At 45.3% G+C, this 226,926-nt stretch overlaps 3 protein-coding genes, 2 long non-coding RNA genes and 1 pseudogene across 13 annotated transcripts; 3 read left to right on the top strand and 3 right to left on the bottom strand.

Moving 5' to 3' along the window:
• Positions 1–27,608: 27,608 nt before the first annotated feature.
• LOC144113421 (uncharacterized) lies at positions 27,609–70,623 on the bottom strand. The gene is made up of 17 exons (XM_077646493.1): positions 70,558–70,623; positions 70,366–70,458; positions 70,026–70,095; positions 65,397–65,580; positions 65,113–65,239; positions 63,799–64,008; positions 61,400–61,473; positions 55,609–55,665; positions 51,986–52,040; positions 45,599–45,666; positions 42,097–42,196; positions 40,004–40,104; positions 39,307–39,435; positions 37,999–38,047; positions 31,760–31,869; positions 31,630–31,671; positions 27,609–28,788 (listed from the first exon to the last, which is right to left on the bottom strand). Exons 2-17 carry the CDS (start codon positions 70,415–70,417, stop codon positions 27,748–27,750), a joined length of 2,469 nt encoding a protein of 822 aa, XP_077502619.1. The 5' UTR covers positions 70,418–70,458; positions 70,558–70,623; the 3' UTR covers positions 27,609–27,747.
• On the bottom strand, positions 58,111–58,967 carry LOC144113422 (uncharacterized). Its single transcript, XR_013310795.1, has 2 exons — positions 58,556–58,967; positions 58,111–58,482 (listed from the first exon to the last, which is right to left on the bottom strand). It is a non-coding gene; the product is annotated as an uncharacterized LOC144113422 (long non-coding RNA).
• A 2,347-nt stretch (positions 70,624–72,970) lies between the features above and the next one.
• Positions 72,971–75,157, top strand: LOC144113420 (uncharacterized). The gene is made up of 2 exons (XR_013310794.1): positions 72,971–73,229; positions 74,557–75,157. It is a non-coding gene; the product is annotated as an uncharacterized LOC144113420 (long non-coding RNA).
• Positions 75,158–92,429: 17,272 nt separating this feature from the next.
• Positions 92,430–155,435, bottom strand: LOC144113417 (uncharacterized). 8 transcript variants are annotated; one of them, XR_013310793.1, is made up of 9 exons: positions 155,235–155,434; positions 151,296–151,333; positions 149,887–150,282; positions 149,044–149,360; positions 137,910–138,143; positions 130,729–130,930; positions 122,711–122,883; positions 111,217–111,294; positions 92,430–92,744 (listed from the first exon to the last, which is right to left on the bottom strand). XR_013310793.1 is itself a non-coding variant. In XM_077646485.1 (8 exons), the coding sequence occupies exons 2-8, from the start codon at positions 151,311–151,313 to the stop codon at positions 92,553–92,555; spliced, it is 1,437 nt and encodes a 478-aa protein (XP_077502611.1). In that variant the 5' UTR covers positions 151,314–151,333; positions 155,235–155,435; the 3' UTR covers positions 92,430–92,552. The 8 variants fall into 8 exon arrangements, 7 of the variants coding, with proteins under 7 accessions (XP_077502611.1, XP_077502612.1, XP_077502613.1 ...); XM_077646485.1 differs by lacking the exon at positions 122,711–122,883 and having other exon boundaries at positions 155,235–155,435; XM_077646487.1 differs by lacking the exons at positions 92,430–92,744; positions 122,711–122,883 and adding an exon at positions 98,382–98,537.
• LOC144113419 (uncharacterized) lies at positions 92,752–98,230 on the top strand (annotated as a pseudogene).
• Positions 155,436–160,367: 4,932 nt separating the features above from the next.
• On the top strand, positions 160,368–217,570 carry LOC144113416 (transcription factor E2F5-like). Of its 2 annotated transcripts, none has more exons than XM_077646484.1 (9): positions 160,368–160,547; positions 161,137–161,246; positions 166,334–166,604; positions 172,013–172,111; positions 173,304–173,612; positions 185,649–185,853; positions 196,369–196,461; positions 198,847–198,885; positions 214,283–217,570. In XM_077646484.1, the coding sequence occupies exons 1-9, from the start codon at positions 160,437–160,439 to the stop codon at positions 214,396–214,398; spliced, it is 1,353 nt and encodes a 450-aa protein (XP_077502610.1). In that variant the 5' UTR covers positions 160,368–160,436; the 3' UTR covers positions 214,399–217,570. The 2 variants fall into 2 exon arrangements, with proteins under 2 accessions (XP_077502610.1, XP_077502609.1); XM_077646483.1 differs by having other exon boundaries at positions 196,366–196,461.
• The last annotated feature ends 9,356 nt before the right edge of the window (positions 217,571–226,926 follow it).

Genomic DNA, 226,926 nt, shown 5'->3' with positions numbered 1-226,926 from the left:
ATAAAATCATAGGAGGGCCACTTCCACCCCCACCACACTTTCTCGAGCGTTGCCACATAGAAGTAGCACAGTCTAATAATCCGGGCACAACTGCCATGCTGGCTCATGCGGCCGGCTGCAGCTGTGTTTGGCTGAGCAGAAGCAATCGCTAGCTGCACCATGCAGTTGTGTTCTTTTGAGCGTTTTTTTCCTATGTGCCTTTTTTTTTAAAGGGACTATGCAGTAAATTAATTGAGATTACGTAAAGCAGACGAGAGATAGGCATTCGATCACTCGTCACCCCAGTGCAAGAATTTTTGAGCTAGCATCAACAACAACGAAGATATAGACGATTAAAAATTACGCTCCTCCTCTCCCCCTCAACTCGTACACGCGACGCACCAGACAAAAATAAAGAAAACAGGTCTGGGACTGGGCCCCGCCTTTGAATACGTCATCAGATGACGTTCGCTTTGCAACTTCCGGTTGCCGCTCCTAGCACCCCAGCAGCAGCGTCGGCGGCGTGGCGGCATCTCTCCTGTCTCTTCTTCCTGGATTGCGGCACGCGTCGGGTTTCTTTGCTTGTCATCTGCGGTAATTAGCAGTAATAAACCCGGACCTCGAGGTGCGACTGCTCGCTTTTACGGCCACGATGGGCATCGAGCCCTATGCGTGCGCACGAAGAGCCGTGCGAGTGGCTCCGGAACTCCCGACAGAAGGAGGCGGCAGAGGAAAATTGAAACCATATGCGTGAAAGCAATGCCCTGGCCCGCGCTTGCCCGAGAGGGTCGCGCGGCGGCACGAGCAGACTATTTTCACGGCTACCGGAAGTGTGTCCGTGACGTCGTGGCTGCCGTGGCTCCAGCGAATGAGAGCGTGTGGTGGTCTGGCGACGTTATTGGTAGTGTGAAGTCTTTCTTCCACGATTTTAGTTCCAAAATCGGTCACTACGAGCACACCAATCAATCGGCCCGCGAATTTTAAAAAACACGGTTTTTAAAAGTTCATAATAAATTGCCGGCTCAGTTCTGAAGACTCATACTTGGTGTGAATGCTTCTTAGCATCATTTCTAAGCATTGAAAGCATTTACAAGTGACTTTTTATTCGTTGCATAGTCCCTTTAAAGGAGAACACCGATTTGACATGGCTCCTGCAGCTGCACCGATCCTTATCTCACACTGTTGTCGCTGGCACTGCGTGCCTGTTCACGCACCAGATGTGCATCAAATAAGCAATGTGTGTTCACTGTAAACAAATGACACCGCTGGAAAGCAAGACGTTTGAAGTGTTTGAAAAGCACAGATTGTCATATACTATGTCGACATGGTTGTACTTAAGCAGCTTTGAATATGGCGCACAAAGTACAAATCACCCAGGGATAGAAGCTGCTGTGCCATCCTGCGCCCCAGACTGCAAGCTGCGCCTTAAATAAATACTGGCATCATTCTGCGCCACGAATTGAAAACCTGGTACACGTGCGCGCAAAAAAAAAAGTCGAGGCTTAGTTTCGGCTTCTCTTGTCGGCATTTTAATAGGCTTTTGAGATGAGAACTGCGTGGCAATGACTAATTTTCTCAGTCTTGTCAAAGCTTTATTGCGGGAATGTAAAAAAACTTCCCCAGAATGGTAATGGCCTCCTGGAGTGGTAACGGCGAAAACTACTACCCTCTCACCGGCCGCGGTGGCCATATGTCGATAATAGTTTAAATACAAAAACGCCCATGTGCTGTGCGAAGTCAGCGTACGTTAAAGAACCCCCCTTAGTGCAAATAAATCCAGCACCCTCCTCTACGGCCTCCCCATAACCGATGTGTCACTTCGGGACGTTAAACCCCACAATTTACGAGTGACCATGAAGATCAAGTTGTACTGGTTTCATAAAATTCACTTACTGCATGCATAAACCACGCAAACCAAGAACTCGAGCAATATTTGTTGACTTTTGTTGCAGGTCATGATGAAAATGTGGAAGCTTTTTTGTTGATTAACTAAGATTGTCTGATTTCAGTTCATTTGTGTGGGCCTGCCCTGAGCTATTTGGTCTGCTATTTGTACTTTTATATACACAGCAGGAAATGCTGCAGAGGCTGCGGAAGTAGTGCGTCCACGAAACTTATTATTCTGCCACGTATCATTCATTCTTCTCGAAGCTTAGCTCCGTGAGTGTTGAACGAAAACAAACAGCGGTGTAAAATGAAGTGGTAGCGTTGAAAATCACAGTCGAAGCTTTTAAGCGCTCATTGTTCGGACCCTCTGACTATAATTTTCAGCGAGTGTAAACTACTTTTTAGGCACAGATGGAGTAGAGCGATTCACTGTACCAGCCATGTGTCATACCGCCACATGTCATTCTTACTTTCTGAAATCTCAATGAGTTTTTTTTTTTGGTTCAGACTTCCTATAAGTGGCATAAAGAGAGACTTTGGATAAGCTAAATTAGGTCGTGGAGTCTGTCGTCTTCAGAAACCTGAGCAGGCTCCAGCAGGGAACAGCCTCCACAACCTACTTTAGCTTATTGAAACCCTCTTAATGCCACATTGCAAGTTTTCGAATAAATAAAAAAACTCGTCAAGACTTCGAGAAGTAGTCGCAGACGAAAATGTGGCAAGCGGTAACACGGAAGTGCAGGAGGTTAGTCATGGTACTTGAGATTTGTCGCAATGAAATATGCCTGTACTGTTGCGACTCGGATAGCTTTGGTCGAACCAGAGAGGGGACGAGGAAGATTGCAGTTGGGGTTAGGAGGAACGCAAGGAAAACTTGATATAATTATTTACGTTATGTGCACATACAGCAAGTGAGAGTGCTTCTCAGTAAAAGAGTCTTGATGAGAGGGAACTACTCGGCCGTACTCCGCGCCGAGTTTTATAGGGTTTTTCTTCTCTGAAATTTCCAGATGGAGGCTGGGCCTGCCGAGGAAGGTGTGTACTAAAAAATTCACTGTGGCACTCATCACGCATTTTCTCCTTAGGAAACCCGCCCCCGTCACGTGTTGAGCTTGAGAGGAGGATGCCGTCTACGTCGCGCAGACACCGGAATGTCCTCGAGTGGCATTCCCACGGTTCGCAGGTGGTCGCACGTGTTCCTCGTCAGTACTTGGCCCGGGTTACGCACCACAAGGCCATGCGGGCTAGGGAAACCGCTCACCGACAACTTCCCCTTTGAAGACTAACGCCGCTGTCAAACATGATGACTGGACCCCGCTGACCTTCACTGACTCATCGGCAGCCCGTGGGAAAGTCCGCTGCAGTCGCGCCAGTTGACTCAGTCTTAAGTTATTTCCAGCGTTCCGTCGAAGTGGCCAGCAGGTGCTGTAAAGAGGGAACCTTTTTTTCCCCAAGACAAAAGGCATCCGGCGTGCAACCGATGCAAGGTTGTCGGCTTGGTTGACAGCTCCCGGATGTCGCTTGCTCCGGCCCGCGTTGATAGAAGTATGATCATAACAGCTCGTCCGCCCACAAGAAGACTCCACGAAATGGTTGCAGCTGGTGGGTGCACCACGAATGGGGGTCAGAGTCGCAGTCGGCTTCGTAGTAAAGTCGGCCCACATGATCTGCACAGCTCCCAATGGTCCTCAACGGAGCATTAGCGATCAGATCTGAGCTCAACCCCTACCTCCGGCAAGGCAGTATACGGCCAACCCCAGAACACTACCGGGTCTTTAATACTGAGCAACATGGCTACAATTTTTGGGTAACTTAACCCTCGCTCATAGCACGCGCCCGGAAGTCTGTTGAACCGAAACTACAGTGTTCTTTTTTTTGTAGCAAAAGATATGTGCCTGAATTTTGGTAAGAAACCGCTCCTTAAAGCAATGAGGTACGTACGCAGAAGTAAAACAAAAATGAACGAGAGCTTCTCAAGCGTTAGGGACGTTTTACGCAAGTTTGTAAAGGAAAGCTGCGACTGAGACCGTCGGCATTGCCGTTTTCCCGCCTCTTCCGGGTAGCGGATCTCAAGGCTGTGCTCTTTAAGCGCTAGGCTGCAGCGCAAAAGTCCCCCATTACTTGGTGACTTATTTCTAAGCCACGTTAACGGGCAGTTAGTACCTCAGTCTCTGGGTGGCCCAGACCATAGAGGCACATTCTTGCTCGGACGTGCTGTAATCCTGCTCCCTTGTCAACTTTCGGCTCACGAACAAAACCGGATGCTCTTCTCAGCTCGTCGTGCTGGCTTAAAGGGCCACAGAAAGGGTTTGAGCTTGGCTTTAAAATGCTTTCACTACGTAGAGCACAGGCCACCGAGCGTCCATGCCACGTACGAGACCGCAAACGCGAGCAGGAAATTTACAATACATTTTAAAAAATTCCTGCTTTCGCACCTCGCGGTGACGCGCGGTGCCAGGCTTTGGCGCGAAAACCTGGCATACGACGTCATGTCGTGCAAGTGACGTCAGCAGCCGAGCGTTGGAAGGATGGAATGTAGGAGCATCCTCTTTGAAACGGGGTGATGGCAGTTGCCACCATGCTCAGCTTTTTTTCCCTTTATTTCTGTTTAACTGTGTTGTAAGTATTAATAATAGCCATTTTCTTTAAATACGTCTTCCTACAGTTTTAACCTTATGTCACCTCTATGCTTTTTAGACACCAATCTTCCAACCGCTTTTTGCTAATTTCCACCGCAGATTTATTTACATGACTTGTTATCTCAACCCTAAGGCCTCAGGAAGAGTGACTGTGCCTGTATCGACATCGGGATGGATACCATCACATTTTAGTATGAGGTGTTCTATTGTTTCTACAGATTTTTCACGCACAGCACGTGTCTTCTTCGTTAAATTTCTTTTTTGTAGCTGCGCGTTTTAAGACATCCTGACCTAACTTCAAAGAGTAGGGCACTGCATCTTGAGTTATCACAAAATGCTTCCTTCCTGATCTGCCTTTCCCAGCATCGATATAGTTCTACACTATGCTTCTTTTCCATTGAATCTATCCGCCCTTCACTACGGCGTCCCTCATAGCCTGAGTAGCTTTGGGACGTTAAACCCCCATAAAACCATTGAATCTATCCAACTTTTACCTTCCGCGTTTTTAACCTGTCGTTTAATGCTCTTTCTCCGTCCTCGCGTCTGGCATACTTACTGGTTAGCTTCCTACTTCTTTTCCGTCAGTGTGATGTCAACGCTCTTTCTCTATAAGTACAGTCGAGCCCACTTATAACAAACATGAGCGTCACGCGGCGTCCGTTCGTTATATCCCGAAGTTCGTAGTAAGTGGACCACAGCTTTAAAGACAGTTGCTTGTCAAAACAAATTTTTTTCTTTGCGAAAATGTCCGTGATGGACGTCTGTTTTCGCAGCGCAGATCCGATGAGGGAGGTTTCCAGTTTATTTAAAGCAGAAGCGTGCACTACGCCGAGGCCCTTGGCGTAAACGAGGCTTTCTATGTAGTCCATTGCTACAGGCGCTCTTATGGATGCTGGCTCCGAAGTTTCATCCTCATCCGATTCCTCCGCGTCACTCTCGTCCCGCACTTCAGAAACGATGCCCTCGTCAGTGCGCGGTTCCACGGTGTCGGCGTCGTCATCGACAGAAATAAAATCATTCCAACCAATGTCATGACCCCCCATGTCGGAGTCGACGCCGCGCTGCCAGAAATCGCCGCCGGGCTGGTCATCTTCCGAAGCATTAGGCTCGGCAGCCGACGAAGCCGGCCCAGAGGAAGCAGTTCCGTTCGCCAGTGGCCGTCACCGCCCAGGCCGCTTTCATCATCTCTACCGCTGAATACAATGGAAATGGGCACGGTGTTACCGTCCGCCATCCCGAATTACAACGAGGGCTCCGCGATCGGCCCCGGCGGCGGCGCGGTTGATCGCGGAGGCCACGCGCGGATTTGCAAGAGAGGAGGGGGAGCGGAGTTGCGAGAAGGGGCGGGAGGGCGATCTTGGAAGGTGGTGGTGGTGGAAACTTTATTAGACACAGGGAAGTTTAGGACGCGCAGGTCCTTGGGCCCCCGCACGGCCCCACTGCACTCAAACGTTCATGTCCGGGAAGCTGATGACGCTGACAGCCCGGCCTGTGGCAATGTCTTGCTTGGCCGGGTCCTCAGAGCGCAGTAGGGCCTCCCAAGAGGTAAGGTGCTCCAGGCCCCGCGAGGGAGGATCCGCCGGGCAGAGGAAAAGGATATGATCGAGAGTGGCTTTGGGGTGGTGGCAGAAGGTACAGGAGGGGTTTGTGTGGACTTGGTGATAGCGCGAGCGTATATAAGGGGAAGGTAACGTGCGTGTTTGGATAGGATAGGATAAACACTACTGCTCTAGTTTCTATACACTTCAGAGTGCAGAGGTCGTCTTCATCTTGCGATGTCTTCGTCCTCTTCAGCGAGTGGAGCCCCTATTCCAGGGCCCCATTGGATCTGGCAGCTTTCACAGCATGTTGTACCAGCCTTCGTTGGAAGGCTGGATTGTGGCTGGAAAGCGCTTCCTCCCACTGCTCCCGACACGGTTCTTTCTGATTATGGAAACTATAATTGTCCTTGCACTCCCACGTTGTGTGATACACCGTGGGTATGCCTCCGCATTTGGGGCACGTGTCCCTGTACTGCGTTGGATACATCTTAATATGAAGAGATTAGCTAGGGTTTCTGTTTGGAGCCTACTCCATATGACCGCCTTTTCCTGAGTCAGGCTAGAGTGCGGTTCCGGATATCTTTTCCTTACCCCCCCCCCCCCCCTGTAGTAATTGGTGATTTCTGAGAAGTTGGGCAGTACATTTTCTGAGGCCACCTCCGGTCTGAGTGGATGAGAGGCTCGGTTCGTGTAATCTCGAGCGGTCTCATCGGCCCTGAGATTGCCCCATACTTCCGCATGTCCGGGTACCCAGAAAATAACATGCCTCGCCTGGTCCTTTTTTGGATCCACTTGTGCTAGGACCTGTCTTGCACATTTACCTATCCTTCCTTTCATATAGTTCCTGTACGCCTCTTTCGAGTCCGTTAGGATGGTTAAAGATTTTCCGATCCGGTTGCCTTCGGCGATCGCTAGCGCAATGCGAGTTCCTCGCCCTCATCAACCGTACCGTTTTTAATGGATGCGCTAGCAAATTCTGCGCCCTTCCAGTTGAGTGCTACCGCTGCCATTCTCACGTCTCTTCCTCTATATCTGGACGCGTCCACATATACTGTATTTTCTTTGACCGCCAGTTTCTCTTCGATGTATTTTGCTCTCGCCTTTCTCCTAGCCGGGTGGAGGTTTGGGTCCATGTTTTTGGGGAGCGAGCAGACTGATAGTGGCTCTGATGTTGTCGGGGATGTCTGCTTCCTTTTCTAGTATTTTTTCTAAGTTGCATCCCAACTTTTCTAGGATTCTTGCTGTACGCATCGGCAGATGAAGGGCCGTTTTATACGCCTTCCGAATGATTGCGTTGATTTGGTCCCTTTCTCCCTGGGTTGTTTGGAAGTATGGGAGGGGGCAGGTCACCCTGCTTATGATCAAACTTCTTACGAGTTTCTGAGTGTCACTTTCTTTTATGCCACGTCTTCTCTGCAACACTCTGGTTATCATTCTTGCCACTTGCGTCGCAGCCAGCTTAAGCCGGTTGATTGCGAATCCACATCTGTTTGTTTGGATCCACATTCCGAGGATTCTGACCTGCTCCCTCCCCGGAATGTGGCTTCCTTCGAGCAGGATTTCTACCTTCTCCGGGTTTTTCTTCCCTCTCTGGATTCTGAGGATCTCCGACTTTTCAGTGAAGCACGCCAGTCCTTTTTCTTTCACATACTCTTCCACGCACGTCGCCGCTTCTGGTAAACTTCTCTCTTTTTGTCCTAGCGTTCCCTGGTTGGCCCATATCGTGATGTCGTCCGCATAGATTGCGAAGCCGATGTCCTCGATCTTTTCCAGTCTACTTGCTAATTCTATCATCGCTATGTTGAAGAGTACCGGTGACATGACCGAGCCTTGCGGCGTGCCCTTGTTTGGAGTGTTGTTTTTTTCTCCTCTGAGCTACCCGATTCCCACTGTGGCTGTGCTGTTGCTTAGGAAGGCCCTGGTGTAATCGTGTATCTTCTTTCCGCAGTTAGCGTTGTTGAGTCCCTCCATGATGGCGGCGTGGCCTACGTTATCAAAAGCGCCTTTGACGCCTAGGGCCATGATAACGTTTTCGCCATTGTACGGGACTTGCGTTAGGACTTCTTTGATCTGAAGGAGGACGTCCTGCGTGGACAGCATTGTCCGAAAACCGAACATGCTGTCCGGGTAGTTCCCCTTCTCTTCTAGGTGTTGCTGTAGTCGACGGGTGACTATTCGCTCAAAAAGTTTTCCCAGGCACGACGTTAGTGATATCGGCCTGGGGTTTTCTATTTGTAGCTTCTTTCCGAGTTTGGGAATCATCACCACCGTGGCGTGCTTCCACTCCTCTGGTACCGTTCCTTTTTCCCAGTGCTCATTGATGAATTTGGTCATTTGGTCGACCGCTTCATCGCTGAGGTTTCTTATCATGGAGTTTCTGATTCTGTCTGCACCGGCCGCGGTGTTGCGCGTCGCCGCCTTGGCCGCTGCGTAGACCACTTCTCTTGTTATGTGTCTGTCAAGGTGCGGGTTGTCTTCGCCTCGGTATTCCTTGTCGTAGGCGTCCGGTTTTTCGGTGCCGTACATCTTTTAAAACCTCTATCCTTTTAAGGAGCTCGTTGTCGTCACCCTCGAAGGTGTGGATGATCCTCTGGATTGCCTTGTTGCCCTCCGACCTGGTTTTGGTCGGGTCGAGCAGGGCCTTGATTATTCTCGACGTTTTGGCGGTACTGAGTGTGCCGTTCAGTTGGTCGCTGAAGTCGTCCCAGCTTCGCCTCGCGAGGAGGTTGGCATAACTCTCGGCTTCCTTCTGTAGTTCGCAGATCCTCTTCCTTGGCTTTTTATTGTGTCTCTGTGTCTTCCATTTCCTTGTTAGCCCTCTCCTGGCCTCCCACAGGTGGAGTAGGTGGGAGTCGACTTCCGGTACTACTTCTGTTCTTTTGACCTCTTGGGTATATCTTGCCATGGATCTCCTGTAGCTGCTCGCTCCACTCCTTGAACGAGCCGATGTCACCCTCTAGGGCTTTGTATGCTTGCCTAAATTCATGCCAGTTTACGATCTTTGTGATTCCAATTGCCTTTCTCATCTTCTGCGCCTTTATCGTGGTTCTGAGTATATAGTGGTCGCTTCCTATAATTTTCCAGGAGGTTGTCCCTTTCCGCGCCACGCGTGTTTTTTACGAAACTTAGATCTGGACAGGTGTCCGGGCCCACGCTTTTTGCGGTCCTCGTAGGCTGGCTCTTGTCCGTCAAGAGTGTACATCACGTGCTTTCCGCTGCATCGTCGATCTGCTTTCCCTTCTTGCTGTCTTTCTTGTATCCCCATCTCTGGCCATAGGCGTTGAAGTCGCCTAGGATTACTAGGGCGTTGCACTTTTCCAGTCTGCTCTCTCCTACAAGAAGCTTGGAGAAGTCTCCATCCCTTTGTTTCGGCGGCTTATAAGCGTTTACTACAAAGATGCTCTTCCCTTTCTTTTGGGGAATTATTTCAGTTATTAATTACGTGCTCTAGCTTGGTGTCTGGGATTTCATCGTGTTCTATGCTGGTAATTCTCTTACTAGTTAGGGTAGCTGTGCGTCCTCTCTACTGGCAATCATAGCCCCTCAAGGTTGGGGTTATGTTGGTCTCTTGTAGAGCTATTATGTCGGGTTACTTCTCTTGTCTTTCTATGAATTTTTGCAAGAGCCCCTGCTTTCGCCTGTAGTCCCTGCAGTTCCACTGCCAAAACTCTATTTCTTTGTGTCCCCCCATGATTAATTGTTGTTTTGGCCGTTGTCCTGACTTTCAATTCCGAACCTTATTTCGTTGAAGAATCGGTCCCTGGCTTCGCTCGTTATTCTTTGGGTATTTTGGTTCTTGGCATAGCTTTTGCAGTTTTGCTCTACTACGCCCACTCTCTGTTCTATGGTTGCTACCCTGTTTACCATTACATCGTTTGCTTGCTCAATCCTCTCGAGCTTCTCGTGCATTTTTGAATTTTGCTCCATTACGTATTGCATGAAGTTCTCTAATTTATCTTGGGATGGCCCTTGCCCCATTGCTGGGGCCTGGGCCATTCCCTTCCTTTGCTCCTCCAACATTTTCACGACCCTATCTAGCTTCTCTTGGAGCCGCCTGTTTTGCTCATTGGCTTGTTTAATTTGTTCCCTGAGCCGCCTATTCCCTTTCCCGAATTTCTCCTCTATCTTCTTAATTTTAGCCGCGTCGGGCTGCAGTGTTTTTGGAGGTCCCGCTTCCCAGCTCACCTTTTCTTTGTTGTTCTTCGTTTTTGCTTGGCCCGCCTGCGCCTCCGGTGCCTTGGCCTTCAGTGGTGGGAAGGACTCGTCCCTGCCCCTGCTCTGGCTCCTGGACTTGCTTCTACCGCGCTGACCCCCTGGCTGCTTGTCTTGATCTCCTCCGGAATCGCCTTGCCCTTGCCCGGTTGTCTTTGGCTTTGACTCGGCGTGTTTGGAGCCACCTCCAAAGTATCTGGTGATAATTGTCGAGGGAGGGATGGGGTGGGCGGTACAGCCGACGCTCGGCTTTGCAGGCCTGCGTCAGTTCACTGAAGGAATGCATGCGCTCCCGTGAGAATTCCAGATCGGAGGCCGCCGGTGCCCGGTTGAGAGAACCTCGGGCTAAAGCGTTGGCAGCCTCGTTTCCGGGATTCCCAGAGTGGGCAGGCACCCATATGAGCTCCATGTGGCGGGGCGGGTGTGCTGCGAGGGAGTTCAGTATGCGAAATGCAGGGACGTGCGGGCGAAATTTAGTATGGCAGTTTTTAGAGTCCGATAGTATATACCGGGCCTTCGTGCGCGTGATGGCTAGGGAAATAGCGGCCTCTTCAGCCTCCTCCGAAGTGGCAGTGGGGGATATGTGAAGGGTGGCAATCGGTTGTATGGAGGGGTTCGTGATGGCACCAACCGCGTCCTCGCCTGTGCATGCGGCATCCACCCACGCGGCATCAGGTTTCATGACATAGTGTTTGTGGAGCGCCCGAGCGTGAGCTCTGCGGCGGGGTTCGTGGTAGGTGGGGTGCATGTTTTTGGGGAGAGGTTTCATAAGTAGTTCGCGGTGAATGTGGTGGGGGACCTGGAGCTGTGTGGGATCCGTGGCTGGTATCCTGATACCGAGGGTGTGCAGGATGTGTCTGCCGGTGGTGGTTCTCGCAAGACGTGTGTATTGTGTCTGTCGATGGGCCTCGATAAGCTCACCTGTCGTGTTGTGTAGGCCTAGCTGGAGGAGTTTTTCGGTTGAGGTATTTAAAGGTAGGTGTAGTGCTGTCTTAAAATTTATGCTGTTCGGATCATGGCATCCAGGTTGGAGATTTCTGTGCCCTGGAGTTTCAGGTAGGGGAGCGTGAAGAGAAAGCGGCTGAGGACGAAGACATGAATGAGACGACATATGTCATGCTCCTTCATGCCCCGGTGGTTTCCAGAAACGGCGGATTAGGTGGGATATCGCCACCGCCGTCTGCATGAGTTTCTGGGTGGTGAGAGAGTTTTCCCCGTTCTGGATGTGGAGGCCCAGTACCCGGAGAGTGTGTACCTCCGGGATGTACCGGTTTTCCAGTGTCACGGTTATGGGGACTGTGGGGCAGTTTCGGGTTGTGGGGCGGAGTATGAGGAGCTCCAACTTCTCTGGAGAGCAGGAGAGTCCGATACTCCGCGCATGTGTTTGGGTGGGGGTAGCTGCCGACTGCAGAGTATTCTCTATGTCTCCATATCTGCCATGGGTGGTCCATAGCGTGATATCATCAGCATAGAGTGTATGCCGAAGGTGAGGGCTGGTTTGTAGTTTGCGAGCAAGGGGGATGAGTGTGACATTGAAGAGAAAAGGAGAGAGGACAGATCCCTGGGGGGTGCCAACCCCACTAAGGGTGTATGGGCGGGATGTGTGGGGACCGAAGTGAATTTCGGCCGTGCGATTAGTAAGGAATGCTTGAATATAGGTGTACATACGTTCACCTATGTTCAAGGGGGATAGCGCCGCCATGATCGTTTGATGGTCTAGCCGATCAAAGGCCTTGGAGAGATCCAAGGCGAGGACAGCTTTTGTGTGTTCCGGTATTAGGGGGTCAAAAATATCTTGTGTGAGCTGGAGCATGGCGTCCTGGGCCGACAGGTGGGAACGGAAGCCCACCATGCTGTGCGGATAGAGGTCTTGCTCCGTCATGTGTTGGGTGAGTCGGGCGAGTGCGACATGCTCCAAAAGCTTGCCCAAGCATGATTTTAGTGAGATGGGACGAAGATTTGCAGGTGTAAGGAGTTTGTGGGGCTTGGGTATGAATAAGATTTTGGCGTGACGCCAGGATTGCGGAAGGGTGCCCTCCTGCCAGCATGTGTTTGTGCGTCGGCGGGGAAAGGGTAGCTCGCTTGAGAGCGGCACGAAACGGGGCGGGCAGTTTTCCTGCGATGAGGCTCGGGGAAACATACCTCGCGCCGGGCGCACAAAGGGGGTCGGAGGCAGGTTATCTCACGTCGCGGCGCAGGGTTTACGCCGTCCGTTCGCTGTAACCGATCAGCAGGGCTTAATGAAGTTCGTTGCACGTGTGATTTTGTGCCATTGAAACAATGTATATTTTGACGGTCGCGCAGGTCTCGTTCGTTATAAGCGAAAGTTCGCCTTAAGTGAGGCCGTTATATGTGGGCTCAACTGTATTTAAATACCTTAGCTGCCCACCTGTTATCGTCCCATTTCCTCAGGTGTTCTTCGTATAGTATTATACTCTGAGCTTCCCGTGCTTCGAACGATGCCTGGCCCATATCCCCTTGTACTGCCTCGTTTGTGGTTTTCCTGTGGGCACCTAGTGCTAATCTTCCAACAGCTCTCCGATTTACTTCTAATCTCGACTGAACTTCTGCCCTTTCCTGAAAGTAAGGCCCGGCACCATAATTCCTTTCCAAATACCTCTCAGCACTTCATACCCGTTGTACCCCCATAATGCCCTATGTTTCATTATCCCGGCATCTCTTCGCCCTTTTGCTATGATAGACCGTTCGTGCTTTTCCGTGTATATCTGCCCTTTGTTTACCCATACCCCAAGATATTTGTATGGGGCCACTCGGGGTATTTCATGGCCTTGTATTGTAAGCTCGTGATCAGTTGTATCGTTGAAAATCATCACACCTGACTTAATTAGTTGCGCTAAAACTGAAGCCTAGACTCTCTCCTTCATCACCACAGCAATTAACCAGAGTTTGCAAATCTTCCTGACTATCTGCTAACAGTACAATATCGTCCGCATACATTAAACCCGGTAGTCGTTGCTCAACAACCTTTCCGCCTAATCTGTACGACAGATTATAACCGAGATTGCTTCCTTGTAGCCTTCTTTCCATAATTGTCATATATAGCATGAACAGCAGCGGTGATATAGGACAACCTTTCCTTAATTCTTTGTGTACCTCGACAGTTGTCGTACTCTTTAATTCCTTCCCATGTTATTTCCACTTTATTTTCTCGATATATTTCCTGTAGAAAATCAATTGCCTCATGACCGACACCTTCATCTTTTAATATGTTCCACAGCAGTTTTCTGTTCACATCGTCGTATATGCACCACTTATGTCATTACCCCCTGAACAGATTTCAGGCCTGCGCCCAAAATTTTGACGTCACATCCTGCAGGCTGACACTTGCAGAAGCCGCATCGCCAGTGACATGATTTTAGTCCATGCTGTTCTTTTTTTCACGCTCCCTGCCATAGGCTGTGTTCCAATACTCTAGACGTCTAACAAGACGTCTAGTGTGACGTCTAGGAAGCCGTCTACTTGTCCATGTATTGAAACTTGTCTACTGCTCACGCCGCCTCGCGGCATAGTAATGTAACTAAAGCTTATGAACAGTTGTACTACAATTTTTCTTAAACTGAGCAATAACGATCATTAAAAACGTGTTTTCAACAAGTTTGCACATTTTTTCTGCAATAACATTGCGCGTAAACCGGACTGGTGGATGTGCCTATCGGTTGCAGTCTACTTGAAGCAGACGGGGCCGCTCTCCGAAGACGACGCTAAAGAGATATGCGATTATTCTTTTATTATTGATGCTAAACTGTACATGCTCCTCGAACGTGCTCGTGCAGACGGTCCTGTAAAGATAAGAAAAAATACGAAAGACTGTAATCAATATGTGCGAAATGCGATACGGCTAATATACACTGCAACAGGAAAACACATGCGTGCCATTAAACCTGCTGTCTGCCGTACGTGGTACTCGGAGACGGCGAGAAACCTAAAGACAGCAGCGAGCTTTAATCCTGCAAAGACTAAAATCAATTCGCAACATGCCGGTGTGTTTGTTCTGAGAGTGTAGAGATAAAAAGAATGTACGCGAAAGAGTTGATGCAACTAATACAGCAACAGAAGAACACATTTTTTAACCGTCACGCCAGCCGTCTTAACGCCCGTCGAGGAACCCAACGACAGCGACGAGTATTAATCTCTAAAATCAAGGTGCTAATTAAGATGCCGGATCACGTAAACAGACCTACAGCGTCCGCTGCTGTAGCAAAGCTCTCAACTGCACGATTTTCTCCTGCGTGATTCACTGCTAGGAATCGCACGTCCACAAAGATTAATTAGCCACTAGTTTGCGTACCAAAAAACACAATGAAATGACTCACATTTTTCCTTTCCTATACTCCGTGTACAGTCCGACGCCCGCAAGAGCACGACTCGCTCATCCGCGTACATCAGCTCCGCCATCTTTAGACAGCAAATTAGCCTGCATCGATGTGGACTTCAGCGAAGCAGTCTTGTTAGACTGCTTCGTGAGAAATGGAACGCGTCCCAAGATGGGACGGCGGCTGTGCGCTGGCGGCTGTCCGGCTAGACGTCCAAGTAGCCGTCTACTTGGGAGTATTGGAACGCACCCATAGAGTTAATAAGTAAGAAACTCCATGCTCCCTGCGCCGCGCGGGCCGGTTGGTTGCAGCGGCGTGGTCACGTTTGTCGTCTCTCGTCGTTGTTTTGCGGCAATTTTGTTTCCGTATGCGATTTGCAGTGGATACTAAAATGCCGAACATGTGTCGTGTGCCGGAGTGCACCGGCAATTACGATACGGGCTGGAAGATACAAGTGTTTTCTTTCCCAAAAGACGACGACACTTTCAAGAAGTTGTTACGCGCCATTCCAAGGAAGGACTTCGTGCCCACTTCGTACACTAAGGTAAGTAATGTTTATGGTACTGTTATGTGCTCCTGGTTGCTTTTACTTAATCAGCACGTTTATTGTGATACTTCCGAAGCCCAGGTAGATTGATTGTGGCCACATTTTTTTGCGGCAAACACGCTTATAGACAAAGGGGCTAGCATTAGGCTATCTTAATAAGTTGATTCTGAGATGTTTATGAAACGTTTGTACGTTTGTGCAGGTCTGCGCCGATCATTTCGACGCTTCATGCATTGAGACAACGACGTCGTACGCGGATCCAAGAACAGGAAATGTTCTTACAGTTCGATTGCCAGTACCGCGGTTGCGCCGTGGATCGGTGCCTACCGTATTTCCCAACTGCCCTTCGTACCTTTCAGCACCAGACAACAGCAAGAGAGAAGCACCTGATGCTAAGAGGAGCCGACTAGAAGCTTCCCAACTCGCCCGTGCTGTCAAAGGATCACTGGCGTCATATGAAGCGGAGCAGGAGAGAGACCAATTTTCGTCACTCGAAGAACTAAAGGCGCGCCTGCAAGTGGCCTCAGTGTCAGTGCAGTGGACTGTGATTCATAAAGAAAAGTGTACGATGTTTTTGAACATCACCAACGATCGTGAACCTTGGTTGAAGGCGTCACTGACAGTGTTCGAAAACCTCCAAGTCTCAGCCTGCTACAAAGGATCCGCGATCAAGAATCTTGGGTAGCGCTGTTGTACAAGACTCGGTTTGCAAAGTAAGCTCCTTGTTGGAAATTTTGAACAACCTGTTCATGCTGTCTGACGAGTCTGTCGAGCGTTGTAGTTCACGCCACCTGTCGCTTGCAGTAAATTCCCTTCTAGACAAACGGCAGGATTCGCCTTCAAAATGCCCTGCCAAAGATGAGCACTGATGACTTCAGAAACACCGAAGAGACAAACAGTGTCAGAGATGTAGGAACCTCCTTTAGTGTTCAAGTTGTAGACGCTGACCTTGATGCACTCAGAGAACGAATGCCAGTTATTGGTTATGTTGGCGGGTATTGTGCGCATGCTACAATGAAAGTTTTGAAGTGTGAAAGTTGCCGAGGACACTTGGTTGTTACCGGAAATGAGACGGAAATGGAAGAAGACAACCATTCCATAATCGCACAACTGGACCGAGGTGGACTCAAGTTTCCCTCTGCCTTTCTGATTACAATAGTCATGTACACGGAGGTTGTAGTTACAAAGCTTGTGACACAAAGTGCCTGCACACAATTTCTCCATGGGCCCAACCAAAGGAATGTCGTTCGGCAACTGACGCTCAACTCTCTACCGAGGCTTGAGGACATAGATGCATGTGAAAATTGGCATGCCTACGAGGTCCTTGTCACATTTGTTGCAAACTGTGCAGCAAACATAATGCTTAACAACTTATGCAAACAAAGGAATGATCAACTTCATATTATAAAAGAAGAGAAGGCAGAAAACAGAAAAAGCCCAAATCTTTCTTCAAAAGTAATTTTTCATAACTTGTACACTGCACATTTAATTAGTTTAAATTGCACTGCAGGTATTTTATTGCAGTTTCCTCATGTGATTTCTTTGGTGAACTTCTGCCTGTTGTAGTGCAATGAGCCTTCTTTTGTTCGCGTCATGCATGCTTTCTAGCCCAGAGTTTAAATGACAGTTATTTGTTTTTAATCTGAAATTTTAAAGTATTTTGGCAATTAAGTGCAGTGTTGTTTTTTTACTGAGCTGAACCTCAGACAGTGCCTGCTGTGGTAAGTGAATGACTTATTTGTCACACCTTTTGTCTGTATGTGCTCTTCTTATGCAGTGTCTATTATTGTACTATTGTTGCAGTGTCTATTATGCATTATTGTATTAGTGTCTATATTATTGTGCAATGCAGTTTGTGCAGTGGATTCCTTGTGCATTCCTGTACCTGCAGCAGTGAAATAAGTGGTTCTTTGTGTCACTTATTTATTATAACCTAGTCCACAGTTTAGTCACAAGCGTGTTTAATGTACTGTGGTTTCTTTGCATGTCTTCGACTCTACAAAGTAATATGTTGTGTTTTATGCCATTGAAGGGCGGCCACCTACTCCGAAAAATGTATGAAATAATATTTTCTTCTAACCTACAGTTAAGATGCGAGTATGGTTTTCGTTTTCTTCCTCTTGGCATTGCAATGTGCTATGTTCTGCTTCCTCTCATTCATCTGAAACTCGTACCGTGCCACAGGGCCTACTTTAATATACAGATTGGTATCGTAACTGTGTGTATCGCTTATCTGTGCAACAACTTGTTTCGGCTGACAGTTTACGATTTTATAGCACGCAGTATAAAAGGCAACACCCGTCTACATTACAGCGCAATATCGTTTTCTGTCTGTCATGTATTTTGGCCGCGAACGATGTGTAGTCGTAAATATCTGTAAATATGCATACAGACAGAGTCTGCTCTGATGAATAAATATGTATAATTCTGTCCGTAATCTTAATTATTTGTCTTTGCCCTGATAAATAGCGCGGACCTGGCGGCCGACGGGCCTGTCTGTAGCATCGGTTCCCGCGAGGAGAGCGCGCGGCAATCGCTCGCGGCCCTCAGCCGGCGCGCAGTGACGTCGGTGACGTCGCGTCACGTGACGCGCAGGCTTGAAAGCTGTTCAGGGGGTAATGCTTATGTCCAGCAAGGCTAAATACAGAGGTCTGTTTTCCGCCTTAGCTATTTCTATACATTGGGTATGCACGAACAGGCTATCACCTAAGCGCCTACCACGTCTGAACCCGTTCTGAAGTTCTCCGAGTATTGTATTACTACCCATGGCTGTATTTTTAATTTCACCGTCTGCATTGCCAGCCTGTATATAAGTGATGTTATCGTAAACGGTCGGAAGGATTTTATGTTCGTCTTATCGCATTTCCCTTTATAAATCAAATTCATTTACTCTGTTTCCCGCTGTGCGGAATTTGCTTATTTGTTATGACTGCCCCCAATGCTTTTATCAGCGTTTTCTTACCTGCCTCTTGGGCCAAGTTCATTAATTAGCTTGATTGGAATTTCGTCTATCCCTGCGGACGTGCATTTTGGAATATTTGCTCGCGCCTTTTTTCAGTTAAGATTGGTCAGTTGTAAGCTGTTTTCTATTGTGCTGTCCAGTGTTGCTCCCTCATTTGGGGCGATTCCCTATCGTCTATCCTAAATGACTCAGCTATAACTATAATGCAATGCAGTTCGCAGCGTCATCTCGCTCTAAACATTTTCCCTTGGCATCGTGAATCTGTTCCTGCTTTCTGTGATTCGCTTTGCCCAGCCAGCTTATATGGTTCCAGAACTTTCTTGGCCCCCTTTAGTTGCGTCGCGAACTTCAGCCAGCCAGCGATCAGAGGACTGCTTTATTTTAGCCTGGACGAGGACCTGCACTTGCTGTTTCTTTTGTAGATAAGATTGCAATCATTGGCCTATTTCCTATTCAGATAATTGCGCCCTTTTTGCTTCTCTGTGTTCCCGTGATGTCAACCGCCGTTGTTCGATGGCCTCCCAAATTTCCTTATTCCACCAACTTCGTGACTTCCTCTTTCCTCTCCAGCGGTTTTTCTCCTTTTGCTTCTTTTATTTTAGTACTAATGAGTAGTTTTGATTATAATCCCACTTTGCCATGGAATGTTTCTCTATTGCTTCCACTATGCCGGCCGCTATTAAAGCTATTTGTTCGTCATTTAATTTTGCGTGCTTTTTTTGACTTCCCTGCATTTCGCTTTTGAGCAGGGCTCCCAACGGTAGACTAATACGCTTATGATCACTTCCGAGGCTGTACTTCCCCTCTTCGTCTATTTGCATTATTGCGAGCTTGCTATACATCCCCTGTGACATTAAGCAGTAGTCAAAGGTCGTTTGCCTGTTACGGGATTCCCACGTGATTTGTCCCTCACACTTAGTTTCTTTATTTACAATAACTAGGTTGTGTCGCTCACAGAAGTCTAGCATCAACTTCCCGTTACAATCAGTGTATCTATCCAGATCCTCGATGTGGTCATTCATGTCACCCAGCAGAATAATATCGGCACCTTCTCCAAACTGCTTTATATCGTCATTGAGACACTTAACTAGATTCTTCTTTTCTTGCCTGCATTTGTCCCCTGTCCCTAAATCCATGTTTTAGGGACAGGGGACAAAGGGGTTTTAGGGACTCCTAGCCATGTCCTTTTACCGGCAATTGTATCCGACACCCACACATGTTCTTTGCAAGTTGACTTTATTCTTTGCCAATTTGTTCCTTGATGTATCAGCATACCTACTCCTCCTCCCTTCCTCTCCGTCGTTGTTCTGTTGCTCCCTTTCCAGACATAGCCATCAATAAACGGTGGATCTTCTAGATCCCTCAGATGTTTCTCGCATAGCGCGTATACACCACTTCTTCGTCCTTTAATTGATGTTCTATTTCTAACCACTTCGCTCTCTTTCTACAGCCTTGCATGTTTATGTACCTGATCCTGGTGTTAAATTTCTGTCTTGTAGTTTTCTTCCTGGACCTCCTAGTGGCCATTTTATTGGGGTCAGCCGCCATTGTTACACTTTCTGCTTTGCTTCTACCTACCCCTACGCCCTAAGTCGCAGTGGCTAATGCCCGGCCTGCCAGGCGCCCCCGATCTCGGCTCCTAGCCTTCCATTAAAGTGGATGCCACCTCGTGTAAACCCTCTGCCAGAGCCTGCTCTATCCACTTCCCTGTTTATGTCTGCCACTTCAAAGCCTTTCTCCTGGCTTAACTTCCTTATCTCCCGATTAACAGCCACAACATCCTTGGCAACTTTTCCGTTCCGTCCTTGCACCTCCGGCACTGTGCACACCACGATCTGAACTTGCTGTGCCCTTAAATCGCCAACTCCCTCCGCTAATCTTTCCACTACTTTTGCGGCTTCACTCTTCAGGACATCATTTAGCCCCACCGCTACCACTGCCAAATTGCGCTCTGCAACATTCTCAGAAAGTTCGCTTTTTGTCTCTCTCACTACTTCGTCCATTGTCCTGTCTGGGAATGCCCCGACTGCTACCCGCTTATCACCCTTTACACGCTCAATTATAGTTCTTTTGCATCTCCTCACATTTTAGTCACACGATAAGCACTAGTGTATTCTCTTCCTCCCTCCTAACTTCAGATTATGCTGCCACTTATCAGTGACTGTGACCTCATTCCTTAGGGTTAGCTTGTTCCCCTTCTCTCCGTCACCTCCAGACTTCCCAGCTGCCATGTGTGCATAGGTGTTTCTGTCTGAACCTGCCTGGCCTACTTCCTTATCGCTGTCCATGCCAGTGCAGGCCCCATCCATGTGGCTGGCGCTGGAATGTCCGCCAATGTGGCTTCGCTTGGCGGTGTCAGCCATTTTTGCCTTCAACAATTGTCTAAGCTGTTCTTGAAGTTTGCGCTTCTCCACTCTCGCTACCTGAAGCTCTCTTTCTAGAACATCCATACGTAACGCTAGGTTGCTGTTCGCATCGTCAGCCCTGTCTAAGAGTGCACTTAATATGCAGCATTTGCACATAAAATTCGTGCCTTCGGCCTCCTCTACAGATTCGAACCACGTTTCCTTCAAATTCACCGACGTCTCACACCCCTTGCATTTAACCTTCAGTTGCTTGACCATTTTAGCAGCATTGGATTATTGCTACCACAAATTGCTAGAATATCTACAGGCTAAAAAAAAACACTCGCAAGCACGTGCTCAAATAAAATTCTGCCTACCGCAAAAGGCAATCACCTATCTAAACTAGCTAACTCACAAATGAGCGCTACTCATCTATAGCTGCCGGCCGGAAAAAAGACCCGGCCGTTAGGTCCCTGTCCTGCTCTTTCGCGAGCACTTCACCTAACTAGCCTAGATCTAAAACTAGCCTAAATATAAACTCTCAAAATACTAAAGGAAAGAATTTATCTATTTGTCGTAGTCACGGCGCTCTCGCAGTCGTCCGTCCGTCCGGTCCCAGTAACCACGCGTAATCCGAAGAGCACCGAACACTGCATTTGTTCACAGCGCCAAATTCCTTCAGACATCACGCGCTACCACGGCCGCGGCCACTCCGCACGCGCCGCAGCCGGCGGGCCGCGCGAAGACGCGGAAGTTCAAATTTTGTCTGCATATAACTCAGCTTCCACAAAACGCATTAGAATAATTCTTGCTGTAGGATAATTATGAGGCGGCGTCTCTATTGAGAGCCCCTTTCTGGGTCCCTTTTTAACACTGCTCCGAAGCCCGTCGCTAGCATAGCATTGAAGGATGAAAGGGCGGTCATACGCGGGGGCGCTCAGCACAGGTTGCCCTAGTAATGCCGCCTTTAACGCCCTGAATGAGCTTTCCTTAACATCGCCCCAAACCACTCGAACTGGCTCTGCCTTCCTTAGATTGTCCGTCAGCGGACTACCGATTTCTGAATAGTTGGGGATGCATGTTCTGATAATAACCGGTTATACCTAGGAATGCTCGTATATCGGTATTACAAGTCGGCAATACTCCTGGATTGCTTGCACATTTGCGTCCAGCGGCTTTCGGGCTCCCCCTCCAATAGCGTGCCCTACCCAGCTGAAAAAGTCCATTGGTTCCAATTAGATTTCCAACTGATATTAAGTGGAACCAATTGCAGTTACTGGGTTCCAACTGGCAGCAGCTTGTCCAACTGGTCTTGCCAAGTGGCATTAACTGTAGTTACTGGGTTCTAATTGGCAGCAGCTTGTCCTGCTGGTCTTGCCAAGTGGCATTAAAGGGTCCCTGAAAAGGGTGAGGTTGGCTACAAAATTCTCGCATTATGTATAGTATAGGCCAACGAGCGTTCATGTCGCGTACAAGACCTCAAAAGCGAGCCGATAATTTAGAATACAATTTTTAAAACTCCCGCTTTTGCGCCTAGCGGCGACCTGCGGTGATGGGCTTTAGCCCGAAACCACGCTCGTTACGTCAGCATCCGCGCTCGTTACGTTAGCAGCGGACTGCTAGCATTGGTTCGCGCGCGTCGGCAGCCGGCAGAGGGGGCGAGTGCGAGGGGCCGGCTACAATTCTAGTTCACCGGCGGAGAAGCGCGGACTATTTAGCGACTCTAGCGCGGACATTTCAACGTGCAAAAAGCGACGAGAGAGGGAAAGGCGCGAAGACGCGGAAATTCAAATTTTGACTACAGATAACAGCTTCTACGAAGCGCGTCTAAAAAATTATTGCTGGAGGACATTTGTGAAGCGACGTCCTTTAGCATCCTAGGTGCATCGCATCTTTGTTGAGACCCCTTTCACAGCCCCTTTAACTGGAACCAGTTGGAGTCACTGGGCTACAATCAATTGTCTGCAGCTTGTCCAATTGAATAAGTCCAACTGGTTCTTGAGATTCTAATGGGTTACAGAGGTTTTAGGTGATCGGTGCCACAGTTGCATATTGCTCATTATTGCCATACAACAATGAACTAAAGAGGTTCCTGTTAAAAAGATATTAGCAGCTTTGCCTGCTGAATTGTTTTCACCATTTCCACCACGACCGCTCGCGCATGAGTAAATGAAATAATTTCGCTCAACGGACAAGCGTCATTGGCTCCAGTAGGAGGGTCCCATTAATGGAGTATAGGTATAAGTGGAAGCAATAGTGTGTTCTGTGGATATGTATTGAGCTTATGTTCCTTGTGTGTCATGCTTTGTTTGGGTTCACTTCCCTGACAGTGTGCAATTCTCATAATTTTAATTTCCCTGTAAAATGTTGGCACAAGGCAGAATGTTCCCCAGTGGTCCTGGGAGAAAATCTAATTGGCACCAGTTGGAACGCCACTGAAACAAAATGAAACCAATCGGTGTCCGAAAACCTAACTTGTCCTAACCGCAAAAATTTCCATTTGTAACCAACTCAGCCTCAGCTTTTACAATATGGAATTTCTCCGCTCTGACCGTGAAGCCGGCCTTCTGCACACGGGTAAAAACTTCCCGCAAATGACGCAATGCGCCTGTAACATTGCTCAATTTCGACAAATACTGATCCAATACGTCGAAATAATCTGTACTTTTTTTTAGGACTTTGCAATAAGTGCTTTCTGATCGTCGGCATAGTGTTCACTGAACTGTAATGCGCACTTGGCGCCAGCACGGTGGAAGTGGCAACGGAACCGGTTTGCGACAGTCCTCTGAGAAGGCGTTTCGACAATGCCTTCGCCTGGTGCAAATGTCTACAGAAGTACGCTAATGCATGGGAATATGGTCAAATTTATCCACAAGAATGTATTTCAGCTTAAAGAGCAGTTTTCAGCTTCACTTAACGAGAGCACACGCCGTTGAGCTCCTGAAGCGGCCTTTGAACAACGTTCAGTCTTGCTTCAGGAGCTGGAACGTTGACGGAGGATAAATAGAAAGTTTTAGCACCGCCGTACGGTAAACATGGTAATTGCTACACCATGGCAAATGTGGCTAGGCAAGCCTGGCATGCTAGCAACGGTAACGCGTTTCTGTATTTGCCGGACTGCGAACCGGCTACGCTAAAACTCTATTATATCTGGGCAATATCTTCCACACCGGCGCGCAAGTTCGGTCGTAAATCGAATGCACAGTGCTGATCGGTGTTAACAGCTCTGAACACATATTCCGTTCGGCCAAAATATCGAGCCCTGGAAAGCAAGCTTTCAGGCATTGCCCCGCTTTTAATGTACGCAGTTTGACAAGTTATGAGGTCCACAAAGAGCGTTAGACGGTGAATTTATTGAAGAAATATGAACGTGCAGATAGCTGACCGCGGACTGTCGACACATATTCGAGCCGACGCGGGCAGTCCGAATGATACGAGCACTAGTTGGTTGAACCAAACATTTTCCATCGCCAACACGTGCACTCACGCAGTTTGTTTGCCGTCCGACAGCTCGTTATCCACAGCGAGAGCCGGAAAAGCTTCTTGTAGCCGGGCACCAGCGCAGCGGCAGCCGCCGAAACGAGAATGCGCGAAGGCCGCCGGTGGCGGAATGCCAAATATGGCGGCGCCATGCGCCAAACCAGATAAGCTGCGCAGTCCTTATAAAAATCGGGAAAATTGCGCCTAACTGCTCCAAACCTTCTGCTTTCGAATTGGGCGGCGCCGTGTGCCGCGGTTATCCAAGCAGACATATATCCAGTCGGCGCGGCAGTTTCAAAATTTTAGAGGTCGTTGAAGCCCCATTACACAGGCACGCGGAATTCGCTCCTAATTATGTCCCGAAGTTTGCAGTAAATGGACTGTAGTCGAATACAACTCATGAGCGTTTTGAAAAAAAGGGTACCCTCGATCCAGCCAATGGCATCGACCGATTTTTATAACGCCGCGGTTAATCTAATAAAGCCATGGTTATTCCCCATTCATCTGTCACCCCTGTGATTTCAAGCGAGCAGGTCCAAGGGCCAATGGGGACATCGGGGAAAGGGAGAGGATCGGTCGACGCCATATTGCCCGAAGGGGCTCTTATGAGGGGCATCTGCTGCTTCGTTCTTGAGTCGTGTGATTCGAAGGTGTTTCACATTCAAGCGAAAATGCGGCGAGGTTCCAACAAGTTGGAAATTTTCGCTGCGACGCGCCACTGAATCGCTCAGTCGATTGCATGTGAACCAGCCTCACAAACGAGCGTCTCAACGCGGAGTGGTCTTCGGCCTGGGGGGCACGCGCTTTCGAGTCGCTGCCCGCTTCTCTCTCGCTTACAAAACTCGAGCAGCACATGCGTCGAGGTGGAGACCGATCGATGTCCTCATGCTTGCGTGCCTTTAGAGTCTACCTTTCATCGGCGCGATTCCGACTGGGCGACTGATTAGGCCTAGCGTGAGTCAAACGATCGAAGGCCGTGTTTAATTGTGGCGCAGATATAATTTGGTAGTACAATTCACACGCGCAGATATGGAGCTTTCCGCGAATACGGCACACCGCATCTACAATATCGTCTTTGCTGACTAATAAGTTTTGTCTTGTACATCGTTCTCGCGTTGAGCGCGGAATATTTCTGACGCTCATGTACGTTCGCGAAGACTACTGCCGCGCTGCGCGTTCCTGCAACCGAGCTAGCCACTGTAACCGAGCACCATGTCGATCTTATTCGTGCTAGGCCAGTGTTCGTTACAAATGGACACAGCTGCATGGAGCTGCTACGGTTGCGCTTCACCATTCGTTTCAGTCGTGCAACACCCCGGTACAGTGCCATTAAAAAAAAAGGAAACTTTATATATACACACAGTTCAACGTTATAGTGCAAGTTTTGTGCGCACTGAAGGAAGAAATATCGATGCTTATCAGCACGCGCTGATCAAAAGTGGCCTGGCTCACAGCTGGATAAGTTGACCGAGTCCGATTGTTTTTGAGTGAGGCAAGCACAGCTATAAGCAAGAAAGCCTGACTGACGTAAACAGAAAACTGCATTTTTAAAGAACAGTGAACAGTCACACATCAGCACATTTGTGCTACTGCGGTCGAAAGTAACATTGTATGACATTTCGCAAAGGCTGTTCTGTGCTAACATTGCAATCGAAGACCTCAGGTGCGATTCTGTGCCATTAACAATCTTAATGATGTAGCGCATCACTGCATCACATTTCTAGTGTTGCTTGCCAACCTAAAACATTTGGCAACTAAAAGCTACATGCTCCAAAGTGGCCCAGGTTAGAAACTAAGCGCTACAGACAGCTCCTAAATCAACTTTCCTCTGCTCCAAACTGGAAATTTTAGTGCTCCAAAATACATTATACCAGTAGCCGTAAACAGAACCCACCACTGGCATGTACTGATCCAATGCAAATTACCAAGACAGGAGCATCTCTGCTATGTTTTCAAACTACAAGATAACCACTTCTGCCTCAGCCACATTGCGCAGGTATCAGAGTCTGTCTGCACGAGACCCCGCTCAGGAGGTTCTGAGAGTACATACTTTTCTTTTATTCAAATTTATCAAAAAACTCGACAGGTACAGGCACCTCTTTCTCAAGGTAGCTATGCCACAAAACACAAAAAGGCACCTGTGTGCTGTGCTACATCACTGCACGTCAAAGATACCAGAAATTATTCCAGAGCCCTCCACTACGGCAACTCTCATTCCCACCTTCCTCCCTTCCCTTGCAGAGCAGGATCGGGTGTCCACAGAGATGCGACAATTACTGCGCTATTTCCTTACCTCAACCCCCCCCCCCCCTCCCCTTCCAGAAAAAAAAAAAAGTTCACAACCTGAGTTTATGGTAAGGAAGTGCACTTGCAGTTTCTGGCAGGTGGCTCCTTGGGTCTATGGTGAGCTGTTGCACTGGGCACAAATGCCACTTACAATATCATATGCATGTTTAAAAAAAATGCCTGTGCTGTCACTCCTTGCTGGGGACTGGTCATGCCTGCTTCAGACTCCTGGTTAGCCATTACAGGCACACCTAACTGTGCTTTTGGTTCACGTAACTTTTAATTACGCAGGCTGCTAAACGGAGCTGGATTTGCTTCCCCCACGTTACCTCCTACTAGGCACCTTCCTTGCAAGACAAGTGATTTTGGGAACACAGTGAGCTGTTCTGCCATCTACACCAGAGCAACCTGCTTATCAAAGCATCCAAATGCTTACCATTTCAATGTCAACCAAACCAGTGAACCTACCTCCCCAGTTGCTCCTAACATTAATTTCCTCGCCCGTTTCTTCTGTGTATGCATATTAGATTCAATAAATAACGTAGCGACTGAGAAACACATTTTCTTTTCACGCTTAGCATGTGCATTTACGGCTCCCGACTGCAGTCGTTCACCTCATAATGTGGGCTCATTGTTCTTGTCACTGCAGATCAGCTTTGAGCTGTTTTAAGCAGGCTCTTTCAGAAAAATTAACTTATTTCTAATGTTTAAGAGGATTTAAAGGTAGCACTAAAATCACACTTAAAATACGTAAATTAATTTAGCCACCCATTTATGAATTAAAAAAGTAACGTCTAAAAAAGTTCTTGAAAATGTCCACGTAAAAATTTTTGAAGTCTACAAGCGTAGCGCGAGAACAGCTACAGGAAGACTTCTAGACATCCATGTCTAAACTGCTTAGGCAAAACTTTTCTTCGAAGTCTTTTTTGTACTTAACGTTTTTTAGACATCTACTAGCTCTGTTTCGAGCGGTTTTCTTGTTTGCTGGCAACTGGTCCTGCGAGAAAAGTGCCAAGTTCGTTTAGGTGATAAGCATGTGCAAGATCATGCACATCAAACCAGTGTGCGCTCTTTAGAAATGCTATGATGTTAAACTGCGGATTCAGGGGATTTATGAATATTCATTGAAATACCTTGATCGGCAAAAGTGCGGTGCATTAAATAGTTGAATAGCAAATAGTTTAACTAATTTTCCAAAATTTTGAATATTCACTGTAGTGGAAGCTACGAGTATGCTCTGCCAGCTTTAAAAGCACCAACTTTTCACGAGCACACGCCCAACCACATCAGCAGCTTATGATAATAGCTTCCACTCCAGTACTACACGAAGTCCCCACCCCCTAGATACTGGGTCATATTTTTGACCTTTCTTTTACAAAGACGTACAGTGGTCAGATCTGTCTGAAATGGGCAACACAAGATTTACCTCTGTTTATTTTGTGCATGAAATACAGCCATCCTCACCACAGAAAATGGTACACAAAAACTGACAAAACAGCTAGAATGTTAGTGACCCCAGTGACAACAAAAAATGGTCAGAAACGTGAATGGGAATCCAGCAGGGGAGGTCTGTCCAGAAGCCCTCCTGCAGACGAGCGTGGCTTCCGTTGGAAATCAGCTGAACCCCCGAATGGCAGGTCATCATAGCCATGATTGCTGCCGTAGTCCGTATTGTAACTGTCAACAAAGTCGTGGTTCCTGCGTTCTCCATAGCTGTCAATTCCATGCCTTCGATCAAAATCATCTCTCCTCTCAAAGGAATAATCTTGCTCTCGACTGCTAAAAGTAGGTCCCGACTCTCCCAGCAGAGGTGGTCGTCTTGGAGCACGGTCTTCAAATGAATCACGAATAAGCGGGGCCTTGTCACGAAGCAGTGGGCCTTCATCCAGCAATGGTGCCCCTTCGCCACGCAGCCGCAAGCCATCACCAAGCAGTGGTGCTCCTTCACCACGAAGCCGCAAGCCATCACCAAGAAGTGGTGCTCCTTCACCACGAAGCCGCAAGCCATCACCAAGCAGCGGTAGGCGCTCAGTTGTTCCAAAATCTTCCCTTGTTGATCGATCCCTGTCGGTGGCCATTTGCCGCTGACGGCTCAATTCCTGGCTCAAGTGATGGCTCAGCTGTTGACTAAGCTCCTGGCTGAACTCGGGTCTAGCCAAATGTTGAGAGAGCTTGCTGATTTCTAAAGCTAAGTCAAGCTGAAGTTTTGAAAAGTGCTGTGATGTATTGAGGCCATAGGCTCCCTGTTCCCTGTTGGCTTGTGCAGAAGGTTCCAAAAGGCCAAAGCTGCTACTCAAGGGCTCTTCAGAGGACCGCTGATTTGAAAAAGATGGTGCAGGAGTAGGCAAAACAGGGCCTCCCCATTGAGGCTGTACAGAAGGAGTTTGCCATACACTTGACTGATGTTGAGTGGGTGGAGCAGGTGTCCTGAAATGGCCATTGGCATTGTTAGGGGGAGGCGGCCCAGCCCAGTTCTGGCTTTCTCTTGGTGCAAATCCTTGCAGATTCGGTGCACGCTGTGCCCCGCCAGGAACTTTCTTTCCAGCTTGAGCAAAGAGAGATGGTCCATTGCCACCCTGCAGTATGCCACAGTGACGTGAGCACAAAATAGCCAATTCTACAGCACTAGTTAAGATTTGTAACTGTCAAACCTTCGCAATTATGTAGAGCGGTGTGTGAATATTCGAATCAAATTTCAAATATAGGGTTGGAATTCAAACTCTGAACAGACGGTCATGTCTTCCCTCCGAGATCAACTACAGTTTCAAACCTCAGGATGCATAACGCTGAATGGCTCCATTCATTTTGTTGCCCCCTTTACACCACAAAATACTTTTCATGTGCAACTATAAGCAGTTGAATTCCTGCGTGCATATCCCGCCTGCCTGACACAACATGCTGCTGGTGTCGGGGCTGTTGCACCCAATACATGCCCGACACCAATGAATGCATCCAGAAAAAAAATAAACTCTGTTAGGCATTAGAATAGCCTATTTTGTGCATTAGGATTATGCGAGCAGTAGGCATGTGCGAAAAACGAAGTTTAGTTCAAAGCGAATACGACAGAGATAGTCTTCTTTGAATAGTTCCACAGTGAACCAAATATTTTCAATTCGAAGCAAATAGTTCAGCGCACGTTAAAGAACCCCAGGTGGTTGAAATTTCCGGAGCCCTTCACTACGACGTCCCTCATAGCCCGAGTAGCTTTGGGACGCTAAACTCCCATGAATCATAAACCAAACCAAATAGTTCACAACTGCAAATATAGAAATAAATAAAAGGCGGTTCATTAAAGTTCAGTAGTGTAAGCTGAAATATGTGCTTTGCAGGATTCACTAAATCCACTGAAAAAACAAACTTGCATTTAGTTATCAGCAGCGAGCCAATGTGCACTAAACATCAGCCTCATGCCATTACTGCATTTGTATGCTCCTTATTTTTAGAATAGAATTTCAGAGACAGTGATGCATGCCATGATCCAGTGATCCAGTGCCATGCGCCGGTGACGGATGCCATGATCGCCTCATCGGTGAGGCTTTCATTTCTCATGAGTGCATAGTCAGCATGAAAGATTTCGACTCGACATGCCGCAATCAATGTTCACCGTAGACCAAAGCACTGTCATCACTGCACCAGTGGGAGCTTCGCGTGCCTCCGTGTCACTGGCATCACGCCCGCTTTCCAGAAGCAGTTCTTGACGGGAAATCCAACAAGCTTGCAGAACCGAGCGACCGGTGACAGCAAATGAAGCGTGCTCTGCACAGACTGATCGAGAGTATGCATAGCGCATGTGGCCGGTGCAGCAACACAGCAGCTCGCCTGATGAAGTAACACCTGACCTGAGGGAAAGTGCAATTCGTGAAGTTAATGAAGAACAGGGGAAGATGGGACAACGCACATACTCTCACCTCTCTCGCTGCCAGCCGTCGCACAGAATGCAAAAACAAACAAAGAAACATGCTGGTTTGTTTCCTGCGAGCGGCTCACCCCACAGAAATGTTAATATAATGGACTGCTCCACCAAGGCTCCCTACTCTCTTCTCTACCTGTTTGCAAGGGGGAACGCATCTGTCGTTTCTCCTCCCTGTGTCGTCGCGATATGAAAGGATCTTCGGTGTGCCTGGTGTCTGAGTGCATGTCACGGGTTCTTTCGCTTCCTCTGCATCGCTGCACCGGCTCGGTCAGTCGGTCAGCTTCACACGTGCACGCTTTTGCGCTGTAAGCGTGGCTTGGCTGGTGCGGTTGTAGATTGGCTAGCGGTTTATTTTACCATAGAACACATGGTAAAGCTGACAGTGCTGTGACTGACCATCGTTTTATCCGATATATTGTTATAACTGGTATTGTTATAAGTGGGTTTGACTTCATACCCTGGGAACAGTGGGACCACTTACAGGTGCCACTGCAGGGTTATAGGTCGTGCTGAGGTCTCGGGATTAGTGCAGTGTTTGTAATACAGCTTACTACATAATGTGTATGCTATCGATAAAGCACCTTCCTTCCTTTGAAGCGAGAGCACACACTTGCGGTGAAAGCTGGTCGAGCGTTTGGCTTTGTTCTGATGTGAACCCATGTGTTATGCACCAAGCACAGAACACGAGTGCAAAATAAAAAAAAAATGCCCAGTGATAAGCAGAGGCCATCAACAATTGTAAAGATGACCAAACTTTTCACATACTTGTATATCTCATACAGTCATTTATATCTTAGGCTTTCCATGGCTTTTTCTCAGCATGATGAAGTGATTAATCAAACAATTATGCCGTAAAAATGGAAATGGGTGGGTATCTGATGTAAAATCAAGAACACAAAGAAATGCCCTGGATGTGCGAGTGCCTACAAAAAATGCATCACTGGTGGTGACATATTTTTGTATCCCCATGTCCATTCCTGCTAGGAGAGGCGGTCGTCTGAGGATGTCCCCGGAACAGAGTTCCAGTTTTTTGGCTTGATATGCGAAGCAACGCTCGGGCAACCTGCAGCAACAAGCTGCCAGTAAAATTCAAAAAGAAATGCAGGTTGCCCACGACTTATCACATTAGCGCCATGCACGGGGAAGCGAGCCAGCTTGTCGACTCATCATGCAGACTGCTTCTAGCACCTAGCCCAAGGCAAGCAGAGAAGACACTTCCAGACGAGCACCCCTTGGTGCGAGAAATGGACACTCCATTCTTAGTTCACTAGATGGCGCAGCGACGCATATGAGCCAGTAGCTGCGTGCCCCAACTACTTCTGTCCCTAATAGTAGTGCAAGTGGCTTTCTTTGGTTCTTTCTGGCTTCTGAGCAGCCCATGTGCAAATTCCACATTCAGTTAAGCTTTAAAAGTAAACCTGAAATTTCATTATTTGGATACCCCTAATTTATGCCTACAACAGCAACAACTGCTTACACTATGTCGATATATTAACATACTCACATAGCGAGCGAAGTTTTCACAATGACGATTACTTCCCAAGTGCTAAAAGGAAGGAAACAGGAAAGCAACTGTGAGAGAACCATTCCACCTCCATATCACAAAAAGCAAGCTTTTAACCTGCAGTTCATACCTGGTTCAAATGCAATTGTGAGCTCAAGCCGACCTGACAAACATCGCACCAAAATGAGGCAGTTGCATTTAATTTTTGCTGCTGCTGACTCTTCATCTTTGGTACAGAGCCTGAGAAAAAAGAAAAAAAAGAAACACGTGGAGGATTAAAAACAGTACATGCTCTTTTCAAGCGTGTGATCTCTTTGACCTGCACACGCTGCAAATAATTTCTATGCAACTTGAATACACTTAGTTTGCCCAGAATAAGTAAGAAAATATGGAAAGTGGCAACACGAGGATGTAACACAACTACCATATTTAATCAGCTAATTCGGGCACTTTTTTTCCCTTCAAAAAGGGGGTGCGCAAATTACGTGAAGATTTTGCGAACACATAAAAACTCGACAAAGGTCATAATGCGCAATGTATACAGTATATTGCCGCATATACGTCGACCCCGCGACAAGGACTGGCCAAAAAAAAAGTTGGCTCTAAATGTCTGACTCACAGGACCCCCTCACCCCACATTATGCAGCTCCCTGCAAGATGGCATGATGGCGTGCGCATGGCTCAAAGCAATAAACGTGCAATAGTATAATTGCGAAGCCAACAGTCAGAGGCAAATGGAGATAAAGGCAATAAAATGGCGCCCTAACGTGCGGCCCAGATCACTAGCGGCAAACCAAAGAGCAAATGGATCGCTAGTTTCAGATTCCGTTACGTGCAACTGTTCCTCCAGGAAAGCAACAGCAAATAGAGGTGAGCCGGTTTAACGCTGTACAATTTGTCCCCTCACCACTCGCACTTTTCGCAGCTGCATACTTTGACACTGCCGCACAATTCTTCCCAAGCCTGCCTTGTGCGCACCCACGTGCATGCTGGTGGTCTGGTGCAGCGGGGTGCGTAAAATGCGAGAGTAGAAGTTTTTTTTCATAAACCCGGGTAATAAGTTAGGGGTGCGCACATTACGAGAGTAAATATGCTAAGCTCTCCAAACCATTCACCTACTTAACACATACAGCCACCATGAAAGGAACTGCAAGGCTTGAAGGGGAGAGAAGCTATGCAACAGTTGACCCCTAAAACTTGTGCATTCCATTTTTTTTTCTTCTTTCACAAGATCACTTCGCCAGGCAGACAGAGCTCAGTTACCCCGAAGCCTGCACCAGCCTAGCTGATGCCAAGCTTAAGGGCTCATTCACACTTGAGAGTCGCAGAGGTCGTGCGACTGTTTTGGTCGAATAGCGACAGTCACAAACGGTCGCGTTGGTCGAAAAGTGACGGTCGTGGGCCAGTTGCTCGCTGCTCGATTTCACAGCCCCGCAACTGCGAGTTGCAAACCACTGAACCAATCAGCAAGTGAGCCGCACATTCGGCAACGACGCCGCTCGCGGGTGCGCCGAGCAACAAACTGCGCTATCTGCTCCTTGGCTGCCGTAGTCGTCGCTAAGCCTAGCCGGTTTCACATCGATGCCGCAGCTCAAGGCGTTTCGGAACTCACCAGTGCTGTAACCAAGATGCTACTTTCGTCGCGGCTTTATTGTGAACCCCGTCTCAAGATAATATAAAAATATGCTTGATTTCCGTGACGCCTTCAGCAGCGGAGAAAGCAGATGCCAGGCGATCGAGCCGCTTTGGGCAATAGCAGCAAAGCGGCTATGAGAAGAAATTTGCTTGTATCCAGCAGCTTGGTATTGGCCAACGACCCTCAAAACTGATTCATTTTAGAATTTCGACTTCCCAGAGCATGGTATGAACGCGAACAAACAACATAGTAGCGCATTTTTCTGATGCTAGTGGATGGCATCCAGGCTGGCTGGCAGGCCGCTTGTACGGTCGCGGTGCACATTGCCACTATATCTTCCTCTTCGCTCAGGTCGTTGCAGTACATTGATAATATCGAGGGACCAGAGCATTTTCGAGGGCCAAGCGCGAGCGCAGGAGACGCGGCCAAACCAGACTAAACTCTCGAAAGTGCGCAATCGGCGTCATTCCCAAGAGTTCTCATTTCAAACGAAAATCGAACGAGAAGGCAACCCGCAGGTCACCCTTGGAAGTGTGAACATCGGTGTTGTCGAACTGCGGTGTAGTCGCAGGCGACTGCTGGTCGCGCGACCTCTGCGACTCTCAAGTGTGAATGAGCCCTATGTGGACAATATTTTTTTAGTTCTCTGCCTCTTTCCATGTGTCCACGTTGATTACACACCATTTACAATCCACATGGGAGAAACAGGGCCTTTGGACTCTTCTTTCCGATCTGCAGTGCTCCATGGACCTGCGGACATACCTTCTAACTCAGTTTCATAGCACTAATGTGCATACTTTGGCACCATGAGAGGTGGCTCAATCACACACTCACGGCCACTCGCACTCGCATCCACTCACTCACACTCACAAGCACACACTCTCATGTCTATTCACTCGCATCCACTCACACTCATGTCCACACTCACAACCACTCACACACACAACCAATCACTCACGCTCATGTCCACTCACTCTCATTCACGTTCACTAAATGCTTCCTTGTTTGCTGGCAATGGAGGAGATGAAAGATTACTGCCACGGTTGATTGCGCTCACGGCTCCCCTGGCATAGCCCTAGTCGCAAAGATGGGGTGGTGAGCCACCCGCGCTCTGTCGGGCTCTTGACCAATTTTCACAATTTCACAATGCTCGAAGAAAGTGGTCACTTATCACGCATATTCCATGTCCCAAACCAATGTAACGCACATCTGCTCCCATGCTTGCTGCTGAGACAATGACAGCCTGTTTAGCATCAGCAGCTAAGATGCTTAGACATGCTTTTGAACGGTGTCCATAGGCGTTCGCAGGGTTCTCCATAAGGGGGAACCAAGTTTCAGCACAGTGCCACCCCCCCTCACACAACCTCCCCTCAGCTAGGGCCCTACGGCCAAAACGGGGAGCAAAGGAAACATATATTTCAACGTGATGAAATTGCAAAATATACAAGATATTATAGAGCAGTAGTTTTTACTTTCAGGTGTAACATCGGCAGAGGAATATATGGCAGATAAAAGGGTAAGCGGATGAACAAGAGAGGGGAAAGCCTCAGGGTGCTTGCCAATGGTTCAACAAGAGGTCTTGTCTTCACCCCAGGCGAAGACAAGTCCTCTTGTTGAAACGTTGACAAGCACCCTGAGGCTTCCCCTCCCTTGTTCACTTTGTGAGTACCAACAGAGGAAGCCAGTACCTGCGTCACCGAGGCATCAATGTAACATCACACTTCAGAAGGAATTTCCATTCGCTCTACACCACAGAAAATGTGACAGATCTGTCTTTTGTTAACTGCAAAAGAAGGACCTGAAAAGATTACCTCAAAATGACCCGGCAAGTAAACAGTTCATCAAACTGAACATCGTGGGTCTTTGGCCGTTAAAAAAACCTGCATGGCCATAGCACTGCACTGCAGACAATGATGGAACAGGTCCGACAGAGTACAGGTATGGGGGAAGACTTGCCGTTTAGGAGGCTTAGACGATTAGGGGGTGGGGGGCAACCGCTACCTACCTACTAACCCCCCCCCCCCCCATTGCTAAGCTCCTGCACATTTGTGCAAAGTATTTAGTTAAACCACGATTTCAGCTAAAATCAATTTTCGGGCTACAAGTTTTGTGTGAAATAAGAGCTTTATAAAATTGTTATCGTGAGTTCATGCAGCATGATGGAGGCGAAACGCTAAGGAACCCGTGTGCTGTGCGATGTCAGTGCACATTAAAGATCGCCGGGTGGTTAAAATTATTCCGCAGCCCTCCACTATGCCACCTCTTTCTTCCCTTCTCTTAGACTCTCCTTTATCCTTTCCCTTACAGCGTGGTTCAGGTGTCCGCCGATATGAGAAACAGATACTGCACCATTTCGTTTCATCAAAAAATAATTTTTAATTTTTTCGTTGCAGTGAAGACGCACTGAATAAAATTTATGGCCATGGAGTAACGGCAAAGTAACGTGTGGTACTTTTTTTCAGTAATGGTGCCACGTTACCTTTTTTTTGTAGCTAGCGTAGGGCTGCAACTCGTTCCTTTTCTTTTTAGCGTAACTAGTAACGTATTTAGTCACTTTTTTTTGGTAACGCCTACAACACTGCTTATCCGCCAGGAAAGGGGCACAGACAAGCGCCGCTTCGCTGGAGTGTTAGCTGTTGCGGGCTGCGCATTTTGCTTGCTTTGCAGATGCTCAACCAAGCAAATGTGAGGCCAAAGCATGAGGAGGAGCACGGACTCATTATTCTGAAAAAGTAACTTCACTAGTAATTAATTACTTTCTCATGAAATTATTGTCCCAAAGTAATTCATTACACTACTAAATTACCAGCCCGGAAAAGTAATGGATTACATTACGAATTACCAAAAAAGTAATTTAGTTACTGTAATGAACTTACAGTAATTTAATTACTGCCATGTATGCCGTAGTTCTGCGTACATGACGCTGACGGGAGCCTTTTCATGACCATAGAAAAGTTTTTTTAACCTTTACCTCCAGGGAGAGCGTGGGGGAGCTAAATCTTCAACTCTTTGCTGTTCTACGAGCATAGTCCAGTGTGCAGCATGCCGGCACCCTTAAACCTATTTATGAAAAGCTCCTGCCCCCCTCCTTGCGCCCCCTCCGCCCACAGTTTCCTGTTCTCTTCTTATCATATTTCTTGCTATGATGTTCATAAGATGGTTTTTCTCCTTGCTGCCTTCTCAGTATTGGCAGTTTAAACAGCAGTACTCACTTGCACGATACTTTTAGGCGATAAGAAAACTGATGCCTTAGCTTGATTCTTATTAGCTTTCATTCACTTGCACTGCTTTTCCTTTGACGTTTTTTTTTCAAGTGAAAAGGCGACAATACTCGGAAACATATTATTTTAGATCCCTTTCCCGAATATAAAAGAATTTAGTTTGAACTGTATGTGCAACCAATCAAAAAGGGGTGCGGCCAGTTTGGTTGCTACCTCATATCCACTGTTGAAAATCGCTGCACCGTTTCATCACCATCAGCATGAAGCAATCAGTTCTGGCGCAGACTAAAACATTAAATATGTATTACCATTTTCGATATCTCCTTGGGTGTCAAAGGCATCACCATGCCTGATGCTATGCATACAAAGAATAAAAACCACGTGCTTGATTTTAAATGCAGGGCTCCTTCAAGTACATGACAAAAACAAGAACCTCTGACATTTGCTGACAAGCGCGCTCGGTTTTCGCTTCGCTTATGGGCTTCAGCCGAGCTGGTGCAGTTCAAGAGCTGGGCCGAGTAGGTCAGATTTTCGCGTGGGTCCGCCCCATCAAAAAATTATAGCCAGAGCAGAGCTCCACAATGCGCACAACTGGGCAAAGGAAAAAACCTAAGCATCCACTGCGGTACTCGAGATCCCATCTTACGGCAGTTACTGCCAAGAAGTGGACAGTCATTGTTTCAGCAGCAAGGATTGCAACTCTGCTTATATGAGCTCGGAGCCGTGTGGGAAGCGTGACAAGAAACATCTACCTTTTTAGCAGTGGCAATGCGAAATTCTATCAAAGGATCTGACAAAACTCGTAGCGACTCATTGCACCCGCAAAGGCCTGCGCCCATGCCAACGGTGAAACGAACAGCAACGAAAGATTGCCATTCCCGCGCCAGCGGAATCCTCTGCTTTGGTTGTCCAAAGACACTGGCATGATGCCTTATGCTGCCTCGAGCGCCTTTGCTTTGGCAGTGAATATTTGCTTCCCTCAGCTGTCAACAACATGACAATAGCTAAGTGGATACCATCGTTGTGAAATACACGCGACCAACTTCACTGTCGCGTCAACCGTCCACCACTCACATCACTTGCCACTCATGTCCACTCGAAAAACCACTCACTGTCACTCACGTCCACTCATCACTTATGTTCACACACCACTCACCTCTAATCGCAATCACATCTGCTCACTCACTCATGACCACTCAAACTCGCATCCATTCACTTGCACTCACACTCATCTCCACTTACATCTACTTTCACACAAATGACCACCCATACTCACATTCACTCACTTGCACTCAGACATGAGTATGAGGCGATACGGGTGCACTCATGAGTGAGTGTGCCGACCTATGCTAATGTGTGTATTAGAGTCATGTCACACTCATACGTGCTAAGTAAAGGTTCATTTAAAAGTGCCTGTTCTAAGTAAGCTGAACTGTAACCTGCTTTGTTTTGGCTACAGTCCACTTCTATGCCTCTCTGAAAATGCAAATTGCTCACAAAAGCTATGATTACCTTGTTTTCCCAGAGGAGCACCCGGTGGTTTATTCCCCAATAGTGCACCCTGCAGCAAAAGAGAAAAAAAAGGAAAGTAAGATTTCTCTGAATTCAGAAAATAATGGCACTCCCAGCAATTTGTGTTGAAGCATCAAAAAAAAAGAGGAAACAACACAGGCCGCATCAGACCTATACAATACCACGCACATTATTTGGAGAAGCAAGTTGCATGCAGAGGCAGCACTGCACACAACTATTCATAAAAATGTCAGCAGTAAGCAGTTTTAAGAGAAAGGCAACATATGGTGAGTGAGTGTGTGGTGCTTGTGTGCAACAGTGTGTAGAGAGAGATTAATTCAGTCAATCTTCTTGAAAAATGCAGTGAACCAATTATAAAAATCAGTCATTGAAACATAATCTCCCCTCACAACGAAATAGGCACGAATTAATCTCCCCTCACAATGAAATAGGCACGAATTTAACACTAAGCCCACGTTGAACTAGTTGAGGAAGCAATTTCTGAACACATGAGAATAAGAACCAAATAAACAATACTCTCAATGTTAGTCCTATTGAACACATTTGTTGAAACGGTTATGCCTTTCAAATTACTGTTGTTATTACTTGTTGCTCTTTCTTAATTACACATCTGCTGTGCTTACATGTATATGTACTGCTTTAAGAAGCTGTACAACTTGCTATTGACTGACATTTCAAGTAGTACCTGCTGCTCTAGTGACTTATCCAGATAAAATGTTTTACAGTGCATATCATCAGGTGTGAATGCTGATGTAAATGCATGTGAGAACACATCGATTTTGTTTATCTATTTACTCTGCAGTGCTTGTATATTCACCACGCCCTACCCTGTAATGGTCACCCGGGCCTCGTCAAACTGTCTCAAGCAGCTTTTAGCCTAGGTGCTCCTACGAGCATATATCTGGTAAAATAAAATAATTTGACTTTACTTGATTTGATTAAAGTGCACTTATGATAAGTCAAGCAAAAATCTCTGACCCTAGAAGTTTAAAATAATAAGAGTCTACTGTAAATGATACTAGACATCTCTCATGTTATGCGTCATACTTCAATGTCTTTTCATTGTCACCTCCACATTCAGCTGAAACATTATATTTAGCACTGGAATTCTCAGTCAGCAGCTGTGTCTATGTTTTGCACTGTTATGCAACACATCATAGCATGATGTCATGGGAACAATAAAAAAAAATTTTTGTCCAGATCCTTTTTACGCTATGTCTGCATTTGTAAAATGATACATTTCTTTGTTTTATCAGAGCATGCTCAAACTGCCAAATGGCGTTCTACCTTCTGCAGCACGGGGCCAGCAGGCTTAACGGTACCAGCAGCCTTGATGGTACCAGCAGGCTTAACGGTACCACCCGGTTTCCCCTTCAGCTCAGCAAGCCGATCCTTGTGAATCTTCCCTTTTAAATGCTGCACAAGACACGAAGACAGTGAAAATGAAACATTAACATACATGCACATGCACACACACACTATGAATACACTTTAACCACTAGACCAGAGAGGCAAAGGTCATGGAAATAGCGCACGTGGGGACAAATACACAAGTGAATTAAAAAAAAAAATGGAAGCATTCCCATTTCGATGTCGATATGGCTTTCGCACTCCCTTCGTGAGCAGGCATGCCATATGTTGCCAGACTGTGCCTCACATTCTCCTAAGACCACTGTATAAGACGAGGGGAGACTAGCTTGCTTCAGGAAAAAATCTCGACTTATATTCCGGTTTATATGGTACCTCATCCCACTTTACTGCGGAAACTCTCATCGTGAGTGGGACAAACACTGCCCCACCTTTTCTGCGTGAGGCATTTATCAGAGGGCACCAAAAAATGGTTTAAACTGAGTATTTTATGCTGAAGGAACAATTCCAGCACTAAAAGAATAAGTTCTACTCCACTCCTCCTTCTACCGTATAAAGGGTTAAGCACAGAAACTTAGCAACCAGGACTTAAAAATTATGAAAAAGTTGAACATACCTCATTTCTTTGAAATTCAGAGTTAAGCCTGATATTACAGATGTCACATGAGAACTTTCTGGCAGCAGGTTTCCCGCCTGGTGTCTTCTGCACTGCACTACCTGGAGATGCCACAATGGAGCAATATTTAGTGATCCGGTTTCAAACCAGGGAGATTCCAATCAAGGAGTTACACAGGTTAGAGATATCATATCAGACAAAAGTGGCAAATCAAATCCTCATGCTCCTACATTACGCATTCAGCAGCACAGTAGGTGTCAATAGGATGTGGCATACAGCCATGTGGTCATCAACTTGTGTGCAGTAATCGGCTGATGCATTACATCACTGCAGCTCTAGAGATTAGAACACAAGGACAGGCAAGAATTTCTGAAGCTAACCACTTGAACTATAAATAAAGCATGAAGTCAGTCACAAACTACAAAAATGTTTTAACAAGTTTGGAATAGGACATAAGCACATTAAGCTCACTGTTTTCAGAACATAGTCTTATTGTGGGTATGATGAAAAAGTTTCTTGGATGGACCTACATACAATAAAGTACATTGCTCTTACTACTATGCTCTTCAATATAGTTCTTTTGTGCAGTAATAACCCTTCCCCAGAACCTTTTCCCTCAATTGTAAGGCTCCCCAGAAGTACTGCTCTCCAAAGCGTGAGAAGCTCAGCTTTTTGTTGGATGTCGTCCATAGTTTTAAAATGACATCCTCTAATCTTGTGTTTCATCACCAAGCAAAGGAAGTAATTGATGGGAGCCACATCTCGCGAGCAAAGTGGATGTTGGCTGTCTGTAGAGTTTCCACTCACCACAATGAGGATACCAAGACCATGCTGAAGTGTCCTTACTACTGTCCAACTTTCCTTATGTGCAAATTTTAACTTTTTATCATTATTTCAAATGACCTTTGATTCTCTCCCTGACTTTTTTTTTCATGTGAACCATAATCCTTAAATGCTCAAAAACTAGGGGATGCACCTTACCCAATTTATTTCATCTTGACCACAGGCATGCCAAATCACATGCAAGGCCCCCCATTCCAGATCTAACAAATGTAATGCATAAGTCAACACTAGTTAAATGTTCTAGACAGTACTAGATATAGCAAAGTGTAACTGCACCTTTAAGCACACTCATAAAAACCTGTGCAACAGGGCTTCCAATGTGGACAAAGCAATGCCACTCAGTGCAGTGACATACAAGATTAATACCCGTAATCACACTTCATGCACATCACGCTGCTGGTAACTGCAACCAGAATATCCCTGCAACTTATTTGAGCATTAGAGCAAGAGCTGTACTTGCAACATCCCCCGATGCCAAAGCACATGACTGCTCACATTGATCATGTGGCCACCTCCCACGTGTCTTGTGCTACTGCCATTATCTTCAGTTGGGGGTGTGCGCTCACCCGTGATCACCTGACCACCCCCTGCATGCAGCCCGAGCCTCATGCTTTGTGCAACCCTTCTTGTCACCGGGTGGGGCATGTGGTCCTAAGGCCCCACCAAATACTTCGAAATGCCTCTTGGAGGCTGCACATAGCTGGCAGCCGAGAGCCCGCAAACATCTGGCAGGTTGCACACAGGGAGCATGCAGCAGGCATGCTGACTTCAAAGGTGCTGACCCAATAATATCCACATGCCTTTGGCTATATATGTCATAAACGAAAATGTCAATGTTTGTTCCATGCTGCGTAGCTCAAGGCACAAGTATCTTCACTCCTCTGAAGCCACAGATGCTGTACATCTGCATAGGAATCAGAAGTAGTTTTAAGGAAAGGCGCAGCAGCAGTCTTATAGTAGGTAGACGCCTGCACTGTACCATGATGGAAGGAATAAAGGGAGAGGTGAAAGTGGCAGAAATTCTTAAAAAGTGGCAATGCTTATGTTTGCTCTCATTGAATTTTGTGATTTAGGTAGCAAGCATAAACGTAATATTTTTGCACTTTGCATTGTGACCATATATACTCACAACACTTGATAAGTGGTCTCTTCCAAGTCAATGAATCCCCAGAATTACCATTACAAAGTTTCATGTGCCTCAAAAACTGCCAACACACACACACACATGCATATAAAAAAAATGAACACACCTTCTTCAGGATTTGAGTCTAGCTTTGCTTTCTTTGCTGGCACAGCAGTTGGTCCATCTGCTGGAGGGCCTGGTCTTTTGAGTGCCTGTGCAGGAGGTCCCTAAAGATGAAGGAATCATGGTAAGTGGTGTAGGCCCAAAACTAACAAAGTAAAGATGGTGGTCTGCCCATGCCACTATCTTCAAGGAGAAACTACCCTCTGTTTTTAACACCAGAGTTACAACTATGTCCCAAGATCCAACAGACGTTCCCAACACACGGGCAATGTCTGGTGATGTCTCTGAGAAGCCGGTGCCAAACATTAAACAGAAAAATGGAATCACTTTCAATCAAACAACTAAGTCCAACCAAAACTGTCCTTTGATTTTAGCCTTGCCAGTCTCAATGCTTGGAATCCAACAAACGAAATGTTTCAGCCTATTCCTGAGAAGTAACCCGAGGTGCATGCCTGAAAATGGGATTTGAACGAGACAACTCATTAATTATCAGGCATAGAACCTTTTCTCACCAGGCTCAGGCAAGCAATTTGCACTGTTTTATGTCTCGAAAGGAGCTTTAAACTTTTTACTAGAATTTCAAAAAATTCACCAAAACCCGTTTTTACTTGCATAAACAGTTTAGAAAAGGCATAAAGAACCAGAACAAAAGGCAGTGGAAACACATCAATCAGTGCTTCTGTCTGTCGCTATGTGCTCTAAGTGCAACCTACACAGACCTTCATAAGTTCTCAAAAGGACGTAACTTCATAGCACTACTTTAATCAGTAGCAACACAAAATTTTCGATACATGCCGAAATTTCTCCCTACTGCTGGCCGTGACTGTTCTGGGTAGTCTTGTATCCCAGCCTTAGTAAACACGGTGTAGCATACGTGCCGGTGATCCCCACCTGATATCCCCAGCAGCAAATGCACCAGCTAACACTACACAGCCCAAACAATCCTTGCTAAAATCTGTGGGTTCGTCATAACATGAGAGCTGAAATACTTCAGTGTCTGAGCCAGTGCTCTAAACAATGCACATGGTGTCTGCAATATGCAAAACTATCAGTAGGGCCCTTCCAACTCGTGCAGAAAATACAGGGATGGCAAAGAGTTTGTCACTTCCACAGCAGAATCCTGCTTATGCCCTAGGGTGACACAAATGCGAAGTGCAGACAAGCTTTTGATACAGAGTTGCATCAATGAATTTTTTAAACAATGCTGCTATGCTACAAGGCACAAAGTGCACCTGATGGGTACCTTGTGGAAGCACAATACATATGTAAGATGCAGTGAAAGACAACACGTCATCAGCTTGAGCCACACAACCTAGTTTCATAGACATGACCGAACAGACCACAGATGGCCGGCAAACTTCATATCTGATCAACCTAAGTCTCGGAAGGTGTGCAGTGTGCAAGTGGCGCACATCATTGAACACCACAGAGCAGTGGGAAACCAACCTTCTGGCAGTTTCCAACACTTCCAAGCATCTGTCACTGTGGATGCTCTGGCAAGACGTGCCTAAGGAACGCTTTTTTTTTTATCCATGAGACGCCACATAGCTGCCATAGAGTGATTGATGCATGCTTAAAGATGTAAGGATGACAGCAAACAAAGGAACAAGGCAAGTGGCACAGACACAAACAAATGTGCATGTACTACTTAACTTTGCCCCACAGTTCGTGCTGGCGATCACGTCCTTCACAAACCAAGAGGACATCCATGCAGTGGTGCCAGCCAGCTACTAGCATCTCACACTGACATGAGAAGTTTAAAGGACTCAAAAAAATGAAAAAAAAAATGCTCTGACCATGGGTTTGAAACAGAAGGAATGTTCTCCAACACCAGAAACTTTCCTTTTTTAATGGTTATTCTTTTAGAATAGTGCCTTTCATCAAGAGAGAATACCGCCATTTTCTTGTTACTTGCAACAGCATTTTAAAAATGCTATCTAGCAGCAAACTGGCAGTGTGTGTACAGCTGTACTGTTGCTATATATTGATGTCATATTGCTGATGTGTCTGTGGACAGCACTCAAAAAGAAAGACCACATGTCTAATGGCTGTCGTTGCTGTCTACTATGGTGTCTAAAGAGCAACTGCTACAAAACTACTCTTTGGTGATTGCCTTTTCAGAGCGCGAACAAAGACAAGCGAGTTGGTCAAAGCTGCCTTCATCGTCAAAGCCAGAGACCACTGAATAAGCACCTCTTTAACATGCACCAATGACAGGGAAATGCTGCATCTTAAAGGCTACCCGCAGGCATTTATTGCTCTGATGGGCCCGGTGACATCCGTTGGTTTGACATTTCTAAGAATAATGAGTTCAAGGTCAACACCGATCTATGTCACGTGCCTCTCTCGCAAGTTAGTCTTGCTCATGCTGAAATTGTTTCCATTTGAGCAATATATTGAATACTTTTGAACCACATTCCTAAACAGCTTCTTTAACTTACAACAAAGAAGCCAGTAAAGCTACCTTCTCACATCAGATATTAAAACTAGAAAAAAAAAAGCCGAAATTGGACACCTCACGCAACTAAACGAAACATATCTCGAGCAGTTATTCAGTATAGCTAATTTGAACATTTTCTATCACATTTTTTAGTCGAAGACCTTTGCTGGTTTATGCTTGCCCTCTATAAATAATAGAACATTGGCATTCTCTCCAATGTCCAGCAGGTACAGGTGGAGCTGCGCAAAAACAATTCTTTTTTTCTTCCAATTTCCATCCTCTCAATTCGCCTCCCAGTGCTGTACTTTAGGTACTAAAAAGCTAGAGTACAGAAACTAGAGAGAGCCCCATATCACATGCTGCCACATGCAGAAAAATCTCTCACCCCGCAATGCAAACATTTACTTTATTTTTGTGAGAAGTTATCTGAGCCAAGGCCAATTTGTTTTAAAATGCCAGAAATCATTCATTACTAAGGTTCCACTGCAAAAGGTTATGCAAGATGCAGTGTACAGCCATTGTATGAAAGAAAAAGGAAAAAAGATGTATGCCAGACAGGCATATTTTGTTCATTTCACAACCTACCACTGTTCTCTATAAACCTTTCCTTTCCTTTCCATTTTGCACCTCCAATAGCTAAGTGATTATTCAGAATGTGTTCCTTTCTTGAATCTACGGACTCCTAATTGAACTTTTGCTCCAAGTTCTGGGTCCTGCCTACATGAAACTTATATTATGTAACCAAGGACAATAAAAAAATTAATATCCTTTTGAAAGCTCATACTGCCACACAAGCTGCCAATGCTTTTGGCATATGTGAGGCATGCTAAAGGAGCCATGTTCATCTACCATGCCAACATGGCACTTGAACATGACAGCAATAAAGTAAGTAAGGGTAATGTGTTCTTCCTGAAAGAAAGCCTGAACAGCTAGTTGCAGCTTACAATCTGCAACAAGCTCCTGCTATAGAGGGGAAGAGCAATTCCGATGAATTGCTACATCTCTCACAGGACGCTATTACCCTCAGAATCAAAGAGCCAAGGTTTGCAGCAGCATTGTTATTTACCTGGACAGCAACGCCAGGCTTCGGCACCGGAGCTGGTTTCGTGGTAGGGCCGGACGGTGGTTTGCCATCTGTGAGCCAGATGGCACTGCGCTTTTACTTTCTCAGTCAAGCAGTAGATCACAAGCTATGAGCAACAGGAATCAGCATGTGAAAGCAATATTTCAGCATGCTTTCTGTGCTCTGTATATAGCCCAGACAGGCCTACAGGTGCAAGAGCCAGTACAGCGGCCATCTCGGTGAGACAGCCGCATCAATGGCAGGAGAAGAAGAAAGAAGCGCTTCTGCACAAAACTGGGCAAAATGTAAATCACAATGCATGGCAGCCTTTGCCATGCATTACCCACAATGACCCAACTGGTAAGCTCTCAACTATCTTTCTGGCTGAGAACTATGATGAATACATTGAGAGATGTATAGTTCTGCTGGGTTTCAAACAAAAACCCTGCGTGCAAGACTCCATACAGGATGGTCTGGATGTGGCCACCAGACATTGTTAAACAAGCCATATCCAGGGTTCTAGCACAAAGTCTTGCACTGCAGAACCATATACATACTAGCGGCCATTATTTACAACAAAAAGAAAGCGCAAGTGTGACAAATAAAAGAATGCAGAAATAAATCAGGCTGACTATCATGTTTCATTAACAGTTTTTTAACTTCAGTACTGTCATAGTCCTTCAGCGTTTTTTTTCTGGTCACGAAACTCTGGCCAGCGTTTCATATAGAAACAGCACATGCCGCTAGTGATGCACCTGTAAGAGAGGAGGCCCAAATGTCTGCGCAAGTCCTGTTCGCATTAGCTGTTTTCCGACCAACAGGCTCAGATTCTGGAGATTGCTTTCTGGGGATTGGTATTCAGGCTTAACATGGAGGCTATTTTACTGGTTATCACCTGAAAGCTTGGCTGCAACATCGAGACACTAAAAACTGTGTGATCGACGGCGGCCGCTAGTAAATCTTGATAGCGGCTGCTTTTTGACCAGCCATTAAAGCGCTTACTTTCTCTCTCTGCTTTTTATAAAACAGCGATTTTTGTACATGGGTTCAGCCTGCACCAGCAGTTTGATGGCACTCACTGAAATGTTTTTTTTTTTTTTTGCCAATACTTTCGTAGGTGGCAAAGCCAGCTGCTGAAGACTCTTCCTAAATAAGCCATTTATTTACACGTCACGCTGTGACGACGGAGGCGCTGGCGAGTGCAAGGAGATTTTGAAATTTTTTGCTCATTGCTCATGTGCTGGCTTTGCGCTACCAAAATAATTAAAGAGACAAGCTGTGAGCGGCCACGCAATAAACAAAAATTGAGCACCTATAGGAGGCACGCAGCAGCATGTACAAAATAAAAAGCAGTAGGGGTTTAACATACTTAAACCGAGTAGACGTGCAAAAGGATGGGTTTAGCCTGCTTGGATCATAGTTTTGTTTTTCTGGGTCGTCGGCATGTCTGGCGATGACATTAAACTCAGGTTAAGATCTGCTAAAGGTTAAGCTAATCTGAACTGCTCATTGTGCAGGTGGAAAAAGTTGATGAAGACGAGGATGTGCAATGTGCAGTGCTACAGTGTGTTGCAGTTTAACGCTAGGCGTAATCAGCTGCGGTGATAGCATAGTGCTCTCTTGCAGTGGCCACCGAAGCTGCACCCTCCAAGTCAGGGATGTAATGTTCATGGTTGGGTTTGACCCTGTGAAGTAGTGCTTTTGCCCTAAAGGCCATAAGCACATTGAGCAGTACAGCTGCCTAAAATGCGACAGTGTCACAGATTCTTGCTCAAGTACACTGGAGGCATTTGAATATTCATGGGATGGCGCCGGGCCCGAGTTTCAGCTTCTCGTGCTGCAGCAACACTGACTCTCCATTGACTACTAATTCATCAGGCCGAATTAAATCCATGGGGCGAAATGCCTCTCGCAGACATGGACACGCTTGGACTCGAAGTTAAATCCACCGCTTTCCTGTCAGGGTATCGCCCGCTTCCATATTTTATGCTGCTCGGCAGACAGAACAGCGAGGCCTTTTCCTGCGTACCTCCATCGCCAGAGCGGCAAACTGTGACGCAGAAAATATTTGGCATCGCAGACTTGCGCTTCACGCGCACTGTACTTGTTTGTGAACGAAGGCAAAATCAGAAGAGAAAATAGCTGCTGCCACAACGCCAGCGTCCCATTCCACCTGCAGACTCGCGGCCAAACACACGCTCGCTTGCTCGCGTCGTTGCCCCCACAGGACTCTTGGCGCTGCCTCGTGGAAGGTGCAGACAACATACGAAGCTCACCCATAGCGTTACGGAGAAGTTTCATGACCATAAAAGCACTGAAGGACTAGGTACTGTATACATGACAAGATGCAGCCAACAGTACAGCCGCATTTCTTGAATAAAGAGGGGCCTTTAGTGTTTGGCCTTAAAGCTATATGCAAGACAGCAAAAAGCTGTCCTACATAGTACAGGGGCCAAACACTATGCATAGCTGCACAAATTGCACAAAGACTTCGTGCCAACAAAGCTATGAAAGGCAACACGAATTCAAACCTGCACACATCTTCACTTGTGACATCACAGTGAGATGCAGGTTCTTTAAACGTAGAAAGATTTGGTCTCCATGGAAGCCTTGGATGCAAATGAACAAGGCATCACATAGCGAATGTTATGCACTGCATTGCTGAAGACATGTATACCCATTGCCACAGACAGCAATCAATGTGCCCTCCTACTGGGGCCTATCAATGGCCCCAGTAGGAGAGCACAGTAGGCACCATACAAAATTAGCGCGAATATGAAGAAAGCACCTTAGCACACCTTTGGACAGCAGTGCACTGCCTTGCCATGAAACTCATGACACATGGCAGCAATGTGTTTGAAGCATTGAGCAAGTGTTCCCGAGACTGTCAACATATTACTCAACCAAGTTGGGCATCAGCTGATTAGTCGTCCTGGGCTGTATTCTATCTTTGCCCATTCAAAGAATTCAACCTAAAATGTAACCCAAGCACAGCCTCCCATGAATATGTGAATACAATAAAAAGCACTTCAAGTGTATACAAGTGCTTGTATTACTCTGGATTGGCAGAAAAACAAGCTATTTCTCACAGAGACTAACTGCCAGCTCATAAGCATAAGCAACACATGTTTACAATAAAAAATGTCACTTCTTAGCTGCCATATGCAATGCTGCCTAAGCCAATCTGGAATCCAGTCTACTTGCCGACAAAAAGTATATACCTATATACAAACAAAGAATACGCTGTTCTCTGCAAAACAACCAACATAGAACTAAACTATTTTAAGTTAAATGGCTTGAGCAGCAAAAGCAAATTTTCAACTTCGGAACTTATATAAGTAACTTGCACTGGCACTGACATGGAAGACTCTGCACCATAATCTCTTGGCAAAGGTTTCCATGTTGGCAGCAAGGATAACAATGGGAACTGGCAAAGTGACAGTGTCCACTGTTCAATATGCCTGTCATTCACTTCGACAACTCAAGTGAGTGCGGGTTACTGCAGCCCGACATGTCATCAGCAATGTGGCTGGTGCTATTGTTCCATTCTTCGCTATTCCCAGCTACCCTATAAACTCGTTAAGGACTGCACTGCTTTTTAAAATTCGGGTGTGAATTTTTAAGATGCAGCCGATATACGAATTTAAAAAAAAAAAACTTTTTTGATTATACCATATACTCTCTTGCAAGGGCCGCACCCCCTGTTGCCGACTAGATAAGTGAGAAAAAAATATGGTTTTACATTTTTTTTTATTCCTCTTTGGGCTCCACCTTCAATAAAAAAAAATACCCGAATAAAAAAAAATGTGGGGCTTGCAGGAGTTTGTAAGGTATCTAGTCCAAAACAGGGGGTGCGGCCCTTAGATGAGATTACTCTACAGTAGTAAGCAGCTGTTACACCCCTGTCACATAAAAACTTAATAATGTGTTTGCAACAAAAAAAAAAAAACTATCCAGGCTAACAATCTATGTGTCACTGTCAAGTGACAACACCTCAAGACATCTGCGTAGGATGGCAGTAACGACTGGAAAATTTCTGTGAGAATAGCGCATGCACAGTAATAATCAAATGATTTATTATGAATATTGTTTCACGCTCAAAAATACACCTTAAATCTTACATACAAGGTTGCAACAATTCTGATAATTTACTGACAAACGCTATCAAGTGCTGGGGTAAGCAGATGCCGGTTTGGTTTATGGAGTTTAACACAGCAAAGAGACTCATGATCATGATGAATTTTTATGGCGCAAGGGCATCTATGGCCAGAGCACCATGACACAAGGTATTTATTGACTTCTCAAGGTGAGGTCAAAGACCCATTTTCCAAGCATTTCACACTAAATAAGCCGAGCACTAGACCAGGGGAAAGCTTGTACCCACTGTATCACCGGTGGGTACCTGGCGGCACTGAGGATAAAACCCCGCACCTCCCGCATGTGAGGCGGATGCTCAACCACTACAAAGAGACTCAGACTATGAGGGACACCAGATACGTTCATCACATGGGGTGCTTTAACGTGCACTGATATCACACAGTACACGGACCTCTAGCATTTTGCCTCCATCGAAATGCGATCGCCGTGGCCGGGATCGAACCCGCGTCTTTCGGGTCAGCAGCCGAGCACCATAACCATTGAGCCACCATGGCGGCTTTGGTAAGCAGAAGCTGGCATGAGTTCAAGATGAAGATGAACGTGGTGGCACTGCAACTATTTAACGTAAACAAAACATTACTGAAAGTTGATAACAAATAGTGATAGCTACTGCTTTGTTCTGATAGCATCTTATGCAAAAAAAAGGAGCACTTGCACCCAACTATGCAGGAGAAACACTAATATTATCATACCCTAATACTACTGTAGAGAGAGAGTGCGCGTGTGTGCGCATATGTAGGGGGGGGGGGCTTTTTTTGCTTTTTTTTTCATCACAATGCTGAATGTCTGTCACAAGAGTTGTCAAAAGCAGCACAAATTACACCTGTTCCTGTATTCTTTTTGCACAAAACAGACAAGTCTAATGCAGTCAAGCCTTGCTACATCGAACGCGGACATTACGAATTATTGACTATATTGAACTGTTCCTAAACATTTTTAAGAAACACATGCAATTCTTTATACACTGAACGCGGTTGGCCATAAAGTGGATATATTCAAGTGCTCAACGTCAAGCTGTGCCTACTTGAAGGGCAGGCGGCAGGATTTGCCTCACTACACAAGTGACAGGGGGTGGTGCAGCAAGCACTCGTACCATGGTTCCCACCTTTATCCTGCATTATCATTAAACTATCTTTCCTTTGCACCTGTCAACAGCACCACATAAGCAGCGGGAATAGTTGGTAGCCAGGCAGTCAGCACATGTTTGCGCCTGTTGTATCCACTGATAGTTGCCTGGAACCAGAGGTATGGTCGCTTGTAGCCTTCTATAATCAGATACAACTTCAACAATTCAGGACGGCCGAACAGAATTCCTGTGACAAAAAACAGACCGTTGTTAAAGATTTTCTTGTTGCTTAACAAGAAGCTAACCACAAGACGATATTGTAAGCTAAACAATTTTGATGCCTCTGGCTTGTTTCATACAGCCTATTAAATGGCTGATTTTAAACACTACAGTAATGGTAATTCAGCAGCCTTTGTTTGAAGGCTAGTTGGTAACACGGACAGTGGCCAGTGTTACCATCCTGTGCTCATGTCAGCTTTCACGGATGTGAAAACGGCGATAGCTTTCATTCTGGTGCCTCGTTTTTTACGCAACAACCCAGTAATGTGTGGAGGCCACCGTAGCTAGCATCTGACCTGCCACCACTACATGCTGGTAGTGCTGTGCAGGGAAGCCAATCTAACTGGCACTTGGCGCTCGGCTTTTCGAGGTCTCCGGAATCACCACAAGAGACTTCGAAATGGCACTAAAATTCATAGCCTGAGTCGCTTTGGTACGTTAAACACCATCAAACCAAACTTCGGAAATGGTCTCTTTCTCCTCTCTAGTAAGTAGAGATTGAGTTGCTGTTCCTTCACAGACTAAATTTCATTTGTGTGCATTTTCGACAAAATTCTCGATTACGAATTCAAACTATATCATACTATTTTATAAATTTTTGTGTTCATTTGAAAAAGTTTGGCTGTACATAATTTTCTTTCTATTTTTTCGGAGCACCTACTGTGCCTGGAGACAGTCCAGGCTGCTATACCAGTAACCAACGAGCAGAGAAGGTGCTTTGGTTAGCCGTTGTGCTTTGCACAGTAGTGTTTCACAAAAAATTTGTGCAAATGCTAAAAAAAAAAGCAGTACTGACATATCCCATGGCAGAATATTTAACATAACAGGTCTACGATGCCTATAATACAGGTAAGTCCGTTAGGAAGCTCCCCAACACAGGACAATACCGTTTTTTCGAGGCGGCATCCTTAATTGAGGAGGTCTCAGGTTTGGAGGAAGTCTCTGCAAAGAGGATAAAGAAACATGGCAACATGCTATTATGACAATACAGTCCCTAGCAGTCAACGATATATGGCGGCAGCTATAAATAAAATATACATATTTAGTCAGCAACATCGCAACCAATGTTTACTGCACTACGCTCAGCTTATCTCGAGCTCAATCACCTGTACCATTATACCCTGTCACATACGCACTTTCAATCCTCATTGAGTCTATGCTCATCGAACCCAATGCAGATCAGAGACTGCCACACAGTCACTTTCAAGTGCAGTCTAGCCCAATCCTGCTAGCCTCGATCACGATTCCTCAAGCGCAATTGAGGTTTCAAAGCACAATTGAAAGCAGGTGTTGAAACTCTTGCCTTCACTAAACTACAAAAAGAAAAGCAAGTTAATATAATAAAACCATCAATGTTAATGTATAAAAATTGATTAAAAGGCATGACAGAACATTTTAGGGCACTATGCCCCCTTACAGTAACGAAGGCATATTTATAAATCATGTCAACACCACACTCCACCTCCAGTCTTCTAGCACAACTGACAAAAGTATGTCGGCAAAGAAAAAGAAGTTTATGAATCGCAACCTTTACAGACACGTAAACTATGGAGCGAGAGCAAAACTTCTGTCCTGATCCGAGTGCTGGCTGGTCCAATCTCAGATGCATTGCATGCACTAGTCCTGGCTGCATTGTGGTGCCGGACATCAGCATGCTACGGATGTCGGCAGAACATTTGGCTCCACCCAACATACATGAAGGCAACTTCTCAGTGAGCGCTGAGAATGCCTCTGTAGCACGAGATGCTTCGACCACGCTCTAAAACCTTGATGCTGATTAAGTCCCATCTAGATCAAAAGTGCCTGTGTGGTAGGGGTATTAGACTGGCTTCATTCTCAAGATGCCATGCTTACTTTCTACCTTTTAATAACAAAGAAATTATGACAAAAGACAGTCACTTCATAAAAAACAAACATCAACATAAAAGATGGCAACCTAGTACTACAAATAAAAGCGAGCGGCAATTCCCTTCCTGCATGCCAGAGGCTTAAACGAAATTATCAAAATCAATAAAAAAAACGTATTTACAGATTGTAAGGCGAATTTTTTTTCTGGGAATCATATTTTTGAGAACGCATCCCGCATCATATTTGGAACCAAGGCATGAATATAATGCGATTTTTTATTTCACTGCTCATCAAGATACCTCTACCACCAAGCTCACAAGCTGCGAGGAGAAAGCAACTTTTCGTCAACCTCTGAGCCGTAATATGAGAGCGGACGAGGCAGGGAGAGGCCATGAAAGTGGAAAGGATGAGCAGGCGCGGCTGCTGAGAGAGAGAAGACAGGAAAGAACCAATTGAAAGAACCGTAGGGAGTAAGAAAGAGGAAAATGGGGCGAAGGGCTGTTAAGAGCAAAACATGTGGCACTGTGCAGCAACTAACAACAGCACAGCTGTGGCAGTAGGCTTTGCAGTGACAACGGCTCCGGATGCATTAGGCCTATGAGGCACCTCAATGCATTCGGCCAGTGCCTGGTGGGACTTTTGAAATAGAGAAGACAATGCAGTACACTGCACTGTTCACGAGGAAGGAAATTCTGCTGTCAGGAGAAATCAGCAATACACCAACGGAATCCACCAGTGGCATGGCATCTTGGACTGAACGAGCCGGTGATTCGTGGGTGGCGGAAGAATCGTGGCACAATTGTCCATGCAGCACCTACTCGCAAAGCCTTTCATGGACCAGCACAAGTCATCAACACTGGCTGGAAGTGAAGCTGTCCACATTTGTGCTCAAGCGGTGCAGCCAGTGTTTGCTTGTGAATGCTGAACCTCTTCAGCTAAAGGCAAAAGAACTCGAACGTGAAGCTGGCTTGCCTCAGTTTTTAAAGCTTGCCGCGCATGGGTGCAAAAGTCCATGCAACGCGGTGGATTTTCGTTTCCCCAGAAGACGTCGATTTGACAGACAGTTACCGGCACTGAACAAGGATAAACTACCTCGTAGGTCAGTATGTAAATGCCAACGAAATGCCTCAATGGTCGCAAAGTGGACATGCAATGCATGGGAGGCACTGGCGCGCTCCACTGCGTCGCATGCATTTCTTTAGAGCTGCCCGTCTGTTTAAACAGCATTGATGGCACAGAAAACAATTGTGTTCGTGGACAGCGATAAGGTACTCAGAAGTGGTGATGAATAAACCACCCACAGGTACTTGTTTCAAATTTTTGCATGTAGTCTCCATATTTTTTTTCTTTTGCACCCTTGACTATGGTTACCCTCAGAGTTCTATCGTAATAATTTTTTTCTTTTTCTTATGAGCGCAAAGTCCCCCCTCGCATTATATTTGTTGTCACATTATTTACGTGTATAATATGGGATTATTAGGACAATTTTTTCCACACAGTGAGTACCAAACAAATTGCATCATTGCATTGCCTAAAGACCCAGCACTGCTAATCGAGGCTACACTTAGCATGCTGATTACGAACCCACATGGATCTGACGGAGCACATTCAACAGCTTCTCTTTGACTGGTTTCAGCATAGGTACTGCAGCTAGCACACTGCCACACTGTGCCCAAAAGCTTGCATGCATTGTAACACATGTTGTTCTTGTATTTTGCACTTAGCACTGCACTCACTGAACCCCCCCCTCTCCCTACCATTTTTTTTTTCAATGCTAGAAGAGCGCTGCTGCAAACACAGAGTTGGACAAGCATTCTTGTGGGCACTAAACGGACATGCCAAGCACTGTCTTAATAGCCGAGCGTTGGCACACCACATGACGCAGCGAAGAAGCAAAAACTACCACCAACTCAACAACAGCAGGCAGACATTACACCAGTCCTTACGCCCAAAACAGAACTCATGACATAAAAGGAACCTTAGCTCCACACCCCAAATCTTCCCAGTGTTCAACATGTTGAACAACACTGTGCCTGCAAGATATAACTGGCTTATGGCTGACAGCAACAGTTTATTGCCAAAGCCTAAAAAGGCAATGTTTAATTTCCTCACCGACTGTACTTGCATGCTAACACAACACAAAAGCAAACTACATGAAGGTGATTAAGCATATATCAGTTAAAGGGACTCTGATATGATATATATGTGCAAATTCTAGTGCAACAGATCTGTAGAGGTGGTTTTTGCGGTTATGCCGAGTCAAATTTGAAAGCCATGAGTGGACCTTATCATTTAGAAATAATTTTTAAAAATCGCTGTTGCAGTAGCTGTTAACCGATTGGGGCGACACACCTCACTCTGCAACCCCTACCCCGATGACATCAGTGGGCAGAAGGGCCAGCCTGTAGTGCACCCTAATCTGTTAAGAGCTACTGCAACAGCGATTTTTAAAAATTATTTATAAATTATAGGGTTCACGTAGAGCTTTCAAATTTGACTTGAATGCCCATAAAGACTACCTCTGCATCTGTTGCACTACAAAATGCCTATCGAAATCATTTCAGGGTCCCTTTAACATTCCACCCATTGTTCAATCTGTGGCAAAAGACTTGGCTTCGTCGGAAAAAGACAAAAACAAAGGCTGAAGGACAACAAAGCTTACCATAACGGCCAGCTTCAAGGCAGTGACCAACTCCTTATGCCGCTTGCCAGTCAGGTGCTGTACAACAGTAACAAAAATAAAAACAAAACAAGGCAATAAGAGTTACATTAACTGAAGGACACTGGTACACGATCCTGGTTGATACAAATTTCGGGATGATATGAATTCGTGAAATGCCCTGGCCAGAGTGCACCGTGTGCAATGGGCAGAAATTTGGATGTTACGAACAACCCCCCGCCCTACTGCAGATGATATGAACACGCAAGCCGCGACCGCACCCTCGATCATCAATTACTTGCTGCCTGTACACCTCCGATGTCGCGATTGCCAGTCGCACAGTGAGTGATGACATATGGCCCGTAAGTGGCCGACTCCACATAACCAGTCATGCAGTACACTCTGCAAACAGTGAGGGGCGGTGGACAGCTGTGTGTAAACCCTGTCAGCTGGAACCAGATTTGCATGAATTCTACGGATTTAGTTAGTTTTGGATGATAGGAACATTTTCCGTGACCCTGAGAGATTCATATGATTGAGATCATACTGTATGCACGGTTAAACCTGGATATAGAGAGCCTTCATAACGCGAATTCCTCTACATCACAAAGTTTAGAATGCAGCTCATAAGCCCCCGCTCCTACGCTGAGCGATGTCGCCGTTGTCCCTCGGCGTAACCAAGCAAATGAGAATCACCGCAGTGAATGAAAGGGAGCGAACGCAAAGTGCAGCGAAGGGTGAAAGACGGCGATATTGTGAAGACAGGCTCCACAGCAGCCTGGTAACAGACAGCGCCAGAGTAGCGTGCGTTGCCGTCCATTCACCTGACAACGCTGGGCATTTGCGGCACACGTGCTGAAGAAAAAGAAGGAAAAGATTGCTCTGGAGCACGGTCCAAGGTGCATGCTCCTAAAGCCCCTTGATTCTGAGACAACAGCCTTTCTGTGAACATTGATGCAGTGGTGCAGACCCTCGCACATCCTCCTCGCCTGCCTATCTGCTCGGCGCTTTCCTATATAGTGACTGGCCCGTCCGCCCGTCGTCCGGGGAAAAGCGCGCGAAAGGATTGCTCTGCTCATGTCTTTGCCTTTCGTCCGCAATATGTGCAGGCCGCCTGCCTCTGCTGTGAGTCAAGCTCCGTTGAGTTACGCGCTCACAATTTAAACTCTACTTTTAGTGCCGCGTTATGCCCGGCTGCTGCACATTTCAGTGCACAAGCCGGCGTGAAAATGGCTTCGTGCTGTTAGCGATTCGTCGAGGCAAAAATGGCATCAGCCGTAGAAAAAAGTGGATCCGCAACATCGGGTGTAAGGGCTTTGTTCCAACGAAGCACACCATCCTCTGCAAAGTCCTGGGCATTTCTTGGTACCTAAACTTTAAACTTCTTGCGAGCCTTCAGGAAGCTGACATTCTTGCTTAATTCACTGATCACTATGTGCTGTATCACACCTTATCCTTTCTGTTTGATGGCATTGCTCTGTGTGTTCTATTCGCGATTATTGGCGTACAGAATGCGCCTAAGCCACTTTAATTACTGAATCTCGGTGTGGGTTTTCCGTGAAAACCGTTCACACTGCAGGCGTTCATTTTTCTGCTAGCAAATAAGCGCACTTCATGATGCAGAATAGAAAACGTCAATTTTCATAGCGTATACAGCAGTCTATCTCCCGTGCGCCCCAGAGCTCTAGTGTGATCAGAGAAAACAATGCCATTCGACGCTGTAGTGCCATTATACCATCGTCCGTCTCCGAAGAGCAATGAAGGCCTTCATTCAGCTGTCATGACTGCGCAACTCTGCCACGATTTCGAGGTCTAATGCTACACAGAGCGAGTCAGAGAAAAGATGCCTTTGGGCGAGCTTTGACTCGCCATAGGCGAAATGATTACAATGTGCATTGAATTGTGTTTTCAAAATAACATAAGATTCTTTAACTCCATAGTTTATAAAATTGTACGAATTTTTTCCTCAACTGCCTCCATCATAGTGACTACATCGTTCATGGTCGTGCTTTAGAGTGCTGAATACTGATTCAGCACAGGCATCCAAAGCATTCCTTAACACTTTCCTGCCCGCGGGAAAAGTGGTGCTGTTTGGGTGGTGTCATTAATATATTTTTCTATTTAACAAAACTTGCTTCATACAGGAGTGCATAGTATCAAATTATAGAGGATGAAATTGTCTTCGCAATGGTATAAGTTTCAATCAACCGGCTTATTAAGTATGTGATCAAAAAAAAAATTATTATGAAAAAATTTGCATTCACAAAGAGAAAACGCACAAAAACATCAAAGTTTCTTCACACAAACAAAACATAAAAAAATTTCAGGATATAAGTTTTTTACAACAGGGACTGATGTAACACTGCAGCAAATTTCAGCTTTCTATGTACAGTATTCGCTGAGGTAGGCAAGGACACAGTAGCCCACCGACTATCGTGCCACCGCGCGATACAGTTCCTCGTTGCCGTGAAAGAGAGGTTTGCCACGCATGTCTCGCAAAGAACATTTTTCTTTTGTTCGACCTTTATTTCTTTGTAGCACAATTTGCAGTTTCGGTATTTTTCCATTTTTGGGGCTTGTGCTGCAGCACTTGAGGTTTGTCATCTCTTCTGGAGTGACCTCTCGCCAAGATCCATCTTTTTCGCTGTAGGACGATTTCTACAAGATATGCATCCACGCATACTTGTTCGCGTTCCTGCATATCTCACTGATGATTTTGTGGGGAAAAATAGGAGGAAGAAATCGACGGCTCTGAAGAAGCGCCGTGCAGCACTCCGGCGCGCAACGCCGAGGTCGACGCCTGGCTGTCTTCTAGCCGAAAACACGACTCTCTGCGCTGCCGGCGAAGAGCAATCCCGCCTGAAACACGGTGACACCCTGCAGATAAGAGTTGTGACCTTCAAAACAACCTGATCTCTTCCGACCAGCGCGCAGCAAAAGCGGAACTTACCAGGCATGGCTGTTGACGTTCCGGGTCGGTTTGACGGAATTTCACTGTCCGTGCTAAAGTCTTATGAACCAAAGTCGCCTTCTTAGTCATCACTGCTGCTGTTCCCGTGGCAAAAACGAGCTCACAGATGTATCACTTCCCGTGGAAACGCGCAGTTTCCGTGCAGCTGCGGCGCACGGCGTCGCCGCCATGATGTAAACAAGGAGCGCCAGTCACGTGACTCCGAAGGGGCTTTAAAAATAGTCGCGTGACGGAAAAAACAAAATGCAAAGCAAAACTGAATGGAAGGTTCTTTTTTTACCCACTGGATGGCGCTAGCTGTCCAAGAACACTTCCAAAGCGGGAAAATACGAATTTGAAACCATCGATAGCGGGCTGTCGATGGGAATAGGCGCGGGCAGGAAAGTGTTAAATGCCTTTGAGGGACTAGCCTAGATAAGTCATCGAGAGAAGATCATCTTCCCACTACTTGATCTATTCATCCGTTGGCATCAGCAATCATCCAGAAATTTCAAGCCTAACCATCGGCCAGGTTCACTTCTACGGTAGCCAATAGTAAAATTATATCTCTCTTGAGACCATGAAAAAAAACTAGAAAAAAAATTCTCTTTCAAACAGCTGTGAAATTTGCATTGACCAGGCAATAAGCCACTGCATGTGCACTCCGAGGTGCCAAGCTTTTCCAGACTGAAACTTGCTAAAAAAATGCCTAACGTGCATTAAATAAAATGTCCCAGCATTTTCGCAGCCACTATCGTGCTTCTAAAACTTCACTAGTGAAATGACATATTTAACTAAGTTACCACAATCTTTACCTCACTTGATTGCAAAAGAACAGCGTCACAACAAAATTTCCGCGAAAATGGCGCACTAGGGTGAAATCTGCATTTAATGTAGCGCCAGTGTGCTGAAAAATACTGAAGAACATACAAATTTAACGTAAATCTTAGGCTAATAAGAAGTCTGCCCTATTGAGGAGGAAGGTATCAGAATATCAAAGCCAATGTGGGCAGTACAGTACGCTGTGATTGTTCATGCCGCAAGCGCTCACGTTTAGCGCTTTCATTGCTCAAACGAGAAGGTGATATATGTGGCTCGTAGCAGAGTCAAGCATGTCGCATCACTTTCTAGTGGTTATGTTTAATAATAGAGCGGGAAAAAAAACGCGCAAACCTAGCACGCTCCCAGGTGCCAGCGAACACATTGGGCCGGCGTGTGCAGCGCACAAAGCTGGTGGGCAAGGATAATTGAGCTGGAAAGTGCAGGAGTGGAGGAGAGTGCCGATGCTTTCAAGATCATGAGGTTTTATGCACTCCTGCATGCGCGTCCCCGCTCACGGCTCTGATCCTCCTCTCCCCGCGATCTTGGCAAAGCGGCATGCACGAACGGTTCGAGATGGCTCGAGCCCTTTAGAGAAGTATGGGGTAGGGGCACGCAGCTTGACGTGAGCTGCGCTGCCCACTCAATCTCTCAGCTCTGCCGCCCGCTTCCCAAAATTTCGTGCTCACTACATGCGCTGCACAAGCCAAAAACCCGAGCCGTTTCCGTTCAGCACTGCGTATTCCGTATGTGGTCGCCTAAGATTCAAGTACCATAGCAGCTGCGCTCAAAAATCGCACTACCAAAAAGCGTAATCACCAGCTAATGTTTTCCAATTCCCTGACACTACCCCCCCGGAAACACTTGAATTTGTAATTTCCATGCAATGAAGGCCTTGCCGCAGCTCAGTGTGGTATAACAAGCTTGCTACTGTGACTATTGAATGGCTAGTGCAGTGCTACTCTAGAATTAAGCCAAACCAAGAAAAGGCTTCACATCAATTAACAATAAATCATGAGCGGCGGCGAGAGCAATGTTCAAGAGTGCATCAAGTGACCCTAGCTGCCACAACACTTCAGTAACATACGATGCCGGGCAAGTTGGTTTTGCGTTTTTGAAAAAGACAGGGCGCTACAAGTACACGCACAAAAAAACAGATGAAGGACAGGCATGGCGCTAAATGTACATGCACAAAAAGGCGAGAAGACGAAGGACAAGCACCTATCCTTCGTCTCTGTCTTTTTGTGCATGTACTTGTGGCGCCATGTCTTTTCCAAAAATGCAAACATGTCACACTTTTGTGAAAGTGACTGCTCAGATTTTGACTTGCGCGGCACGAGTGCAATGGGCACTCATGGGAGTATCATTGCTATAGGGAAGGGATGCAACCTTTCTCCTACTCTTAACACTTATTCCTGGCACTCTCTTACGGCAATGAAGGCCTACCAGGCACACACTGTGTGAACCAAGGCCGTGTAAGGCTGCTAGCATGTGAAAGTACTGTGAAGGGCATGCGAGAAAACAGAACTTCTCTGCATGTACTGTAGATGTGTCAAGCTCAGTGTATGCATGCATGCATAGTAGGTATGTTAATTTACAGTAAAGGCATTACGATGGCCAGCTGTTGTGCGTTTGGGTGCCAGCCACGCACAGAAGTTTACGTGATGGGTGCCACTTTCCATGGCTTCATTTGCCAACAGGATCGAATTCCGCGTGTATTTTGTGAGCACTATACACTTTAGACAGCCAGAGTTTCACTGCAGTTGAATAAAAATTTTAGTTGGTAGAATGTGCTTAAAACATACCTGTCTCCACTTACTCGTGTCTGTTCTCTCATAATTCTAAGCAGCACAATACTAGAATAATTATGTGTTAACCACGTCAATCATAAGCACTTCCGAACCAAAAAAGCTCCGGTTAATTTAAGATCTGTTGTAAGCAAAGTTAGCTACTGAAGTTCAGGCAGATAAACTGCTGGCCTAAGGATGGCTACCAGAGCTAATAAAAGTGACAACGCCATCTCACCTGCATGAGCTGGGGGACAGAGCTCAATGTTATGTTGCAGACGTCACACGCAGGCCTTTCTGTTACAATGGAATCTGCAAAAGCAAAAAGATGGCATAATGACTTCCAATGCTGAAGGCACAACCAACAAATACTTTTTAGCCTGCCCCACTTTGAGCTGCACACAAGCCATGTGGACTGGGCACAGGATAAGCCTGACAAAAATAACTCACTATGCAGAATAAACACGTCATGAGTGGCAAGATCAAATGCTACATCACCCAGTCTATGTGGTGGTTATCTTTTTTAACTCAGCTCTAAACTGCTATTCTCAAATACTGTCAAGCAAAAATAAGATTCTGTGCAGCCTGCTAAACAGTTCTGCCACATCAATACAAAGACCAGCACTTTCATCACAAGGGCAGCATGCTCTCTAAATCAGTACCCGCATGTACAGCTGTACTAAAGTAGTGTACATAAATAAAAGAAATCATGCAATAACTATTTACACCACAGAACCTTGTCCTGGTGGCAATGTAAACCCATTTCAGCCTTCTCCAGTTAGTGAATCCCCAACAGAACACAGAAAGCAGAAAAAAAAAACCTTTAGCCATTCCTAGTCAGTCAGACTGGGCAACAAACCTGCGCAAGTGCCACAGCTGGCACTTGCACAGGTTTATGGCACATCCCTCCATTTATCACTGCATATATTGTAAAATGCTATGAAGGCCTTTCTAAACTACACCAGTTAAGAACTGTGTGCTAGTAGTCTCAAATTAACATCCAACTCAAGCAGAGCAGAAATAAGACACATCTTTCTACTTAAGAACTTAGAATTGCATATTCCTTTGTGACTAGCCTAATGAGCGGTGTTCTCAGTGGTTCACTTCAAGAACTACAGTAGAATCTCGGTGATACAAATCTCACGAGGTCATGAAAAAATTCGTACCATTCAACCGAACAAAATTTGTATGCACAAGCATACAAAATGCATTAACACAGATCTGTTTATAGCTGATGGGATTTATTTCCAGCCGTGCAGCCACAGCTCATTAGTCGTGGTACTTACAGCGCGACTGGCAATCGCGACGTCTGATGCGCACTGTTATGCTCGCGTCGCGCACCGCCATTCACTGCTCGTGGTGCTAACCGCACGGTTGGCAAACGCAGCGCTGGTGATGTATGCATAGACAGCACTTCGTGCATTCATATCATCCATAGTGGCACAGGATGGAGTTGGGAACACCCGGGACTCCCAACATGGTGCACAATTTATTTATTACATACTGTTGGCCTCACTTTGAGGCCGTAACAGGATCAGATTCACATACATGTGAAAAAGTGCAAAACAAAAAAAAAGAAACAGCAGAGAAGGAACTTTTTCACTTTAAACAAAGGTACATGTAAATCGCATATGGCGACAGTGTTGTTATTAATTTTCAAGATGGCTTGTTAGCTACGACACAAATGCGTCAGGGCATATGTGCTCCAGTCAGGAAATTTTACGAATCCGTATAATCACAAAATTCGTATCAACCGTGTTCATATCACAGAATCTATTGTACAGTTGAGCACGGATATATCAAACACAAAGATATCCCCTTCAAAATCCCATGTAAAAAGTATTTAAAAAATACACAATACATCGAAATCAAAATTTGTCGGTCGTTTGATATATCGAACGCCGTGCCGCACTCCTCCAAGTGGAGCTTCTCCTAACAACACTCTTCAATCTCTTTTTGAATGCAGAGATGCGTTGGCTGCACAGCGTTGGGCCCCTGCTGGCTGCGCTATGAAACCGCTTGACGAGGTGAATACGAGGTGTGCTTGAGGTAGGCCTTTCGATCGCTTGTGCTCATTTTCTGTGCCACATCGCTGTCATGATGTGAAGCAAACCTACCAAGCCTAACGGCAACCCTCACCTAGCATGCTTCACTGCTGAATGCATCACGGAAGCCAAACGTACCTCAATTTTAATGAGCGATTATTCTATTTACGGTTTACTGGTAACAACAGGATTAGGCATCTCATGGTAGGCAGTAGCTAGTTCCAAAGCACCCTCCACTGCGGCTCTTCAATGCGAAGCAGGTTAGGTTTAGCAGCGCCAAGTAACCTCTGCGCTGCCAGCACGCCTGCAGGTGATATTGCTGCAAGCATCACTAGTTTGGGTGCAATGAACTCTTGCTTCTAAGTTACAGATAAGCTTACCTATAACCATCTTTTATATACCAAATTATCGATATATCAAATTATTTTAAGACTCCCTTTGAGTTCGATATATCCAGGTTCAACTGTATGGCACCATTGTTCTTACTAAAATAACAGCTCAAAACAGTCAGAAAAGTAGTGCCACCAAACACATCTCATCAGCTGATACATTGCTTGAAAAGTTCAGTGCACATATATATTTGAACACCCACTTGGATCGAGGGGTCCAGGTGTCTTGGCATCAGTCACTGCAGGTGTCTGCGGCTTGCGGTTCTTTCCAGGAAAGTCCATTGCTGAAGGGTGAAGGTTGAGGCTGGCACAACGTGCCTTGTGTTTGTTCCCACTGAGATGCATCTGCATCTGTGACTTGCTGACAGATGACACATTGCACAGGTAACATGTGCTGGGCTGGAATTCAGCAGCTGCACAAATTAAGCCCTACATTGAACTATCCACTGACTCCAGACAATTATACAGTATAAGAGGAGGCATTACAGGCTTCTCAAGAAATATTGGTTTTTGTGCTTGCACCTAGAATTGGGTGTGTTGGCAAATCATCTCTGTTCTCCAAGGCACATGCGCGAGACAAAACCTAGTGAGAACAAAACCCAGATCCACACTTGAACTGAACATATTAATGTATCACTAGGTCATGCATTCCATCACCATGCACAAAGGGCATTGGCCACAGCCCATTTTCACATAAAGTGTCACTTGTGTGCAATAAAAAATACCATGCACAGGTCAAGAAATCAACTACCTACAAAAACAGCTGCCATCATTAATCCTGGAGTGGGCTATTAATATAAAGGTCTACTAAAACATCTCAAGCAGTCAAGAGGACAGGTAGACAGAATGGGCAGGGCAGCCATGGTAGTAAAAACATTTGAAATAAAAATATTGTAAGATTCCTTTCTTTAGTTTATAAGGCAAATTCGCTGCAAGACCATAAAAAGTGAAATGAATTCAAAAGAAAGCAACACATCTGATACAGCTATCATGCTTTTCCAGGCATGGCTAGAAAAAAAAATGCCCCCATTCCTTATACCGAGGTAAGGTATGGTATCCAGTGTTTCAATCCCAAGGTTGCACGCTGGCTACGAGAGATGCTGTGGTAGAGGGCTCCACATTAACTTCAATCACCTGAGGTTCACTGATGCATTGTACAGGAATTTTTCAAATTTTGCCCTCATCGAAATATGGTCACTGTAGCTGGAATTCGATCCTGCGACTTCGTGCTCGGCAGCAGAGCACCCCTGCCATAGAGCCACCTCGGCAAGTCCACCCCAAACATTAATCCCTCTTTCTCTCTGCAAGCACTACTACCACTTGGTCTGAGACAAGAGAAAGGCTCCCTGTACCAACAAAAGCAGCCTGGCTGTCAGCCAAAACAGAACACAGTGCGAAACACTCATCACAGCTCATCATGCTATCCAGTTTGCTTTGCCTACAGCATGGACATGAGAATGGTGAACATTAAAAAGCAAAGAAAGTTTCTATGCATGTGGTATGTAGCTAGCTCTTACCAATTGCTTCCAGGCTACCATATTTTTCAAGCCTTTCCATCAGCTTAAGATGCTTGCGTCCCTTCAAATGCTCCTCCTCAGTCTCCTCAAATGTTCCCTGGCACATGTCGCAGGTGTACGATGGCTCCTGCAATTATCAAACACACAAGACCTTGCTCTACCTCTTGTACCAGGCACCATGCACATGAATAAGACCAGATGAGGTCTCAAGATCTGACAAAGTTAAGGGTACATCAAAATTCCAGAACAGGTTTGATAAAGTTAGAAATGGGTAATATGCATACACTTTCGTTTTCAACAGCACTGCTTTCCTCTGCTTGTGGATCTGCAAGCTCCTTGTTTACATCTTCAGAAGGAGCTTCAGTTATCTCAGCATGCTGTTCCTCTTCCACTTCCACTGCTCCTGCCTCTGCATCAGCAGCTACAATATCTTCATTCTTCACTTCCTCATGGCTATTTTCCAAGGGCCTAAAAGAGAACATGTACAGTTAAGTTTAAGCTGCACAAAATGTCAGGTTAGAAAAATAAACGCTCAACATGAGCCAACGGGCAGGGGTGCTGGACTGCAAAACAAGATTGCCTGACAGAAAAAAAAAAAAAAAAAAACTGTAGTGAATAGCTTTGCTAAATGGGACTTTCAAATTGCGCGCTTTGCAATGGCCACAAAGAAAGTAATTCAAGCATGGGGCTCAAGGTCAGTCCTATACCAACTTAAACCCTAGCACTGCTAAGAATTTAAGGTATACTCAACGACAACTTTTTCTGACAATGGAGTGGAAGCTACGCATCCAAAACATGCCCTCTCTTCCTATGCAGCAGAATATAGTCCCTTCTTGCAGTTATTAGTTTTCTTTTAAAACATATTATATTGTAAATATTCATTATTTCAGGCATACTCCTAACACAACTGCCAACTTACAACATTAGAATGTCAATAGAAAAAAAAAGTTTTCTTGATTACAACTAACCTGCACAAGAAACTTCCACAAATGGCACCAGCTTAATGGTGATGGAGTGAAGCTACCACGGAAGACCAACGTGCCAGGTGCATCCATTTTCCTTTTGACTAAAGGAAAACGGAATGGGCATTGGCTAATAACAGAGGTACCTTCAGTGACGACACGGTGCTCGACCACAGAAGTCTCCCAGGGTAGCAGAAGTCTCACCAAAGATGCACGCACGCGCGCACACACACACACACACCAGGCGTTTCAGGGTTATAACGAAACAGTTTATAACAACATAATGCATAATCAATGATTTACTTTGATTCCCTTTGGAAGCTTGGTCAGCACGGGCTATAACGAAGTAATCGTTATAGCCCGTGCTATAACGATTACTTTGTTATAGCCTTTTTAATTCCATTGTAATGAGGTTCAACTGTAGTTAACTTTCTAACTATTAACCGCCTGATTGCATTTAGAGATTTATAGTAATAGGTCGCCGCTATGGCTACACACACACGCGCGTTCCAGGTGTCCCAGTTAACGTTAGCCAAAGATTTTTATTATAAACAATACCATTTGTTGGGCGAGTTGGTGCTTACGATGGCCCATAACAGCACGACAGACTCTCTGTCCTGTCTGTCGCGCTGTTATAGATCATATTATAAAGCCCGTCGGGAGCAGCGAACACGATTTTTGCGGTTGTGCAGAGACACAATAGGTGAGGTAATTGTAATTATGCTGGTGACCATTGTATATACTAAGTCCGAGTATTTCTGCATTTGGTTCAAATGATTAATTCCACAAATTGAAAAAATGTACTTTTACCTATTGCATTTCCAGCAAAAGTTCCAGTGCCGAATTGCAGACCACAAAAGAAAAAGTCTAAATCATCAGTTTTTATTTTGATGTGCACTATGCAAGTTTTTCCATGTTCAAAAGAAACCATACAAAATATGAAGAAAGCTCATGTGACCATGAGCTTGCGCACTACAATAGCAGTGTTCTCAAATGCAGAATTAGCAAATACGAGAACGAATATCGCCATCAGATCAAAGCCGCCTACGCTCGTGAACATAGAAAGCGACAGGGTAACAAAGCTCCAGTGGTGCGAGGCTCGCTGACAGCAATGCGCAATTGGCTCACAGACGAGACAAGGTAGGCGTGTTCGATGGCGCAGCGAATGTGACAGGGCGAAAACAAGTGGGCTCTGGTGGCAAAATTTAAAGTAACATCTGTGACCTTACCATGTTCAGTCTTCAGTGCATTATAAAGTAGGCGTGCTGGTTCCCAACAGCTATTGCCTGGCAGGAACACTAAGCTGTGTTCCTAGATAGGAGACGGTGTTTCATGTCTGGTGTATCGCATGTGGCGTCTTTGCGTTCCGACGCATTGTTCTGCTTATGAAATTTGCTATTTTTTTTCCGGCCCGAAAGGCGAAATGCCTGACCAATTACCAGGAACGCTGCTTAGTGTTTCAGCTTGTGTATCACTACCGGGAGCCAGTGCACCCAGTATTTTTTGCACAGAACACAGGCAGGTCACAGGAGCTACTTTCAATTTTGCTGCCAGAACCCACATCATTGTTTTCACTCCATCACATTCATGGCACCACGATATACGGCTTCGTTCAAGAATTCAATGTTTGAGAGCGCTGCTTTCGTGGCACGTGAACGCATGATCACACGGGATTTGTGTCCCGCGCGCGTTTACTTTTCAACACGGGGGAAACTTATCTGTAGCCCTAATCAAAATAAGATTAAGACATTTTTTGGGACACATTACAATTTGGCACTAGAATTTCTGCTGTAAACGAAATAGCTGAAAAGTTATTTTCTCAATTTACATAATTATTCATTTGAACCAAATACAAAAATACTCTTACTACACACATTGGTCAACATGGTTGAAGTTACCCTCACCTACTGTTTCTCTATATCTTTAATATTTCACTAACGTTATCTAGGACACCTGATATATTCACGGCCCCTGCTTCTCCAGTGGTAATAATTTTTGTTGTCAGCTAGGCCTCCCAAGGGGATTCTCTAGCTGTGAATTTCTTCAAAACTATTTCGTTCATTCCTTTAAAACTAGTCACTTCAAACACTTTCAGCTGTGTTCAGCTGTGCACACTGAGTGGACTTCAAAGTTCTCTGTAACAGAGGAAGGTGACTAAAAGTAATTACTCTGCGCGTCCCACTCTAGGTCTGCTCGATTTGGCTCCATTTGCTACACCAGTCCAAGGAGTGCAGCACTTCCGTATTTGTTTTGCCAGTGCAGCATGCACTCCCTGCACTTCTGTATTTGTTTTGTAAATGCTCCTGCCTAGTGGCAAGAGTTACTGGCTGGCTTGCACTCTCCGAAGTGGAAGTGCAGTTGTAGCGCAGCAATATGACATCACCCATTCATGTCTAGAATATATAACTGCAATCTCAATGAATTGTGGCAGTTCTTTCTAGAAAGGAGGCTGTGGTTAGCTATTCGGGGCATAAGGATTGTAAATTCAAGCAGTCAAGCCCCACAGGCAACATTTCAGCGCATATTTGTAAAATTGTGTGTGTAATACAAGCAAAATACATGCAACGACTTTTTTCAGGAAAGCAACAACTTCCTAGGGCTGGTTCATGCCCACACTTCATTGCAATTTGCGGTCTGAAAATTATTCACGCAGTTCAAGATCCTGGCAACCATTGATGCAGGCAACACACACCTGGCTGCATTTTGGTGGCAACGCCAAGGCTAGCAGACACCCAGGCCTGAACTCGACCATTCATTTTGAAGAAGCCAGCACCAAAATGCATTTGAATGCACTCGAACTGGTGCTGCATACTTGAAGCACTACTGCAGAATTTTACGGAACTAGTGCAGCGAGTGGAGCCAAATTGACAGACCTTATGTAGCTGCAAAATGCCAAAATCGGGTTGGTCAAAGTTAGGGGCTCCATCCGGTGGGCTGGGCTACTCGTCACTTCAGAGTTAAAAGGTGGCTTGATATATTGCAATCCACGTGGCTCAACATCGCCGAAAACAGAAGCAATGAATGATATATAGTTTATGCCATGTACAACAAAAGCTCAGCTAGAGGCCCAGAGGAACGCACGAGTGCTCCTATAGCTCGAGTATTTCTTTATTATTGTAGCTTTTCTCGGCTGTGGAGAACTTTGTAGTCCACTTAATTCGCACTGCTTGACACAGTCGAAGTGCAAGCAGTGAACAATAGGCCTTTGCTTGCACTTTGAAGCTCCGAAGTGGTCCGCAGCCCGCGCGCGAGACGAAGGGCTCGAATTGGAAAGCGATGATGACAACTACCCACTTCCACGAATCTCACCGACTGCCTTGCTAAGTGTTCCAAACTTTTCTATCAATTATTACATTTTGAATTAATCATTAATATTTAATCCCTCTCTTTATTATTATTCTTATAATTTTGAAATCAAAACTCTCATCCCTTTTCTGATCATGACGAAGAATTCACCGGTGTTGCGCTCCCACGTGCTTTTCCTTTTTATAACTACGTTCAGGTGATTAGCCACCCGATTATTGGCCGATCCCCCAGTGTGGGTATGTGCCATCTTTTGATAGGCTAACAACAACGTTCATCATGCCTTCGAAGCTTCGGTGTGCACCCGGGAGACCATCTACTGATCGCCTTCAAATAAGAAACGTTATTAACAATGTTTATTACTGCTACTAAACAGTGCCCGAACAGGCAGGGGCCACAGAAAAAAAAAAAATCGAGCTTCACTTCGCCCAAAGCACCTAATCGAAGGAGTGTGCCGCGAGAATTTCAGCCGGGCGATTCATCAGGCTGTCGGCAGAATAGACACTGCCTACCTTTTCTTTAGATCGCAGCTGCAGCTTTGCGAGATGGGGGAGAGGGGTGCTTGTATTTAATTAAAGACTGCTTATTTTTTCGTAACTAGCGTTCTTTTTACGCGTCAACATGGTGTATCCGCAAAACGAAACCTACGTCTGGTCAAACGGCACATCGTCCCAGCTCTTTGATTCGGTGTCGTCTGCTGTGAAGTCCACGTTTTCACCTATTACATGAGAAAGAAATGAGAAAAATTAACGACATAAACAAGGCTGCATAGACAGGCTAACGGAATGACCCAACAAAACACAATTAGGCTTAAAAGAAGACCGTAAAGCCTTTCCTTCAGTTAACGCATACAAACAATTTACGGGCTTACGTGGTATGAATTACCATCATTACGAATTAGGGTCTAATGATGGTGGGGTGTACGTTAAAAGAGTGACTTTCCTTCCCTAAGCAAGAACCAAAACCAATGGCCATACACCAAACTCACCGACATCGCACTCCTCTACCGCTGAACCTTCAGACACGACCTCGGTCGACATAGCGCACAACTGCCAGCACCAGGGCGACCAAACCAACCAAACTGCAACAGTGCAAAAGGAACTAGTGTAAAAGAATTAAACAACACCAAATTCTGAAGGAAACTAACGCAACTCTTCGCTTTAATACCCACTGTACCTACAGTATGCGTCTGGGTGGCAGGGAATTACAAACCTCGCCCGTCCTGTGGCGCTAATCTCGGACCTCCTTCAACCCACGACGTCACGAAGATGCGGTGGCGCTGATGTTAGCAGCGACTTTCGCATGGTAGGCAAAACAGGTTCCGCTTGCCCGTGCCTACCGCAGCTGCCGCAGTTACCGGCGGCTGCTTCAAGCCTGTGCACTGCAGAAGCAGCATGTATTGACCAGCTGCGTCACTGCTGGATCCGCGTAGTAGCATAAAAAATATTAAATTAGCCTCGACAGGTTTCTCACGCATAAATGCCGCATTCGGAAACTGGCTAACAGGCATTGGGCCACGGTAGTAAAGCGCGAACTCTGGGAGTCGATAGGCACTGCCACTCAATGCACTTAATAGCATGAAAGTTACTGCGTTCATTCACCTGAACTTCAGGACAGTAGGCTGATAATTGCTCAAGGAGAAAAAAGACACATGTAGCTGCACACGTACTTATCACCTTGAGCCAGAGTGCACGGGGCGCCGACAGGTTCACTCGCCCCCAAGGAATGCGTTTTTTTTTGTTAATGGCACACCATGTTTTAATGGCGCGTTATATGACATTTAATATTTACTTGAAACTGTTTCTTGATATAACGACGTAATTATTTTATTCGAGTAGAAAGAAGTCTGTTAAGTTGTGTCAATCTTGCGCGGTCGCGTTGGTGTGCTTAGAATAGCGTACCTTAAGTGTGCTAAACGCCATATGCTTTTTCATTGCATCATGCATGTGTCATGTTTCATGAGGTAATACATGATCGCGAAGCTTGTTTGGAAAGAAAGCAGCCGCAGGCGTGCTACTAACAGACACGTGGCGAGATTGAGAGGGGACGCGGCAATGAAAAGTGTTTTCGTTATTCATGCATGCGATATGTAACTAAACGTGGTGCAAATATGAAATACCTACGCTAGTTTCAGTAATTCCTTTTATTTATAGTTATACCTGGTGCAGTTATGGGTAATTATAATTAACACCGTCGTCAAGTCCCCCCAAGGTCTCAAATAATTGAGTAGATAGTGCGCAGTTTTTTTATGCCAGCATGTACATAAAGCCCTAGCTGTTCTGTATGATGACGCGATTAGTTCTTTTCCTAGATGATCAGTACTTATGCATGCATAGTTACACGAAAACGTTTCTTACAAAAAATAACACACAGTACTGCACGTGTAGGGAAAAAATCGAGAGATTTATTACGCTCCTCAACGTCTCAGGGATAGTTTGCGACAAATGGAATAATTTGATTTTCATGCGAATTACGAAGGTGAGTGATCCAGTCAAGAAAATGTGAGAGGTCAGAAAACGAACCTTAAAGTTTATTCCCTCGTTTATGGCATCTTCGCTTTCGCTTTGGTCAAAGAAATGCAGCTCTGAAATCAAAGAAATTACCTCACAATTTTTGACGACCACACTTCTAAAAAGCGTAATTTATAAATTTGTACTCAATATTTTGCTATAGTTTTTCGTCACGAAACTAGACTTCAGGGCTAGCAAAGAAAATAATTCTAGAAATCAAAAATTTCCCCCAAATCGACCAGCTTAACTAGAGGACAAGTCGGCCTGGCTGGTGCGTGGTCATGCGGCTAAAAACAGCGCTAAGCGAGACAGGAGATCGGGGACACGACGCTGTCCCCACTTTTCGCGCAGCGCGACACGTACTACGTATGTCAGCAGACGATGAGCGCACGTCTGCTCCGACGAAACAACGCCAGCACTTCCCCTCACTACTGTCCCGAAGTAAAATCATTCCGGCTAGTGCAGAGTGTCAAAACTTTTTTTTTTTCAATGCCTCGCGCATAAATAAAGGGCAGGAACGCTTTCCACATGTTTACTAGTAACCATATATACAATACAGTGGAAAACTATTTCTCTTTATAGGCCGCACATGGCCAACGCGAGCTCGTGTACTTCGACAAATTACTAAGTTGGAAGCATCGACCATTGCTATGATTCGCAGAAACTGGAAACGCGCCTACAAGCCTTGAAAACCCGCGCTCAACACCTATCCGCGACGCCACTTCCCGACCTTTTGCCTACCACGAGCTCGCTAGCGACTGCAGCGCCACCTCGTTTGTTTACAACACGACCGGTCGTGGTTTACAAACATGCAGGAGGTCTATACTGCCTAAAATATGCTGGCTAGTGAGCCGACCGTGGACTCCCTGATGGCACCGAAAGCGATGAATGCCGACGGCCGCCGCGTGGAACGCTGCAAGTCGGGAGAGTGTAGAGTCACTGGTAGTAAAGCCCCTCCATGACGCTACCGTCGGAAAAAAACGTCATGGAGGGGCTTTAACTGGTAGGAGAGTGTAGGGTGCCTCCGTGATCTGGCCCCGCGCGGCGCGGCGTCCGACAAGACCGGAAGCGGCAGCCGAAGCAAGCCAATAGCAGCGCAGAAAGCCCGCTTTTCCGGTTTGGCCGCCGCCGCCAACATGGCCGCCATGGCCGAGGCGCTCTGCTGTGTTTATTGCAAGGAACTTATCGTGAAAATAAACGCTTCACGAGACATGAAATGTCACTTTTTTTTTTGGAGAAAACGACCAAATCTTGGATCTAAATGCCCGCTTTTCCTCCCTGAAGCGAAGGTGCCGAAGAAAACCGCAGCCGATGGTAGCCACGGCTGAGCGGGCATCGAAAGGTACTGTACGTACTACGTACTACGCACGCGACCGCATGCATTCGAGCACGCACAACCTTCTATATATCTATGCACGCGTGCTGCATTATATACAGTGGTGTTCAAATGAACAATTTCGTTATTCTGAATGAGGAGTCAGCGTCGCTGGTCTCAAAGAGCTCCTCGCCCAATGGTATTTGCCACTCGTTGATCATATTGCTCTCGCGCTAAGACGCGGCGGTGGGCTGCCGCTTTTTCGCTCCATGGTATCTCCGGCCGGGCGTCACGCCGCCACGACGTTTTCTGCCGCGCGAACATCGTCAGAAAAAACGTCACATGTATCCCGGTACCTGCGTGCCCGCATGGCCCCACTGCGCCCGAACGAGACGAGCGGGAGGCGTTGATTTTGGCCTTCAAATGAGCCAGATGTCAAACCTCTCACGGCGGCGTGGTTCGGGTGTCAACTGATATATGCGATACAGTTACTACACCATTTCCTTTCCTCAAAACCGGTTCGGGTGTCCACTTATGTATGTGAGACAGTTACTGCGCCATTTACTTTTTCAATTTTGTTGGGGCAGTGGCGTACATTGCGAGGAGGAGGAAGAGGGATTTTTCGCTAACGGCCGACGCCAAGACACCGGCTTTTCTGCGATACGAGCTCCTTAACGCTGTCGCGTTAAAATAAGGAAGCGATTTACACGTGGCCGCTATCAATGGAGATAAGTCTGGTTGCATCTAGCATTACAAAACAAAATGATAAAGCCGTGTGCCGGCGGTTTTGAATGCGAACGATGAAACGTGCAGACTCACGGCAATATAAAACGAACTGAAATGGGCAGCTTTATAAATGTGCGCACGAGGAGTGATCAATTGGTTATAAAAGTTTGTGCATAGTTTGTTTAAATTCTGGTAATCATGATCATGTACACGGGTCAGACAGTCGACTTCTGTTGGGCCTACTGCATGGTTTAGGTTACTCATATAGGAAACGCTTTACAACTGACTAGGGAGCCAGGCTCAGCTCCACTGTGCTTTGCATTAAAAGTGACCTAGAACTGAAGTGTGTCAATTTTCAGAAATCTGATCCAAGTGCAAGCAATTGGAGACTGGCTAGGGGGGCACTGCCCCCTTTGGAAAATCCCCCCCCCCCCCCCCCCCCCCTTCTGTTTTAGGGTCCCTCCTTCTCAGCAAAAAACATGCCTTTGTTGGAAGTGTGCTTTCCTGAGGCCGGCTTTATGTCGCATCCACCACAAAGATTTGTCAAGGAAACCTCCTTGATGAAGGATTCGGCCTCTTTGCAAGCTCAATATGTGATGGTATGTTTTGACTTCTCTCTTCCCCTCAGGTACTCCGCGGCTACTGCTGATTGCCCACCAAGCAAAGTTGTTCAACTGGCCCAAATGGCGCTACCATCCATGTCACTGGAATAGAGACGTAGAATAGCTAGCTCTCGCTTGTAGACAGCAGATATGTTCACAATCATTTTGTGATCCATCAATTCACCAGCGCTTGCTTCTTAGAACCACAGCGTGTAGTGCACTTTTCAATCACTAAAGCTCCATTGTCGGCACCAGATCATTCCAGGCTCACTGATTCGGCACTCTCAATGGCTGAGCGCAACTCGGGGACTTCCGACGCAGGTCTGTGACGCTTTGCTGGAGGCTTTTGCTCGCACAGATGTCTAGTTTTCCTCTTTGCTGATATTTTAAGCGCAATGTGTTTTAGATAATGTATGAATATCGTAGGCATGGTGTCGGGTTTTAGACACTGTTTATCGTGAGGAAGCTCGCTGGTTACTATAGTGATACTGAACGTGCGCTCGATAATGTTTCTCCCGAACCACAGCAGCTGGTGTCAGCCTTCCGTCTTATCTTTTAAAGTCTAGTTCCCATTCTGCAAGTAGCATGAGATGGTGCAATAAACATGGAAACGCACTCCTTGTTCAAGTGGTATACCGCTTTTACACTAGCTGTAGCATAAAGCGAGTCTTCTTTTTGCACCGTCGCTTTGGCTTTGACATCTTTTTGTGCAGTCACATGTAGCTCAGAACAATCGAGCCATATTGCATTATGGTGGCTGGAAGGGTCTGGGCACCATTAGCACCATTTAGGACAATGGGGAAACAGTAATAAACATGAATCCCCAAGTAGAATTTGTTTACGCTCGATAAATAATATATATCTTCATTTTTTACATAGGTTTCTGAAGTTAATTGGGTTACGACTTGTTGCGATGGAAATGGGCAGGGCCTGGTAGGGCATGCAACGCAGAGAGAAGATAACCAATGCTCGTCGAGGATAACAGAGTGGAAGTGGATTTCACGGGAAGGCAAACGTAACGGGGCAGCAGATAGCCAGAGGGTCAGTCTGGCAAATGAAATCGTGAAGTTGGCAGGGATAAGGTCTGCAAAGGTCACAGTTAATTCAAAGTTGAAAAAGTGGGTTGAAGGAATTTAAGACGGATTCTGTGCACAAGCAAGCGCCTTATTCACCATGAGTGCATTGGGCTTGTTGGTGAACGTTCATATTTGAAACAGCGCAAAGGAAGGTTGTGTTGTTTCAAATATGAACCTTCGCCATGGCCGCTGGACCGGTTTTTGGGGAAGAAATTAGGTGCAATGCTGGAGAGTCCTGCAGTATTAAAAATGCCGCGAGCCTCCTTCACGCACATGCATTGTGGTGCTGTACGTCGCAGTTAAGGTTCTCCCAAGCCACACTTCGCGATGCAGGGGATGAAACACAGCTGCCAAACTTGCTATGGCTCCCGTAAAAAATAATAATAAACATAGGTTCCAATTGATTTCCAATTGGAAGCCAAATGGACCCAATTAGACAGGAAAACCAATTGCGGAACCCAACTGGTTTCCTTAATTCCAATTAGACAGTCTAATTGGTTTCTGAACTTTCAGTTGGACTCAGGAATCCAGTTGAGAGTCCAACTGGTTTCCCTCATTCCAATTGGAGTCGAGTTCGCTCTGCCATTTCAACTGGTTTCCGGGGCTCCATTGGTTTCGTCACTTTCAATTGGATTACCTAGTTGGTCCCCTGTGATCCAAACTAAGTTGTATAAAGGCAGAGTTGATTTTTCCATTAATTGGCTAGTCCACTATAGTCCAGGTAATAGAGGAGTTCATGTGCCTTGCTCCAAATGGACGGTCCATAGCATTGCAATTGAGCCAACGGAAAGGCCGAACTTGCGGATGTTCCTGTTGGTTAAAGTGCCCAACTGGAAAATTTCCAGTTGGGAAAAACAAATTGGAAGTCAATGATTGCCTTGACAGGGATCTGAATATTGCTTTCTATTAACACAAAACAGTGAACTAATGAGGCCTTAGTAAAAAGAATGACCTGCTTTATCTGCCAAATTATCATTTGAACTATATATCACTGCGGGCACGAATCAGTAAAATATATTGGTTCAACGGACAAGTGCCACTGGCTCCAGCAGGAGGGTCTCATGAATGGAGTATATAAGTTGGAGCAAAAACATTTTCTGTGGATATATATTGACTGTGTCCATGTTTCTTCTGCGTTATATAACAGGCTTGTTTGTCTTCACTTCCTGCGCATGGAAATCTCACAATTTTAATTCCTTGTAAAAAGGTTGGCACTAAATGTGTCTCCTAGGTGAAGTCCTAGGAGAAAACCCAATTGGTTCGACACCATTCCAATCTAACTCGAAACAACTGGATGTGAAACGAATTGACTTGTTGGTTTTAACCAAAACGCATGCACTGATGGTGTAAACCGGGAAAGGTCTATTGTATCAGATCAACTGATGCCTTCCATTTGGAGTGAACCACTTGGTACCTGCCCATTGGAGCTAACATTTGGTGTCGGCCAGATGGAGTGGTCCAAATGGTATTCTACAATGGTGTCGAAAACACATTTGGATATATCCAATTGGTTCCAATTGGAACCCAACGATTTTTTTCGTGCCTATATAAAAAGCAACATCTTAATCAACCCATGTTCTAAAAATAGTTCTGTGGAAACATCACATACTTCTGGTGATGTTTAAATGAGCTGCAAAACCTCAGATTACCCTGACAATTGGTGCGCAGAGAATTGGGTAAACTGTTTACAGGGTGAAAGACAAAAAGCAACGAAAGTACAGATGGAGACGCAGAGCATCGCCAAGCGGTATTCAAAACCAAAAGGATTAGAGGCTGTGCACCAATGGACACTTGAGTTTTTAAAAAGAAACTACTTCATTCTGCAGGTCTTGGACAAAACCGTCAATTTCATAAAAGCACACTTTGTCTGTACTTTTGTTTCATGTATTTTCAGTCTTTCGCTCAGTAACCACTTCAACCAGATTCCTCTGCACCATGAACAACCAACTAGCCCCCATTGTTGCCTTATTACTAGCAATTTTCTCACAGGTAATAAGGACTTAGCCCGCCGCACTGGAGGAAAGCCACAGTTCATTTATGGCTTCCAACAGTTTATTACATATAGAGTTCACACATTTCGCACTTCAACAGATGGCATACAGGACTGAACTGCAACATCAGTTCAGTGCCAGACAACTTTCTACTGTAAATATGCACTGTCAAAAAAAAAGGCTGCTTATTTTAGTTAAGCAGAAAAATCATTATTTGCAGCTTTGAAGGATTGCACTTAATATATTATAGCCACTATTACATAACTTCAAAAATTATTTTATTGTAATAATATTTAACGGTATTCTAAAAGTACCAGTCACCACGGGAGACGTGCTTTCGTATTTACCTTGTTTCCAAGTTCTGAAAGTTGCTCCTGGACTCCCTTAAAACTTGCTACATTAGCGTAAATAAAAATAACAGTTGGATGACAATTGCTACGTTATGACATCAGCTTAGGGCCCCCAAAAAGTTTATTGGCTGAAACAAAAGGAAGCTCAGTAGAGGTCCACATATACCTTCCATTGCTCCCACAGTGCTTGATTCAAACATTCTGTAGCATGGCAGCGACTACTAAATAACTACAATGCGCTTACAACCAAGTTGAACTCTACAAATTCTAAAAATTGCCACACAAAATTTCTCAGCATTCCTATTCACTAATTTCTCCATAAAACGTGTTCTGCAATGAAACGCGCGCCATAGATTGCTTCTGTCAGCTAAACTAACGAATTGTTAGAGCTCAAATTTTGCACAAAAATGGCATTTGGTCGGCAGATCTGTTTTAAGCCACATTTGTTTGGGGTACATGCCTGAATTAATAAAAAAAAGTCGCATATTCGTACCATCTGCGATGACGGCGAAACAAAGCAAGTCATTATCTCAGCGACTGCACTGGTGGCACCGTCTGGTTTGTCGGCCATGCAGATTCAGCGGTGGGGGTGGGGGCTTGAGGTCGCTTTTTTGCGAAAGACTTGAAATTTAGTGAAGTTTTGGCAAAACTAGTTTGTGATCATTGATACAGCTGTTGAAAAAGAGTCCTCAAACCTCTCACAGACGTTTCGTGTTCCTCTGAACATGAAAAGTCTGAACATTAAAAAAGCTAAGATGTCTAGAGCTTGTCAAGATGTCTGTAAGGTGTACTTTCTCAATGCCTTACGGATGTTCAAGTGAAAATGTAGAGAAGACTATTTCTCAAGACTTATCTAGTTGTGGCAAAGTGTTTACACAGCATTAATATTAGACGTCTACAAGTACTCATAAGTCTATTGCTTTACTGATTTTCTAAGAAGTCACTATACCTTCGTTGAGCCCACTCATATTCTTTACCAAAACATGGATGTGTGGATGGCATGGGGCAGAATAATTCTGCAACAGCCCGGCGTCCACAAAGTTTATGAATCACGTAGTTAAGGCTACCATTGAGGAAAGATGTCGCTCAATGCTACCTGCCGTCGGCTCCAAGTGTTCTTACCTATAGGCTGTAACAGAAGGCGGTCTTTCTTTCCAACCAACATGAACACCCTTTACAAACCTGCTGCAGCCAACACACTGCATTCCCTTTTACCAAAAACCTAAGGATATCCGTTTACCGATTTGCCTGCTCGAGGATATGTTTACATGTTGACATCTTTGAGACACATATTTTGAGACATGGCCCTACATTAGTCAAAGGTACAAAGTACGGCTACTTCAGTAGTTTTAGGCAGTAAAGAGGTAATTCCTGTCTTCAACTAAGAGCGCACCGGAGGCATGCCAGTGGAATTGTACTGCACTCAGTACATAGGATAATTGCACACGGCCGTTAGGGCAGCAGGAATGTCCATGCAATGAACGTTGCAAATAGCATTCTTCTTCGAAGTCAGTATACAATAAGAGTAATAAGAGCACTATAGAGTGCGCGTCAGAAGTACCGTACGTAGTAGAGTGCGAGACAATTTCTACGCCTATGCTGGTTTCAAGCTCCACACACACCGCTGGCAGAAATTGATGAACTGATGAAACTATGGCAGAAACTGATGAAGCGGGTTTTCTTGCCTCATTTGCATGTGTATTTATGCTGCAAAGGGCAGCTGCCCGCCCTTTGCAGTTCGAGCTGTACTGCACATATCTGATCAAACAAAATCTGCAGTGAAAAAAAGGCCACCACCGTCTGGAAGACGAAGTAACGAGCGGTAGCTTTATTGGCCATGCGTAAAATGAAAGTCTTTCCGCATCCAGCGGGGCCAGTGAAGAAAACCCTGAGCGCTTCGGAAATGAAAAACAACTTTTCCACTTAGCGGAACGATCGATGCCTAGCGCCAACTATCAGAGAAATTACGATGCCACGATGCACGTCTACCCACTGTCGAGTTACACCCCCTCAGGACGTCTCAAACGGAATTTGCTTTGTTTGGGGGGTCAAGGTGGGCCTAGAATTCGGCTTGCGGTGCGATATGGTAACGCTTCAATTAGTAATTGCATGTGTACAATGTTAACCTATTTAATTGTGGTTTTATGTCTTTACCAACACCCATAGGGTTTTATTGCCTACCAAATTAGGTACGCAACTGTCCCCGGATGTGTGCCCCTTGTCGGAGTATATATAGCGGGACAAATGCATACATTATACATGGTGCTATAAGTCTCAGTGCAAGATGTGCTGTTTTCTAGTTGCTGCCACAGATGGCACTGTGATCTCAGGGTGATAGAGGACCCCACAAAATCTCGAAACGTGAACGCTCTTAAAAGCATGAGCATTAAACCTAATGAAATCCCACTGGTTGTTCTTAGAGGGTTCTAATTAGATAGCATACCGATCTTGAGTCTACAGGCTTCATATAAGCAGCCATTTCAAAAAAATAATGTCTAAGTATGTTTTAAACGAGTTCTTGTAAAGAAGTTTTGTAGATCTTTTTTGGTGGAGCATTAGCAGGCATATAACACCTCTTTTTGCGTCATTGTCTGCAGAACATCTGAAAATAGATTTCTTCTAGACATTACCGTATACTTTTGTAGACGATTCTTACACGTTGCGTAGCCCTTCTTGCGTTTCATTTTGGAGCACTTTGGTGCAACTTTTGCAATTTGTATCGGGACGGAGCAGCAAATCTTGTTTGGAACAGAATGGAGCAGTTGGAGCAGGAGTGGAAACACTGTTCTTATTGTATCACATACTGCAAAAATGGTATGTTTAGTGTGGTTACACTCTACAGAGAGTATGCCCAAAGAATATGTGGAAGAGCATTTTCTCCTTTGTGAACCAATACCTTTATCATCATTCAGTTTGGGAACACCAAAGTCAGATACAGGGAACTATGAAAACCAAATGGAACTCCTACTACAAGGGACAAAACACCTGCGTGCTTAAAGATATCCTAAAATGATTTTGATGGGCACATTCTAGTGCAATGAATCAGTAGAAGTCTTTGCAGGTATTCGAGTGATATTTGAAAGCTATGCATGGACACAGAAATAATTTTTAAAAATCGCTGCTCGTAATAGCTCGCAACAGATTAGGGCGGCACCTCACTGCAGCGTCCCCACATTCTATGACGTCAGTGAGCAATCTGGGTGAGCCAAGCGATTTTTAAAAATTTCTAAATTATAGGGTCCTCGCAGAGCTTTCAAATTTGGCTCTATGATGATGAATTTTTATGAAGCAAGGGCATCTGCGGCCAAAGAGCACCATGACACAAGGTTTTTTCTTTTTCTCAAGGTGGGGTCAAAGACGCATTTCCCAAGTATTCCACCCTAAATAATCCGAGCACCAGGCAAGGGAAAGCTTGTACCCACTGCATCACCGGTGGGTACCCAGCGGCACTGGGTACTGAACCTCGCGCCTCCCACATGCCAGGCGGATGCTCTAACGACTAGGCCACTGATGTGGTTCAAATTTGACTCGAATACCCACAAAGACCGCAGATATGTTACACTAGAATATGCCCACTGAAATCCTTTTAGGTTCCCTTTAACTAAGGAGAAGAAAGAGAACAAACAAAGAGCAGAGATACTCAAAAGGGCCAGTACTTGAAGCACAAAAAATACAGCAAAACAGGGTGTGCTTGACAAGGGAAACTGAACGAAATGGCACAACACATACCAAACAGAGGTTCTACAATAAACTAGATTGTAAATTATGAATTGTTGGGGTTAATGTCCCGAAGCAACACATGGGCCGTAGTGGAGGACTCTGCATTAAACTAGACCACCTGGGTTTCTTTAATGTGCGTTGACGTCACACAGCACACAGGCACCTTTTGCGTTTCGCCTCCATTGAAACGCGGCCACCGCAACAAGGATAGAACCCAGGTCCTCCGGCTCAGTGGCAGAGCACTATAATCTTTGAGTAGACATGGCAGTAATTGAATTATTAACTTAATTACTTTTTCGGTTATTTGTAATGTAAATATTTTCCTGGTCTGATAATTGAGTGTAGTTGAATTTGAGTGTAGTTGAATTACACTGCAGCAGTAATTTAAAAGCAAAATTAATTACTTTCAAAATTGCTTTCATTAAAATGCACTGCTTTTCTTTTTGTTGGCAGAGCTTCAGTCTCTCGTGCGCCAGATGAGTGCCTCGAAAGCAGAAATGACGCGCAGCAAGAACCGTGTAGGACTATGCCTCAGAGAGCCCTGGTGTTTTTGGTTGTTGAGTCACTGCCCACAGGTACTGAATGGGTAGGCGGGAGTCGGTGGGATTCACACACGTAGGTAGCATGGTTGGGGTTGGAGCAGGAAAAAGCCAGCGCAAAATTGGAAAGGACTTCATACAGGGTACTTGCATCTTGTTAGAATTGAGACGTGGTGGTCGGAGACAGGGAAGACAGCATGCCTCCTTTCTCAGGAGTCTCGTCATCACAGTGCTAACACAGCGTTGCTGGCCGTGGTGTCCGCCTCGAAACCCCGTCCCCGCTCTCTCAATCTGTCGGCACTAACGTGCAGCTGGTGCAAAGGCCCCAGCTCCAGTCCAGATCCTCTGGGCAGCAGGTTCTTGGAACGTCCTTGCCGTCCCCGAGGGAAAAAAAGGAGGGAGGGGGCAATGTTCCTGAAGCGATGACTCCGAACACGTGGCTTTGCTGCCGCTAATCCAGGAGGATTGGCTGGTTTGGTGCGCAGTGCGCTCAGAAAGATCAGGGTACTATTGCAGTGCTGCTGTTGAGGGAAAATGAGAGGTAATGCAGCATCCTCTTAAATGCTGGTGCCATGAAGTTTTGCCAGAGCCCAGCACAAGTAGTAGTAGTAGTAGTAGTAAGAGACTTTATTGGCAAAAAGCACAACAGAGTGCACATTTCACGAGCATGCATCCCCCAAGCAGACGGATGAAAGACTGTGCTTGGGGTGCCAAGGGATAAGTGGCGCATAGCACAGTTCAAAACTGTAGTAGGATGCATGGGTTCCTGGTTATGCTCGTCACCACATGTTGCCAATCACAACAATAAACGAAATCAGCTTTTTAATGTGACTTTATTAAACAAGCCAAGCATCCAATTTCTAGAGCTTATAATTTTTTTTCTTGTGGTTAGCTTCTTGTTTATGTAACAAGAAAAGTTTTAACCACAGAATATTTTTTTGTTGTGGAGGAATTCTATGTGGTGGTCCTGAATGTGGGCAGAGCTTCGCTGCAGACTTAGTCTTAAGCACGTCGAGGCACTCCCAAGGGTGCATCAGCTAAGAGGACACAGGTGCCTGGTTACGCTTGTCGCCACATGTTGCGATGGGGAACCGGCGGAAATGTGCGTAGTGCGAACACTATCGAGCGCAGGCTGCCAAGGTCAATTCAATGGTCCACCGAAGCAATAAATAGCCTGCGTCAGAGATTTTAAATGGTAGAGACAGCTTCAGGTAGTAAGCTGTTGAGTTGGCCACTCTGTTTACAAGCGCAGTGAAAATGAGAGTTTCGCCATACTTCTGTTTCACTTGTTTTGTTGGTGCAGCCTTATCTTTGTAATGGCCTGTGTAGTTGGCTGGGATGGAATAAAGGAATGTGTGCGTCGGGATAGGCTGGTGTTTCTTAACCGATTTTTTTTATGCTCGAAAGCCAAAAAGTAGTTTGATTAATTAAGGAGAAGTGCACCAGGAAAAGCACAGACAGGAAGGGAACAAGTGTTGAACTTACAACTAAATTTTATTTAGGAGTGTCATAATAAATACAGTACAACCACACAACAAACACAAGCAGGTCGGACAAGATACGGACCCCCGGCAACCTTCATCACAGTTTACCTTCACACATCCAGGAACGGCAACTCTTTTCTTGAAAAAAAGAATAGACAGGGTGCTGACATGAAGTCCCTGTGTGAGCTATTGCCTTCGCTTCGATAATCTCCCTTGTTAATTTGCATTGGTTTCTGGCCATGACTTTGCAGCCAGGAAAGTTGGGTTTGCAGGCAGGTTTGTGCTCACTATCGCAGCAATGCTTCATCAGAAATCCTAATATGGTGTAACCTACACTAATTATGCTCATACAACCTTTCATTAAGGCAGGGCAACTAAATCTCATATATAACACACTGTTCACATGCAACAAATGGTTTCTGACCCTTTATTCTTCATCGAGGCTAGACTTTTTCTTTGGGTTCGTCACATCACGCAACTTCACAAGTTTTTGTGGCACTGAAAAAAAAAAAAACCTTCTGGGCGATCCTATTAAGGTTGTATGAGACATTATGTAAGTAAGGTATAACCATAACATTTTGTTTTTCAGCATCTTTGCCTCTCTTTAGCTAATTGCCACCCATTGCTTGACACTCCGCCTTTTTTCTTTTTAGAAGACACTTTCCACCACCGAAAATAACAAATCGCTAGGGGTAGCCGGCGGTGCCGAGGGGAGACGGGCTGTCCGTTTCATTAGGCTTTCTTCAACTGTATGATAGCAGGACTTGTTTCTGGCATTAAAAAAACGAAGCCTCATAATTCCTCTTTCAAGGTTGCCAGGGGTCCGTATCTAATCCGACCTGCTTGTGTTGGTTGTGTAGTTGTACTGTATTCTGACACGCTCCTGAATAAAATTTAGTCGTAAGTTCAGCGCTTGTTCCCTTCTTCCTGCCTGCGTTCTTCATGGTGTGCTGCTCCTTAATTATGGCGACCAACTAACTCAGTCTTCCACTTTATTGAAGTAATTGAATTACTTTCCGAAAATAATTGTAATGTTATGCCATTACCCTCTGCTTGCAGTAATGCAATTTAATTACATCTGCACATTTTTTAGGAAAGTAATTAGTTTTTATGGTTTATGGGGTTTTAACATCCCAAAGCAACTCTGGCTATGAGGGACGCTGTAGTGAAGGGCTCCGGAAATTTCGACCACCTGGGGTTCTTTAATCACATAGTACACGGGTCTCTGAAATTTCGCCTCCATCGAAATTCGACCACTGTGGCCGGGATTGAACCTGTGTCTTCTGGGTCAGCAGACGAACGCCATAACCACTAAGCCACCGCGGTAGCGGAAAGTAATTAGTAATGTAATTTAATCTCTTTTCAAAAGCAGCTTTGCTATATATGCCATCGAGCCACCACAGCGGACAATGATAGTTAGTTAGTTATATTGATTTTAATGGCGCAAAAGCAACTATGGCTATGATGCGCCAAACACAAGGTTAGGTTTTGTTAAATGTTACGCTTTTTATACCTAGAGTTTGTTTAAAACATTGGCTTCATTAAGAAACTTAAAAATACTTGAAAGATCAACCAGTGCTTGATCACCTAAAAGCAACTTGGGGTGCAATGGGATGTATTCATTGTAGAGTGTTGTAAAATATTTTTTTCTCAGTTGTTCCAGTTTTGTACATGAAATTAAAATGTTTTACAGTGAGTACTTCGCCGCACATTTCGCAGAGAGGTTTGTCTTGTTTTGTCAGAAAAGTTGTGTGTAAGGTGTGTGTGCCCAATGCGTAGCCGATATAAAATAACTTCAGTGAAACGTTCTTGATGTCTACATGATTTCCATTCTCCTAAAACGGGTTTTATAGAATGCAGTTAGTTGTTTGCCTGTTCTTCCCATGCAGCCTGCCACTTAATTCTGAGTTTACTGTGCACTAATTTCAAAAAATCCCTATGTGGTATGTTATCTTGTTTTATTTGATCAATTCGAGCTTGTGCTGCGCATGCATCTGCTCTCTCATTACCGACAATTCCAACATGGCTGGGCACCCAGCAGAATATAATGTTATGTTTTTGTTTTTTTATTTTAATTATGTTATGTATGATGTTTCCTATAATGGGTTCAGCAGCGTTTCTACAGTGCAGCGCTTTGAGCATACTCAGTGAATCGGTGTAAATGACGCTATTTTTAATGTTTTCTTTTACTATTTGGTCTACGGCTACAAAGACTGCATAACTCTAGGCAGTAAACACCGATGCATACTGTGGCAGTCGTATCATTTTTTCATTTTCTTGAATTACTGCACTTCCAACGCGACTTTCTGTTTTTGACCCATCAGTGTAAAATTCAGTGAAGGTGTCATATTTTTCTTGCAGTTCAATGAATTCTTGTAGTATGAGCTGATGTGGCATTTCCTTTTTATGTAAGTGTGTCAGTGTGAAGTCGCACACTGAAGGCAGGCTGTACCATGGTGGTAAATTTTCATATTTTTGTGCAATATTCGGCAGGGCATCCAGTACTCCTAACTCTTCACATTTATCTTCAAAGCGCATTATTAGTGGCCGGATGGATTGTGGTTTATTGTTGAATAATCTTTTGGATGGGCACTTGGTAACAATGGGATGGCAGAGGTGTTTAGGAAGAGAACGGGTTTTTAGGACATATGCGCATGTCAGTGTGACTCTTCTATCCTCTAGTGCAGACTCATTAGCTTCAATGTAAAGACTGTTTATCGGGGATGTTCTATATGCTCCAGTTGATAGTCGCAGACCAAGATTATGAACAGGGTCCAGTCGTTTCAAGTAGGATGCTCTTGCTGAACCGTATACTATGCACCCATAGTCCAGCTTGGAGCGTACCAGAGAGCGATAGATGTGTAATAGGCACGTTCTATCGGACCCCCACCGTTTTCGCGAGAGCACCTTTAATACATTGAGGGCTTGGGATGCTTTCTTTTTAAGGTTGTTAATGTGTGGTAGAAATGTGAGTTTCTTGTCAAAAGTGAGTCCTAAAAATTTATGTTCTGGTTTAATTGGTAGTGTGGCTTGATTCAAGTATAGGTTGGGATTGAATTGTAGGCCTCGTCGCAATGAGAACAGAACGGCTACTGTTTTTTGAGGAGAGAACTTGAACCCATTTATCTCTGCCCAAGCAGCTAGTTTATTTAGTGTGATTTGTATTTGTCTCTCGCAGGACGATATGCTGGAGGAAGTGCATGCTATCTGTAGGTCATCTACATAAACCGAGTACATTATGGACTTGGGTATTACTTTGGCTAACGAATTTATTTTTACTACGAAGAGTGTCGTGCTTAGAATGCAACCTTGGGGTACGCCATTCTCTTGGGTGAAAGTCATGGAGAGAGTTGTTCCTAGGTGGACCCTAAATGTGCGGTTAGCCAGGAAGTCGTTCAAGCAGTTCAGCATCCTGCCTCGGATACCTAGCTCTGCTAGGTCGCGGAGGATGCCGAACTTCCACGTGGTATCGTATGCCTTCTCCATGTCGAAGAAGACCCCGATACACTGCTGTTTGTGGACGAACGCCTCCCGTATGGTGTTCTCTAGGCGGACAAGGTGATCGGTGGTTGAGCATGCTTTTCTGAATCCACATTGATGTACATCTAATAGTTGCCGAGATTCGAGTACAAAGGTGAGTCTAATATTTATTACACTTTCAAAAGATTTAGCAATGCAGCTGGTGAGGGCTATTGGTCTGTAATTGTCAGGACTTGTTGGTGGTTTTCTGGGTTTCAGAAAAGGTACTATTACTGCTTTCTTCCACTCCTCAGGTATTCTGCCAGTCATCCATATTTTATTGAAGAATTTTAACAGTGCCTGTACGGCTGTATCAGAGAGATGGGCAAGCATATTGTAATGCACATTGTCTGGGCCTGGTGCTGTCTTTTTACCGGAAGATAATACTCTATTTAATTCCTGGAGTGTAATGGGCTGGTTGTAGTCTTCCTGCATGCCTGCTCCGAATGGAAGTTTTTGTTTTTCAGCTATAGCTTTGTGTTTCTGGAATGTGTTTGTGTAGTGGGATGACCTTGAGACTTCAGCAAAGTGCTTGCCCAATAAATTGGCCTGTTCTTCCAACGATGTTTGTGTACCGGGTGTTGTCAAAAGCGGAAGTGTGAAGGAAGTATGGTCACCAGTGAATTTACGAACTTTGTCCCACATTTTCTTTGATGGTATTGAACTATTTATAGAGGACACATATTTCTGCCAGGAGGTTTTCTCAGCATTCCTGCGCACGTACCGCACTCTCGCCTTGGCCCTTTTAAAAATGAGTAAGTTCTCTGCAGTGGGGTACCGGCGCAGGGTGCCCCATGCTTTATTTTGCTGTTTTTTTGCAAATGTACATTCTTCTGTCCACCATACTTTGTGTTTCTTCTGTACGAGTCCTGTTGTTTGTGGTATAGCGAGTGTTGCAGCAGATATTATGCATGTAGTAAATCTTTCATTAATTTCATCTATGCTGAGGTCTTCAGAAAATTCTTTATCTAGAGTGGCACTTTCTGTAAAAAGTGACTAGTCGGCGAGGTGAAATTTCCAGCGCCGTGGTCTTGTGGGGATGACTGGAGTGGAAGACGAGAGCCTGATGACAGTGGGTAGGTGATCACTTCCCAGAGGATCATTTAAAACATCCCATTTAAAATTGGTAAAAAGAGACGGTGATGTGAAAGCTAAATCAAGGAAGCTCATTTTTGCTGAGCTTGGGCAACAATATGTGGCCTTTCCTGTGTTTAAAAGACAGACATTATTCGAGAGTAGAAAATCGATTATGTTGCCCCTAGAGTCACAGCGTTCGCTTCCCCAAAACGGGGAGTGAGCGTTAAAATCGCCAACTACCAGATATGGCTCCGGCAATTCATTGATCAGGCCTTCTAAATCTTGTATTGTTAATGTGATGTATGGGGGGAGATATAAAGAGCAAATTGTTATTGTTTTGTAGGTAAGGACGCTAACTGCAACTGCCTCAAGTTTTGTGTAAAGTTTGATTTCTTGAGCAGGGACGCTGCTTTGAAGGACAATCGCGACGCCTCCCGAGAGTCGATTTGCCTGCTCGCGATCGCGTCTGAAAATGTTATAATGTTTAAGGATATGCACATGTTGTGGACCAAGATTGGTCTCCTGAAGACATAAAACTGTGGGTAACATTGACCCTAAAATATGTGTTACGTCGCTGTAGTTCCGCATAATTCCTCTACAATTCCACTGAATTAAGAAAGCCATGTTTATTTTTGGGGTGAGAACGCTAAGGCGTTTACTTATGCTCAGGGCCTGTTATGAGGGGTCTGTCTTTTTTTCGCTCAAGAGAGCTGTTCCGCCGCTGCATAGCGGGCGGACTGTGGGTTGTATCCATCACCTCGCCAGAGGTGCTGGAGGACCGCGCAGCCGCGGTTGTGTTAGTTTCAGGCCTCCCCTGACGGGGGGAAGTCCTGCGGGATGCCGACCCATGGACCGGCGCTCCCTGCTGTGAAAATGGCAGGGCAGCTTTCGCTGACCCTGCCTGGGGTGTGGATGGCCCTGCCACAGGCTCGGTGGAAGTGGCCTCGGCAGGTGCCGGAGTGCTGTGTGGTGCTACGCCCCTGCGCACCACATCAGCGAAGTTTGGTTTCGCTGTGAACGAGAATGTGTTGGTTAGTGCAAAACGCCTCCTGGCTTCTTTAAATGAAATGTTTTCTTTGGTCTTTATGGTGATAATTTCTTTCTCCTTTTTCCAAGACGGACACGCCCTGGAGTACGCAGCGTGGTCTCCTTCGCAATTTGCGCAGCGCAGAGCTGCGTCACATTCCTCTGAATTGTGGTCCTTAGAAGCGCATTTCGCACAGGTTTTGCGGCCGCGGCAACTCTGAGAGCCGTGCCCGAATCTCTGACAGTTGAAGCATCTGCGTGGGTTAGGAATGTAATGCCTGACATTAACTTTAAGGTATCCGACTTCGATGGTTTCCGGTAATGTGCTTGTGCTGAATGTGAGTACCAGGTGTTTAGTATCTATTTCTTTGTTGTCTTTGCGGATTTTAATTCGATAGACATCTGTGACATTTTGGTCGCTGAGACCTTCTAGCATTTCTTTTTCTGTTAGATGAATGAAGTCGTTTTCTGAGATGACACCACGGACGGTATTGAGGGATCTGTGGGCTGTTATGGAGACTGGGATCTCTAATAGAGAGAATGTCTGAGATCTTGGAGTTTTGGGTACGGTCACGGATTTCTAGTAATAAGTCGCCACTGGCCATTTTCGATAGCTTATATCCGGGGCCCAGTGCATCTGTTAGGCACTTTGACACAAGAAAGGGTGACAGTATTCTTGCCTGTTTTCCTTCTACTGTACTATGTATGACATGGAACTTTGGGAAGGTTGTTTTCTTTTTCGGGAAAAAGTCTGTTGCTTCGTTCCGCCCTCTTTTCAGAGAGCGATCAGGTTTTGAAAGGGGGGGAGCCATAAAGAAAATTTAGTGATTCGGTCATGGTGCCAGCCACCCACCACGGAGTCCAACAAGGGGACGGGACAGGAACTTGAAAGCAAGTCCTGCCCACGCCAGCTGTACACCTCAACTATAACCAAATATGACTCAACTCAGGGTAGTTGGTCACACAAGGTTAACCCTCGCCGCCAGGAAAACAGGAAAAACCAAGGAGTGAGTAGAAAGATGGAGAGGAGGATAGGAAAAGGCGACTGCCGATTCCCCCCCGGTCGGGTCAGGCCGGAGGTGCCGTCTGCAGGAAGCTGGGGCCAAAGTGGTGTGTTGCCTCCGCCAAGGGGCCTTAAGGGTCCAAACGCTCTGCATCGGCTCAACCACCAGGATCCCCTTTTCCCCGGACACGGCGATGCCACGCACGGCGAAGCGCGGGTGCTCGGGTCCGTGGTGATGCACAGTTCACCATCATCCCCTTGCGGGGATGTCCCTGCGGATGCTCGGGAACCCGCGGTGTCGCCACTCACCGTCGCGACGCCTGCAAGCTGCAGGCGCCCCCCTGCGGGGATGGACAATGATAGTCTCCAATGTTAAAATACTACAAGGCTGATGCAATTATTGCACCCTCACTTTTAAAAGAAAGTTTCTTGAAATAAATTGCAATTTTAAAATTATTTACACAATACTAGGGACCTATTTGGTCAAAGCATGGAGGAAGAAGAGAAATACAAAGAAACTTTAAATTGCTTACAGACAGTACATTAGACTAAATGCGGACTGAACATACACTAACATATTAGATTACACCACCTCTATAGCAAAGCATTAGAACACATCTGTAGCCAGTAATACTTTCTGCTGGGCAATTTGTTCATTTTGCTATTGGGAATGCATGTAGCAGGACAGAAAAGATAAGCAACAGCAGATGACCGGGACAAGTGCTACTATATACTGGTTTTATTGATGGATGAAACACATATTTGTACTGTTTTTTTGCCGTGAACAGAACGCCACACGCATTCATGCAAATGACCAAGCAAACACCGAACACCTGCCTCGGATAAGCCTGCCTAAAAAATTGTGTTCATTAGAGTAAAGCTTCATCGAAAGAGTGCTGACACAATGCAACCCTTTCCTTCGGATGTGAAACACCTCTATAAACTCGCGTGATAGTGCATCATTGTCTCTTCCAATTACCAGTGCCTAAAATGGTGAGCATTTTCCACGCCACTCTCAAGGCTTGCAATGAACTACAAAGTTCATTCGAGTCCCATTCTCTAAGAGTCTTTCACGCTCACAAAGCCACCGATTTAGACAACGTCCGGAGTGACCAATGTACACTTCCCCACACAAGAGTGGTATTTGATAAACGGTATTATCTTGCACACAACATATGCTCATGCCTTGTTTTGCATTTTTTTTTCCACTTAATTTACCTTTGGGAAAGGCTCTTAAGCTTGCAGGGCACCGAAAAGACAACAGGCACTTTGTACTTACTGGACCTTTTTCATGTTGTCGGCTACACAATGCAAGTAAGGCACTACCTGCAGCCTTTTTTTGATTTCCCTTTCTTTCCTTCCCGTCTTTGCTGCCTCATTTGTAGAACTCTTATTCTTAATTTTTTGCAGCTAAGTTTCTGCAACAGCAGATAAAAGTGATAACAGGAAACCAGTTGATAGCAGCTGAGAAATCTGGGAGTCAAAACTTTGCTTAACTGCATGACAACATGCCTTTTTTATAGCTTCTTCCATGCACATGGTTGCAACAGTCCTTTTTACCGTCTTGGACAGGACTGAATCGTACGGCATTATTTCTTTCAGGGCACGAGGCTTGTAGCCTCGCAAACATTCCTTCTTAGAACGAAAATTTGAAGACGCAGGAACTAAGCTGCTACCTGTCGGAGCCTCATGCATGAAGTTTAGCCCCCTTTCAAACTGTCTAAAAATAGTCAAAACTTCCACCACAGTGTCGTGGCAGGTCACAGGTTTCCGTTTTCTTAAAAATCATCACCGTGTCTAAAAATATTGATTACTTTGTCCTTATCCAAAACATCATCTAAAATTCGGTGAATGGAAGAGAGAAATCTTGCACAAAACACAAGTGATTTGCACGAGTGCCTGCGGTGTTTTGTTCATGGAAAAAAAAAGTATAAGTGTGTGCTTCATCCATCAATAAAACCAGTTGAGTAGCAGTTGTCCCGTTCACCTGCTGTCCCTCGCCTTTTCGGTCTCACTACATGCATTCCCAATAACATTTGTAGCACCTGCAAAAATCAGCCACAAGAAAAAAACAGACAAATTTGGTAAAATCACTTGCTGCTATTTAAAAAAAATACTGAAAAACATACTTTTATTCGCCACTAGTAGAGGATGCACACAAAAATGTTAGCTGCAATTTTAAAACCCAATTATATAACTATAAAATGCAGCACTTTTCTAGCGTGAGCTATAGAAAGCTACAGATCTGCTAACAAACTTCGCAGTTTTTCTGGGTTCCATAGATCTCGAATCCGGTCCACCATGTCTTGCACTTGTTCAAGGCGGATACACATTCTTCTCTCGTTCTTAGCAATATATTTGTCCAGTGACTTTTGAAGGGAGTCTCTTTCTTCTTCTATCCGTAGCGCAGCTCCTTCAAGCTTTGCTTGCTGTAAAGACATGAAAGTAACTGTGGTAGAAGCCTCAATAAAGATACAGTATGCTTTAAAAGATGCTCATGATTTTTTAAATCCTTGCAGGCATACTCGTCAAGGCAACAACTGAATTACAAGGCTATAATTTCAGTTTCGTATAGTTCTACAGTCGAACCTTGATATAACAAACAAATATTACAATATTAGCTATATCGAACTCCTTCCAAATATTTTTAACACATGCAATTTTTACTTTATATACCTAACGTTCACCAGGAAATGGCTACAGTCTAGCTTATTCAAAATGGCCCCACTTATAACGAACACTCTCTTAGTACAAAGTTAAGGCAGCTGTCACGATGCACATTATGGTTACAGAAAATACGCAGGTGCCAAGAACGCGTGTGCTGGACAGGATGTGCGGTCTCCATCGCAGTCCTATATGACCATCGATACCTCTTTTGCTCTTAGCACGAAGATCACGAAAAGGGCATTGGTTACGCGAAGAAAAGACAGAAAAAAAGAAAGTATGCCGCAGGTGTGCAGCATAACCTTAGTTTCTGCACATTTAACTGAGGCTTGCTCACTTCCGAAAATTACCTCAAGGCAAAGCAGGAGCAGCACATTCGTAAGTTGTCAATGGTACCTATCTTCTTCTTTAAACATAGGACCCTTGAATCTTTATATGGCCATTCATGAAAAGAGATCCTGTTATGTCTTAACAAAAGTACAGGAAGAGATGCGATCTTGTACCATGATGGAGCGTGTTATCACCGCTAGTTATCATCTGGGCCGCACGTACTGATCACATATTCCTTAAAAATCAAACTGAACTTTACAAGCTCGAACACCTATTTTGCCACATCTGCACTTGTACAGCTACCTGCCAAGAGCAGATAAGCGGTTAGCCTCGTGGACATTAGCGCTTCATATGAGCTGCCCAAAAAGGCCAGCCGTTCTCTTGAACTGCATCCATGCTATTACCGAGTGCCCTTGCTCTTTATTTGGCCCAAAACTGGACTAACGCATGGACGATGTGGAATGTTTTTCTATGTGCAAAACACTACCTGCTGTTGTCGCCACACGAAAACACGTTAGCATGATCTTCCTTGAAAGGTGGTCACTAATTAGCATTCAGCAAAGACGGCATCCTAACAAAATGTAAGTGCCATGGACCCAGAAATTACGGTACTGGCAGGCACAAATTTCGCGTCTGGCTGATATATGACTCAAGAAGGGTTTTGAGGCGGGCTAGTTGGTGGATTTCGTTCATGACTGAACTGCGCGAAAGAAACGGGGACCAAGAAGAAACACGTACACACACACAGCACTGTGTGTGTGTACGTGTTTCTTCTTGGTCCCCGTTTCTTTCGCGCAGTTCAATCATGAATGATATATGACCCATAGTTAAAACGGCCTTTTATCACTTGACGCATTAGGCCTAAACACACGGCACCATTCACCCCATTGATCGTGATGTGCGCGATGTTCGCATTACTCCCTAACCGAAGCAGAACAGGCAGTGTCGCGATAATGTGCCCACCAGCATAGAAACATGGCTAGGCCAATGGCAACTCATGGATGCTGCGTAGACAATGCACCACAAAAGCCAGACTTGCAGTTGTCTGTATATGCCTAGTCCACTTACTGCAAAAATTGGGCATAACAAACAAACGGTGCATGATGGTCATGTTCGTTATAGGTATGGGTTGGACTTCATGGTTTAAGCTGAAAAGCATTTATAAAAGTCCACCAAATTATTTTTTAAAATTCAAATTTAATCGATAAAGGTGAGTATATTCCTCACATGCATGTCACAACTAACTAGCTATTGTGTACCATTTACAGTAGGTAACAGGAGAAAATTAAGCGCTGCAACCAGGAACGCAGTGAGGCAGCAGTATCTTTAAAATTTATTACCTTGGTTGTGAACATTCGGCCACTGACCTGCAAACTCAAACATGCTGTTGCAGATCGATAGGCTTCACCTCATTGCTGAGTTGGCAGCTAGCGTATAGTCATCTGCTCAATTTTATCACCAGCTTAGGGTAGTCACTTGTTTAAGTAAAATTTCCACGGCGTATATGGACGCCAACAGCTTTTGCAACTGCAGCAAGTAAATGAACGCAATACCATGCATAAACGGCATGAAAGTGTCATGTTATAGCTTCCACAACGGTTAAGCGCTAGTTCCATTGCTGCTGTCAGAACGCAGACCACATGACGCACGGTCCTCTCGTTAAACGCAGCATGCGACCAAATCATGGCAGCCATGTTTTCAGAAATAAACTTCCATTTATGTTTTTGTCTCAAGGCCCGGTCGTTCAACTTTAATATTTTGAAATTTTGTTATGGCTGTAAAACTTCCTTCTGCAGAGATAGCTCTTAAATACCATTTGTGTGTTAATTGCTACTATACGAGCTGCCTGTGCTAAAAAAAGGCCGATAAATTCTACATCAGTTTGAACCATACATGGTCATATACTTCATTAAAAAAATAAAAATTTGTACGTAAAAAGTATTATTGCGTTCTGATATAAACATAAGAAAGGTGCGCCAAATTTTCGAAAAATAGAAACCAAAAAGTACAACCCCGTAGTTATATGTGGGTTTGGCTGTATATGCAGGGTGATAAAAATGAAGCTTTACAAATTTCTTAAAATTAGACATCGAGTACTACATGAAATTTACCTCTGTAAATACTTGACGGAAGCCAACAGTCACCGAAACCAAGGAGCATAGGAAATTTAAAATATAAAATGTTCATCAATGGCAGAATAATATGGTAATTATTTAAAGATATTTCATTAGATTGATTAGTAGAACACCGGAAGCAAATTTCGAAGGTTGTGGGTTCGGATCCCACCGGCAGCAGGTGGTTGCTTTTCTTCTGCTTTCTCAACTATCTTTAAATAAATACCCTACTAATCTACCACTGATGAACAGCACATACTTAAGAAAAAAATCGCCTATGCCCCATGGTTTCGGTGACTGCTGACTTCCGTCATGTACTATAGCAATGGAAAGAAACGCGAACAATGCGGCGCCTATGCGCTCTGCTGTTACTTTCTTTTGATCGTGCTTTTAAATGGGCAGTAAAAAAAAAAGGACGTCAGAGCTGTCCTAGAATGGGTCACGGACAACTCTAGAGTCTTTTTGCTACCACCGAAGTAAAAGCATGATGAAAAGAAATTTGAACAACGGAGTGCCCATGCTCCGCTCTGTTCGTGTTTCTTTCCATTGCCCCTGTACGTCATAACCAACCCCTCTTTTCCCTTCCCTTGTCTACCTCAGCAAATAAGTTATATGGCTGAGAGGACGCAAAGCGAGATGATAGGTGTCACCATTAGGCACCTAATTAACTAAAATTTAGTAATGAGGTTTTCAGCCAATGAAGCTAGTGTGAATATTTATATTGGAAACATAAACGTGGTCACATTTCTAGACTACTCCATTTTGTAAGCAAATACCACAGCACAGATCACAAGGATGATTGCACGAATTTCCAACAGAAGAAGAGGTATGAAGGAGGAGCACACATGTAGACTAGTACAGGCCGTCGTGGTCAGTAGGATATTGTACAGCGTCCCCTACCAAACACTGCTGGAGCAAGAAAATGAACAATTAGGGGGCAATTCTTAGGAAAGCATACAAATGCACTCTCGGACTGCTGGTTGCAACTTCGACGAGAAATTCCTTAAACTGGGCATACACAACACAGTAGAAGCACATATCGAGGCCCATCTTCTCACGCAGAAAACCAGACTCATGCTGTCCGGAACGGACATAAACACACTGCGTTTACGGGGCATAAGGAATGCTTTGAGAGAAATCAACAGCACAGCAAGCATACCGAACGAAGTCAGGGGGATCATTGAGGTCAGCCCAATTCCGAGAAACACGCATCCAGATATACACAAGGCGAGAAGAAAGGCAAGATCGGAAGCCCACGAAAGAAGCTCCGCCGGGAAAAAAGACGTATTATACGTTGACGCAACTATATATAGAGAACGATATGGCTCGGTAGCCAGCGTGGTGGATCACCAGCTCAGAGAAATCAACTGTGCTTCTATCAAAACCAACAACATCCTCGAGGCTGAGGAAGCAGCTATCACACTCGCCATCCCCCACTAGGGCGAGGAGCCCCACGCACACATAATTACAGACTCGCAAGAGGCGTGCAGAAGATACAGCAGTGGACGCATATCCACAGCAGCCATCCGCATACTCAAGGTGAGAGCAATTAACTTTACGAGATGCTTCATCATGTGGACACCAGGCCATGAAGCTGTCAAAGGGAACCAACGTACGGACGCCAATGCCCGACCATACACCCACCGGAGGCGCACACGGAAGGGGAACTGGACACAGTCACTAGACGGTATGGAGCCATCTTGGAACACCAAGGAGCACTTAGGAGGACTTACCCCCCCCTCCACACAAAACCTTAGTAGAGAGCAGTCTGTTGCCTGGAGACAACTGCAGACTAATACATACACAATCTCAGTTTACTAAGCAAAATCCATCCTTCAACATATGACAGCAAATGCCCGCTCTGCGGGGAACACAATGCTTTATCAAGTTAGATGAGCCTTTCAGAAAACGCAGGCAGCGGCCAATCAACAACACACCAACACCGGAGCAGTGGGATGCTGCGCTATCCTGCTCGAAGCCTGAAGAACAGCTCAAGCTGATCGACAGGGCTCGCAAGACTGCAAAGGCCACTGGGGCCCTGGACTGAAGGACCCACCTACGCTGTGAGAATCCTCCTTAGCAATAAAGTTGTCATTAATTCATTCCATTTTGTACAATCCTTTTACAGCATGCGTGCTTAGATATTCAACCCCAAAGTTTCCAATGACTTCGTGTAATTACACATGCAAGGCGGTGGCAGTCAGTGCGAAACTCCTCCCTAGTGTGACACAGCTTTTGTGTCTGGTGCTTCCTTCAGTTTGAAAGGGAATCATCAGCTTCACCAGTTACCCTACGCCGCTGCCAGACGAATGCCGTGTCATGCTGGGAGTTTTGTGCAGGTCGTCACCGCTTTGCATGCGCAACCACTCGGGTCGAGCTGAAAATTTGAACACAAATATCTTGGAACACACACGTGCTAGAATGCTACCAAAAAGAATTGTGTAGGAATATGACTGTTTCTTAGTTCCGCTTACTGAAGTCATTAAAAAGTTAATCAAATTTAGTTAATTAGGTGCCTGATGGTGACAATTATTTGGCTTGGTTTATGGTGTTTAATGTCCCAAATCAACTCATGCTATGAGGAACGCTGTAGTCGAGCGCTCCGGATAATTTTGACTACCAGAGGTTCTTTAACGTGCACTGACATTATACAGTATGTGGGTCTAACATATTGTCTCCATCAGAATGCAACTGCTACGGCTAGGATCGATCCCGCGTTTTACTGGTCAGCAGCCAGCTCCATAACCACTGAGCGAGCCACTGCGGCGGCTTGGTGACTTATTTCACTGTGTCCCTCTGGCTGCATAACTGATGTGCAGAGGTGGATTTCACATACCTCAGCACCTAATTTTAAGAAAAGTGTAAAGCTTAATTTTGATATTGATACCCTTTGAAACTCCATACCACCAAGCAATACCCACTTGGATGGACAACGGCAGGCTTCGCCGCACTACACAAGTGATTGGCTGCGGTGCGGCAAGCATTTGTGCCAAGGTTCATACTTTTATTTTACACTCGTAAACTGCGCCACAGAAGATACGCCGGAGGGTTGGTAGTCAGGCGGTCGGCACACATTCACGCCGCTAGAACCAGTTGACAGCGCCCTGGAAGCAGCTGCATGGACAGTTGTAGCCTTGCAGTAACCATTCCTGCACTCATGTCAGCTGTCACAAAGATGGCGAAAATGGTGATAGCTTTTGCTCTAACGTACCATTTTTCACACGACAAGGCTGTTATGCAGGCAAGCCACTCTTGCTGGCGCATAGCCTGCCATTTTTGTTTGCTGTGCAGAGAAGCCAACCTAATTGAAGGTTTTTTTTTTTTTTTCTGGCCTCTGGAATTGCAGCGAGCGCTTTATCTTACTGTCTCTAGTAAAGATCACCTGAGCTGCCATCCCTTCACAGACAACTGCATTGCTCTTGTGTGCACTGCTGATGAAATATTATATGAATTTTGGCTGTATCAAACTAATGTGCATTTAACATGTTCCCTATAACGAGGTTCGACTGTATAAACATCCATTGGTGTCTTCAGACGGGAGTTTCTCCATTAAAGTAGAAGCTTGCAATCACTATCAGCTGAAAATCTAGACAATGTCTCGACAGGTAAAATATAAATACACCATGAACATCTGCAAGAACCACTGAACTTTGACATGCCGAGATGCATCATATGCTCCCTTATAATGTGACAGCAACAAGAAAGTTGCAGCCAATCATGGCAAGGAGGAACACAGTACTTTACTATACTACACATTAGTTCAGAACAATGCTTCTTTTTCCTGGAAACCTAGTCGTGCAGCTCATTCCCATTGGATCTATGCTGCTGCCAGTTGCACGCAGCTGCCAAGAAATGGCATTGGATACCGCCTCTGTACCCTGAGGCAATGTTAGTGGGAATGGTTGTTCCATGCCAACCGCACTCAGCTCACAATTTTAAACCACCGTTTACAACCTCGATGCGTTTTCATTTAGACTGCAATAGCAATTATAGCAAATTGTAATAGCAATTTTCCACTGAGGTTTGTGAAATTAACTAAGTTTTTAGTATTTATGCTAGCCATCATTTTGCAAATTAGTATATTAACATTTTTGTGTTGAAAGAAAATGAAAATTCGTTTTTGAGGAAAGGAAATGACGCAGTAACAGTCTCCCATATCTCCTAGACACCCGAACTGCGCCATAAGGGAAGCAGGGAGTGAAAGAAGAAAGGAAGAAAGAGGTGCCATAGTGGAGGGCTCCGGAATAATTTCGACCATCTGGCGACCTTCAACCTGTACAGACATCGCACAGCAAACCTTTGCGTTTCGCCTCCATCGAAACGCCGCCGCCCCCGACCGCGGCGTCCGAGTCTCAATGGAGGCAAAACGTAAAAGGCGCCCTGTGCGATGTCAGTTCGAAACTATTCTAGAGCCCTCCTGCTGAGTTAGAAGCCCACGGCGCCGACGGGTCGTCGCCCCCCACCCCCGCACCTGTTCCCAGGAGCGGTCATGCCCATGGGAAATAGAGGAATGTACTACATCGAGGCGTGACGCCCGCGCTTGATGCCAGCTACGGCACTAATCCTTTCGGCTCTGGCACCGAGTCATCCCCTGCTGACCGGCAGGGGGCCGACGACCTTGTCCCGCTGAAGACATTCCTTTGCTGTCAGCGGAGACGGCAATTCCGATGCATGGCACTCGATTGAATGCACATGCAGCGAGCTGCGCACGCGGAATCACGTGCCCTGCACGTTCCAGGAGCTGCGGCGTCCTTTGGGCTCGGACCGGGGAGCCCAGGGCTCCGCCCACTTGCAAATACGGTTCCACTGCACTGCTATTGGTTCAAATTGGGCGAGAGCTAGTTTACGAAAGCTCCGCCTAATTATCGAAAGGGTTAAAAACCCGGTGGAAACAATGACTTGGGAGGAGCGCGCCGGAGGGATGCGCGAATGTCCGGACCCCGTAGAGTATCTGTTACGGGTCCAATGGACTTATTTGTGGAAATGTGGCGGAGAGTTTGAAGGATGCTCCACTCCCGCCACCGGTTGGCCCGGTATTGCACTACCTCCGAGATCGGCCTTGTTTATAGCGCGTCTGTACTGTCCTGTCTTTCTATCCCATCTTTCAACTCTCCTATCTGCACGTGGTAGCGATTGTGGCTCGGCTTGAGCCAGTGAGCAGGCCTGTGCACTTTCCATTTCTTTCTTCCTGGCAACAACAGACAGACGAGTCTCAAGCTCGGCCGTTTTTAAGCCTTTTTTTTTTAAACAGCCTTTTTAAAACTGCCCTTTCTAAACTGCGTTTTGCTCACCTGCCTTTTTATGTCGATCCCGTCTTGAATAAATCAGTTTGTTTGCCAAGAAGTTGGAATTGCTGCCCCAACCGGCAACGTGTCGCCAGACGAACGGACGAAAACCGCTAATCCCTTCGTACTGCTAACCCCCGTGGTTCGATCATCGACCAGCGTGCCATCACCATCCAACGCTCGCGACGAGCAACCGACCAGCCCAAACCGGCCATCCCATCAGAAGGAGGGCAAGAAGTTAACTGGTGCCGTGACCAGGATGGTCTGAGCGGTTGGAGGCAGTACCTTCCGGAAGATTGACGGGGCACAAAATCTTGGTGAGAAGCCCCGGGGACCAAAGTCCAAGTGAGACTGAGGAGCGAGAGAAGCGGACCGACGGAGCGAAGCGCGGCGACTTCGGCGGCATCTGTGGCTGGCGATTCATCGGCCTGGAGGACGTGACGGGCCCTGCAGTGAGCACCGGTGAGACTCCCACCCGTTCCGCCACCAGCTGAACGTGGGCAGCTGAAAGACAGACACCGACCCAGCGCAGCGCGAACAAGAACTCTGCAGAACACAGGTGGGCCCTTTCCCGTTTTCTCCAGGAACGCGATATCAGTCACTACCCGAGCACATTAGCTGCGCGCTGGAAGTCAAAACGTTAGTGACGCAGACTCTGACGGGGAAGACACGGAGAACGTGACGATTATGGATGGGCAGAGCGCTAACACCCCGGCGAGTGACAGCAGCCAGGGTAGCACGCGCTTGAGGGAGCAGGAGCTCGAGATTGAAGCTCTTAGGCTACAAATTCAGTTCCAGACGCTGATTCAGAGAGGTCAGGGCACCCCAGGAAATGGCAGCAGAAGGGAAAAATTGGGTCGGCACACGGATGATCTAAGGGCAGTCCTCGCGTCAATGCCACAGTCGGACGACCTCATTCCTACATGGTTCAAAAGCGCCGAAAATATGATAAGGGCCTGCGAGATCCCGAATGACATCGCGGGGCCAATTATAATGCACTTCCTGAATGAAAAAACTCGGGCACTCGTGGCTAAACAGTCGGTCAACACGGTCATGAGTTTCGAGGAAATTCGAAAGCTAGTTCTCGCGGAGCTCAGATTGACTGCTGAGGAATACAAGCGGAGGTTCTACACTTGTAGAAAAGATGCCGAAAGCTGGGGTCAGTTTCTCACCAAATTGGACGTAACGCTGGGTTACTACTTGCAAAGTAGGAAAGTGGAAACATTAGAGGATGCTCGGGCCTTGATGGTGGCAGACCGCGTTAAGCAGACTATGCCGGACGAAATGCGCGAGTATGTTCTCCAACAGGAGACATAAGTGGTTGAAACACAAGGAGCTTGCACAAATTGCCGAACAATATAAAGACAGTAGGCGTGGACGCCGTCAAAGGGCTGCAGAGGGGCCAAAAAAGTATGAGGCAAAGCCGCACGAGTCACGGAACCAAGGAAATGATCCAAGGACGAGCACAGGGAACCGCCAAAATGCTATGGCTGCGGTAAATTCACGTGCAGTGGAACTGCCCACAGAACAGGCCTAATGTAGTGTCTGGTAATGAGCTAGGTCGTAACCAGCAGGACGCAAAGATGACAGCGAGAGCCGCGGTCGAATCCGTAACGCGAGCTGAGGTGGCAACAAGAGGTTTGGCGCCGGTATCACGGCTGACATGGGTGGACCTTGTATGTGGGGAACAACCGTTCAAAGCGTGCCTCGATTCAGGCGCAGACATCACCGTGTTGAGATGAAAAGTGGTGCCCGAGGAATTCCGGAAGCAGGGAAGTGGGACGGTACGCTTACGGGGCGAGTTTGGGCACACCGTAACAGCCGAGCTCTTTTATGTTCCACTGGGCTTGCCCACGGAAGATAGCGGCGCAGGCCCGCAACTAGTCACTTTATGCGCGGTTACGGATGAGCTAACTGGAGAGGTCGACGCCCCACTGACCCCGGACGTTTTCGAGGCACTCAGAAGAGAGCAAAGAGAAGCCGCTGATCTCACGGTGAGGATAATACAAGCGGAAACCGAGATCGCACGACCTGATCAGAACATATCACTGGAGTTGGAATTTGAACCAAGCGAGAGTGCAGAGGAGAACGGGGCATCAGAAGGTGGTGGTGGTGGTGGTGGTGAAAAACATTTATAAGCAATTAAATTTTTACAGAAAGGTGATTGGGGTAGGACCCTATTGGCCCTTTCCCCTCACAGTACTAGGTGGAGCCCCTATTCCGGGGCCCCATTGGCAAGCAACGCCGCCCGCGTCCGTTGAACCAAGGCCTTTTGGCTCTTCAGGTCTTGACAGCCGAGCAGGGCCGCCTCCCAGTCCTCTCTGGTGGGGTTGGGGTTGGGGGGGATAGATGGGTTAGATTGACACGCCCAAACCATGTGGAAGGTATCAGACACCTCCCCACAGAACTGGCACGTGCCATCAAAGGATGTATTGAAGTGTTTAAGCACCGCCGGGCACAGTACAGTGTTAGTGAGAATTTTGATGAGGAGGCGCTCGTCAGCGCGATCCAGACCCTTACAAGGGGCCGGGTAGCACCGGTGTTCCTCCTTGTAGTAATCGGTGATTTGTTTGAATGTAATGGCCAGATTGTCTGATTGGGAGTACCCTTCCAAGGACAGGGAGACAGCCCGGGGAGAGAGTGCGCGGGCGGCCTGATCGGCCTGTTCGTTTCCCTGGAGGCCCTGGTGACCGGGGGCCCAAATCAGGTTGCGTGGAGTTGGATCTTCAGATCGACAGCTATATTCCAGTATGCGCCAGGCAAGCGGGGGAGCCCAGCCCAACTCGTAGTTCCGACAGGCCCCTCGCGAGTCGGTGATGATGTGTTTTGACTTGGGATTCGTGAGAGCCAGAGCAATGGCAATCTCTTCCGCGTGTGTTGCGCTGTAGGCTTTGAAAGTGAGCCCGTTAACTGTGTTTGTGTTGTGTACGACTGCGGCCGTGTACCACCCCCCGTGGTGTGGGCCGACAACGTCTACGTAATACACGTTCTTGGTTACCATAGTATCGCGCCAACGCTTCCGCGCGCGCCTGGCGACGACCGCTATGGTCTTCACTGGACATGTTGCGGGGAAGGGGTCGGACCCGGAGGGCGCGTCTCCAGGGCTCTGGCACTCTCTCCCTTTCCTCAATGTGGTAGTCGTGTTTGATGTGTAGCCGGTCCAAGAGGCGGCGACCGGACGTGGTCTGTGCAAGACGCGTGTATTGGTTGCATAAGTGGGCCTCTCGAAGCTCCCGAAATGTGTTCACCACGCCCAAGGCCAGAAGCCTCTGGTTGGACGTGGTGATCGGAAGATCGAGAGCCCGCTTGATGACTTTCCGCAGGATGACCTCCAGTTGGTCATCATCATGTTTGCGCAGGTGCAAGTAGGGAGTTGAGTAGAGGATTCTACTCGTTACGAAAGCATGGGCAAGCCGCAGTGCATCCTTGCTTCGTAATCCGCCCCGCTTGTTTGAGACCCGGCGGACCATTCGGCCCACCTGGTCTCCCACCGTGCGAAGTTTGGCTATGGTGGTGTCGACTCTGCGTTGGTGGTGTATGAAGAGGCCAAGGACGCGGATCTCCTTGGCCTCCCGGATCGGTCCCGAGGGGAGACTGATGCGAAGCGGAGTTGTGTCCCGGGGGGAGGGACGTAAGTGCACAAATTCTGATTTAGCTGGGGCGCACTGGAGTCCGCAGTAGGCCGCGTAGTCGTCGACTAGGGTCGCTGCTGCTTGCAGGCAGGACTCCATGTGGCCCAGGTTGCCTTGCGTGGCCCAGATTGTAATGTCATCCGCATAAAGAGCGTGATGTATCCCGGGCAGAGAAGACAATTTGGAGGGAAGGCGAAGCATTGCCAAATTGAAGAGCAGGGGAGACAGGACCGCGCCTTGGTGTTCCCCTCGAGCCGATGGTGTATGGCCCGTGTTCCGCATCTTGTATGCGTATATAGGCTTGACGGTCTGTAAGAAATTGACTTATGTAATGGAATGTTTTGTGGCCACAGTTGGTGTTACTGAGGTGGTCCAGGATTACTGCATGTTTGACGTTGTCGAATGCGCCTTTAAGATCCAAGGCCAGGACCACCTTGTCGTTGTGGGGACATTCGACAGGATCTAAAATGTCGTGGTGGAGCTGCAGAAGTATATCCTGTGCTGACTTGTGAGGACGAAAACCGAACATGGTGTCCGCGAAAATGTGCTGTTTCGAGATAATCGGAGAGTCTGTCGCGCACCATCGTCTCCATCAGCTTGCCGACACAAGACGTCAGAGAGATGGGGCGAAGGTTCTCCACATCGATAGGTTTGCCGGCCTTCGGAATGAAGGTCACGAGAGCCGATTTCCAATCGAGAGGGAGAGGAGTCTCTCCGTCCCAAATGCTATTGATGTATTTGAGGAGCGCGGCGTAGGCTGCGTCGGGAAGGTTGGCCAAAAGCTTGACCGTAACCTTGTCGCGCCCAGGTGCAGTGCCCCGCTTCATCTTGCTTAAGGCCGCCCGGAGGTCGTGGAGCTGGAACGGCTTGTCCAGCTCCGTGTTCTCTTCGCCTGCATACGAGTACGCCGCCTGCCGGGGGTTCTTAGTGGTGCAAAGGTATCAATCCCTGAGCGTGTGCGCTAGCTGTGTTGTCGTTCCTGTAAAGTTGTGCAATGCCCTATGTAAGTGGCGTTGGGTTTCCGTGCGTGTTTGTATTGGATCGATGAGAGCGCGGAATAGGCGCCACGTGTTGCGGCCAGACATCTGGCGCACAGCCGCGTTGCACCGGTCCACCCAGTTAGTGTCGGCTAGCTGAGTAGCATATTCCGCTGCTTGTTGTGTGAGTTCGAGGATGCGTTTCTTTAGGCGTCTGTTATGTTTCTGTTTCTTCCATCGTTTGGTGAGGCTGCGGCGGGCCTCCCAAAGGTGGAGCAAGTGGTTGTCCACGTCCGTTTGTGTTTCTGTGAGCTGTATCTGCTTCTCGTGTTGCGTGAGTGTAGACGTGAGCGATTTGGACCATGCGTCGTATCCCGACTGGAGGGGATCTACGATAGGTAGAGATGTGCGGAAAGTCGTCCAGTCCGGTACACGAGCTTGTGTTAGTGGGCGTTTCAGGGGATGCATGTAAATGGTGGTGTTGATTATACAGTGATCACTACCCAGAGTGTCCTCTGTATTCAGCCAGTCGGCATGGCGTATGTTGCGTGTAAATGTGAGGTCCGGGCAAGTATCTTGTTGAATCGAATTGCCGACACGTGTTGGGTTGGCGGGATCAGTGTGTAAAGTAAGTCCAAGTGTGGAAAGAAGTTCCGCAAGCTTCCGCCCACGTCTGTCCTCCCGGGGGTACCCCCATAGCCTGCTCGGGGCGTTGAAGTCGCCGACGATCAGAAGGGGACACAGCTCGCACCACTGCAGACAGACGAGAGCACGGCGGACCCTACGTTCGCCAGTGAGCAAAAAGGAAACGCTTCCCTGGTAGACCCTTGGTCACAGGCACAGGCCGGAACGCATAAAATATTAATAGAAGGAGGACTACTCTTTCACCAGGAAGTGTTGGATGGCAGACAGTGTCGGCAGCTCGTACTCCCGCAGAGTCGTCGGAAAGAAGTGCTGACTCTTGCGCATGATATGCCCTGTGGAGGGCACTTTTCTGAAAAGAAAACTAAACAGCGTATCCGCAGTGCGTTTTTCTGGCCTAGCCTAGCTGCCGACGTCAGACGGCATTGTCAAACCTGCCATACTTGTCAAACGTTTTCGAGGAGAAAGACGACAGATAGGGTACCGATCACACCACTTACTCGGCCAAGGGAACCTTTCGAAGTGATTTATTTGGACTGTATTGGACCTATCGAGCCTGTACCAGCGCGGGGACATCGATGCGCTTTATGTGTTATCGATCTATGTTCCAGGTGGCCAGAGGTGATACCGCTGTGCTCACTAACAGCTAAGGCCACGTGTCAGGCGCTTCTCGACATTTTCGCGCGATTCGGTGTCCCTCAGCTGATTTGCTGCGACCAGGGAACAAACTTAACCTCAGCACTGACTCGGGAACTCATGCAGCGCTTGGGGACAAACATGAAGTTTTCAACGCCAGAGCATCCGCAAAGCAATGGCATCATTGAGCGCTGGAACGGCACGCTCAAGGCGATACTCAGACACATAATAGGTGACCACACGCGCGGATGGGACCGGTTTATTCCATGCATGCTGTGGGAATACCGAGAAGTTCCACACGAGACCACGGGAGCGTCCCCTTTTGAGGTCATGTATGGGTGCGTCCCGCAAGGCCCATTAAGTATCCTTCAAAAGACATGAACAGGGAACTGGCCACCACCTACGAGCCTAAATAAGGCTATGTCAGAGTATCTGATCAAGCTGCGGCAGCAAATGGCTGAAGCAGCAGAGAGGGTAGATCACCAAATCAAGCAGCTGCGGAAAGCATATGCGGAGAAATACAATCTAAGGGCACGGGCCAAAGGGTTCTGTGAGGGTGAGGAAGTCCTCGTGTTGGATACGAACCAGCAGAACAAGATGCGACCTAAATGGTTGGGCCTAGCAACGATTAAAGAGCATAGACGACCCGATAGCCATGTTGTCAAGTTCAAAGATGGTTCTTAGCAGTGGGTTCACGCCAGTAGACTAAGAAAGTATTACGCCAGAGTAGACAACGTAGGCGTAATTTTTTAGTCTGATGGAGAGTTTGGGGGCATAAAAGGTGTTCCGGAATTGCATAGTGGAGTGACCCCTTTGAATTCACACTACATGAGTCCACGCATCTGACCCAGGAACAAATCAGGGAGCTCGGAGAAGTGATAGGCCGATACGAAACTGTGTTCTCCGAACGGCCGGGGAAGTGCTTGGTTGGAGAACACAAGATAAACATGGTACCAGGCGCCAAACCAACAAGGGCTTGCCCATACCGTGTACTGGTCGCACTTCAGCATGAGGTAGACCGCCAGATCGGAGAATTTCTTCAAGGAGGTTTATATACCCTGTGGAGAGTAGCTATGCACACCCCATAGTCTGTGTTGCAAAGAAAGACGGAAGTGTGAGGCTGTGCATTGATTACCGACAACTAAACGTCATATCAGAAGTAGATAGTTTCCCAATGAGCAACATCACAGAGCTGATTTACGAGGTAGCTAAGGCGAAGTTCATTTCTGTCCTTGACGTGACTCTGGGCTACTGGCAAATAGCGGTGGAACACAACTCACAACAATACACCGCATTTGCGACGCCCAGAGGTCTATTTGCGTGGCACGTGATGCCTTATGGACTGCGTAATTCGGCAGCCACCTTCCAAAGGATAATGAATGGCGTCCTACAAAAGCACATTGGCTACGCATGTGCACACATCGATGACGTGGCCGTCTACTCCGAAACTTGGCAGGAACGCTTAGACCATTTGGGTTGTGTGCTGGTGACTATCATGAGCGTTGGACTCAGTTAATCCGACAAAATGCAGGTTTGCACAGCAAAGCGTCCAGTATTTGGGGCACGCGGTCGGGTCAGGCCTCCATTCACCGGACCCGGAACGAGTTCAGGCAATGGGACACCTTAAGCCACCGATTACCAAGAAGGAGCTGCGTAGCACGCTTGGACTTTTTAACTATTGCCGCGACTACGTGCCCTCGTATTCGGAGATAGTCCACCCCTTAACTGATCTCACCAACCGGCGGTTCCCAAATATAATCCTGTGGACAAAGGAAGCGGAACGGGCGTTTAACGCCGTCAGAGCCGCCTTGATCGAGTTGCCTATGCTCACGGCCCCTGACCTCAACAAAGAGTTTGTGTTAACAGATGCGTCGGAAAGAGCGGTTGGGGCATGTCTGGCGTAAGAAGTGGACGGGCAAGAAAAACCAATTGCCTTTTTGAGCAAGAAACTGACACCACAGCAGGCTAAGTGGTCAGCCATAGAAAAAGAAGCTTACACAGTCATATGGGCATTGGGGCATCTGGATACATGGCTCTTCGGCGCGAGGATTAAGGTAAACACTGACCATAACCCCTTGACTTACTTAACAAGATCAGCTTCCTTGAGCGCCCGGCTGGCCCGTTGGAGCCTGGCTGTCCAGAAGTAAAACCTTGAGTTCGCTCATATAAAAGGCTTTCTCAATAAATGCGCCGACGCCCTATCCACGTTGGACACCACACGTTCCACAGAGGTTCTAACTATGAACTGCTGCAAATGCGAGTGAGTACCAGCAATTCGCGTAAAAAAAAAGGGGGGGAGCAGAGAAGGGGAGCCACCTGTGCTAGGTAGATGGATCACACATCGCGGGCCAAGGAAAGCACGGGACGGTGGCCCAACCTGAGTGTGTGTGTGATTGCTTGCAGACTACCATCTCAAGTGCATTAATGTTGGACTCCTTATGTGATGAGTGTTTCGACTGTTATTTTGGTCGCAAAGAGAAAAACACGTAAATCTGTGAGTGTAGATGCATGCAGCAAGATATCCTTTTGAACATACTCTTTTCGCTAGTGTAACAAGTAGGATGTGAAGTACCCCTCCTTTGTTTTTTTGTGCTGGCACAGCGCCCAGTGGGGGCCGGGTCCCTTGTGCTTTTGCGCGTTCTGTACTTTGTTGAAAGCCGGATCCTTTGTGCTATTGCGGGCTTCGGTATGTTGTGTGTACCGCAAGCATCCCCCCCTTGGCAGGGAGGTGTTATTTTAGAAGCCCACGGCACCGATGGGTCGTTCCCCCCCCACCTGTTCCCAGGAGCAGTCATGCCCATGGGAAATAGAGGAACGTGGGGAAATAGAGGAACAGAGGGTGCCTTAATCCTTCATCCCCTGCCGACTGGCAGGGGGCCGACGACCTTGTCCCGCTGAAGACATTCCTTTGCTGTCAGCGACGGCAAATCCGATGCGTGGCACTCGATGGAATGCACATGCAGCGAGCTGCACACGCGGAATCATGTGCCCTGCATGTTCCAGGATGTGCGGCGTCCACTGGGCTCAGACCGGGGAGCCCTGGGCTCCGCCCACTTGCACATACGGTGCCACTGCACTGCTATTGGTTAAAATTGGGCGAGAGCTAGTTTACGAAAGCTCCGCCCAATTATCGAAGAGGTTAAAAACCCGCTGGAAACAATGACTTGGGAGGAGCGCACCGAGTGTCAAGCTCGGCCGTTTTTAACAGCCTTTCTAAAAACTGCCCTTCTTAAACTGCCTTTTGCTCACCTGCCCTTTTATGTCGATGCCGTCTTGAATAAATCAGTTTGTTTGCCAAGAAGTTGGAATTGCTGCCCCAACCGGCAACGTGTCGCCAGACGAGCGGACGAAGACCGCTAATCCCTTCGTACTGCTAACCGCCATGGATCGATCACCGGCCAGCGTGCCGTCACCATCCACCGCTCGCGACGAGCAACCGACCAGCCCAAACCGGCCATCCCATCAGAAGGAGGGCAAGAACTCAACTCCTCCACTACGGCCCCTCTTTCTTCCTTTCTTCTTTCACTTGTGTAACGTTAAGAACAATGCAATAGCAATGGTAAATCTGAAAACCACTTTGTGAGTCGGCTTAGGTGGCTTGCATGCCATGGTCTCAAAAATTGAGTTTGAGCAGCTGGCCTCTCCTAATTTTCTCAAATTACCTGTTTCAAGCAAGCTCGTAAACAAATTCAAGATAGGTGGTGAAGTTCCAAGCACAATGCAGCTGCAAACAGCAAGTACCAGCACACGGCAGACTGAACTGTTATACGCAATGCCCATGGCAGAGAGTATAATCTTTTCAATTCAAACTGATACTTTGGGCAAATCAAAACCATGCATTTTTCAATTAGCGAGAGCAAAGTCATACAAATGTATGCACGTATACAACATTTGATTCAAACAAGCTGTACAGCCGACCTGTCTAGGCAGTAGCTCACCTCAGGCCCAGCAATGAGCAGCTGCCCCGAATGCACAGCTATTATGGTGCTGCTGATGCGATGTACAGCCTTTGTCAAAAGTTTAGAGCCCAAAGAGTTTGGTTCTAAGTCTCTTAGTGGTGCCCTTGTATCATACGTTAAATTCCTAACTACAGAAAGGTGAGGGTAAGAGTTTTTACCTTCAAGAGAATTGGAACGCTAGAGATGCACAGCCAGCCATACAGTATGACCCAGAAGTAAACAATTTGGGCTATTTACTTCTGACAACGCGTGTACATGTGCAACTGCACATGACAGACTGCCATCAGTGCATACCACTTCACTCATTGTCAGCAGTATTCACACAGCCTAATGTGTGATACACACGTTGCCCTGTCACCATCATGGCAAGTTGAAAAATCTGTTGCGACACTTGTTGCTCCACTCCCTTTCCCTACACTCTCGGTGGGGATCAGTATATTTAGGTTGCCGTAGAAAAGTTGTAGCCATCATGCAGCACCAACGTATTGGCACACATCAAAGGGACTTCTAAAAATCCACCACTTGCCCTCAGCGCTAAGCAGTCACATACATGTGTAAAGACCTAAAATGGTTGAGCAGTTTCACATGCAAAGCAGTGCAACAGCCCCCTAGTTTTACAGCTGTCATCAGCTGTCATTCACAGCTTCTGGCGCCCTCGTTACCTCTGCTTCGAGTTCCTCTTGGAGGTCAGGTTCAGGTGAGTTAGGTTGCAAGTTCCCGTCTGTAGCTGTTACTACCGTCTGCAGAGGAGAGGAGGTATGAGAAAGACTGACAGCCTGTTTTCAGCTCATGCAGTAGGTGTCTTTAAAGGGACCGACAACTGTATTTTCAGGACCCAGATGTTTCGGTGCAAATAAAAACAGTGTCCAAGGTGCCCAATTTCGCGACAGTTTTGTTAGAAGCGCTACAGAAGTTTTTTATTGAAAGTTTTTTATTAGTGGAGGCCCTCATTTTAATCCATGCCCACAGCAACTGCACACTGGCAAATGTAATGAACTAAAAACTAATCTAGTTTCAGCTGTCAGACTGTAATTAGAGAGCTTTAGTCTGCACTGAAGAAGCATGGATACCTAGCCAAGTTGGTAATAATAGTTCATTGTGGTGGTACACCGTGATACGGACAAAAGACAAAAGTAGAAGACTACACAGACGAGCTCCGACTCGCAACCAATTTTTTATTGACAAAAACACATTTTACACATCAGAGTCATGTGACACTAAAGAGTCTAGAGCTCTTGCACACAGCACTTTAGTTGCGAGTCAGTGTTTGTCTGTGCAGTCTTCTACTTTTAACTTTCATCTGTTTCACGCTGCACCATCCATAATGAACTACACTGCATTTCATACATCAGGTGCAACACTGTCCAAGCTAGCGGACTTGTTTGCGTTGCCACACCCGTGATCAAAAAGTAGTGCATTCCTCGTGGTGAGCAAAATATAACGAATGCTTTGCCTGAAGGCTTATTACATGATGCATTTGTCATGAGCTCGATTAAATGTGCTCTTATCACAGATTACACGCTGTCACTTTCTCGTGCCTTAGAACACTTGGCTACAAAGCAAGTGCGGAATAACACGCCTCCCTTTATTTTTTCCTGCGGGCTACTTTGATAGCTTTAGTCTTATAGCGTCAGTTTGAGTTTCCCCAAACAAGGTTGTTATGACACAGTGGCGTACACCTTATCGGTGACAGTTTTAGTGGGCATTGGTTAGCATTTTAGCCAGAAGATGCAAAAACACTGTGGTGCCATCTAGTATCAAAAGCTCAAAGAACTTTATCGGCGATGAAGAGGAAGCGTTTCTTTTTATTGAAGGGTGCACTCGAGACTGCATATACTGCAATAGAATAAAGATGTGGTCACGTGGTGGTTTACACTGATAACAGCAAGGTTTTCACAGAAAGATGTTGCATCAGCTCATTCTAGATTTTTAATGCCAAAATAAATTTTATAAATCCTTGCTTCTTCGGTATTACGGTGTTCAATTTTGACAATACAAGACACAATCTCCTCCATAATCTAATGACACTGTTTGGTCACTTGTCGGTCCCTTTAATAAAGAAGGCGTTATTCAGACCTAACATCAAGAAAATAGCATAAGCAACTGATTTTCAAAGCCTATCATAATGCTCAATATTGACAGTTTGCAAGACATAGAGGGTGCAATCCAACTGAGCCAAGATAAGAGGCTTTAATAAGGATTCGTTATATCATGAGCATGAATAGAATTGAGCTTGTTTTTAGATTTCAGGTTAGTCGCATGCTTGTTTACCAATGACAGCCACCACCTATAAGCCAAGCACTCTTTTTTCAAGGAGAACAAACAGGAGACAAAAAAATAAAAAAATTGCCAGCTGGTGTTCTTAAACCTCTGGCATGAAAGCAGCAGACAGTTGAAGCAAGCTTTGGAGAGCTTTAAAATCAATGACTATGATAAAGAATCTTCAATAGCATGTGAATGACAAAACTGGAACTGCAGTGTTTTCATCTTTACAGGTAAACGAAACCCAGTGATTGGCATTCTGTTTACGCAGCTGATGTAAAATATAGCACAACGGAAACACGAAAGACGGACAGGACGGCGCAGTGCTTTTCTTTTTAGAGCTTGTTTTCATTGTCTTGTCAGTCTTTCGTGTTTCGCTTGCGCTATATTTTACATCATGAACGTTCACCAACTCGCCCAACTTTCAGCTTTACTGTTTACGCAGAAAACAGAAAACTATACACAGTTTAGCAGTCAACATTGCCAGCATTTTGATGTATAAAACTTTATGTTTAGTCATGCCAATGAGTTTTATTTACCACATTTCTTTGAATATAAATACAATTTTCTAATCATGTTCACTAGTGGAAAGAAAGAATAAGGTAGTTTTTTTCCCGTGCACTATTTTCTCAGATCTTGCGAGCTCAGTTTGACAGTTTTCATTGTTCGCAAGCAGTGGTAGGTAAGCATGAAACAAATGTAAGGCAACTATGATACAATTATTTCAGTCTAGTTCTATTTGATTCTACCATCTGCCTGCTAAGCGGCCGATTCAAGTGATGGCGAGGGTGTAACACAATGACTAAAGGCGAAAAGAATGGAATTCAAACGAAATCATATCCCTGCCATGGATAATGAAGTACCACCTCACCGCACACGTATTACGTGATATACCGAGACAATCATTCGCTGAACTGTTTGCAAATAAAAACTGCCATTTAGCCATCTGTGCTCAGCGACATGCACTGGTAAGCAGCACCTCGTGTTTATGCAGGCTTTTCCAGGACCGCACAAATGATATCTTTAGAAATAGAATTAGTGCCTGACATGAACTGCACAGCCATTATGCATGCCAGTATAACGTTCATTTATGAGTGCCAACGTAACATTTAGGCTATCAGAGCACTGTTGTGGAGGGCTTGAGATTAATTTAGAGTACCTAGGATTTTTTAAATGTGCAAAAGCAATATCAGCACAAAGAAGGCGGTGTTTACATCTCGCTTACAACGGGTTGCAACCGCCACAGTCGCAATCAAACCTGTGCCCTCGTGTTCAGCGGCAAAGCACAATAACTACATTTCATTAGTCTGCTCACATGCTCTGCGGCAGCTGTGACTGGATAAAGGAAAATGTGTGCAAGAAATCTTTTCAGTGATTCAATTAACAAGAGACATGCTGTGTAAATTCAGCTTCAACTGCAGCCCACATAACTGCTGACAAAAAAAAAAGAAGGTCATTAGGTGGCCAACAGCGCAACCATCAGCAGAAGCCAAACGGCAAGGCCATTACTTTTGGAACAAGTCCTTAGTTGCTATAATTGCTCATCTTTTATTTTTTGCAATGTTTTCATACTGCACACTCACGGACAAAAATTTGTGGGAGGTGGATTCATGGAAAAAAATTCACTGCGGCGCGATTAGGCACAGCAGGTGAATGAAATGCATAGAAGTGTGAAGAGACAGGCGTGCTCCATCTGCTAGAAGAGTACATCTGACTGGCTAGTGAGGCAAAGCAAGAAATAAAGTTTTTTCCGCAAATCCACATCCTGAAAACTTGTGCATGACTGTACATGCTTGCTCTTATTGCAGGTTGAGGCACGCCTGTCAACTGTGATGGCATTATGCAAAGTGAAGATGTCACTCAACGTGGCACCAATAATGAAGATGATGAGTAGATGGGTGCCCTGTGGCATGCTGTCTCTTCTAGAAGAAAATTCTGCAAGCATTCCAATGCAATGCAGAAACATCCCATTTTAAATTTTCTTTGCATTCTTTGCACCACTGGCACCAAAGAACTCACACAGCAGCATTCAACAGCTCATCTACCTTGTACACAACAGCGAGCTACTGACGATTTTCACGAAATCAAAGCCATGTTGCGGCAGCCCAGCGAACTATTCGAAGAAGAATCGGAGCACATGATACTATGTCATTTGCTGTTACAGTGAAACCTAGATATAACAAACCTCCATGTGGCGAATTACTCTGTATTACGAAGTTTCTCAATCCCCCCAATGCCGCCCTCACTGAGGCGTGTGTATTTGCGAACTCCATGTAACGAAGGCGTTGTGGCGGTCAACCTTGATATAATGAATTCACCACGTGGACTATCCATTAGCCAGTGCTACGTTATTTGAAAGTTGGCCAATTGCGCGAAAGTTCATGACAATAAAACATGAAGCGCCATGAGAGGAATGTCTACAATCACGGCAAGTGAATGCAGTTGACACAACATGCCGTGCTCCAGGGCGATCAGCTCCTCTCCATGACAAACGCAGCAGTCTCTGCAGCATTCGCTTTTGTAGCATCACACCAAGTGTCATTAAACAGTACAGTCCAAAAGCAACACAATAAAACAGCACGTAGCAAAGAAAGACACAGGATGAGCAATGCACATCCATCGCCACCTCTCGGTTGCTTGCAAAATTCAAGCACACACCAGACGCGGTGGGAGCGAGGATAGCAGAGTCAGTTTACCAGGGCAACAGCGAACAGGCAAACCAAGACTCTTTTTTTTCTGTACAAGAGATGAGCACACAGAAAAAGGTAGGTGCATCCGACTTCACCTCCTCCCCCACTCTCCTCGTCGCGCATGTAGCGGCGTCGTGCTTTCAAAGTGCGATCTGCGGCGCAGACAGTGGCAGCTGCTGTTGCACTCATGTGATCAATTTTGATCGCGATATCTCTCCATCTTTCCAACGGGGGTTTATGCGAAAGTTCTCCATGCAATTTCTTCTACATTTATTTTTCATTTTGGCTTCCGTTCTGCACAATTCTTTAAATTTTTCATGTGAAAACTGTTAATGAAAAATTGCAGACTTTTCTCAACTTTATTATATTCAGGTTTAACTGTGTGTTTAACTGTACAAGTGCTTTGTCAGCAAATTTGAACACTGGTCTCGTAGTTTTGCTATAAAAGATATCTTAGGAGCATTGTTATAGATATTTTCACACTAACAAGAGAGAAAAGCCTGTAAATGTCATTGCATGGTTTTTTGGTGCCAGCATTGCAGAGACAACATGGGAACAGGAAGTTTTCTCGCTTGTAGTTGAACACTTGAAGTACTATGACACTGCAGTTATGATGCACTGAGCTTACAAGGATTATTTGCCTGGACTAGGAGGGCCTATGTAAATACGAGGTACTATTAGCTAGCAAGCATCGCTGAGCACATGACTTAAAGGGACTATGCAAAGAATTCAAAGTCGCTTGTAAATGTTTTCTATGTTTAGAAATGATGCTAATGAGCATTCACACCAAGTATAAGTCTTCGGGACTGAGCCGGAAATTTATTATAAATTAAAAAAAAAAACGTGTTTTTTTAAATTCGCGGGCCGATTGGTGTGCTCGTAGTGAACGATTTTGGAACTAAAATCGTGAAAGAAAGACGTCACAGTACCCATGACGTCACCAGGCCACCACACGCTCTCATTCACTGGAGGTACGGCAGCCACGATGTCACGGGCACACTTCCGGTAGCCGTGAAAATCATCTGCTTGTGCCGCCGCGCGAGCCTCTCGGGCAAGCGCAGGCCAGGGCATTGCTTTCGCGCATATGGCTTCAATTTTCCTCTGCCACCTCCTTGTGTCGGGAGTTCCGGAGCCACTCGCACGGCTCTTCGTGGGCACGCATAGGGCTCGATGCCCATCGCAGCCGTAAGAGCGAGCAGTCGCACCTCGAGGTCCGGGTTTATTAATGCTAATTACCACGCCGCCGACGCTGCTGCTGGGGGGCTAGGAGCGACAACCGGAAGTTGCAAAATAAACGTCAGCGGATGACGTATTCATGGGCGGGGCCAAGACCCAGAGCTGTTTTCTTTATTTTTTCTGGTGCTCTTTGTGTACGAGTTGAGGGGGGAGAGGAGGAGCGTAATTTTTAATTCATCGTTGTTATTGATGTTAGCTTAAAAATTGTTGCGTTGGGGTGACGAGTGATGAAATGCCTATCTCTCGTCTGCTTTACGTAATCTCAATTAATTTATTGCATAGTCCCTTTAACAGGCACATTTCAAGCATGAAGAGTTTTGTGCATGAAAGTCTGTAATGACAGGCCTTATTATGGCATGCTTGTATGATGATAAAATGCCTTGTTTCCACAGAAAAAAAAGGGGGGGGGGGGGGGCAATAGCATGATTTCATTCAAATTGCATTACATTTTGATCTCTTTTTTTTGCAGTTCATTATTGCCCCACTGTTGTCCCTGCCTCTGCAATCAGTCAGTCAGATGGACAGATGATAAGAATAAAAAAAAAAGGCACAGGCAATCAATCACACGATGTGACGTGACAAATCTGCGTTGGCAGTATTGGTTGTAAATTTCGCTTCCATAATGATCGCCTTCCCATCGTGTCCGAATTGTATTTAGTCGTCGTAGGCTTCTCATGAGTGGAGGCATCTGGAAGGCGGCAGTAAGTGGATGGATGGTGGGTAGCACCTTCTGGAGAGTGAAGGTGGTTTGTTGGGCAGTGGGAGGAGGATTCTGAAGCATGGACATGGGTGGACAGCAAAGGCGAGTGAGTGGTGGGTAGAGGCCTCCTGGAGGGCAGCGGCGGGATCACACAACACCAGACAGACATATTTTGCGAAAAAGAACGCAGGTATGCTAATGCATTAAAAATAAATTGCAAATTACGGGGTCTAATGTCCCAAATCAACACATGGGCTATGAAGGACGCCGTAGTGGCAAGCTCCAGATTAATTTAGGCCACCTGGGGTTCTTTTAATGCTCGTTGACATCGCAGAGCACACCGGTATTTTTCTGCATTTCACCTATAACAAAATACGTTCACTGCGGCCAGGATTGAATCCGCAACATTGGATCAGCAGCTGATTGCCAAAGGCAGTAAGACATCATGGCGAGTGGATGATAACAATCGAATGGAATCCAATCAAACAAAGAATTGTGTCACAGCTGCCTCACATTTATTACATGCCTTCCCTCTACAGCTTACAAATAGCGCAAGGCGTGATAAACTGCTCCAAGAAATTGGTGCACAGAAATGGCCAATAGCTGCTTTCCACCTGTACACATGATTATAAATCTATAAAGCTCCTTAATTCAAACCTCATCAATTTGAATTTCTGGATAATTCAAACTGTACGACTTGGTCTGGCCACGCTCCATTGGAGTCCATGTAAAACAAAGCCTTTCAAACATGAAAGAGTTGCATCATTGATAATTTGAACTATACAGCGCCATGCCTGGACATCTGGGCATGTGGCCAACCAAGCAACGCTCGTGCAAGGCTGCACCACCTGTTTGGAGGAGAGGGTAAAACTGGCATGCAAGGCCGGGTAAAAGGTTTAGGTATGGAGGCTTCACATCCCAAAGTGACTCAGGCAACGACGCAGTGAAGGGCTACGGAAATTCCGATCGCCTGAGGTTCCTTAATGTGCACTGACATCGCACAGTAAACGGGCCTCTAGAATTTCGCCTCCATCAAAATTAGAACGCCGTGGCCCGGATCGAACCTGCATCTTTCGGGTCAGCAGCCGAGCGCCATAACCACTGAGCCACCGCGGCGGCAAGGCTGGGTAAAAGGCGACGGAAACTAGTTGCATGACCTCAAGGATTTCTACCCGGCTGTTTGAAGATGCAGATCTCAAAGGCTTCAGTAGCTTGCTATGTTAGCTTTTGTTATTGAGCGACGGATGACGCGACCAGCGGCGAGATACAAAAAAAATCAGGCTCATCACAGAGATTCTGGCACTCCAAATTTGAAACCACATGGTGGTGCATGAAACCGCGACCTGCACAAAACGAGCAAAATGAGCTTTCGCTGGTTTGTTGCTATTGTTTGTGTCGGTCTTCCAGTGCTTTTTGCGCCACGCTCCGTGCGATTGGTTGCAGCTATAGCAATCAACCTACGCGGTGTGCCGCAGTGTGGTGATTCTATGACGTCTATCAGCAGTAATTATTGCGTCAAAACGCTTCAAGAGAAAATAAACCTTTCATGAAGTTGACGCTGGTACAGTGTTGAAACAGGATATCACCAAAGCACGCACTCATTGGTTTGGCAGTTTGTAAGTCGCGCTCGGAAGGCTGGAAAATCTGGCAACGTATGCGCAGCCATCCTGGCAAGTTGCGCTTTTCGTCTTAAATGGTTGTGCAACATCCGTGGCTGGCAAGTGTGAATTTGTGAGTCTCAGAGGTTGCGCTATCGTTTTGGTCAAAAAGTGGCAGTCGCAGGACAGTCGCACGCTGCTCAATATTCCAGCTTTGCGACCATGCCCACAGGCGGCGCCTTTCACAACTCAGGTGTGGCCCTCCATTGCGCAAGTTCGGACATGCTAAACGCCAGCCACCTCCTCTCCAGTTTTTAAGGCAAAAAAGAGGCCTTCCAATAAGTTGAGCTTTAGAAAAGGCATTGGCCGCTGCCTCTCAGGAAAAAAGCAGAAGGTGATGGCGGAATATTTAGAACAAAGTTGGGTAATCTCACTACACGACTGGTTCCCGATCGCAGTGTGCCATATGTTCTGTTCGCTTTTGTTAGTTCTAACTTCGGTTAATTCGAACTGCATCGGCAGCCTCGTGGAGTTTTAATTAACAAGCTCTTACTGTACTCATATCTAAAGTAGCACATGGTTAATAAAATTTGAGAGCATAGAGAAACGCAAAAGAGCACACCATTATCAGTTAAAAACCCAAGCAAAAGAGGCGAGTAAACTTTTCTGGCTAGTTTTCTGTGCCACGGCCGGTCTCGAGGGGAGCGCGTGCTTCTCACGGCCTTCGCAATGGGGTCTGTTTCTGCCTCCCGGCACACCTCGGTGGGGTCGCCACTGCCCTACCGCTCCGCCGCTGCAACCGCCGTTCACGGGGAAGGAGAGCGCGCGCTCGCTCCCAGTTCTACCCGCGTCAGTGGTAACCGTCATGCCTTTATATTTTGCCTCTTAAGCTTTACGCAAAGACCGCGTAGTTAGCCCCTTTGCCATGGGGATAAATCTGAAACAACGGATTAACGATTGCGCACTCTCTCCTTTAGCCCGACAGTGTATGGTCGAACGTATTGCTTCGAGCACAGACGTCAGTACGTTCTACCCTTATATTTGGCTAAAAAGCAAGGCTATCAGCTTGCATAGTTCATCTTCCAGCAGGTTCTTTATGAGTGTGTAGAATGATATGCGGCATGTAATACTTGGATGGCATGTTTCAAAGAGTAAAGATTCTGCAGCATACATGTAGCTCCTGAAATTTCAAGCGCAGCTGCTTTAATTTTGCACAACAGCGGCGTTAGCAAGAATTCATGGCGCTCCCCAGGAAAGCGCATCATGTCATTCGCGAAAGGAACGGGTACAGATGGAACCCAACCCTGGCCGCAGGAGCAGAGCACGTTGCACGCACGCGACGTCCAAGATCTCCTCTTGGAAAAGGATTTTGAAGTTTGGCGCAAAAATGAAGTCAGTTTCCGACAGTAACTGCAAGCATGAACTAACTGCCAGCAAAGCAAAATTAGTTCGGAACTGCACTCTCAATAAAATCGGCCTTTACAAGCGAACAGACTTATCTGAGAGGCGATGACTATAAAAGCTTTGCATTATTCTCCTGCATTTTTGTAGCCTCGTCATCGCTTTCGATAAAACTACCGAGGGCATGAACTTTCCTCATGTCATTCAGGAAACAAAGTAGCACCTAAAAAAGTAGCTTTCCGCAACCTAACGGAGCTCCACTAAAACTCACAGCAATGCGCATTATACCAGCTGGCTTAGCTTACAATGTAAGGAACTAAAAATTAACATTTTCGATGCTTACATCTTAATAAAAGTCCCTGAATTTAAGAGAATAAAGGGCATTGGACATTCAACTGCATAATCCGAGATATTTTGCAAAGACATTTAAACCAAATTTTTTTAGGCAGGTTCAGGACACGCCGCAGGTTGAATATATGTGAACAACAAAAAATGGCGCTCTTTATGCTAGCTGAAGTCAATCACTGGACATACATACTCTGAAATTGCAATACTCAGTAAGCGTCAATATCTGTGGCAGCGTACACAGCTTGTACTGGTTGCTTCTGTTACGTTCTGGTAATGTTAGTCAAGCCAGAATGATGACAAGGAAGCTTGCGTCCAAGTCGAAAATTGTTTATTGGGAAAACTCGTGTCCTCAAACAGGCGGCGCACCGATAAAACAAAATTTGAAGGTGACAAGGAACTTGAAACATTAGACACCTAATGCGCTTACAACAATTTTGAACATGAAGAGAGACTTGTGCGCTGCTACAGTCATTCCAGAGAAATCTGGTGGCCTCTCGTTTTACAACAAAAGTGGAAAGGCCGCGTGCCATTGGCATCGAGCACGGAACAATGCATTACAATTCTTCTTGACACTTTCTCACACATTAGTAATTAGCATTCTTTTGAGTTATAGATACACACCTCTCGTTCAAGGAAGTTGTGATGTATATGAGGGTGAAAATAAGTACATTCAGGATGTGCGAAAAGCGATATCAGCTAATTAAGTACTATATACATCTCCCAGCAATTAGTTTTTTTGACAGTTCAGCATTGGTGTACATAAGCCTGACTTTCAACTTTACAAGCATCGTCTTAAGCCACCAGCTACGGCGCTATTGGATTTATGGCTCACGCGTTGTAGAGAATATTTTTCTCGATATAGTACATTTTTTATGGGACGAGCGCAACACTTTCGTTCTCCAAGATTTCATTCTTTTGCCCTGAGCATTAACTTGTCATTTAATCACGGACCATGAGACATATGCGAGGAAGTGATCAGAGTATTTCCTTTTGGATTTAAAACCACAAATGCTCGAAATAGTTCTGAGGAATGTGAGAGTGATTCCTCATTTTAAATGTTTTCATCGAGCAAAGTTTGTGATGTAGAATCTGCACAAGTGGACTGTGTTGAAGATACGCAGCTTAAGCATCTGTATTTTGTTTTCTTTGATTTCGGTGCTGCGCTCACCATGAACCAGCGGGCTACAGTGCGAAACCAGGCAAAAGCCACCCGCCGCCGCAGATGCAGGCGTGGAGCCAGCGGTAGGGTCGTCGCGCCTCTAGCGGCGATGGGCGGCGTAACTCTAGGAGAAAAACTCGCATTGCTTCCGCGGCGAATGCGAAGGCCGTATGAAAGAGAACACGCTCCCATCGAGACCGGCCGTGTCTGTGCAAGCAGCTAGATAGTCACTGGGTCTTGCTGACCTGTAGAGCTAAATGTAAAAACTGCGCTTTTAGTTTTGTCATTCACCTGTTGTACAAGAGCCTTCACTATAAGTGCCACTGACTTTAACCCTTTCAGGCACCATTTTTTTTTTTTGGTTTCTATTGAAAAATATTTTCCCACCTATATAATATATTCAGGCCTCAACAAAGACGTTTTGTCATTTTTCCAGTGTCAAATACCAATGGCTAATTTTTTGCAGAGATGTACAAAATTTTGTAAAAAGTGCAATAATCAATGAAAATAGCAACATCAAAATTCCACAACTTATCTAGTAAACATCAGACGGATTGTGGGATCAATTGTTATATCAAAGATGCACAATCTGCTTCAAATTAGAAAAAAGAATTTCACTTTACTGCTGTGGCAAAACATGTCTGCGTAAAAATGGCATGCAACGTGGCACCCCGCTCACTATATCGCGAAATGTATTTACTGCATTTGCAATACAGCATAAAAAAACCACCTTATCTGCAACATTAAAGACAGGAAATTCACCTGAAGGCACTGCTAGGAGCAGCTCTCCCAGAAAAATCTTGAGTTCATTTGTACGCAATTACATACAAGTTTCCGAAGAGGCATTGACTGCAATACCGCTCTGCTTTAACACCAGCCATTTTCAAACGTCAGACTGTGACTGCTTCCTTGTATCTCATGCATTCCTTTGCACCCTAGAAAAATGAAAGACAAGCTCGCATGAGGTTTCCGCCACGCAAGTTTAACGTAAAATTAAAAAAAAAAGCGCGATTCTACCTAAGCTTGCCAAAGAAAGGATCTGCTGTAACGCCACCATGCTGGTGCCTCCTCTGTCATTAAAGTTGCCAATAAAGAGGAAAATGATAGGTGTAACGTTAAAGGGACACTGAGGATAAAATGAAGTCTGCCTATATCGATGAACTATGGCATTCTAATAGCAAAAGAGACCACTCTCACCAAAAACGAGTGATAAAAAGCTAGAAAATACCAAGAAAAAATACAAGAGTCAGTACCACAGGCCAATACTGTCGCCGACGGATTTTTCGGGCACGAAGGGATCCGAAAAATGATCCGAATAATCGAAGTCCGAAAAATCCGTGAAGTACAAAAAATCACTTTATTGAGATGAAATCGGCTTAAAAACGTCACTGATTTTACCTTGCGGAAAATTTCTCTTGCTGACGACGATTTGCGTCTGTATCTGCGCTTTCACTGTATGTACGTACCAACATGCTAGACAGCAAGGTCACCGCATTTGGTTGGAATACTTCCCACGCTTCTTTGACGGACCCGGCGGGGCCATGTCCACACGCCCCTAATAACGTGAGAAAAGTCGCTTACTTAACAATCGTGCGTCCTCAACTAGAATTTGCTTCACCTATGTGGTCCCCTTATCAAAATTACCTGATCAACATGCTTGAATCCGTACAAAATAGAGCCGCTCGTTTCATCACACAAAAGTACCACCCCCAGTCCAGTATCACTAAGATTAAACTTGATATCTCCTCGAACCATTACATATTCGTCGCTCCATCGCTCTTTTATGCTTACTTCATAAATATCGTCATAGCACCAGGCCATCTCCCTTGCCCCTCGAAGAGCCTTCACGCATTTCACGCCGCCTACATAATCAGTATAGCATTACACGCATTTACGGAAGAACCTTAGCATTCAATTCATCTGCACTTCCACGTGCCATTATTCTTTGGAATGATCTTCCCAACTGTATCGCATCTATCGGCAACCACCAATCATTTCAAGACCAACTGCACAAACATTTTCTCTAACGACATTGTGTCTTGTTTCAGGTTGTTCTGTGTCCTTGGTCCCCTTTTCTTCTCGTTGGTATTTTACAAAGTTTTGGTTTCTTGTGCAATTTCAGCCATCTGTATGTTTTTTATGACTACTGCTTTTTCCTTTTGATGCCTATTGGGCACTTGCGATGCATTCTTGCTACTAATTTAATTTTCGTTGCTCGCGGTGATGTATGTCTTTTAGTTACGTTTTGCCCTGTATATTTATAATTGTGTTTAATTTTTGCCTTGTATCACGCGTTGTTTTTAATTTATTCTTCCTATTTGCTTAATCTATTGTTTTGCCCCCCTTACTCAATGCCCTTCTGGGCCCTGTAAGGTATTTTGAATAAATAAATAAATAAACCCGAGTGTGCACCACACCACTCGTAGAACACACGCAAAGGTAAGACACTTTTCGGTCAAAGCGGCGGAACCGCCGGACGCAATCACAAAACGGCGAATGGATATAACTTCGTGAGACTGCGCGCCACTCGGTCAACGCGGTCAGAGAAACCCAAGTGACGAAACGGCGAACGTATGAGACCCGCTATGGTGGCTCAGTGGTTAAGGCGCTCGGCTACTGATCCGGAGTACCCGGGTTGGAACCCAGCCGCGGTGGCCGCTTTTCGATGGAGGCGAAACGCAAAGGCGCCCGTGTGCTGTGCGATGTCAGTGCACGTTAAAGATCCCTAGGTGGTCGAAATTATTCCGGAGCCCTCCATTACGGCACCTCTGTTCTTTACTTCTCCCAGTCCCTCCTTTCTCTCTTCCCGCCGGGGTGCGAGATAGCTCCTGCACAATTTCCTTATGTACCCAGGGCAATTTTCAGAAAAATGCGCGAACTGCGAACTTAGGGCCACCTTGGACCACATACTATGGGAATGTCCTCATGCTCCCCGGGAGGGACGAGGTATTAACACAAAAGATCAATGGGAGACCTTACTACTGAGCTCCGACCCGGCGACTCAGTTACAACTCGTCCGACTAGCCGAAGCCGCCGCCGAGAGTCAAGACCTTTCGGCCGTCGTCTAGGCGGGTAGCCCTCTGGCTACCCTCTTTCTGTTGGGTATTAAAAGTTTTCCTATCCTATCCCCCAACAACCAATTTTCAACGTATGGGACAAGCGATAACTGCCCGCTACAACGTCGGCAACAAAAGCAAGTTGACGGCGATGACAATCCGGCTGCCACCTCGAAGTGTCAGTGATCGCGGGGACCTCTACTGGCAAAAATGAGGTACCGAAAGTATGTCAAGCCAATCCAACTGCAGCGTAAGTCCACCTCAATCCAAGATGGCCGGTTTTGGCCTGCAGGCGACTAAAATTAGTCCGAAAAATCGAACTTTCGGACTTTTGAAGTCCGAAATATCCGTCGCGAATATGTATGCGCTTCTATGGGGTGACTGACGGTGCCTCATCGAGGTCCGAATTACCCGTCGGCTACTGTATCAGAAGTAAACGTCGGAACTGAATTTTGGGCATGGACCCCAGAGGCAACGTTACATTACTATTCACTTCAAAATCGTGGCAACCCGTCCTTTTCAATAAGAAAATCATGAGTTTGAATCAACTGGTGGGAATATTTTTAAATTCAATTTTTTTCGGCGATAAATGCATCTTTTACTGCAGGACACATGTGAACATAGCCAGAAAGAGCAAAGGAATCAATTTTTACTGAGAGCAATAATTGGATGGAGTTGTCCAATTATTGGAACAGGGAACAAATGCAAGGAAATAGTACCCTAGTTAAAATAAAGAAAAATAAGAATAACAATGGATTTCAAAAGAGAAAGCAAGTGCAGCAGGGGAGAGGGTAGAATGTCGGGTGGGCAGGGGTGCGATTAACAAGTCTGCAGGGATAAGATGGCCGCAGCTGGCACAAGACAGCAGTAATTGAAAGGATACTGGAGAAGCTTCTGTCCTGCTGTGGACCTGGTTAGGCCACTGCTGATGTTACTATGGAAGCATCTATGTGGAATGTCACTGAAGTTTATTTTCCTTTTTGCCACAATACTATCACAAAAATAAAGCCTGAAATAAACGCCTGAAATAAACTTCAATTTGCCTGCAAATCACCTAAGCTACACAGAAAGCGACGCAGTTCCAAGAGTTCCATGTTTGCCAATCCTCCTTCAAGTAGTTTGCAGTTCTGTGGCAGTGCGGCATCGATTTCAGAAATATTGTCACGCAGTTCCAAGAGTTCCATGTTTGCCAATCCTCCTTCAAGTAGTTTGCAGTTCTGTGGCAGTGCGGCATCGATTTCAGAAATATTGTCAATCATAAAAATGAAAATCTAGGACCTAGATTTTCATTGCCTAAACCCTCGTATTTCAATACTTTTGCACTGAACCAGCACTGAAAAAAAAAAATGGGACAGATATGGTCATATTCATCAGCAACAGGAGTTGGCAGCATGGGTTTGTACAACTGCGCCAGAATGAGTGAGCTATGAGGCATGGAGTGTACAAGGCGCAGAACATGTGCTTGCTGTCCGCTTAATCTGGGTGAAAATGTAGCAGTCGGCAACCTAGACTAAACATCTGGATTCAAAAGTGGCAGGGAAGCTGAAGTACAGGGCTACCAGAGGACCAGTAGCTACACATTAAAACAACAATTTGGTTAATTAATAATTTTCATGTTAAAGCTGTGCTATGGGCCACATGGCACACCATATTGGAAGACTCAAGATTAATTTCATCCACCTGGGGTTGTTTGAATGCGTACTGAAATCCAAGTACACAGGCACTTGTACATTTACAACCACTGAAATGTGGCCACAGCAGTCATAGTTGAACTTGTGATCTTGTGCCTGGCAGCCAAAACTTAACACTACAGTTACTATTGCCTGCCTTGTATATCATATTTACTCGCATAATTTGCACACCCCATATTTATTACCTGGATTTGTAAAAAAAAAAACTACCTATTACTCGCATATTTTTCATTTCCTGCAGCGCAAGCACATCAGCACGCACACGGCTGCGCACAGGGCAGGCTTGGGAAAATCGGCATGGTCACGTCGCTGTATGTGGCAGCGAAAGGCAAGTAAGTAGTGTGAAAAAAAGTCAGTTGCACACAATTTATCTGGCTCGCTCGCTTCAGCGATCGCTTTGCCATACGAACCACTGCGAGAGCAAACTTCCGGTAACCTCCAGAGCATGCATCACTCCAGAATCTGAAACTACTGAACCGTTGGCTGTTCTATTAGCCGGGCCTCATGCGAGGGCGCCATTTTATCGTCTTGTCTGCTTGCTGGCTTTATGACTGTATTGTTCTGTGTTTATTGCTCTGAGTTGCGCACACGCCATCATGCCATCAAGAGTGGGGAACTACAAAATGCGGGGCTGGGGCAGAATGGAAGAAAGGAGGGGGGGGGGGGGGGGGGGGGGGGTAGGAGGAATGTGTAGACTTGTAGCTGGAGAAAACTTTTTTTTTTTGGCCAGTGAGGGGCACAAGTTGCGGGGTCGACATACACACTGCAATATACGGCACACATTTCTCGTTATGACCTTTGTAGAGCTCTTTAGGACATGTTCACGAAATCTCCGTGTAATTTGTGCACCACCCCCTTTTGAAGCCTTAATTTTAGGAAAAAAGTGCAGATATTACACGAGTAAGCACAGTGTTGCCTGCTGAGGGGAGAAGTTGCAGTCAATGGTAAGCTATCCAGTGCCAATGACAGAGCATGCATGCAATTTAGCATTTAGTGGCTGCCACATCAGCTGATGACAGCTCTGCAGTGAGTCTACTCTTTTATGTGTGTTCAACTGCCTTTGCCCCCATCTTTCAGGCTCTCTTAGAAGCTCAGCAGAAGGAAAAGGAAAAATGTGCTGCATCCTCTCCACAATTGGCCCCATATTGGCTTCTTCCCCAATTTCACACACCGTCAAGCTTGTTGCTTGATTGCTGAAAAAACCTTGCTCCCAAATCGCACACTAAAGATGTCCACGACTGTGGCACAGCTTTCTGCGCACATGTACAGTCTTTGTCAAAAATATACAGCCCAAGGGGTTGCTTCAAAGCCGTGTAGCGGGGCTTTTAAGCACATTTGACAGTTGTAAGCTTGGGATGGTTGACACAAGTTCCTCCCACCTTTGTGAGATTAGGGTCCCTGACCATGCAAGAGGAGCCGCATAGCAAGGCTCAGGAGCGAACCCCTTGGGCTTCATACTTTTGACAAAGACTGTACCTGTAGTTGCCATATCTCACCACAGAGGGCACCACACACCCAGTCAAACATTTGGGAGCTTCAGTGGACCACATGTCCCAAATTTTGTGGGTGGATCCACAAAACGCACACCACTGAAAAGGTCTAGACAAGAATTTTCATGTAGTATATGCAGAACTCTGATAATGTTAGTAGTCTGCATATAATTTACAGTGACATGTTTTCATGAATGGTTTGGATAGTCTTGAGAAGAAGAGGGGCATACTTGCCTCTGCTAAAAAGCCAGCACTCTCAAAATGGAACTGCGATATGCCAAGGCTCCACGGAAATTTCCTATGCTTTGGATTTTTTCTGGTTAAGCTCTACACAAATTGTAATGGAAAAGTCCTCAACCTTTCAATGAAGTTAAATTTTAAATTGTGGGACTTAACGTCCCAAAGCAACATATGGGCTATGAAGCATAATAACAAGGTGAAGTTTGCATCACTGACCAAGTCACAAGCGAAAATGACGTTTCGGGACCCGACTTCAAAAGTGCAGTCAAGTCTCAAAAAAATCCTTTCGGACATATTCAGTGGTCTCCCCACTTCTCAAAAGAAGCTTTACTACAGGGTTCTTTGCACAAATGGATCGGCTCCTTCTATATACGGTTTGCCCAAGATCCGAAAAATTGGAACTCCGCTCAGACCAATCGTGGATTACACAAGATCCCTGCTTTTCAAATTGTCAGGATACCTGCACAAATTTTTGGCTCCATTGGTGGGAAAGTCAGCAATGCACATCAAGAATTCGCAAGATTTTATTGAGAAGGTTAAGGACGTTACCCTGGATGAAAACGATATACTTGTGCCATTCGCTGTTTGCTCATTGTTCACGAGTGTTCCGGTCGAACTTGCCGTACACGCCTGCAAAGAGGCCCTGAAGAACGATCCATCCTTCCCCGATCGTACGCCATTGGAAGTAAGCGAAATCACTGAACTCCTTCGCTTCTGCCTGGCTAACAAGTATTTCGTTTACAACGGTACGCTGTACAAGCAGATTTCTGGTACTGCTATGGGAGCGTCAATTTCAGTGACAGCTGCCAACCTTACAATGAAAGCCATTGAAAGCAAAGTCCTGAACTCATTCAAGCCACGTCCAAAGGTGTTCCTGAGGTACGTGGATGACTGCTTTTGCATTCTGAACAAGCAGCATCTACAAAGCTTCCTTGAGCATCTCAATGCCACAGAGCCATCTATAAATTTTACCGTGGAAGAGGAAATGAATGGCAGCATCCCGTTTTTGGACATCAACGTCAAGCATGACACGTGCCGCTTAAGTTTTAGCGTGTTCCGAAAGCCGACGCACTCCGGACGATATCTCGACTTTGAATCGTCCCACCCCTTGGCTCACAAACGATCAGTTGTCTCGTCACTAGTGAACCGTGCAAGAAGTGTCTGCGCAGACCCGGCAAGCTTCAGCAACGAACTTAAGGTGGTAAAATGGGATCTCGAGCGAAACGGTTACCCCAGGAATCTTGTGAACAATATATCAAAAAGCTTGCAACGCACGAGGGGGCAACGAGATAGAACCGCTAAAAACATGAAGCGTGCTGCAGTTCCTTATGTACCTGGAATCAGTGAAACCCTTTCCTGAATCTTCAGGAAGCACGGAGTGCACATCGCCCACGTGCCAACAAGCAAGCTATTTGCCGAACTTGTCAACATAAAGGACGAATGAAAGATCACCAAGGTGACGTAAAGAACAACCGCGCATTAAAGAACGTTATCACCGAGCACGTGCAGACCACTGGCCACGAGATAGCCTGGGGCGAGGCGGAGATTGTAGCCACACAAAGGAATAATTTGAAAAGACTGCATCGAGAATGATTAGTCATCCAGACGACGAAAGATACCTTGAGCAGGAATCAAGGCTCTCTTCATCATATCTATGCAAAAAGATTAGGAACAACCCTGAAGACTATATAATCTCGCCCTCTTCCTTGACAGTCTTATTGTGAACAAGGATCCCGTAGGGACACGAAACGTCATTTTCGTTTGTTTGTGACTTCGTCAGTGACCCAAACTTCACCTTGTTATTATGCTTCATCCTGACCAGACGGTATTCCGTCAAACGTTAGACTATACGGGCTATGAAGGATGCAATAATATGACACCACTTGAACAAGATTCAAGCAGACAAAAAAAAAAGCTTTGATTTTTTGCTCTTTCTCAAAGCAGCGACTGCAAAATCAGACACATGGCGAGCCATGTGAGCTCTTGTTATCTACAGTAGTTCCTTTTCTCCCTAACAGAATACATGCATTTCACCAGTGAATTTTATTTGAAACGTTGACCAACAATAAACAGTAATTATGACATGCCAGATCACAGCTTAATAACAAACTAAAAGACATGCCATAATATATTCAATGTCAAAAAATTAAAAATGCGCAAACGCCTTTGAACCAAGAAACAAAAAGCACATAACAAAGGTGACCTAAAAGTTGGCATTTTTCACGCAAGAAGATGCTAACTGAGCTTATCTTCAGCACATGTCAGATCAGAACTAACAATTGCAAAAACAATAAAAATGGTACCTCTGCATCTTCAGCAGCTGGGGCAGGCTTGTGATGCTCTACAAGTTCCTGGTAATGCGTCTCGGCATCCTTGTTGCGCTGCTCACGATACCGAAGGCTAGCATTATGTGGCTGTATGGTCCTACGGCCAAGACGTACTTCCTCTTCACCCATGAGCTCCAGCTTTTTTTTTAGCATGTGTTTTGCATGCTCCACCTTAATCCTACATGTATAGAGTGGTACAGCTTCAATTGACAGCAAGCATCACAACCCACATATTTGTGCATCGCATATTAATCCCCCTTTGCAATAAATATTTGGCCACATAATAAAGCCAACTACCAAGCAGTGCATTCAGATATGCAGAAGAATGTTGAAATGCATCCAAGAGCAGCGTGACCACTAGGCACCCTACATATTAGTGCTTTTAGTTAGTTATATTGATTTTAATGGCACAAAAGCAATTGGGGCTATGATGCGCCAAACACAAGGTTAGGTTTTTGTTATTTGTCACGCTTTTTATAACTAGAGTTTATTTAAAACATTGGCTTCTCAAAGAAACTTAAAAATACTTGAAAAATCAACCAGTGCGTGATCACCTAAAAGCAACTTGGGGTGCAATGGGATGTATTCATTGTAGAATGCTGTAAAATATTTTTCCTCAGTTGTTCCAGTTTTGTACATGAAATTAAAATGTGGTTTACCGTGCGTTCATCGCCACACATTTCGCAGAGAGGTGTGTCTTGTTTTGTCAGTAAGAAATTGTGCGTAAGATGTGTGTGTCCAATGTGTACCCGACATAAAATAACTCCAGTGAAACGTTCTTGATGTCTACATGATTTCCATTCTCCTAAAATGGGCTTTATAGAACGCAGTTTGTTGTTTGCCTGTTCTTTCCATGCAACCTGCCACTTATTCAAAAAATCCCTGTGTGGTATGTTAACTTGTTTCATTTTACCAATTCGAGCTTGTGCTGCGCAAACATCTGCTCTCTCATTACCCAAAATTCCAACATGGCTACGTACCCAGCAGAATATAATGTTATGTTTTTGCTTTGAGATTTTAACTACGTTATGTATGATCTTTCCTATTATGGGTTCAGCAGCATTTCTAGAGTGCAGTGCTTTGAGCATACTCAGTGAATCGGTGTAAATGACGCTGTTTTTAATGTTTTCTTTTACCATTTGTTCTACGGCTATAAACATGGCATGACACTCGGCAGTAAAAAAACGATGCATACTGAGGCAGTCGTATCATTTTTTCATTTTTTCCTTGAATTACTGCACTTCCAACATGACTTTGTTTTTGAGCCATCAGTGTAAAATTAGTGAAGGTGTCATATTTTTCTTGTAGTGCAAATAATTCTTGTAATATGAGCTCATATGGAATTTCCTTTTTATGTAAGTGTGTCAGCGTGAAGTCACATACTGAAGGAAGGCTGTACCATGGTGGCAAATGTTCATATTTTTGTGCAATATTCGGCAGGGGATATAGTACTGCTAACTCTTAACATTTATCTTCAAAGCGCATTATTAGTGGCCGGATGAATGGTGGTTTATTGTTGAATAATCTTTTAGATGGGCCCTTGGTAACAATGGGATGGCAGAGATGCTTAGGAAGAGAACGGGTTTTTAGGACGTATGCACATGTAAGTGTGACCCTTCTATCCTCTAGTGCAGGCTCATTAGCTTCAATGTAACGACTGTTTATCGGGGATGTCCTATATGCTCCAGTTGATAGGCGCAGACCAAGATTATGAACAGGGTCCAGTCGTTTCAAGTAGGATGCTCTTGCTGAACCGTATACTATGCAGCCATAGTCCAGCTTGGAGCGTACCAGAGAGCGATAGATGCGTAATAGGCATGCTCTATCAGACCCCCCCCCCCCCCCCCCCGTTTTCGCGAGAGCACCTTTAATACATTGAGGGCTTGGGATGCTTTCAAGGTTGTTAACGTGTGGTAGAAATGTGAGGTTCTTGTCAAAAGTGACTCCTAAAAATTTATGTTCTCGTTTAATTGGTAGGGTGGCTTATTTCAAGTATAGGTTGGGATTGACTTATAGGCCTCGTCACAATGAGAACAGAACAGTGACTGTTTTTTGAGGAGAAAACTTGAACCCATTTCTCTCTGCCCAAGCAGCCAGTTTATTTAGTGCGATTTGTATTTACCTCTCACAGGACGACATGCTGGAGGAAGTGCATGCTATCTGTAGGTCATCTACATAAACCGAATACATTATAGCTTGGGTATTATTTTGGCTAACAAATTCATTTTCACTACGAAGAGTGTCGTGCTTAGAATGCAACCCCGGGGTACACCATTCTCTTGGGTGAAAATCATGGAGAAAGTTGTGGCTAGGTGGACTCTAAATGTGCGGTTAGCCAGGACGTCGTTCAAGCAGTTCAGCATCCTGCCTCGGATACCTAGCTCTGCTAGGTCATGGAGGATGCCGAACTTCCACGTGGTATTGTAGGCCTTCTCCATGTCGAAGAAAACCCTGATACAGTGCTGCTTGTGGATGAAAGCCTCCCGGATGGTGTTTTCTAGGCGGACAAGGTGATCAGTGGTTGAGCATGCTTTTTTGAATCCATATTCATGTACATCTAATAGTTGCCGAGATTCGAGTACGAAGGCGAGTCCTAATGTTTATTACACTTTCAAAAGATTTAGCAATGCAGATGGTGAGGGCTATCGGTCTGTAACTGTTCGGACTAGTTGGTGGTTTTCCGGGTTTCAGAAAAGGTATTATTATTGCTTTCTTCCACTCCTCAGGTATTTTCCCAGTTGTCCATATTTTATTAAAGAATTTCAACAATGCTTGCACGGCAGCCTCAGAGAGATGGGCAAGCATAGTGTAATGCACATTGTCTGGGCCTGGTGCTGTCTTTTTACCAGAAGATAATACCCTATTTAATTACTGGAGTGTGAAGGGCTGGTTGTAGTCTTCATGCATGCCTGCTCCAAATGGAAGTTTTTGTTTTTCAGCTATAGCTTTGTGTTTCTGGAATGCGTTTGTGTGGTTGTATGACCTTGAAGACTTCAGCAAAGTGCTCGTGCAGTAAATTGGCCTGTTCTTCTAATGATGTTTGCATACCGGGTGTTGTCAAGAGCGGAAGTGTGAAGAGAGTATGGTCACCAGTGAATTTACAAACTTTTTCCCGCATTTTCTTTGATGGTATTGAACTATTTATTGAGGATACATATTTCTGCCAGGAGATTTTCTCTGCATTCCTGCGCACGTACCGTGCTCTCACCTTGGCCCTATTAACGGCAAGTAAGTTCTCTGCAGTGGGGTACCGACGGAGGGTGCCCCATGCCTTGTTTTCCTGTTTTTTTTGCTAATGTACATCTTGTGTCCACCATACTTTGTGTTTCTTGTGTACGAGTCCTGTTGTTTGTGGTACAGCGAATGTTGCAGCTGATATTATGCATGTAGTAAACCTTTCATTAATTTCATCTATGCTGAGGTCTTCAGAAAATTCTTTTTCGAGAGTGGCACTTTTTGTAAAAAGTGACCAGTCGGCGAGGTGAATTTTTTTAGCGCCGTGGTCTTGTGGAGGTGACTGGAGTAGAAGATGAGAGCCTGAAGACAGCAGGTAGGTGATCACTTCCCAGAGGGTCATTTAAAAACATCCCATTTAAAATCGTTAAAAAGAGATGGTGATGCGAAAGCTAAATCAAGGAAGCTCATTTTTGCTGAGCTTGGGCAACAATAAGTGGCTTTTCCTGTATTTAAAAGACAGACATTATTTGCGAGGATAAAATCTTCAATTATTTGGCCCCTAGAGTCACTGCGTTCGCTTGCCCAAAACGGGGAGTGAGCGTTAAAATCGCCAACTACCAGATATGGCTCCAGCAGTTCATTAATCAGGCCTTCTAAATCTTATATTGTTAATGTGATGTGTGGGGGAAGATATACAGAGCATATTGTTATCGTTTTGTAGGTTACGACGCTAACCGCAACTGCCTCAAGTTTTGTATTAAGTTTGATTTCTTGAGCAGGGATGACAATTGTGCTTTGAATGACAATTGCGACGCCTCTCGAGGGTCTATTTGCCTGCTCGCGATCGCGTCGAAAGGTTTTATAATGTTTTAGGATATTCACATGTTTAGAGCCCAGATTAGTCTCTTGAAGGCACAAAGCTAAAGGCAACATTGGCCCTAGAATATGTGTTATGTCACTGCAATTCCTGAACAGTCCTCTACAGTTCCATTGAACCACAAAAGCCATGTTTGTGTTTTTGGGTGGAAATGGAACGGAAGGAATTTACTATTCTGGGCCCGTTATCAGGGCTCTGTCTTTTTTTCGCTCGAGAGAGCTGTTCCGCCGCTGTAAAGCAGGTGGTGTGGAAGTTATATCCGTCACCTCACCAGAGGTGCTGGAGGACCACGAAGCCGCGGATGCGTTAGTTTCAGGCCTTCCCTGTCGGGGGGAAGTCCAGCAGGGTGCCGACCCGTGGGCTGGGACTCCCTGCTTTGGAGATGGCAGAGCAGCCTTCGCTGTCCCTGCCTGGGGCGTGGATGGCCCTACCGTAGGCTCGGTAAAAGCGGACTGGGCAGATGCCGGAATGCTGTGTGGTGCACCGCCCCTGTGCACCACATCAGCGAAGTTTGTTTTTGCTGACAAGGTGAAAGTGTTCTTCGTGTGGAATAGTCGTCCTGCTTTCTTAAAAGTGATGTTTTTTTTTTTGTCTTCATTGTAATTATCTCTTTCTCATTCTTCCATGTTTGACATGACCTTGAATATGCAGGGTGATCACCTTCACAGTTTGCGCAGCGAAGTGCTGCTCCTTAACAGTTTTCAGAAGCATGCTCCTTTGAAGCGCATTTAGTGCAAGTTTTGTGGCCACGGCAGCTTTGTGACCCATGACCATACCTTTGACAGTTGAAACATTTTCGTGGATTTGGTATGTAATGACGGACATTTATTTTCAAATAACCTGCTTCTATGGACTCCGGGAGTGTGCTTGAGTTGAAAGTCAGTACTAGATGCTGTGTAGGCATTTCACTGTCATTTTTCCTTATTTTGATGTGATGCACATGTATGACATTCTGGTCTTTGAGGCCCTCAAGGATTTCTTCTTCAGTAAGGTGGATGAAGTTTGTTTCAGAAATGACACCACGGATGGTGTTCAAGGATCGGTGCACGGATGGTGTTCAAGGATCGGTGTGGAGTGACTGAGACTGGGGTTCCCCCAACTGATACTATGGTGGAGAGTATCGAAAATTGGGCATTGTCTTTGAGCTCCAGTAGGAGGTCGCCACTAGGCATTTTTTTAGTTTGTAACCCGTGTCCAAGGCAGCGGTCAGGCTTTTTGCTACCAGGAATGGTGATAGTATTCGAGCGTTTTTTTCTGTCTGTTCACTGTGTACAACATGAAATTTAGGAAAGTTTCTTTCGATTTCTGGAAGCATTGTGAGGTTAAATCGGTCTACACTCTTTTTTGAGGGAAATCATTTTTTTTGGGAGGGTGTCGCAAAATTCGGCGCATTTTTGAAAAAAAAAAACTGCCGCTGTGCCTAAGCAATTGTGCCCGCGCGCAGTAAAATAAAACAATAACAACGGGAAAGGAACCCCGGCGGTTGTAACTTTCCACTCAGCTCGCCGGCGCGGCGCCACGGGGGCATGGCCACGTGCGGCGTCGATTTTTCTCGAATGTTGAAGTTTTTGCTTGTCGACGGAAAGGGGGTAACTTGGACAGCACCAACCCTCTCCCTCTACCCTTCGCTCCCGCACCATGACTCAGCATGCCGCGAATGACCTAGACTGTTCTAGAAGGTGGTTTCCGCGCTCGACCAACGCCCGGCGCAAGGAGAAGGAGTTTGTGCGGTTAAAGCTGCGTGTATGTGCGCGCCTGACCTGGCGCGAAGAACAAACAGACGCGGTCCGCGCCTATAAATGAGGGGCTGCAACCGCCGTCTGTGAGCCCGAGCCGCCGTACAAGCTTCCGAGAAGCGCGCCCGCTCGACTCCCGGGAGAACACCACTCGACCAGCCAAGGACCAGCAAGGCAACGTGCGCCAGCCTGCCGATCGGCCCCGTCGTGCTCCTCAGGTCATCGGACTGTCGCAGTGCCCGGTGAACAAATTGTGTTTTGTTTATTTGTCTTTCTCTGTGTTACTGCACTTAGGTGCAAAGATTTTGTTGAATTGTTACCTTGCATGTGTTGCATTGTATTTGTGAATCACTTTGTATGTGCTCGTATGAGTGATTGTAACTTCCTCTGTATCGTCTCTTAGCTGAATAAACTTTGTTTTGTTTTGCGACTCTTTGGCTCCGACCCATTCTCTGGCTTGCGACCGGCGAAAGCTGGGCACCAAACGACCAACCCCCTTGTCACTTGGTAGCTGGTCTCCGGCTGAGCTTGCCACGCTGAGTCGAGGGCATCTCCTCTGTGACCGAGACCGCTACCCCCACACGCTCTAAGGGTGTCTGGGAACGCACGCAAAAGTGCGCAAAGTGGTGACAGGGGGGGAAGCCATGAAATATGTGTATTGTTCGGCCATGGTGCCAGCCGCCCACCATAGAGCCCAATGAGGGGACAGGACAGGAACTTAAAAACAAGTCATGCCCACGCCAGCTGTACACCACTGCTATAACCAAATATGGGCTGGGCAACTCAGGGTAGTTACGCCACACAAGGTTAACCCTAGCCGCCTATGAAAACTGTAAGAAAAAAAAACGGGAAGAGAGGAGGAGACAGGAGTTGTGAGAAAGAAAATAGGAAAGTAAAAGATGGAGAGGAGGACAGGAAAAGGCAACTGCCGATTTCCCCCGCTTAGGTCAGGCCGGAGGTGCCGTCTACGGGAAGCTGGGGCCAAAGTGGTGTGTTGCCTTCACTGAGGGGCCTTAAAGGTCCAAATGCTCGGCATCGGCTCAACCACCAGGATCCCCTTTTTCCCGGACACGGCGATGCCACGCACGGCCAGGCGCGGGTGCCCGGGTCCGTGGTGATGCACTGTTCACCATCATCCCCCTGAGGGGATGTCCCTGCGGATGTTCGGGAACCCGTGGTGTCGCCACTCACCAATGTCTGCAAACTGCAGATACCCCCCTGCGGGGACATTAGTACTTTTGCTCAGCTTGCCGCCTTTTCATTCGCACACAACTAACAAAAGTATGTTTTGTAAGCCTATTAAGGTAAAGTGAAGAAAGGGTAGGTAAAAAAAAAACCATTCCTACAATACAGAGGCCTACACTCACCGCTTCTTTGCTTCGACTTCTTTGCTCTCCCGGAGTTCCATTATCTCGTCAAACTTGGCTTCACACTCGTCTGCAGTTGTCAGAATTTTTTGAAGGGCGTCCCTGATTTGAGGTACTAATTTGACTTTCTCCTCGATGACAGACAGCTTGCGTTGGAAGTCTACAACAGCAGATTCAAGGCTAGTCAGGGTTTCTGTGTCTGCAGCAATTTTCTTCTTTCTAGCAGCTGGATCCCTACAATCAGACGAAAGCATGTCCTATATTTTACTTTTACAGGAGAAAAAAAAATAATGGGGAGGGGTGGGGGCATGCTTGCACAGAAGAAAGGTCTGAATCACACGAGGTCCAAGCTTCAGCCCAGCCTGCATTAGATCAAACTTCTTTAGAGAGACAAAAGGAATAGCACAAAAGAAAATTTCATCCCACTGATGCAAATCAGTTCAACAAGCCAATGCAGATACTGAACTTTAAATTTTGATGAACTAGTACACGTACCCGTACCGCCCTCTCTTGGAAGCCTGTCGTCGTCCTTTTGCTTGCCTAGTTCATTGTGTTCTTTGCATTGGTTCATCAAAATCATGGAAGACCAACTAGACTAACAGCAAGTGTTGCAGAAATTTGAGGAAGCTATGCACAAGTATATTATCTGTTTTGTTTAACTGCACAGCATTCACATCAGCCTGTCTGTCTCACATACTGGCAAGCACAAAAGAACTTTGATCTCAGAAGAACCAGCGCAAAAGCACAACGAACAAGAATGAAGGAGGAGGACACGGACAGAAGCGCTGCACCTTCAACTTAATTTCGGCAGAAACCAGTGTAACGATTTTATACAGTTTCCTGTCAGGTACCATGATGCACAAGCAGAACAAGACCATTTAGATATGGCAATGACTCAGGATGAACGGCCAATAAGTAAAAAAACATGATCTTGAAAGCTAAAAATGACAAAAGAATAAAAAGTGAAAGGCCAAGAAGTAACACAGCAAAAAACTAAGAAGACCAACTTGGCCTAAAACTTGGATTTAATCTTCATTGGTCTTTTTAGCTTTTTTTTTGCTGTGTTACTTCTTGGCCTTCCACTTTTTATCCTTTTATCATTTTCAGCTTTTAAGATCATGTTTTTTACTTGTTGGCCATTCATATTCGCACTCCTTAATTTCTTTTCTTGATGTGTTATAATAAAGAGCTGTGTAGGTTTTTCTTACTTGTGCCGCTCCTTTTATAACCTAAGTCATTATCATATCTAAATGGTCTTGCTCTGCTTGTGCGTCAGGGTCCCTGACATGAAACTGAATAGATATGTTGCACTAGTTTCTTCCAAAATAAAGTTTAATGTGCATCGCTTCTGTCCATGTCGTCCTCCTTCATTCTTGTCCGCTGTCCTTTTGCACTGGATCTTCTGAGATAATGGCTTACCAACTAGGCCAACAAGTGTTGCTAAAAGGAACTTTGCTGGAGTGAATTTGTACTGTGCTTATTAGTCATGTCGCTCTTCTAAAGTGCCACAATTATTCATGTCTTTTCTCTTTTTTCTCCACAGTGAAGATAGCTACAATAAAAGTGCAAGATTCCAAGAAGCCTCAACAACCATGATGAATTAACCACATCATCTTGGTCCCTATTTCATACAAGTTGCTCTGAACATTACAGTGGCTAACTGAAGAATTTGATTACCAGATGCTAACCTTATCAGTTGAATATTCAAAGAGAACAGCCAGCAAATGAATTTACACTCAAGTTTTCCTGCACTAATGTGTTAATACTCCTCTCAATCATTACACTACTCGCTAGAGTAACAGGCATTACTATGAATACTAATGATTTATATGTTGGCACTCCCTTTCTTGGGGGCCCATCAACATCCTATAGGAATTCGATATTTTTTACATGCAGGTCACCATTAGCGTTAACACTTGTATGACGCGGGCAACTTCATCAGGCTCAATGGGCTTGAATATAGTCATAGCTAGGCCCCTACGTTTTCTACGATTTCATGAAAATCAGATTTCAGTATTTTTCACGGAATCGTGCGTTACCTGCCACATTCCCTCCCTTTTTGTTAATGTTGCTGTAGACATCGTAAGGAATGTGAAAGAACAATGGCCATGTGATTAATCTTCTGAATTTTCTTCAAAGCTATAATCTGGTAACGAATGAAGTATTGGTGATGTCCTGATATGCTTATTTCCCTCTTCACAAGAGTAAGCTGGTGCATCAAGCATGGTAGCTCTAGTGAAGCACACACACTCTTCTAAAGCAAGGTTTATGGGGTTGCAACAGAGTCGCAGTGAGACCAGTCTGTCTAGCATCGATGTCAAGTAAACAGCTCACTTTGCTAGAGTCAAAGCAAGTAAGCATGAAAACATGTCGCAGTAAAGTGAGGGGGACTTGTGGGAGCCCCGAGGAAGAGATAAAAATAACCATTTCCCACAGCCTGGGCAAGTTGGCAGGGGAGTTTCATCAAAGCGAGAGCTGGCAAAGCAAGCGAGAAACTGAAAATCTGTAGCCTGAAGTGGAAGGGACCCACCGACACCACACCACCCTAACTTACAGCTGTGATGCAAGACGGCAACACCATCATGAGAATTTCGATGTGCCACCATGCGGTTTATTGCAGTGGCTGCTGCACCAGCTTGTTCCAGTGCGCTTCTGTCACAGCCATGTCACCATGGCTTTGAAGAAGAGTCATGATACCATTGCTTTTTGAAAGAAATATCAGTAGCAGCAAAATACATTTTCAGTTTCAAGTAATGCCCAGCATCCATTCTGGGATCTTCCTCTTGTTGCAATACCAGGCCATTCGGGAACAAATCATCATCAGCTTGACTACGCCCATTGCAGGGCAAAAACCTCTCCCATGTCTCTCCAATTATCCTTGTCCTTTGCCAGCTGCGTACACCGTATGCCCGCAAACTTCTTAATTTCATCCTCCCACCTAACTTTCAGTCGCCCTCTGCTACACTTGCCTTCTCTTGTAATCCACTCCATTACCCTTAAAGTGCAACTGAAGAGGTTTTAGAATTCGATGATTTTAAACGAGCCGAATATGTGAAACTTGCTGGTAAAGCATGCGAAATCTTTTTGCGCTAGCATTTGAAATGGTGCCATAATCGCCGACTAAAGCGGCGTCGGCATTCTGGCTTCTCTGCAGTACACAGCAATGGGCAGAGGCTGCAATGATGACGTCACGTACTGTGGCGCTATGTTTCCGGCAAAGAAGCTGTTATTTCAAAGAAGAAAATTAATGCCTCAAAGGTAAAGCTCACGAAGCATTGTTTGGTGGCATTGGAAGACGCATGGCGTCATGTAGCCGAAAGCAGCGGACACTTGAAATTTCGGCAACAATGACGTCACCACGAGTTTCATCCTAGGCAGTGAGGAGAAGCCATAACATTGTCACGGTTTTGATCAGTAATACATCACCATTTTAAATGCTAGCGCAAAACTACTTTGCATCCTTTACCTAGAAGCTTCAGTGTTTTGAATCTGAATTTTCGAATTTTCAAAAACCATTTCACCTTCCATTCCAAAAACCATTTCACGAGCGGTTATCTTGCCTTTGCATTACATGCCCTGCCAAAGCCCATTTCTTCCTCTTGATTTTGACTAGGATATCATTAACCTGCGTTTGTTCTCTCTCAACCACTCTGCCCGCTTCAGGCAGTTTGGCAGACAGGTGCCAAACTTCTGCAGGGCTGTATCCCACTTGCAGGCAAGGCCACCACAGCAGGTGCGAGACTGCACACCGAGACATCATCAAAGATTATTTGGTCTGCTTTGGGAGCATTGTATCAAACAAGCACTAAACTTTAAGTGAAGAGAATATCAAGCACTAAGAAATGCTGGATTGCAACAGCCACTTTCAATTTTAGTGAAGGTACATGTGGAGTACGCGAAGCGCGTTTAAAAATTGTGGAAAATGCGGATTGTTTTGGATTTGCAGAATTTAAAATTTTCCACCGCAGCCAATAAGGGGCCTTGGCTCATTACAACCCTCATAACAGCCCACGTTATTTGACTGTACAAAATTAATCTATTAATACCAGACAGCTTCAGCACTCCCTACCCATGACCAGCTAAAATATAAACAAAGATTTAGGGTTTCAGATGCTGTAGCTCGTGCATCTGCATGTTTTGCAGAGGCTAGATTAAGGGCCATGGCTGCATCCCATAAATCTAAGCTACCACTGCAACTTGAATTATTTCACATGTCTGAAAACTCCTGTCTAATAATATAGTCCAAAGGTCCGTGCTACACTTCTTCTTTATGGAAACATTAACCCGAGAGGACTAAACCGTGTGCACTGGACTCAAAAACAAGAGCAAACAAAACAATGTAACTGTGCGGGGTGTTGCTGAAAGCAAATTGATTCACAGACACCATACATGTGGTGCCCAACTGATATTAGTCACACTCATAGCCATTGCAACTACACCTTTTGATTTCGATATGCTTTGTGTTCTACATGTAGCACAGCCACTGACTTTGCTAGATGAACCAATAATTCAAATCTGTTATCTGTTGCCAATGAATGAATAAACTTCAAACTTCAAATAAAACATTTGCGTTACTTGAGACAAATAAAAGATTTTAGTCAGCACGCAAGCCTATGCTATTCTTCAGTGACTCCCACACTTTTACATCGCAAACAAGGCATTTTTGGCAATTTTCAATAAAAACCCACGCCAAGTAAAAAAAAAAACTGTCCTCTAAACTTCAGATATTCTCCAATTTTCGCTATCGCCTTGAAGACAAACTGTCCTCCACAGAAAAGATCTGTGTGCAATGTATTCAGCATTTAATTCTACACTATAAACTTCTCTGTCAACTTCTTTGCTTTTTCACATTCTTCAGTGACTCCCATAGTTTTACATCGCAAACAAGGCATTTTTGAAATTTTGCAACAAAAACACACGCTAAGTAAAAAAAAAACTTTGTCCTCTAAACTGCAGATATTCTACAATTTTTTTTAATCACCTTGAGGAAGACAAACTGTCCTCCACACAAAAGATCTGTGTGCAATGTTTTCAGCATTTAATTACTACAATATAAATTTCTCTGCCTACGTCTCTGCTTTTTCATGAAAGACTTGAAATTTAGTGCAGTTATGGCCAAGCTAAGTTTTTTGTGATCACTGATAAAGCATTTGAAGAGTCTCCAAACCTCCTGCAGAACAACCCCAACCCCTCCTTTACCGAATCTCTGCGGCTTACAAACGATATGGCGCCGCTGGTGCAATCGCCGTGACAACGGCTCGTTTTGTTTCGTCGTCACCGTAGACAATGGAAATATCAGACTTTTTTTTTATCAATTCAGGCAAGTACCCCAAACAAATGTAGCATAAAACAATTTCGCCAACCCAATGCCATTTCTGGGCGAAATTTGAGCTCGAATAATTCACCAGTTTAGCTCAGAGAAGCATTCTAAAGCACGCGTTTAATTGCAGCACAGTCTGTAGAACAAGACAGCGCCTCATATGCCTATGACACCTGTGTATCGAAACTGAGGCCAAAAAAGGGTCATTTCCGCTTGCGGCACTGTGAGTGTTATCCTCTCCTAGGCGCCTTTTCAGAGGTGGCACAGCCAGTATGCTATGTAGTGCAGTGGTTAGTGAACTCTCTTCACACGCAGAACACTACGGTTCGATTCCCACTAGTGCAACTTTCTTAAATCACATTGTGCTTGAATGCAGACAAGCTAGAGAGTGAAGCCTCTTTACAAGAGACACTCAAGGGACCCAAGAAAGAAGTCTCTTGTAGCTAAAAATTCTAAAAAAACAGTCTGACTAGATCAGTTTATTACACAGCAGGACATAAGTGCATTTAAACACATTCACACACATTAACAGGAAATTGTTAATGTGACTACACATTACTTCACTTCAACATGACTTTTAGACACTTGAGTTTGTGTCTGATGCGAAACTATAGTGGATAAACCGTCGAACAGAGCCGTCGCATGTAAACATAGCGACAGTTCCGGAGTCCGACCAGTCTGACTACCGGTGTACAAGGCGACCGGCACCGCGGAAGATGGGACTGAAATCCAACCCAAGATAAATTCACCTCAACAGACGGCGCAGGAGCACGACTGCAATTAAAGAAACAGAATAATGGAAATTTTGGTGCAGTGAGACAATAATCGCAGCCATGTGATGTGTGACATCCAGCTGAAGAATGGAACAGAATCGAGCCAAGGGAGTGAAAAGTGGAGCGCATAAGAGTTTGTACGATGTCTGCCGCATTGCGTGAGCTTATCTGGGTTGCATCTCTTCTAAATAATGAAGAATTTACACTAGGGAGCTAAAAAAGTTGCCTTTAGTAACCGAGTGTTTCTTGTAACCATGTCTCTTGTATGCGATGTTGTTAACGTGGTTAACATAGGAAAACCAACCAAACCACTTTCAAATGCCTCTTATAACCAAGTCTCGCTTGTAATAATATCTCTTGCAACGAGATTTTACTGTAAAACCAAAACCAAAGTTTGTGCAGTGCATTCTCACTGCTGCAGTGAACCTCGCGCTCCGAGCATAGTCTCCGGGATGTGACCGTGCCACACAGTGCCAAGTTTGAATACTCGTTTAGAGCAAACCCGATGATACGCTCCAAGCTCCGATCTGCACCATAGCAGATCAGTAAGACAAACACCGCCTAAAAAAAGTGCTGGGAATTTTTTGGTTCAGCTTGTCTGCCTGCTGCACAGTGCGTATCACGCAGATGTATTCTGTCACTGAATGAAGTTTTTGTATGCAATCTGCATGTACTATGTTTTCTCTTTCAGCTTGTGAAACTGGAAAATTGAAACACAAGTGGATCAACTGAGACCTCTTTGTTTGTAGTGTATGCCTAAACGGCCTGCCTGTCATAGGCAGAATGTTTGCGTCTTCTTGTGTTCTGTTTCACAACGATCATGAACTGTGAAAGAATGACATCTCTTCACCGCTCATTTAGGTTTTATACCTATTTGTGTCGAATTGAGGTCTGTGGTTAACTACAAGAAAAATCGTAACACATAGCTTAACCCCTTGTATACTCATCGTCTCGTTCTTCATTACGCTAACATCGAAACGCTTGCTTGCCAACTTTCCATGAATGGGTAGTTTGAGATGCAACCAACCGAGACATGCGCTCAACAAACTTCGCTTTCAGTCGGCTCGTTTTATCTAGCACAGCTTGTCTGCATTCAAACACAATGTGATTAAAGGTCAAATAAAAAAAACTAAGAAAACGTTGGTCCAGCGGAATCGAACCCTAGTCTCCCACGTGTGAAGAGAGTTCACTAACCATTTCACTACGCAGCAGACCGGCTACGCCGCCTCTAAAACGGCACGTAGGGAAGGATAACATTCACAGTGGCGAAAGCAGAAATGACCCTTTTTTTCGCATAAGTAGTGGGCTCTCATTTGAGACACTCTCTCTTCTAGTTCAATTTAGCTGGGTTACATTGGCTGGCTGAAGCTGGCTGGTAGAGCCGCCATCGCAGGCTAGTGCAAAGCTCAGAAAAGCGAAACTGAAACTAAGCGGTTGGAGTGTTCTCAGATATGGGACCGCTTGCTCGTCATCATGCCTGCCGTCGCGCGCATGCTAGAAGTGTCTTAGCAACTATGCAACATGAAATTCAGGTTTTGAGTGGGGCTACTACAACGGTCTCTTGGCGTGCCAGTCATACCTGGACGCAGCCTCCGTTGGGGGCCTGTTGGAATTAATCATGTGAGACCAGTACAGCATCGAAATTAGTGTCTGAAGCCATAGAATTACATAGGTGTTGGACGGGATACAGTAGTTCAAATTATCCGGATTTCTGAATTAAAGGGGGTCTAATTAACTAGCTTTCACTGCACCTACAGCCAAACAGTGAGTTCTATGCTATACTTGTTCATGCAATTCTGCTTATACTCATTCAAGATTTTCTGCAAGAAAGTGTTGATAACCAGGCAGTGACCATGTAAAATTAATGTGGCATTCTACAAGTTTAACTGTTGGCATGCGCTACAACTGAACTTCGCAGTAAAAAGGTGAGAAGGTAGAGATCATATGATTACATGGCATTAACATGAATACTACTGTCCTTGCAAGGTCCCTACTGTTTACCATCTGCCAATGGCTAGTGAAAAATCTGCATGGCCAAAGCAAGCCATGCATTAACAGACTGAGAACACAAGCAGTCTATCAACCATTACGTGCTTACAACTGGAAGCCCATTGCAGAGATTAACCCTTAGCAGGACTCGTGTTACCACATTTACAAGTGCCGGCAAACGGACAACGGTGCACCTAAGTACTATATTCTTGAGCGCTGGATACTACCGAACTATCAAATAAACCATTTTGAGCGTTTTTATCTTTCGATAATAGGTGTCCTTTGTGTTCTGTGTAGTTTTATAAGCGTAGGTGTACAGTTCAACGTGGCAGGTTTTAGCGGAAAGAAAAAACTTGGAAAAAAATGTTCAGCTTTTGTGCCTTTACTATCAGTCCGAATGCCTCATAATACTCCTTTAAGCAATTTTCAGCTGTAATGCAATTTTTCATATATATGTCGCAAAATCTGAGGTATGGATAAGCGCCACGTTCAAGGTCTTTTTATGAAGTCATTGATACAAATGCGTGCCCTTTTTCTCTACAAAACCAGTCAGCAAAAAGGCTTGAAAGTGATGTGATTCAATTTCTAGAGTTATTCTGAGAGATTTTGTCATTAGTATGCATGTGAGACATGCATACTGACTTGCACCTTATAGAAAAGGGTAAAAGGTTATAGACAAAAATTCTGGTAACCTGCTTTCTTGAGCTTGAGACATTAGTATACATGGATCAATACAAGGACTTTGCCTATATCTGGTAAATAATACAGAACCGTATTTTCCTCTCTCATGTCAGCTGAACGGTGGCCAATAACGTCAAAGTTGAGCTTAAGTCGCATAAGGCTAAAAACAACTGATAAAATCACTGCTCCTTCATTCTAATTTACTAAAGCCCTTACGCCGGCCTGCCTCAAAAGCTGGAATGCAAAGAATAAAGAAGTGGCTAAAAAAATCACTGTTTTTGCACGTCTCACGTGACCTATAGCTAAAGTTTGAAGTCATAACGGCTGCTAGGGTGCTGAAATTGAAACAAACAGCAAGAGAAAGAATTATTTACCATGCATAGGCAAATTTCAAGTGGTGATTAATATTTACTAATGTCTTGTACATAATCACAAAACTAAATTTTGTGCCTGTAGTCCTCCAAAGGAGCTAACCCGGTTTTAGCCCTTTAAAGGGGCTATGAAACAGGCTCTAATAAAGTTGCGGTATGCCTGGGATGTTTTAAAGCATACCTCTTCATGAATATTGTTCAGCAAGAATTTTTTTTTTAATGCGCTTTGTAGAAGCCGAGTTATCTCTAGTCAAAATTTGAATTTCAGCGTGTTCGCGCCTTTCCCTCTCCTCTCGTCACTGTCTGCACACTGGAAGGTTGCCGCTCCTCCGCCGGCCCTAACTCCAGGGGCGTAGCTTCCCGACCCGCCGGAACTATGCGTCTTATTGGCCACGGCCATGGTAGCTGCCTGACGTCTGAAAGAATCTACCCAATTGCCTGCTCTCAACTTGTATATGCAGGTGCAAGCGACGAACGAGGGTGCGAGCATGAAAAAGTCGCCGGGAAGGGCTCGCCAACTTTCGCGCTTGATTGTGGGTTCTCTGCTACGTGCAGAAGTGTATTATTTTGCTCAGGTGTTCATGACGACACAATGCAGTGATTGAGAGTGTTGATGTGCTCTCCTCCAAAGGTGTTTCGGAGCCCCTTTAACCCCTCAACCATGAGCTGTACTCGTACTAATATCACCCATGACAGTCACACTCGTCTGGCCTGATACTGCACTGCATTCTACTACCAAAGAAGACTTACAGTCTGCAAGTACGTTGGTTGTAATTTTCAACACTACAGGGCGGTAGTTGTCTATGAAAAGCAGGTTTCGCACTTTAGCACATGTTTTAAGCCTGACAACAGTCATTTTTGGCAGAAATTTGGTGTTTTTGGAATGTTTTTCGAGGAATAATTTGAAGGTTAAAGGTTTAAAAGTGCGGTTATGCAAGAAGGAAGAGAACGAATATTGTTAAATAATTGGAGCGCCCCACATTGAAGAACTAGGCAACGCCTATATAAGCCAGAAATCCATAACTCCGTAGCTAAGGACAATGCGCATCTTTCCAGCACTTGATTATATGTAACAATAACCTAAAACACTGCCTTTAGTAGTGTTTTAACTCGGCTATTTGGTGTTTGAGGTTTTTTTTTTTATCTACAGGGTGTTCTGTATTTATCTGTCCGGGTTGCAAAAATTTCTCCTGCGCGAACTACTGGGTTTTTGGTAATAGGCACAGAGCACAGGGTAGCTTATGATAGTCTGTGTTTTGCAATAATAATTTAACATCAGAACTTGCCTAGATTGCCTAGAATCGGTGAAAAAGTCCAATCATCTGCGCGCAGAATATCGTCGAGGTGAGCGGAATAGCCGCTTTGAGAGGCTGTGCCATCTGGCAAACTGCGAGGCAACCAAATGTGCCTGCTTGGAGCTGGAGCAGGTCTTGCAGTACCCCAGCTGGTGCAGCCTTTCAAATCTGCTGCTCTGCTCGTCTTGATGAAAATTCTGCACGCAGACGACTGCAGTTATTCGCCGATTCCGGAGAATCCAGGCAAGTTCCAATGTTAAATTACTCATAAAAAAACACAGACTATCATAAAAAAAACACAGATCTTGTAGTCTGTAGATGAGCACAAATAGGCTAGTTTGCGCAGGATAATTTTTACAACCCACACGGATAAATACAGAACACCCTGTACATGCACTTTTTTTAATGAGGTTTTCATCCAATGGTTATGTTTTCGGCTGCCCTCTATAAATAGGAGTAGCACGTGATGCCTGGTATCAAATATAAGTGCTGATTTCCTATCGATAAAAGAGCAGCTGGGAGTCTAGGCTAAGTTTGTGCCAGCTTCCACTTGTCCTTCATTCTTTTTTTGCCCATACAACAAAACGAATCCCTCGTAATCTGCCCAGCGATATGGTCTGATGCACACATTCAAAATGACCACATGTAGCGTTCATATTTGACTAACCAGCAGTTGCACAAATCCTAATATCCAATCCCACATACCTGCACACACCGGCCCTCTTTTCTTCTACGGATTCCTTAAGTTCCCAGATTTCCAATTCTGTTCGTTGGATTACCTCTGTAGAAGCATAGTGGGTAGTCTTCAGCTGTTGGTAGTCCGACACAATGGCTGCTTTCTTCTCACAGGAGGCTGCAAGAGCTTTCTCGCAGGCAGACTGTTCTTTGTCAAGCTTCTCTGCTTCCCCAGCAATCGCGCCAAGCAAACCAGCCAACCTGTTCACCTCTGCAGTCCTAGCGCTACTCGCAGCTTTTGTCTCATGTAATATTTTCTTGGCCTCCAGTTGCTTCTTTTCCTTTTCCTGGGAGGAAGAAATCATAATGGCCAATTGGATGAGTACAACAAGCTTTGCACAAGTCCAACATTACACAAAAATCAAGCACTGATTGACACGTAGGCCTGGATATCAACCAAAACAACATTTGCCGATACACAAGCGCCTATTAAAGTGATAGAAATTAAAAAAATACAGGTTAACTGTGAATATGAATGGCTATGAACAGGAAAAATAACAATTTTCAAAGGCATTTATGACGCATTCAAAAGTAACAAGTTTAAAAGGCGGCAGCACATCTTATACTTGCTGTAGATGGCCGTACTCAAGCTTTGCACAAGTCCAACATTATACAAAAATCAAGCACTGATTGACACGTAGGCCTGGATATCAACCAAAACAACATTTGCCGATACACAAGCGCCTATTAAAGTGCATTATAGAAATTGGAAAAATACAGGTTAACTGTGAATATGAATGGCTATGAACAGGAAAAATAATGATTTTCAAAGGTATTTATGAAGCATAACAAGTTTCAAAGAGGGCAACACACCTTATACTTGCTGTAGATGGCCGTCATGCGCAGCCAGCTGTTCACTAGGATCTTCAAAAGCTTTCGAGTGCGTTTTGGCTTTGGGTTGGCCAAGTCCTGTAGGCCAATATCAGGAATTCCCAAACGACAAAAAAAGTCTTGCATCACTTTCACATAGTGGGACAGTGGCACTGAGCTCTCAATGTGTGTTGCTTCAGACGGCAGCAGGAAGCGGGGCACGGTCAATGCCTCCTGATTCAAGCCAAACGGGACTAAGGCTTCATGCAATATACTGATTATGAGGCCAGAGGCGGGGGCATCCAATTCCTGACGTGTGGCTCGAATGTTGAAGCACCTTTCCAACATCTCCACCAGAGGGTCCTGCTCATTATTGTTTCCCTTGGCTGTCGGTGCGAGCTATGAATGAACATCAGCATAAAACATGATCAGTTCATGGTACAAGGCTCAAAAGCATGCAGTTGTGCAAATAATTAGTGTTGAAATCTCTACCCAATTTGTAGCAGCTTTTGAACCCAAACAAGCAACAAAATAGACTCTCTAGCGCACTTAAAAGAATAAATACAGATGACTTTGGTCATTGTCACTTCAATATATAAATAAAAAATGAAAACCTGATTTGGCTGCACAAAACCTCGGTTCGTTCACAAGGTCACTGCAACAACTTTGTGGAAACAAATAGCTGAATTGTGACGTGCTTAAGGTCAAATGTTTGCAACTGCTATGTGTATTTCTCTAGTGCTTCTGCAATGCATTAAAATACAATAGCATGCAAGTGCTTCAATACAAAGCTTAAAAAGTAATTTTTTAAGTTTACAGTGCAGTGGTAGTAACTTCTTAAAATGCACTACAAATATTCACATTCTATTAAGCTCAATACTGCAGGATTCAAAGTTTTAAAGCCAGCTAAGCTATCAGGAAACTTTCGCATGGCAGAGCATGAAAACCATAAAAATATGCACATCCTTCCAGCACTTGATTACTTGTAACAACACCCTAAAACACTGCCTTTGGTAGTGTTTTAACTCGGCTGTTTGGTGTCTAAGAGCAGCTGGGAGTCTAGGCTAAGTTTGTGGAAGCTGACACAAACTCAGCCTAGACTCCCAGCTGCTCTTTTATTGAAATGAAATCAGCAGTTGTATTTGATACCACGCATCACATACTAGTCCTATTTATAGAGGGCAGCCGAAAACAAAAGCACTGGATGAAAACCTTATTAAAAAAAACCGCATACAGATAAAAAATGATCTGAACCACAGACATCAAGCAGCAGAGTTAAAACACTACCAAGGGCAGTGTTTTAGGGTGTTGTTACAAATATCAAGTGCTGGAAAGATGCGCATAACTAGAGAGCATACACTTCTGTTGAACAACAATTCAATACAAGCGCTATGCGCTATGCGATTACGCACCGATGCGCGGCATGCCATATCCTTTACAAGTGAGGCTCCTGCAAGAGACATAGAAAAATAAAATAAATGCATATTCAACATACCTTACCTACAATTCTAGCTATATCCAACAGCTCCACAGTGCGAGCCCTCAGATCAGCTTCAAACATTCACTGCAAGTTCTTTGCTGTTGTGTATCTAAGCACTTCTGCTCTACGTTGCATACCACACTTTATTTTAAGAAGGCAAAGTCAGCTTTAAGCAGCAAAACTGTTGCACTGGTGGCTGCTTCTTTAACCTGCAAGCACCAGTAGGATGTCCTTGGACAGCCTGCGATCCAGTCCAGCCAGGAGATGGCTTAGGATAGGTTCTTCAAGCAGGTCACAGTCACATAGAAGACAATCCAGTCAATCCCCAAACTTACAATGCTGACCCTGCATGTCGATGCAAAGGCATTCCATACTGTGTTTAGTTCTTACTCAATCTACTCTGTGCAGTGTGACAAGTTTTTTAAATATATAGCATTGAGCTTGGAAACAATGTTCTGGAAGAGAACGTCCAAAGATGCCTTAAAGGGACACTGAGGAGAAATTGAAGTTGGCTTGTATCCATAGAATAGCAGCTCCTGATCACAAAAAAGCCACTCTTCCCGAAAATAAAGCTCTTGTAATGTAGGAAATAGCAAGAACCAAAATACAGGTATCGCCGCCACAGGCCAATCTCGCAAGTACAAGCGTGATGACTTCCTAGGACAAGAGGCGCCACCTTGGAGGAATTTTCTTTACTTCATGGACGTCACGAATCTCTGAGGCTTGCAAAGGAAGGTTGCACACCGCACCGCTAGCCAGAAGAAATCACGGAGTCTGTGCTTACGTCACGATTCATGTTACTCCGTTCTGTGACGTCATAAGAGTTCCCTGAGTTTGAATCAGAGGGGCGGGAAAAACTTTTTCAACTTCGAATCCAAATTTCTTTGAAATAAGTGCATCTTTGCGCGCGGACAAGCGGCAACAAAACCATGAAATGCCGAACTATCAGATTTTGCTAACAAAAAAAAATTGATAGAGTTCTCCTTAGTGTCCCTTTAAGGAGAGACACAGGTCTGAACACTTTTGTTATTAAAGATATTGTAATGACATTAGGCGCACATGTTTTTTCTTCCTGTTTTAAAAAATATAATTAGTTTTAGAATATCTCAATTAGTCCTCATATTATGGAAAAATAAGTAAATCCTAATTAGTTGAATCCTTACGGCCGTTAAGACACTTTGTTTCTACATTTTTTAGTTTCGATTGAAATTGGGCTGTAGCCAAAGACCTGCCATCTGGAGCTATGCTAATTATATTGTTATTGAAGTACATCATCATATAAAAATGTCAGCTTTTGTCCAAGCACCACAATTATGAAGTATAGTTAGGTGACATTATGGTTCACAAAATTTGAAATGTTTGACTCAGCCAAACAAAAACTACATAGCTCCACAGTTTAATTCTTTCTGAATTCTATGGTATAAAATTAATTGAAATCACACCATAAAAACCTAATAAAAAGTTCCGTAAGGTTAGTCATGTCGGCAAAAAAACACGAAGCTGAGAAAACTGCATTTGAAGTGCGCGCGCCAGCCATTCAGAAATCGTCGTAGAGGCCTCAATAAACAGCGGATTGTGTATGTTCCAAAATATTTCAGAGCAGTGAGTAATACCAGGTAGGGGATAAGGCGCCCAGCTTTCAAACAAAACAAAGATGACAGCCATTGGGGACGTGGTCGTGGGAAGTGACAGGTGGAAAGTCCTCCTGCATTTCGCTCCGAAATCATCATTTCCGGGCTTCATAGACGCGAAATATATATAGAAATTTTAGTAGTTGGAGGTCAAATTTAGACCTTGAAACTTTTTAGGGAGGAACTTTAGAGTGTACTGATCCTGAATAAGCCATTTTTGTAAAATCGAAATTTTTGCATTTTTTTACCATGTCTCCCCTTAAGTGCACAGAGCTAACACAGCTGGGAATACGCATCAGTACCACATATGCTATGAAGGAGGGCCTCATTTCATGTCATGAGACGATGTCGTGCACTTGGAAGTATACCTGGAGGCATTCTAAGACATAACAGGCTTGACAGATGAGAATTCACCGACCATGGCTGCCGCACTGCCGTTAACGGCCGTGCAAACTGTAGCAGATCCAGAAGTTTTAACACGACTGCGTTAGAGTGGACGTTCAGAGGAAAAGCCATGCACATTGTCACGCTAATTCAAGATTGGTCAAGAGGGTTGCAACATCCCATGTTGAGCTCTAGAATGAAAATCGATAAAATTCAAATTAAACTGTAACTATGAGATCATAGCATGACTGAAATGTCATTGTGACACAAGGATGTAAAGCAAATTAACAGCGCTGAAAAGAAAATTGGGGTAATTATTTGGGAATCGAACCCATGACCTTCAAGTTTCGAATTATGCACTCTACCCCTAAGGCCACTGAGGCACATTGGTTCAACTTGGTTATAGAAAGACCTTGTGTGTCTTGTGATTCACATGGTCAGGTATGTTTACTGATGTATGCTAATTCATGTGTGATCAGAAACGAAAACTAATTAAGAAAGTAGCAAATAAGGTGGAGCTTAAGTGTCCCCCTAATTGTCCCACTGCACTTGCACGCTCAGAACTGTGGGGATCCCATCCTCGTCGCCAGTGAACTGTTCTACTGCTCGAGTCTGAAGCAAAACTGTACATAGGAACCAAAGCATACAAGAGCAGTGCAGACAGTCATGTGAGAAGTGTAGAAATGCAGAGAGATCAGTGCCCTCAGGTATATGGTTCTACACACTGATAGCAAGAAGCCTTCAGCAGCAGAGTAGGCAGGATAAGGTGTTGAGTGAAAGCGGCACTCAGGAGTGGCAGTAGTGCGGTACACAAAGTAGAGCAGCAGTGCTATGATACACAACATTTACCAAGCACTGAAATCCCAGGAAACAAGCATTTTGTCATTACATCTCACAAATATAGCTATCATACACTGGATATATAACTTCACACTTAGGAGCTGAATATTATAGCTGCCAAGCCTGCAAAAGGAATATGCTGTGTGGGAATATATGCAAGGGTGCTGCATGGCCAGTGCTCCATTTGCATGCCACTCCATATTGCATTTATATGAAGGGAAGCAAAAATAAATGAAAAACACTGCAGAAGTTCCACGTAGTAAGCCATCATTCCACTCACATTTATTACTTTCAGTGCAACATACTGCATTTGCCTTGTTACTAAACATAAAAAATGGGCCCACACGGTTTTGTCCTCATGGAAGATCTGGTCGGAGCGACACATTTTTTTTTTTTCTAAAGCCTGCAATGTCTTGGAAATACAGAACACAGTAGCCGCGCAACTCGCAGCCCACAACACTTTCATCCCGACACCGCCAAAAGTCAACCTAAGTGAATCGATCAACCCAATTACTGCCAAACAACGGTCGAAAGTTGGCGGACACGGCTCCGCAAAATTTATAAACGGCAACCATAGTTCTCGTCCGCTGGTTTCGGGAAACAAATGTGCAAGTCTAGGCAAGGCAAAGCTCAAATTTATGAACAGGCAAACGGAGGCTGAATGAAACCAAGTCGTAGGCGGTTACAATTAACACCAGCTACTACGCGTTATGCGATGATCCCCAAATTCACTCGAAGTTCGCGTTTCATGTGAGATATTCCACAATTATACGTTTTTTTTCTAGTCTGTGCGTTTGTAGAGAAGGGGGTTTTTATTCAAAAACAGGCTTCAGAATTTAGGCACTGAGTCGCATGGACTACTGCTGACGCAAACGAATACAACCACCTCGGGTGCCTGAGATTACAAAACTGGTCTGCTCACCACCCTTCAACGGTAGACCTAGACACTAATAAAAGCGCAAAACACTTCCTCTCACAACAAGATAACAAATGAAATTGCAATACACAACTCGTACCACAGAAGCGAGGCTAGCTTTACGGCTGGTTCTTGAGCTCCGTCGTCGCTGTGGGTCTGTCACTGCTTGGCTGGTTGTTTTGCGCGCCGACGGCACCTTGACCTTGGCGCCTTCGCGCCTTGGGCCCTTGGGCTTCCTTCGCCGCCTTTGTGGCGCCGTTAGCCGTTAGCCGGTTAGCCCGTTGGCAACCAGTTGGCGCTGTCGTCGGGGGATGCGATGATGATGATGTTGATAAAGCATGGGTCGCATCCCCGGAGCAAGTTTTTCAACTGTCCTTATCTAAAAACATTGGTCTAATCGTCACTGCCGTTTCGTGAACCGCCGGTCCGTTTTGAATCTGACAGCGCTAATTTGGACAATTTTTGGACGAAGGGCAGGGCAAAAAAGTGGACGAGCGCTTCGTCTCTTGTTCAAAAATTGACCGCGGCGGCTGCGTTTTAATGGAGTTGAAACGCAAAAGGCGCCCGTGTTACAGTGGCTGGCCACTGTACCCGTGTGCTGTGCGATGTCAGTGCACGTTAAAGATCCCCAGGTCACAGTGTTCTAGAAGGAGTTGTAGTGGCAAGAGCGAAGCGTGTTTTGATGGAAGGCGCTGAAGCAAAGAAGGCGGTTGGCCGCGCGCGGCGCTGGCGTCGAATACTGGAGAAAAAAAGCCGGCCGTCTGCGTTGCTGCGTCGTTGCATTCAGCGAGTTTGAGCGTTGTCGTTTCCGGAAAGGGTGGCGCTTTAAGCTCGTTGGGATAATAAAAGCGGGTAAGCGCGTCCCTCGGAGACATAAACATATACAAAGTCTACAAAACGTGGGTTCCACTCCACATCCAGCCGACCGCGAACATTTCGCCTGAGCGGGGCACCCTGAGGATGCATTGCCAACCAAAGGCACGTAGAGCAAAAAACCATCTGGGCAAGGAAAGTGCAATGCAGAGCAAGTAGGCGGCCAGCGAGCACAGGCAAAGTTGAATTACAAGCGATGAGCAGTGACGCTCGAGGAGGAGGTGAAAGAAGATTGGCTAAATTAAATGGAGGTGAAACCACTCGGCAATAGCACGAAACGACGATAAAGCAAGAATTAAAGGGGGTGGACGAAGAGTCAGAGGAACGAACGGAGGTGTTGGAGAAGATAAAGTGAAACGTTTGGATCGGTTTTATGGGGTTCAACCTGGGGTTAAGTAACCGGAGTCGCTATTGGGACAACTAAGTGACTCGGGTTACGAAGGACGCCGTAGCCACTCAGGATAATTCGAACCCCTGGGGTACGTTCTTTAATGTGCACTGACATCGCACAGTACACGCGCGTGCCTAGCACTTCGCCTCCATCTAAATATGCGACCGCTGTGGCCGGGATCCAACCCGAATCTTTCAGGCCAGAAGCCGAGCGCGCACTACAATTGATCAGTCATCACGGCGGCGAAAGAAAAGGGAAGCGCTAAAAAAACAATAAATCAAGTGCTCATTAAGCAGAAAAAAGAAGGCAATAAATAAAGCTATGCGCAGAGACAAACAGATTAGATTAGATTACGTCCGCCGACGCGGACAGTAACGACATTTCCCTATAATTTCTGTGAGAATGAGAAAGGGCTCGCTGATGCGGCAGAAGTAATTTGAACGGTTTCAGTTATATTTTTTGGTAAGCCGGCCACTATTCGTGATCACTGCAGAGCAGCTCTCAAAGACTGGCAGGCAGCCGCACTCCCTGCAGTGACAAAGCGTCCGCCACAGGACCTTTGAATCACTCTTTCCATCCCTTGCATGAGCACCAGTACAAAGTGGAAACGGGGCAGTTTTCTGCATATATGTATCATGTGAGCATAACAGCTGTTATTTTATTAGTGAATATGTACCATCTGAGAATGTACGCTCAAGCCCGAAATGAATGCTCTATTAAAAGCGGAAGTAAGTTGCGTTGTTACCTGCATCAAAATTAGCATTTTATAATTCTAAAATTGCATTTATTTGGCTTGTGGTTACGTTAAACTAAAATTTGAAAAAGTCATAATTCTAAGACTAGACAGGACCGACGTGTAACTCAATTATAATATGTTGCATTAATTAATTAGTAGTGAAAAACAAAGCTTTGAGAAGCGAGTATTAGCTGGAAGAACCAGTAACAGTATGGGTTGGCCATTATAATCAATAGCGTTAAACCTATTTAAGTGAACTTGAACAAAGAATAAGCACTGATACCATGGGTAGAAAATCACGCACTATAAGGCGATTTGCATGAATGCATGATTAATGGCCTTCATTAAATAGTGGGCGTACTCATATTCCCATGCAGCTGGTGCTACATCCGCCCGTTCCATTAGCCATGAAATGTCCAACAATAGGGTAGCTGTAAAATCTCCTAGTAGCGTTATAAGAACGCCTTGAGGGCATTATATTTTAATAGCTTTATAAAATTTTCACGAATACAACTGCACTCATAACGGCGGTGAATTATTGCATAGGAAAAAAATCATGATCCGGTATCCTGTGACACCTGTGTTGTGAACCTCAACGAGTGAGCGAAACAGTAAAAGGCACTTGCAGACTCATCGTTCAAGCGCTATCCCATTCCGTCTGGAAGATATTCCACCTGCCCTTGAAAAACAAAACCCCGGAAAACCAAGATTGGCAGTTGCCTTTTTTTCAAATAGAACAAACCTGCAGCCAAAAGTTGTAGGTTATGGTTTTACCATTCCAAGGACTACCCAGGATATCCTACGGGGTGGCGTATGTCGAAGGGGGAGTTAATTTTTGGGCATTGCTCCTCTTCAAGACAAAATAAAACGAACAAATTGCGGCATTGAGACAGCGATATATTGGTTTCACATAACGCAACGCAAAGATTAAGCTGCTTAGGTGCTTGTGAGCGAACAAAATCAATTCCTCCAGTGACAGAAAGGAGCGCCGGGAAAATTTTCGAGGTAGCGGCCGCCATCCCTAGCCTCCCGTTGGAGCCGTCATTGAAACACACTCTGATTTCCCTTTGAAAGGTTAAAAATAACTATACATTCGTTTTTTGGGTCTTCTTTGGCAACCAAGCGGCGATGCATTAAAAAAATGGGATACTTATGTGATAAAAAACAGCGCGACTGTCTTGTCGGCCCCTCGATCGTAGCCGCGCAGCGCGTACCGACGACGCGCTGTTTCTGCTCCAGGAGTCTACGCCAGCGCCGCGCCGCGGCAACCGCGGGGAAAGCGCCGCTTTTGAAACTACAAAAACTTCTAGGACACTGTACCCAGGTGGTCGAAAGTATTGCGGAACCCTTCACTGCCTATAACGTTGTCCCTACAGCATCTTCCTTTCTTTTTTCATGCTTTTTTCACTCTCTCCTTTATTCCTTTCTTACGGCGCGGTTCGGGTCTCCACCGAGATATATGAGAGAGTTACTACGCCATTTCCTTTCCTCAAAACCAATCTTCAATTTCCAAAACACTGAAGTTGAAGCTAAACGCAAAGACGCCCGTGTGCTGTGCGATGTAAAGGCGCGTTAAAGATCCCCAGGTGGTCAAAATTATTCCGGAGCCCTCCACTACGGCACCTCTTCTTCATTTCTTCTTTCACTCCCTCCTTTATCCCTTCCCTTACGGCGCGGTTCAGGTGTCCAACGATATATGAGACAGATACTGCGCCATTTCCTTTCTCCCAAAAAATCAATTATTATTATTATTAGCCCTCCACTACGGCACCTCTTTCTTAACTTCTCTCAGTTCTTCGAACCCGACCGCGGCGGCTGCGTTTTTATGGAGGAAAAACGCTAAGGCGCCCGTGTGCTGTGCGATGTCAGTGCACGTTAAAGATCCCCAGGTGGTCGAAATTATTCCGGAGCCCTCCACTACAGCACCTAATTCTTCCTTTCTTCTTTCACTCCCTCCTTTATCCCTTCCCTTACGGCGCGGTTCAGGTGTCCAAAGATATATGAGACAGATACTGCGCCATTTCCTTTCCCCAAAAACCAATTATTATTATTATTATCTCAGTTCCTCTTTTATCCCTTCCCTTGCACCGCGGTTCAGGTGTCCACCGAGATGTGAGACATGTACTGCGCCATTTCCGATCTTTAGCTCAAAGGCAGGACGCTGACGTAAACATATAGAAATTCAAGATTAAGAATTGATCAAACGTAAGATCGGCGCAATTTATATGATACCCGCTGCTGTGGCTCAGTGGTTAGGGCGCTCGGCTACTGATCCGGAGTTCCCGGGTTCGAACCCGACCGCGGCGGCTGCGTTTTTATGGAGGCAAAACGCTAAGGCGCCCGTGTGCTGTGCGATGTCAGTGCACGTTAAAGATCTTCAGGTAATCGAAATTATTCCGGAGCCCTCCACTACGGCACCTCTTTCTTCCTTTCTTCTTTCACTCCCTCCTTTATCCCTTCCCTTACGGCGCGGTTCAGGTGTCCAACGATATATGAGCCAGATACTGCGCTATTTCCTTTCCCCCCAAAACCAATTATTTTGCTTCAACGATCTCTACGTCGACAATTACGTTTTTGCATCATGCACGGCTCTACTCAGTAAGTACCGTTGTCAAACTAGCTATGATACAAAAGTTACCATAATACGCAAGCTCTGTGTGCAGTTACACCGCAAATGAGCCAGCGGTTGAGGTGTGAAAATTTTTGAAAGTCTTCACGATAAAAACGCACAATACGGTATGAGACAGATACTGCGCCATTTCCTTCCCCAAAAACCAATTATCACAATTTATATGCAAAATTGAATAATTGGTTGGTTTTTTGGGGAAAAGAAATGGCGCAGTATCTGTATCATATATCTTTGGACACCTGAACCGCACCGTAAGGGATGGGATAAAGGAGGGAGTGAAAGAAGAAAGGAAGAATAGGTGCCGTAGTGGAGGGCTACGGAATAATTTCGACCACCTGGGGATCTTTAACGTGTACTGACATCGCACAGCACACGGGCGCCTTAGCGTTTTTCCTCCATAAAAACGCAGCCGCCGCGGTCGGGTTCGAACCCGGGAACTCCGGATCAGTATATGCAAAAGTAAATGAACAATTTGAGAAACATAAATAAAAACAAATATCTGGCATAGTGACATCTGCCACCACACTATTTCAAAGAAAGCGCACCTAGCACTCATCCGTCCACTACCATCCTCTCTCTCTCTCTTCTCAGTTGGCTCGCCGCATCTTCGGCATCCTCGCGTCGACTCGTGGAGTGTTTCAACGGCCTTCGAAAGCTGTAGCTGGCTGTAGTCATGGCGGAAGCAGGCGCACCAAGTCGTCACGAAAAAAGCTTGGGTTTATTAACTACGAAGTTTGTCACATTGCTGCAGGAGGCACCTGATGGAGTGCTGGATTTGAAAGTGGTGAGATATCTCGAATTATAGTTTTCCCTGCGCTTCTTGCACTGTTGCGTTTTCTGTGTTTGTGCTTGTAGCGCGCTGCGTTTGTTATGTGCATCGCCAGCCAGTTTTAAATGGCCTCTAAGAACTGATGCGTTGCTAATCGTTTCCTTCTTATATTGAGCGCACTTTAGGCGAATTGAAAATTGTCTTACTACATTGATTCTGAGATTGGTTGTTTGGTTCTGTAATTTTCTTGCTCGATACGTGCGAATGGAAGTTTTCGTTTTTTTGAAGCGGCGAGCTGTCTACGGACACCTGAGACACTACACGACTGTGCTTTAATCCACAACGACTTAACTGTGTGGCAACCTGTGTTCGTGATGAGTACTGAGCTGTCACCTAAATATTGCTCATTTTTCCGTGTCCTTAGGTTGTGTTGCAAGTTTTGAAAAGTGTATTGCTTAGAAAGCCCCAAGCACGTGTATTGATGAATCTCACTGCTCTCCACGCATTGGTTAGAAAACCAACAAGAATGCGCATTGCCAGTTGTCACTGATCTCTGCAAAAAGCTAAGGTACGCTGTGTTCGAACTGCTGCGTTTTCTTTTCAGGCTGCCGACATCCTTGCAGTCAGGCAAAAGAGAAGAATATATGACATCACAAATGTGCTGGAAGGAATCGGACTGATTGAAAAGAAGTCCAAGAACAGCATTCAATGGAAGTATGTAACTTTTGTATTTTTTCGCATTTGTTTGTTGTACCCGCCGCGGTAGCTCATAGATTTTGGCGTTTGGCTGCTGAACGGGAGGTTGCGGAGTCGCATCCCGGCCGCGGCGGCGGGTTTGCAAAGTTGCAAGTGTCGAGATGCAAGAACTGCTGTGTGCTGTAAAATGTCAGTGCAAGTTAGAGAACCCATGGAGTCAAAATTAATCGGGAGCCCTCTTTTCTACTATAGCCTCCCTTATGCCCACACGAAGCTTGGGTACGTTAAACCGCGCAAACTATTCGCAACTTTCAAGGACGGTGGCATCGCCACGCTGCCGCCTCTGGTATCGCCCGAGAGATGATACTATAGTAAAATAGAACTTAAAGAAGAAAAAAAAAACAGCAGGTAGTAACACTGGCCATGGTCGGCAGCATCTTGCATTACTCCATCGGCCAATTACAACAATGAACGAAATCAGCTTTTTAAAGTTTGGCTATTTCAAGCAAGCCAAAGACATCACATTTCCGTAGTTTATAATTTCGTCCTGTGATTAGCTTCTTTAGGTTGCAAGAAAAGCTTTAACGGGTCTACTTTTTGTCATGGAGGAATCTTGTTAAGCGGTCCTGAATGTAAGAGGAGCTTCACTGTGGACCTAAGTTGTATTCAACTATACCGGACCATCTCCGGCTTAGTTCGGCGTCTCCCGTGCAACATGTGTTCATTCAATTCAGCTGTACAGCGCATTTAGCATATGGTAACAGCTTAATATTATCTCGTCTATGTCGTGTCTTCCTCGTGTCCCTGTCAAAGTGTGCGCTGTTCTGTTTTAAAAATGACTTACCAACTCGCCCAAGCATCCATTTTAATATTATCCATGTGTGCATGTAAAGCACAAATAATGAGCAGAAAACACAAAAGTAGTCGCATTTTCTGTCTACCATAGGGTTTGAACTGCGTGATTACAGGCAAGATAATCCTACATAAATTCTGGGCACGTATCCAAGAGGGGGCTCGCTCCCCCCTCCCCTCTCCCCCGTTTCTTGGCAGTGTTCAGCTAGCTTTCAGCATCCCTCCTTTGCCAGCTAGAAGGTACTTCCATATTAACTGCACAAAGACGGCATAAAAGAAGAGGAGGACACAACAGCGCTGCTGACTGCCAACTAAATTTTATTTAAGGGCCAGTAGGATTTTATACCATCTGGCGAACAGAAAGGAAAAAAAAAAACATGCAAGAACAAACCAGAAACATGCGCAAAAGGTACAAGCACCGGCGGTTGGCTGCCACGTGTCAAATTTCAGACTCTAGGTGTTTGATTTCTTTTTGGAACCACGCCACTGATGGTGCACTTATGCAGTCATCCTGCAATCTTACGATCATAAAAGCCTCTAGCATCTCTTTTGGTAGTGCGTCTCGGTGTTTTCCTATGACACTGCATTTCGTGTACATCGGTTCGCAATTAGCTTCACTGCCATCTTCTGCTTTTCAGTCCCTGCGATGTTTGGCGACGTGGCCTGAAGTAGCTACACATGCAACATTTTCACTGTGCTCTTTTAAGCTTTTATTGAGACAGCGGCCAGTGTGTCCAATGTACTTTTTCCCACAAGACATGGGCAGGGAATAAATTACATCTTCGCATAGAACAAAACAGTCCCCGTGGCTAAGACGGCATAAAAGAAGAGGAGGACACTACAGCGTTGCCGACTGTCAACTAAATTTTATTTGAGGTTGGTAATTCCTGCAGTCGACTTTTTTTGCACATGCTGGAAAGTTTTTTTCAGCGCTGAAAAAACAACATTGACACCTGCCCTGCTTCCAATTTTTCTGAGGTTGTGCGAAACCTGATGGAGGTAAGGCATACCAACAACCTTTCTTTTTCTGTTTGCCTGCCCGGGTCGCTAGTGTTCCGAGGGTTCAAGCTTTTCTGCTGTTTTGCTGCCAATTTCGGACGGGTAGCCAGCCTTCGTAAGGTGATCGACTTGTTTCGCAAAGCTTTGTCCCATACTGTGCTCATAACGCTTTTTTTAAAACATTATTAAAAACGGAATGAATAATGGCCCTCTTTACAAGTTTAGAATTGAGCTGATGCATATGGCAGGATGGGTTTTTGAGCTCGAGGCTCATAAGACCAACACACACGTGATGGAGTGAAGTGCAGGGCAGATCTAAGAACCTGATGGAATCATTAAGTGGTGTTTCATGCGTTAAAACCAGTGGTACGATTTTAGGACGACTGCGTAAGTGCACCATCGGTGGCATTGTCCCAAAAAGAAATCGGATACCTAGAGTGTGAAATTTGACACGTGCCAGCTAACCGCCGGTGCTTGTACCTTTCGCGCTTGATTTTGGTTTTGTTGTTTTTTTTTCCTTTCTGGTCGCCAGATGGTATAAGATTCTGCTGGCCCTCGAATAAAATTTAGTTGACAGTCAGCGCTGTTGTGTCCTCCTCTTCTTTTGTGCCGTCTTTGCACTGTTAATATAAAAGTATGTAACCAACTCACCCAAAATATTGTATTGTGCAGCTAGAAGGAATTCCCTTGGGCCCCCCCGGAAAAAATTCTCAACTACTTGCCTGATACATTCCCTCTAGGTTCTGAGCTTTCTATGTGTGTGCTGGTCGGTTGCTTATTGTAAACATTTAAACGAGTGCGGAAAAATGACTATGAAGAAACATAGAAATGACAAGATTAGCGCTGCAGCTGTCTTGTCGTTTGTGTGTCTGCACAATCCTTGTTTTTCCGTTTCTAGGATAATCTCTGTTCATATTGAAAAGACTGCGACCGAGGCTATGATGGCTTGCAGTGCGCATTTCAGCTTCAATGTTTCCTTTCGGAGCACCACTGGCATCAGTGATTCTGACTAATGTAAATTTTGAATCTGTGTCGAAGGAAACATTTTTCAGCAGTAACCACTTGACCATAGCGGTACTTTTTGAGAAATAAAAAAAAACATGACATTCAGTGGTGGTATTTTTATTTCACGATATATTCGGGTAAAAAATTGGAGAGTAACATGCATATATATATAGTTATAGAGCATTCTTTTTTTAGTTCCCGACTTGAACTTTTTCTTCGGCTAGTGATCCTCTCTGGTCCACCGTTCCAGGTATTTGGCGGCACTGCTACTGAGCCTCTCGGGCACAGCATTTTGCAGCAGCTGCCACACACGGCACGTGCTGCATTTCTCCGCTGTCGGCTTACTCTCCCTCCTCATTCTGTGATAACCATACTCCGAATGGTTCCTGTGGCAGCCATCCTCCAGTTACACATTCCTACACTCTTGACATACCCTCCTCCTTCAATGGTAACCACTCTCTAGTTGGTGCCCGTGGCAACTCCGTTTTGTTTGTGCATTCTTACGCCATCTCTATACCCTCCTCCTTCCATGGTAACCACCTTTCAGACGGTCAGGTGGTTCCTGTGGTAACCACTCTCCAGTTACACATTCCTGTGCTCACGTCCATTCCCTTCTCATTCCGCAGAAACTGCCCTTCGAGTGGTTTCCGTGGTAACCACCCTCTGGTTACACACCTACTACTACTACTACTACTACTACTACTCTACTACTACTACTATGATGTGAAACACAGGGAACGGGCCGTTAGCACCTGTCGCTGTAAAACATCTGTTTCCTGTACAATTTAATGTATGTGATGCTTGCAGTCAGTAGTAGCTGGATTCATAAAATTCGAGGTGAGTGCAGAACTTTACGGAGACGTGGACCTACCTCCACAACCCGTACCAGCAGTTAGCGTATGTGGCAACAAGGGAGAAATAGTTACGGGTTCTTTTTCACGCCGTAGCTACTTCGCTTGTCAAGTGATTGCTGCTGAAAAATATTTGTCTAGGCTTGTTCACAGTTTACATCAATCACAATTGTTGCCTTCATGTGGTACTCTAAGAGAAATCAGAGGCGCTGAAATGCATCCTTGCACACCGTCACTGCTACTTTGTATATGTGTTTTGTTTTGCTCAGACCACGATTCTTTGTGCTGTGCTTGCCCAGGCAGCCAGATGCAGTGGCGTGTGTGCTGAAGTAAGATGGAAAATGGGGCCACTGGCTGTATGCTTGGCGTGTACGTACTTGCATAAAAGTGCACTATGTGACGTCTTAAAATGCTGGAGTCCGCAGGTACCAGAGAATTGGACAAGGGTTTAAAATTTTTATGGCACCCTTGTTTTGCTCTCCATACACCTGTCTAATATTTGCCTGCCACCTTTCTTCCCACAATTATAGTTGTTTCGGTACGTGTCGCAGGCGAAGGTTTTGCTCACCAAACCAGCCACATATGCGTCATGCAGTTTTTATTTCACCTGCGATGTCTGCACATAGAAGGTTTTTACGGTGATGGATGATGCTTTGCATGCCTTCATGCTACAGCAAACAGCATGGCCTGCATTAAGAGCTTCTTCACCTAGCGGGGCAGCACACTAACCTCAGTTGCATCGACGTGGGACATAAATGTGGGACATGACGTATCCCAGCACTAGAGGGCGCCCCGCCCCATAGGGGCATCTGCAGCATAGATGGTGGTGAGTTGCGATACCACGGTTTCCCAAGCATCCGCAAGGGCATCACCGTAGGGGGATGTTGGTGAGCAGCAACGCTGGGCACGATGCTTGAAAAAAGTATCTTAGGTACTGTTACCCGGTACCCTCAAAAATTGTATTTCTGATACTGATACAAAGTACCAAACTGAACAAAATTTGATTTCCGACACAGATACTTGATACTGTATTTTCGATACTTTGATGCACCGTTTAAAAGGCCAAACTGTTGCTTCTAGGACTACAGCTTTACATAGTTAATACAAAGCTCTGGTTTAGCACACAAGGGCACAAAGGTAGGAAATGATGGGCTCGTTGTGATATACTTGTATGTGGAGAGTATATTACCACACACATGCGTGCTCTCTCTCTGTAACTCATACAAACACACACGCATGGACAAACACAGAGAGAAAAAAAGAGAGTTCTTTGTTTTGCCTGTGTGCTACTTAGCATGGTGGCTGCGGTCTTAATTTTAACCTTTGTATTGTGCTGTACTGCTGAAATGTGTTCCTGTTTTATCTTACACAAGAGCTGATGGGGTGCTTTTTTGGCAGAGGTGCAGGACCTGGCTGCAATACACTGGAGTTGAGTGAACGGCTGCAAGTGCTCCAGGCTGAGCTCGAAGAGCTTGAGGCAGCTGAGGCCACCCTAGATGAGCACAAGGCCTGGGCTCAGCAGAGCTTGCGCAACATCGTCGAGGATGCCTCCAATGCGGCGCGGGCCCATATTACCACACGAGCTCTGCGAAGTTGCTTTCCTGACAGCACACTGCTCAGTCTGCGTGGACCTCCCGACACAGTCATTAGTGTGCCTGATCTTAGGCAGGTGGGTAATCAACTTCAAGAATGACCTCTTTGTACAGCCTAGAATGCTTCTGTCTCAAATATTTTGCTGTGATGCACAGTTCGAGGCTGTCTGATTGCGCCATCATCTATACTAATGAGCAGCCTTCAAATTTCACGACCAATGTAATGGTGCCATGATGACTATGAAAAATGGGCTTTAGACATAGAAGGACATCGGTGCAGACTAGTTGCTACAGGTTCATGGCACAGTTTTGTTGCGTAGTTAACTGTCTACTTAGACCACATAGCACTAGAAGACTCATCACATAACCCTGTTCATGCGAGTCGGCGTGCGACCCTCCTTAACGATTCCTTCTTGAAAAACTTCTCTCGTGTTTTCTTCCGTCAAACAATTACAACTTCATTGAGATGCCCCCAGAACATTTGTTGACATGCAAGGTATTGTTTAGTGATAACTTGCCTAATAACAGTCAAGTTTCTAAATAATAAATGAATTTAATTTCAGTAATCTGAAAAAAAAATTTTTCAACAGTCACTGGATGCATCACTTCCTACTCTTTGGAAAATAGGGAAGGTGGTTCCACTACACAAATCCGACGATAAAACTAATCCTACAAACTACCCACCCATTTCTCTCCCCAGTGCATGCTACAAGCTATTAGATTGTCATTTTTTGCAGGTAACATCCTGGTATCAAATTTATTTTTTGTGTAATCTCAGCGTGGCTTTCAAAAATCATATTCATGCGCAACGCAGTTTGTATCCTTCACGCGCAAACTACACCACATTTTAGACCATTCATCGGTCCCGACCATATTCTTTTAGTCTGAAGTGTTCAACTAGGTTTCTCACAAGCTGCTTCTTCACAAGGTAAAACAGTTCGGTGTTGACTGCAGTTTTTGAAATGGATTGAATGTTTGCTTACTAATTGTTCACAATTTGTAACAGCCATAATTTTTCTTTTACACATGTGCATTTTGATGTGCCACAAGGATCTGTTCTTGGGCCACTTTTGTTCCTTATCTGCATAAATGATCTTCCCTATTGTGATCTCTAATATTAATTTTTTGCTAACAACTGCATTATTTGTTAAATAACTAACAATAATGATGCTACATTTCTGCAAAATGATGTAACCGCTATAGTGAACTGGTGTAATACAGGGCTCCTAGAACTGATTATTAGCAAATGCAAAGTCATTCTTCTCCCGCTCACTTGCCCTTGTCATCGTTGACCTCCTTATCACTGTCCTCTTCGTACAGTGCACAACCTTCTGTCCTGTCAAGTGCATTGGAAATGCTGCACTTTCGGAGCGAGCTTTCAAGCTTTCCGAGATGTCATCCCCGGCTGCAGAGATCCAGCTAGCTACAACTCTTAGCAACGCAGGCTTGATGTGGCCTGTTGGAGTTAGCTCGTGCGTTTCAGTCGGCCAGTTCATGTAGAACTTGTGCAGCCGATCCTTAGAAGGCTTTTTAGGTGCACATCATGCTGCCAGGTATTACTGCAATGTCGGTACCGCCTTTGGCGGTCAGGTGCCCATGGTAAAGATCCAGGACACAGAGGGAATGTTTGGATAAGAGAGCCCCTGGATGCCACTGCCAAACCATTCTTATCCATTTTTCAACCATTTCACTTGCTATCTATTCATTTTCATCAGCTTGGACAATGATGTTCCTCGGGAACACTTCCTGAGCCAGAAGCATCTTCCTCTTGAAAATTATATAGGCCGGCAGCTTATGCCCATCCGCCATGCAGCACATCACTGTCATGCGTTGCTTCTCTTGTAGCCAGCCAAGCCCACTTTCGCTTCCTTCACACCTTCCTCATTCATGGTGCATGCCTCTGGCATATCAAACCATATGGGGGCTTGATTGCTGTTTCCGATTTGTGCTAGGGCATAGCCATGCTCTACACTCTTCTTAGTGACGAAGCACTGAAATATAATTAGCTTTTCCTCGAAGTCTCTGAGCAGCTTCTGACAAATGAACATGCGACGTCGGAGGCTGAAGCCAAAGTGCTTCATAAACTTCTGCAACCAGCCCCTGCTGGCTTTGAACTGGTCCCGTGGAATGCCTCGCTCTATTGCCAGCTATCTCACTCTGGTCTGTAGCATTTCTGTGGTCACTGGAAGTGCTGCTGATCTCCACAATTTCACGAACTCTGCCAGTGCTGATTTCAGTTCGTGATGGCGGCCTTTCTTGGGACCTGTGAAGGCACTCCTCATTGCGGTGCCAGCAAAAAGTTTATCACGCTGCCCCCTCCAACGGCGAACATTCTTTTTGTCCACGACGAAGTCCTGACTGGCTTGCAGGTTTGAAGACTCCTATGCAGCAACCAGCGAGCAAACTTTTCACTTGAAGGCAGTACTATAATGATGCCACTTGTTTAGTGCCATGATGTTGGTGAAACATCAAGTGTGAAAAACTTGCACTGCCGTGGAATGTGTGCACACCGCCACACAAAGAGAAAACGTGGTCAAAATGGCAGCCAGCGCTCGTGTGTAATTTGATCGGCATCAGCTACGGATAGTAGCGGATACAGTGCAGTCTTCTGTTGGTGTTTCGTGGTGGTGCCACCTGCGTGCAACTTTTTTTTCCGTTTTTGTGCGTTGTTGTAGTTTATGAATAGAATGAAATAGAATGACAAAAAATCAACGCCGACCTAAGAGTTTCATATCTCATGTTTAAAAAAAAAAACTGTCGGTCTAGATTCATATAAATATGGTACAACCGGACAGCTAGTATATCAACAGTGAAAAGTAGCCTTGAGCTTTTTCGTCTTTAGCGTCTCACTGTAAAATTTCACAAACTTTTTCACCATCCCATTCTGCACAGCAAACTAATTCTTGAACCGTTCTACTATTCCCATCACATTGGTCACATTCTCAAGGTCGGAATTGATTGTTGTAATACAAAAACTTCTTTTCATTCTTTTATTCCTCTTACGTCTTGTGACTGGAACCACCTTCCTGCTTAAATTCTGTCAATTAATAATAACCAACTTTTTCGAAACTGTTTAACTAACATTATATGATTGGGAATATAATTTTACTACATTTTTATTCATTTTTGGTGTGTTTTGTAGCCGCTTCCCTCTGTAATGCCTCTGGACCTGAGGGTAAATAGATAAATAAATAAAAACTTTCAAGTCTGAAAGTAATGAGGCGCAGGAAAGAACCACAGAACCTGTAGTATTCGTTGTGCATATCTTTCTGTGTGCCACTTTTGTCGCACTACAAATTTTGCCATGGGTCCTTGAAGCTTTGAAATGAGCCTAGTTTGATCAGCAGATTTCTGTGATAACGGCTACAGATGAAGCTGGCTTGTCTGCACATTCTTTTGCTTTTGATGAATGCCACTGATGAGGCTGGCATGTGTTGCGTTTTGTCATTTTCAGCAGTTGTGCATGTGGAAGAAAAGAGGCCAGACACAGTAAAGTAGTCGGGGACTTGCAGTTTTGTCTTTTGCTCAACATAAAAAAAAAGTTTCCATGTTGTCTAGAAATGTTGCACAGTTAATTTGGCTACAGTTTCTAAAGGATGTGTTCTGTCTGTTGTGCCCCTCTGACCCCTCTAAACTTTAGTGCAATTAACTGTACAAGATGTCATGCCAAGTAGCCCAAGTAGATGCCTTTTTAAGTCTGGAAACGAGCCTTGTCAGCTGACTGAGCTATGGCATTTGATGAATCTTGACAGCCCATCAAGCACCCATTATGCTATTTGGTTGTACCCATCAGAGAGGAAATTTTGCTTCCAATACTGAGAAGGAATGTACAAGCTGTTAGTGTTCTTTTTTTCATGCCTGCCAACTCTCCCAAACTGTGCGGAAAACTCCCAAATTTTAAGTGAACCTCTAAATTTTTAAGCACAAAATTGTCGCAAGCCCTGTTTGGAGATATATTTTTCTGAAAAAATGAATTGCATGCAGGAGAGCTGTGCTTTCGTAAAAAATTGTTAAAAAACAAAAAAGTCAGCCGCAAGAATTGCTTCATGTGTGCATATTTTTGCTTGTGTGACACTGCCTGTGACACTCCATATGAACACGCACACGTCGTTTCGCATGCCGGACTCTGCCTGGAACTGCGAACATGCGGTGCTTAAGCGCTGCTGAAATGTCTTGTGCACTTGGCATTCACACCAGAGAGGAGCGCATAAAATAGCAGTGGATTTCCTTGTGATGGCGCAGTGCCTGTTAGGAGCAGACGATACATGCGGTAGTAATGCAGCAAAAGCGCTTAGAATGCCAAGAAACCTCCCAACGTCATGTCTTACTTCAAAGTGCTTTAAATATAGTTACGGTTTACTATAAAAGGTCTAACTTTGCTACCAGTTTACCATTGCATAATAACCTCAGATTAAAGTGAACACAGAATTGATTTCCACTGGACCTTCCAACAGTGAAGCACACGGAAAAGCAGGCCAGGCGAACGCCACCTTGCACTGACAGCGGCAAGCCGCACATGTGGCGTGCCACTCCGAACTGTTGGACAAGGCATTATTATTATCATTTGAGCACCAGATCTTTGGCGGATCTTAATATTAACTTTGAATCACATGACGTTTGCCATTAAACTGATCTAGTGACCTGTTTTACTTTGATCAGTTAATTTGCAGCAGTTGTAGGGCGCGCGTCCCATCACGCATACTTTCAATACGTTATATATTTGAAGGATTCGCTAGGACTGTACTGATTCGTCATAAAAATGCATGTTGCAGCACGAAAAGAAAGGTATAATCTGGGCTCCACTGTAGTTGGAAAAATTTTCTGGAAAAATGCTGGTCCCATGTAAGAGCCACACTTCGTCAAAACAGCGGAAAAAAAGTGCAACCCCTTCACGAGTATTACGGTAGTTAAAGCCGAATAAAAGCTAAAGTTGGTGAAGCTACATCTGCCACGAATAAATTTCGCAGGTTTGTGCAATGACTGAAACCTTTATTAAAAACCGTTCAGGGCTAATGCGCACTTTCGGTCAACTTTCCAGACGAAGTGAAGTCTGGTAGTTTGATAAGCACGTTTCAGGTGTTGTGACGTGGGAGCCATCATATTATATTTCCTGTAGTTTGGGTGGGTTTCTGCTTTGTGTTTATGGCACATTTCTGTGCTTTTCACCATTTTCTGTGTGATTATTGCAAGTTATGAGGAAGGCATACGAAAAGAATTTGACTCCGAGGGCATGACAGCGGCTTACAACTGTCAGCAGCAGAGATTGTGAAGGTGATAACGTTCCTGTCAAATGTGCACAGAGCTCGCATTATATCAAGTGGCTGTTAGGCCTAACAAGCAAAGTGACTTCCATATGCTTTGCTGCAAACTAGGCAGCGAGCTCCTGCTTTCTGCAGAAAATGGGAGAAATTCAACATGACAGTGCTGTACTGAACTTCTGATTTGAAGTTTTTTTTTTTTAATGAAAGCACTGCTTCTCTTGCAGACTGTAGACAAGAATTACTGGCTGCATGCAAAATCTGAGCAAGGTCCTATCAGTGTGCTGCTCCTGGACAAAGAACTCGATGAAGGAAGTTCGTCACTAGTAAGTTGTCCTTTTGTCTGAGTGGCCATGGTGGCTGTGTGGTTGAGGCGCTCAGCTACTGAGCCGGAAGACTTCTGATTCATTCCCAGCTGCGAAGACCACTTTTCGATGGAGGTGAAACACAAAAGGTGCCTGCCCATGTGCTGTGTGATGTCAGTGCATGTTAAAGAATCAACCCCAGTTAGTCTGAACTCTTTCAGAGCGCTCCACTGTGGCATCCTTCATAGCCTGTATGTTGTTTCGGGACATTAAACCTCATAATTTACAATTTATTATTATTTTTTTCGTGAGTGAGGCTAGCCTCATGTAATGTTCGCCTACTTCTTTTTTTCATGTGTTGACTAGCTACGCATCACCCCTATTGAATTACAGCTGAGCATACTTGGCGTTGGGCTGTGCCAAGTATGTTCAAGAAATGGCTTGGTTTTATGGGGTTTAACGTCCCTAAGTGACCCAGGCTATGAAGGACGCCGTAGTGGAGGGCTCCAAGTAATTTCGACCGCCTGGGGTTCTTTAACGTGCACTGACATTGCACAGTACACGAGCCTTTAGCATTTCGCCTCTATAGAAACGCGACCGACACGTCGGGGATTGAACCCGAGTCTTTCGGGTCAGCAGTCGAGCACCATAACTACCAAGCCACTGTGGCGGCTTGTTCAGGAAATGAAATGCTCTTCAATGGTGTGATTTTTGTATGAACAATATGCAGGAAGAAAATTGCAGTTTTCAACATTTAAATGATTTTAGGCTTTTAAAGCTGTTAAGGTCAAATTGTAGAGCCATAGCCTCCTATATACTTGTACTCTTATAATGCCTGCCGTATCATGCGAAAATGCATGCAGGGCGTGCATTTAAGGATGGGACTACAGTTGGTGCACACTGTCGGTGTGCAGTTGATGCATACTGGATGCAGGCTAAAGTTATTGTTGACTTATCCATAATGCAAGTGCACGGGCAGCATTTGTTTTCTGTACCCTATGATACATAGTTGTCGGCACCCTTGTTGCATCTCACTAGCAAACCAATGTGTGAGAAACTGGGGCTGTGAAATTTTATGCATTTTGTTCTGATAGTCGTGCATTTTGTGCAACTCAGCAGGCAGTGTAGGATTTGCTATAAAAGTGGTCATGGTGTAGTGTTCAGGCAGGTGCAAATGAACATGAGGTCACTACGCTACTGTGGTGTATTTCAGCTGCGGATCCCACCTGAGGTGAAGGCTCCCAGCACAACTAAAATTAAGGCTCCTGCTGATAATGCTGCATCAGTTGTAACCAGTGCTGCTCCAGAGGAGGAGTCATCGGTAAAACAAGTTCCTCTAGAGGCTCAAGACATCCAAATGGAGGAGGTTGTATCGGCTGATTCAGAGCCACCTGATGCCCCATCAGATCGAGAGTCTGATGATGATGAGAATCCTCTGCCTCCAATGCCAATGACACGCCGCAAGTCTCGCCAGCAGCAGCTGCCCATGAAGCGAAAGCTGAGTGACTCCAAGGCCCCTAACGTAAGCTTCTGTTGCATGCAAGGTGGCTCCAATGACTGTTGATTCATTTTATTAGTGAAATTTAGGCTGCTGGTGTTTGTTTTGTTAACACGTGGAGCGGGGAACAAATTCCTTCACTGTGTTATCGGTTCCCAGTATTGTTATGGCAGACCACATGCCTTTGGTAAATTTAAGTTGATAGATTTGACTCTGAGGTGGCTACTTAACTTTTTGATTGTCAAATTTTTTCGAAAAAAACTTTCCATGTGGTCAGATTTTTTTTTATTGCAGATTTTGAATATAAACAAAATGTGTAAAGTCAGGGAAAAGAAGTTGGAAACAATTAAGGACAGTGTTTGGGTTCCAGTATCATTGAGAACTGCAAAAATGTTCAGTAGTACTGAAGAGTATGGTAGCCCTTGAAATATGGCTCTATGTACAGTGCCTTGTTGCAGTCTGCGCACATAAACATGTGTCTGCTCTGCGCTTGGGGTGCCGAGTTGTGCTGGCGCACACATGACCCCTTTGTAGTGTGCGGCTGCCTTTGGCAGAGGTCTAGAAGCTCAGTAAACCAGGCCCTGCAGAGGCATCTGCAACATGCAGATGTTGGTGAGTTGCGACACCTCGGGTTCCCGAGCATCCACAGGGACATCTCCGCAGGGGGAGGATGGGATGATGGTGAGCAGTGCGTCACCACGGGCCTGAGCACCCTCGCTTAGCCATGCATGGCTCAGCCATGTCCGGGGAAAAGGGAATCCCGGTGGTTGAGCCGATGCCGAGCGTTTGGACCTCTAAGGCCCCTCAGCGGAAGTGACATGCCACTTTGGCCCCAGCTTCCCGTAGACGTCACCTCCGGCCTGACCCGACCGGGGGAAACCGGCAGTCACCTTTTCCTATCCTTCCCTTCATCTTTCACTTTTCTATCTTCTTTCTCACAACTCTCTTGTCTGGTCCTCTCTTCTTGGTCTTTCCTTTTTTCCTTGTGGCTAGGGCTAACCTTGTGTGGAGTGAATAACCTGAGTTGCCCCATATTTGGTTGTAGTCGTGGTGTACAGCTGGCGTAGGTAGGACTTGCTCACAAGTTCCTGTCCCATCTCCTTGTTGGGCTCCTTGGTGAGTGGCTGGCACCACAGCCGAACCATACATATTTTTATGGCTCCCCCTTTCCCCCAAAATGATTGCCCTCACAAAAGAGGGCGTAATGAAGTCACAGCCAAGTTTTTCAAGAAAGCAAAAGAAACATTCCCAAAGTTCCATGTTCTTCATAGTGGCAAAACAGAAAAAACTGCACTATGTCCCCTTTCTTAGTCTCGAAGTGTATAACTGATGCCTTGGGTCCAGGATACAAACTGTCAAAGATTTGGTGATTTACTACTGGAACTCAAAGACTGTGCAATACTCGAAGCTCTCCGATGTGTCCATCGGCGACAACACCCCTGTGTCAATCACAGCACACCGATCTCTAAACAGCGTCTGTGGTGTGATTTCTGAATCAGATTTCATCCACCTCACTGAGGAAGAGATGCTTGAGGGTCTCAGAAACCAGAATGTCATAAATGTACATTATATCATAATAAGGAAGGATGACAAAGAGATACTACCCACAAAACATCTGGTCCTGACTTTCAACTCGAGCACACTCCCAGAGTCCCAAGCAGGCTATCTGAAAATAAGCATCAGGCATTACATTTCAATTCTGCAAAGATGCTTCAAATACCAAATGTACGCTCATGGGTTGCAAAGCTGCCATGACTGTGAAACTTTCACTAAATGCGCCTCAAAAGAACATTCTTCTGAAAACTGAAGGAGCAGCACTTCACTGCACAAGCTGCAAAGGTGATCATCGTGCCTATTCAAGGTCATGTCCCTCATGGAAGAATGTGAAATATGTTATTACAATTAAGGCAAAACAAAATATCATATTTAAGGAAGCACGACGACCCTTCCATTCAAAGAACAGTTTTTAACTTTTCCACAAAAACAAACTTTGCTGATGTGGTGCGCAGGAGTGGTGCATCACATAGCACTCCAGCATCTGCCCACGCCCCAAACAGGGACAGCGAATGCTGCTCTGCCAAAGTGGGGAGCTCCGGCTCACGGGTCAGCAACCCGCAGGACTTCCCCCTGCTGGGGGAGGCCTAAAACCAACACACTCGCGGCTTCTGCGCGGTCCTCCAGCACCTCTAGTGAGGTGATGGATGTAACTCCCAGTCTGTTCGCTTTGCAGTGGCGGAGCAGCTCTCTTGAGTGAACGGGCCTAGAAATGAAGTAAATTGCATCCATCCCTACCAAAAACATACGAGCATGATTGTCTTAGTTCACTGGAACTGTAGAGGACTGCTCAGGAATTACAGTGACAAAACTCATATTCTAGGGTCAATGTTGCCTGTATAGCTTTGTCTTCAGGAAGCCAACCTTGGTCCACAACATGTGAATATTCTGAGACATTGGAAAACACTCCGATGCAATCGCGAGCATGCAAATAGACTCTCAGGAGGCGTCACAATTGTCATTCAAAGCGGCATCCCTGCTCAAGAAACCAAACTTAAAACAAAACTTGAGGTGGTTACAGTCAGCATCGTCAGCTACAAAACAATAACAACATGTTCTGTATGCCTTCCTCCACATCTCGCATTAACAGTCCAAAATCTAGACCTAATTGATTAACTGCCGGAGCCAAATCTAGTGGTTGGGGATTTTAATGCTCATTCTCCTTTTTGGAGAAGTGAAAGCTGTGACTCTAGGGGCAAAATAATCGAAGATTTTATCCTCGCAAATGATGTAGGTCTTTTAAATACAAAAAAGGCCACATATTGTTGCACAAGCTCCACAAAAATGAGCTTCCTCGATCTAGCTTTCACATCACCATCCATTTTTAACGATTTTAAATGGGTTATTTTAAATGACTCTCTGGGAAGTGATCACCTATCACCTACCTGCTGGCATCAGTCTGTCATCGTCTACTCCAATAATCCCCACAAGGCCGCAGCGCTGGAAACTTCACCTCACGGACTTTTTGGAACAGATGCCACTCTGGAAAAGGAATTTTCTGAAGACCTCACCATAGACAAAATTAATCGGCCACAACACTAGCCATCTCACAAACTACACGACTCGCACAGAAGAAACGGTATGGTGGACACAAGAATACACATTGGCAAAAAAAAAAACAGCAAACAAAGCCTGGGATGCTCTGTGTTGTTATCCTACTGCAGAGAACTTGCTTACCTTTAAAAAGGCCAGGCCAGAGCAGCGCGGTACGTTCGAAAAAATGCTGAGAAAACCACCTGGCAGAAATATGTGTTCTGAATAAAGAGTTAAATACTTTCAATGAAAATGTAGGGAAAAGTTTGTAAATTCTTTTGTGACCATACTGCTTTCAAACTTCCGCTGTTGACAACACCCAGGAGACAAACATCATTAGAAGAACAGGCCATTATATTGGGCAAGCATTTTGCTGAAGTCTCAAGTTCATCTAACTTTACAGACACATTCCAGAAGCACAAGGCAATAGCGGAAAACAAAAACTTCCCTCTGCAGCAGGCATGCATGAGAACTACAATCAACTTATCAAGTTATCACGCTATACAGGAATTGAAGTATTATCCTCAAACAAAAAAAAAAACAGCACCAGGCCCAGACAATGTGCATTATGCTATGCTTGCCCATCTCTCGGGCACTGCTGTTGAGGCACCGTTGAAATTCTTTAATAAAATATGGATAACTGGGAGAATACCTGAGGAATGGAAAAAAGCCGTCATGGTACCTTTCCTGAAACCCGGAAAACTACCAACAAGTCCTAGCAGTTAACCGATAGCGCTCACCAGCTGCATTGCTAAATCTTTCGAAAGTGTAGTAAACTTTAGACTGACCTTCGTACTTGAATCCCGATAACATTTAGACATACATCAGTGTGGATTTAAGAAAGCATGTTGATTTATTGTAACTGCATGTTCCGGTCCTGCCTAGGAGCAACTCTCTCCATGACTTTCACCCAAGGGAATGGCATACTCCAGGGGTGTATACTAAGCACGACACAATTCATAATAAAAATGAATTCCGTAGCTAAAGTAATACCCAAGTTCATAATGTATTCAGTTTATGTAGATGACCTACAGATAGCATGTGCTTCCTCCAGCATATTTACCTGTCAAAGACAAGTACAAATCACACTAAATAAACTGGCTGCTTGGGCAGAGAGAAATGAATTCGTTTTCCCCTAAAAAAACTGTAGCCGTTCTCATTGCAACAAAGGCCTACAGGTCAATCCCAATCTATACCTGAACCAAACCGCACTACCAATTAAACGAACACAAATTTGTAGGTGTCACTTTTGACAAGAAACTCACATTTCTACCACACATTAACAACCTTAAAAAGAAAGCATCTCAAGCCCTCAATGTCTTAAAAGTGCTGTACTGAAAATGGTGGGGGTCCGAGACAGCATGCCTTTTACAAATCTCACTGTCTGGTGCGCTTCAAGCTCCGGGTGCATAGCATATGGTTCAGCAAGAGCATCCTATCTGAAAATATTAGACCCTGTTCATAATCTCGGTCTGCGCCTATCATCTGGAGCATACAGAACATTGGTGGTAGCCAGCCTTTACGTTGGAGCTAATGAGCTTGCTCTAGAGGATCGAAGGATCCCACCTACATGCACATATGAGCTTCGTTCGATTCAGAACTGGTTCCCACCACCAAATCTTGAAAAGTGCCGCTGGTGCCGGCCAGGTGCCGCGCGGTGCAGTTCCACTTCTGTGGTGTAGGTGCATGCAATGCGTCAGAAGCGCCACACCTCACTGGTGCGGCAATTTTCAATCGGGGGCGCACGCACAGGCCTTGTCTGCTCGCCGCAGCTCGTGGCCTTGTCCGTTGTGCTGTCAGTTCTTGCGGTGCGTCTGTTTTCGTGCCTCGTGAGACCATGAACAACAACATTGTCGAAGTCAGTTTTATGGTTTGTTGAGTCCCCTGACAGTGAGGATGAGGAAGCCGATGCAGTGCTTTCCTTCACAGCAACGCAGTTGGTTCGGACAGACCGCAACCGAATTTCCAATTACTACGAAAGCGTTGTAGCTAGATATTTCGGCTTTGGATTTGTGAGACTGTTCAGGTTGTCACAAGAGACGTTCGAGGAACTTTTAGTGCGCTTTGAGGCATCTATACATTTTCCGACGCCTCGAGGAGGGCGCCCACAAAGTCCCGCTGAGAAGTCGTGCCTCATTGCCCTCAGCTACCTGGGCACGCAGAACAGCATGTATGGATCACCGACACATTCGATGTGTTTAAGTCCTCGGTTTCGCTGTGCCTGAAAAGAGTTCTGGAATTCCTAATCGACATCAGTGGAGATGTCATCGTGTGGGCAACACAGTTGTTGCCCCGTCTGAAAAAAAAAAAAAAAAATTCGTGTGAACTGGCGCATGCACATGGGCGGTCTGTCACAACGCTTCGGAGCTGAAACTCAGAACAGCTACCTCGTGTTGTTGAGTAGATTTCTCCGTCATTCTCACGGAAAGTGACGCCGGATCCGTCGGCGACGGGGAAAACGTGCGCAAGTTGTCCATGGATATTGACGAGCATTGCGATCATCGGCTGCAAACGTCATCTGCTAAGGCTGTCAACACGTGCACAACTTTCCTGCACCTCCTTCGCGGAGGGTGCCAAGGTTCCTTGCACCACAGCGACACCACGGCTGCACCCAAATCAATCGCGGGCAGTGGTGCAGGGGGCGCTGTGAATCGAGGGCTTTGGTGCAGCGCACCGTGAACCGGTACCGGCGGTGCAGAGTACCACGGCTGAATCGAACAAAGCTATGTCCTAAAAATCCGTTCTCTCCCGGGACATCTCTGCCATCCCATTGTCATCAAGTGCCCATCCAAAGCATTAGTCATCAACAAACCACATTTTATCTGGCCACTAGTACTGTGCTTTGAAGATAAATGCGAAGAGTTAACAGCACTAGATGTCGTTCCAAATATTGCACAAAAATTTTAATATTTGCCACTATGGTACAGCCTTCCTTCAGTTTGTGACTTCACATTGACATAATTACACAAAAAGAAAATGCCACATGAGCACATACTACAAGATTTCTTTGCACTGCAAGAAAAATAATAGTGAAACCTGGTTACAGCAAACAAGTAAAAAATCGTAAAATAGTTCGCTATAGCAGCCGAAATTTGTAATATAAAATTTTGTCAGAAACGCACTGCGTGCAACAGCGGCACTGTTTAATCATTAAAGGCATAGCACTTCTGACAGTTCTTACTAGAGAAATGAAGAGACGTTTTTCGAGGTTTTGCCGCCGTTTCGAAGGCGCTCATGCGTGGCTGTTCCGAAGGCCGCAAAAAACCGAGCGCCAGTTTGGTTGGCTTGCCCGCGCTGCTTGACAAGAGCAGGTTGAGCGCCGGCTATGGTGTCTTCTCTGCATCACAGTCATGCCGCATGGAAAGTGGTACGTCGGAGCGAAAGCTATCGCTGTTTTCACCACCTCCGCGACAGCCGACTTGAGCACAGGATTGTTACTGAAAGCTTGCAACCACCTGCGCTACTGCTTCCAGTGTGCTGTCGATGGACGGCAGAGGCATGAACGTGTGCTGACTGCCAGACTGCAACCCTACACGCCGCTGGTGGCGAGTGCGAGATAAAAGTGCAAAACCTTGCCGCAAACACATGCGGCATCACCACCAGCCACTTGTGCAGTGTGCGTAGCCTGCCGCCTGCCATCCAAACAGGCAGAGTTTGGTGCTGGGGAGTTTGATATATCCGTTTCATGGCCAACCACATTAGATATCTAAAGTAGAAATTGCATACATTTGTCAAAAACATTTATGAAGAGCTTGACGTAGCCAATAATTCGTAATATCCGTGCTCGTTATATCGTGGCATGACTATGACACCTACACTGAATTTCTCAAAAACAAAAACAAAAAGTCATGTTGGAAGTGCAGTAATTAAAAAAATGAAAAAAAAAATGATACGAATGCCACAGTGCGCATCGGTTTTTACTGCCTAGTGTTATGCCGTCTTCGGAGCTGTCAAACAAATAGTAAGAGAGGACATCAAAAATAGCATCATATACACCGATTCCCTGATTATTCAAAAGCACTGCACTCTAGAAATGCTGGTGAACCCATAATAGGAAACATTATGCATAACATAATTGAAATCGCAAAACAAAAAGAACATTAAATTCTGCTGGGTCTCTAGCCATGTTGGAATTGTGGGTAATGAGAAAGCAGATGCATGCGCTGCACAAGCCCAAATTGGTCAAATAAAAAAAGTGAACATACTGCACAAGGATTGTTTGAAGTTAATGTACTGTAAACTCAGAAATAAGTGGCAGGCTGCATGGGAAGAGCAGGTAAGCAACAAACTACATTCTGTGAAGCCCCTATTAGGAGAATGGACCAAAGTTATTTTATCACCTACGCATTGGACTCATACACGACTTCCTACTGACAAAACAAGACAAACCTCACAGTGAAATATGTGGTGCTGAATACTCAGTAAACCACATTTTAATTTTATGTATAAAACTTGAAGAGCTTAGAAAGAAATACAACATTTTACAATGATTGCATCCTGTTGCACCTCCTGTTGCTTTTAGGTGATCAAGCACTTGTCGATTTGTCATGAATTTGTAAGTTTCTCAAGGAAGCCAGTGTTTTAAACAAAATCTAGTTATAAGAAGGTTTTTTTTTTAACAGAGAACTCTAACCTTGTGTTTGGCACATCATAGCCTCAGTTGTTTTCATGCCATTAAACTCAATATAACTAACTAGTAAACCAGGATAGTGGTAGTACGCCGTGAGTGTCGCTAATAAACAAACTAAGGACATCGCCAATGAAGATGGAAGCTAACTTTCACCGGCCTCTACAAGATAGTGCCAATAAAGATAAATATCAACTTTTGTGCCGATCTGTTGCGATCACACGGAGGAACCGAAACCGGGAAAGCGTGTCACTGCACACTAAGTGACACACTGAAGTTGTTTTTGTTTTTTTTGCAAGAAGGTAGCATAAGCAATGTTCTAAAACTTCTTGTAAAACCTTGGAGGTGGGAGCACCTCCCAATGAGCAGGTATTTTCAGTGTGGCACTAAATTTGAAACTCAAGCTCGGAACCGTTTCCTTACTGCAGAAACCATCAAAGGATTAAAGCTTATTAAAAGATCAGATTAATTTTCTAAAAGTCCATTTTGAAGAAAAACAAATTGCCTTGCTCAGTCCTAACCTATCAACTATGCTGGTACTTTGTGGTTGCCGATTGCCAGTTGTACAGTTGTCATGGTTTAGTTCTGCCACTCCACACTGTCTCATGCACTGTTGATTTGTACATGCACTGAACACTAGGGGAATAGCCTACATCATTGGCGCACATGGGGCTGGTCTGGTGGGCAAAACATGCGGCTTCTGACTGCATACTGCCGCAGATGCTACTCTGATCAGGGTAAAAAGGTTGGCGGTGGAACGCCTGGCACATGCAAACCTAGTTCAGAGGTGAAAGTGGGGGTTTTGCCAGTCGGACCATTCCCCTTTGAAGTCGCATTGTTTACAAGAGAGAGAGAGGTCTTTTGCTTGCACAAGATTATGACTGAACCTTTGTTGTAGGTGCCGTTCACTTACAGACCTTCCTGCCTACATTGTGAGGCAAGTGTCGTATTATAATATAGACCAGGCGCAGCCAGGCTGGCATATGCAAAGAGCCATAAAAAAAAAATAATCTTTTTAGTGAAAAGCTGCAATAAGAAGAGGGTGTGGCAATTTTTTTTATTTCTTGCTGCATGCATCATTTTATGGATTCTCCGCAGGATGGCTCCAACAGGCAACAGCTGCCTGCATGTGCCTCTTTTCTAGAACAAAAAGGAAGCTGTCATTAGAGACAGAAATAGGAGGGGGTACAGATTCCAGAGAGTCGCGAGCCGCACTTGGACCCGCGAGGAGCCACATGCGACTAGCGAGCCACAGTTTGGCCACCCCTGGTATCAACCAACACTGATCTGTGACACAAGCAAGATGCGGAAGCGCTGCTGTTGCCTGCTCGCCCGAGTTGGGCTAAGAATTGTGATTACAGCTCATAGAAATACGTGTAAACAAAAGTTTTCAAAGTAGTTTTTCAATTTAACTATGAATCTATGAGGTTGTCCTTTCATGAACTGAACATGAAAGTATGGAACATCATTTAAAGGTGATGTATTTCGAAAACACAATGATATGTGTGGGCGGAAGTCACCTCTGGCTGCAGTTATTGGAGAGGAGCGTGACCCATAGAAATGCATGTAAGGGCAACTTTCCGAAATATTTTTCTCATTTCATGTGTTACTAGTGGAGGTGGCTGTTCGTTAACAGTTGGCAAGGACTTTGATGAAGAGTAGGACAAAGTATGCAGCGTCATTTCGAAGCTGTCTTTTATAAAACATCACAATAGATGTGTGTCGTGAAGCTGGCTATACCCCCAAAAGGCACTGTATCCACAGGGTATTTCTTCAAATCACACTAGCTTCTTGGTTGTCCGACATGCTGAGATGTGCACTACATCTCCTTGCAAATACTACTGTTCAAACTAAATAGACCCCTTCATAGGTTTAAATCGAAGGCAGTGCTCAAACAGCATTTCATTTCATTTTATTTCCTCAAAGTGGTCAAAAAGGGGCGTTACATAAGGGATGACAGGATTAAAAAAACATAGTTGCAGTAACAGGAACTTTTTACATTTTCAATGAACTGTGATGAACATGTGATGATAGCAACTTTGGAAGTCTGTTCTAGTCTGCGGCTGTGCAAGGAAGAAAGGAATGATAAATGAACTGTGCACAGCAGCAGATGGCAGCGCCTCTAACCAACACTGTGTTTACAAACATGAGTCGTGCTTGTGGAAACCAAGTCTGAGAACGCGAAGCTGGCAAAAAGAAATTTAATTGAAAATGGCACATGCAAGTGTGTGGTAAACTGTAGAAACAATTGAACATATTTTATTAGAATGTGGCAGTATTTAGCCCAGTGTCGATATAGGCACATTCACTTTCCTTGAGGCCTAGGCCTTTGAGATAACAAGGGTAATGTGAATGAATCTGCAAAAAGTGATTTGAAGATGGGTGGCTCAAAAACAGGGCAGTGATGTAAGGATACATGTTCAGGATTAAAAATTGATCTAATGTATAAAGTAGTAGAATGTGTGTTGAAAGAAAAATGGCAAATTTCTAGTTAATACCATTAACCCTTCGACATGCTATGAACACAGTTGTGTACAAAGTGAACTCTCAGCTTTTTCTGAGTGGACTGTACCTAGCAGTGATTTCTTTGTTCCAGGTGAACTTCACATCCTTCATCTCACAAATAAGCTGGTTTGTTGTGCCATAGAGTGTACACAGTAATTAATATTGCCGCAAATCTTTGTAATGTTTGTTCACACTCAAAACGGCTGGCTCTTGGCTTTATCATTTTGTTTGGGACACGAGATGTGGCCACACCATGCGTTTCCATATAAAAGAACTGGGCGCAGAGGTTCGTCATTATTTCCTACAAAATGTTTGACGAGTCGGCATATGCATAGCTGGCTCTGTTGAAACCAAGGTGCAACATGCATCAACACAGTGTGTCCATCTATATGCCAAGACAACTTTTGCCAATGAGGGGTCTCCCAGTTACTGTAAGAGCTAATGTTAGTTTCATGAACTCAAACACAAGGAATATCAAATAATAAAGCTGATGTTTCTGGTCAGTGGTTACAGGGCATAGCAAAAGTGCGTGCAACAGCAATGGTGGGCTCGTTAACAAATGCTACACACCTTGCTCTCGATTGGAAATGAGGGCATAGAAAGAGTCAGTGGCTTCGTAGGTGTATCCAAAAGAAAAAGGGTACAGTATTAGCACTCAGGCCCTTCGACATAGCCAGCTCACTCACATTTAGGACAGGATGGAAGAGAGCTGAGAAAGTACACGATAACCGCATTTATCGAATGTAAAGATGTTGCATCTAATTTAGGCAATGCTTAGGTGGCCTACAGCACTGTTTCAGAGTGGAATCGGTACTGTACTTGTTTACGATCTTGTGCAAGGCCACTCCTTGTGGGGAAAGCAACATGAACGGGTCCTCTTTATATGATAATACAGTTTACAGAAGCTGGGTCATGTGCCTGAAATAGCTTTTTATTTGGCTTGCTTTGTCTAAGATATTGAAATTGAAATGATTATTTCAGCGCAGGTTACAGTTTGTTGACAGACTGTGTCACGTCGGACCATCATAACTCTAAAACGCTATATACACAAGACACGAGAGCATTATTGGGCTAATGCACTCTGGCACTGTGCTGTGTAAAGAAAGTTCATGGAGTAATTGAACCTGCTCCTGGTTCAATTACTCCTATGTAAATCGCCCTACTTGTGCAAATCGACCATCTTTTTTTTTTTTTTACCTATCAATAAGGTTCCACTGTACACAACAATAGTCGTTGCTGCAGCCTGGTTGACAGAGCACCATATGCAACATACGAAGCTTGTCAGTTTGGATTTAATTAGTAGCTTGTGATTGTCCTTTCTTCTGCTTTCCTCAAAATGATCTTTTATCTGCAATAATTTCCCAATTTCCTTTTCTAATTGATGAAACCGTAATAAAAAAATAGTAACATTTCCTACGCATTTCTAGACCAGGGAGTCTGTTGGCTTCTTTCATAAACATTTTAACAGTTGGGACTTGCAGAACAATCACCCTGTGGGGTTTTTTTTTCTTTGCCAGCATTGCAGAATTATGGTTATCATAATTACATCTTTCAAATGTGCTGCCTGTGAATGGCAATAATTATTGCACTCAATGTCTTGCTGCAGTAGAAGGTAAGTTAGCTGGGTGCAGAAGCTATTTTTAGACAAGTGCATATAAAAATTTGAGTTAGCATGCTTGACTTATTTGTCTTACCTGATTAGTCTTATAGTAGTCCAGTTTTTATTGGCGGTTTTGCTTTTCTGAATGTGGTCTTGGTGCATAAAAGCATGATGTAAGGATAAAGTGCCTTTATATCTGGTATTTTCTTTTTCTTTGTGACTGTCTGGTGCATGTGTGCAGGGTGCAGTCAAGAAAGCAAAGGAAATGCCTGTCGAGGCACCAGTGACACGTATGACAACTCGCAGCTCGCCTCGTAGCTCGCCTCGTAAAACTCTTCTTAGTGCCAGTCCTCAGTCAAGTCCCTTGGTAACTCGGAGCCAGAGGGCTGCAGCTGCCTCCGTTGCAAAAGTCATGGAGACATCGGACCGCTCACGTCTCTCGCCTAGTAAGTTTGGCTCAAGATGACACAGTTTGAAGTGAAAAATGCCTTCATTACAAAATTGTTTGTACTAGTTTGATAGCTACCAAGCGAATAGTGACTGACCAGGCAAGTTTTTTTTTTTTTTTTTTTCGCAGCGCCTCAGAGTAATTTTTTTGTCACATGGTCATTTCGAAAGCCCTTGAACTGATAGTATATCGACTCAAAGGCTAATTAAGTGCTGCTACACTGGCAGCTTCAATGGCCATTGAGTCAGCGGAGCAGCACGGAACTTGATATATCGAGATTACAAGGACCTTCGAGTGGTAGCTGTGTGCACTCTCAGACGCGGTGTGCTCGCAGCAAGTGCAGAGGAATCATCTCTGAAGTCATCTCGGAGCAGTATCTTCTCTGAAAAATATGGGACTTCAAGCTGTACAACTCGTTTTGCCGAAGAAAAAAAGACAGTGCTAGGGTAGCTAGAATGGGGAGGTGTAAATATCGCAGTGCCTTCCTTCGGCCGCGCGTTGCGCCCTTATGCACCGATGCCGCTAGGTGAGAATGTGGCACTGCTGTTAGCTGCATAGTAAGCTTGGCCACGCCGACGTCATATCAACTCAGCTGGCTCGGTCGCTGGGCTCCTGATTATGTTGCTTGTGTTGCTCGGCAGTTAGCATGGTTGGTTCCTTTCGTGATGGGTTCTCAGGCAGGTGAAAGATGCAGTCTGGTGCAAAAAAAGAAAAAATACAGAGCGTTGCTGTTTGCTAGCTGCATAGGATAATTGGTACTGCAAAAGCTCAGAAAACGTTCCTCCGGCATTCCGGCTTTACTTGCCGAAAGAATAGGCACTTCGTGCTTTTGTTCGCACATAGCCTTTCTCTAAACATAAATACTACTGGATCCTGCTAGATTTTGAGCAAATGTAAATAAATATACATGCATTCTTATAAGCACCATGAGCAGAGTTTTAAAGCGATGTATTACATGTCTGTTAAGATAAGCTAGCAGCGGCCACCAGTGGCCAAGGTTATCAGCCACTTGAAAAATCTGTTCCAAGCTGGTTTCCGTCGTTGCCGATGTCAGAGCTGAATCTCGATGAAAAGGCAGTATCTTCAGACTTGTTGCTGCTCGGGTCGTCGCTAAAATCAATCACAGACAAAACGAAGTCCTGAGATTTAAGACGTTTAGACCACGCGTTGCGCATGTTGAGGATGCCTGGCAACTTTGACGCTACCGCTTCTCAGAACGCATTAAAAAAATGATGTCTTGCAGGAAAAATAAAAAACTACGTCGAAAACGAAGTTTTATTTGCCTAATTACAAGCCAGATGACTCAGTGTGCCTATAAGCAGTGCGGAAGGCTCCGAAGTCAAGCGGCAAAGTCGTCGTTAACAGGCCATGAGAGCTCTACTACATCTTAGCAGCGTGTTAAAGAAATGACGCGTAGCACGAAAAAAACAAAACTACATCGAAAATGAAACTGGTTCTTTGACTACAAGCCAGACATGCAGCGTGGCAGTAAGCATCATAGAAAGTTCCGAAATCGGTGCATGAAGCCATCATTAGCGGGCTGAAACAATGTTCAATGGGCCTGATATGGAAAGAGTTAAACTGGTTAATCTCCCTAACTTTTCTTCACCAGACGCGTCTCTCATAGCCTGAGTTGCTTGGGGACGTTAAACCCCCATAAACCAAACCTTTTCTTCACCAGACATACTGTAAAGAAAACACGCAAAAGTGATTGAAGAATTTTTTTACACTACTTTCCCTCGAACTCTTCCCATAAGGTGAACATCATGTGCACCACGCATATCCATGCTTGGCTAATGTTATACACACTACAGGGATCTTGCAGCATTGCTGTGCGTGCGTGTGTGCGTGCATGCACGCGCGCCATGAAAAAGCAAAGTAAGCACATGTGCTGCTCGACAATTGGCAGACAAAATGGCCATTGTGTTTTATATGCAGTATAACCAAGACTGTGAGATATTGAATAAGCTCAAGTTGGGCAACCCTTTTAAGTCCCGAGGTAGTAATAATTTATGCATCTATAATACCCATGTCACATGGGCATTATGGCCATTGAGTCAATAGTCTCTCGAGTCAACGGAGCAGCACAGCAGAACTTTATCGAGATTTCGAGAGCCTTCCAGAGTTGCCCAAGGTTGCTAGCGCTACTTCGAGTGGTGCCAGTGCACAGTTTCTTGGTCAATATGTTCACGGTACAAAAGCATGAACAAACATTATTCTCCTAAACTTTAATGTAAGCAGTAAAATATTAGTCTACAGTAATCTAAAATTGTATCGGTCTGGTTTAAAACGTATACTCTCCATCGCAGAAGGCGGGAACGCCAGTGGTATCAGGGTTGCCAGATCACTGCAGAACTGCGACAGAAAATCATACAAAAGGCAGTGCCTTTCAAGACAACTCAAATGGCCTTTAATAACAACTAAAAACATCCTTTTACTCCAAATAAGTGTATTTCAGCATTTAGTTTAGATTTATAAAAATATTTTTATTTGTGCAGTATCGAAAGTAGTGATTGCGGTGCACACAAGCTTGGTGTAAGATACGAGAAAAATTTCAGTGGCCGTTGAGATTTGCCTTGTAGCAGTGACACAGCTCCTTCCTTATGACTGTATACTAATTAGTAGATGTGTCATTAGGAAAAGAAAAAATAAATAATAGAAAAAAACAATATTTTTGCATTGCAAAGTGCGTAAGTTGTCTTAAAGGGGGATGTAGTAGGTCTTGAAATGATCGAAAGATGTGAGAATTTCGATATTGAAAAAATGGCATATTCAGGATCAATACACTCTAAAGTTCCTGCCTAAAAAGTTTCAGCTTCTAAATTCGAGCTCCAAATACTAAAATATCTTATATTTTGCACCTGCGATTCTCGGAAACATCAGTTTCGGAGCAAAATGCGGGGGACTTCACACCCGCCGCTTCCCATGACCGCGTCCCCGATGGCCGCCATCTTGGTTTTGTTTGAAAGCTGGTACCCTTTCCCACTACCTGGTATTACTTACTACTGCGAAATATTTTTGGAACAGCCACATTCGGCTGTTTTTGAGGCCTCTAATACAACGTCCGAATGGCTGGCGCGTGCACTTAAAATTTCCTCAGCTTCGTGTTTTTTGAACCGTTGAATTCAGAACGAACTAAACTGTGGAGCTATGATGTTTTTGTTTGGCTGAGTCAAACATTTCAAGTTTTGTGAACCATAATTCCACCTAACTGTACTTCGTAATTATGGTGCTTGGACAAAAATTAACATTTTTATATGGTGATGTATTTCAATGACAATATAATTAGCATAGCTCCAGATGGCAGGTCTTTGGTTACAGCCCAATTTCAATCAAAACCAAAAAATATAGAAAGTGTCTTAACGACCCATAAGAATTTTACTAATTAGGCTTCAGTTATTTTTCTCTAATATGGGATCTAATTGAGATATACTGAAACTAATAATATGATTGAAAATGGAAAAGCAAGATGTATAGACACCTAATTTCATTACGATATCTTTAATAATAAAAATGTTCATTTCAAACCTGCGTCTCCCCTTAAGTGCCCTCCGTCATTTTTTTTTTGTCTTGATGTGATGATTCTGAAACAAGTGGTGGAAAAGTTGGTAGTTCTAGTTTTTTTCTGCAAAAAAGGTCTTTTGCTGCCAGACAGACATCAACATAGCCAGAAAGAGCTACAGCATTGAATTTTACTGAAAACAAAAATTTGATTTGAAAACTAAAACGAGTTGTTCTCAGTTTCCTTTTTAACACTTAGCGACAAAAGACAGCAAGAAATTTACACTGAGGACAAAGTTTACATGTACTGATAGATACTGCATTGTAATGACTGAGATAGCACTACTTTCACTAAAAACACTGAAATGTAACGGACATGTAACAAGAATAAAAAAATATGTTTAAAGCGAAATTATACCCATGATTGCCAAATAAGCTTTGTGTCAAAATATCAATTAATTTTAAAATGATTTTGATGTATGGCTGAAGAAGCTACTGTGTAGCAACACAACAAGCTGTAACCTAAATACAAACATATGCAGGTCCCTCCAATACAAAAGGAAACACCCAGTTTGCACAAAAAGATGAATTTTTTTCATTATTTCTCTACTAAAGATGAAAGTGATTATTTGGTATTATAGGCCAAGAGGAAAACTAGCTAGAAACAGGAAAATGTGTACTTGCCACACATAATTATAGCGTAGTCATGAATTGAATGTTGAAACTTAGTTCCCTTTCATATTGGAGGAACCTGTGCATGGATTACTCACAGAAGCAGAACTTCTGATACAACCTTGATAACAGAAGCGAGGTGGTGCATGCTTGCAGTTGCATACTTGCATATTTCTTTTTTGTTGGAAAGAAAGAAGACGGAAATGACAGAATGTCGCCTATTTTAATGTGCTGCCACGCATGTAATTTGGCAGCCTTTTTTCTTGACACAAGAGCAGAAGTTTCAGTTACCTTTTCTCTCAAGACCCCGCAAGGGGGCGCCTGCAGCTTGCAGGCGCCGCGACGGTGAGTGGCGACACCGCGGGTTCCCGAGCATCCGCAGGGACATCCCCGCAAGGGGATGATGGTGAACAGTGCATCACCACGGACCCGAGCACCCACGCTTCGCCGTGCGTGGCATCGCCGTGTCCAGGGAAAAGGGGATCCTGGTGGTTGAGCCGGTGCCGAGCGTTTGGACCTTTAAGGCCCCTCGGCGGAAGCAACACACCACTTTGGCCCCAGCTTCACGTAGACGGCACCTCCGGCCTGACCCGACCGGGGGAAATCGGCAGTCTCCTTTTCCTATCCTCCCCTCTGTCTTTCACTTTCCTATATCTTTCTCACAACTCTCCTATCTCCTACTTACTTCTTAGTTTTTTTCACTTTTCATAGGCGGCGAGGGTTAACCTTGTGTGGCCAACCACCCTGAGTTGTGTCGTATTTGGTTATAGTTGAGGTGTACAGCTGGCATGGGCAGGACTTGCGTTCAAGTTCCTGTCCCGTCCCCTTGTTGGATTCCATGGTGGGTGGCTGGCACCATGACTGAAAAACTTTATTTTTTATGGCTCCCCCCTTTCAAAACCCAATCGCTCTCTCAAGAGAGGGCGGAACGAAGCAGCAGACTTTTTTTTCAAAAAAGAAACCGACATTGACATTCACCAAGTTCTATGTTATCCACAGTGAAAGTAATGAAAAACAAGCACGAATAATTTCTCCGTTCTTTGTGTCTAAATGCCTAACAGATACCCTGGGCCCTGGCTACAAGGTGTCTAAAATGGCCAGCGGAGACGTATTGTTAGAACTCCTTGACAACATCCAGAACTCGAAAATCGCAAACATTGCATCCATCGGAGAAATCCCAGTTTCCATAACAGCGCACCGATCCCTAAACTCAGTCCGTGGTGTCATCTCTGAAAATGACTTCATACACCTAACCGAAAAAGAATTGCTGGAAGGCCTGTCTGACCAAAATGTCACAGATGTGTACAGAATCAAAATCCGGAAAGACAACAAAGAAATGGAGGCAAAACACTTGGTTCTAACATTCAATACAAGTACATTACCAGAAACCATCGATGTAGGATACTTAAAAGTAAACGTCAGGCACTATATTCCAAACCCACGAAGATGCTTCAACTGTCAAAGGTTTGGCCACGGCTCACAGAGCTGCCGCGGCCGCAAAACGTGCGCAAAATGTGCTTCCAAGGATCACGTTTCTGAGGAATGTGACGCAGCCCGGCGCTGCGCTAACTGCGAAGGAGAACATGCTGCATACTCCAGGGCCTGTCCGTCCTGGAAGAAGGAAAAAGAGATTATCACGATAAAAACCAAGGAAAACATTTCATTTAGAGAAGCAAGAAGGCGATTTGCCGTTACCAACCAGTTCTCTTTCACAGCAAAATCCAGCTTTGCTGATGTGGTGCGCAGGGGCGGTGCACCACACAGCACCCCGGTGCCTGCCGAGGCCACTTCCATCGAGCCAATGGCAGGGCCACTCACGCCCCAGGCAGGGTCAGCGAAAGCTGCCTTGCCAGTGTCAAAGCAGGGAGCGCCGGTACATGCGTTGGCATCCCGCAGGACTTCCCCCTACCGGGGGAGGACTGAAACCCACAAACCTGCGGCTTCCCCGCGGTCCTCCAGCGCCTCTCGTGAGGCAGTGGATACAACTGCCACTCTGCCTGCTTTGCAGCGGCGGAACAGCTCTCTTGAACGAAAAAAAGACAGGCCCCTAATAACAGGCCCACTACCCAAGTAAATCCCCTTTCATTTCCTCTCAAAAACATAAACATGGCTTTTTTAATCCATTGGAATTGTAGAGGACTTATGCGGAATTACAGCGACATAACACATATTTTAGGGTCAATGTTACCCATAGCTTTATGTCTTCAGGAGACCAATCTTGGTCCACAACATGTACATATCCTGAAACATTATAAAACTTTTAGACGCGATCGAGAGCAGGCAAATCGGCTATCGGGAGGCGTCGCGATAGTCGTTCAAAGCGGCGTCCCTGCTCAAGAAATTAAACTCAAAACAAAACTTGAGGCGGTTGCAGTCAGTATCGTAAGCTACAAAACACTAACAATCTGTTCAGTATACATTCCTCCACATTTTACGTTAACACTCCATGATCTACAGCAACTGATCAGAGAACTTCTGGAGCCATATCTGTTACTTGGGGATTTTAATGCTCACTCCTCCCTGTGGGGAAGCGAACGCTGTGACGCTAGAGGTCAAATAATCGGAAGATTTTATCCTGGCGAATAATGTATGTCTTTTAAATACGAAAAAGGCCACATACTGTTCCCCAACGTCTGGGAAAATGAGCAGTTTAGACCTGTCTTTTTGTTCACCTTCTGTTTTTAGCGATATTAAGTGGGACGTTTTAGACAGCCCGTTTGGGAGTGATCACCTACCAGTTTTTATAAGCCTGTCATGCTCACCTGCAGTCATCCCAACCAAACCACGGCGATGGAAGCTACATTTAGCTGATTGGGCATTGTTTAGAGAAAAGGCCAGATTAGAAGACATTTACTCAGAAACACTTAGCATAGATGAACTCAATGAAATTCTCACAAAGTGTATCATCGATGCTGCACGGCTAGCTATTCCCCTGTCCACAGGCGTGGTGCGCCAGAACCACAAGGTATGGTGGACGCGAGAATGTTGGGAAGCCAAAAAACAACAAAATAAGGCCTGGGGTGTATTTCGTAGGTATCCTACTTACGAAAATCTAATAGTTTTCAAAAAGGCAAAAGCTAAAGCCCGATATATACGGCGGAACACGGAAAAAATGTCTTGGCAAAACTATGTGTCTTCAATAAACAGCTCGGTAACATCAAAAAAACTGTGGGAGCAGGTCAGAAAAGTAAATGGCAGCTATTCCCCATTCACCCCTCCTCTGCTGACGGATCCTGGTATTCAGACAAGTATTAAAGAACAAGCAGACATTTTGGGGCAACATTTTTTTATAGTGTCTAGTTCTTCCCACTGTACACAGTCATTCTTAAAATACAAAAACACAACTGAAAAACAAAGGCTCCCTACGGCAGGCAGCACAAACGAGCCTTACAATAATTTGATTACACTTCAAAAAATACAGAGAGTACTGTCTATAGGTAAACAAACTGCACCAGGCCCCGACGAAATTCATTATGGAATGCTGTCCCATCTATCTGAGCAATCTGTAGAAGTTCTGTTAAAATTTTTAAACAAAATATGGGTAGTAGGGAAAATACCAGCTGCTTGGAAAAAAGCCGTTATTGTTTCATTTCTAAAACCAGGAAAGCCACCAACCTCCCCTAACAGTTGCAGGCCTATAACCCTTACAAGCTGTCTTGCCAAATCTTTTGAGTGTTTTAAATATTAGATTAATGTTTATTCTAGAATCCCGAGAGCTTCTTGATGTCCACCAATGTGGTTTTAAAAAACATGTTCCACAGTCGACCATTTAGTCCGCGTGGAAAACACAATCCGAGAGGCCTTTATACACAGGCAACACTGCCTTTCAGTTTTTTTCGATATGGAGAAGGCATATGACACGACCTGGAGGTTCGGGATTCTTCGCGACCTGGCAGAGCTTGGTATCCGCGGGAGGATGCTGAAATATTTGAGCGACTTTTTATCCAACCGTTCTTTCCAAGTTCGTCTCGGCGCAACCCTCTCAAATAATTTTACTCAGGAAAACGGCGTTCCTCAGGGATGCATATTAAGTACTACATTGTTCATAGTAAAAATGAATTCTGTAACCAGTATAATTCCACAGTCCATTATGTACTCGGTCTACGTTGATGACCTTCAAATTGCATGCACATCTTCTAGCTTGGCAACTTGTGAGAGACAACTACAACTCACAATAAACAAATTAGCACTTTGGGCAGACAGAAATGGATTTAGGTTTTCTCCACAGAAAACTGTTGCGGTTCTTTTCTCGCTGCAGAGAGGACTGCAGATTGATCCCACCCTCCACTTGAACGACACCACACTTCCAGTAAAACAAGAACACAAATTTTTAGGCTTAACTTTTGACAAAAAGCTAACGTTTCTACCACATATAAACACCCTAAAAAAGAAAGCCACCCAATCCCTGAATATACTCAAAGTACTCTCACGGAAGCGTTGGGGATCCGATAGGAGGTGCCTATTGCACATCTATCGCTCTCTAGTACGCTCTTCGTTAGACTATGGATCCATAGTGTATGGGTCTGCGAGGCCATCATACCTTAAAAAGCTAGATCCAGTACAAAACCTCGGGTTGCGCCTTTCAACTGGTGCTTACAGAACATCACCCATAAATAGCCTTCACGTAGAAGCAAATGAACCGACCCTCACCAACAGGAGAACAATGCTTACCTGTGCATACATACTGAAAATAAGGTCGCTACCGAAACATCTTTGTTACACCATAGTTACAAAATGCCCATCCAGAACACTGTTCACCAACAAACCTCAAGCTGTAAAACCATTGCTCCTCCGCTTTGAAGAAATATGCCAAGAAATAAACATACTAGATGCACTTCCTGATGTTGCCCAGAGACCCGATAGGTTGCCACCTTGGTACTTGTTTCCTGGTGTATGCGATTTCGCACTGACACACATTAAAAAAAGACACCCCACTGGAATATATGCAGCAAGAGTTTCTTGGAGTAAGTGAAAAATACAAGAATTGCACAGATTTCTACACAGATGGATCTAAGACAGCACTCTATGTAGGGAGCGCGATAGTGCAAGGGAAATGGGAAAAAGTAGTCAGGCTGCCTCAGTGCGCTTCAATCAGAATGCTACGCCATTGCTCTAGCTGTAGAACAAATATTGAAGAAAAACATACAGAACAGTGTTATCTACAGTGACTCCCGCAGCGTAATTACAGCAATAAACCCCAGAAATGCAACCGAACCCTTAATAGGAAACATAATACATAATGTAATACGAGCTGATTCACAAGGACATACAATAAAGTTTTGCTGGGTTCCCGGTCACGTGGGCATCAGCGGAAATGAGAGGGCTGATGCAAGCGCCGCACTTGCCCTTAATGCAAAAATAAAACCAGTAAACATACCGCATAAGGACTGCATCAAGTTAGTCCAGAATAAATTGAGAGAAAAATGACAGGCTTCTTGGGACAATGAGGTTAACAACAAGCTGCACTTTGTAAAACCTGTCCTGGGTGAATGGAAGACCTGTAGGCACCAGGAACGATTTATTGAAGTAATTTTATGTCGTCTCCGCATTGGACATACACACATTACACATAATTTCTTACTAACGAAACAAGACAAACCTCGTTGTGAAAGATGTGGAGACGAACTAACAATAAACCATATTTTGTTCTCTTGTGCAAAACTCGAAAAACTAAGAAATAAGCACTTTACGAAGTTTTATAATGAATACATTCCTTTACACCTAGCGCTGCTTTTAGGTGAAAATGCCATTGTTGACATATCTTCCGTTTTTAGCTTTTTAAAAGAAGCAGGTGTTCTTCAGAAACTGTAAATTTTGATCCACAGCTTTGCTTTATAATATGATGCATTTCAGCCATTTTCTCATTCCATGAGAAGAGGGCTGAGGTGGTTATTTGAATGGTTGGGAGCCTCAGGATCCTTGCCCAGCCAAGGATGGCTACTGAGGTTATCTGACCTTCTTGAAAGCGTTTATTTTTAGCCATTTATAAAATCTTTCTCTTATTACTACCAGAACGAAATAGCAATTTAAGTCCTCTACACAACCATGTTTCCTCCCACCTACAGAAAAGTGTTCATATACCTTGAGCCTGGCACAGGATAGCCTTAGCTGCTTATGTGCCATTAAACCCAACAGAACACAACTTTTCTCTCAAGGCAGCAATTCTTTCTGGACAAGATACCGTAGGGGACCACCCCATCAGTGTCCTGCCTAATCATTTTCGTGTTCCTTCACTAATTTCACTAACTTTAACCCATGCTTGTTGTTTGTGTATAAAGGTGTCTGACTGTAATATTACGAGATGCATTGCTGATTTTTTTTTATTGTTCCGTTTTAGAAGAAAATGCAGGTGCAGTTTCAGGAAATTCTGAGCCATCTGGAAACACTGATGTGCCGAAGGACTTGGCCTCCGAAGAGCTTCTTGACTTGAAAGGTATAGTCTGTTTCCTTTGAGATTCACTTAGCTACTTGATTCATCTAATGTGATCAGAATAAAATTTGGATGTTAGGGGCTGTGTACAGGACTAAAAATGCAGTTAAAAATTATCACAGATTATGAAAGTCTGCATCAGCCTTCATCTACAGTGTGCACAGCACCACCTGTTAGGCATCCAACTATGTCATTAAAAACTGCAGTTGCTTTGTCTCCAGCAGTGTCTCTGAGGCAGAGGTTGAATAAACGATACCTTGCATTTGAAAAGTAATACCCTTTTGAGACACTGCTCACTTTTACAGCAAAGGCCAAGATGTGTACAATTGCCTTATTTGCTCGCGTAATTTGCGCACTTTTCTTCTTCCTAAAATTAAGACTTCAAAAAGGGGGTGCACAAATTATGCGGAGATTTCGTGAACTAGTCCTAAAAAGCTCCACAAAGGTCATAATGTGAAATGTGTACAGTATATTGCCGCATATATGCTACGCCGATCCCGCAACTCACACCCCTCCCTGCTGGTCAAGAAAAGTTGACTGCACACTACAAGTCTACGCACACCCCTAGTGCAGTCCAAATCCGTGTTATGTAGTTCCCCGCTTGATGGCAATAAATACTGAAAAATCACAAAGCCACCAGTCAGAGCCGAATGGAGATACAAGGAAATAAAATGGCGCCCTCGCATGAGGCCTGGCTGACAGAACAGCCAATAGCTCAGTAGTTTTGCATTGTGGCACGACACGCTCTGAGGTTACCGGCAGTTTGCTCTCGCAGCCGTTCGTACAGGAAAGTGACCACTGGAGCGAGCGAGCTGGGTAAATGGTGTGCAGTTGAATTTACTTTACCGGAACCAATTCACAAACAAATTAGACTTTTTTTTATGCCACTCATTCACCTTTCGCAGCCGCACGCGGCGACGTGTCTGTGCCGATCTTCCCAAGCTTGTTCTGCGTGCATGTTGATATGCTTGCATAGCAGGGAGCACAAAATATGCGAGTAAAATTTTTTTTTATAGATGTGGGTAATAAATATTAGTGCAAAAATTATGTGAGTGTGCAAATCAGTGAGTAAATATGGTATTTATTGCATATTTTTGGGACGTTCATGCTCCCATAAAGTAATTTTTGAGCAAATGTTGCAGTTCTCTTATGATGCTGTTGACTACTTTTGGCCAGAAATTATTTTTTCTGTGTGATGCAATACAAGCTTGTGCAAAACATTTGTTCTTTGTTACTTTTTAAACGTTCAGAATGTAAAATTTTCTTGCTTTTTTTTTTTTTCCTGTATCAGATTTCTTCAACTTTACCAGCACGGTCAAATAATGTATGTTCTCACATTTTGAGCAGTTTGCTGACCTTACACAAGCAGTGTTGTGAGCACTCAGCTGCTTTAATTACCTCTACAAAAAAATTACATTTTTATCTCCATGACTATTTATGTGAAATAATAAATGTACTGTTAAAATGTGAAAATGGTTTCACCGGAAAAAAAAAGTAAGCTGGTAAATGCACTGATTTTAGTGTGTGGAATCCCCATGTTTCTTTTTTAACCGTTGTGCCCCCTCATTGCGAAAAATGTTTCACTTACAATTTGTAACCAGGAATGACATGGAAGGACCTGACACAAGCTTAAAGGAGTGTAGACACCTAATTTTGGTGGCATGTTTTCTTCTCTATAATGATGCGGAAGACTGCACTACGCATGAATCACCATGTGATATTCGCGTACGACCGCTAAATAATTTGTAATCGAATATTTTCTGTCGTGCTATTTCAGTTTCGGTTCCAACAGCCGAACAATGGCTGTGACGTCAAAGAGTACTTCTGTGTCACGTGAGGCATAAAAAACGTCCATATAATCGCTGCTTCATCTACTTAATTTACTGTAGTGCTGAAGCCAGCCTTCCTCAAGAGCTGAAATGACAATGAATGAGGAAGCAGCGATTATATTGCAGTTTTTTCATGTCTCACGTGACCTGTAAATACACGTTGACGTCACAATCCTCATTCAGCTGTTGAAACTGAGACCGAAACAGCACGAGAAAGAAATGCGATTATAAATTATTTAGCAGCCCTAGAAGAATACCAGGTGGTAATCCATTTATAATAATGCCTTGCGAACATTACAAACAAAAAACACGCACCCAAAATTTAAGGTGTGTATACGTCTTTAAGGTGTCCAGAAAGTTGAGCTGAATGCTTTTAATTGTTGGTATGGAAGAGTTTTGTTGTGACAAAAGCAAGCATCCAAATGTACTGCACATTACTAATTATCCTGGGCTCTATGATATTTTATAGACTGATGTAAATTTAGTATGTTGTCAGCTACCTTTCTCGTAGTGGTTGCTAATTTGCTATACTGTATTCTTTTTCTTTTTTTTTTTTCAGAAATGAATCTGGGTGACTCAGATGAACTTTATGAAAATAGTAAGTTGCTAGAGCTGTTAGTCACACTTTTCCAAATAGCGCACTGCTTGCACTCATTTACATTTCTTTAGTTCTTGAATATTATGCAGCAGCTGTGTTCATGTTGCCACACTGTTGGCCATTTACTAGTGCCGCCATGCGCTTGGACTAGGTTCATTGGCGCCCACCCGTCTTCCTCCCACTCACGCGTCGGTTGGATGAGCTGTGCCTGCCCTACCTGTGCTTTTGTGCCTACTAAAGGTCTTCTTTAAACTCTCTACCGGTTCTCGGTGACAGTATGCCACCTCCCATTTTCTTATCAGATGGGTGAGCACTGCTTTGCCCGGCATTTGTCTTTTGCACTTAAACTTGGCGCCCACTGTTGTGAAATGTATGCAGCATTGAAAAGTGCAGGCTACAGTATACAGTATAGGAAGTTTAAAAATTGAGTATCTATAACTCCGCTAGTCTATAGTTTGCATGGCTGTTGCACGGGGCCTTTCCGTTATCATTTGCTTAAGGGGGGGGCCTGGTCTTGAAAACGAAATTTTATTAATGTAGTAATAATTATGAAATCTTCAGGGAACATTATTTTTGCGTGCTGATTCTAAATATGTAATTTAATTTCATGTAAAACAATTTTTTTAGCACTTGTGTAATTTTTATGCAATTATTTTGCGAAGAGCTTGGAAGCAAATTTGCTGTAGGAAAATCGCTGAAATGTATGCCATTGCATTGTCTTGATACCAAGCAATGCAATAATGGTAAAATTATCATCCTGGCTATCATAGAACTTGAGTTATAGGGTATTGAAGCTGCCACTTCAGAAACGAAGAGTACACACTTTTGTTTGCATTTCTGAAGCGACAACTTTAAAACCCTATAACTTAAGTTCTATGATAGGCAGGAAGACAATTTTACCCTTATTGCATTTCTTGGTATCAAGAGAATCCAATGGCAAGTTTTCAAGTTTTCTGCAGCAAATTTTTTTCAAAGCTCTTCACAAGATACATGCATAAAAATTACATAAGTGCTCAAGGAATTGTTTTACATGAAATTGAATGACATATTTAGAATCGGCACACAAAAATACATGTTCTCTGAAGGTTTTTTAACTGTGACTTAATTAATAAATTTTTTTTTGTCGAGACCAGGCTCCCCCCTTAACTATTTGTTGTAAGATTGTTGTGAAATTGTACGATTGCAGCTAAAAATAACATACTAACAATATCAGTACTGTTTCAGTGATCAACCGTACAATAATATATGAGGTCGGTCTCAAGACTATCCAACCACATTTGATATTTCCAAAGCCTGTCGTATGGCTTTAATCAAGTTTAATCACAGTCTTAAAAAGTCTGCATTGTGCATGCATGTGTGACTTCTTTCATTTTTTCTGCTGTATCCGCCTCTGGCTGCTCGCGGGTTGCCAGAGCGCGGAGCCAGGCGCTTGATTTTCTCGGGCTGCTCTGCACGCTTCCGGTGGCTACCCAGAGCGCATTCGTTTTCCTCTGGTTAGGCGGTTTCGGGCTGCCAGCGGGAAGCCAGACTCGCCAAGACGATTTTGTGCTGGCAGTGCTCGGGCTACTAGCAGACGATGGAGAGGTGGTACGGTAGTAGGAAGCGCACGCAACCATTTTTATATGGACTAAAAGGACCACGATCCTTCATGTGATGTTTTGCGCAGTGCAGGTGCTTGTTTCGACTAGACCACGGTGCATATCATCTGTGTCGTCTGCAATGGTGCCTTTTGTGATAGCTCTCGCAGTTTATTATAGTTTTGTGTACGTGTATGTGGTCGCAGTTCCATTGTCTCACCACCTCACTAGCACAAATGCTCGCTTCATATTACGATCGCATAGTTCTGATTCGCAAAATATTTCGGCTGTTAATTTCGTGCGCCAGGTTGATATTTCGATGATGTTCTAGGCCTTTCACGAGAGTGGCCGCAGGTTCCAGCTCCGAGTACGCGCTTAGACGCACGTACATGTGCGTGTGCTGAACATGTTTGGCGAGGTGTTAGTTAAGCACGATACAAGAGCGTATGGTCTTCATTGCATTCTGCGCAATGGAAAGGTGGATGTGCTTTGAGAAATGCTTGATTGATTGAAACATATCCTTTATTAAAAGCCCTCACGAGCACATTGCTCAAGGCATCTGTTCGGGCATATACCGTATTTACACGATTGTAAGTGGACTTATTTTTCAAAATTTGAAAATCCGAAGGGGAGGGGTTGACTTACGATCGAAACCAAAGCATGGCACCATAAAGGCAAGACAAACGAGATATCGGGCATGCAGTGTGGTTGCATTTTTGCTGTGCGGCTCCGTCGCATCGTTCTTGGTGCTCATCTTGAGCAGCTGCCACGGAGCAAGACTATATAGGAGGTGAAACTCCCGTCAGTGCGAGGGAGCGCAGGCGACCAGATAAAGTCACATTTGTATGCGCCGACGGGGGCGCATGCAGTGGCGGCGCCTCGTAGAAGCAGCAGGGAAAAAAAAAATGCAGCGCCCGGGTAGGTGGCTCCAGCGGCGCGCGCTCAAAGCAGACGACAAGCAGACGACACGGGTGTTTGCTTCAGCGGGCACGCCGGGAAGTTGTATTTCTGCGCCCTTAAGTCAAACAGCAACAGTTCTTGTCGGTGCCTGTTCGAGGGCCGTAATACTAACAGCGCTGCTACGCGCAGTGCGGCCTCCTTCGGAATTTGGTAGTTAAGATGGGACGCAGGTGTTTTGTTCGAAATTGCAAAAGCGGTTACAAGTGTTGCAGGGAGAAGGTGAGCAAGGTGAGAAGTTGTTGCCGCTTGTTGCCTTCTCAGCTGACGTGTAGTCATAAACGCTGCGCCGCACGACGCCCGCATTCTCCTCCAGCAGATGGAACTTAGCGTGGTCACATACTCGACAAATGTGAAGGCATGTTTGCCTTCGACGAATGCCAGCAGCGCTTATACCCATCCAATCATAGTCATCGCGCAGGTGTCAAACAAAAGCCCTGCGTACAACCAGAAGCTACAGATCATCTTATAGCGGTCATGGAAAAGAACGCGTTTTATTTTTTACTATGCTCAAATGGTCGAAGCGTAGCAGCAGTTCCTCTTCGGGCTACCAGTGGTAAAGAAGCGCGCGAGAGTGCCCTCAGTAGAGGTCAGGCGCGCGCGGCCGAACGGGAGCAACATGTTCGACCGGTTACCTTGGCAACTGAAATGCAGTAGTTTATTTCCAGGCCACCAGGCGCCGCCAGCAGGATAGTGGCGCCGCGGGCTTGTGACCTTTTCTGGTCACCGCAGACGGCGGAGTTTCCACTCCTTATAGTCTTCCTCCGTGGCAGCTGCTATGTCAACGCGTAGAACCAGCATCCCTTCCCCATGTGTGGCTGCCGATGGCGGCTGGTGATAAACAGCATACCGGCGCCCCCTCTCCCCACATGTGGCTGCAGATTGCGGCTGCTGGCAGCGGCGGCCAATGACACATTTGCGTTCTACTCTTAATGGTCGTCCTCCAAGTTTTTTACTTTCAACTGCGCACTCAGTGCTTAAGGGAACGTCAGTAGTTGAAGGAAGGGTCGCTGTTCCAATCGCAGTGGCACCGCCACTCGGAACGGCAGGGCGCCGGGGAGTGTCGGTAGCCGAAGGAAGAGTCAACACCGCTCACGTGCAGTTCTCTTTTGTTCTGACGCATTTGATTACTGCTGGCTGCATTTCACAAGTTTTTAATGTAGTGCTTCGTCAGTCTTTTGTGCTCCGGGTGCGGTAAGCAACCGGCTCTCATTCATGGCTACATTCAAGATGGCTGTCATTCTGCGCACCGGGCCGCAAGTTCGACGGGTGATACAGGTGTGGCAGCTGCAGCCAGGCAAAAGTTTCAGCTGTTCCAGCTGTTCCAGCTGTGGCAGCTGATAGCGGCTGGCAATAAGCGGCGGCCGCAGGGTAATGCTATCGCATGCTATTATTAAAGGCTGATCTGAAACGACCTCCAAGATTTTTTTTTTTTTTTTCTTAAATGTGAGATGGGGGGTCGACTCACATTCGAGTGTACTTACTATCTGAAAATATGGTATATAGGCACAGAGTTGTCACTTAAAACATCCGAGGCGAGTGCTGATAAGGTCTTCGCCGACTGCCGTACAGCTTGATGCCCGGGCCTTCTGCCGCAAATGCTTACAATATCTGAGAAGTACCGTATGCATGCCTCTCCTCTCATTTGGCTCTTTAAAAAGATAAGAGAATTTCCCAGCGTGAATCATCGTGCAAGAACACGCTGCCGACACGCAAGGCCGGATTGTAGCGCCTTTCATTTGAGTGCTAGCCCTGTTATAGCCCACAGGAAGCAGTTCACGAACATAGAGATCGCAATGACCACAGCAAAGTCAGTCACCGTGCAGGGTGGATCGTCTGCAGTCATACTAGTTGTACTTACTGCATAGTAAACAAACATGCGATAATCCAAGAGTACGGCGTGTCGTTTGATAAGCATCGCTCGGACAGCTTTCCCCTCCGATGTGATGTTGACTGAAAGACGTTAGATTTGCGATTGCTCATCGCATGCTTTTGAGGATTTCTCGAAGCTTACACAGCACGCGGTGCACTGAAGGCACACGCTTGTGTTGTTTTCACCAATGTATACGGGTGTGAGCACTATCAGTTGTTTTTTTTGCGGTGTGCGGCAGCCCTCAGTAACTTCAAGTCATTGTTTTTGATCCCAAGCAGCCTATTTCTGCTGTATGCATGCATAGCAACGAGGCATAGCAAAACGCGAAGCTATGGAGAGCATCTGCCATCTATGATCCGTGGCTGGCTTGCCGCCGTGATTGTCGGCCAGCTTGTTCCAGTGGATGCAAGACCATATGACCATGATGCACTTTCCTGTCAGGGGCAAATTTTCTGGCAGCCAGGGGGCTGCTCGAATGTGGTATATCGAAGAGGCCCATCATTGAATCTGCACATTGTCATATCCAAAATGATGAAGTGACTTGATTAGCACTGTTGCATTACAACTGCTTCCAACTTTTAGGTTAATTTCAAGAAATTTTTCAAATTGTTCTTAATGGTTTGAGGGGCAGTTCTATGAGTGAAACAAGCAAAGCCCTAGTTTTTCCAGCTCAGCGACAACTAGAGGAGTGTTGAAAGTGATATGTGTTGTCAAAGGCTTTCCATTGCGAGATATTCTGAAACTGAAACAAGTGAGGGCCACAGCCAACAAAATCACAGATTCACATTCAGAATACTACAGGGTTGCCATGGCATTATATGGACTACCAATTCAGATATTTTGATGCAAATATTGGCATGAGATGTGTAATGGCCATATTCTTCCCTTCGCTTCCAGTGGATATGTGACTGTCACCCAGAAGCGCCTTATGGTAACGCATGTGCCTCAACTTTTGGCGTTCATGTGGACAGGGTTGCTGCTCTTTCCAGTTCTGATATCATAGCAAAGCCCGGTGCTCAGAAACCAAAAGCTAAAAATTGCCCATTATAAATGATGCAAGAATAAAATTGGAGGGGACACTTAAGCTCCGCCTTAAGGGTATAATGCGATAGCTAAATGGGTTGATGCTCACATATGCAGAATACTTCACATTCAAAGGTCTCTGGGAGTCCTCATGCCCCTCCCCGGCACAGTGGTGCTGCGATTAAACGGTGCACCACTGGCCCCTGCAATGGCAGTTTGCCATCAGTGGGGCTTGTGCGACCCAGGCTGCTCTTCCCAAGCAACCTCTCGCGACCAATCATTAATTTAACTGCCCCCTGCCATGGTGCGCTGTTTTCTCACAATCTGGTGTGCAGGTTGTGGTGATTCCACAAGGTTACATGACCTAGGTGGCTCACCTGCCTCCTAGGTTGCTCCTCTGGGGATTTTTTGTGGATTTTTCACTCGCGGTCAATGATGCCGACGAAGCCGCCGGATTTTCTGCAACTTTAGCTCCTTAACACTCTCGCGTTAAAACTGTTTGTCGTGCATATATGGATCCTGCTGCACGTATCATTCGTTCTGGAGCAATACGCAGCATAAGGCTTGTATATCGAGTTTCGTCATTTTCGAAACTGCCAGAAGAGGCACCGGTGGCTTGGGTGTGGTGCAAAGTGTCATAGAATCCAGACGGTGACATCACACACATAGTGTAGGATCCCATAACATATGCTTAAGGACTGCAATGAGATGAACAGCCAACATGGCAGCGCTGTGTAAAACACAGCCTCTCGCTTCTTTGTTAAATTGTCAGCATTACTGCGTTTTTCACCACATCAATTTCCTGTAAAATGGATACAGGGCTTTCGCCTTGTCTTATCTTGCCTACAACAAATGGGATAGGCAATAAGTTTGGCCTGTTTTTCTATTTTGTTGGGTGATTGGGCAGCTCTTAGGTTTAAGAGAGTTCACAAGTGACAGCATCCACAGGAAATACATGGGAAATTTCAGAAGCTATAGCGTGCCGAAATGTGGTTTGATTTTCATGTGGTTTGTGGCAGCATTTTCTTCTTTAGTGAATAGATAAAATGTTGCGAACAGATTTTGTTTTTTAAGTTTCATTATTTTTGCAAATCAGAGGTAAATATACACAAAAATTGTGCTTTTAGATATGTCAATCTTTTCTGCCATCTCGTAAAAAAAATACGCTAATATAAAAATTTCATTGGCACCATTTCTCCCTTTCGGTTTCTTGATTGTTAAGCCACACTTTTTATCCATATCGAACCTAGTATTTACATTTTACAGGCTCTGAAAGTTGTGTATGTATTTTCTGCGGGGATTTGAAATTTGCACCAAATATAACTAATGCGACGGGGTGCCTTCTGGCATTAAACTGTTTTGCCACTACTACACTCTACCACCAGCCTCTTGTTTGTCTGTGTTCGTGCATGCAGGTTTTTCTCGGAACATGGGCAGACTTTCTTTCCTTTTTCCTTGCTTTGGCTGTATTTCTAAAGCATTTCTGCTTTTCTTTTTGGCTCGGCCTTTGCTCGACCCATGGAAGGAAGTGGGATGCGAGGTGACACCCAAAAGCTCCCCCCACCCCACCCCACGATAAGGCATTGTTTGCACCAAAACACAGGTGACTCGCAGGAAGATGACCCCCCATTCACGACGATGTGGATAATTCAGAACAGCGTTGTTCCTTCCCCAACGCAGGGGTGCAATGACTCAGGTGATGACAGCTCAAGATGACAGCCGCAAATACACCTCAAAGGAGGCTCTCCAACCAATGGCACAGACATTGTCTTGACGTCGCGGTTAACCCCCTTCCAGTGAGGCACTTGCCAGTCAGCCGCGATTTCACACCATACTAACGGACAGCTATCCATATCAGTGCCACTGCCAACAGGAAAGGGAGAGATTCCTTCTCCTTCCTTCTCCTGCTTAGCCTCTGCTGCACTGCAACTGCGACGTCCTGAGAACTGGTCGAAGCGAGATGGGTCATTCGCCGCTACTTTCTTGACCTGTATCGCGACGAACCGCGAACAATGGCTCGCAAGTGAGTTAAAAAGCACGCCCCTGACTCCCAACTAGTGAACCCAGAATGTGTCCGATCAGCATCAAAACGTCAGTTTTCTTATGAATCTTTGGTCGTGCGTCACTCTTTTCTTTCTAATTCTCCTCCTGACCAGGCAGATCTCTTCCAAAATGTTCACGTTGTAATCAGTGCTGGTGCTGTCGACTGTACGCAGGTAGTTGTGTGTGCACCCTCTCTGCAGAAAGAAGCTCACAGGTTTCTAAGTCCTCATACTCCAGAATAGACATCTCCATGGTGTAAAGAACGTGCTGTAATAGGTCCATGGCCTGGCTGGCGAAATCATCCAGTTTTGCTTCTGAACCAGTTTCACATGTGTCAATCGTTCCCCAACCACCTTTCTTCTCGGTATGGGTCACACCTAGTTGCACCTCCTGCACTACGCTGCCTAAAGTCGCATATTTAAATCAGAAAAGCACTCCGAAGCAGCGCTATAAATACAGAGCATTATATATATATATATATAGCCGTCGCCGTAGTTCAGTTGATAGAACACCGGACGCGATATTCGGAGGTCGTGGGTTCGGATCCCACCGGCGGCATGGTTGTTTTTCCTGCTGCTTTGCAAATAGTTTTCTTTAGCCGACAGACTAACCAAAGTATTATTCTCCCACTAATCAGCACTACAAATAAAAAAAAAAACATTTCCCTATGCACCTTGGTTTCTGTGACTGTTGGCTTTTATATATTTATCAAACGAGCCCCTCATTTCCTTTACCTTGTCTGTATATATATATATATATATATATATATATATATATATATATATATATATATATATATATATATATATATATATATATATATATATATATATATATAATGTGTGACGAAGCGGGGCACATAATGAGGCTTTCCCGGAAACCAGAGTAGGTATCTAATTTTCGCTTGCAAACCCATGACGTCATGACAATTGGTTGAAGACATTGGTTGGAGGGTCTCCTTTGAGGTTTGCTGCCATTTTTATGTACAAAAAAGAGCACACACGGGTGGCGCAGTCAGCGCCCATCTTTTCTTCTGTGTAGATTGCAATTTTTATTATTTTTAAAGCATAAACGAGTAATAGCAATTTCATCAAAAACAGTAGGAATTCGCTTGTACGATGGCGAAATTTGCGTTCAAAGTCACTAACAACGACAATTTCAATGCTTTTGTAAACCAAATCTCTCGTCGTTTTATCAAACTTTGATTTGTTTCGCTGTGAGACTATAAGAGGAGACATGAAAGGAAGTATTTGTGCTGTAATTTAGTTAAATATTATCACAAGGTGGCAACAGTGCCGTGGAAAAACAGTCGAGCAGATTAATGTTGCACTGCATGCGGGAGGTGCAGGGTTCGATCCCCAGTGCTGCCGGGTACCCACCGGTGATATATGGGTACTAGCTTTCCCTTGGCCTGGTGCTCGGCTTATCAGGGGTGAAATGGAAAATGGATCTTAGAAAATGGGTCTTTGACCCTTGAGTAATCGAAATACCCTGCACCATGGCACTCTTTGGCCATAGATTCCCTTGCACCATAAAAATCCATAATCATCATCATTAATGTTGCACTGAAACAAACTCGTTATTGTGCTGACTTGTGCCCATAAATAAACTGAAGAACTCGGCAGCGGTGATAGCTACAAATGTGCTCAGAGGTCAGCGAAGAAGTGGTACCTTCGAGATAAGGCACTAAAAGCGACAACAACCCAGAACAATGTTGATATAGTTACCCGAGGCTGCAATCCTTCGAGGTAACGCTGTTCGCATCTTGTGTAGCAAAAAACCCCGTGTGCCAGCTGTTCTGAACACGAACAAACAGTACAACATTTTCGCGGCATTACTTCCCACTTAAAGGGGCCCCAAAAGACGCAATCAGTGCATTGTTTTGCATGTTGGTTGCATAGAATGAGTTATAGTGATGCTATAACTCATTCTATGCAATGTACTGTGCATACTCCAGTTTTTAATATTTTAATTAGCTCGCAAAAACAAATTCATGGCGTTGACGGTGTCACCATACAGTGGTGGTTCTTAGCAGTGGATATGACGTCATTGGGCGGGAGCTTGATGATTGGACAAACAGTAAATATACTCAAATTGTGTTAGTAGATAGAGATACATTTTGTCAAGTTTTTGTGTTTTATATTACGTCAACAAAACCAACTTGTTTTTGCCTTAGATAAAAGCACTGTAAAGCAAGTAAAACAAAAATACACCACCAGAGGCTCTGGCTATTTTGTTGCATTGAAGGACTTTGCGCCCCTCTGTACACATCCTATGATCTAGCACACGGCACTTATGGCTGGCTACTCTCTGTGTATCTGAGAACGGCTTTGCGGAATCGATCTGATCAAGTCATTACACTCTACAAGCCTTCGTTTTGGTCCTAAGGAAGGATGCAAAGAAAAATGCCGTTCATTTCGCATTTAGCAATGCACATTGTCAGCTTGTGGAGGATCACCGGGTGGTGGTGCCAGATGGCGGCACGTTCCCATCAGCAGCGCGCGTGCCTTGCTTGCCGTGACCAATCGGCGCGTTCGTAGTGGCTGGCCATGGTACGCGGTGTAGCAGTAGCGGTACGTGCTTGCGCAGACCGTCACTCCGTTGCAGTATCTGCGCTCGAGTTCAGATCCATAAGTCAGGGAACATTGCTGATCAGTGTTCCCTTCTACACCATCGACTTAACGATGAACCATCGCTAGGTCAGCTGGGCATTCACGTGGTTTTTGTAACCATGAAAACAACGCTACCAGCCTTGGCAAGAGCAAGTTACAGCGATTAGGCAACCATGGTATGCAAACTTCCGCGACGTGTTCAGATAGGCTGTTTTGATTGGTCCCGCCTCGTGTAGTCATTGGGAGAGTGAAAAGGGAATGGGAAGGCCCGGGAAAATCGAGTTGAGGGCAGCATTTTGTTTGGTTGTATTGTTACGTGGTCCAAGGCGGGAACTACGCGAGAACGCCCCGGGCACAGCAGACAGGTCAAGAGAACAGGACCCACACAGAGCACAGCACAGAGCACCCAAGCCCGGAGCATGCGCACCTCTGAGACACTTCATTCACCTCGTCTTCGCCAAGAATATCCGTTGCACGGTCCACGGTCGCAAAAACACCGTCTCTGTGTAGGTTAGGGCGTAGCAACGGATGGCGAGAGGTAGGGCTTGAGGCGAGAGAAGTGAACAACGTCTCGCTGAGGTGCACGGGAGGTGGTCTCCGGGAAGGCCAGCATGATCTCGTAGGTGACAGCGGTGACCTGGCGGAGCACATGGTATGGGCCAACATACCGGGACAGAAGTTTTTCGCAAAGCCCGACGTGGTGTGATGGCAACCAAAGCAAGACGAGGGCTCCAGGGGAGAAAGTTACCATGCGATGGCGGCGGTCATAGTGGTCCTGCTGTGAGGCCTGCGATGCTTGTAGTCAGTATCTAGCAAGCTGGCAGGCGTGGTCGGCCCGGGCAATTGCGTTGTGTGCATATTCAGAAGTCGGTGAAGGAGATGTCGGAAGCAGCGTGTCCAATGGTAATTGGGGCTCACAGCCGTACAAAAGGTAGAACGGTGAGTAACCGTCAGTGTCATGATGGGAAGAATTGTAGGCGAAAGTCACTTATGGAAGGGCAGTGTCCCAGTCCCTATGGTCCGGGGAAACGTACATTGCGAGCATATCCGTGAGAGTGCGGTTGAGGCGCTCTGTGAGGCCGTTGGTTTGGGGCTGATAGGCGGTGGTCAGCTTATGTTTAGTCGAGCAGGAACGAAAAATGTCGTCGACAACTTTAGAGAGAAAGCAACGGCCGCGGTCGGTGAGAAGTTGGTGGGGTGCGCCATGACGTAGGATGAGGTTGTACAGAAGAAAGTCGGGAACGTCAGTAGCAGTACTGGCGGGGAGGGCCCATGCGATTGCGTAGCGAGTGGCATAATCGGTGGCAATGGCAATCCATTTGTTTCTGGAGGTGGACTCGGGAAACGGACCCAAAAGATCCAAGCCAACACGATAGAAAGGTTCAGGGGGCACATCAACAGGTTGGAGCATACCCGCTAAGAGAGTGGCAGGACGTTTCCGGCGCTGGCACTGGTCGCAGGCACGAACATAGCAGTGTATGGACTGGTAGAGGCGGGGCCTAAAGAAGCGACGACGCACGCGGGCATAAGTACGCGAGACAGCCAGATGTCCAGCAGTGGGGAGGTCATGGAGCCCGTGGAGGACATCGGTGCGCAGGTGCTTTGGCACAACGAGCAGGAGGTCGGGGCCGGCAGGGTTCAGGCTTCTGGGGTATAGTGTCATGATGCAGCACAAACCGGCGCAGAGCAGGGTCAGATGGGGAGGAGTTGAGGCGGTCAATAATAGAGCGGAGCTCTATATCCCGTCGCTGCTCATCGCCAACGTGAGTAATATCAGAGAGCGAGAACAGGTCAGCGGTGCAGTCACTGCCAGAATGGTCAGAAGAGTCAACGGGATATCGGGAGAGGCAATCAGCATCGGTGTGTAGCCGACCGGACTTATAGACTACGGTGTAGTCGTAGTCTTGTAGGCGTAAAGCCTAGCGACGTAGCCGGCCAGTAGGATCTTTCAATGAGGAGAGCCAGCAGAGTGCATGGTGGTCGGTGACAACCATAAAAGGGCGGCCGTACAAATACGGGCGAAATTTTCCAATGGCCCACACAGGGGCCAAGCACTCGCATCCGTGATGGAGTAATTGCGCTCTGATGTAGATAGGAGGCGGCTGGCGTAGGCAATGACACAGTCAGACCCAGATTGCCGCTGAGGAAGGACAGCGCTGATTCCGTGACCGCTGGCGTCAGTGCGGACCTCAGTGAAAGCGGCTGCATCGAAGTGTGCCAAAATGGGCGAGGTGGTGAGCTTCGAGTTTATAGCGGCAAAGGCGTTTTCTTGTAGGGGTCCCCAGGTGAAAGTCATACCCTTTTTTAGCAGATCACTGAGGGGGCGGGCGATGTCGGCAAAGCCGGGCACGAATCGGCGGAAGTAGGAGCACAGTCCCAAGAAGCTCCGCACGTCGTTGCAGAAACGCGGCACCGAGAAGTCTTTCATGGCTTGAGTCTTAGCTGGGTCAGGGCCGTGGCATCGACGACATGGCCTAAGATTCTGACCTGGCGACGCGCGAAACGGCATTTGGAAGAGTTGAGCTGCAGGCCGGCATGACGGAACAGGGAAAGATTCTTGGAAAGGTCATCAAGTTGAGAGGAAAAGCTGGGAGAGAAGACAATGACGTCGTCGAGATAGCAGAGGCACGTGGACCATTTGAATCCATGCAGAAGGGCGTCCATGATACGCTCGAAGGTGTCCGGTGCGTTGCATAAGCCAAAAGGCATAACTTTGAACTGATACAGCCCATAAGTTGTCACAAACGCCGTCTTCTCACGGTCCTGGTCATCCACTGCTGTCATCCACAACCTTCGACAGAAAGCTACGTGGCCTACATTCAGGACATCATGGCTCTTTGCCACAAGGTCGACGCTGCCATGAGTGAGACCATAAGGTGGGCCACGTGCTCAAAGGCATTGCAGACGACGATGCTTTCAACTTGCTTGTTTGTAAAGACTGTGCCACAATTGACTCCATCATTAAAGAGTGCCGTAAATTTGAGCGAGTGAAAGGCCGCCGCATTCCGCAATCGTTTTCTTGCCTTCCTAACACGGCCACAACATCTTGTGAGGACCAGTGATCGCCATCCCACGCACCCTCGGATGCCCCTGTCGTCACCAATTCAGTCACCCAGATCATCCGACGTGAACTGGAGGCCCTCGCACCTTTGATACCCCGCACCTCCACCAAAGATGTTACGTGGTCCAAGACGGGAACGACGCAAGAACGCCCTGGCCACCGCAGACAGGTCAAGAGCACAGGGCTCGCACAGAGCACAGTACAGAGCACCCAAGCCCAGAGCACGCGCACCTCCGAGACACTTTGTTCACCTCGTCTTCACCAAGAATATCCGTTGCAGTATTTTGACATTTCTTCATTGAATAACTCCTGTTCCTATGTGTCGATTAATATAATTCTTTTTGAGTCAGCATCTGTGTGACATAAAGAATCCATCTGAAGTATAGCCGGTATCCGTTCAAGCAGTGTTTCGCATCTCCTTTAAAAGGGATTTGGGGTCAAATTGCAAAATTACGAAAAAAGTTGATTTTTTGAAAAGTACACTTTTTGGTTTCTGCAATGCTCTATGTTGTACTGAAATATTTCACCCAAAAATGAACTCTAAGCGCTCCAAATAAATTTATTTATCGGCACCTACACATGGACAGTGTGTGTTAGTTTAGAACTTTCAGGCTGGTTTTCTAGAAAGTTAGTTTTGAGCTTAATACCTTGCTTGTGGAAAGCGTGGCATAGTAATGGGTGCATGGATTTTTACCATATTATTTTTGTTGTAACCACTAAAATGTGGTTTTCATCGAGACAGTCTCAGATTTACAGTTTAGGCTCACATGTTCTTATTACATTGTAATTAGAGCATGATACATTCTGCACATTAAGAGAAGGTGCATATTGTGTCCTTTAAAAAAAAGAGAGCAGAGGAATTTTTTTTTAATTTACACCACACTTGTTAGAAAATATTGAAAGCATTTACAGATCTGTAGGCCATTTTGTTGCCATTCTAGGCTTTCCACAAGCAAGCATCATGTGAACAACATGTAAACAGTATTAAAAACGGAACCTACTGATGATGTCTGAAATTTTATATCTGACTGTTTGATGCTGTTTCAAGTCAGTCTGCCAAATTTCATCGCCATAAGTCGAAAAATAGAAAAGTTCACCTTCGATCCCCTCTTCCTCCTTTAAAGAAGCATCGGCCGGATGCTTTAATTAAAAATAAGGTCAACAAAAGCACAGACAGTGCAAAATAAACAATGAGAGAGCAAAAAGTGCTTCACTGAGTTCAAAGTGCCGAATTGGTGTTCACACTCATACACGGTCACCGGGCTTGTATTCTGTGTGGTGATGGTGGAATGTGTGGAATACGGAATGGCCGGCAGATTACGCACCGGCCTCAATTGAGAAAACGCAGTCAGGTTTGTCCCGGATTAAAGATATAAAGTGCTGAAGGGGAGGTGTGCTCAAGGTGTGCCAAATGATGGCTCACATTTATCTGCTTTGGCTAAGATAAACCTGCAGTACTCTTAACTACAGCCTGTATACCCCGCCCTGTCATTGTAAACGAATTTTCTCAGAAAAGTTGCGAGGCAGCTTAGGTGACCCAAACTGGTAGGCCTTCATTCCTGAATTCATCATTGAAAGTAAGATTCAGCATTGGACCATCCTTGAATTTCCTGGAGCTGGTGCCAATGGCATATAGCTAAAGCATTCGAGGCAATGGGTCAAAGTGCGGTTCCAGTGAAAATGCCTTCATGATATGCCACCTGGGAGGAACCATGTCTCTGTGTGTGGCGAGAAATGTTCCCTGCAAGGCAGCCAGGGCTACATTTATTGGCCACACATTACGTGAGACACCCAGTGGTGAAGGAGTGAAGACGGCTCTGGCTGAACCTAGGGGGAAACAATACCTTCTATGGCTGATCATTAGTTCAGTTCCTTTGGCACATGCAGCCACTTGAATCACTATGGGTAAAATAATAAATTTTGTACTCAGATTTCTTGTTTTTACTTTTCACCTCTGGTTGTAACTGGCAAATCTCTTTCAACAATATAGCAAACACTTCAAAGCTGTACCCTCATTATGTCAATCAGTAAGTGAGGTAAGATTAAGCAAGAAATGAGGCTAGGTGGCTCTTCGTCTTTGAAACATCTAGCATGGTGTGGAAAAGGTCCTATGCATGCCGGTCTTTTTTTTTTTCCCCCCACACAGGGCTTGATGTTTCAAAGATAAAAAGTTCATATTGTGGTAGGAATTTTGCTTTTTTTAACTGCTGTGTAATTTAAAGAGGTGGGATTTTCTCTTTTCTTTTTGCAGTGTCCCCAACTTCGCCATTCCTGTGCCTTAGTCCACCACTAAGTGAGCGTGACTACTTCTTCAACCTTGATGAGGATGAAGGCATCTGCGACCTTTTTGACATCTTACCTGTGTGACCGTCTATCAAGGTTGACGTATTCTTGCTCTGATTTTTATTGACTGACCAGATTTTAGCAACATTCTTCTCATGCCTGCTTTTTGAACTGCCTGGCAATGTAGTGGCATGAGCAGAAAAGTGCTGACATTTGGTAGATGCCTTTTTTCCGAGGCTCTTAATGAGGCTACACTCTGCTGTAAAGGCCCCTCTTAGTCATTATGCAGGTTTGGTTCAAGCTGTTGCAGAATTGTGTGATATTTCTTTTATTGTTTGTAATAAGTGTGTTAAAACTTGCCTCCAGCCAATGTCACAATTACTTGTGGGAATTCACACAAGTGATGAAAGTGTGGTGGGAGGTAATGCGGTACAGTTATTGGCCGTAATTTGTGTTTTTTGCATACATGTGGATTTTGTGTTACTTGTATGTGACAATTGTGACTAAAAGAATTCTCTTAAATTGCCCTTGTGCCATGAAAACCGAGCATCATCATCATCTCTAAAACATTCTCTGCATCATTACATAGAATCTATGCTGCAAATTACTGTGGTGTTGCAATCTAAGCTCCTTTAAGATACTAAGGTTATGGTATTGGAGGAGAAACATTGCCGGTGTTTTGAGTGTTGTTGGCTGTTTTATTTAGGCCTTTTTGTGTTACCTGATGTACATTTTCATTTTACGTTATTTCATTTGAAGTGTTGTGGTGGGCCCATGCAGTGGTCCTTCATGTTTTTCTGGGAGTAATATTTATTTTGTTAAACCCCTGAACCTGTTATGTGTCAAAGGCTTGACCCATTCATGCGAAATGCATAAATAATGTATGAAGCAAATTAATGTGGATGTTTATTTCATGGAACAAGGTGTGCAAAATGTCAAGAAATATTTTTAGAACATTGCTTCGTTGTCATTTGTACATGCATTTCTCCTCACTGCATGGACCAAAGACATCATTTTCCAAAGAATCTACAAGAACTGTATATTGTAATTATTCCTTATTAACTTGCACTGTGTTAATTTTTTGCAGTGAGAAACATTCTCTGCTGCAAAATGTTTTGGCCAGTTCTTAGTCAAAACTGCCAAAAATTCCGTACTTTGGATAGAAACGCATCTTCGATTGTTAGACCTCATCTAGAATGACCATCAGTGCTGAACCTTGCCTCCCCTGGTGGGTCTTAACAAAACGGTTCGCTTTGTGTCTATGCATTCAGCTTCTCTACTGTGGATGTGTTTGGTGTAAACTTGTTGAACCATCTCTCAAAGTATATGCCATGATTGTGCTTTTTTAGTTTGTGGTGTTTTTCGTTACTATTTTCTTTGTCCTGTTTGTGCATATCAACCCATGGGCTTTTTTTTTTAACTCTTACCAAAACAGGGATTGCTTACTAGAAGGTTGTTGAACTTTGACAGGTGGTATAAATTGCATTGTCTGAAGAAGGAATAACATCTTGATATTAGTTTTTTATAATGCAAAAGGGGCAGTATGGATAGCGGGGGCCTTAAAGGTTCATTTAACTGCAAAATGTTTTCTTTGCAGCTTAGCGAAAAAAAATTACTTTAATGGAAATATTTACTTGTACTCTGGAATTGGTTGATTTATAATGCTTTGCTTGCTGCAATTTTTTGCCATTGTCCACATCACTAATGTAAGACTATTTTTGTGATCAAGTAGTTGACTGTTCAATGGATGAAAATGGTTTTTAATCCTGCCAAAGGGCTGCCAAAAATGTTATGTGTGCTTGTTTGCATAAACAAGCTCTTATTTTTTCTGCTACCATGTGCATAGTTTACTTCAGGTGCTGCATTGTTTTCATTTCATCTGGAGCACCAATATTATTTTAGCTGTGGAATTCCAGCTTTTTGGTTGTTCTTTTTCTCCTGTTATTATAATCAGAGATACACGGAGCTGCACATGGCACCATTTCATGGTGTTGCAACATCTTATGTAGACTCAGAAACACAGAATTGGCATGGAAATTGCTTTTTTTTTTTGCTTAATTTTAAAGGTCAGCCCACATTCAGTTTTGATTCTTACAACATTTGTTGAAATCTTTTTGTGTGTGTCTGTTTGTATATGTGCATGCATGTACAGTCCACACACACACCTGTCTAGAGTGCTCGAGCGGAGCGCTTTGTTGTGCACTTATGACAATCGCCACTGCCTGGTGGGCCAGTATAGCTTTTAAACACATAAGAGGTTGAACATGATACATTGGAATGAGCAAGCATGATGAGGTCTAGTTAGGCCACTCTTAAATGACACAAGTAGGCTCCCTGATGCGCCATTCGAGCACTCTAGACAGGTGTGTGGACGACTGCACATACACATATGTATGCACACACCAAGAAAAGATATTGGCAAGCAGCATGGTGTGAGCACACGTCACATTCTTGCTGTTCAAAAGATATGAAGTGAATCGCAGCAAAACGTACATGGAGAGTTACTGATAACTGTGCAGCTTTTCAGGGAGCTCTAAGGTTGATTATCTGTGCACTTCAAATAGCACACTGTAGCTGCTCTTATCCCTCCCCTGCCCCCTTTTGTTATTTTGAACTTTGCATACATCTTGTGTTTTTTTGCACTGACCAGCTTTGTCTAAGTGCGGATGCCATCTTTATATTTGGTATGGGTAGGAGAAAGTTACTTAAGAAGGAGTTGCAGATGTAGTCGCGTGTCTAAAAAAGCTTGAATTGGTAGCCTTTATTGTGTGTGAGTGTGCACATGTACACGTGTGTAAAGTGCTGTCAATCATATTTTATTTGCAGAGTATTCAGGGGAATGCTTTTTAATGTGATTAACGTGTTCAGGTATGAACTTCTTCTTTAATTATATTTACTTCATTCTATTCATATGTGCATTCATATGTGTGCATCATTTCCATGACGCTGACACAACAATGTTGGCCTTTTTTTTTAAATAAATTATCTGCTGTTCAGCTGCAAATAGCTCATTTCCCATACTTCTTTCTTTGTGCATTATGTCAGTTGCTAGTGTAATGAAGAAACACTATTTTCCTAAGTTGCAGAAAACTCTACCATATGCAAGGAGAAGAGGTACATGTTTGTTGTTTAATGTGTCATTTCTTGTTGAATTGCATGTACCTCCATCATTCTCTGCAACAGTGCATTTGGCCTTGCTTGTGTAAATTGCCAGCCATGTGTATAATTTGTACAATACAGAGGTCACTTTTCTCAATTGTTGAGTGCTTTTGCTTTTTATTGACAGGCCATTGTTGAGTGCTTTTGCTTGCTATTGACAGGCCACTGCTTTGACTTCACAGCTCAGTGCAGAGTGCATCCTGTTATTTGATGCATGAAGAAAACCCAGGCCGGAATGAAACACGAACAGTGCCTGTCATCAAAACAAAATATCCTACTTGTGTACTTTCATTTGCAGCACTCAACTAGCCCGATTCATGTTCATGGGCGAAAGGTAGCACCGAACATTAGTGTTGTAAAAATGTTGTGTCAGTTGCAGTAATGTTACATGTTCCACTCTAATGTTACATTAACATTAAAAATTAACATATAACATTGTGTGTTATATAGAAAACGCTATATTAATGCTCTAAAGAAATATTGTTTTAATATGGTCATCTTCGAAACGTTATATTAGAGGCATAACTATATAACAACATTACAAATATATTTCGATCACTGATTTCCAGAACATTTCCCACTGGTAAAGATGTTTTTCAACTAGCAGTGCTTTGCAACCACTCTCTTAGTACTCACCATAGATTGCATGCACGGCCCCATTATTTTGCCAGCAAACTTTGGTTATTATCCATTCGCCACTCACTCATGGGAAATCCTTTAGTAATGGATATATAAGCTTGATTCCATGATATCCTTTCGGAGTTAAGTATACGAGTTGCATGTTGTGCTGTATAGTGGAACTGAAGTGTCGCCCTCACTGCTGGTTCTTGCAAAGCGTTGTAAGTTGTGTGCCAGCACAACCGGCAGGCCTGCATGCTTATGCAGAAAAAGGACTAAGCACATTGAAATAACATTTGACCATAACAAAAATGTAACATTATTGTAATGTTTCGGTGCTACCTGGGTATACAGGGTGTTCCTAGTAACTTGAACCAAGCGTTTTTCTGAAAAAGGTGGCGCACTGTAGCTGGGTGAAACCTGACACTTGGCGCTCGTCAGACTTAAATATTTATTTCGCTTAATTAGGTTGCTATTTTTATTATTCACTCTAGGGTCACGTGCGTTTCATTATAGGTGTAGAGGAGGTTACGAAACAACCGATCCACTTTTCCATAGCAACATCCTCCTCTTTTCCATCATTTAAGGAAAGCCCGCGAGATAGGAAAAAAAAACGATTGCGCTCTTGCCCTGCTGTATTATTGAAGTGCAATCAAGCGCGTTCTGAATGAACGAACCCTGCGCGTGCATTTTCTCGAAGTGGGCGGCCGTAGCCTCGTGTTTTTTTTTATTATTTTGCAGCCCTTGGAACTGAGTCGCGGTCGCTCACTTTGGCATTGTCAGCGTGCACGATTCGTTGAAATTTTTTTTGGGGGGGGGGGGAGGGGGAAGAATGACGCAGTAACTGTCTCACGTATGTCGGTGAACACCGGAAACGCGCCGTGAGGGCAGGTGTACAGGACGGAGAGAAAAAAAGAGGTGCTGTAGAGGGGTGGAGGTGTACGGAATAGTTTCGACCACCTGGGGATCTTTAACGTGCACTGACATCGCACAGCACACGGGCGCCTTTTGCGTTTCGCCTCCATCGAAATGCGGCCGCCGCGGTCGGATTCGAACCCGGTTACTCCGGCTCAACTAGAAGACGAGCGCCTTAACCACTGAGCCACCGCGGCAGGTATGATTCGTTCGTTCAAAACATTTGTAAGCGCTGGAATCTTACGCGTGAGCGTAGTCACTTTTTTCATATTTAAATGCTGGAAAAAAGGGCCACGTAGGAGGTACGTTGCTACAGAAGAAAAATGGATGCTGCTTTCTTAAAGCCTTCAAATGCAATCGGAATTTTAAAAAGTGCTCCGGGGAGCGCCAGAAGACTGGTAACGTCATTGGCTTCTACCCGCTCCTGTACGCCACTTTTTTTAAATCCTTAGTTCAAGTTACGTAAAACACCCTGTACATTCATAATTTGCTTGTAAAAAAAAATTTGGAGGACGCTTAAGCTTCTTTAAGAGTGAGACGCGACAGCGTGTTGCCAAGGGGTGCATGGAACGCCATCACCCGTTCGGCGCGACGCGTGGCCCGTTGGACAATTTAAGGAAACGACGCCTGTCTCACATATCTCGGCGGACACCCGAACCGGGCCGTAAGGGAAGGAAAATGAAGTGATAATTGGTTTTAAGGAAAATAAATGACGCGTCTCATAATTTTCGCTGAACACCCGTGCCGCGCCGTAAGGGAAGGAAAATCCCTTCCCTTACGGCGCGGTTCAGGTGTCCACCGAGATGCGCCATTTTTCGCTCATGGCCAACGCTGCCGACACCGGCTTTTCTGCAACACGAGCTCCTTAACGCTGTCGCGTTATCATTCGCTTCAAAGTGCAAAAGTACGGCATATGTGTGTTCGCGTTGCATTCCAGCCTGACCGTACAGCAGACAATTGGTAGGCGTTGTGGAGCATTGAAGGTGCCAAGCTGTTCCTCTTTTTCCACATGCTGCGGCGCAGGCGTCACGGTCACGTCACAGATCCGTTCTTGCTGTCTTCTACATTTTTTTGCGCGGCCAAAAGGTACGCCATACTTAGGCTGTCACGCAGGCCGTATACGGTGTGTTTCAGCGCAGTTACCGTCAGAATTGAGGTATAAAGGCTTTCTTTGCGGTGTAAGCGGTGGGGGACGTCGGAAAACAAGTGAATCACGTTAACGACGCAGCTGGTAACTAAATTAGATTATTGTAAATTTTTACTCAATGCACCTAGGCGCTTAGTTGTAATTACAGATGCGTAGCTGGCCGTTAGTGATATGTAATATCCATCAGTTTGAATAATTTAAAAAACTTTTCTACTTAGCCGCCGCGCGGTGGCTCAGCGGTTATGGCGCTCGGCTGCTGACCCGAAGGACGCGGATTCGATCCCGGCTTTGGCGGTCGCATTTCGATGGAGGCGAGATGCTAGAGGCTTGTGCACTGTGCGATGTCAGAGCACGTTAAAGAACCCCAGGCGGTCGAAGTTGTGTGGAGCTCTCCTCTACGGCGTCCCTCATAGCCGGAGTCGCTTTGGGACGTTAAACCCCATAAAACTAAACAATCTTTTCTGCTCGGCGCTGTGACGCAACGAATGTTGCGTCACAGCGTCATACAAAACGTCATACAAAACGTCATACAAAAGCCGTGCGCGCAGGAACGGCCATCAGTACGTGCGCGTGGCTCGTGACTTTCTGAGCCGCCCCCCCCCCCCCCCTTTTTTTTCGAGCAAAACCTATGTTTCCGAACCAGTACGCGGACACATGCAAGTGGTGTGGAGCCACCCCCACTTTATACCATATTACATGGGAGTGTAAAAACAATTATTCATTCCATAAACTAAAAGAGCCCAATGCGGAACAGTGGGAGAGCCTGCTCACCAGCAGCGTGCTATCGGTCCAAAAAGGACTGGTCCAGCATGCGTATGAGGTAGCAAGACTCAGTGGGGCCCTGGAATAAGGGCACCGCCCCTGGAAGACTCGGAACTTCAACATGAAGACACCCGGGTCCCGCTGAATCGACCAATTTTTGGCGCCAATAAAGTTTTCTTCTCTCTCTCTCTTTTTCGAGCACCCTGGCGGCGGTTCGTAGTTAGTTGTTGACTTCGCTCGGCTAGGCCCAAGGGCGCCCGCAGAATTTTTTGCGCGGGGGTGCGTTGGTGTTTGGCGCCGGAGAGGGGGGGGGGGGGGGGCAGCGGTATGTTCGCAGCAAAAAAGGCACTATTTTCGGAGTAGATTTATTTATTTTTTTATAAATAAATAAGTAAGATACACACATGAAAGAAAAATTACAAATAGCAAATTACTGCGTGGCTTGGAGAGATACATTGGAGTTAATATTAACGAACACAAACCATTAAAATTAATTAAAAAAACGCAAAAAGATACTATCACATCGTGGAGAAGAGTGCTCAGTCTTGCTGCATGCGGGTTCTCGATTCACCCAAATTGATGACCAGCACACAGCACAATATGTTCACAAACACGCAACTGCAGTCGCTCAGTGAGCTTTCCTTGAACGGCAACTGAAGACGCCTCGGATTTTTCTGGGCGAATTGCGTGATGACACGGGTGATAAAGTCATTTCAGTGCTTCATTACACGCTCTCGGTGCACACTCATCATACACAGGCCGTCCAGCCTGTCGTTTGTCATCGTTGAGCGTAGCCAGGTTTTCACTCTCCTCATTGTACTGGAGGAGCGTTCGACGGTACAGGTCAACGGGGTGTTGATTGAGGCGTTCCACATCAGGAAGAGCAGGTCCGTCAGTAGCCCTTCGGTGAAGCCGTACTCTAACGAGTACAAGTCTTTAGATAGGCTTATCTGACGAGGGTGTGTGATCGACAGCCTCCTTGGCATGTGCACAGCTTCTGTACATGGAATCAGTGTATAAAATGACTGTTTCTTCTGCCAATAAAAATTAGTTGAGAGTAGCGCTATTTCGTGTCTTGTGTTCTGTCCTCCTCCTTTCTTAGTTTTGCGCTATAAGTATTCCTTTTACATGAGGTGGGCGGCTTCAGAGAAAAAGTTTTCAATGGCGGTCCTGAAATTCGTCGCACTGGAGTGGTGTGCCGTTTCTTCAGGCATATCACAAGGGTAGAAACTTGGGCGAGTCGGTAACGGTGATCCATGGAAAGTGAGAGAAGCGCAAAACGGGACAAAGGGACAGAGAAAGGACAGACACCAACACAGGCGCTAACTTCCGACTGAAAGAAACCAGGGCGGGCCAAGACGAACGTAATCCGTGAGGGGAAACAGGCGCATGCGCCCAGAAAGATAATGAAAAACAGGTGAATGAGGATCTACGGATGTGCACGATTCAGCGTTTCTTTAAGAAGGCCAGCTCTCTTTTGGGACAGGGAGATAGACGGCTTGCTTACACATTTATCGTCCAAGGCAGCGATACGAGCTGCTTCAATAATCTCTCGCGTTAACTGATCCCGGTGTCTGGCAACGATCGAGCACTTGTCCAGAAATGGCACACAACCACACTCCTTGCAGTGTAAAGCCAGATTACTGCCAGTAAAAGTTCTCAAGTTATTTTTGTGTTCGCGAAGTCTCTCGTTCAAGCACCGACCTGACTGACCAACATACCGCTTACCGCAAGAGAGAGGGATGTCATAAACAATGCCTTCAGTACATTTCACGAATTTCTTTCTGTGGTTAATGGTGCACTGCAGCTTTTGGGGACGTTTATCAGCGGGCAAAGTTTTTTTGGAAAGCGCACTTAGTTTTTCAGGGGCAGAAAAAACGACACGAACATTAGCTTTTGTCCCAATTTTCTTGAGATTGTGGGACAGGCAATGAATGTAAGGAATAACGGCAATTTTGTCTTTTTTTCTTTCTGAAGGCACGGACGGCAGTTGACCTTCCTGGCGCTTCTTCTTTAGTATGCCTTCGGCGACAGAAACACAAATATCAGCTGGGTAGCCTGCTTGATGGAACCTTGCGAGTTGAGCGTGAAAGCTCTCGCTGATTAGGTGGGGGCATGACTTTTCCAGAGCATTCTTCAAGCATAAATTAATAATGCCCCTTTTAACGAGTTTAGAATGGGCAGATATATAGGGGAGTAGAGGTTTGTTTGCCCGAGGCATATCATTCCATTCTTATTTGGCCCTTTGCGAAAAAAAAAAAAAGTTGTGATGCGATGACGTGGGCGAGTGCGGGGGATACACAGACTTCGAATGACTAGTCCGGAATTAGTGGCATTGAGGGGGAGATATAAGGATGTTATCAGTTGGAAAATGGTAGAACTATGATAGGGAATGAGCCTGGCTATTTTACCTCGTGTTTCTAGATTGCAAAATTTGCATTTGTTTTTAGTGCTCTGGACAGTAGTATATAGGAAGAATAGCCATGGAAGATAAATCGAGCTGCGTGGTTTTGGATAGATTCAGCAGAATGCAGCGAAGGTGATGCTATCGTGCGCAATTGGTGATGCTGTATAGTGGCCTACGCTTGAGATTGTTGTCCTTGCTTGGTGGCGAGCACAGCAGCGCGCCACACTGCATTGGCTGCAAGAAGTCAGGGAAAGTGCCCGGAAACGGTCCATGAGCACTAACAACATACATGGAAAAATTGCTTTCGGAAAGTAATGAAATTACTATACTAATTACTTTCTCACAAATCGCGAAAATCGCAAAATAATGGCATTACAATTCCTTCGGAAAAGTAATGAAGCTGCTTTTACATTGAATTTTTGGCAGAAAAGTAATGCAGCTACTTTCAAATTATTTTCTGTGTATGCAAAGTACACTGGTCGCAACTCGGACAGTGTTACAAAAACTTTTCCCTCCACATTTTGGTTTCCACGAGCTGTTGTCCTTTTTTATTTTCCGTAACTAGGGATCGTAGAGAGATAAAAGCAAGACACCGTCACACACTGGTCACTTTTACTGAGCTCCCGTCAGATCCGGGTACCGAATGCTTCGTTGTCTCTTGCTGTCCCGCACCATTTAGACCTGCAGAAGCTTGTTCCCTATTGCCTCCAAAGTACCCAGGGCCCATGGACATTCGGCAGCCACTGGCTCCAATGTTTACCATGTTTACCCCTTCGGGTGCCCCTCCTGCGCCCTTGTGGCGACGATGGAACTCGAGTGGGGCCTGGTGGGCGTAACCGAGGGAGCGTCTCTGCGCTCGCGTATACGGCTCGAGTAACGCAGGAGCTGCGCTCAAAAATCGCCTTGCGAGAAGCGCAATCGTCGGATATTTTGAAAGCGAAAGCTTTACTACTCCATTCCGTAGCTTGTTCGGCGTGTGTTTCATATGACCCTTGAACCGAAGAGAACCACGTGACGTCGCCGAGCCGCAGCTGTGCCGAAATCGATCAAGAGCGGGAGCTTCGAAAGCAAATGAAAGGTCTCATAACTGGGCCCCTCGGACAGTAGTGAAAGATGTGCGCTGCATGCGTTGGCAGTGACAATGTTGTGGCAGAAACGTGGCACTGAAGATATAGGCCGTCGGCGTTCATTGGCGTTGACAACGTTCTAGACTCCCGATTATTTTGAGGAATGGAAGGGCGCATAGCTGGATCCTGGGTCAGTGGACGCCTCAATCGCGCTTTGAGGTACAGTCGAGAGCAAAAAAGATTAACACAATGACGTCACCGGACCGGTGAAAATCGCACTGCGCAGCTGGCGAGGCGCTGTGCTTTGCGAAACACACCTGGCACCTTTGTTATCTGCGTGTTCGTAACCTCAGCGTCGAGCGTTGCTATCTGCCGCTCCTGTGGTACGTCACTAGTGCTAATATTTTTTAATCGCGACTGTACGTGGCGGTGGTGAGAGAGAGATGTGGGCTCCATGTATTAGCACTGACAACTTTGTGGCAGACACGCGGTGCTGCAGCAATAGGCCGCAGCGTTCATTGGGTGACCAACCTCTCGCGATCAATCATTAATTTAACTGCCACCTGCTAGGGTGGCAGGGTGGGCGCGCTGCCTATCCAGTGTACGGAGCGCATTCAACGTTGCAGACGCCAGGCCGTGTCTATATAGTTGCCCGATACGCCACAGTTTTTGCTTTCTAACCAGGTTCAGCAGTAGTTAATCCGAAGTTAATTTTTTTTAGATATCTGTACGGTAAATATGCTATCTACGACCGTACGGCAATAGCGGCTAGGCAAGCGTGATAACGGCAGGAGCGAAAATGTGCTATCATATTGGTCGTGCCAGCCTTCCGCCCGTGCTAAAACTCATTTCAGTCGCCCGGGATTCAGTAACGCGCACCGGCATCGCGGAATGCGTTATCGCTTTTCGCCAAGATCGAAATGCGACGAGATTCGCCCGGCGACCTTGCGATCGGTAGCCTAGCGCCAAAGCCCTGAAACATCGCGGATAGGGAAAAGAAAAAAAAGTAACGGAAAGGTGTGACGGCACACACGCGGAAGAAGCTGAGTGAGCTGAGCAAGCACAATATGGACACGAAAAAAAAAAAAAAACGCGTAGCGTATTTTGCGCCGCTGTTTCTTTCGAAGGTAGCCTTTAATTCAATTTTCACTTCGTACATCACGTGGTTATTCACTTTCTACACAAAAATTCCGCGCGTTAAAGGAGCAGCTGCAAGGCCGATGGCGCTCCGTCAAAGGTTGAGGCTTCGCACGCAGCCCGGGGCCCGGGTTTTCCAGCTTTGCGAGTGAAGTAGTGCTGATGCAGCCGCCGCGGTGGCTGAGTGGTTATGGCGCTCGGCTGCTGGCCCGAAAGACGCGGGTTCGATCCCGGCGGCGGCGGTCGAACTTCGATGGAAGCGAAATTCCAGACCCGTGTGCTGTGCGATGTCAGTGCACGTTAAAGAACTCCAGGTGGTCGAAATTTCCGGAGTCCTTCACTACGGCGTCCCTCATAGCCTGAGTCGCTTTGGGACGTTAAACACCCATAAACCAAACCAAACTAAACTAGAAGTAGTGCTGATGCAGACGACGCGTTTCGTGCTGCTTTTGGTGAGGCAGCACGGCAGGGAAGCATTCCGAGCAGTGTTTGACAAGGTGCATGTGACGTGCCGGCTTTCGATGCTGCTTTTCAAGCAAGAAGTGTTGGATAAATTGCAGTGTTGCCAGAACAAGAAATGTTCAACGAAACCGTGTGCAGTCGAGCCCACGGCCGCAGATATAACGGACGTTAGCTTATTTCGAACGAGGGCGATGCTACCGTCGAAATTTGTTTTAGGGCACTGTCAATGCGCCTCAGATACAACGAACAACTGACTGCACCACTCGGTTACAGCGAACTCTCCTTCGCAGCCGAAAAAACCCGCACTTCCAGCAAGCGCAGAGGCAGTGTCTCACAGCCCCCATGACACCACTCTGGAAAGAACATTAATCGAAAAAGCAATGAAAATGAAAAACGCGGCATTGAAACCTCAGGTAACCGCCAGCCAAGCGTGCGGCGATAACTATATATCCCTTTGGGGGAGAGCTGCGATTTTTTTAACTTCCCGCCAGTCTGGAAACTGGTGCAGGGGCGTCTGGCAACACAGCGCGGAGTCTCTCCGCTGGCGCCATTTTGTGCCGATGTTGCGCGCCTGCTATGGTGTTTATGGATCTGTTACGAGCGGCTTTGCTTACTTGCTGACCGACCTGCTGCTTATTTGGCTGGTATCTGTGCGCGCATCGGCATGTAAAACTTCGCTGAACTGCACGGAAATCGAAATGGGGGCTTACCGAGCCACATATCCCTTGTGGTCAGCCGGTCGGCCGGCCAACCTGGATCCCGTCTGCTGGCATCAGAGAAAAAAAGAACTAAAATTTGTTCCTGACGTAAATTATAAAACGCTGAGATAGAGAAATGTGAAAAAATATATCATTTTTGTGCATTTTTTTTTGACGATCATTGCACACCCGCCTCGGTGGCTCAGTGGTTAGGGCGCTCGACTACTGATCCGGAGTTCC

Source organism: Amblyomma americanum, chromosome 1 (assembly GCF_052857255.1).
Source record: "Amblyomma americanum isolate KBUSLIRL-KWMA chromosome 1, ASM5285725v1, whole genome shotgun sequence".
In the NCBI taxonomy this organism is placed as follows: domain Eukaryota; kingdom Metazoa; phylum Arthropoda; class Arachnida; order Ixodida; family Ixodidae; genus Amblyomma; species Amblyomma americanum.
The sequence above is the reverse complement of the archived record's forward strand: the minus strand, read 5'-3'. Positions and strand labels throughout refer to the sequence as shown.

What these genes read in the sequence shown, in the direction of transcription:
- LOC144113421 (XM_077646493.1), bottom strand. Translation starts at nt 70,417, where the DNA reads ATGTCGACCGAGGTCGTGTCTGAAGGTTCAGCGGTAGAGGAGTGCGAT. An exon ending in GGTAGAGGAGTGCGATGTCG is followed by an intron (nt 70,096 to 70,365) that starts GTGAGTTTGGTG and finishes CTCATGTAATAG; the next exon opens with GTGAAAACGTGGACTTCACA. An exon ending in TGCTCCTCTGGGAAAACAAG is followed by an intron (nt 31,870 to 37,998) that starts GTAATCATAGCT and finishes CTTTTTTCTCAG; the next exon opens with GCTCTGTACCAAAGATGAAG.
- LOC144113417 (XM_077646485.1), bottom strand. An exon ending in CCATCTACAGCAAGTATAAG is followed by an intron (nt 149,361 to 149,886) that starts GTGTGTTGCCCT and finishes TCTTCCTCCCAG; the next exon opens with GAAAAGGAAAAGAAGCAACT. An exon ending in AAGAGGGCCGGTGTGTGCAG is followed by an intron (nt 138,144 to 149,043) that starts GTATGTGGGATT and finishes GTCTGATTGTAG; the next exon opens with GGATCCAGCTGCTAGAAAGA.
- LOC144113416 (XM_077646483.1), top strand. Translation starts at nt 160,437, where the DNA reads ATGGCGGAAGCAGGCGCACCAAGTCGTCACGAAAAAAGCTTGGGTTTA. An exon ending in GAGTGCTGGATTTGAAAGTG is followed by an intron (nt 160,548 to 161,136) that starts GTGAGATATCTC and finishes TTTTCTTTTCAG; the next exon opens with GCTGCCGACATCCTTGCAGT. An exon ending in ATGAAGGAAGTTCGTCACTA is followed by an intron (nt 172,112 to 173,303) that starts GTAAGTTGTCCT and finishes GGTGTATTTCAG; the next exon opens with CTGCGGATCCCACCTGAGGT.